The sequence below is a fragment of the Marmota flaviventris genome, chromosome 18 (assembly GCF_047511675.1).
Source record: "Marmota flaviventris isolate mMarFla1 chromosome 18, mMarFla1.hap1, whole genome shotgun sequence".
Taxonomy (NCBI): domain Eukaryota; kingdom Metazoa; phylum Chordata; class Mammalia; order Rodentia; family Sciuridae; genus Marmota; species Marmota flaviventris.
In genome coordinates this window covers 7,567,664-7,851,058 of record NC_092515.1, presented here as the reverse complement: position 1 = coordinate 7,851,058, position 283,395 = coordinate 7,567,664, and the positions used below count along the sequence as shown (strand labels likewise).

Genomic DNA, 283,395 nt, shown 5'->3' with positions numbered 1-283,395 from the left:
TCTGTAGACCTTTATTGGATTCTAATTGTAACGGGGTTCTCAGGAGCTTTTTGAGGAGTCGGCGGTGATCTAATTCATGCTCTTTAAACGCGGCCTGGCTGTTGGGGAGGTAGGACTGGGATGGGGTGGGGTGGACCCTGGGAGCCCAGAGGTGGACGCAGGGAGGGGTCCAGGGGAGTTGTAGATCTCGGTCCTGAACATCTGCTGGAGTGGCCAGCTCCTTCACGAACAGGGGAGTCTAGGGAAGGAAGGGGAAATCTGCGACCCGAGATGGTCCAGCGGGTGGCGCCAGGACGCCGCGTCCCCTAGAAGAACGCCACCTGTCTTCAAGGGCTGTCTTCCCCGGGTGTGCCTCTGTGGCCTCTGCGTTCTGTTCTTGTAAGGACACTGGTCACTGGGTTGGGGACAACCCTTATCCATCGTGACTCCGTTCTAACTAACAACATCTGCAAAGACCCTGATTCTAAACATGGTCACATTCGCAGGTTTGGACAGAGGTGACTTTGGGTGGTGGGGGACACCACTCCATCCTGGGCCTCCTGGAGGTGAGGATTCGGGTCACAGGTACAATGGGGTGCCTAGTACTGCCGCAGTGGGGCTCTGGAGTGTCCCACAGAGGCCCCTGTATTAAAAGCTTGGTCCCCAGCTTGCTGCCATTGGGAGGCCCAGTAAGAGATCATGGGCATGTGTCCTCCCAGGGGACAGTGGGACTCCAGCCCCTGCCTTTTTCTCTTTCTCACTTTCTGGCCACCAGGCGACTGGCTGAGTTCCACCCTTGGTTCTCATCCCGCTGCCTCGCCGCAGGCCCAAAGGAAGGGGCCACGGCACAGAGACCCAAGCCTCCCTGTGAGCCCCAAGGAACCTTTTCTCTTTATAAGCAGATTTCCTCAGGTATTTGCTATCTTAATGGAAAGCTGACCGACACAATCCGCTGCTCCCAAGAGACCCGCACCACCCATCCCCAGGCCCATCACAACAACCAGCCCAAATAATGTGTTCCTGTTTATAGAAGCTCCCTTCAGCCAACTTCAAGCACAAGCTGTAGAAATTGCAGATGACCTTATCTCACACCCCAGGACAAGAGTTTTCAAGAGTTCATTCTCAAGCTGAGGTTCAAAAGTGGGAGGCAACCAGAAATACTCCACCCAACTTTCCAAAGTCACCTGGGTCAGGACTGGTGACTGCTTAAGGCAAGGGTGGATTCCCGAGGAAGGTAAATAGCACAAGGACTTTTATAAAAACACAAACGTTTTAATTTTTTTTTAAAGGAAAACAACAAAGACATGGACCTAATCATAATAGCCAAGTGTCCCCATGCCCTCACCTGCCCTCACGGCGTGGTAATGTAAACGATGCAGCCATGTTGAAAAATAGTTTGGAGGCTCCTCAAAAATTAAAACTAGGCCATTGGATGGTGCAGAAATCCCACACTGGAAATATATCCCAAGGAATAGAAGGTAGAACCTTGACATGGTATCTGCACTCCCATGTGGTGGTACTCACAATAGTCTAGATATTGAATAAACCTGGGTTTCATCAGTGGATGAAAGATTTTTTTCAAATGTGGAATATGTGTAAAAGGGGATTTTAGAATAGGAATAGGAAGTCCTGCCATTTAGCTGTCAAATTCAGGAGGACATTACGCCAAGTGAAAGAGGCCAGCCACAGAAGGCAAGTACTGCATGATGTCCTGTATATAAGAAATCTAAAGTAGACAGACTCACTCTGTGAAGATTAACCACAGGTTGAGCATGCCTAGTCTGAAAATCCAAGATCTGAAATAATCCAAAATTCAAAACTTTCGAATATCTACATGATGCTGCAAATGGAAAATCCCACACCATTCAACTTTTTTGTGTGTGTGTGTGTGTGAAAAATCATTAAAAATGTGGAGGAAAATAACCTTTAGGCTATTGGGCAAAGTGTATATGAATATGAAACATAACTGAAATTCATGTTTGCACTTGGTTCCCACCCCAAAAATATCTCATTATGCATATGCAAATATTCCAAAATATGAAAAGTGAAACATCCCACACCCCAAGCATTCTGGGTAAGGGATTTCAACCTATACTAAATCTCAATACATATCCCACCTTTTAAATAGTAATAGTAGCTGTCACACAGTAATAGCGATAGTAGCAACACATTAGTGGCAGAAACTAATTTCCCAGTAGCTCTGGAAGGCAGCAAGAGCCATTGTCCTCCTACATCAGAAGTGAGAGATAAGAGCCCTCTGAGGCTCAAGACCTTGCCTGAAGTCACATGAGAAGCTCAGTTGGAACCAGGAGAGGCCAGAGGGGAAGCAGCCTCCTAAGAGCTGGTCTGGAGCCTAGCAGGGTGGAATCCAGGTAAGAGAAGCCCTCAGCTCTGGGCAGATGGGGACACAGGACAGCTCTGAGCTATCATCCATCTTCATCTCCATAAAATAATACAGGTTCTTGTAATGTAAGGCTCACTTTTTAGCACAAACCTTTGCTGAAATTAAATGATTGGCGGGCGAGTGGTCCTACCACACAGGAGCCTGAAATGATGACAATCCCAGAATTTGGGGTGCATAGAGCAGGTCCGGGTCTGCCCAGTGGGTCCCTTGCAGAGACCCCACTCTTGTAGTCCCTCAGACAACCTAACACCTTGGAACAGTCGAGAAATTACATTTTAAACACATCAGATTTTCATCTCTGGAACAAGATCACTCAACCGAGCCCTCTGTGAGACCTTGCCAGTTCAATCACTTCTCTTCTCTGGGCCAGGAATGTAGATGATTTTGCCCCTAGCCTACAGGGACTCTTTCCTCTGTCTTCCTGCTAGCCGCGGCAATGGAGTGAAAATATTATGACTTTTAATCTCTTGTGCACCTAGCAGATCCCAAACCTACCAAGTTATTGCTGCTAAGGGGCTAAAATACAATGCTTCTCATGGTCTGTAGTCTCCAAAATCAGAATGCCCCTTACTCCAGGTAGCATCTACTTATCTTAGGAGGGTTGCTGTGGGGACATGGTCATTATGTCCTGCACTGACTACAACCAGCAACAAAACTTGCAGTGTGCACTTCAGTGGCTCAAAAGACAACATGCCTAAGCCAGGCATGGTGGAGCACTTGAAACCCCAGCGGCTCGGGAGGCTGAGGGCAGGAGGATTGCAAGTTCAAAGCCAGCCTCAGCAACTTAGTGAGACCCTACGCAACTTAGCAAGACCCCTACTCAAAATATAAAATGAAAAGGACTGAGGATGTAATTCAGTGGAAAAGTGCCCCTGGCTTCAATACCCTGTGCAAGAAAAAAAAAAAAAAAAAAGCAACAAGGCTCTAGTAACATGAGGAAGCAGATGGCCATGAGAGACCAGAGGAAGGCTCTGGACAAGCAGCAGTCCTGCAGGTCAAAAGCAGACGGGCTCTGCCATCATCTAGAATACAGGCCAAGGCGCCCAAGACCAACGGGCTTTTATTCTCTTACACATTGTTTTGAGAAATGCTTTACCACTAGGGGTCTGGAAGAGCACCGAGATGAGATTTTGGGGAAAAATAAGACATCCACAATTCAGGAGGACAGACAGTGGAAGTGGAGAAGTTTTAGGAACCCCTGAACCAGCTTTTATCACTTACACATTCTCTTTCTTACACAGGTCTGAAAGGGATTTCTGACTTTAAAAAGATGAAACCTGTGGCCAAGTCAAAAAGTGTTAATTTTCAATTGGTGTAAAGTAGAAACTCCAGCTGCCGGGCGTGCAATAACCACGTGAGGTTGAGAGCATCTTTTCAATCTCTCTCTCCCTTTTTCCCTCCCTCCCTTCCTATTTTCCTTCCTTTTTCTTATTTTGTTTTTTAAAACATTTATGAGCACTGTTTCACTTACTTTTAAATGCAAAGATGTCCTAAAGAGTAGATAAAAAATACGTATAATATTCTTCATTTGGCCATTCCATAAAAAAAAAAAAAGGTTTCACAAATAAGCATCATCCTAATCAAATGGTAAGAGGCAAACCCCAAGTTAATTCCCTTGTCCCATTATCCCCTTAGATTTAGGAAAAGCAACATGACTTTGATAAAGCAATAAAAAAGACTTCACAAAAATTGGTTTCCTTTCACCTTCACATGAGGCCTTTGGAATCTACCAGGGTGAAGGGGGGACACGATTTATCAAGTTACTCAACTGCTGCCAACAGATGTTTCCCTTGGCATTTCCATTTTTTATCTGTTGAACATTCCTATTTTAGAGTCTACTGGTGGATCATGTTTCCTAGGTACAAATGCCTGAAAGACAGACAAAGCTCCTTTTCTTTCTCGGGGTGCGTGAAGTCGGGGTGACTCGCACTCTCCTGGCATCTCCCATTTGGTCGCCTGGCGCAGCACGTGTGCAAGACTCGAGTTTGGGAAGGTCCCACCCAGCGCTGTCGTGGCTTCTCACCTTCATAGGGAACACCGTCCAGGGGGTGAGGCGGGCAGACACACAGCAGCACCAGCAGGAGCCCCAGGCGCTGGGCCATGTTCCTCCTCTAAGGAATGATGGGCACCAGCTCACCGCCCGGTTTTATAGCCCTGAGAACCAGCACAACCACTGTCTGCACTTTGTCCCCTCCTCTCTCTTCCCAGTCTCCTCCTTGTCCCCGCCCACGTCTACTTCCAACGCCCCCCCATTCCTCAAGCCCCTCCTCCCTCCCCTTGGGCTCCCTCCTCCATTTCTTCCTCCTCCTCCTTCCCTCATCCGTCTTATCACTTACCTCTGACTCCATCTCCCTCTTCTCCACCGTCTCTGCCTCTTCCTACTTCTCCCCCCTCCACTGTCTTCCCTCCTCCTCTTCCACCTCTCCTCCTCCTCCCTTCTCTTTTTCTTCCTCTTTCCTCTTTTTCTGCCCTGAAACTTAACCATCAGCCAGAAAAGTAAGAAATACATAAAAAGAAATACTCGACTGGCGTTCAATAGAGACAAGCCAGAGCCACGGTCATGAGACTCAAGTGGTTCCCCCGCAGCTAGTCATCAGGGATCAGCGAGCACTCACGCAGCTAGTCATCAGGGATCAGCGAGCACTCACGATGTATCTCTCTGGGACCTTGGTAAGGTCCCAAGGGTCCTATTGGGGATCCAGGGTAATGTGGCAAATCCTGAAAGAAACCAAGAAGGGGGCCTATGGAATTCTCTTAAAAATTCTCAGATAGTAGAATATTATTTTAAAATTAGGACTAATTGGATAATATAGTTCAGAGACCTAGTTTCAGGTCTCTCAGGTTTGCCTTCTCAATAGAAAATTCTAGGACTTTTAGTCTTTCATTAATCAGCTGAAACTTCTCCAGTCCTCGCCTCTGTTCATTAATATATACATGACTGAATTTTATGTCCTCACGGACATGCACAAGTTCATCTCGGGGCATTGTTAATTAACCTCAGGGTGATCTCATCCAAACTGCCTTCTGGTAATAGCCACTTGGAGAGCACCCTCCTCAGGAAGCCACTGTCTTGTCCTACAGTCAGGCTGGGGCCAAAGCCATTTGACCAATCCCCACATACTCTGGAGATCTTGGAGCAGAACCTTAAAGAGGATTTGTGAAGAGAGAGTGAGAGATTGATCTAGGGCCAAGAAGGACTCTCTTGAAGGTACAGAAACACGGGAGGGTGTGAAAAGTGGGCTCTGAGGGTCTCCACAATGGGGAAGGAAGTCTACTAAAATGAAACTTGAGCCACGTATATGATTTTAAGTTTTAGAGTAGTCATATCTTTAAAAAGCAAGGAGGAACAAGTGCTATTTATTTTAATATATTTTGTGGAATCCATGATATCTTAACTATTACCATCTTAGCACATAGGAAAAAAAATACTGAGATAATTTACATTCTTTCTACTTCACCTTCACCTTCAGAATCCACTTACAACGCAGGACAATTTGGAGCCCGTATTTCAAGAGCTCAAGAGCCACATGTATTTAGTGGCCGCCATATTGGATCTGGGAGAGAAAACCTAGAGAAAGTGGGAAAGGGGGCCTTAGGGAAGATTCCTTTTTTAGTTAAGAAACTTGAGGAGTGAGTTAGGGTAGATTATATGAATTATGTAAGGCCAATGGAACCTTCCTGTGTCCTGAATTTCGGCAAAGAGAAGAAAGGGGAACTGGAGTGGATGAACTGCCTATTGAGTTCTCCACCCTTTATCAGCCTCAGATGAGCAGGAAGTTCATCTTCCCGGTTAACTGGGAGTATCACATACCAGGTGCACAACCAGTGTTTATCTAAGGAGTCGATAAGTATTTCCATGGTTCCAAAATAGACACAGATATTTATACATACAAACAGTGTCATGATATACTCTCTTTTTTGTATCTCTCATTTAATATTCTCTTTATTTCATACAGAACACACAGGGTGAACTCATTTTATTTGAAGGCATCATGCTGTTGGTCAACCTAGGTGAAAGAAAAACTTATCTGACCAATTTTCCAATGGTTACCATTGTGTTTATCTCTGGTTATTCCTATTGTAAGTAACCTCGTTCAGCTACATTTGAATCTCAGGGTCTCCTGCAATTGGCATGTCTTTAGAGTTCCCGAGAATTAAATAATAATTAAACAAACTCAAATTATTAAGGAAACACAATCAACTCACACAGCCATGCTCAATGAACATGAGCTACTGTTATGTATTGAACACACTCCCCACCCCACATACCGAGAGCTCTGTCTATACAGGATCATCTAGCTCCTGGAGCGATCCTATGGGATGGATTTCAGTAGTCTGATATATAGAAAAATAAATTGATAACAGAACATTTTCTGCTTCATGCTCAAGGTCACGTGTATGGGCTGGAGATCATATCTAGGCAACTCTCAGCCAAGGTGTACCAGTCAGAGAAATGGAGACTCTGAGCCATGAACCCTGTTGCTCAGAGCCACACGACCTGCCTAGGACCTGGGGTCTGTGTTTCTGGACACCTTCAGGATGACTGACTCAAACAGGAGCAGTGACGGTGAAAACAGTAATGACTGGTGTCTACTAAGCACATTCCAGGTGCCAGGCAGTGTTCGGAGACCCTTCTGTGTGCATCTGTGTCCTGCACCCGCCAAAGCACACGGAGACACACTTACCTGACATAACTCGCCCTTCTCCTGCAGTTCTCTAGGTCAACAGTCTCCCTGGCTAAGATCAAGGTACCCGCAGGACTGCGTTGCTTCTGCAGACCCTGGGGGATCACTCCCCATCTCCAGGTCCTGAGTCTCTTCCTGCAAAGTCCTTTCTACCTGGGAACCAGGCACGAGCACAGGTCCCAGGGATTAGGGTGGATGTCCAGGGTGGGAGCTGGGCTCCACTCTACCTCCTGAAACACCTTTGGCTCCCTCCTGTTAACATCCTCAGGCACCAGCCCTGGTCACCATCATTAGCTCCTTTCTACAGATGAGGGACTGAGACCTGGAACATGGAGTAACTTAGTTCAGGTTAAAAGGGAGTGACAGGCAAAGCCTTAAAACCGAGTTGTCCCGCTCCGGGGCCGGCGGTTCTGAAGAGTACAGTGTTCTGCCTGCCTGGATCTCAGGACCTAAGCAGAAAGTTGTTCGTTGAATTTGAATCTTGAGAGGAAAGGCAGAAACAGCGTTTGAGGTTAGTGAATGAACTAAGGTGAGGGTATGAGGGCTTGGGACGAGGCAGGAACATAAACATGAAGCTGTAGGTGGTAAAGGGTCTAAAGGAGGGGTGACATTTGTCTCTCTGCCACCTCCATAGGTGGTAGTCAACCCCAGGTCTGCAGGCTCCCCTTTGCCACTGACAAAGTGCTGACCAGGACCTGCTGCCTGTATCATATGATCTTGACGAGGAGTTTACTCTGTGTCACTTGGTAACTGGGAAAGCTGCACCCGTGTCTGAGTGGTTTTCTCCAAACCCATCAGGACACCTGCGATGGCGGTGGCAGGGTGCCAGTACTACGTACCCATGGCTTGGGACGAAGAGTCCTCCAGGTGTTTGAATGTGTCAGTGCTCAAAGAACAACTTGGTCCTCACCTGAATGTCCCAGACACGGTGTATGGCTCCCTGAGTGGCCTTCCAGCTTAATGATCACCTTGAACCACTCCAAGACATTTTCTGTTGCTGTCCCTGACTTGGTCCAGGTCGTCTCCTGAACACTCCGGCCTGTCCGTCAGTATCAATTCCTGGACTCTCACAAAATCCTTTGTGGCATGAAGCTTCAAGCCTTGCACATGTGTAGGGAGAAAGCGTCCAGGTGGAGAGGACAGCAAGAGCAAGAGTCCCGTGGGGTAGGCGAGCTGGACTCACACAGTGGGCAGTAAAGGGCCAGTGAGTGGGGGCTGATCAAGGAGGGCAGCGGACAAACGTGGAGCCTCCAGGCGAAGGCCACGGGTGGATCGTCCAACGGTGCATGGATTGTGCTCTAAAGGCGGAGGAGTTGAAATTAATACGCGCCATCTCTCCCCGGGGACTCCCTCCAGTAGCTTCCCCTTGCATTTAGAGTGCGGGAAGCTCGGCAGCCCCAGCCCCGCCCTGCCCAGCTCCCCTCGGGCTCCTCAGGCCACTGCTCCCACTTCCCCCATCCACCTCAGGCCCTTTGCACATGGGTTTCTTCTGCCTGCAGAGCCCCCAACCCCCATTTCCCTCATGCCCACTTCCTCTTCCTCCTCTTCCTCCTGCTTGGTTGGTATGTGGGTTCTAATAGGAGCCCCCCCTGACCCCACCAGCAGTCAGCCTGCCCTAGTTCCTCCCTGTCTCAGCCTCTGCTCTCCCTTTGGTGGCCAGGATCACAGCAGAGTTAAGGCTTGTTCCTGGGCACTCACCTCCTGTCTGTCTCCTGGTGGACTCAGCCCAGGAACAGGGGCCACAATCCCACACACTGCTGTGCCTTCCTCACCCCGAGCCCCTTCCTTCTGAAGGAATCCACAGGAGCCTGAGTCAGGAGGGACCCACTGCAGGTGGAACTGGAGGACGTCCTGCGAGGCGAAGTAGGCAGACTCCGAAAATCACGGGTTGAATGTGTTCTGTCCTCTGCAGAAGATAACAAGAAACATAAAAAGAACCCAAAAGGAGGATTTCACAAAATGGAAGGGAGGTCAGTTGAGTAGAAGGAGGGGGAAGGCGGGAGGAAGGAAGGGAAGGAACTGGGATGAACTGACCAAGTTACACCAGGTGTGATCATAAGCCACCCAAATCAATTCCAATGTTACATGTGACTCTCCTGTGTCAACTAAGATAGATTGATAAACAGAAGGAATCCAACAGAGCAGAAGAATGGGATCCAGCAGAGGGAGGGGGAAAGAAAGGAGTAGTAGAGGGGATTGAAACGGAGAACTCTGTTGTGCGCATTTATCGATATGTCAGGATGAACCTCGCCATTACTTATAATTATGATGCACTAAAAATACATTTGTGAAACCCTGATTGTGTTATTTGGTTTTTTGATGTTAAGTTTTTTGAGTTCTTTATATATCCGCATAAATGGGCCAAGGAGCTGAACAGACACTTCTCAGAAAAGGATCAACAAATATGTGAAACGTGTAGTTGACACCAGTACTCTGACTCCAGAACCCGTAAGTCGCTTTCATAAAAGCAGCTTAACGATTTACAATTGAAAACCATTTTCATATCAGGGTCTAGCTGGACCCTCCTGGCCACCCTGAGAGGCAGGACTGGTCCCCCCACTCTCCGTGGATGAGGGAATAAAGGCCCATCCCGAGGAAGACTCTGGCACTGTTACGGACAGGCGGGCACGAGCTCAGAGTGTCACTTACCGCGTGTGGTCTCTGGGTAAGTTACTGAACCTCCCCAGCCTCAGTTTTCCTCTGAGGTCAAGTGGAGATGGCCACGGCTGCTCCTTGGGTTGTCAGGAGTTAAACATGTGGTGTGCAGTGGGCACTCAACAGCGGGGATCCAGGATTGGAAGCAGTAGCTCAGCCCCAAGGTAACTCCAGACCACCATTCCAAACTCTGGTTCTTGTTGCTGCAGAGAATGGCATGCTCCTGGGTCATTGGGGGGAAATGTCAGGAAGGAAAATAGAGCTGGTGGCAATTATAGTTGATGGGGATCGAAAATGCTATTATCAAGGGACTTCGCTATCCAGAGGTGTTGATCCAGTTGGAGAATGGAAGGCTTTTGAGATTCCAGTGATGGATATGGTCTTGGAGCCATCTATGGGGGTTTAGAATCCAGGCCATCCCTCATGGGGTAACCAATCCACTTCTCTCTGACCATTGATTTTCTCTTCTGCAAAATGGATATTTGAAATAAATTCTATCTCTGGATTTATGAGAACCAAGTGGCCTAAAGTATCTTGAACATCTACCCTGGAATCTCACAACTGTTCAACAGATGGTAATTTCTTCTTTCTATCACATACTCCTCTCATAATGACAGTATTCTTTTTTCCTCCAAAAATAAATTATATGTTAGTTACTATTTGGGGATGGAAAGAAAAATGGCGTACATGACATCAAAACTCAAAGTCAGTTGTAAGAGAATGGAGACCTGTGGGAGCAAATATTTTCTGTCTTCCTTCAAGAGGTCAGCCATGATGAATTAATGGCCAGTTACCTGTTTGGATGCTTAACCTTCCTCCTCTATTCCTATGAGACAAGTGGACGTGAAATCACTGGGGAATGGTGGAGAGGATTTAGAACTGGGAAATATTGGATGGGCCAAAGTCGGGATTCCTGGGACTACATAGGGAGGGAATGGCTTAATGGAAATCTCAGACGGACCCTGGGTTGAGACCCAAGATCTTCTACTTTTCCTCTGTGACCTTGGCCAAGCAGTGCCACCTTTTTGAAGTCAATTTTCACCCTGTGAAGTATAAATAACAGCATTTATCTCTCGGAGTTGTATTGAAGACTAAATAAAATTACGGACACAAGAGTCTCTCACAATGCTCAGCATATGGCACGGACATCGTGAATATGTTGATTTAAAAAAGAGGTTGTGCTATCGCAATGAACTCAGCCCTCAGACCCCAACCTGGACACCCTAATTATACTCAGTGCATCTTTAGGGCTCTAAATTAGTCACCAAAATATTATAGAGTAGGCATGGAAACGGAGCAAAGAGAGACCTGGTTCTGACTGTCCACTCAGTTGAAGGTTCTCCACGGTGAGACCTTCCTCTGCCTGCACGTCCTTCTCCCCTGGACAAGGCTCAGGAAGCACTGCCTGTTCATGCTCTTTGATTATTTAAGGGTCACATTTTTATTCCAGAGATGCCTAACCTAGGGGTCTCTGGATGAGTGTTTTTGAATGTGTGTATTTATCAGGATAGTGAGGATAGTTATTGTAACACAAAAATTCAAAATTATCACCTTGACACCAAGCATTTTTTTCTGGCTCCCTGTTATAGTTTGGACCTTAGGTTCCATTTCTCAAAGGCTTGGACTCCAGCCTGGGGTGCTACTGGGAGGCAGTGGAGCCTCTGAGAGGTGGAGCCCAGTGGGCGGTCCTCAGGTCAGGGCTGGGGCATGGTGGGTGTGCCCATAAGGGTTATTCCAGGACCTCAGCCCTTCCCTGTCTCTTGCTTCCTGGCCTAAGGTAAGTGGCTCTGCTCTGCCTTGTGCTCCTGCCAGGATGGGCTGCCTCACAACAGGCCCAATGGTAGTGGAACCTCTGAAACTGGGAGCCAAACTTTTTCTCTTAGTAAGCTGATTATCTCAGCTATTTGTTATAGCAACGAAAAACCTACTAAGATTCTTGTGAAGTCCAACAAGGGTGCCCCTGGTCAGCAGGCAATGTTCCACACGGTTACTCAGGGGTCCAAGTTCCTCCCAATGGGGGGCTTTTGGGTTCTCTGAGGCTTCTTTGCTTTTAACTAGGCAGTAAAGTTCAAGGGAGTCAAGGTTCTTGGAGGAGATGTATTTTTGTTGTTGTCTTTGTTTTCTGGCCAGGCTAGGGAGTGATGTCCATTATTTCCTCTCACTTCTGCTGGCCAGAACCATGTGTTGTTCAGGTCCAAGCAACTCTGGGAAATACATTCTAGTAGGGCATTTGACAAGAAAATGAAATTTATTTTGGTGAACTCAGAGCCTTCCCAAGCATAAGAGCATGTGAGTATTTTCTCTGTTCTCAAAAGAATAAAATCCCCAAGAGGTTAAGAACCCACGTTCCTGGGGGGAAGTTCTGCATCCCCAAGTTGCTTCTGCACATATTGACAGACAAGTTTATTCAGTCCACATTTATTAAGTGACCCCTAAGTCCCAGGCACCCTGTCAGAGACCAGGACTCCAACTACAAATCACACGTGGCATCTGCTCAGAGAGCTCCAGGGAGTGGGAAGGCAGGACACAGAGAGCTGCTTGGAGAGTGAGTGCAAGGACTGAGCTTGGCTCTGAGGGCTGCAGCCTGTGGAGGAGTCTTGGCTCAGAGGGCACCAGGTCCTCAGGGCTGGGGACAGGGAGTGAGGCCAGCAGGAGAGGAAGGGCCTGGGGTGGGGGAGGGCCCTCAGGGTGGGGGAGGGCCCTCAGGGGTGGGGAGGGAACAGTGTGTGGGGTGAGGACTCAGAGATGTTAATCAGGGAGTGAGAACAGGCTGGTCCAGAGGCTGGATTATGGAGGACTGAAACCCAGCTAAGAAGGCCAGGCCATCTGCGGGGTTTCTCTGCAGAGGGCTAATAGTATTCATTATGGTGAGTCTTACTCACAGCTCCCAGGGATGACCTTAATTCCCCACCCAGGGGCCTCTGCCCTGCCCCTCACCACAGTGTCCATGTACCCAGGGGAGCACAGGATTGTGGAAAAGCCCCGGTGATGACAAGGATGATCCTGACCATGACGATGACAGGGTCGTCGGGGGTGACAGCTACCACTTATTAATCGACAGGCACGCACCAGGTACTCTCTAAGCACTGTCCAGATTTGCACTGGCTCACGCTTCACTAAGATGAGACCCACGTGTTTGGAGGCAGGAAACGCAGTGTTGCTGAGGACCTGAAGTCACCCGCCCATCCCCCATCCACCTGGAGGGGCTGCAGGGTGGAAGTCCACCCCCTGACCCTCTGCCAGCCCCAGGCTCATCCCCAGCATGGCCAGCATCAGCTTCTGCAGGGGAAGAATCTGACCAGAACAGGGGATGGGCCCTGGATTGGGGGCCTGGAGGCAGAGACTGTCCTGTCCCTCTGTGTGGCAGAGGCTAACGGCCTAACAACCACGCACCACGTTGGTGGCTTAACAGACAGAGGTTTGTGTCAGCCCTTCTAACCCTCCACGTGAACCATCAGCGGGAAACCTCATTTTGCTGGGAGCAGAGAGCAGGCCCTTCTGCTCTGTGTGTCCCCACGCATCCCCCAGGACCTCAGAGCTCCCTGTCACCTTGAGCAACACCTCTGTCCTCTACCTGGTAGACTCCAGAGATGGGGCCACCAGCCTTGTCCACAGAAGTGCCACCAAAGGCATCTTCAGGCATTTCTGACACCCCCAGGGGGTCGTGATGCCTCATTCTCTCCTGAGAACCAGGCTTCATATTCAAGGGCAGAAGAAGGAAAAATCGCACAGAGGAGGCCTGGGCTGTAGCTCAGTGGGTAGGGTGCTAGCCTGGCACACACAAGGCCCTGGGTTCAGTCCCAGCACCACACACACACACACACATAGACACACATACATATACACACAGGTACACACGCATAGAAACACACACAGATACACACACATAGACACATACATAGAAACACACACAGACACACACACACACAGGGTTGTGTTGCTTGGGACTTGTTTTGAGCCAAGAGTGGCCAACACCATTTCCACAGGCACAAATCTCTTATTGGGGATCCTACTCATGAAGAGCCCTGGGTGTCTTTGAGGGAGAGAGAAAGGGGGAGAATAAAGGGGATGAGGGGAGAAGGAAGCTGAGGTCCTGGGCGGGCGGAACAGAAGCTGGGACCTTGCTCCTCTCCAGGAAAGGTCTCCCTTCATCTTATGGGGGTGGGTCTCCTTGGAATGAGGACTTGGGCCAGAAGAGCATTTCTTTTTTCTTTTTTTTTTTTTTTTTTTGGTTCCAGGGTTTGAACCCAGGCGCTTTACCACTGAGCCACATCCCCAGCCCTTTTTATTTTTTATTTTGACACAGAGTCTCACTCATTTGCTTAGGGACTCACTAAGTTACTGAGGTTGGCCTCAAACTTGCCATCCTCCTGCCTCAGTCTCCCAAGCCTCTGGGAGGTAGGGCTGAGCTCCCAGCTGTGGAACAGCGTTTCTTAACACGTGTTTCTGGATCACTGATCTCAGGTGTGACTGAGTGGTGGGAAAATAGGAGAACTTTATTCCTCATGTCCTTCATTGCTCATTCGGATAGTAGCAGATCCCTGAGTCTGTCATTAAAGAAACCTGTTTATCTTCACTTCAGGGGTCATTTATCAACTTTTTTTTTTATTCCTGTCAGGTTTTTCTTGAGCTTCTACTATGAGCAGGTCCCCATTCTAGAATCCACCAATGAAAAGACAGAGCTCTTGCTTCCACACAGAAGGATGAGGAGCTCAAAGGTGATGTCCCAAGCTTTATTCACCCGAGTGTACCATGTCACCAATGCTATTTCTCAACATTTTTCTTTAAATTCACCCCCTTTTTTCATGTTAGTAAATTCACTTTAAAAGAATAGTTAACATCAGTTTTGCAATATAAAAAAGCAGTACTATCTGCCTTACATAGGAAATACCCATAAAAGTAAATACTGTAGAAAAAATCCATTATTAAATTCCACTAGATACTACTATCCTAGGGGTTTGAGGCTGAGTCCTGCCCTCTTGTTTGACTAAAAAGGGAAATTATTAATATTAGAGATGTGGTAGAGAAATACCAGCATTAAATTGAAGCCTTCTCTTTTGTGAAATCAGAAAGATTGTAAAAACCATTGGAAAAGGATTTTTTTCTCTCTGTTTCAAAATTCCCTAATGTGTGTTCCTGTGTGACCTAAGTAGACCTTGTGACCCGGGGAGACACAGCCTGTAGAACATTGGTGGCGCCCATTCCACGGTCAGGGAGGCAGTGGCCTGAAGGAATGACACCTCCGGGTCCCCTCCTTGTGTGTGAAAGCCTCCCCTGTCTCCATCCAAATGGAAACAGGTGTGGCCTTTAGCCCTCCAGGCCAAGGCTCAGTCTGCGTGGGCAGCTATAACACAACGCCACAGGCCGGGTGGCTTATGAAGAATAGAAATGTCTTTCTCAAAGTTCAGGAGTCTGAGATGTCCAAGGCCACGTCTCTGGCAGGTTCAGTGTGTGAGGAGGACCCTCCTTCCTGTTTCTTAGGGGGCACCTCCTCCCTGTGGTCTGTCATGGTGGAAGGGGTGAGCTAGCCAGCCCTCTGGGGTTCTCTTTTGTAAGGGCTGTAGTCCCTGTCCCCTCACCATCTGGTCACCTCCCAAAGCAGCCACCCCCTGCTGCCATCCCCAAGGGGGTCACAGTGTCAGCCTCTGAATCTGGGAGTCAGAATCCTTCAGATCAAAGCGAGAACCAAACCAAGATGCATCCCGCCTCCTGCATTGTGATCAGGAGCGGATTTTGAGGCAGATGGAAGTACTGCAGCCCGGAAGGTGAGAGGTGGGATTCGACAGCCTGGGGAGGCTGGGACGTAGATTTCTCAGAGTTATGTCCCTCTGTGACTGGCTTCAGAACAGGGTGGGCGACAGAAATTCGTGCATGGGTATGACCTGACTTGTGTTTTTGCAGACAAATGATAATATGATCTGTGCATGGAAAATGCCCCCGGGAGGCCAGACATGAGGTGCTAATACCAGGTGAGTGTCCTTCATCCAAAATGCTTGGGATCAGTACTTTGGGTTTGGTGTGTTTTGCTTTAAGATTTATTTGCATATACATAATGAGGTATCTTGGGGAGGGGACCCAAGTCCAAGCATGAAACTCATTTGTGTTTTCTATACACCTTATTTGCATGTGTTAAAGGTAATTTTGTACAATGTTTTTGGAGTGCCCATGTTTTGCCTGTGACCCCGGACATGAGGTCGGGGTGGACTTCCTACTGGTGGTGCTTTGTTGGATCTAGAAACATTTTGTGGACCTCAGAACATTTCAGATTTTCAAATTTTGGATTTTGGATGAGGGATGCTCATGCTGAAGTAAGTTATGACATTAATATTGATAGTGTCAGAACTGGTCGTCCTTGGCCTCCTGTTCAGTGAAAGAAGCCAGACTCAGAAAAACCAGGGGCCTGTGTTTTCTCTCACATGTGGAAGTTAGAGGGGGAAAGGGATGTCAGGAAGGTACAAGTGCGACCTGGGGGAGGAGCCTTGGCGGAGGGGGAGGAGCCAAGGGAGGAGGAGGCGGGGTGTGAACGGGTCACGTGTCTTACGTGTAATTGACGCCCCCCGGAACAGGCAGGCTCCCCTCTGTGTGGTCAGTGTGCACCTGTGAGCATCAGGTCTGAGCCCCAGGCTCTCTAGGTGAGAGTGCAAGATGGTTAAGGCCAGAGGACCAAAGGCTCCGTGTTCTCTGCCTCTTTCTCAGTCATGTAAGTTAATAGGGTCAAACAAAACCGAGTGTAAAGGGAAAAGAGGGTAGAGATGTCCTACTGACTTTTCTTCAAAGCCCCAAGGCAAGTTCGACAATTACATGATTTTTGATCTTTTTTTTTTTTTTTTTTTTTTTTTTTTGGTACACAGAGACAAAGACATTTAGTTAACTAATAGCCTAGAGTTGGACACTGAAACAGTTCCTGTTAAATTCCAGCTTTTGAATATTTAGGGTTTACCTTTCTCAGTTTTTCACCATTCTTGGGTCTTTTAGATCAAATGGCCCCTTTTATAATGGATATATTATTGCATTGCTTTCATTATCCTGAAATGAAAATTACAAATCACCTCGCTAAGCTATACCCATAGTTTCAAAATAAGTCAACCTGATTCCTTACCTATAAGACACAAATAAAAGGAAAGTAATTCATAATAAGGTAACAAACACGTGTTGTCACATGTTTAAAGGCCACATCTCTTTAATCACAAGAGCTAAACACCATCACAGGAAGTGCCCCACACGCTGGGAACGCGCCCACTGGCCTTGGAGCATGGATCTGCAGGCAAGATCCACCTCTCTGGCTAAAACAAGGCAAGTCAGGATCCATAGTTCAAAAATGAATTGGAAATACAAGTTTTCTCTTTTCCAATTCTGTGGAAGAGGTGCCAAAAAGGAGTTTTTACAAAGGGCAATAAAACTTTCAACCACATGTACACCAGCACAATCATGCCTAGAGGTACTCACCTCCATCCCACCATGGATTGGAGCAAATTACGGAACTAAGTGACCAGTGTTTGAGTATCTTTCAATCACGTGTCCCAGGGCTCCTGTTCAGACACAGGCTGCCTCCTGAATCTCTTCCCTGTGACTCTGGTCTCTGAACCAAGTACTGGATGCCTGAACACACACTGGGCTTTCTAACCCGCCACCCCACCCTCGCTCATTTGTTTTTTAATTAACATGCTCTTTCTCATTCTGAAATACTTCCTAGTACAAAACAGATTTTTAAAAATCTTTTAAAAAAAATAAATGTAGATGGACAGCATGCCTTTATTTGTTTAGTTTTTTATGCAGTGCTAAGGACAGAGCCCAGTGCCTCACACATGCTAGGCAAGCGCTCTGCCAGCCCCAGAGCCACAAAACAGATTTTGAAGAGCCCCTTTTAAATATAAAAATATTCATTTAAATAGTTGAAACAGAATAGTGCTTTCAAAATGCCCTGGTAACATGAAGAAGGAAGGAAGGGAGGGAGGAAGGGATGGACTGACTGAGGGACATACATAGGGAGGGAGGCAGGGAGGGAGGGACAGAAGGAGAGAGGAAGGAAGGGAGGGAGGAAATGCAAACTCGGGGTCTGTCACCTCCCAGCAGAAGTGGGATGACATTTCCTTTGAACAGCTTTAACATCTTGGCCTTGCAAAGGCAACAGGAGGTCCTAACTCAGCCCTGCTTGCTTCTCAGACTTACTTCATGCTGTCATGAGGAGATCAGAAACAGGTCTCTAGGACAATCTCCAGGAAGGTTAATTCAGGACATTTGCATAACTAGAAATACAGTGGTGTGCACAGGAGATTTCTTTGCTAATTCGTAAGCTTCCTCAGTAAAGATGAAACCTTTGCACAAACCAGAAAAAAGAAGTCCTTCCTGATTCTTGTTTCCCTCTCATCTATGCCATAACCTATTAGCTCTGCCTTCAAAAGAGCCAAACTCTGGCCTCTTCCCGCCCTCAGCTCTTTGCCATAGGATTTGCTCACTGGTCTCCCCCTGTCCCTTCTCCACCCCTTCAGTCCATCCTCCACAGTCACCCAGAGCCCCTTCTAGAACACGAAGGCAGGTGACCACACAGCTCAGGCCCCTCCGTGGGTCGCCACCCTCCCCCGGGTCTGCAGAGCCCTCCCTGCGCATGCGCCTGGCTGTCCTCCCTGTGGGTGGACAGCTCCTGTCTTCACCTGCTGAGTTCCAGCTCTGGGAGCCACCCTCCTGTCCCCTGAGGATCCCACACCCCTTCCTGCCTCTGACTCCTTGCACTCTTATTCCCTCTCCAGGGCTGGCTTCGCCCAGCTGTTTGCCCAGCTGGCTTCTCCATGTTCCCTGTTCTCAGAAACCGCTTCACCGGGGGCAGCCCTCCACTGCCCCCAAACCATGGCCCTCACTGACACACAGCACCCGGGACTGTGCACATCTGTGTGGGAATTCGGATTGTTCATGCAAACGGCAAGAAGGCCCCAGCCTTCAGAGGAGAATTGTATTTTACTTCCCTGACGTTTTATTTTTAATAACCTCAACAGTTTGGGGTAGATCAGGATCTTGACTTCATCTGTTGGTCACAAACAATCAGGATTCTTGGTCTTATGCTGTCCCGTGGGTCTGGGTGGGCTCCTCTCTGTGCAGACTACCTGTCTTCCCCTCGTCTCTCACGGAGTCCCTGCGGTAGCTGCCGCACAGATGGAAGCTTTGGAGGCGGGATGTGGGGCTCCGTCACCTCCAACTTTGATGGGATGCAGCAGTGGAAATACTGCAGATGAATGGCGAGCCCTGGGAACCGGTCAGGCTGGGCCATGCAGGGGTGGGGGATAGCCGCGGTCCTCGAGGGGGGATGCTGGCAACCAAGAGAAGTGCTTCTAGGAATCCAGGGTCCTTCAATGGAGGACATTCTGACAACACCAGAGACTGGGATGTGCCAGGGCCAAGTTCCCCAAGCCCCAGTGCCAGCCCAAAGGTATCCCGACTGAAACGATGGCCCTGATGTGGGTTTTCGAGTTCTTCTGTTTCTAGCATTGGCAATAACCTGATTCACCTGCTGATGGATCCTGCCTGTATTTCAGTGCAGCTCAGCACTGAGTCTTGGTTTCACACCTGAGGCTCACGGGCAAGGTTTCTTTGGTGCCGTCTGTACCAGTCTCTGGTCTGGGCTTTGTGTACAACATTTACTGAATCTTTCATGGCAGCTCTAGAAGACGCTATCTCCCACCCCAGTGGCTGAATCAGTGGTCCACATAAAATTAAGATCTCCCCAGGGTCCTACTCACAGGCCATGCTGCAGTTAGAACTAGAATCAAGTCCAAATGGTTCCAAAGTCCATGCTTTGTCATTAAGTGTATGCGAGGCACCTGAGGCACCTGCCCATGGGCACACTCATTTTTGCATAAAAATCTTAACCAGGTTCTTCCCTCAGGGCTCGTGCTAATCCCATATGAAACCTTCCTTTTCCCCGGACCTGGCTACGCATCACTGTGTCCAGGACTCTCCTCCAGCCTTATCCTTAAATCCCACCATAACTCTTCCTAAAGCTGAATCTGACTCCTCGCCCACGCTCAATCCTGTTGTTGTGACCACGTGGGTGCACCCAGAGGACAGTAGGCTAAGCTAGGTGAAATAAGCCACGTCCAATGTTTCGTAGTTTTTCAGGACGTTCTGGAATGAACAATCAAGCTATTTACATCTTTTAGTTTCCCAGCAAGAATTTCCTAGGTTAATAGCATCATGTGGCTGCAGACCAGGGGGAGCAGTAAAGTCCTGTGACCGCGGACAGTGGGTTTGCAGGTGTGGATGGCTGTAGCCCTTGCTTACCCACAGGCTGGTAATGACATCCCAAGAAGGTCCTTGTCCCTGGGGCGCCATATTACTTTCCATGAGATGAACAGCTATGATCACCAGAAGCCCGTTCACCCCCTCTTCTTGACCAGTCGCCTTTCTGTGACGGTTTTCAGGGTATGGGGGCAGTTCCTTCAGCAAGCCCTGCCCCTTCCCTCCGTCTGCAGAAATAACGTGGTCTCGATGCCTGGAGGATGAGAACAGGCGCTCTGGTGCCCGACCACGGGGGACCTGGACAAGGACGGGAAGTGGGGCCTCTGTGTGGACAGCGGTCACCTGGGGAAGGGCCAGGGTGGCCGGGGTGGGTCCTGCATTCACCACCTCAGCAGACCCCTGGGAAAGCCCGGTGCACACCAGGCTCTGAGCTGGGCCTGGGGAAAGGAGATTGGTGAGTGAGAAGGATGGAGTCCTGCCCTCCTGGTGGTGAACACATGGCCCAGCAGTGCGACTGCAGCAGGCTCTGAGATCTGGGAGTGTTAAAGGCCTCTCTCCCATCAAACATGGGGGGGTGGGGGGGGGAGAGGGCTGGCTGCGCAGCTGCTCAGTTAGACACAAACCCATGAACATCTAAAGGGCAGTCAAGCTCTCGAGAGCACCTCACAAACCAAGTGGAAATTATTCACATCTATCGCATAGAAGTCATTCACGACCTGGGAATCTTCTACCAGTCACACCCAGTTGTCGCTGGGCCTGAGTTTCCAATCAGTAGCACAGAGTCACTTACAGTTGTATTCCCAGGGCAGCGTCCACTACCCCCATCCTGTCTGTGAGCAAGCTGGACTAAGGCCTATTTGTGCAGCCCCCAGGCGGAGAGAAATTTTTAACATTTTTGTAAGGTTGGGAAGAAAAATCAAAAGCCAAATATTTGTAACAGGTGGGATGATCTGGAATTCCATTTCCAGGGTCCATGTGCAAAGTTTTCCTGGAACACAGCCCACCCACTCTCTGATGGACTGAGGCTGCTTTCCAGTTGCAACAGTTAAGTATTTGAGACAGAGATGGCATGCTGCAGGAATCCCAGAACTTCTAGAAAAAGCTTGCCCACTATGAGCAAGAATCTCAGATGACCCCCAGGGGCTTGTTGGACAATGTCCCAGGCTGCCATTCAAAGGTCATGTGGCAATATTTTGTCCTTATTTCAAGTTTTGAATTACTTTTTTAAAAAATTTTTTTTAATAATGAAAGAGCCAACCTGAACTTGATGAGGTGATCAGGAAAAAAACCAAGAATAAGAAACCTGATGACGCGTCTACACCACTCTGTTTTGGTCATGGTCCTCCGGTTCCTCTGGGGTAGCAGGTTGTTTATCAACAAGGCTCTCTCCCTTTATACCTCCATGTCTTGATAAGTTATCCAAGTCTCCTAGCCCTGTCCAGGGCCTTGCATGGTGAGTGGACGGTGGCCCTCTGGTGGTGAGTCACCTAGAAGTGAGAGTGGTTCGCAGGGCTGAGTCTCCTTATTCACTGTGGTCATGTTGTATAGTCACCACGAACACTGAATTAGCAAATACCGAATCACAGCTCCCAGTGGACACCAGAGGGTCAGATTCCTGAAGGCCTCTGGTTACAACACTTTTTAAACCAATTAGTGCATCACCTTGGTTTCTGTGTATGTCTGGTGGAATATACCTTATTTAGTATATGTATCGTTCACATTGAAGTCACAACAAACAGCACTGTAATTCATGCTTGAAAGATGCTTATTTCTTCCTAAGTTTTAAAATCAATGCAGTCCCAGCAGCTCAGGAGGCTGTGGCAGGAGGATCTTGAGTTCAAAGCCAGCCTCAGCCACTCAGCAGGGCCCTAAACAATTCAGTGAGACCCTGTCTCAAAATATAAAAAAGTGTTGGGGATATGGCTCAGTGGTTAACCACCCTGGATTCCATCCCTGGTAACCCCACCCCTTAAAAACATCAGTGCAAAGTCATTTTTTATTCATGACCTACTTCTGAAATGCATACTTATCCCTTGAACTTGGTCCTTTGATTCCATTTTTTGGAAATATTTATGTTTAGTTTTAGTGGACACAGTATCTTTATTTTTATGTAGTGCTGAGAGTCAAACCCAGTGCCTTGGGCATGCCAGGGGAGTACTCTACCACTGAGCCACAACTCCATATAGCTCAGTTGGTAGAGTGCTTGTCTTGCATGCACAAGACCCTGGGTTAAATCCCCAGCATCACCACAAAAATAAATAAATTAATTAATAAATTAATTAATTAATTAAAAAGGAAAGCTTTGATTTCATTTTTAAGCAGACGAAAAGCATCTTCAGAAGCAGACTCCACACTGAGCTGGAACCTGCTTCATTCTTTCCCCACTGCATGTTTCAAACCTAGATAATCACCCTTAGCAACAGCCGATTCATTATCCTGCTAAATCACATGCTCTTCATGAAGAACAGAGGAAAAATGTGGCCTAGCCCACCCACGAGGGGGCCTGAATCTCCCTGGGGACTCCCTTTCCTGATTTCTCAAGGAGAGAATTTGATGGAAGGAAAAGTTGATGGCGAGGTTGGTGGGGGAATCAGATCCTCTGTCCAGGGACCCTTAAAAGTACCCGTGGCCTTCTCCCCCTTTCTGAGAAATCACAGATTTAGGCAGAGCATCTGTAGGTACTTATTAAATAATTAATAAATAAGTTAGTAAACAAAGGGAAGGAATTTTTTTCTTATTGATTTATATATATATATATGAATGACAGCGGAATGCATTACAATTCATATCACACATATAGAGCACATTTTTTCATATCTCTGCTTGTATTAAAGTATATTCACACCAATTTGTGTCTTCATACATGTGCTTTGGATAATGATGTTCACCACATTCCACCATCATTTCTAACCCCTACCCCCTCGTTTCCCCTCCCACCCCTCTGCCCTGTTCCTCTATTCCTCCCGTGCTCCCCCTCCCTACCCGACTATGACTCAGTCTCATAGGGAAGGAATTTCATTGCAGATGCCTCTAATATTCCTTCCCCATGCCCATGGCAGATATCAATAATTGATTGCAGGGCTGGGGCTGTGGATCAGCGGTAGAGCGCTGAAAGGGTAAAGTTTCTAAGCTGCAAAGCCTGAGTTAAAATGTAAAGGGCCAGGCATTGTAAACCTGCTTCAAACTGCAAAGCATGGGTTAAATTCCCGAGGCAGTTAAGACAATGCCCTACTGGCCATTTAGTTGATTTATGGCCTAAGATCCTGTGCAGTCCAACACGTACACACCTCAGGGCCTAAACCAATCAGTTTAAACGTAACCCCCACCTTAAGAATGACCTATCACTCCAGCCAGCCCTGTTCCCGCCAATGTATGTACTAATCAAGTCTAAGAATTGTTGTTTAACTTTCCCGCGGTGTATGGTGATTTGTTAAAGGAGACTGTGATGTATGTAAAGTCCCTGCCCTCCCCCAAAAAAGTGTACTTAAGCATTGTTCAACCCCGGCTCTGGGCTCTGGGCTGTTTTCCCTTCCTGAGTGAGCCTAGAGCCTCAGCGCGCTGAATTGGATCCTCAATAAAAATCCCTGTCTGCTTATTGCATGAAGCCAGTCTCTTGTGGTCTCTTCCTCCGACGCTTCGCCGGTCCCTTAGAGTGCTTGCCTAGCATGTGTGAGGCCCTGGGTTGGCTCCTTAGCACCACATATAAATAAATAAAATGAACGTATTATGTCCAACTACAACTAAAAAATAAATTTAAAAAAAGATAGATTGCAGAATCCGGATGAATCCCTCTAGGCCCAGAAGCAAATGGATATTTTTGTTCTTCTCTTTCTCCTTCCTCTCCTTCTTTCTTCCCGGCCTTCTAAACAGAGTACCCTGAGCAACTGCTGCCACTACCCCCCACTGTACCTGGGCATCAGGGATAGATTTTTGCTGTTCAGTCCCTTTTCTATGGATTTGATTTCAGATAACAGTGGTTTTGCATGGACACACAAGAAGCCTGCAGATTGAAGGGTAGATCTGTTTCTCTTTAGCTCAAGAGCAAGCAGAGGGCAAGTCTTCACCAACCACACAAGGAATACCTTAGTAAGCGCTCTTCTCCTGTTCCTGGTTCCACATGGCCCTCCCTTAAGTCCTTCCCTCCCTCCTTCCTGCCTCTGTTCCTGGACACACCAAACTCACCCGGCCTCTGGACCTTTGCATGTGCTGGACTGCTCTGCCCTGGCTTTCTGCAGCCCCCGCCCTGCTGCCTCCGGTCCTGGTTTCAACTTCTCTGTGATGGGGAAGGAGGTGGGTGGGCCATGTCCCTCTTAAGAGAGGACCTCTGCCCAGCCCAGGGAGTGCAGTCTTGATGTCAGTTCAAATCAGGTGTCCTCAGCTTCTAAGTGACCCCCCGCATCCAGGGACATGCCGTTCCCTGGGCAGTCCATAGCCTGGCTGAGGCCAGGGGTGAAGACGTGGCAGAGCTGTGTCCAGAGCTCCCGTGGCTCCCCCGAGCTGAGGACCTGCAGGAAGCTCAGCTGTCCACCCCGAGCACCTCCCCTTCCCTTCCCAGTACTGATCCCCAGGAGACCCCTAAGGGAGCTTCAGCTGACCCACCCTCAGTCAGAGAGAGAGAGCCCCGGAAACCATCTAGAAACACCTCGTCTCCAAGACGTGACCTTCTGGCCATGCTGAGCCACTCTTTCCCTTCCCCAAACTCTCCTTATATCTGATCCCCCCATCTTCCTGGAAGGGTTCATCCGGGCACGAGCTTCTCTTAAGTGATTTAATTTTTTCTTTTCCTCACAAACTGGAATGTCACTCCCCAAGAAAGCAAAGCTCTTGTCCTCGGGTCTTTCCAGGACCTAAGAATAATGCAGGCTAACTGCGTGAATCTGAGCTGTCCAGTGACTAGCCACTAGCCACGGGGGCTACTTAGATTAAAATTAATAAGGTCAATTATTTATTAATGAAATTGCATTTACTTAATAAAATAAATCTGAAATGAAACTCAGTTCTTCAGCCTCATGCCCCACACTTAATCCTCAGTGTCCACACATGGCTAGTGGCCACCATGACGGACGGGGCAGTTCTGGAGCATGGCCATCATGGCAGAAGCCCCTGCTGCACTGCACACCTCTAGGGTATAAGCCCCTGGGGTCAAAGCCCTGTCATTGTTCCTATCCTATCACCAGGGACAATGTGGCCACAGAGGGACTCAGCAAACCTTTCTAGAACAGGCGAGAGGTGAGTGGATGTATCAATGGAAGTCGGAGGAGCTGAGGAAGGAGGTGAGCAGGGTCCTGTCACTCCAGATCCTTACAGCGGTCTCCAGGGCCACCCTTGCATGACTTAACCCTGACACTCCGACCCCTTCCTGCCCACCCCTGCGGTCACCCTCGTCTCCCTGCTGTTCCTCGACACTCCAGTGTGTTCCCACCTCGGGCCTTTGCCTGTGCCACACGCTGTGTCTTCAACACTCTTCCCTCAGACATGTCCCTTATGCTCAGCGAATGCTCCAAGGTCCCCAAGAAAATGGTGTCCCCCCACACACAGCTCCTCTGCGTGGCCATTTCCTCCCATCATGAGGCGAGCTCCGGGGGGTGGCAATGTGTCTGGTTTATCCACGGCTCTAGCCACCAGCCTGGACGGGCAGCCTGCACACAGCAAGCACTGACGACACTGCTGTCCACGTGAAGGACAGGGGGAAGGAAAGGAGGAGGGTGGGCAGGGGAAGGACGGTGAGAGGTGAAGGCTTCACAGTCGCGTGGCCCAGGAGGGTGAGCAGGGCCCAGGTAAGGGGCAGGGAGCAGCACCCGGCTCTGCTTTCTCCTTAATGGGGCCAGTGGAGGCCTGTGAACAGCCCATTCTATGCATCTGCTCAACAGACCACAAAGAGAGAAAATCCTGGAGGTGACATTTTATTTTGAGGACCTCTGTGCTGCTGAGGCGTGCTGTCCCCGGGGGAGGTGAAGGAACCACATTCTCAGTGTCACAGACAGATGGATGTTGGGTTTGCAGGACGGAGCACAACTCCCACCCACCAGGGAGATTCTCCGGAAGCAACCTGGGCCAAACGGCGTGGAGGCAGGGGGCTTCCAGGGATGGCTTTGCAGTCACCTGCTGAGCTGGGGATTTCGGGGATCCTCTCTCTCTCTCTCTCGATATTTGGTGGGGGATTAATTCCCCAGGGATCATCTTGCCTAAACCCGATAATCCCGATTTGTGATTTAATTCAGTTCCCCTGAGTATCTTACACCAGGAGAGGGACGTGGGTGATCAGAGGGGAAAACACAGGCTGGGCTTCCAGGAAATCAGGAATTCACCCCCAATGGCTCCTCACGGGTGGCGCCCACGCCCAGCCTCATCTAGGAGCAGTTTCTAGCCCCGTGATGGGGTTGGCGCGTCTCCCTCTCACAGAACCAGGGTGTCTGGGATTGAAATCGGAAGGGTGGGAGGGAGGGGAGGGGAGGGTGGACGGGGTGGGACTTTGTGACAATCTATCAGGAGAGAAGACTATTAGCTGGGGAAGAGATTTTGGCAGGTCGCAGGGGTTTAGGACTATGTGTAAGAAAAAGATGTCATTAACCTCTGGAATTTCTGGAATGGCAACTGGATCTTAGTCCCACTCCCATTTCCACACCTCCTGAATCTCATTCCTTAGGCACCCCACTCCATCCCCATCTGGCAAAGCTGCTGCTTTCAGTCTAACCTCAATCCATGCAGCTGCAAAGCCATTGACTACCCTCCTTCCCCCCACTCCATCCTTCAAGGGATCATGGGGATTGGGTCCTCAGCAAGCAAGGGATCCATGTTGACCAAGTGGGGAGCATCTGGGTCCTCAGGACATCCTCAGCGAGACATCATCTTCACAAACTCTGCAAAAAAAAGCCCCAGTGAGGTGCCTCATTATAAAAACCACGGTAGTTTTTTGAGTACTTCCTATGCTGACCTTGGAGAAATTACCTAACCCTCTACGCTCCGTGTTTTCATTTGTAAGACGGGAGTCATAGGCTCACTCTTTCCCCTGTGTTTTTAAGATGGTTAAATGACACAAGGCTTGTGTTCCATGAATGGCCATTGTTAGGGTCTGATGTCACCCTCTCCACCGTCTCAGGGGGATTCCTCTTCACAGGTCAGGAGGCTCGGCCATGAAGGTAGCCCCTGAGCCTGAGTCAGCTGGACAGTGACTGGTGAACCCTGGACAGGACACCCTTTGTACCCGACCTTGCTATGACTCTACACCAGAACTTGCCAGCCCCGCCCTGCTTTGAGGTCCCCCGTCCTCTGGCCTGGGGTTGGCCTGCAGATCTGCTTCCCACCCTTGCCCTCCACCTGTCCAGGAAGGCCACACGGGGAGCGGGAAATGGATCCCTGCCGAGCCCACCCCTGTACGTCACCTTCAAAGTCAACGGTGCCATCTCCATTGACATCGGCCTCGTGGACAACCTCGGAGATCTCCCGGGGGGTGAGCCTCTCTCCCAGAAGCCTCTGCATGGCCTGCTGCAGCTCCGCCAGTGTGATCTCCCCGTCTCCATTGGTGTCGAACTGATGAACAGAAGCAGAGGGGGCTGGCTGAGCAGCACCGACCTTGAGAGCAACGGTGACAGGGTGACAGTGTCCATGGTTCACTAGAGCCAGGCCAAGGGCTTCAGGCACATCTTACTGGAGAATATCAGCACCTCGAGGTCAAGGGTTCCTCCCAGGTTTGCACACATCTCTCCCTCTGTGTAGACAGCATTATTGGGATATAATTGATGTGCAGATAGCTAAGCAGGCTTAACCCGTGCCCTCTGATGAGTTGGACAGAGGCATGCCCTCATGAAACCACATCAATCAGCACAGTATGTGTCACCTTGCCTCCAAGACATTCCCTGTCCCCTTAGGTTTCTGTTTGTTGGATGCGGAACATGAGATCTGCTCTTTTAAGTTTTTGATGCCCAATACAGACCGTTAGTCTGTAGGTGAGTGGAACTCAGTCATCTCCATAACTGAAACTTTGAGACCCATGAAAGGACAGCCCACCTGCCCCTGGGCCCAGGTCCTGGCAGCCAGCTTGCTTCAGTCTGTGCCTATGAGTTTTTTTGGAGGCCTTCTGTACATGGACTCCTGTGCACCTCTCCTGTGTGCTGCAGACCTACGGTGGAATGTGGTTCTGCCTTAAGAAGGAAATCCTGAAATGCAGTATCGTGGATGAACCCAGAGGACGTCATGCTGGTGAAAGAGTCCAGGCACACAAGGACAAGCATTTTCACAGGCCAGGCCCTTGATACATGTTTCCCAATTAATCAGAGACCTCCAGAACTTCTCCCTGCTCCTTAACCACCTCCCAGAAAGCCTGCTATGCCCTCTCCTCAGCGCACACAGAGGGGCCAGGGATGGTCCTCAGCTCCGCTGACCTGGCTCCAACCACGGCCCCTCTGGCCTGCACTCCCCAGGCAGCCTGCAGGGGTCCCTGGCTGCCGTCTTGCTCCTGCCAGGGTCTCCCCTCTGCATGTCAGGCTCCGTGTTCACAGTCACATAGGGGACAAGTCAGATCCTGTCACTCCCCCTGGTGGCTTCCTGTCCAGTCCATGACAGGTGGATGGGCCCTGCCCTCCACAACTCTGAGGTCTCCACCACATCTGTCCCCTGCTATGTTCTTTCCAGCTCCCTGTCACCCTTTGTCACCCTTCCTCAGACACAGCGTCCTGCCTCCTGGTGTGTGCAGTGTCCTCTCCTGGGATGGGACTTTCCTGGAGCAGTTCTGTCCAGGGGGAAATGCATCGGGAGCCTCTCAGGGGATTCTAAGTTTCCTAGTAGCTACATTAAAGAAAAAGTGAGGGGCTGGGGGGCAGCTCATGGTGGAGGCCTAGCAAGCGGGAGGCCCTGGCCCATGTCAAGTGTCATCCCCTTCCCTATCCATCCCACTAGGGCTGGGCCAAAACAAGGAGGGCAGGGGGTGGCCCTCTGGTAGGCTCTGTCCATGGTGCTGACGTGACCACCCCCAGCACCATGGACCCCTTCACTGACCTCCTTGAAGGCGTCTCGCATCTCCTGGACACCAATCATCCCAGCCGTTTCTGCAAGCAACTTGGGGGTCATCAGCTCCACAAAGTCGTCAAAGTCCACACGGCCCCCCACTGAGGCAGAAAGGGAGAGGTTAGTGGGACTCCACACCCTGACCTTCCAATCCCTCGCTTCTCTCTTCCAGTCAGTTCCAGAAAGAGAGCGGCTCCCAGGTCCCCGCCATGCACGGGTTTCCTGTTCTGCACTTTTATTAGTGCATGGCAGCCTCACACACTAGCGGGTTAGTTTCGACATGCTCATGCCTGGACTGTAGTTTGCTCCTTTTCGGTCCCCAGTGCTTCCTCTCTACCTCCCCTCCTCCCTCCTCCGGGTCCCTTCCTCTCCTGGATCCTTCTGCTTATTGACTTTTAGGTGGGTGCTCTATGGGTGCACATAAAGGTGGAGCTCAGAGTGGGATGTGCACATACGCATCATCTGGTCATTTCATTCCTCGGTTCTTCCCTGTTCCTGTCCCTCTTCCCTCCCTCAACCCCTACCCCACTGATGTCCCCTCTGTTTCATGGGATCCCCTCCCCACACATTCCCCTGTGAGAGAACACGTTCTCCCCTGGCCTTCCGAGTCTGGCTTATGTCACTGAGCGCGGTGTTCCCCAGTTCATCCATTTACCAGCAGATGCTTGAGTCTCATTCTTCTTTGTGGCTGGGTGAACCCCCCTTATCTTTCACTCACTCAGCTCAAGCCCTGTGTCCCTCTAACCTGAACCTGGTGGACAAGGCACGTATGGGTACGTGACTGACTGACTGCACAACCTTGAGCATGGTCAGGACCCCTGTTCCTCGTCTGTGGATCTGTAAAGAGGGAGTGTGAGTTACATTTGCACCTGAGGCTTTTCCAGATACGAATACAATCATGCCTTGGCATCCACTGGGGGAGTGGTTCCAGGAACCCCCATGGATACCAAAATCTGCAGACGGTCAAGTCCCATCTCCAAAACGTCAAGGTATTTGCATGTAACCTACGCAAACCTCTCATATGCTGTACCTCATCTCTAAGCTCCGAGCTGTTCACTGAGAGCCCCCGATCCTCAGGGTTGGTGGAGAGTCCTCAGAACCCCAGGAGAAGGACCAACAGCTTTGGCTCCTGTCTCACTCCCAGGTTTCTGAGACATGGGCGGGGCATGTCTCAGAGGCCCCGACACAGTGGAAATGCTCTCTGAGTTTATACTGTGTTGTTCAGGGCACAATGACAAGGAAAAAAAATAGCCTGAACATGTTTAGTACATACACAATTATTTCCCAAATGTTTTCCATCTGCACTTGCTTGAATCTGCAGATACACAGAGGGCTGAGCACACCATTATCACCTTGAATTCCACCTTAACTCAGTTACATGCCCAGAAGCAAACCAGTAACAATTTTACTTCAGTTTCAGTCTCAAAGTCACCTCTGGTCTCCATTTAAAAATCGATCCTTTTCAACTCAGGAAGCTGAGACAGGAGGATGGTGAGCTCAAAGCCAGCCTCAAAGCGAGGCACTAAGTAGCTCAGTGAGACCCTGTCTCTCAATAAAATACAAAATAGGGCTGGGGATGTGCTCAGTGGTCGAGGATCCCCGAGATCAATCCCCGGGAGCACCCCCCAAAATCATTCTTTTTCCAACTTTGTTCACCACCATTAGGTGCAAGTGCAAGCTCATTGCTGACATCCAGCATGGCTCCAACCTCACACTCCTCAAATAGACCTTTAGTGGTGACAGTGATAAACCACACTTAATCAGAATTTGTGGGGACTACAACTTGGCCTGCCTGTCCCTTCACCCTCCTTCCCATGGCACCATGAGGTAAGGAGTGTCCTGCCTTCACTCAGAGACCAGGGACCTGAGACCCAAGATAACTTCACTTTTCAGAGTGACTTTCATTGACAAATAAGAGAACTGGGACTTGCACCCAGACCTGTCTCCCCAAGGCCCCTCCAACTACTTCAAAAGCCGCCTCCCTGGGGCAGTCTGCTCTTTTCTACACCCCAATCCTCGTAGCCCCCTGTATCCCCACAGACTCCCCCTCCCCCTGCTCCCCAGTCTCTCCCTGAGCACGGCCCAGCCCAGCCCTGCCTTCCTCCCCCGGGTCTCACAGTTCATGCGGACTTGCTGGCCCAGTTCGGTCAATTCCATCTCCGTGGGCATGTAACCCATTGTCCTCATGAGATTCCCCAAATCCTTATGGGAGATAAACCCATCTCGGTCCTTGTCAAACTCAAGGAATGCTTCCCGGAGCTCTGAAAGTCAAGAGAGAAGAACTTTGGAGGAACTTGAAACAGCCGGGGGGAAGAGTGGCATTCCTTGAAACTGTTGCTGAGGCAGTGACAGAGACTCGAAGGGGAATACACCATAAAACCCAGCACTGCAGAACAGCAGTGAGTGGGAAAGGCGCCCGCAGGGGGAACGGCTCCGAGCTGCTCACTGAGCCCCCAATCCTCAGGGTCGGTGGAGAGCCCTCAGAACCCCAGGAGAAGGACCCACAGCTTTGGCCTCATTTTAAGGCTCCCGTCTCCTCTCATCCCGGGTTTCTGAGACATGGGCCGGGCATGTCGCTAAGGACTCCCACGCACTTAGCTGCCCTGAGGAGGTCTCAGTGTGCAGTGGAGGGGACAGGAAGGGGTGTGAGGTGTGCATGGGAGGAGGTGACACAGACACAGCTGAGAGCAGGTCCCTGGGGGCGTGGAGGGCATTTGGGGGGCAGATGTTACCTTCGATCTCATCCTGCCCCAGGGGTCTCTCCTGGAGGGAATGCAGGGAGGGAAGGTGGAGAGACAGTCAGGGTCCCGCGCTCCTCAAGCAGGCCCGTCCTCCACACCCCTGTTCCCTTCACCTCTCCTCCTCCCTCCCCAACTCCCATTCCTCAGCTTCTGCTCTACTTCCTCCCCATCCCCTCTCACTCCTCTTTCCTGTACTTGAACCTGGATCTGCTCTTTCCCAGACACACATTCCATTGTACGTGGAGTCCGAGCCTCCCCAGATGGACAGGGTGGGATTTGCTGTCCCAGCCCAGGTGTCAGAGGCTGGCTCTGCTGGGGCTCCTGGCATTTGAACCTCAGAACGACTCTGGGAGGGAGACCAGGTATCATTCCCATCTTACCCATGAAGACGCTCAAGAACAGGGAGGTCAAGGAAGCTGCTGAAGGTCACACAGCTCTGAAACAGCAGGTCCCCGACCAGGGGAGGGGAAGTTACCCTTTAGGTCCTGTGGCAACTAGAGTCCAGGGCTCCCGACTCCAGGTCAGAAGTCTTCCCAGGGCACCCCACTGCTGTCCCCACCTGCCTCCGCTTCCTCCCAAGAGGGAGAGTCCCTTGGTGTGGGACCAGAGCTCAGTGGCGTTCAGGAGGGCCACTGAGTGCCAGCAGGACCGGTGCCTGCACCTCTGCGAGCGTCTGCCCTTCACTGCCCGACCCGCTGCTGGACGTGGCCTGGACACCTGCAGAGAGCCTAGAGGCTCCACCAGCCTGGCCTCCACCCTCCAGCTCCCTGGCCGTCCCCCAGTGTCTCTCTTGCTGTCCTCTGTGCAGTCTCATCTCTGTCCGCCCTGTCCTTCCTTCCCTTCCTGACAGTCGCAAGCACAGGAATGGACCCGCCTGCCCTGCCACTTCCTCCCTGGGAGCTTATGGCGAAGGACTCGTGTCTCAGCACCTCGGTTTCTTCACCTGTAACACGGGAGTGAGTCTCGGGGACCTCGGAGTTGTTCTGGGAGTTAAATGACATCAGGAATGTGCAGACCTTTGCACAGAGCTGGCCACACAGCAGGGACTTGGTAAGTGTCCAAAATTGCCATTGTCACCATCACTGGCCTCTTGTGTCCAGAGCAGAGAAAGGGACACCATCCCAGCCCCCGTTTATTCTCCTCACAAAGCCCCCTCCTGAGTTTACTGTCCCCCTTCATCCTGTGGCCCCTGGGAACCCAGAGCCCCCTCCTGTGTTCTGAGCTTCCTGGTTCCTGCCGCTCACCTGCCCCTTCTCCCCCTGCCCCACCCCCTCCCTGCCTGCCCCCAGTCGCCCTGCCTCACCCGCTGCTTCTCAGCGATGCCCTTCCTCAGGAAGATGCAGGCGGGGCCCGCGGGGAACTGCATGGGGCAGGCGTGCTCTCAGGTTTGTCCCTCTGGGTGGCCCTGTGCCTGTCCCTGGCAGCCCAGCCTCCTGCTCAGTCCTGTGCCAGCTCTGCTGCCTCTCTGGGCCTCTCCTGCGAGCCTGAGTCTCAGAGCTGTGAAGGCTGGGGGACCTCGCCCAGGCTGGGAGGGATCAGGGCTGCGCCTGCCTCCCCATCTGGCTGCAGGGAGTCAGGGGCAGGGCCACCTCAGGCTGTGACACAGCCCAGGATGGCACTGGAGAGCATTTGAAAGTAGGGATTAGGGCAGGCGCCTGTCCATTCACTGTATCCACCTGCATCGCCTATGCCCACTCTCTATGCCTGTCCTTTGGGCCGTGGCACATGCAGAGGACAGGGTCTGGCCCCAGAGCTCTCCTGACCAAGTCAGGCCCCTGTGCAGGGACGGCCTGGTGACAGGGGGAACAGTGGTGGAGAGGGCAGTCTGGGCTCTCCCCTGTTCCTCTGGTCCCCCCTGCTCTTCCTGAGTAATTCAGTGGCAGCAGGGAGGGGGCCAGGGCGTGAGAAGTCATGGTGGGCTCAGGGCCAGGGGTGGTGAGGGGTCCACACAGGGAGGGTAGGGGACATCTGCTGTGGGGGCAGAGTCCCCTGGGGAGTGGAATGAGGGGCGAGTGCCCATAGAAGGTGGGCATGGCCAGAGGCTGCGAGGGTTCAGATGTGACCTGAGTGTTTCTCCAAAAACTCAAGTGTTGGGAGCTCAGACCTCAGTGTGGCAGTGTTAGAAGGTGTTGTGGGGGGAGACTTTAGGAGGAGGGGCCTAGTATTGAACTTGGAGGCTTGGCCAGTACTCATAGGCGCACGCGCGCACGCACACACACACACACACACACACAAAGAGGCTGTGTCCATTGGTAAATTTTCTACTTAGATGTGAGGTCTATTTTATATTATAACTATTTAAGTAGATAATGAGAGTGAATGAGTTGGAGGCTGGGTCCCCAAGGCAGCAAGGTTGAGATGAGGGATGAGGGAAGGGATGGGATCCTAAGGGCTTTAACCACATCAGTGAATTAATCCTCAGATGGAGTAATAAGCTGATGGCATTATGGGAAGTGGGGGGAATTTTAGAAGATGGGGCCTGGTCAGACGAAGGAACTCAGTAGGGATGTGCCCAGCAGGACTGGTCTTGTCCCCAGCCCTTCCGCCATCATGGGCTGCCTCACCTCAGGCCCAAAGCAGTGCCGTCTGCAACCGTGGACTGAGAGCTCCGAAACCAAAAGACAAAATGAACCTGTCCTCCTTTAGGTCGTCACCCTCAGGTATCCGGGTCAGTGGAGGAAAGCCAAGACAGTAGTGACCTGTAGGCAGTTCTCCAGCGCTCCCCAATCAGAGGACATGGGAGCTGGGACACCAACTTTCATGAGGGCCTCAGACCTTGACTTCTCAGTACTGTTCCCCATAAGAGGGACCACGTCTCCCAGGAGACGGGCTGATGCCCTGTCTGGGGCAGGACATGAACAAGGGGAGCTGAGACCCTTGCAGCATAAAGCGGGGATTGTTCAGGAATCACGGGGACACGCTAAAAGAACACCGAGGACGGCTGGAGGAAGCTCCTTGGCCACACTGGGCAACTGCAGAATCAAAATCAATGAGGATGGCAGCAAATGATGCAGGAAAACCCAGGAAAGCAGAGTCCACAGGAGGTCAGGGAAGGGTGAAGTGGACGGCCTGATTGCCCAGCTCAACGCGCCCACACACTGATCTCAACTCATTCCAAAGGGAGAGTCCCTTTTCTGGAAGAGTGGAAAAATCTGGCAGATGCCATCTTAATCAAATAACCCAAGAAATGTCATCAATAATGTGACAAAATCATGCCCATCTTGAGGACACAGCCTCACTTTCATGATCTTCCTGAATCTCCTCATGGGAAGGCGTCAGGCAAGCCAAGATGGAGGGGTGACTGACAAAATAACTGCCTGTGACCTTCAGAGAGGTCAAGGTCAGGAGAGTCAAGGGAAGACTGAGGAACCCCCAGCGGGGAACAGACTGAGGAGACATGAGCAAACCCAGCACAGACGCCTCCGCTGGATCCTTTGCTACAGGGATCTCCATGGGGACAGCAGGTGGCTTCCTGTCCAACCCTGCTGTTCTGTGGCACATAGGACTGTCACCCTGCTCCCTGCCTTCATGGGCACCTGGTCTCCTACCCGTGTGCAGGTCTCCCTTGTGTCCAGATCTCCCTTTTATACAGACACCAATCCTGGAGGACGTGGGTCCCCTATGACCTCACCTCCATTTGCTCACATCTGTAAAGACCCAATTTCCACAAAAGGTCACAGTCCAAGTACTGGAGGTTGAGACATCAGGACCTTCTGGCAGGACGCAGTTCAGCACCTGAGCCCTTCTTTAGGAAAGGCAGGGTGTGACAAACAATGGTAATGTCCCTCAACATTGGGTCCACGCCAGATGCTGCCTGGGGTCTTGAGACTCCTGTCACCCTCTCCAGGATTCAGGTGCCAGGTGTGATAAGGGGCACAGGCATGAAGGGCCCACCTGGGTCCTGGGCTTCATCACTGAGGGAGAGATGAGTAGGGGCAGAGGACAGGAGGGGAGGGAGGAGGGAGGAGGCCAGAGGAGCAGAGGGGACAGCTGGGGACAGAGTCCACCTGAAGAAGAGTGGGGGAAGGAATTGCTGGTGGGTAAGTGGGACAGGGCCCAGGGCGGGGATGAAGGGAGCCCAGGTGGACAGGGAGGCTGTGCTGTGACAGCAGACCAGGAGCCACATGGTCACACAGCGTCACTCAGCAAGCTTTATTAGGCACCTGTGTCCTCATAGCTGACTTGGCCCCAAGGATCTAGCCCATGAGAGGGGCCCATTCCTCCTTCCCTGGGGTCACCCGCCCATGGGGGCTGCAGCAGCGAGGTGAAATGACAAGGGAGAGTTAGGTGGCTTTGGTCTCCATCACCACATCCATTTTGGCCACATGAACATTGGACACGGTGGCTCTGATGCTCAGGGAGCCATGCTTCAGCTCCAGGGCCCCCTGAGGGGTCTGCAGGATGCACTTCACCACCTTGGGATCCGGGGCCTCCTTCTCCATGATGCCATCAAAGACCTGCTCCAGGCCGTCCTGGGCCAGCGGCCCCCTGAGCACGGCCAGGGCAAACTGGATGCGATGGAGGGTGTAGCTGAAGGGGACGGAGAACAGCAGGGCCAGGTGCTCGTCTGGGCCCTGGTAGGCCAGCAGGCCCGCCGTGCCCTGGAAGCTGGAGCTCGTCTTTGTGAAGGAACAGTGGATGGTGGACTTCGGGGGAAGCACAGGTGGTGGTCTCACGTGGGCCTGGCCACTCCGACAGCAGAGCCTGGGAGAGGAGTTGGGGCCCCATGTGTCTGCAGGCAGTGTTGTGCACTGCACGAGAGGGACTCATGACTTGGGAGAGACGCTCGTCCACTAGGTACCTGATTGCCCCAGCCCCACCACCTACCGTGGAGCTCCTGTCGGCTACATTGATTTGTCCAACATGGTGAACGCTAAGCACACGAGTGCAGAACTCGGCCTACAGCTAACTCTTCCCCTGCGTCAAACACCATGGCACCCGCCAGAGGGCACAGGATGGAGCTCTGTCCATGTCTCCAATCCCATGTCACTCAGGGCTTCTCCCACACCCTCCCTGACCCAGCCTTCATCCTGTTCCTTAAACAGACTTAAGTCACTCCTGCCAGGACCATGGCTACCTGCTCAGCATCCAGGCCCAGGCCACAGGCTCTCCCTCTGGGGCCTTCCCAGAGCACCACCCCCTTTCCTAGGACCCTCGTGTCACTCCCAGCACACACTGAGCCCTGTGTCTTCACAGCTTGGACCTCTCTCCACACCCACCCTGCAGATCCTTGGCTCCCATGTGTGGGTCAAGTGTCCACCCCTGAAATGCTTGCTGCCGTACAGGTATGCAGTAGGCACCCAATAAATGTTTATGGAATGAGTGAATGGACACCGTGATGAGCAGGGCTGTGGGGCCTGACCCCCAGGGCTATAGGCCCAGTTACAAGGACAGAGGATCCACAAGCAAGAACAAGCCCTGAACAGGACATGAGAGAACTCTGGGGTGGTGGGAAGGCCGGGAACAGCAGAGCGGGTGACAGGGAGACCTCTCAGGTTGGGGTGAGACCAGCTCCTGGCAGGACAGAGACTCGACCTGAAAGATGGACAGCCAGGAGCGACGGGAGCTGTGGCCTGTAAACAACCTGCCCGAAAGAGGGGAGGGCCACTGGGCGGCTGAGTCCAGCCACTGTCCTATGCTCTTCGTGAAGTCTGTGATTGATTGGTTTGTACCCACACACTAGAGCCATTGGGTGGGTCCTGTCGTGAACTGAATTGTGACCACCCCCCGGCAGCCCCCAGATTCGCATGCTGAAGTCCAACCCCGGTGCCTCTGAACGGGACCTTATCTGTACAGAAGCTTTAAGACGTGACTCATCTAAAGTGAGGTCTGTAGGGTGGGGGTGCCCTGTGTCCTCAGAGGAAGACATCAGCATGCACACAGAGGGGGACCACCCTGTGAGGACACAGAAGACGGCCACCTGCAAGCCAGCAGAGTCTTCAGGGGACACCAGCCCTGCAGACACCTGAATGACCTTCAGAGAGGAGACAGGAAGGGACTTACATGGGATCCTTGAACGTCACACCTGTCCTGTTGGTGATCTTGATGCCCACAGTACGGGAGCCTCGGACGTCTACCACTGTGTCCTCCAGAGAACACTCCTCTTCATCCCCAGCTGGGAGCTTTGGGTCCTCACTGAGATCCAAGCAAGAAGCTGTGACTTTCCCCCACAGGGACCTCTGAAGCCTGGGCAGCTACTAGTGAGACACTGCAGGAAGGACCCCGATGCCCCCTGAGGTTCCCACCCAGAGCCGCTGCCTTCAAACACATTTCCCCCAGTGACAGATTCAGGAGCTGCTGAGTCTCCCAAGCTCTGCTGCAACCCCACCTCCAGCCCACACAACGTACCTGAACTTGAACTTGACTTCTTGGTAGAGCCCTCCTGGGCTGGAGACGGTGAGCTCCTCCACCTCTCCTGAGCAGAGCTCCTCAGGGTCCCTGGGGCTTGAGCAGGTCTCTGTGCCAAGGGCTGACCCAGGTGCCAAGGGCAGAGAACTGACAAGACAGGGCACAGTCCTGCACCGTGGCAGCTCTGGCCCTGCACCTGCACAGCCTGTCTTGTCCTGTGCGCCCACTGTACCCCTAGGGTCCAGGGAGCAGTGCAGGGCCCTGTCCCGTGTGCTGCCTCCCGAGTGCTGCAGCTTGAGTCCCAGAGAGGCTTCACCCAAATGGTGTCACCTGCCTCCATTTCTATCCCCAACTGAGCAAAGGAACCCAGAGGTGGTAACACTCAGTGCTGGCAGAGGGGACCCAAGGGACTCAAGGCATTCATCAGGGGCCACATCAGGGTTGTCCCATGTCTGGCTGAACTGTCAGACCATCAGGGACATCTCAGGGAACTGGCTGCCCTCAGGTCCTCTAGCCACACACAGCCTCCTCAGTCCAGGGCTCTGACTCAGTTTCCCCAGACTCCTCCTTCCAGGAGGCCCCGTGACCACAGAGCCAGCACAGAATCCACCAGCAGGACATGGACACCTCACCAGCTCCCATCACGGGGGCTCATCTGCCTCCACCCCACACTCACAGCCACCAGGGCACACGCAGTAGCACTGCCACGTCTTAAGGACCAGAAAGTGGGTTCCTAAGCTCTGCAAGGACCAGAGTCATCAGCAATGCAGCTGAAGTCATTCCATCCAGGAAAAGAGTCCCCACTAACCCCCTGAGGGCATCCACTTGCTTACTTATGCCCAATTCTCCTGGAGTTTTCTGCATGTCCCTGTCCAGTGTCTAAGCCTCTGATCAGGCAGAGCCAGGCTCTCATGGAGTCAGCACCCACAGCTGTAGGGACACTGTCCTGAAGGAACCTTCTGCACAGCACAACTCCGGAAATAGCTGTGATTTGACATGTCCTAAATGCCATCCAAAGAGCATACCAGGCCCTCCTTAGAGCTGCAGAAAGCACATTAGGTCACTCAAGCCCCTGATAAGTCCTACAACAAAGAGCACTGTTTAAATGTCATCTGGACAGGGGTGACTTTTGCTCTGTGGCGACATGGGAAGTTCTAGAGACAGTTTGATTGTCATGTCTGGGAGGTGCTCCTGACTTCTGAAGGGCAGAGGCCAGGGACTGAAAATCATCTTCCAGTGCCCTGCGGCCCCACAGTAGGGCATCATCCAGCCCACACGCCAGCTGTGCTGACGGGGAGGGGGTGGGGGGTCCTGGGCCACCTGAGAACCAATGTGTGGGGAGCCCTGCACCTTGTGGATGGGGCTGGGTGTCTGGTGATCCCCAGTGGGTCAACCAGAGCCTTTCCAGCCAGCTGGAGTAGGGACTCCGTCTTGCAGGAGAGATGGAGAGGTGGAGGCCTGGGAGTGCTGGGCCACTACCTTCCAGTAGGTGCCTGCTGAGTGCCATTGCTAAGTAAGAATGACACATGGCAATTTATTTGTCAGCCTACCCAATGTTGCTTAGAGGAACGACTCTCCATATTGACCCAGGTCATTTGCAGTGTCATTGCATGTAAGGTGACCTTGCTCAAGGATCAGGGCAGATGGGGGTTTAGGGCGTTCCCAGTTTAGGACAATCCGGGTTTAGGGCGGTTCCAGGTTTAAGGTGTACCCTGCTGGGAATAGGGCGTATCCTGATGCCTCAGGCACGCCTGCTCGTTGAGTTCCCATTGAGTTCTTGTGGGATTCAGAGAGTATTTTGGGATTTTGCCCAGAACATGATTGGGGCCCAGAACGTGAATTCCCCCAGAACGTGTATTCCCCCAGAACTTGTTTGTAGAGTGCCAGTGTGAGTTGGGGAATAAAGAATTGCTGTTTGAATCTACAAGGCTGTGAGTGGCTCATGATTGTGTGCCCAGCCAGACTGCGGCATTTTACAACTTTTTACTTTACCACACAGAGATTATCTCATCTAGAAACATTTCTTTCTTTTTTTTAACCTTTATATTAAAATATATTTTCACATCTTGAATCTTTTTCTATCTCTTTTTTAACCGTTAACCCTTTTTATAAATTCACATTTTGAAACAACTCTTATAAAATTTCTGATTTAGACAAATTACTCCACTTTAATAAGATGAAAGACTTTCATGTTTTTTATGATACTATAATACTATAATTGAAACCCAACTGAAACTTCTTATACTCTTTGTATATAAATTACACATGATAGAATCTTAACACTTAGTAACCTTGTTTCAGCAAAGACACAGACCAAAGCAATATTAAACCTTTTATCCATTCACCAATTTATGAAAACACACATAATGTTAAGTAAAGAGTACTTGATTTTATATTTAGTGGTTGATATTTTAAAACTTTAGCTTTGTAAATTAATCAGATGTCTGTAAAAACCAAGATCTTAGACAAATGTAGTAAACAGAACTAGCCATCGCTTTCTTGTTGAAGAAAAATCCTTCTACAGGATACCATGATGGTCCCATTGATATACTTAATAACTCGTCTTTAAAAAGCCATGGGCTACATTTTTTTATTGTATCAACATATGTCCTAACTGTTCTTGGTCTTTCTGGGGTGCCTCCTTCCTCTAATAATTTCTCTTCCTCGGGGGCAAACAACTTCAGTCCTTGAGTCAACCATTTTCCCCAGTTTGCCTGAGAAAGTTCTAGGAACAGGCAGCTTGGAATAAAAACAAAATAAGTCAAAACAAGAACACATTGTTTTTTGAATTGGTCACCCATTCTTTCGCTCTTCCTCAGGGGCGAGCAATTTCACTTACCTCCAAGCTTTAGACGTTCCCCGCATGGACCACCAAAATGCCGCAGTCTGGCTGGGCACACAATCATGAGCCACTCACAGCCTTGTAGATTCAAACAGCAATTCTTTATTCCCCAACTCACACCAGCACTCTACACACGTTCTGGGGGAATTCACATTCTGGGCCCCAAACATGTTCTGGGCAAAATCCCAAAATACTCTCTGAATCCCGCAAGAACTCAATGGGAACTCAACGAGCAGGCGTGCCTGAGGCAGCAGGATACGCTCGATTCCCAGCAGGGTACACCTTAAACCTGGAACCGCCCTAAACCCGGATTGTCCTAAACCGGGAACGCCCTAAACCCCCATCTGCCCTGATCCTTGAGCAAGGTCACCTTACATGCAATGACACTGCAAATGACCTGGGTCAATATGGAGAGTCGTTCCTCTAAGCAACATTGGGTAGGCTGACAAATAAATTGCCATGTGTCATTCTTACTTAGCAATGGCCCTCAGCAGGCGCCCACCAGAGAGGCCACAGCTGCAGAAGACAGGAGGTGCCAGTGAGGGGCAGGGACACTGCTGGATATGCTGTGCCATCTGCATTCCCAGATCCCCAGAGCAGGCTTGCATTGCCCTGGGGCCTGGGGCTCCTGATTCTGTGAGATGCACCCACACTTTCCAATCAGCTCCCTTGTCTCTTCAATTGTCTGAGATCAGCTTTTTTGAACCAGGTAAAGATCTCAGCCTTTCTAATGCTCTGAACGTCTCTGAATGACTCAAAGGAGTCACCATCATGGAATTTTGAGGAAAATGCTTGAGAATTAACTGAGAATGATTAAGGACGCCGGCCGTTAACTGATACTTCTGTGTGTCCCTCAGGCTTTACCTACTGACCCTGGAGAGGGGCAGAGCCACTTCCCTACCTTCTCCAGACGGGAGAACTGAGGCCAGAGAGGAACCTGAGGACCTGGAGCTTCCCACCTTGCCTCCCTACGGAGGGACGGAAAGACAGTCTCCTGGGCTCTGTGTGTCCTCTGCTCATCCAGCCTCAGGCCACACAGGAGCCAGGGTGGTCCTCTGAAGACTCCTTGCTCACAACTGGGGCTTCCTGGTACCTTGAGAAGAAAATTCCAACTCCTCCCTGGGTTTCCTCCTCTGGGCCCTGCCTACTTCTCTGTGGCTGCATAGAGACTCCCACAGATGTCCACGTCTGAATCTCTGGAGTGTGAGTATGTCACCTTCATGGCAAAGGACCTTTTCAGGTATGGTCAAGTTAAGACTCCTCAGGTGGGGAGATGGCCCTGGTCCTGGATTATCAGGGTGGGCCTAATGCCACCACACAGGTCCTTCTTAAAAGGGACAAGAGGAGAAGCTGGAAGCAAGAGGTCAAGGCAGAGGCCACAAGCCAAGGAATGCAGACACTGAATGTCCCAGAAACTGAAAAGGCAATGAGGGAACCTCTCCCAGACCCCTCAGAAGGAATCAGCCTGGCCAACACTTTGGATTTAGCCCCCAAGACTCACTTCAGATTTCTGACTTCCAGAACTGTGAGATGACAAAGCTGAGGTTTAAAGTTACTAAGCTGGTGGTCACTTGTTACAGCAGCAAGAGGACACTGATACTGATGCCTCATCTCCTCCACCTCTCTCTCTGTCAGACTCTTCTCCCGCCTCCCTCCACCTCAACTCTACATATGCAGCACCCTTGCTCCAGGGATCTCCACCTCCCCCTCCCCAAGGAGAAAGTGTGGAAGTTGATCCTTCACTTCATTCAGAAACCTTCTCTGATATGACCCTTCAAGTAGCTCGACCTGGTTCTCTCAGTGAACCCCGAGTTGTCTGTCAAATTGTGTCCCCCCAAGTTCCTGTGCTGAGGTCCGACCCCAGCACATCACACTGTGCCCTTCTTTGAGATTCATGTTTAGAGCGGCAGAGTGGAGTGACCTTGCGAGTGAGCTCTAACCCACACAACTAGTTTCCTTACGAAAAGGGGAAATTGTCCCAGAAGACCCAGAGAAGGAAGAGCATGTCAAAGGACACAGGGGGAAGACAGCCATCCCTTCCCAGCCCAGGAGGGAGACCTGGACAACCTCCCCACGCCCCCAGGAGGAGCCAGCCCAGCCCACCGCTGGGCTTGGATTTCTGGCCTCTGGACAGACAGATAGTAAATTCCTGTGTTTAAGCTCCCCAGGAAGCCAGCCACTCTTCATCCCTCCCCCTAGCCCATTCTCTCCCTGAAGGTGCTCATGGTCTCTCTCCATCACAGAGGCAAGTCCCGAGGGACACGGGCCTCTCTTAACCTCTGCAGTCCTCACGCCAGACACAGAGAAAGTCTCCAGCACGTGTTCACCGAGCAAAAGCCAAGGGGAGGGCAGGGTGGCCTGACCCCTACCTGGCCACGTTCTTCACCTCGCTGAGGATCTTCGTCTTGTTCATGCCAACGTTCTTCTTGGACACCTCCAGGAGCTGCGTCACCATGTCCCTGCTGTAGCTGTCGGCCCCCTGGAATGTGCCGTACCTGTCTCTCCATGACGGGATGTCATCTGAAGGAAATCACCCAGGTAGGAACAATGAACTCTGGAATTGTGTCCCCTGACTCCAGGTTTGGCTAATGTCCATGGTGGCCAAATCCAGCCGGCTCCCTACTTGACTTTACAAACAAAGATGGGTTGGCACTTGATGTTATGAAACTTCTCTATATTTTAGTATCTGGGTCCCCTGCCTGCAGAAGCTCCACATGAGGACAGATTTGTGTTCTTTTCTGTTCATCCACATCACCTGGAAGAGCAGCTGACACCGCCTGGGTGACGAGCCAATATTTGCTAAGTGAAGAAGGCAGGATGCCCCTTACCTGCGAGTGAGCCTCTCACTGGAGGGCAGAGTGGAGAGGCCCAGAGGCCACTAGAGCCCGGCATGGGAAGTGGCACCCCGGCCCTGCAGGACTCCCACCCTGCATGCCCCCCTGCTCACCTGAGCCTGGATGATGTGTAGGGTGCCCAGGAGGCAGAGGGTGCACAGGAAGCAGGTCAGAAATGCCCCCAAGAGAGGAGGCGGCATGCAAACCACCCAAGGCTGAGACAGAGAGTAGGGCGCCCTCCAGAAGCCCTGGGGGTGGGCAAGATGCAGGAATGACCAACAGTCAGCGCATGGGTATTTGTCTGGCTGAAGGCAGAGAGGAATTGAATCAGGCATTTTTGCTGGGGCACATGTGCTCTGGACAGACAGAACACTGGGCCCATCAAGATCAAAGAGCTACCTTTTATAAAAGGGGAAACTGTTTTCTGAGTTTTGTTTCATTACTAGTATTGCCAAGAAATTCTAGAGAGTTTTGGCAATCACGTGACCCTGTGAGTGCTCAGTAGTTATGGAGTGGTGACATGTGTCTAAAGCACTGTGAACACTTATTATGTGTCGCAAGTTACATCATCCACCAGTCCCATGAGTTGAATGAGGGAGTGTGGACACCACCCAGGTGACAGAGTAAAATGGTGAGCTTTCTGATGGTTTAGTTGTGCACTGTGGTGACACGTAATAGTTGGCTTCATTTTGACACAGTCATACCCGCATGGGATGACATTTGCTCCACTTCCGTCCCCAGTGGCTGTGATGTTCCTCCCCCACTTTTCCCTCCTCTATCCACTAGTATTTATGTACTTACGCTTTATAGGGATGCATTAAGGTGGAGCCCACTGTGCTGTATTTATAATGCACACTGCATGATTTTGTCCACTCCACTCTCCATTTTCTCACCTCCTTATTCTACATTCATCTTCCCTCTCTCTAACTTTATGATATCAGAGCCCCCCCCCCAGTTTTCCCTCTTACATTGCTCCAGCTTCCACATATGAATGAAAATATTTAATCCTTCATTTTCTGAGCTGTCTTAGTTCACTCAGCATGATGTTCTCCAGTTCCATCCATTTATCAAAGAATACTATAAGTACATTCTTCATTATGACTTAGTAATATTCCACTGTGCATATATATACACCACATTTTCTTAATCCACTCATCTGGGTTATTTCCCCAAACTTGGTTCATGTGAGTTATGCTGTTATATACACTGATGTAGCTGTGACACTACAGTATTCTGACTTGGCATAAATGCAAAGGAGTGGGACTGCTGGGTCATATGGGATTCCATTTCTAGTCTTTGGGGTAATCTCCATAGTCCTTTCCTGAGTGATTGTACTAATTTGCAGTTCTACCCACCATGTGTGAGTGTGCCTTTTCCCCTACAACCTCCCAAGCATTTATTCTTTGTGTTCTTGATGGTTGACATTCTGAGTGGAGTGAGATGACATTTCAATGTAGTTTTGATTTCCATTTCTGTGATTGCTAGGGACGTTGAATATATATATATATATATATATATATATATATATATATATATATATATATATATATTACATATATCTATCTGTTGTCCACTTATATTTGCTACTCTCAGAAGTGTCTGTTCATGTCTTTTGGTAAAATGGTTACTTTTTGGGAGTGGGCCCAGGTGTCAGGAATGGTGACATTTACACATTGTACCTCTGAAGCAGTGGGCCAAAGACCTAGAGTAAGACCAGAAACTTTATAACTGCTACAAAAATAAGAGTGTTAAGTCTCCAACATAGAGTCACAGGCTTCCTCCTAAGACTCCTAAAATGTATGAAATAAAACAAATAAATAGCAAATGGAAAGACATCAAATTGAAAGAGTTCTGCACAGCCAAAGAAGCAAGTATGTGAAGAAAGATGCTAAAGAATGGGAGAGAATCTTCGCCAGCTACCCTTCTGACAGAATATAGAAAGAACTCAAGGAAACTAATCTCCAAAAACCCAAATACATCAGGCAATAAGTGGGCAAATGAACTAAACAGACATCTTCCAAAAGAAGAAATGCAGATGGTCAACAAATGTATCAAACCATGTTCAATCCTAGGAAATCAGGGAAATGTAAATCAAAACTGCAAATAGATTTCATCTAACTCTAATTAGAATGTCAAGAATGAAGACTGATAATAAATTCGATGAGGGTCCGGGAGAAAGGAGCACCTTTGCACTGTTGATGGAATTATAAATCAGCACAACCACTATGGAGCTAGGAATGGAGATTCTTCAATGTTAGGAATGGAGCCACCACGTGCCCCAGCTCTGTCACAGCTTGATATTTACTCAAAAGAATTCCAGTCAGCATAGTAAACAGCAGTACATGCACCCCCTGGTTATGCCAGTGACACAATAACCAAGTTAAGGGAAACAACGTGTCAAATGATGAGAGGATACAAAATGTTGTATATATACACCAGGAAGCTTTATTCAGCAATAAAGAATTACAAAATTATGTCATTTGCAGGAAAATGAATTCAAATGGAGAACAGCTTGTTATGTGAGATAAGTAAGACTCAGAAGGTAAATGGTTATACATTTTATCTCATATGCAGAAGCTGGAAAGGAAAAAGGAAATAGATGAGACAGTGGAGTCTTAAAAATGAACCAGGGGAGGGATGAAGGAGGGAAGGGGAAGGGGGAGGGGGTGTCCAGCAGTGAAACAGACCTGATTATGCTGTGTGCATGGTGTGTGCCACCTAGAACCCATCTCTTCCTGTGATCATCATGCACCAATAACATATTAATGTAAAAAGGAAACGGAATCTTACTGAAGGTCATCACCCCACCAAGTGGCAGAGCTGCACTTGGTTCCCGTCTTCCATAGGAAACAACGAATCACAGCTCAGTGAAAATTGCCAGTGATTCTCCCAGAGATGGAGGGAGCAGTGGGTCAGTTTTTATCTATTACAGAAGTGAAGATGTTGTTCCCAGTTTGCATTGAGAACATGGTGCAGTGAATCTGTCAATCCAGTGGAGGCATGTGAGTGTCGTCCTCAGGTAGCAGGGTGGTTTGTCAATGTTAACCACAAGTGCTGAGCATGTGGTTTCATTGATGTCTTGCTAGAGCGGAGCACCCCATCCTTATGGGTATTCCTGTCAGGCCTGAAAGAATGTGGATCCCTCAAGCACTCAACCTGCTCAGAGCTGCTAGTTACAACTGAAGGCAATTCCAACATTTCCTTGACTTTTATTAACTTTGTTGCCAAAGGAGAACCCTGACGAGAGAACAAAGGAAAAGGAAAAGCTTAGGAAAAAAAATACGAAGGACCAAGAAGGAGAAAGGCATCCAGACATGGCCCATTCCAAGGTGCCAATCTTGGAGATCCTTCTGTGCTAGCGGGCACCTTAGTTAAATGTCCCCTTTTTATCTGTGACAGGGGTTGTTTGATACCTGTGTTTCATAGATGCACAGCACAGAAGCTTCTTTCAAGCAATTTTGCTCATCATTTGGCATTACTCATATAACAGGTATCCTGTATAATCCACAGGGACAAGGCATAGTTGAAAGAGCTCATCAAACTATTAAAATGTACTTACTAAAACAAAAAGAAGGAATTGGGAAGGGATATAAATCCCCGAACGATAAGCTTAACATAACCCTTTTTACTCTAAACTTTTTAAATTTGGATTCATCAAGGCTTAGTGCTGCGGAAAGGCACATGCGTCTAAAAAATGTACATAAGCCCAAGGTACTTTGGAAGGATATTCTAACTGGACAATGGAAAGGTCCTGACTCAGTGATTGTCTGGAGTCGGGAGTCTGTTTGTATGTTTCCACAGGGAAAACAGCAGCTGATTTGGATTTCAGAGAGACTAACTAAAGCGATTTCTACAGACCAAAAAGAAGACGATTTGGCTCAAATCCATAACAGCTGATATTCAGAACTCCAGTTTAGCTATCCTTACATCTGCGACTATGGTTCTCCCACACCTGGAGGCCATGAATAATGAGCACCATTAAGGCCTATTTCAAATGTAAAAAACCTTGAGGCTTACTTGTGGGAATACCTTCAAACTCATATGCAAGTTACAGGAAGAAGGATGAGATATCAAAAGAAGAGTCAAACCCAGGTGGTAGAAAGGATGCTTTTTTCAATTTTATTTTTTGAGCTCATACAGACCTAGGTTAATGCTTTTCTGATCAGTTTTATTTTTTGATCAGCTGTGGAGTTTTTAAACATTACAATGGAGATTTCACCTGTGAAAAGCTACAAAGCCTCTACTATTGTGATATGTGTGCACATTTGTGTTATGTGTTGTTTGTTATGTGTGCACACTTGTGTTATGTATTGTATGTCTGTATGTGCATATGTCCATATATCATTTATGAGAAGCGCTCATGAAAATTTAAGCAATGGATCCAAATATCTTTTATTCACGTGATTTAAACAGTTTAATTTAAATTGGGTAAACAGTTGAAAGTAAAGATATCTTTAAAATTAAGCTTACAAGTTTTTCTAGGTGTTCAAAATGTTAATGTCTATGAAATAGTCTACCTAAATTCAGAAATTTACAAGGATTGTTTTAAAATATGAAGATTAACAGATCTGTTTGTTTACTTTCACCTTTCCTTTTCATTATATCTAGTAATTCTGTTCAGGATAATGTACTAGATTGTTCAGAGGATTGTTTTCTTAGTACCTGCTGGAATGCTACACGGTTCTTTAGCCATCATTGCCAGAATTCCTGCCTTCATCCCAGTTCCAGTGAAGACAAAAATAGAAGAATTTCTAGTACTTCAGAATTACAGCTACCATCATCACAGCTGTTGCTGTTTCTGCTGCTGCTACTACAGCTTCTGCGATAGCTATCACAACAAACTGTACAAACTGCTGCATCAATAAGTACTCAACAAGTAGCACAAGAAGCTGCTTACAGAACGTACCTGGACTGTGTATCACTTATATGCATTATGAGCTAATCTATAGATAATTGTAATAGTACCAGGGTATCTTTGCTGACAGTGTCATCGGTGGTAAAATTTTTCCAAAGGAGCCGTCTATGGCTTGGTATCATGGCATTTTGTATCCTCCTCCTTCTGCTTGTAGCAAGTTATTTATGGTGCTTGTGTAAAAACCACTATGGTCGTTATCCACAAGTATGGCTATATATGTTGGGTTGGTAGTCAAAGACGGGTAAGATCCAATTACAATGGTACCAACCTAAGCCAGGAAGCTGATGATTTGAGGTCAGACAATCCAATGACGGGTAAGGAACATATGTAGTATTGGACAACCTAAAACAGGCACGGTCCCTAAACCACATACTTGTTGTTTAATTAAACAAAAGGGGGGAGATGTTGAGAGCCACAACCAAGTGAAGATGGCGCCTGGCAGTTTGCCAGGAGGACTGCTTGTGAGGCAACGCCACCGAGCCATTAAGATGGTGGAGATTCCTTATTGGCTGATTGCTGTATCTGGATAATACTAATTGAATCAAGCTGTGTGTAATCAGTTAGGTATATATACCTCTGCTGTCTCGCAATAAAGCGGTTCTGGCTACCGTGAGTGCCCGCTCAGTTCCCACTGAGTTTCCCTGCAATAAAGCAGTTCCTGCTTCAACCTTCAAGTTGCTTGTCACCTCCCGGTTATTTGGACCAGCTGGACTGCAGCACCACCCTCTGGCTAACTACTTATTGACTTTGAGGGTTGAACATCTGAACATATAACACACAGGAATTCCTGAAACTCCATGTATTTGAATTTTTGAGTGGGCCTCCCTCTCAAACTACCTCCAGAGCTGAGGAGAAGCCACCCTAATACAACCCAGGTGGCCTTCCTGCCATTCCACAAACATCCCAAATGTGTCTCCATTTCAGGTCACTTACATTTGGGTTCTGTCTGCCACAACTGTTCCTGAAAGATGGCAGATCCTTCTCTCTCCCTCTGTCCATTTCTCCTGTCTAAGGAAAGCCCTGTCACCGGCTCAGAGGGCCCCTCTTATCACTATCTAAAATGGGGACTCTGACGACTCTGTCTCTCCCCTCACCGTGACGTGATACTCCACAGTGGGTGTCTCTGCCTGACTCCACACTCTACATTTGATCCTGATCTACGTTGATATTCATTTCTGTGAATGTGGGGTTATTATCTTTCTCCTCATCTGCACTGCATACTCTAGGACGGGGGAACTTGGCTTTAACCATCTACCTCCAGTCAAACAAGACACTCCCTGAAAATGGGCACATCACCAACCGCAATTGGCTGAATTCACAGGCCAGGCCTTCCTCAGAGATTTGGTGTGAGGAATTTGGGAATCTATGTGGAGAGAGCATTCAGGCCCAAACAGGGCAGCTGAGGAGCTGTGAAGAAGAATGACTGTTGCTGCCCCTGAGCCTAGTGCCCATGACCTGCTCTGGGATCCTAATAAGTAATGTCTGATGTTCACGCCTGCCAGAGAGTAGGCGAGAATGATTTCCAACGTCTTTTCTGTGGGTAACCTTCATGACTGTGTGTTTTCACCAGTTAGTTCTTCCCATTAGAACTTCTGGATCTGAAGACTTGAGAGCCAAGTTTAGGCCTTGCTGGAAATGATGCCTGAGATGTCCAGTTGCCCAGCTCTGCCGCACTGATAACAATGTGAAAAGCCTTGTTGGTGGGCGGTGGGATAACCCTTACCAATGCCTTTGTGTTCACAGGTGGGGGGTGGGATTTACAAATTGCTCTGAAAAAAACATAATAAAATACAATTATTGTGCTTAGATTACGTTTGGTTTGATAGAAAATTCAGGGACTCTGTCATGGTGACCTTGAACATTGATGTGGTTTGTCACTATCTTATGTAGATTTCAAGACCTTTGAGTATAGACTGAGGAGTAAGGTGCAGGAGACTAATACTACATAGCTCTGCTGCATGACCTCCAAATTTAGTGAATTGTACATTGAACTAAAAGCAGTCCAGAGGTAGAGTTTATTTGGACTTTACCTTCATTACAAGATTATGGAGAAAAATTTCCTAACACCTACCAGGGGCCAATGAGTGAACAGTCCAGTTCAGTTCTAAATGTATCCTAGAAAACTCGTACCTTTGGTTGTGTCATGCTTGCCAAATAGTGCTTTAAATATGGGGAAATTGGTGAGGGGAAAACCCAGGGTCACTTATAGGAGAACAGGAAACTGTGTCCCAAGTCTCAGTCAATTCCTAACCACTCATTACACCTCAGCTCAGATAAAACCATGTGGTAAATGCTGAGTAGAAATGAGAACTCAGACTATATCATTTCTCTCACCATTGATGTATGTTTGAAAAGTCCCAAACAGAGAAATTGTTACTTATGATGTAAACACCACCAGGAAGGAGAATAAACTAGTCTGAAAATCAAACTCCTCCAGATCCTCATCACAACACAATCTGGAGATGCACGTAAAGAAAAGGAACCCTAGGTGCTGCTACATTGTATTTCTTGTTTTAAGAATGAGAGACAATTGTGGGTGATATTCATCTTACATTGGTAGGCTTCTGTTTAAAATTATACATGATTTTTTTAAATGCCAGGATGTGACAAAGTGAATAGGGAAATTCCAGTCATTTTTACAAGCAAGTGATGAGAGAAGCCAAATACAGGCTCAGAATGAAGAAACAGGTTTTAAATTCTGCCAGAGCTTTGTAGGTTCACATAGGAGATGGGCTCATGCAGAGAAACCCACCCATGTGTGGAAGTCTATTTCCCTTCCTGATCCCCCTTCCCCACATGCCCCTCCCCCTCCATTCTCCTACTCTAACCAACTAGAATTCCTTTTGCTTCTCAATTATCTTATATTTCATTGGTTCTTTATGTTATCCTATCCTCCCACCCCCTTTTCCCGAAAAGTGGTTTTTACGTGAAGAACCCCTCAGTCCTGAGCATGTCCCAGGACAGGAAAACCACACAGTGTCCATGGAAGATCATGGACCTGTTAGAGGTTACTCCCATGGGAACAGCTCTTTGGGGAAACCCGCCATCTTCTCCTGGTAAACTTTATCAAAGGCTTCAGCTTGGGCCACTGTGAGGTGATTCTTCCAGTCCCCAGAGATGCCTGGAAAAGATGAAGTAGACACAGATCAGATCTAGGGAGAGGTCTTAAGATGGAGACCTCCTCCCTGCTCTGTCAAGACAGCAGAGTGACCCCTGGGTCATTGGTGAGGCCTTCTCCTGCCTGCACACCATGTGCATTTCCCCTTCTACCTGTCTGGAAAGTGTGTCCTGACTGCCCTTCTCTCCCAAACCATCCTGCACAGAATCCACAAGCAGCGATCCTGGCTATAAATCAGAACATCTGGACTGGAACTAAGTCTGACCACTTGTTTTTTGAGCACTTTGGCCCAAGCTGACAAAATTTCAGACCTGGGTGATGAGAGCAGGTCACACCTAGTCTCTCTGCTTTGGCCAATCCCTGTGATCATACCTTCTGCACATGGAACCCATGTTGACCCCTTGCCAGATCCAGTGGCTCCAGTTCCTGGGGGCTCAGAGTCTCCCAGGACGTCCACTCTCCTTCAGCCAAGTTCCCTGGTGCTTTGAGGCTCCAGGTGTAGGGTCCTTGTTGGTTGGGACTCCATCCCTGGGACTGCCCATTTGCTCTCTCGGCTCCATGACACAGTCTTCTGTTTCAGCTTCAGACTTGCCAGGCTGCCCCCTCCTCAGGGTGTTTACATTTCCTGCTCCTGACCCCAGAGTGCTGTCCTAGCAGACACCTTCACCTCTGTCCACTGGCCTCACTCAAATGTTTACTCCAATGCAGTGACTCAGTGGGCTCTCAGCTCAGAACCCTACATCTCCATCCTCGTTCATAGCAATGATCAAACCTGATACATTCTGTGTACTTAGTTTTTGAATGTGCATAAGGTATGCACTTCTAACATATTAGGGTATGAAATAATTTTCACAAATTGCCTAAGAATTACTGCTTAAAGGAATTATACCGTATATGCTCAATAAATATTTTTGGATAGGATTGATAAAAAAATGAGGAATAGACTAGCTTTACAGACAAGGGTTTTAAAAACTCCCTGGAGGGGATACCCAGTGACAGTGGTGGTGGTGACATGGGTGCTAAATATATGGACATGATTCTTATCCTTTACTTATGTGATTACAGCATTATGCATCATATACATTAATTTTCACATAGCAGACTGATCTAATAAATTAATAAAAGAATAACAATAGCTAAACCAATGTAAGATGTGCATGTAAACAATACACTCAGATGAATATAAAGTAGCAGCCTATGTCATATGTCATGGCTGTCCTAATACCACACACGACTCCCATTTTCATAGTTATCTTCATTAGTAGAACAATCTTTACTGATTTCTTCTGCTGGGCCTGGGCTCCTTCCCAAGTCCCATCCCCATCTCTGTTTTATGGCTCTGGGTTCCAGGCTCACTGGGTGACAGGAATCCTGACCTCCTGAATATCCCTTGAAGTACTTAGTATATTGATTCCATGGGTCACCCTTTCAGATCCATGTGAACTGGAGGAATATGGCAAAACAGGTCCTGCCACTACTTGGAGTAGACATTTTCAATAGGCCTGAACCCAAGGGTGGGGACATGATTCGTCTTTCCTCACAGGAAGGAGGCCTTACAATGTCTCATAGCAAATGCCCTCCTCTCCACTCTCTCCAGTCGTGTCTTTCTTTGTGTATCTCTCTCTTTAGGGCAGTGCTCTGTGGTAAGTCACCAGTGGAGTGGCCCAGACACCACCATCTCCAGACCCACCTCCTCCCCAAGAAGGGGTCAACCTTCTCCAGGTACCTGCAGCCCATCCCAGTCCCATGAACACAGTTTTCCTGAAGGGCACGAGAGGCTTTCTGGGCCATGAAGGATTCAAGTTGAAATGTCCCAACACCTGCATTCTCAGTGCCGGGGGTAAACACAGGAATGCCCACGTAGTCTAACCCATTCTGAAACCAGGGCATTTACCTTTTCTTGTAATTAAGAAAGGCTTAGTAAATAAAGCTTCAGGCAATGTTTCAAAGTTGGACATCTTGTTTTGTTTCATGACTTGGAAGGAGCTGTTCTTGAGGACGGAGTCCAGTTCTTCTGGACTCAACTTCTTTCCCAGGAACTGACAGATCCTCTCTATGGCGCTTCTTGGGTCCTACGTGTGAACATGAAGAGGGAAGCTGTGAACGGCAGGACAGCAGGACTCGGAGGATGGGAAGGGGTGTTAGGAGGACTGTGGGAGGAAGAGGAGGGGAATGACATCAGATGGGGGAAGCCAGCTGGGGACGCCAGGGGAGGGAGGCAGAGACAGGGCCAGCAGAGGGCGTGAGGTGTGTGGTGATGTGGAGATCACAGGGGCTTCCCAGGAGGCTGAGTCAGGACACCCCAAAGGCAGGGGCTGGGGTTTCTAAGGAGACGCCTGAGATTTCAAGATAAGGCAGCGAGACAAAGTCCCCAAAGGCTAATCCTCACACCAAGTGATCCTGCGTCCCTTGACTGACACTTAATAACACACAGGGATTTACAATGTCTCCTTAACTTGACCCCGTGATTATGGATGGGTTTTCCTGGGAGATCACAGCAAGGGAACAGGTCATTATGAGAAGAAGGTATTTCCTTGGAGACCTAGAGCTCCTGTCAGCACCATAGTCCTTTATTATAGTCATGTTTTCAGGAGCCCCAGTCACTGAGTGACAAGAAGACCCAACTGTGCCAATAATGGAAGAACATGCTGTTGGTTGGAGAGGAGAATCCCAGGCAGTGTGCAGCTTGCTGCTGAGGTGGCTGACATGGCACCAAGGCTCCTCCCTGAGGACCGGCCTCATGCTGAGGACACAGCAGAACAGGAAGCAGCTGCAGGAAGGTGACCAGGGTCCCTTCTCCAGGGGAAACAGATGCCTGAGCCTGTGGCACCTTCTCTGTCCCCAAGACACACCCACAGGACAAGGGTTTTCTAAGGTCTGCTCACTCCTTTACTTTTTGTTCATTTTTGACCACTTCTGAAAAAGCTTCTAAATATTTTAAAGCTTCCCATTCTGTGTGGACCTGTGAGCCTCCCACAGAGCCCCGTGCATCTCTGTGCCGTTCATGGGCAGTTTTTTCTGCACCGGCAGAAAAATAACGTTAGGCTAAGTACCTCCTCAAAGTGTGACGATCCAGTCAGTGTAAGTGGACATCTGCAAACTCAGATGAGAGTATTTATTTAGTTGGGAACATTCAACATCCTCTCCATTTGCTATTTTGAAATACATACTTAGTTACTCTTCTCTACGGTTGCCACCCTGTGCCTCAGGTCACTGGAAGTCATTGCTGTTCCCAGCTGTACCCTGCACCCACCCACCAGGGCTGAGCTCATCCACAGGCCCTGCCTGTTACTCCAGCCCCTGACCCCTCACAATAGTCACCCAAAGTGGCACCTCACATTCATGTCACTTTGTCAGTCAAGGGGGAATCCAGAAAGGTGGACCTAACTCTGGGATTAGTGCTTTCTGCCCCACCCCTTCGGATGGCTAGGTTTCTGGGAACAGACAAGGTCCTGCAGGCAGAGAACTGAGCAGGCCCAGGGGGTGGCATAAGCCGTGGCACTCTTCTGGGTTTGTGAGAAGGCCCTTTAGATGATGCCAGACTCAATAGTTTGGAAGATATGAAGAAAGATCTTGGAACTTAGGGAGGGTCTCACAGAAGCTGGAAAATGGAGGCCAAAGTTCATCTCCTCTCAGTGACCTTCACAGCCTATGCTTTGACAGGAAACATGAAGGGGACACCCTGAAGACCAGGGACATCGGGGAGAGAGAGGATGTTGGGATGCTATAGGTGCCGACTATGAGAGGGCGCTCACCTTCTGCAGCTCTTCATAACTCAGCAGCAGGACGTTCTCCCTGTCTCTCATGGACATCCAGCCCCGAATGTGCTCGAACCATGATCCATAGGGCACTGTGGGGCAGGCACAGGGGTGCAGGTTACACACTGTCAAAACAGGTCTGAGCCATCTGTGTCACACTACACATATTGACAGCTTGATTCACGTATAATTGATAAATGCTGCTGAAAATAAGTAATGCAATAGAGAAGGGGACCTTTTCTGAATTCATTCTATGGAACTAGTAGCATACTGATACCCAACTGGGAAACACAGATTAAGTAAGTAAACAACAGACCAATATTCCTGCTGAACATAGATACAGAACAGCTTATTAAAATTTCAGCAAATCCTATTCAGCATTAAGATTATACTCAGGACATGTTGTGTTCACACTTTAGGATTGTACATCAAGAGATGTTGATTTCCATCCAGGGATGTAAGGTTGGGTCAACACAGGGAAATCCATAAATGTATTTCACCACATCAATAGAATTGGCCTTGACAGAGGAACTTGGCTGAGCATCATGAGGGCTGTGTGTGACAAACCCCAAGCCAACATCATGCTAAATGGGGAAAATCTGGAAGCATCTCTCCTAATATCAGGAACAAGACAAGGATGTCCACTTTCACCACTGCCATTCAACAGAGCTCTAGAGACTCGAGCCAGAGGTGTTGGCAGAGAAGGGAATCAAAACCTCACCAGTGGGAAAGAAAGAAGCCGCGTTATCACTGTTCGCAGGTGATAGGAGGCTCTGCTGTGAACACCCAAGAACCTTTCCCAAAAAACTCCTAGAACTGATCAATCGAGGAAAATAGCAAGACAAAAAAATCAACATTAATAAACAAGCACTTTTCTTCATCACGAGAATGAATCTGCTGAGGAAGAATTCAAGAATGCAATTCCATTCACAAAGGTTTCAACAAATACCCAGGAAGTGGAATGTGATGGTGCATGCCTATATCCCAGATACTCAGGAGGCTGAGGCAGGAGGATCGAGAGTTCAAAGCCAGCCTCAGCAACTTAGGGAAGCCCTCTCTCTAGATAAAGTATGAAAAGGGGCTGGGGATGTGGCTCAGTCATAGAGCACTTGACTAGCACCTGCAGAGCCCTGGGTCTAATCCCCAGTGCCATAGAATAATAATAATAATAATGCTGAAGTTATCATGTTTTAAAGTCTAACCAGTCTCAAGTCATACTGAAGAGGTATAGTAACAAAAAAGTTTGCTAATATCAAAACATTCACTGAGATCAGTAGATTAGAATAGAAGACTCAGAGACAGACCCACACAGATGGAGTCAAATGATCCTCAAGAAAGACACGAAAAGCAAATTTTGGAGAAAACAAACCCTATTTAATAAATGGTGCTTGGAAAACTGAACATCTACAGGTAGAAGAATGAAGCTAAATCCTGCAGAAAAATCAACTCCAAGTGGATCAAAAAACAGGAATTAGACCATAAACACCGAAACTACTAGTGGAAATCATAGTGCCTATCCTCCGACCTGTAGGTGCAAGCGTTACTTCTGTAAGACTCCTAGTGTTCAGGAAAGGCCAGGAGTTGATAAATGGAGACGCTCAAGTTGAAAAGCTTGTGCACATTGAGGAGATGAGACAGAGAGATAGGGCTCACAGAAGGGAGCAAAACCTTTTCCAGCCAATTTTTCTTACAGAAGATTAACATGCAGAACATAAAAAGAACTCAAAAATAAGTTTGTTATTATTATTTCTTTCTTCTAATTAGTTATACATACAGTAGAATGCATTTTGATTCATTGTACACAAACGGAACACAACTTTTCATTTCTCTGGTTGTGCAGGAAGTAGAGTCCCACCACGTCTGCACTCACACATGGACTTAGGGTAATGATGTCCATCTCATTCCACTGTCTTTCCTGCCCTCATGTCTCCTCCCCTGCTTTTCCCAATCAAAGTTCCTCTATTCTTTCGTTGACCACCGCCCTTGTCCCTTTTGGTTCAGGATCCACTTATCACAGAGAACATTTGGCCTTTGTTTTTTTAGGATTGGCTTACTTTACATACCATGATATTCTAAACCTCCATCCATTTACCTGCAGATGCTATGATTTTATTCTCTATTAATGCGGAGTAATAGTCCATTGTGTATAAGTGCCACAGCTTCTTTATCCATTCATTTGTTGAAGGGCATCTATGTTGCTTCCAAGTTTATCTATTGTGAATTGAGCTGGTATAAATACTGATGTGGCTGTGTCACTATAGTCTGATGATTTTAAGTCCTCTGGGTAAAAACCAAGGAATGGAATAAATGGGTCAAATATGGTTCCATTCCAAGTTTTCTAAGGAATCTCTATACTGCTTTCCAGAGTAGTTGCACCAATTTGCAGTGCCACCAGCAATGTATGAGTTTGCCTTTTCCCCTTACCACCTCCTACCACACTTCTTCTTGCTTGTATTTTTGAAAATTGACATTATGACTGGAGTGAGATGAAATCTTAGAGTAGTTTTGATTTGCATTTCTCAACTTGCTGAACATTTTTTTCATGTATTTGTTGATTGATTGTATATCTTATGAGAAGTGCCTGTTTGGTTCCTTAGCCCATTTATTGATTGGGATAAGACCAAAAAACTTAACACCAAAAACCAAATAACCAAATCAACAGATGGGAAATCACAATCATTTCTCAAAAGAAGAAATACAATGGCCTACAATTGTATGAAGAAAATTTCAACTTCTTTAACAACAAGAGAAAAGTAAATAGAACCTACATGGAGATCGTGTCTCTCTCCAGTTACAATGGCAATCATAAAGAACACAAATAGGAATAAACACTAGGAGGGACTGAGTGAAAAGGAGCACATACACACTATCGGGATTGGAGATTAGTACAACACCATGGATATCAGTCTGAAGTTTCCTCAAAAGACTAGGAATGGAGCCAGCATGTGCCCTAATCATAGAACTCCTTGGGATCCATCAAAACAAAGATAGCACACTATAGCAACAGATGCCCCCCAGGTGGATAGCAGTTCAACTCCCAGCAGCTGAGCTATGGGACCAGCCTTGGTGTCCACTGATGAATGGATACAGAGAATGTGGTTCATACACAATGGATTTTACTCATCATAAAGAAGGACTAAATTATGTCACTTTGAGGAAAATGGATGGAACTGGAGACCAGCATGCTGACTGAAACAAGCCAGACTCACAGAGTCAAGGGTTGTCTGCTTTCTCTCATATGTGGAAAATACGCAGAAGAAGAATAAAATAGATATACCAAAAAACAAGAGAAAGACCAGCAGAATAGAGGACACAGACCTGTATGTGAAGAACACTCACCGTTTCCTTGGATGAACCATTGAAAATACTGTTCCAGTGACTCTGGTTGCTTACATAGTTTCATCATAGACAGATGATAATAACCTGACACAAGAACATCTTTGGGATTTCTCGTGATATATATCACCTTAAATTAGAGAAAATGCGAAAATGAAAAATCAGTCTCAGTCAGTCATTTCCCCACCTTGATCTTGATCTTTCCCTGGGCAGTTCTTCCTTAATCTTTATTAAACAAGATGGATTCCTTTAATAAAATATTATAGCGTTCATTCACCAAATACACATCTTAACGTTCCTATTACATGGTCATGTGCCAGGAGTAGAGGGGGAAGACCTTGTCTCTTCTTTCTGGGATGCTTGTCTACTCTTCCTGGGAAGCTGCTGGTAAGTGGTGAGGGGTGTGTGTGCTTTCCCACAATGACCACTAACAGCACACTGGATTAATAAATTATGGAATATTCAGATTCATAGCACATACAGCATTCTCACACTCAAGACCATTGATGAGTCTCACATGTATGACATTCAGACAGTATGCAAGCATTTATAGAAAATTCAGGAATAAGCAAAAGTAATCTGTGGCTGAAAGTCTAGGGAGTTTGCCCTCAGGTGGTGGGCACTCATGGTAGACGGAGACTTTCTGGATTATAGAAATGTTGTACATCTGGTCTGCATGATAGTTGACCTACTGTGGGCATTTGTTCATATGAAGAGGCTCTTGTTTACGATTAGCAAACACACACACACACACACACACACACACACACACACACATACACCACGTGGTACTTAATCATTAGAAACTAACTTTGTATTTGCGCCAACTTTCTTGGAGTTGTTATTGGAGGACTTATGTCGCTACAGGCCTCAGTTTCCTCAGGCAGAGGCTAAAGGAATCCAACAGGAGACATGCAAATGGGTCTATTGGAGCAGCCTCACTGTTAGGCACTTTGTGACATTTCCAAGACACTTGGTTATCATTCTATGATCTTGGCATCATTTAAACTTAAAACATGAAAAAAATCAGAAGTCAACCTTAAGAAAGGATCTTCCTAAATATAGTCTTTGGCATGTAAGATCTTGGATAACCACTGTCTGTGCTGATCATCCATCAGCCATGGGGAGGCTGGAGAGGCTGCTGATCTCAGAGCACAGTGACGTGGTAATGACGCAAGCCCTGACTCCTAGCAGTCCCCTGGATGTGAGCATTCATCAGTGTATGCAGGCTCTGCTCCCCACATATGGGCAACACTGACTTGGGTGCCTCCTCGAACCTGGCAGGAGGCTGTTATTGAGTGAGATTGGCGGACATGTGTAAGAGCTGTATGCAGGAACACTCTAGTGTAGATGCAGTTATAATTCTGGTTACACATGGAATGTGGTTTTCTAAGATTCTGACTTGAGCCAGTCGTATTACCCCTGAATTCACGTGAGGCTAATCTGCAGAATGGTCCAACATCCTTGCACTCAAGAGTGGTCTGGCACATTATAATGAAGATGCCCAACATACAGAATAAGGAGAGAATTTTAAAAGCTACAAGAGAAAGGAAGCAAATCACATTTAGGGGTAAGCCAATCAGGATAACAGCTGATCTTTCAACACAGACTCTGAAAGCTAGAAGATCCTGGAATAACATATTTCAAACACTGAAAGAAAATGGATTCCAACCAAGAATTGTGTTTCCAGCGAAATTAAGCTTCAGGATGGAAGATGAAATTAAAACCTTCCACGATAAACAAAAGTTAAAAGAATTTGCAGCTAGAAAACCATCTCTTCAAAACATCCTTGGCAAAACATTACAGGAAGAGGAAATGGAAAATAACAATGAAAACCAACAGTGGGAGGTAGGACACTAAGGGGGGAAAATAATCAAAGTGGAAAACAAACCATGTTTAGTAACATAAATAAACAAATATGGCTGGAAGAACAACCCATATCTCAATAATAACCCTAAATGTTAATGGCTTAAACTCACCAATCAAGAGACACAGGCTAGTAGAATGGATCACAAAACAAGACCCAACAATATGCTGCCTACAGGAGACGCATTTGATAGGAAAAGACATACATAGGCTGAAGGTGAAAGGTTGGGAAAATCATATCACTCATATGGACTTCGGAAACAAGCAGGAGTATCCATACTCATATCAAATAAAATAGATTTCAAGCCAAAGTTAATCAAAAGGGATAAAGAGGGACACTACATACTGCTCAAGGGAACCATACACCAACAAGACATAACAATCATAAATATATATGCCCCAAACAATGGTGCAGCTATGTTCATCAAACAAACTCTTCTCAAGTTCAAGAGTCTAATAGACCACCATACAATAATCATGGGAGACTTCAACACACCTCTATCACCACTGGACAGATCTTCCAAACAAAAGTTGAATAAGGAAACTATAGAACTCAATAACACAATTAATAACCTAGACTTAATTGACATATATAGAATATACCACCCAACATCAAGCAGTTACACTTTTTTCTCAGCAGCACATGGATCCTTCTCAAAAATAGATCATATATTATGTCACAGGGAAACTCTTAGACAATATAAAGGAGTAGAGATAATACCATGCATCCTATCTGATCATAATGGAATGGAACTGAAAATCAACGATAAAAGAAGGAAGGAAAAAGAATACATCACTTGGAGAATGAACAATAGGTTACTGAATGATCAATGGGTCATAGAAGACATCAAGGAGGAAATTAAAAATTTCTTAGAGATTAATGAAAACACAGACACAACATATCGGAATCTATGGGACACATTGAAAGCAGTTCTAAGAGGAAAATTCATTGCTTGGAGTTCATTCCTTAAAAAAAAGAAAAAACCAACAAATAAATGATCTCATACTTCATCTCAAAATCCTAGAAAAAGAAGAGCAAAACAACAGCAAAAGAAGTAGAAGGCAAGAAATAATTAAAATCAGAGCTGAAATTAATGAAATCGAAACAAAAGAAACAATTGAAAAAATTGACAAAACTAAAAGTTGGTTCTTTGAAAAAATAAACAAAATCGACAGACCCTTAGCCATGCAAGCGAAGAGAAGAAGAGAGAGAACTCAAATCACTAACATACGGGATGAAAGAGGCAATATCACAACAGACACTTCAGAAATACAGAAGATAATCAAAAATTATTTTGAATCCTTATACTCCAATAAATTAGAAGATAGTGAAGGCATAGATAAATTTCTTAAGTCATATGATCTGCCCAGATTAAGTCAGGAGGATATAGACAACCTAAACAGACCAATATCAATTGAGGAAATAGAAGAAACCATCAAAAGACTACCAACTAAGAAAAGCCCAGGACCGGATGGGTATACAGCAGAGTTTTACAAAACCTTTAAAGAGGAACTAATACCAATACTTTTCAAGCTACTTCGGGAAATAGAAAAAGAGGGAGAACTTCCAAATTCATTCTACGAGGCCAACATCACCCTGATACCTAAACCAGACAAAGACACTTCAAAGAAAGAAAACTACAGACCAATAACTCTAATGAACCTAGATGCAAAAATCCTCAATAAAATTCTGGCCACTCGGATACAAAAACATATCAAAAAAATTGTGCACCATGATCAAGTAGGATTCATCCCTGGGATGCAAGGCTGGTTCAATATACGGAAATCAATAAATGTTATTCACCACATCAATAGACTTAAAAATAAGAACCATATGATCATCTCGATAGATGCGGAAAAAGCATTCGACAAAGTACAGCAACCCTTTATGTTCAAAACTCTAGAAAAACTAGGGATAACAGGAACATACCTCAATATTGTAAAAGCAATCTATGCTAAGCCTCAGGCTAGCATCATTCTGAATGGAGAAAAATCGAAGGCATTCCCTCTAAAATCTGGAACAAGACAGGGATGCCCTCTCTCACCACTTCTGTTCAACATAGTTCTCGAAACACTGGCCAGAGCAATTAGACAGACGAAAGAAATTAAAGGCATCAAAATAGGAAAAGAAGAACTTAAATTATCACTATTTGCAGATGACATGATTCTATACCTAGCAGACCCAAAAGGGTCTACAAAGAAACTATTAGAGCTAATAAATGAATTCAGCAAAGTGGCAGGATATAAAATCAACACGCATAAATCAAAGGCATTCCTGTATATCAGCGACAAATCCTCTGAAATGGAAATGAGGACAACCACTCCATTCACAATATCTTCAAAAAAAATAAAATACTTGGGAATCAACCTAACAAAAGAGGTGAAAGACTTATACAATGAAAACTACAGAACCCTAAAGAGAGAAATAGAAGAAGATCTTAGAAGATGGAAAAATATACCCTGTTCATGGATAGGCAGAACTAACATCATCAAAATGGCGATATTACCAAAACTTCTCTATAGGTTTAATGCAATGCCAATCAAAATCCCAACGGCATTTCTTGTAGAAATAGAGAAAGCAATCATGAAATTCATATGGAAAAATAAAAGACCCAGAATAGCAAAAACAATGCTAAGCAGGAAGTGTGAATCAGGCGGTATAGCGATACCAGACTTCAAACTATACTACAGAGCAATAGTAACAAAAACAGCATGGTACTGGTACCAAAACAGGCGGGTGGACCAATGGTACAGAATAGAGGACACAGAAACCAATCCACAAAACTACAACTACCTTATATTTGATAAAGGGGCTAAAAGCATGCAATGGAGGAAGGATAGCATCTTCAACAAATGGTGCTGGGAAAACTGGAAATCCATATGCAACAAAATGAAACTGAATCCCTTTCTCTCGCCATGCACAAAAGTGAATTCAAGATGGATCAAGGAGCTTGATATCAAATCAGAGACACGCTGTCTGATAGAAGAAAAAGTTGGCTATGATCTACAGTCGGTGGGGTCGGGCTCCAAATTCCTCAATAGGACACCCATAGCACAAAAGTTAATAACTAGAATCAACAAATGGGACTTACTCAAACTAAAAAGTTTTTTCTCAGCAAAAGAAACAATAAGAGAGGTAAATAGGGAGCCTACATCCTGGGAACAAATCTTTACTCCTCACACTTCAGATAGAGCCCTGATATCCAGAGTATACAAAGAACTCAAAAAATTAGACAATAAGAGAACAAACAACCCAATCAACAAATGGGCCAAGGACCTGAACAGACACTTCTCAGAGGAGGACATACAATCAATCAACAAGTACATGAAAAAATGCTCACCATCTCTAGCTGTCAGAGAAATGCAAATCAAAACCACCCTAAGATACCATCTCACTCCAGTTAGATTGGCAGCCATTATGAAGTCAAACAACAACAAGTGCTGGTGAGGATGTGGGGAAAAGGGTACACTTGTACATTGCTGGTGGGACTGCAAATTGGTGCAGCCAATTTGGAAAGCAGTATGGAGATTTCTTGGAAAGCTGGGAATGGAGCCACCATTTGACCCAGCTATTCCCCTTCTCGGTCTATTCCCTAAAGACCTAAAAAGAGCATGCTACAGGGACACTGCTACATCGATGTTCATAGCAGCACAATTCACAATAGCTAGACTGTGGAACCAACCTAGATGCCCTTCAATGGATGAATGGATAAAAAAAATGTGGCATTTATACACAATGGAGTATTACTCTGCATTAAAAAATGACAAAATCATAGAATTTACAGGGAAATGGATGGCATTAGAGCAGATTATGCTAAGTGAAGCTAGCCAATCCCTAAAAAACAAATGCCAAATGTCTTCTTTGATATAAGGAGAGTAACTAAGAACAGAGTAGGGTCGAAGAGCATGAGAAGAAGATTAACATTAAACAGGGATGAGAGGTGGGAGGGAAAGGGAGAGAGAAGGGAAAATGCATGGAAATGGAAGGAGACCCTCAGAGTTATACAAAAGTACATACAAGAGGAAGTGAGGGGAAGGGGAAAAATAATACAAGGGGGACAAACGAATGTCAGTAGAGGGGGCAGAGAGAGAAGAGGGGAGGGGAGGGGGGATAGTAGAGGATAGGAAAGGCAGCAGAATACAACAGACACTAGTATGGCAATATGTAAATCAATGGATGTGTAACTGATGTGATTCTGCAATCTGTATATGGGGTAAAAATGGGAGCTCATAACCCACTTGAATCAAATTGTGAAATATGATATATCAAGAACTATGTAATGTTTTGAACAGCCAACAATAAAAAATTAAAAAAAAAAACAAACAACAAAAAAAAAAGAAACATAAAAAAAAAAGAGTGGTCTGGTTGTGGCCACATGAACCTAAATAATATCTGGGAATGGCTGTCTCACCCAATCCACCCAGTGAGCACACACCCCAGCAAGATCTGCAGGGTGACCTAGGCACATGGAAGGGGAAAGCATGGGCTGAACATTAGGCACTGACCTTGGCCTTGGAAGTGAATAGAGACTTAGGGAAGAGATGGAAGGGGAGGTGAGAGGACATGAGCCGTGGACCTTCTCTCTCATTTAACAGTTTGTAACCCACATCTGTCTCTATCCAGGGTGAGCGTTCCCAGGTGGGCACAGATCGAATCCACTTGGTATCACCATGGGAGTGAATCAGGCAGAGAATTTCAACCAACCAGTTAGTTCCTAGATAAAAAAGGAAAAGTGATGGTCACTCACTTCAACCTGGCTTGTGAACAAAACTTATGATAAAATACATGACATGCACTTTACCATCTGCCCATTTTAAGCATGCCATGGGGTGGTGCTGAGCAGTGTTCAGCATGTTCCTGCTGTTGCTCAGCAGATGTCCAGAAGCTTTTTGTCTGAAAAACTGAAACTCTCTGCTCCTTAACAACATTTCCCTACTAATTCCATCTTTCAGGCCCTGGAACCCACCATGGGGCTCTCTGTTTCTGTGAACTTGACTACACTTTGCCCCAGGGATTCCTATACTATTTGTCCTTTTGTGCCCATCAGACTGCACTTAGCATGAGTCCCAGTATTGACCTATATTGTAGAAGGAGTCAGCCTGTGTCCTGGTTAAGGCTGAATCTTACTCCATTGTATCAACTCGCCACATTTTGTTTACCCTTTAAATTACCAGTGGATATTTGGATGCTTGCAACCCTTGGCTCTTGGCTGAGATCCTTCTAATATGTCCCAACTTCCCTTGACTTTCCAACCTCGTGTCCCTTCAAAGGTCATTGGCCCCAATCCTCGCCCAGTTTGCTGTGATCCTGCTCCATGCCCTTCTCCTGTAGGTGCATGACACATGTCCTTTCAGTCCCTTGAATTTTCCAGGCTCTTTCTGATTTCAAGTCCACGCTGACCCTCCTGCTCTACAGTACCCCTCCACCACATGACCTCCATTCCAACTTTTCCTTCCTGTTGAGCTGGTATTTCACCAGTAGGTCTTCACAGGTCACCCTATTCCACACCCTTCTCCGTGCCACCACACAAATGCCCAAATCTGCTTAGGATTCACTCCTATATCTCACTCTAATACCTCAGACGACCCCTGCTGAGCACTTATGTCACTCTGTCCTAGTCTGGATGCAAGTGGCCTGGGGCACTGCCTCTTCTTCCCTAAAGCAGGGCTCACTGGCATGGAGAGGTCAGGCCATCCATCTGCTGTGTAAGCGAGAAACGCAGCCATCGCCTTTCCCATTGATGGTCCCTGTCCTGTTTCCTTACCTGATTTGGGGTAGGTCACCAACACTGTGTCTTCATCCTTTATCACAAACTGAGCACATGCTTCTTTCAAAACTTCATAGCTAAAACCAACCACAGCGAAAGGTAACCCTTCAAACCACAAGTAGCCATCTGTCATGGTGATGAGCTCTCTGTGCGAGGTGCAGGGGTTCAAGCTGTATCCACCATTGGATGTTGGGGGAGGTACTGGGAGGCTGGACTTTGAAGTAAAGTCAAAAGAATCATTAACTTTTCTTGTTGTCAAATTAACTGGGTGATTAAACAAAATTGTGACTGGTGATCAAAGTTTCTTTTTATTGAGCAATTTAGGAATCATTCAGGGAATGACAGGATCAGGATGTGAGCATGAGTTCATAGACAGGACCCCATGGCAAGTGCTGCAAAATAACCCCACTGAGCAATGTGTGGGGCCTGAAGAAAGCCATTTTTTTGTTTATATGTGTTTTGAAGAGTTTTCATAATAGAAATTTTACATGAAATCAATAGATACAGTGTAAGAATAATAGCCTGGAAGGACTTTGTGGAACTGTGGATGGAAGACTCTTGACTCTAAAGGACAAGAACCTGCTTCAGAGTCAGCAGACAGAGGGCTGGACTATCACTGGACTCCAGGGTCCAGTCCTCCCTTTCCTCTGATTCACATGTGGGAGTGGGTTGCATGCTGTCAGGATTTAGGGACTGAGATGAGGGAATCTTCATATCTATCACATCAAAGATCCATCGACGCTCTGTTTCTTCTTTGGTTGAGAACTCTCAGTGCCCAGGGGACTCAGGGACCAACAGCTCCACATGTTCAAGCAACACGCCCATCCAGGGGGCCCATAATAGTGACCTACTGATTCCAGGAATGCTGAAAGATGCACCTACATTTTTGTCGGTTCCCATGGGCTTCTGTCAGCTACAGGGAAAACCAGCTGATCAATGACGTAAACCCCACATTGAAGGCAACGGGGTTTCCTGTAGATGTTGATGATCAGGAACAAGAACACTTTCCACTCTTCCTGCTGATTCCTGGGAGAATCAATAGACTGAGCACTTGTGTGTTGAACTAGGAGCTGTGGACACTGAATCCAGATCTATGTGCCCACAGACTGCTGTGTGCATCCTGGGGAGAATGACCAACAGTCGGGGCACGGGTATTCGTCTGGCTGAAGGCAGAGAGGAACTGAGTCAGTCAAAGTTGCAGGGGCACATGTGCTCTGGACAGACAGAACACTGGGCCCATCAGGAGCAAAGAGCTACCTTTTATAAAAGGGGAAGCTGGTTCATGAGTTTTGTTTCTTTACTAGTATTGCCAAGTAATTCTAGAGAGTTATGGCAATCACGTGACCCTGTGCGTGCTCAGTAGTTATGGAGTGGTGACATGTGTCTAAAGCACTGAGCACACTTAATATGTGTCACCAGTTACACCGTCCACCAATCCCATGGGTTGAATGAGGGAGTGTGGACACCACCAGGCGACAGAGTAAAATGGTGAGCTTTCTGGTGGTTTAGTGGTGCACTGTGGTGACACGTAATAGTTGGCTTCATTTTGACACAATCATACATGCATGGGATGTCATTTTCTCCACTTCTGTCCCCAGTGGGCTGTGATGTTCCTCCCCCACTTTTCCCTCCTCTATCCACTAGTATTTATGTACTTACGCTTTATAGAGATGCATTAAGGTGGAGCCCACTGTGCTGTATTTATAATGCACACTGCATGGTTTTGTCCACTCCACTCTCCATTTTCTCACCTCCGGTCCCTCCTACCCCCTCAGTCTTTTTCTTCTTCTCCACTGATATTCCCTCTATCTTTATGATACCAAAGCACCTGCCACACACACACACACACACACCCCTCACCTTTATTTTGACCTTCGTTCCTCATATGAGCCAAGTCATCTCACCCTTCCCTTTCTGAGTTGGCTTATTTCACTCAGCATGACGTCCTCCAGTTCCATCTATTTATTGGAAATGCCATGATTTCATCTTTTGTTATGACTTAGTAATACTCCTCTGTGTGTATACACCACATTTCCTTAATCCATTCTCCTGTTGATGGGTACCTGGGCTAGTTCCAAAACTGGGTTCTTGTGAGTTCTACTGGTGTATACGTTGACGTGGCTGCATCACTACAGTGTTCTAACTTTAGAGATGGATAAATGCCAAGAAGTGGGATTGCTGGGTCCCATGGGGTTCCATTCCTGGTCTTTGGGGGAATCTCCATAGTTCTTTCCTGAGAGGTTGTACTAAGTTGCAGTTCCATCCACAATGTGTGAGAGTGCCCTTTCCCCACGTCCTCCTCAGCATTTATTATTTGTGTTCATGAAGATTGTCTTTCTGAGCAGAGTGAGATGAAATCTCAATGTCGTTTTGATTGCATTTCTGTGATTGCTAGGAATGTTGAACATTTTTTTTAAAGAGAGAGAGAGATAGAATTTCTTTAATATTTATTTTTTAGTTTTTGGCGGACACAACATCTTTGTTTGTATGTGGTGCTGAGGATCGAACCCGGGCTGCACACATGCCAGGCGAGCGCGCTACTGCTTGAGCCACATCCCCAGCCCAAACATTTTTTCATGTATTTGTTGGTCATTTGTATTTCTTCTTCTGAGAAGTGTCTATTGAGTTCTTTTAATAAAATGGTTACTTTATTGGAATGAGTCCCGGTGTCAGGAGTGTGGTGACACTTACATTTAGTTCCTCTGAAGCACCCTCTGCCTATAGTTGTCACCAGGTGTGACCCAGTCATGCTCTCTGCTGGATCCCACAGGCCCATGCTCAGTTCTGAACTTCAGTCCATGCCCTGTCCTGGACCAGTGCTATGACTGAGGGACAGCAGAGTCCAGCACCCACTGGCCTACTGTGATCTCTGTGCTGCAGCACCCTTGTTCCTGGTGATAAGCAAGTTCATGTTCTATAAATGGAGAACACTGGGTGACCCCTGAGTCAGTGCTGTGCTGGCCACAGTTATCCTAGTGCCCTGGATTGCCCGCTGTGTATGGTCTGCAGTTATCCCTGGTGGCACCGGAGGCTCTGACTATACGGTTACAATCTGTCCTTCCTGTCTAGTCCCTCTGCTGGGACTCTCCAAACTTGTCACCCAGGAGTTTCCACAATATAGTGCTAGAAACCACCATGAAATGACTGTTAGGATTCCAAAGAGGAATCCCTCAGCACCAGCTTGATCAATAGCAGCATTTATTTGGGAACTCAAGTGTGGGCTGAAGGGTCTCTTGAGTGACAGATAGAGAAGAATATTCCATCCAGGCAGGTGAGGGGTGGTGCCCCTCCTCTGGGAACACACTTGGGGCAGCAGACCATGGTGGTGAGCCTGCCGACTCCCCAGGGTTTGTTCTGCTCTCCATCTCCTAGTTTCTCCAGCATTTTTAAGCTGTATTTTATCAAAGGCTTTTTCTGCTTGTGGGGTGATGGTGTAATTCTTGTCCTTAATTCTGCTCTGTGAGGAATTACACTTACTGATTTATGTATGTTGAAGCGACTGTGCATCCCTGGGGGAATCCCACTTGACCATGGTGCCCCACCTTCTTGATCTGTTTTGAAAGCACTTTGTTAACAGTTCATTAGTTATTTTTGGTGTCTTTGTTTAGAGAGAAATGGGTCTGTGGTTTTCTTTCCTTTTTCTATGTCTGGTTTGTATATAAGAAGGATATCAGCTTCCCAGAACAAATTTGGGTGGGTTTCCCCCCTTTCTATTCCATGGAATGATTTGAGGAAGAAGAATATAAGATTTTATTTCAGCGATCGGTAGAATTTGGCTGAGAACACGGCTGGTTTGGGGTTTCCCTTTTTAGAAAGCTTTTAATTTCTGCTTCAATCCCATAGTTTGATATTGGCTGTTTAGGTTTTCGATATCCCCATGTCTCGATTTGGGCAGGTCATATTGTCTAGAAATGTGTCAGTATCTTCTGGATTTTCCAGTTTGTTGGAGCATAACTTTTCCAGATAGTTTCTACTGATCCTCTCAATTTCAGATGTGTCTGTGCTGGTATCTTCTTCTTAGTCCGTAAATTAGTGGATTGGGTTCTTCTCTCTCTTTCTCTTGCTTGGTTTGGGTAGGGTTTATCAATCTTCTTGATCCTTTCACACAACCAACTCTGTTGTATTGGTTCTTTGAATGTTGTTTATTCTTAATTTCATTAATTTTGACTCTGATTTTCATTATTTTCCATTTCTAATTATTTTGAAATTATTTTTTTCTTCCTTTTCTAGTATCTTGAGGTCTAGTGTCTTGATCCCTAACATTAGAATATTAGGGATCTTTCTATTTTTTTTTTAGATGGAGGCCCTTATTGCTATAAACTTTCCTCTTAGAACTGCTTTCATAACATCCCAGAGATTTTATGTTGTTATGTCTTTTTCTCATAGGTTTCTAAGGTCTTTTTTTATTACATTTCTCCTTTGACCCATTTCTCATTCAGAAGCATAATATGTAATCTCTAGATGTTAAAATGACTTGTTTAATCTTATTGATTTCTGTTTTTTCCATTAAATATGATATAAGGGATGATTGCTATTTTTTAATATTTGCTAAGACTTGCTTTGTGTTTTAAAATATGGTCTATTTTGAAAAGTCTCTATGTACAGCTGAGAAAAATGTGAATTCTATTTTTGATGGATGAAATATTCTAGAGATGTCTGTTAGGTACACTTGAATATATATATATATATATCTCAGGAGTCTTTCCTTAGTTTATGATGTCTGGATGACCTCTCTATTGGTGAGAGAGGTATGTTGAAATCACACAGTGTTATTGTATCAGGGTTCATATGATTCTTTATGTGAGTCAGGAATATTTTATGTATGTAGGTGCACAGATGTTTGGGACATAAATATTTACAATCTTTATATCTTGCCATTGGATAATTCCCTTATCCAGTATGAAGGGACCCTTGTCTCTTCTGACTGAGTTTGTCTTGAAATCTATTTTGCCAGATGAGATAGCGATTGCTGCTTGTTTTCGGTTTCCAATTGCATGGTAAATCTCTTTCCATCCTTTCACCTGCAGCCTGTGGGTGTCTTTGCCTGTAAAGTGGGTCTTACATGGTGGGGTCCTATTTTTGAATTCATTCTGCCAATGTCTGTGCTTTGATTGGAAAGTTAACATTCAGTGTTATTATGGAGATGATTTTTATTTCCTGATGTTTTAATTGGTTTCTAATTCTTAATTCAGACTTGCTTCTTCTGTAGTTGACAACTCATCCAGTGAAATTCATCCTGCACTGGCTCTGATGTTTATTTTCACTTCTTCTGCATGAACTATTTCATTGAGTGTGCACTGTAGTGCTGGTTTAGTGGTCATGTCTTTGTTGTTTTTTTGTTGTTTTTAGTCTCTGCTTACCATGAGAAGTTTTTATTTCATCTTAAATTCTGAAGGCTTGCTTTGCTGCATACAGAAATCTTGGTTGGCCTCTGTTATCATTTAGGATTTGTGTATATTATTACAGGTCTCCTAACTTACAGTATCTGGACTAAAAAATCAGTAGAACTCTATTGGCTTACTTCTAAATGTAACCAGCTTTTTCTCTCACAGCTATCATTCCATCCTTGCTCTGTGTGTCAGGCGTTTTCATCATAGTGTGTGTTGCAGAGGAACGTTTGCATCTTGTTTATTTAGATGTGCCTTTTGTGTTTGAGTTTCCATGTTGTTCTCAAGGTTTAGAATTTTTCTGTTATTATTTCATTAAAAACATTGTGCATTCCTTTAGTTTGTAATTCAATGCCTTTTTCTATGCCAATGATTCTTAGACTTGGTATCTTAATTTTGTCCCATATTTCTTGAATATTCTGGTCATGACCTCTTAACACCTTTTATTTATCCTCAGCTTTGTTTTTGAGATTGTAGAATTTCTCTTGAAGGCCTGAGTACCCATCTGCAAAGTAGTTTCATCTATGGGTGATGCTTTCAACTTAATTTTCAATTTAATTTATTGAGACTTTCATTTCCAGGATTCCTGTTTGCTTCTTTTCCAGAACCTCTATTTCTTTATCTGAGTGTTCTTTGATTTCCTGGATATTCTTTCTGAGTCAGTTCCTTAGATCTTCTTGTAGTTCATGGAAAATTTTAATTATCAACTTTTTGAATCCCTTGGCATTCCCTTCCCTGTTGTGGTAAAGGGGTCGGTTCTGTTGTGAGCTATCTGGGGTGGCTTTTCCCCTTGGTTCTTTTCATACTGTAACTATTCTACTCATCTTCTGGGATGATCACCTCATCTAATATTACATAAGGGACTTTTTAGTGAGCTCCTTTCTCTTTACCGTGTGTCTCGGGTTGGGCAATGTCCTGGTGTCAATATTTCACGTGATCTGAACTCATTGCTGTGCACAGTTCTAACACCACATTAATGGGAGCCACTAGTCCTCATTTTTTGTAGTCACTTCAGAACAACACTTTATGCCAATTGCTTCTTAAAAGAAAAGAAAGCTTATCAACAATGGTCTCCAGCAATCCACCAATCTGGGTGTAAATGGAAGATATTTTCTTGAACATGTGGAGAAATTACTTAAGAAGAAATGTCAAATTGTTTTTATTAGAGCATTCTATTTTCCATAGTGTTCGAGTCCCTTTGGATATGATTATCCACATAAGGAGCTGGACTTCACCTCTGTCTCCCCCCTTTCCTCTCTTCCTTCTGCCCCTCTTCTCTCTCACCTGTTCTACCATATCTGGGCTCTGGCCAGCTGTTGTCCCACGGATATGACTCTGGCCTGTGGAGAGGAGGAGGCGTATTCTTTCCCTTCCACCATGTTCTGGGAGCCAGTTTATTCATTTTTCTTGCTGAGTTTTTTCTCACTTTTTATGGGGGCCTCACAGTACATATGGAGGGATGGGCTGGGACCTATTTGGACGTGCACACTGCACAACAATATGATTTCCCAATATCCCTCCCCATCTTGCTGAGGCTTTTTAAATAGAGTGATTTCTGGGGGTTTCAGTTACTGTTTATTCTCGGCCCTGACCCCAAATGCTTAGACTCCTAGGGAAGTCTGGATGCGGAGTTCCACTGCAGGTCTCACTGACTCTCTGACTGGCAGCTCTGACTCACCGACAGATCCTGTGCCCTGGGGGAGAGTGGAAAGCGCCAGTTTCTTCTCCTGCCCTGACTAGGCGTGGAAGAGATGACTCGGGGATCACCAGATTTTGTCACGATTTAATTGGTCTCAGTTCTCTGTCCCTCCCCTGGTGTCATCTCGGCTCCTTTTCCTGTGGCTCAAACAACCTGTTTCAGGCAAAGCATCCTCAGTCTTCTCAGCTTTGCGGAATCTCTTGCAGGTGCTCAATTGCTCTTCAGAGTGACCCTTGGGGAGTTGCCATGAGGGTGTGGTTTTCCCTGAACCACCTCATTCCATCCACCAAAGGGGCGATCCGCATGGATGGAAAGGATGTTTAAAACTGTAGTTCATTAAGAGTAAAGAAGTTGGGGTGTGAGGTGGGAATATTCAAGAGGTGAGAGGAGAGAAAATGGAAGCAAGGTAGCTCATGAAGGGGCTAAGAGGGAGGAGGTGAGGGAGTGTCAGCAAGAGAACAAGCTGTTTTGTACTAGAGGGCGAGAGGAGACCCAGCAGAGAAAACAGCACCAGGAACCACCCCCAACATGAAACAGAAAGAGACCCTTAAAAAACACTCAGGAAACCAACCACTACCTCTTAAAAAGAATGCAATGAAATGTATAAGGAAAATCAATGATGAAAGGAAAAACCCCAGAAAGGTGTGGATGTGTACCCTGAGTCACTCAGCACCTGTAGCCAGAGCAACGTCCAAAAATATTAATCATAAAAAAGAAAGAGAAAGAGAAATGAAAATTCTTAAATTAAAAGGCTTGAATTTTTGCACAGAGGGAGCTAAATTGAGTATTTGTACCCTTCCAGGTCATGTTCTGTCCCTTGCTTCTTGGGTTATGTGCCTCTGAGGTCCAGCTAGGGCTGGGGGATATTGAACCCAACTCCTTTTGTAATTTGCACCTCTCTGTGAGCTGGAGCTGACGGGAATGTCGCTGGTTGAAATGGCTCTCCACTTTCCTGCTCACCAGGTCAGGGCGATGGAACTGGAAGAACCTTCTATTGGGTTTGGTCCCGGTGTCTTAGATTGCTGGCTTTTCCTGGCTGGTGGTGGTGCATAGATCTGTTTGAGAAGTTGTACCTGCTGGAGACAAGCAAAAACAGAACTTTGGACCTGTGTTTTGTGTATCTATTCCAGAGTGATCCAATCCTGCAGACCAGGCTGAGGAGGTGCCAATCTCAGCTAGGCATTTGGGGTTCTAGCTTCTCTTTGGGGCTCTCTGGTCAGGGCATGGTGACAGACCTCTCTGGGTGCATGCTGCATGGCAGGTTCCCCGACCCCTGCTCCCCTACCAAATATGAATTTCCCAGTCTCCGTTCCTGAATGTAATCACTCCATGGGATCAACTTCCCTGAGGACAATATGATTTCAGCTGGTTGTTTGTTAGAGTCTGTAAACAAGTCTGGATGGTGCCTGGCAAAATGCCAGAGGGAGTGTTTTGTGAAGTAACACCAGCAAGCCATTAAGTGTGGAGATTCCTTATTGGTTGACTGATGTATCTAGTTTATGCTAATTAGATAAGCTGTGTGGAATGTATAAATACTGCTCCTGTCCTGCAATAAACGGCTCCCATTCCTGCTGTATCAATCTACACAAGTTGTTCGTCACTCCCCGGTTATTTTGCTGCAGCCGGACTGCGGCAGTTGTTCCCTCCAGAGATCTCAAAATAACATGGGGTGCCCTCTCCTGTCATCCAGGCCACCACACCACCTGATCTGTTTCCCTGACCCTTCTTCCCTGGTGGCTTGCACCAGGGGGCTCCAAGGGACAGCAGGTAGCATTCTCCTCTTGGCGCTGTCATGAACCTCCTGGGTCCTCTGTTCCCTGTGTCTTGTGGGGCTGGGATGTGACTGGGGCCCTTTAGACCACGCAGTTAGCACTCCCTAAGGCCAGAGCAGTACTTGCTGGGCCTCTCGGGTTCCCACGGGGTCTCCTGCTCAGTTCCTCCCCTGGGGCACACGTGGATCCCCAGCTCACTGAGCGTCTGCACATCAGCTGGGCGCAGACCTTCCCCCGCAGGAGCTATAGTCCCAACATGTCCAGTGTTTCCATTGCCCTCTGTGTTGTCCCTTCCCTCCGTGGTGACAGGACACCTCTGCCACTGCCGGCCTCAGGGGCATTTCTTTATATCCTCCCTTCACGTTGCCGCAATCTCTTGGCGTCTCTGAATCTCTGACAGTTATTGACTTTCGATTTTTCTCCAGACGCTTCCTTATGAAGCCATAATCCTGTTGTTCTAATTCCAAACAGCGGAGCAAGGGCACGGGCCTCCTCTCCCACTCCGCCCTCTTGCTGTCCTGGCACAAAGGCTTTGAAGGGTCCCCACAGGAAGTGCTGGGCCTTGTAGAAATGCAGGTGTTCAGAGTGGACCCTTGATGGGAGGTAGGTCCCACCACCTGATAATGGTTCTCCCTGTGGGGAGTTTTCCAGGTGGGGTCCAGGGAACGTGGAGGGATGTTTTTCCCTGAGGACCATTAGGTCTACACAGTTGTCACAGTCCCACGAGGGCTTGTTTGTCCTTCTCACTTTTGTTCTTTCCTGGGCCTGCAGGGAGTGTCCCTGGTGCTATTTGACATGTGATGATATCGTTCTTGGGGGCTGATAAGATGTGTTCTTGTGGCAATCCTGGCTTTAATTGGTTCTGAGTTTTAACTTGAAATACAGTGAATATTGACAGATGCAGCCACATCAGCAAGATGCCCTTGGTAACAAGTTAGTCAAGGTTCTCCGGAAGGACAGAAACAATGGGACAGACACACGCAGTGATGGTTTGGATGTGAGGTGTCCCCCAAAGCCTCATGTGCAAGAAGGTCCAGAGAAGAAATGATTGGGCTACAAGAGCCTTAGCCCAATCTGTGAAGTCACCCCTGATAGGGATCAACTGAGAGGTAACTGAAGCCGTCGGGTGCGGCTGGAGGAGGAGGGAATTGGGGCTTGGCTTTGGGTATATCTGTATCTGGCAAGTGGAGTCTCTCTCTGCTTCCTGATCTGCACGTGCGCTGGTTCCTCTGCCCCTGCTCTGCCATGATGTTCTGCCTCAGCTTGAGCCCTGGAGAGGGAGCCGGCCTTCTGTGGACTAAGACCTCGGAAAACCTGAGCCTTCAAATAAACTTTTCCTCCCTGACAATTGTTCTAGTCAGATCCTTTAGTCCCAGTAGTGAAAAGTCTCACACACACACACACACACACACATATAGATATATGAGAGAGGGGTCCCTAGAGGAATTGGTTCACCTAACTATGGAGAATTCTCACAACAGGCCTTCTGCAAGCTGCCAGCCGGGCTCAGTCCTAATCCAAAGGACTCAGATCCACTGAATCTCACAGCGCAACCCTCAGTCCAAGGCCAGCGTCCTGAGACCTGGGAGGAGATGGGTAAAAGTTCTTGAGTCCAAAGACGGAGAGCATGAAGTTCTGACGCCCCAGGGCAGTTCAAGGAGGGTGACCAGCTCCACGAGATGGAGAAAGCAAGGGGTTATCTTCCTCTGTGGGTTGTTCTCTGTGGCCTCAGCTGACCGGCTGGTCCCCATCCACATCAAGGACAGGTCTTCTCCACTCAGCCAACTGCTCAAATGCCAAGGTTTCCAGAAACACCTCACAGATATTCCCAGAAATATGCTTGCAGATTAGCATGCCCTGTATTTGAGAATGAGAGAGGGCAGCGATACCACCAGGTTTTGGATTTCAAAACTGTAAAAGAGTTGAAAGAAGCTGTAGCAGCCTATGGTCCTCAAGCCCCTTTTACTGTAAGCATGGTGGAATCCATTTCAAATTTAAACTGAGCACCAATAGATTAGGCTAGCATGTGAAAAGCTGTGCTAAGTGGAGGACAATATCTGTTGTGGAAGGTTGCTAATCAGGAGATCTGTGTGGAGACTGCCAGGCGAAATGCAGCAGCCAGTTATCCTCAGAAAAATCTAGAAATGTTGCTAGGAGAGGGACCTTATGAGGGTCAGCAGCAACAAGCAGGATATGATCCTGCCATATACTTACAAATCGCTTCAGCTGCGGTTAAGGCATGGAAGACTTTACAAGGACAGGGAGATTTGCAAGGTCAATTTTCTAAGGTTATACAAGGAGCTAATGAACCTTACACTGAGTTTGTGGATAGGCTTATATAAACAGCAAGCAGAGTCTTTGGGGATGTAGAACAAGCAATGCCATTAATAAAACAATTAGCCTACGAACTAGCCAATAGATGGTGTAGGGAGGCTATTAGACCTTGGAAATATAAAAACTTAAACGCATATATTAAGTTAAGCAGAGATATTTATGAACCAGTGATGCAGGGGCAAGTCTTGGCAGCTGCAGTACAACAGGCTTTAGGTGCCAGGAAAAAAACATGTTATAATTGTGGTCAAGCAGGACATTTTAGAAGGAATTGCCCCATAGGAGGAGGGTTTAAAACAAGTAACAGAACTGGGTATGATCAAAAAAGAAGAATACCAGGTGTTTGCCCACGATGTTGTAGAGGAAAACATTGGGCTAATGAATGCCGTTCTCGGGCTACTGCAGAGGGTACTCCATTGCCAAAAAATGGACAAGGGGGCCCAATGCCCTGGGGCCCACAACCACAAATATACGGGGCATTGAAGGAACCCAGCAACACCATCAGGGTAGTGCCCAGGACACATTATCCGTTAACTCCATTATCAGACAAACCAGAGGGAGCACAGGATTGGACATCTGCGCCTCTGCCAGAGCAGTACTAACTCCAGAGATGGGAGTTCAAGTGATTCCCACAGGGGTAAAAGGACCTCTTCCCAAAGGAACAGTGGGTTTATTATTAGGACACAGTTCTTCTACTCTAAAAGGACTTATGATAAGTCCTGGGGTAATTGATCCTGATTATGAAGGAGAGATAAAAATTATAGCTAGTTCTCCAAGGGGTATCTCAGTAATTTCACCAGGATATAGGATTGCACAGTTATAAATACTACCCAGTTTACATGACAAATTTTCTAGTCATTCTGTAGAAAGAGGTTCCAAAGGATGTGGCTCCACAGGTATAGATTGGGCTATGCTTTCTTTAAATTTAGATTCTCGCCCCATGCTAAAATTAACTACTCAAGGCAAGGATTTCAATGGAATACTGGACACAGGTGCAGATCTTAGTATCATTTCTTGTCAAGAATGGCCAGAGCATTGGCCTTTACAACAAGCCACTCAAACACTTCGAGGCCTAGGAGTGGCGACTAATCCCCATAGAAGTGTGATGGTATTAGATTGGAAGGATCCTGAAGGATGTGAAGGAACTATACAGCCATATGTTTTGGATCATCTTCCCGTAAATTTATGGAGAAGAGATGTCCTAGATCAATTAGGTTTGACATTAACAAATAACATCAACCAAAATGCACCCACTATTATGACTAGACAAGGTTTTAGGAAAGGAAAAAGATTAGAAAAACAAGAACAAGGTATAGCAGCACCAATACAAATAGATCAAGGAATGGACAGACATGGGTTGGATTTTAAGAAAGGGCCACTGAGACAATCAAAATTACTTGGAAATCAGAAAGACCAGTATGGGTTCCTCAGTGGCCCCTGACTAAAGAAAAGATACAAGCAGCCCATGACCTGGTCAAACAACAATTAGTGGAGGGACATATACAACCTTCTGTATATCCCCATAATACTCCCATTTTTATTATTAAAAGGAAATCTGGCAAATGGAGATTATTGCAAGATTTAAGAGCTATTAATAACGAGATGGTTATTATGGGACCTGCTCAATCGGGGATTCCTCAACTGTCTGCTTTGCCAAAAACCTGGTATGTTTTAGATACAGATATTAAAGATTGCTTTTTTTTTCAATTCCAATTCATCCTGAGGATAGTCCACATTTTGCATTTACTATCCCTGCACTGAATCATGAAGGTCCTGATCAGAGATATGAACGGAAAGTACTCCCTCGAGGGATGGCTAACAGCCCTACTATGTGTCAAATTTATGTTAACAAAGCAATCCAGCCACTTAGAAATCAAAATCCTGAACCACAAGTATTTCATTATATGGACGATGTATTATTAGCACACAAAGATAAAAATACATTGTTAGAATGTTATGCCACACTTACAAACTTATTAAAAAATTATAACCTAGAGAGAAATAGATAAAGTGCAGTTAAATTTTCCAATTAATTATTTAGGAATTCTATTATCCTCGACCATGATCTGCCCACCAAAAATTCAAATACGAGTAGATCAACTTAGAACACTTAACGACTTTCAAAAATTGTTAGGAGACATAAATTGGATAAGGCCTTATCTAGGCATACCAACAGGAGAGTTGGGACCTTTATTTGATATCCTAAAAGGTCCATCAGATCCAAATTCACCCCGCATGTTAATGCCTGAAGCAAGAGAGACATTAAAACTCATTGAAACATATATGGAAAATATGCATCTGGACAGAATTGATATAAGTTTGCCTCTGCTATTTATTGTATTACCAACTAAAAATATTCCTATGGGAGTATTTTGGCAAGAAGTTCCATTATTATGGATACATTTATCTTATTCTCCTAACACTATTCTTACTAGGTATCCTGAGGCTGTAGGACAATTAATACTCAAAGGAATAAAAGCAGCAAAGAGAGTTTTTGGAATTTCTCCTAATAAAATTATTACTCCATATACTATCGATCAGATTAATGAGTTAGCTAATGAGTTAAATACTTGGGCAATAATCATGTGCAAATCTACTTGTTCATTTGATAATCACCTACCATCCAATCCTTTGTTGTCTTTTTGGTCCTCACATCCTGTAGTTTTTCCAAAAATGACAAGAAAAACACCTATCATGAATGCTCCAATAATATTTATAGATGGGTCAAATAATGGTACAGCAGCAGTAGTTACCCCTGATCAAGCTTTTACATTTTTAGTACCCAAACAATCATCTCAAAAAGTAGAGCTTAATGCAATATTACAAGCTTTTGTGATGTTTAAAGATTCTGTATTTAATTTATTTTCTGACAGTCAATATATAGTTAATGCTATAATATCCCTTGAAGATGCTGGTAGAATTTCCCCTTCCTCTACTGTTTTCTCTTTGTTTTCCACTATACAAAGTCTAATCTGGAACAGAAAAGATCCATTCTTCATAGGACATATCAGGGCACATACAGGATTGCCTGGGGCCCTTAGTTTGGGCAATGATTTATCAGATAAAACTACACATGACATACACGTTTTTTCAATACTAGAAGAAGCTACAAATTTTCACAAATCCTACCATGTTCATGCTAATACATTACAAAAGCGTTTTAAAATAACTAAGGAACAAGCTAGACATATAATAAAGCAATGTCAAAATTGTGTGACCTTTTTACCACAAGTTAATCTTGGAATCAATCCTAGAGGACTGATACCTAATCATATATGGCAAATGGATGTCACGCACTTGCCAGAATTTGAAAAATAAAAATATTTGCATGTTACAGTTGACACTTCTTCTGGATACTCGATGGGCTCCCTTCATACCGGAGAAAAAAACTAAAGATATTATATCTCATTGCTTACAAAATTTTGCCACTGTGGGCATTCCAAAACAGTTAAAAACAGATAATGGCCCTGGCTATACTTCTACTTCTTTCAAGCAATTTTGCTCATCATTTGGCATTACTCATATAACAGGTATCCTGTATAATCCACAGGGACAAGGCATAGTTGAAAGAGCTCATCAAACTATTAAAATGTACTTACTAAAACAAAAAGAAGGAATTGGGAAGGGATATAAATCCCCGAAAGATAAACTTAACATAACCCTTTTTACTCTAAACTTTTTAAATTTGGATTCATCAAGGCTTAGTGCTGCGGAAAGGCACATGTGTCCAAAAAATGTACATAAGCCCAAGGTACTTTGGAAGGATATTCTAACTGGACAATGGAAAGGTCCTGACTCAGTGATTGTCTGGAGTCGGGGGTCTGTTTGTATGTTTCCACAGGGAAAACAGCAGCTGATTTGGATTTCAGAGAGACTAACTAAAGCGATTTCTACAGACCAAAAAGAAGACGATTTGGCTCAAATCCATAACAGCTGATATTCAGAACTCCAGTTTAGCTATCCTTACATCTGCGACTATGGTTCTCCCACACCTGGAGGCCATGAATAATGAGCACCATTAAGGCCTATTTCAAATGTAAAAAACCTTGAGGCTTACTTGTGGGAATACCTTCAAACTCATATGCAAGTTACAGGAAGAAGGATGAGATATCAAAAGAAGAGTCAAACCCAGGTGGTAGAAAGGATGCTTTTTTCAATTTTATTTTTTGAGCTCATACAGACCTAGGTTAATGCTTTTCTGATCAGTTTTATTTTTTGATCAGCTGTGGAGTTTTTAAACATTACAATGGAGATTTCACCTGTGAAAAGCTACAAAGCCTCTACTATTGTGATATGTGTGCACATTTGTGTTATGTGTTGTTTGTTATGTGTGCACACTTGTGTTATGTATTGTATGTCTGTATGTGCATATGTCCATATATCATTTATGAGAAGCGCTCATGAAAATTTAAGCAATGGATCCAAATATCTTTTATTCACGTGATTTAAACAGTTTAATTTAAATTGGGTAAACAGTTGAAAGTAAAGATATCTTTAAAATTAAGCTTACAAGTTTTTCTAGGTGTTCAAAATGTTAATGTCTATGAAATAGTCTACCTAAATTCAGAAATTTACAAGGATTGTTTTAAAATATGAAGATTAACAGATCTGTTTGTTTACTTTCACCTTTCCTTTTCATTATATCTAGTAATTCTGTTCAGGATAATGTACTAGATTGTTCAGAGGATTGTTTTCTTAGTACCTGCTGGAATGCTACACGGTTCTTTAGCCATCATTGCCAGAATTCCTGCCTTCATCCCAGTTCCAGTGAAGACAAAAATAGAAGAATTTCTAGTACTTCAGAATTACAGCTACCATCATCACAGCTGTTGCTGTTTCTGCTGCTGCTACTACAGCTTCTGCGATAGCTATCACAACAAACTGTACAAACTGCTGCATCAATAAGTACTCAACAAGTAGCACAAGAAGCTGCTTACAGAACGTACCTGGACTGTGTATCACTTATATGCATTATGAGCTAATCTATAGATAATTGTAATAGTACCAGGGTATCTTTGCTGACAGTGTCATCGGTGGTAAAATTTTTCCAAAGGAGCCGTCTATGGCTTGGTATCATGGCATTTTGTATCCTCCTCCTTCTGCTTGTAGCAAGTTATTTATGGTGCTTGTGTAAAAACCACTATGGTCGTTATCCACAAGTATGGCTATATATGTTGGGCTGGTAGTCAAAGACGGGTAAGATCCAATTACAATGGTACCAACCTAAGCCAGGAAGCTGATGATTTGAGGTCAGACAATCCAATGACGGGTAAGGAACATATGTAGTATTGGACAACCTAAAACAGGCACGGTCCCTAAACCACATACTTGTTGTTTAATTAAACAAAAGGGGGGAGATGTTGAGAGCCACAACCAAGTGAAGATGGCGCCTGGCAGTTTGCCAGGAGGACTGCTTGTGAGGCAACGCCACCGAGCCATTAAGATGGTGGAGATTCCTTATTGGCTGATTGCTGTATCTGGATAATACTAATTGAATCAAGCTGTGTGTAATCAGTTAGGTATATATACCTCTGCTGTCTCGCAATAAAGCGGTTCTGGCTACCGTGAGTGCCCGCTCAGTTCCCACTGAGTTTCCCTGCAATAAAGCAGTTCCTGCTTCAACCTTCAAGTTGCTTGTCACCTCCCGGTTATTTGGCCCAGCCGGACTGCAGCACCACCCTCTGGCTAAGTACTTATTGACTTTGAGGGTTGAACATCTGAACATATAACACACAGGAATTCCTGAAACTCCATGTATTTGAATTTTTGAGTGGGCCTCCCTCTCAAATTACCTCCAGAGCTGAGGAGAAGCCACCCTCATACAACCCAGGTGGCCTTCCTGCCATTCCACAAACATCCCAAATGTGTCTCCATTTCAGGTCACTTACATTTGGGCTCTGTCTGCCACAACTGTTCCTGAAAGATGGCAGATCCTTCTCTCTCCCTCTGTCCATTCTTCATGTCTAAGGAAAGCCCTGTCACTGGTTCAGAGGGCCCTTCTTATCACTATCTAAAATGGGGACTCTGACGACTCTGTCTCTCCCCTCACCGTGACGTGATACTCCACAGTGGGTGTCTCTGCCTGACTCCACACTCTACATTTGATCCTGATGTACATTGACATTCATTTCTGTGAATGTGGGGTTATTATCTTTCTCCTCATCTGCACTGCATACTCTAGGATGGTGGGACTTGGCTTTAACCATCTACCTCCAGTCAAACAAGACACTCCCTGAAAATGGGCACATCACCAACCGCCATTGGATGAATTCACAGGCCAGGCCTTCCTCAGAGATTTGGTGTGAGGAATTTGGGAATCTATGTGGAGAGAGCATTCAGGCCCAAACAGGGCAGCTGTGGAGCTGTGAAGAAGAATGACTGTTGTTGCCCCTGAGCCTAGTGCCCGTGACCTGCTCTGTGATCCTAATAAGTAATGTCTGATGTTCACGCCTGCCAGAGAGTAGGCGAGAATGATTTCCAACGTCTTTTCTGTGGTAACCTTCATGACTGTGTGTTTTCACCAGTTAGTTCTTCCCATTAGAACTTCTGGATCTGAAGACTTGAGAGCCAAGTTTAGGCCTTGCTGGAAATGATGCCCGAGATGTCCAGTTGCCCAGCTCTGCTGCACTGATAACAGTGTGAAAAGCCTTGTTGGTGGGCGGTGGGATAACCCTTACCACTGCTTTGTGTTCACAGGGGGAGGGTGGGATTTACAAATTGCTCATGGAAAAACATAAATAAAATACACTTATTGTGTTTACATTAAGTTGGTTTGATAGAAAATCCTGGGTCTCTGTCATGGTGACCTTGAACATTGATGTGGTTTGTCATTATCTTATGTAGATTTCAAGACCTTTGAGTATAGACTGAGGAGTAAGGTGCAGGAGACTAATACTACATAGCTCTGCTGCATGACCTCCAAATTTAGTGAATTGTACAGTGAACTAAAAGCAGTCCAGAGATAGAGTTTATTTGGACTTTACCTTCATTACAAGATTATGGAGAAAAATTTCCTAACACCTACCAGGGGCCAATGAGTGAACAGTCCAGTTCAGTTCTAAATGTATCTTAGAAAACTCGTACCTTTGGTTGTGTCATGCTTGCCAAATAGTGCTTTAAATATGGGGAAATTGGTGAGGGGAAAACCCAGGGTCACTTATAGGAGAACAGGAAACTGTGTCCCAAGTCTCAGTCAATTCCTAACCACTCATTACACCTCAGCTCAGATAAAACCATGTGGTAAATGCTGAGTAGAAATGAGAACTCAGAATATATCATTCCTTTCACCATTGATGTATGTTTGAAAAGTCCCAAACAGAGAAATTGTTATTTATGATGTAAACACCACCAGGAAGGAGAATAAACTAGTCTGAAAATCACACTCCTCCAGATCCTCATCACAACACAATCTGAAGATGCACGTAAAGAAAAGGAACCTTAGGTGCTGCTACATTGTATTTCTTGTTTTAAGAATGAGAGACAATTGTGGGTGATATTCATCTTACATTGGTAGGCTTCTGTTTAAAATTATACATGATTTTTTTAAATGCCAGGATGTGACAAAGTGAATAGGGAAATTCCAGTCATTTTTACAAGCAAGTGATGAGAGAAGCCAAATACAGGCTCAGAATGAAGAAACAGGTTTTAAATTCTGTCAGAGCTTTGTGGGTTCACATAGGAGTTGGGCTCATGCAGAGAAACCCACCCATGTGTGGAAGTCTATTTCCCTTCCTGATCCCCCTTCCCCACATGCCCCTCCCCCTCCATTCTCCTACTCTAACAAACTAGAATTCCTTTTGCTTCTCAATTATCTTATATTTCATTGGTTCTTTATGTTATCCTATCCTCCCACCACCTTTTCCTGAAAAGTGGTTTTTACGTGAAGAACCCCTCAGTCCTGAGCATGTCCCAGGACAGGAAAACCACACAGTGTCCATGAAAGATCCTGGACCTGTTAGAGGTTACTCCCATGGGAACAGCTCTTTGGGGAAACCCACCATCTTCTCCTGGTAAACTTTATCAAAGGCTTCAGCTTGGGCCACTGTGAGGTGATTCTTCCAGTCCCCAGAGATGCCTGGAAAAGATGAAGTAGACGCAGACCAGATCTAGGGAGAGGTCTTAAGATGGAGACCTCCTCCCTGCTCTGTCAAGACAGCAGAGTGACCCCTGGGTCATTGGTGAGGCCTTCTCCTCCCTGGACACCATGTGCATTTCCCCTTCTACCTGTCTGGAAAGTGTGTCCTGACTGCCCTTCTCTCCCAAACCATCCTGCACAGAATCCACAAGCAGCGATCCTGGCTATAAATCAGAACATCTGGACTGGAACTAAGTCTGACCACTTGTTTTTTGAGCACTTTGGCCCAAGCTGACAAAATTTCAGACCTGGGTGATGAGAGCAGGTCACACCTAGTGTCTCTGCTTTGGCCAATCCCTGTGATCATACCTTCTGCACAAGGAACCCATGTTGACCCCTTGCCAGATCCAGTGGCTCCAGTCCCCGGGGGCTCAGAGTCTCCCAGGACGTCCACTCTCCTTCAGCCAAGTTCCTTGGTGCTTTGAGGCTCTAGGTGAAGGGTCCTTGTTGGTTGGGACTCCATCCCTGGGACTGCCCATTTGCTCTCTCGGCTCCATGACACAGTCTTCTGATTCAGTTTCAGACTTGCCAGGCTGCCCCCTCCTCAGGGTGTTTACCTTTCCTGCTCCTGACCCCAGAGTGCTGTCCTCGCAGACACCTTCACCTCTGTCCACTGGCCTCACTCAAATGTTTACTCCAATGCAGTGACTCAGTGGGCTCTCAGCTCAGAACCCTACATCTCCATCCTCGTTCATAGCAATGATCAAACCTGATACATTCTGTGTACTTAGTTTTTGAATGTGCATAAGGTATGCACTTCTAACATATTAGGGTATGAAATAATTTTCACAAAATGCCTAAGAATTACTGCTTAAAGGAATTATACCGTATATGCTCAATAAATATTTTTGGATAGGATTGATAAAAAAATGAGGAATAGACTAGCTTTACAGACAAGGGTTTTAAAAACTCCCTGGAGGGGATACCCAGTGACAGTGGTGGTGGTGACATGGGTGCTAAATATATGGACATGATTCTTATCCTTTACTTATGTGATTACAGCATTATGCATCATATACATTAATTTTCACATAGCAGACTGATCTAATAAATTAATAAAAGAATAACAATAGCTAAACCAATGTAAGATGTGCATGTAAACAATACACTCAGATGAATATAAAGTAGCAGCCTATGTCATATGTCGTGACTGTCCTAATACCACACACGACTCCCATTTTCATAGTTATCTTCATTAGTAGAACAATCTTTACTGATTTCTTCTGCTGGGCCTGGGCTCCTCCCCAAGTCCCATCCCCATCTCTGTTTTATGGCTCTGGGTTCCAGGCTCACTGGGTGGCAGAAATCCTGACCTCCTGAATATCCCTTGAAGTACTTAGTATATTGATTCCATGGGTCACCCTTTCAGATCCATGTGAACTGGAGGAATATGGCAAAACAGGTCCTGCCACTACTTGGAGTAGACATTTTCAATAGGCCTGAACCCAAGGGTGGGGACATGATTCGTCTTTCCTCACAGGAAGGAGGCCTTACAATGTCTCATAGCAAATGCCCTCCTCTCCACTCTCTCCAGTCGTGTCTTTCTTTGTGTATCTCTCTCTTTAGGGCAGTGCTCTGTGGTAAGTCACCAGTGGAGTGGCCCAGACTCCACCATCTCCAGAACCCCCCTCGTCCCCAAGAAGGGGTCAACCTTCTCCAGGTACCTGCAGCCCATCCCAGTCCCATAAACACAGTTTTCCTGAAGGGCACGAGAGGCTTTCTGGGCCATGAAGGATTCAAGTTGAAATGTCCCAACACCTGCATTCTCAGTGCCGGGGGCAAACACAGGAATGCCCACGTAGTCTACCCATTCTGAAACCAGGGCATTTACCTTTTCTTGTAATTAAGAAAGGCTTAGTAAATAAAGCTTCAGGCAATATTTCAAAGTTGGACATCTTGTTTTGTTTCATGACTTGGAAGGAGCTGTTCTTGAGGACGGAGTCCAGTTCTTCTGGATTCAACTTCTTTCCCAGGAACTGACAGATCCTCTCTATGGTGCTTCTTGGGTCCTACGTGTGAACATGAAGAGGGAAGCTGTGAAAGGCAGGACAGCAGGACTTGGAGGATGGGAAGGGGTGTTAGGAGGGCTGTGGGAGGAAGAGGAGGGGAATGACATCAGATGGGAGAAGCCAGCTGGGGATGCCAGAGGAGGGAGGCAGAGACAGGGCCAGCAGAGGGCGTGAGGTGTGTGGTGATGTGGAGATCACAGGGGCTTCCCAGGAGGCTGAGTCAGGACACCCCAAAGGCAGAGGCTGGGGTTTCTAAGGAGACGCCTGAGATTTCAAGATAAGGCAGCGAGACAAAGTCCCCAAAGGCTAATCCTCACACCAAGTGATCCTGCATCCCTTGACTGACACTTTATAACACACTGGGCTTTACAATGTCTCCTTAACTTGACCCCGTGATTATGGATGGGTTTTCCTGTGAGATCACAGCAAGGAAACAGGTCATTATGAGAAGAAGGGATTTCCTTGTAGACCTAGAGCTCCTGTCAGCACCATAGTCCTTTATTATAGTCATGTTTTCAGGAGCCCCAGTCACTGAGTGACAAGAAGACCCAACTGTGGCAATAATGGAAGAACATGCTGTTGGTTGGAGAGGAGAATCCCAGGCAGTGTGCAGCTTGCTGCTGAGGTGGCTGACATGGCACCAAGGCTCCTCCCTGAGGACCGGCCTCATGCTGAGGACACAGCAGAACAGGAAGCAGCTGCAGGAAGGTGACCAGGGTCCCTTCTCCAGGGGAAACAGATGCCTGAGCCTGTGGCACATTCTCTGTCCCCAAGACACACCCACAGGACAGGGGTTTTCTAAGGTCTGCTCACTCCTTTACTTTTTGTTCATTTTTGACCACTTCTGAAAATGCTTCTAAATATTTTAAAGCTTCCCATTCTGTGTGGACCTGTGAGCCTCCCACAGAGCCCCGTGCATCTCTGTGCCATTCATGGGCAGTTTTTTCTGCACCAGCAGAAAATTAACGTTAGGCTAAGTACCTCCTCAAAGTGTGACGATCCAGTCAGTGTAAGTGGCACATCTGCAAACTCAGATGAGAGTATTTATTTAGTTGGGAACATTCAACATCCTCTCCATTTGCTATTTTGAAATATATACTTAGTTACTCTTCTCCACAGTCCCACCCTGTGCCTCAGGTCACTGGAAGTCATTGCTGTTCCCAGCTGTACCCTGCACCCACCCACCAGGGCTGAGCTCATCCACAGGCCCTGCCTGTTACTCCAGCCCCTGACCCCTCACAATAGTCACCCAAAGTGGCACCTCACATTCATGTCACTTTGTCAGTCAAGGGGGAATCCAGAAAGGTGGACCTAACTCTGGGATTAGTGCTTTCTGCCCCACCCCTTCTGATGGCTAGGTTTCTGGGAACAGATAAGGTCCTGCAGGCAGAGAACTCAGCAGGCCCAGGGGGTGGCATAAGCCGTGGCACTCTTCTGGGTTTGTGAGAAGGCCCTTTAGATGATGCCAGACTCAATAGTTTGGAAGATATGAAGAAAGATCTTGGAACTTAGGGAGGGTCTCACAGAAGCTGGAAAATGGAGGCCAAAGTTCATCTCCTCTCAGTGACCTTCACAGCCTATGCTTTGACAGGAAACATGAAGGGGACACCCTGAAGACCAGGGACATCGGGGAGAGAGAGGATGTTGGGATGCTATAGGTGCCGACTATGAGAGGGCGCTCACCTTCTGCAGCTCTTCATAACTCAGCAGCAGGACGTTCTCCCTGTCTCTCATGGACATCCAGCCCCGAATGTGCTCGAACCATGATCCATAGGGCACTGTGGGGCAGGCACAGGGGTGCAGGTTACACACTGTCAAAACAGGTCTGAGCCATCTGTGTCACGCTACACATATTGACAGCTTGATTCACTTATAATTGATAAATGCTGCTGAAAATAAGTAATGCAATAGAGAAGGGGACCTTTTCTGAATTCATTCTATGGAACTAGTAGCATACTGATACCCAACTGGGAAACACAGATTAAGTAAGAAAACAACAGACCAATATTTCTGCTGAACATAGATACAGAACAGCTTATTAAAATTTCAGCAAATCCTATTCAGCATTAAGATTATACTCAGGACATGTTGTGTTCACACTTTAGGATTGTACATCAAGAGATGTTGATTTCCATCCAGGGATGTAAGGTTGGGTCAACACAGGGAAATCCATAAATGTATTTCACCACATCAATAGAATTTGCCTTGACAGAGGAACTTGGCTGAGCATCATGAGGGCTGTGTGTGACAAACCCCAAGCCAACATCATGCTAAATGGGGAAAATCTGGAAGCATCTCTCCTAATATCAGGAACAAGACAAGGATGTCCACTTTCACCACTGCCATTCAACAGAGCTCTAGAGACTCGAGCCAGAGGTGTTGGCAGAGAAGGGAATCAAAACCTCACCAGTGGGAAAGAAAGAAGCCGCGTTATCACTGTTCGCAGGTGATAGGAGGCTCTGCTGTGAACACCCAAGAACCTTTCCCAAAAAACTCCTAGAACTGATCAATCGAGGAAAATAGCAAGACAAAAAAATCAACATTAATAAACAAGCACTTTTCTTCATCACGAGAATAAATCTGCTGAGGAAGAATTCAAGAATGCAATTCCTTTCACAAAGGTTTCAACAAATACCCAGGTAGTGGAATGTGATGGTGCATGCCTATATCCCAGATACTCAGGAGGCTGAGGCAGGAGGATCGAGAGTTCAAAGCCAGCCTCAGCAACTTAGGGAAGCCCTCTCTCTAGATAAAGTATGAAAAGGGGCTGGGGATGTGGCTCAGTCATAGAGCACTTGACTAGCACCTGCAGAGCCCTGGGTCTAATCCCCAGTGCCATAGAATAATAATAATAATAATGCTGAAGTTATCATGTTTTAAAGTCTAACCAGTCTCAAGTCATACTGAAGAGGTATAGTAACAAAAAAGTTTGCTAATATCAAAACATTCACTGAGATCAGTAGATTAGAATAGAAGACTCAGAGACAGACCCACACAGATGGAGTCAAATGATCCTCAAGAAAGACACGAAAAGCAAATTTTGGAGAAAACAAACCCTATTTAATAAATGGTGCTTGGAAAACTGAACATCTACAGGTAGAAGAATGAAGCTAAATCCTGCAGAAAAATCAACTCCAAGTGGATCAAAAAACAGGAATTAGACCATAAACACCGAAACTACTAGTGGAAATCATAGTGCCTATCCTCCGACCTGTAGGTGCAAGCGTTACTTCTGTAAGACTCCTAGTGTTCAGGAAAGGCCAGGAGTTGATAAATGGAGAGGCTCAAGTTGAAAAGCTTGTGCACATTGAGGAGATGAGACAGAGAGAGAGGGCTCACAGAAGGGAGCAAAACCTTTTCCAGCCAATTTTTCTTACAGAAGATTAACATGCAGAACATAAAAAGAACTCAAAAATAAGTTTGTTATTATTATTTCTTTCTTCTAATTAGTTATAAATACAGTAGAATGCATTTTGATTCATTGTACACAAACGGAACACAATTTTTCATTTCTCTGGTTGTGCAGGAAGTAGAGTCCCACCACGTCTGCACTCACACATGGACTTAGGGTAATGATGTCCATCTCATTCCACTGTCTTTCCTGCCCTCATGTCTCCTCCCCTGCTTTTCCCAATCAAAGTTCCTCTATTCTTTCGTTGACCACCGCCCTTGTCCCTTTTGGTTCAGGATCCACTTATCACAGAGAACATTTGGCCTTTGTTTTTTTAGGATTGGCTTACTTTACATACCATGATATTCTAAACCTCCATCCATTTACCTGCAGATGCTATGATTTTATTCTCTATTAATGCGGAGTAATAGTCCATTGTGTATAAGTGCCACAGCTTCTTTATCCGTTCATCTGTTGAAGGGCATCTATGTTGCTTACAAGTTTATCTATCGTGAATTGAGCTGGTATAAATACTGATGTGGCTGTGTCACTATAGTCTGCTGATTTTAAGTCCTCTGGGTAAAAACCAAGGAGTGGAATAAATGGGTCAAATATGGTTCCATTCCAAGTTTTCTAAGGAATCTCTATACTGCTTTCCAGAGTAGTTGCACCAATTTGCAGTGCCACCAGCAATGTATGAGTGTGCCTTTTCCCCTTACCACCTCCTACCACACTTCTTCTTGCTTGTATTTTTGAAAATTGACGTTATGACTGGAGTGAGATGAAATCTTAGAGTAGTTTTGATTTGCATTTCTCAACTTGCTGAACATTTTTTCATGTATTTGTTGATTGATTGTATATCTTCTGAGAAGTGCCTGTTTGGTTCCTTAGCCCATTTATTGATTGGGATAAGACCAAAAAACTTAACACCAAAAACCAAATAACCAAATCAACAGATGGGAAATCACAATCATTTCTCAAAAGAAGAAATACAATGGCCTACAATTGTATGAAGAAAATTTCAACTTCTTTAACAACAAGAGAAAAGCAAATAGAAACTACATGGAGATCGTGTCTCTCTCCAGTTACAATGGCAATCATAAAGAACACAAATAGGAATAAACACTGGGAGGGACTGAGTGAAAAGGAGCACATACACACTATCGGGATTGGAGATTAGTACAACACCATGGATATCAGTCTGAAGTTTCCTCAAAAGACTAGGAATGGAGCCAGCATGTGCCCTAATCATAGAACTCCTGGGGATCCATCAAAACAAAGATAGCACACTATAGCAACACATGCCCCCCAGGTGGATAGCAGTTCAACTCCCAGCAGCTGAGCTATGGGACCAGCCTTGGTGTCCACTGATGAATGGATACAGAGAATGTGGTTCATACACAATGGATTTTACTCATCATAAAGAAGGACTAAATTATGTCACTTTGAGGAAAATGGATGGAACTGGAGACCAGCATGCTGACTGAAACAAGCCAGACTCACAGAGTCAAGGGTTGTCTGCTTTCTCTCATATGTGGAAAATACGCAGAAGAAGAATAAAATAGATATACCAAAAAACAAGAGAAAGACCAGCAGAATAGAGGACACAGACCTGTATGTGAAGAACACTCACCGTTTCCTTGGATGAACCATTGAAAATACTGTTCCAGTGACTCTGGTTGCTTACATAGTTTCATCATAGACCGATGATAATAACCTGACACAAGAACATCTTTGGGATTTCTCATGATATATATCACCTTAAATTAGAGAAAATGAAAAATCAGTCTCAGTCAGTCATTTCCCCACCTTGATCTTGATCTTTCCCTGGGCAGTTCTTCCTTAATCTTTATTAAACATGATGGATTCCTTTAATAAAATATTATAGCGTTCATTCACCAAATACACATCTTAACGTTCCTATTACATGGTCATGTGCCAGGAGTAGAGGGGGAAGACTTTGTCTCTTCTTTCTGGGATGCTTGTCTACTCTTCCTGGGAACCTGCTGGAAAGTTTTAAATGGTAAGTGGTGAGGGGTGTGTGTGCTTTCCCACAATGATCACTAACAGCACACTGGATTAATAAATTATGGAATATTCAGATTCATAGCACATACAGCATTCTCACACTCAAGACCATTGATGAGTCTCACATGTATGACATCCAGACAGTATGCAAGCATTTATAGAAAATTCAGGAATAAGCAAAAGTAATCTGTGGCTGTAAGTCTAGGGAGTTTGCCCTCAGGTGGTGGGCACTGATGGTAGACGGAGACTTTCTGGATTATAGAAATGTTGTACATCTGGTCTGCATGATAGTTGACCTACTGTGGGCATTTGTTCATATGAAGAGGCTCTTGTATACGATTAGTGAACACACACACACACACACACACACACACACACCACCTGGTACTTAATCATTAGAAACTAACTTTGTATTTGCGCCAACTTTCTTGGAGTTGTTATTGGAGGACTTATGTCGCTACAGGCCTCAGTTTTCTCAGGCAGAGGCTAAAGGAATCCAACAGGAGACATGCAAATGGGTCTATTGGAGCAGACTCACTGTTAGGCACTTTGTGACATTTCCAAGACACTTGGTTATCATTCTATGATCTTGGCATCATTTAAACTTAAAACATGAAAAAAATCAGAAGTCAACCTTAAGAAAGGATCTTCCTAAATATAGTCTTTGGCATGTAAAATCTTGGATAACCACTGTCTGTGCTGATCATCCATCAGCCATGGGGAGGCTGGAGAGGCTGCTGATCTAGAGCACAGTGACGTGGTAATGACGCAAGCCCTGACTCCTAGCAGTCCCCTGGATGTGAGCATTCATCAGTGTATGCAGGCTCTGCTCCCCATATATGGGCAACACTGACTTGGGTGCTTCCTCGAACCTGGCAGGAGGCTGTTATTGAGTGAGATTGGCGGACATGTGTAAGAGCTGTATGCAGGAACACTCTAGTGTAGATGCGGTTATAATTCTGGTTACACATGGAATGTGGTTTTCTAAGATTCTGACTTGAGCCAGTCGTATTACCCCTGAATTCAGGTGAGGCTAATCTGCAGAATGGTCCAACATCCTTGCACTCAAGAGTGGTCTGGTTGTGGCCACATGAACCTAAATAATATCTGGGAATGGCTGTCTCACCCAATCCACCCAGTGAGCACACACCCCAGCAAGATCTGCAGGGTGACCTAGGCACATGGAAGGGGAACGCATGGGCTGAACATTAGGCACTGACCTTGGCCTTGGAAGTGAATAGAGACTTGGGGAAGAGATGGAAGGGGAGGTGAGAGGACATGAGCCGTGGACCTTCTCTCTCATTTAATGGTTTGTAACCCACATCTGTCTCTATCCAGGGTGAGCGTTCCCAGGGGGGCACAGATCGAATCCACTTGGTATCACCATGGGAGTGAATCAGGCAGAGAATTTCAATCATCCAGTGGGTTCCTAGAGAAGGAAGGAAAATTGATGGTCGCTCACTTCAACCTGGCTTGTGAACAAAACTTATGATAAAATACATGACATGCACTTTACCATCTGCCCATTTTAAGCATGCCATGGGGTGGTGCTGAGCAGTGTTCAGCATGTTCCTGCTGTTGCTCAGCAGATGTCCAGAAGCTTTTTGTCTGAAAAACTGAAACTCTCTGCTCCTTAACAACATTTCCCTACTAATTCCATCTTTCAGGCCCTGGAACCCACCATGGGGCTCTCTGTTTCTGTGAACTTGACTACACTTTGCCCCAGGGATTCCTATACTATTTGTCCTTTTGTGCCCATCAGACTGCACTTAGCATGAGTCCCAGTATTGACCTATATTGTAGAAGGAGTCAGCCTGTGTCCTGGTTAAGGCTGAATCTTACTCCATTGTATCAACTCGCCACATTTTGTTTACCCGTTAAACTACCAGTGGATATTTGGATGCTTGCAACCCTTGGCTCTTGGCTGAGATCCTTCTAATATGTCCCAACTTCCCTTGACTTTCCAACCTCGTGTCCCTTCAAAGGTCATTGGCCCCAATCCTCGCCCAGTTTGCTGTGATCCTGCTCCATGCCCTTCTCCTGTAGGTGCATGACACATGTCCTTTCAGTCCCTTGAATTTTCCAGGCTCTTTCTGATTTCAAGTCCACGCTGACCCTCCTGCTCTACAGTACCCCTCCACCACATGACCTCCATTCCAACTTTTCCTTCCTGTTGAGCTGGTATTTCACCAGTAGGTCTTCACAGGTCACCCTATTCCACACCCTTCTCCGTGCCACCACACAAATGCCCAAATCTGCTTAGGATTCACTCCTATATCTCACTCTAATACCTCAGACGACCCCTGCTGAGCACTTATGTCACTCTGTCCTAGTCTGGATGCAATTGGCCTGGGGCACTGCCTCTTCTTCCCCAAAGCAGGGCTCACTGGCATGGAGAGGTCAGGCCATCCATCTGCTGTGTAAGCGAGAAACGCAGCCATCGCCTTTCCCATTGATGGTCCCTGTCCTGTTTCCTTACCTGATTTGGGGTAGGTCACCAATACTGTGTCTTCATCCTTTATCACAAACTGAGCACATGCTTCTTTCAAAACTTCATAGCTATAACCAAGCACAGGGAAACGTAACCCTTCAAACCACAAGTAGCCATCTGTCATGGTGATGAGCTCTCTGTGCGAGGTGCAGGGGTTCAAGCTGTATCCACCATTGGATGTTGGGGGAGGTACTGGGAGAATGGACTTTGAAGTAAAGTCAAAAGAATCATTAACTTTTCTTGTTGTCAAATTAACTGGGTGATTAAACAAAATTGTGACTGGTGATCAAAGTTTCTTTTTATTGAGCAATTTAGGAATCATTCAGGGAATGACAGGATCAGGATGTGAGCATGAGTTCATAGACAGGACCCCATGGCAAGTGCTGCAAAATAACCCCACTGAGCAATGTGTGGGGCCTGAAGAAAGCCATTTTTTTGTTTATATGTGTTTTGAAGAGTTTTCATAATAGAAATTTTACATGAAATCAATAGATACAGTGTAAGAATAATAGCCTGGAAGGACTTTGTGGAACTGTGGATGGAAGACTCTTGACTCTAAAGGACAAGAACCTGCTTCAGAGTCAGCAGACAGAGGGCTGGACTATCACTGGACTCCAGGGTCCAGTCCTCCCTTTCCTCTGATTCACATGTGGGAGTGGGTTGCATGCTGTCAGGATTTAGGGACTGAGATGAGGGAATCTTCATATCTATCACATCAAAGATCCATCGACGCTCTGTTTCTTCCTTGGTTGAGCACTCTCAGTGCCCAGGGGACTCAGGGACCAACAGCTCCACATGTTCAAGCAACACGCCCATCCAGGGGGCCCATAATAGTGACCTACTAATTCCAGGAATGCTGAAAGATGCACCTACATTTTTGTCGGTTCCCATGGGCTTCTGTCAGCTACAAGGAAAAACAGCTGATCAATGACGTAAACCCCACATTGAAGGCAACAGGGTTTCCTGTAGATGTTGATGATCAGGAACAAGAACACTTTCCACTCTTCCTGCTGATTCCTGGGAGAATCAATAGACTGAGCACTTGTGTGTTGAACTAGGAGCTGTGGACACTGAATCTAGATCTATGTGGCCACAGACTGCTGTGTGCATCCTGGGGAGAATGACCAACAGTCGGGGCACGGGTATTCGTCTGGCTGAAGGCAGAGAGGAACTGAGTCAGTCAAAGTTGCAGGGGCACATGTGCTCTGGACAGACAGAACACTGGGCCCATCAAGACCAAAGAGCTACCTTTTATAAAAGGGGAAGCTGGTTCATGAGTTTTGTTTCTTTACTAGTATTGTCAAGTAATTCTAGAGAGTTATGGCAATCACGTGACCCTGTGAGTGCTCAGTAGTTATGGAGTGGTGACATGTGTCTAAAGCACTGAGCACACTTAATATGTGTCACCAGTTACACCGTCCACCAATCCCATGGGTTGAATGAGGGAGTGTGGACACCACCAGGCGACAGAGTAAAATGGTGAGCTTTCTGGTGGTTTAGTGGTGCACTGTGGTGACACGTAATAGTTGGCTTCATTTTGACACAATCATACATGCATGGGATGACATTTTCTCCACTTCTGTCCCCAGTGGCTGTGATGTTCCTCCCCCACTTTTCCCTCCTCTATCCACTAGTATTTATGTACTTACGCTTTATAGCGATGCATTAAGGTGGAGCCCACTGTGCTGTATTTATACTGCACACTGCATGGTTTTGTCCACTCCACTCTCCATTTTCTCACCTCCGGTCCCTCCTACCCCCTCAGTGTTTTTCTTCTTCTCCACTGATATTCCCTCTATCTTTATGATACCAGAGCACCTGCCCCCCCCCCCCACACACACACACACACACACACACTCCTCACCTTTATTTTGACCTTCGTTCCTCATATGAGCCAAGTCATCTCACCCTTCCCTTTCTGAGTTGGCTTATTTCACTCAGCATGACGTCCTCCAGTTCCATCTATTTATTGGAAATGCCATGATTTCATCTTTTGTTATGACTTAGTAATACTCCTCTGTGTGTATACACCACATTTCCTTAATCCGTTCTCCTGTTGATGGGTACCTGGGCTAGTTCCAAAACTGGGTTCTTGTGAGTTCTACTGGTGTATACGTTGACGTGGCTGCATCACTACAGTGTTCTAACTTTAGAGATGGATAAATGCCAAGAAGTGGGATTGCTGGGTCCCATGGGGTTCCATTCCTGGTCTTTGGGGGAATCTCCATAGTTCTTTCCTGAGAGGTTGTACTAAGTTGCAGTTCCATCCACAATGTGTGAGAGTGCCCTTTCCCCACGTCCTCCTCAGCATTTATTATTTGTGTTCATGAAGATTGTCTTTCTGAGCAGAGTGAGATGAAATCTCAATGTCGTTTTGATTGCATTTCTGTGATTGCTAGGAATGTTGAACATTTTTTTTAAAGAGAGAGAGAGAGAATTTCTTTAATATTTATTTTTTAGTTTTTGGTGGACACAGCATCTTTTTTTGTACGTGGTGCTGAGGATTGAACCCGGGCTGCACCATGCCAGGCGAGCGCGCTACTGCTTGAGCCACATCCCCAGCCCAAACATTTTTTCATGTATTTGTTGGTCATTTGTATTTCTTCTTCTGAGAAGTGTCTATTGAGTTCTTTTAATAAAATGGTTACTTTATTGGAATGAGTCCCGGTGTCAGGAGTGTGGTGACACTTACATTTAGTTCCTCTGAAGCACCCTCTGCCTATAGTTGTCACCAGGTGTGACCCAGTCATGCTCTCTGCTGGATCCCACAGGCCCATGCTCAGTTCTGAACTTCAGTCCATGCCCTGTCCTGGACAAGTGCTATGACTGAGGGACAGCAGAGTCCAGCACCCACTGGCCTACTGTGTTCTCTGTGCTGCAGCATCCTTGTTCCTGGTGATAAGCAAGTTCATGTTCTATAAATGGAGAACACTCGGTGACCCCTGAGTCAGTGCTGTGCTGGCCACAGTTATCCTAGTGCCCTGGATTGCCCGCTGTGTATGGTCTGCAGTTATCCCTGGTGGCACCGGAGGCTCTGACTATACGGTTACAATCTGTCCTTCCTGTCTAGTCCCTCTGCTGGGACTCTCCAAACTTGTCACCCAGGAGTTTCCACAATATAGTGCTAGAAACCACCATGAAATGACTGTTAGGATTCCAAAGAGGAATCCCTCAGCACCAGCTTGATCAATAGCAGCATTTATTTGGGAACTCAAGTGTGGGCTGAAGGGTCTCTTGAGTGACAGATAGAGAAAAATATTCCATCCAGGTAGGTGAGGGGTGGTGCCCCTCCTCTGGGAACACACTTGGGGCAGCAGACCTCGGTGGTGAGCCTGCCGACTCCCCAGGGTTTGTTCTGCTCTCCGTCTTCTAGTTTCTCCAGCATTTTTAAAGCTGGATTATATCAAAGGCTTTTTCTGCTTGTGGGTGATGTGTAATTCTTGTCCTTAATTCTGCTCTGTGAGGAATTACACTTACTGATTTATGTATGTTGAAGCGACTGTGCATCCCTGGGGGAATCCCACTTGACCATGGTGCCCCACCTTCTTGATCTGTTTTGAAAGCACTTTGTTAACAGTTCATTAGTTATTTTTGGTGTCTTTGTTTAGAGAGAAATGGGTCTGTGGTTTTCTTTCCTTTTTCTATGTCTGGTTTGTATATAAGAAGGATATCAGCTTCCCAGAACAAATTTGGGTGGGTTCCCCCCCTTTCTATTCCATGGAATGATTTGAGGAAGAAGAATATAAGATTTTATTTCAGCGATCGGTAGAATTTGGCTGAGAACACGGCTGGTTTGGGGTTTCCCTTTTTAGAAAGCTTTTAATTTCTGCTTCAATCCCATAGTTTGATATTGGCTGTTTAGGTTTTCGATATCCCCATGTCTCGATTTGGGCAGGTCATATTGTCTAGAAATGTGTCAGTATCTTCTGGATTTTCCAGTTTGTTGGAGCATAACTTTTCCAGATAGTTTCTACTGATCCTCTCAATTTCAGATGTGTCTGTGCTGGTATCTTCTTCTTAGTCCGTAAATTAGTGGATTGGGTTCTTCTCTCTCTTTCTCTTGCTTGGTTTGGGTAGGGTTTATCAATCTTCTTGATCCTTTCACACAACCAACTCTGTTGTATTGGTTCTTTGAATGTTGTTTATTCTTAATTTCATTAATTTTGACTCTGATTTTCATTATTTTCCATTTCTAATTATTTTGAAATTATTTTTTTCTTCCTTTTCTAGTATCTTGAGGTCTAGTGTCTTGATCCCTAACATTAGAATATTAGGGATCTTTCTATTTTTTTTTTAGATGGAGGCCCTTAATGCTATAAACTTTCCTCTTAGAACTCTTTTATAACATCCCAGAGATTTTATGTTGGTCTCAGTTCTCTGTCCCTCCCCTGGTGTCATCTCGGCTCCTTTTCCTGTGGCTCAAACAACCTGTTTCAGGCAAAGCATCCTCAGTCTTCTCAGCTTTGAGGAATCTCTTGCAGGTGCTCAATTGCTCTTCAGAGTGACCCTTGGGGAGTTGCCATGAGGGTGTGGTTTTCCCTGAACCACCTCATTCCATCCACCAAAGGGGCGATCTGCATGGATGGAAAGGATGTTTAAAACTGTAGTTCATTAAGAGTAAAGAAGTTGGGGTGTGAGGTGGGACTATTCAAGAGGTGAGAGGAGAGAAAATGGAAGCAAGGTAGCTCATGAAGGGGCTAAGAGGGAGGAGGTGAGGGAGTGTCAGCAGGAGAATAAGCTGTTTTGTACTAGAGGGCGAGAGGAGACCCAGCAGAGAAAACAGCACCAGGAACCACCCCAACATGAAACAGATAGAGACCCTTAAAAACACTCAGGAAACCAACCACTACCTCTTAAAAAGAATGCAATGAAATGTATAAGGAAAATCAATGATGAAAGGAAAAACCCCAGAAAGGTGTGGATGTGTACCCTGAGTCACTCAGCACCTGTAGCCAGAGCTGAACCTGCATCACCGACCGGTATTAATCATCAAAAAGAAAGAGAAGGAGAAATGAAAATTCTTAAATTAAAAGGCTTGAATTTTTCCACAGAGGGAGCTAAATTGAGTATTTGTACCCTTTCAGGTCGTGCTCTGTCCCTTGCTTCTTGGGTTATGTGCCTCTGAGGTCCAGCTAGGGCTGGGGGATATTGAACCCAACTCCTTTTGTAATTTGCACCTCTCTGTGAGCTGGAGCTGACGGGAATGTCGCTGGTTGAAATGGCTCTCCACTTTCCTGCTCACCAGCTCAGGGCAATGGAACTGGAAGAACCTTCTATTGGGTTTGGTCCCGGTGTCTTAGATTGGTGGCTTTTCCTGGCTGGTTGTGGTGCATAGATCTGTTTGGGAATTCTACCTGCTGGAGACAAGCAAAAACAGAACTTTGGACCTGTGTTTTGTGTATCTATTCCAGAGTGATCCAATCCTGCAGACCAGGCTGAGGAGGTGCCAATCTCAGCAAGGCATTTGGCGTTCTAGCTTCTTTGGGGGCTCTCTGGTCAGGGCATGGTGACAGACCTCTCTGGGTGCATGCTGCATGGCAGGTTCCCCGACCCTTGCTCCCCTACCAAATATGAATTTCCCAGTCTCCGTTCCTGAATGTAATCACTCCATGGGATCAACTTCCCTGAGGACAATATGGTTTTCAGCTGGTTGTTCCCTCCAGAGATCTCAAAAGAACATGGGGTGCCCTCTCCTGTCATCCAGGCCACCACACCACCTGATCTGTTTCCCTGACCCTTCTTCCCTGGTGGCTTGCACCAGGGGACTCCAAGGGACAGCAGGTAGCATTCTCCTCTTGGCGCTGTCATGAACCTCCCGGGTCCTCTGTTCCCTGTGTCTTGTGGGACTGGGATCTGACTGGGGCCCTTTAGGCCATGCAGTTAGCACTCCCTGAGGCCAGAGCAGTACTTGCTGGGCCTCTCGGGTTCCCACGGGGTCTCCTGCTCAGTTCCTCCCCTGGGGCACACGTGGATCCCCAGCTCACTGAGCGTCTGCACATCAGCTGGGCGCAGACCTCCCCCCCGCAGGAGCTATAGACCCAACATGTCCAGTGTTTCCATTGCCCTCTGTGTTGTCCCTTCCCTCCGTGGTGACAGGACACCTCTGCCACTGCCGGCCTCAGGGGCATTACTTTATATCCTCCCTTCACGTTGCCGCAATCTCTCGGCGTCTCTGAATCTCTGACAGTTATTGACTTTCGATTTTTCTCCAGACGCTTCCTTATGAAGCCATAATCCTGTTGTTCTAATTCCAAACAGCGGAGCAAGGGCACGGGCCTCCTCTCCCACTCCGCCCTCTTGCTGTCCTGGCACAAAGGCTTTGAAGGGTCCCCACAGGAAGTGCTGGGCCTTGTAGAAATGCAGGTGTTCAGAGTGGACCCTTGATGGGAGGTAGGTCCCACCACCTGATAATGGTTCTCCCTGTCGGGAGTTTTCCAGGTGGGGTCCAGGGTCCGTGGAGGGATGTTTTCCCTGAGGACCATTAGGTCTACATGGTTGTCACAGTCCCATGAGGGCTTGTTTGTCCTTCTCACTTTTGCTCTTTCCTGGGCCTGCAGGGAGTGTCCCTGGTGCTACTTGACATGTGATGATATCATCCTTGGGGGCTGATAAGATGTGTTCTTGTGGCAATCCTGCCTTTAATTGGTTCTGAGTTTTAACTTGAAATACAGTGAATATTGACAGATGCAGCCACATCAGCAAGATGCCCTTGGTAACTCAGTCAAGGTTCTCCGGAAGGACAGAAACAATGGGACACACACATGCACTGATGGTTTGGATGTGAGGGGTCCCCCAAAAGCTCATGTGCAAGAAGGTCCAGAGATGAAATGATTGGGCTACAAGAGCCTTAGCCCAATCTGTGACCTAACCCCTGATAGGGATCAACTGAGAGGTAACTGAAGTCGTCAGGTGCGGCTGGAGGAGGTGGGAATTGGGGCTTGGCTCTGGGTACATCTGTATCTGGCAAGTGGAGTCTCTCTCTGCTTCCTGATCTGCACGTGAGCTGGTTCCTCTGCCCCTGCTCTGCCATGATGTTCTGCCTCAGCTCGAGCCCTGGGGAGGGAGCCAGCCTTCTGTGGACTAAGACCTCGGAAAACGTGAGCCCTCAAATAAACTTTTCCTCCCTGACAATTGTTCTAGTCAGAGCAGTGAAAAATCTGATACACACACACAGAGAGATATAGATATATGAGAGAGGGGTCCCTATAGGACTTGGTTCACCTAACTATGGAGAATTCCCACAACAGGCCTTCTGCAAGCTGCCAGCCGGGCTCAGTCCTAATCCAAAGGACTCAGATCCACTGAATCTCACAGCGCAACCCTCAGTCCAAGGCCAGCATCCTGAGACCTGGGAGGAGATGGTGCAAGTTCTTGAGTCCAAAGACTGAGAGCATGAAGTTCTGACGTCCCAGGGCAGTTCAAGGAGGGTGCCCAGCTCCATGAGTTGGGTTATCTTCCTCTGTGGGTTGTTCTCTGTGGCCTCAGCTGACCGGCTGGTCCCCATCCACATCAAGGACAGGTCTTCTCCACTCAGCCAACTGCTCAAATGCCAAGGTTTCCAGAAACACCTCACAGATATTCCCAGAAATATACTTGCAGCTACCTGTGTCCCTTAGCCGAGTCAAGTTGACACCTAACATCAGCCACCACAGCCTCGCTAAGTTGCTGAGGCTGGCTTCAAACCTGTGATCCTCTTGTCTCAGCCTCCTGAGCTGCTGGGCTTACAGGCAAGTGCCACCAGCCATAGCTATACACTTGTTTTTGATATAGTTTTGATGATGTTCATAGCAATAAATCATCAGGATCAGAAGTTAATGTGAAGGAAGTGCCTTACCAGACTGCTAGGTGATGTTTCAGTAAAAATTGGTCACATTGCTTGAAGACCTCCAAAAACATACTAGGTTTTATAGAAGAGAAGAATACCACTATAATTAATTTTAATCAGAGAAAGCAAAATATACAAAACAAGTTTGCGTAACTTTATTGATGAAAACGGCCAATGAGTGGCCAGAATTTCAAAATACAGTTCCTTAGAAATCCATGTCATTCCCAGTATGTCACCATTGCCAAAGGTTACCAAGTTGTTGGGACCAAGAAAGTAGATAGAATAAAATCAAATTTCATATCCATTACTTCTGCCTCAGGTTTTTAATGGGTTTTTAGTTTGTAGGTTAAAGAATTCACAAGCCCCTCCCTCCAGTCTTAGGAGAAGCCTGTGGAATGAAAAAGGAAATAAAACCACTAACTTAGGTTAAGAATTCCTTGCTTTTCCATTTGATCTGCTGAACTTGAAATAGCTTCATCTGGAAAGATTCTAACACATAGAAAATATATTGAATCCTGGTATTTTTAAGCAGCATATTTCTGAAGCATGCTATTTGGGATTGATTTCCACATTTCTCCCCAGCATAAACTTTAAATTTGCTGCCATGATATAATCTAATTTTGCCAGTGAAAATATTTCTAATGTTATTGACCTACATGAAATTTAGCAGGTTTTTTTCCCTTGAAAAGAGAAAGGAAAACAAAGGCAACTGAGATAAGAAGAGAGAAAAAAAATCTTGAATAAAACCAAGGGTCTTCCTACTAAGTGCATCAGAGTTCCTGCATAGTTTATGATTAGTAGAGAAGTTTACACGACCTGGCATGGATTTGAGCATCTCTCTCCACTATCACAACAGGAAATAGTAGGAGAACTGGATTTGGTGTGTCCATCTGCACACAGTGGAGTGCTGCTGTTGTGGTTTGGATGTGAAGTGTCCTCTGAAAGCTCCTGTGTTCATGCAGGAATGTTCCCAGGTGGGATGCCTGGATTATGACACTGTGACCCAATCCGTCCATCCTGGTTGAAGGGACTGACTGGGGGCCACTGTAGACAGGTGGGGCCCGGATGGAGGAGGAGGGTCCCTGGGGCCACGCCCTGGAAGGGTTCATCGTCCCTACAGCTGGACACGATTTTTCTCTCTGCTTCCTGGATGCAATGAGCAGAACCGGGTTCTCCCACCCTCCTCCCCTTGGGCCCAGAGCAATGGAGTCAGCACCAGCCGTAGATGGAGCCTCTGAAATCATGAGGCCAAATGGAACTTCCTCCTTTAAGTTGTTCTTGACAGTATTTTGGTCACCGCAAGGAACACAGTCGTGAAAAACTGCAAGATACTCACACTCACTGCCACGTGGGCAAATCCCAAAACCATTAGAGGGAGAGAAAAATCCAGGCACAAAAGCCGCACATTGTAAGATTCCTTTCAGAGGAAACATCCCAAGTCTGCAAAGCCGGTCTGTGGTCACCGGTCTGTGGTCACCGAGGACTGGAGGGAGGGGAGGTGGGGAGAGACAGCCGAAGGGGTGCAGGGTCTCCCTGGGTGGTGAAAAGGTCCTGGTGGGAGTCGGAGGTGATGGAGGACAACATCATGATTATATGACATGGCACTGAAGTTCTCACTTCAAAATGGTCCCATGCCAAGTAAAGTCCACCAGCGGTTTGGAAATGTCTATTCTATTTCAACTGGAAAAGCTTTTTTTAATTCTGAGAGGGGAGCGTGGAGCTCTGAGGGAATCTAGTTAACTGGACAAGACTGCACTTTAGCAGCTCTTCAGCATCTTCATTTGAATGCAAGCTGCTCCCCACAGGCAGCCGGGCTGGGTCCCCACCCACAGCAGCATGTTTGTCACCACTGACCTTTGGCTGGACTTCCCCTCCCAAAGACAACAAGTCATCTACATGGAAAAGCAATCGATCTTTATTAATCAGAAATGGTCAGGACTGGAAAGGAAGCAGCTGATGAATATGTAACTTCTGTCTCTGTGAAAACACCAAGAATTATCTAGAAGCTGTGCAGAAACAAAGAAGCGAGTCAGAACACAGCCCAACTCACCCTGCACAGACCCAAAACCCATCAGTTCCCCTCCATGGTGAGTCCTCCCTTTGCCTCCCTAATGGGAGGTCTGCTCTACCCCAAGAGTTAACTCATGAGTTACCAGAGCAGGAGAACAACAGGCGCCTCGGAGCTGGGCAGCATAAGAAGGTGTGTTTTCTTCTCATGGTCATTGAATCCATCATTGTGGATTACGTTAATGACCACATAAGTTCTGCATTCCATTATTTAAGCACAACATGTCACATTGATCATTTTCAGGGTTTTTTTTTTTTTTTTTTGGTTTTGGTTTTGGGGATTGAACTCAGGGGCACTCAACCACTGAGCCACATCCCAGCCCCATTTTGTATTTTTATTTAGAGACAGGGTCTCACTGCATTGTTAGTGCCTTGCTAAATTGCTGAAGCTGACTTTGAACTCGTGATCCTCCTGTCTCTGCCTTCCCAGTCGCTGGGATCACAGGCGTGTGCCAACACACCAGGTTCCTAACACTGATAGAGGATAATTTGCAATAATTGAAAACTTCACACACATACCCAGCATATACCATGTGTCCTAGAGATGGTACTCAGCTATTCCAGTGAGAACCACACAACTCACACCCTCCCTCAAAGATCAGCATAGGGTGGCATGCACTTGTTCACAGCAAAACATTTAGTACTATTGTGATACTTTGAGGGGGAATGCCTTCTCTAAATTATGACATTTGGTGGAAGCAGGGTGAGAGGTGAGGTGGACTTATGCATTTACAAAGAAAATCCCCATAATATCTATCTAAATGAAGATCAGGTCACAGGACAAGGGATCAGGTCATGTTTAAAAAGACCTTCAAAACGCTGGCGTCTGGGTCAAGGCGTGGACCAGCCCTGCAAGCACACACCCTGAAGTGTGGGCTGCGTGTCCCTCTGTGGGGACAGTAGGAAGGAAGAGGAGCAGGAGAAGGAAGACCCCCCTCACTCCCTCTGGTCCCTGTGGCTCAGGTCTAAAGAGCACCTGGGCTCACTGTGCAGATCGGAACAGATACTAAAAATAAAGACCAGGCTACTCGCGGTCCCCCATTCTAGTGCACTAAGGTCTCTACGAATGAGAAACTTGGCAATGAATCAGCGCATGCGCGGCCGTGATGGACAGCCCCTGACCTACATCTGCTCACAGCTTTCCCCAGACCCGGGGTGCGTTGGTGCTCCGAGGTTCTGGTGTTCTCGAAGTCGTCTGTCTTACATAACATGTGACATGGACACTTCTCATGTCACTGAGCAGGCCCTGGGCCCCTTTCTAGGACTCCTTTCATTTTACCTTGCACCCAACGCGACCTCCTCACGCACCTTTTGTGCGGATGACCGACCTTCTCCCTCTGCAGAGTGGAAACGACGAGTGGAAGCCTCTGAGTGGGGCCACCACAGTTTCCTGATGAGAGTCAGGTCTGGATGTTAAATGTCCCCCAGGGGCTCACTCAGGCCGGGTTCTGCAGCCTGGGCGGGTGCTGTGGGAGCTGGTGGGACCTTAGGGGAGGGTCTGGTGGAGGGTCAGCTGGGCACATGCCCTTGGCAGGGTGGTTTAGGGCCTGGCCTGGCGTCACTCTACTTACGGGCTGCCTGAGGTGCCAGCTTTGCCCCACCCGGGCTCCCTGCCGTGGAGTTCTCCCTGTCACAGGCCCTTAAGCAAGGGACCCCATGGACCGTGGACCAAGCCAGGGGGCCATAATAAAGTTTTCCTCCTTCGAGGTGACTTCCCTCAGGTATTTTGTCATAGCAACAGAAACCTGAGCGCCCAGGCCCTGTGGGTGACTGTCCACCTGCAGCAGGATGAGCCACGGCTCTGCTTTCTCCTTGACTTTCCTTTTAGGAGCTGAACGGGAGTCTCTGCCTGCTGGGGAGAACAGCCAACTGGCTTGTCTGGCTGGACATGAAGATTGCCATTTGGCTTCCAAAGGAGGGGCCTGGAATCTGGGGCTTGCCGCCTGTCAACCCTCCAGCCGGGCCTGTCTCCTTGCTGGCACTCCCGGCGGGGCTCCTGCAGCTCCCCTGTTACCCTGGGGACCCGGCCCATGGAGGTCCAGGTTCACCCTGGGCTCTGAGTGAAGCAGGAGACAGGTAGAGTGCCGCCACCCACAGGCCTCCAAGAACAGCTTCCCTGTCCAGGGGCCTCTTCACCCGAGATCCACTGCTGACTCCCCTGAGCTGTTTCTCATTTTCAACGTGGAGTGACATCTGCTCTCATGGCTGTCCAGGGAGGCTCTCGTGGTCCCAGCCCCACCTCTCCCTCTGTGGCTTGGAGGGGCGGGGGGGGGGGGTCTGCTGATACTCCCTCAGGTGGACGGCTGTGTCCACAGGCCCTGGTTTCCTCCTCAGGCACAAATGGCGCTGGGAGGGGAAGGGCCAGAGAGGTGCTGACTTGGGCTGAATGTAAGGTAAAGCGGACCAGGAGCAGCCGCAGGGGCCAGGGGGGTTCCTAGAACTTGACCTCACTTTGTGTTTTTAATAGACCCCATTTTTAAGAGCTGTTTTAAGTCCCCAGAAAAACAGAGTGCAAGTTACAGAGGTTCCCTCTGTCCCCCTGTCCCCCGCACAGCATTATCTCCCATGATCATCGGCCCCCGGAGGGGCCCGTAGGGCAACGGGGGAACCCACAGGACCCATCACCACCACCCGGAATCCAGGCACTTATTATTTTTTTTAAGGGCCTAATTTTACTCAGCAAGCCAAAGTGCTGAAGATAGAACACAGATCTCCCTATGAAAACCCCATAATTCATAATTAAAACACCGAGTAATTCATAATCAGATCACCTACAATTCACATCCCAGGGAAAAAAGAATCTTTTAAAGAGGATCCCACGTCCCCCTCTCCCAGTCAACCTGTAAGTTATTTCCAATGAGAAAGATTGAGCTCCAGCCTCCTCTTCCGGTGAATCTCACCAGGGTCAGCAGTATTTCCAGGCCTGGTCCTTGTTGTAATTCTTGGTCAGCGAACACCATTTTCTCCCAAAGTCATCGCCATCATCGGTGCACTCCCAGTAGATCAAACGCTCGTACCAGAAGGGAAACACGCAGGGCGCGAAGTCTGCGGAGAGAGAGGTGTCCGAGGAGGAAACACACGCGCACACACTCTCAGACTCTGACACACTCACACACGTACACACCATCATACACTCACACACACACACTCACTTCCACTCTGCCCCACTGCACCAACTGCATAGGAGGAAAGACCTGGGGGGTTGCACCCCACAGTTTTGAGGTTCCAGCTTCTTTCCACGAGCGTATGGTTGGGAGGGCTCCTGACACGTCTCTAGTGCCAGGAGATTTTCACACTGTCAGGAACTGCGCTCCCTTTATTTTCACAGCTGAATAGGGTCTGGGCTCTGTTCCAGAACATTCCTGGGCCCTCCCTGAAGCCCTGACACAGGTGGAGGCGCCCGCTCACCTGTCTCGGAGCAGTACTTCCAGTGGCCCTCGAAGGTCTTGTTCAGGGAGCACCACTTGTGCCTCATACCGTACTTGATGCAGTCGTAGAATAGTTTATTTTTATACCAAAATGGAAAGACACATTCGCCATCTAGAGAAAACAAAGTGCCTCATCTCTCTGGGAGCGTTAATGGGGGTTAGGAAGTGAAGTGACATCCTCCTGGGGTCAGGGCCACGGCCACAGCTCTGCGGAAGGTGATTGGGCCATGCAATGGTGAGACTCATAGAATAACTTAATTATTCCCCAGAGGATGTCTGTAAACACAGTCTTTTTTTTTTTTTTTTTGGTACCAGGGATTGAACCCAGGGGCATTTAACCACTAAGTCATATCCCCAACTCTTTTTATATTTTTAATTTAAAGACAGGGTCTCACTGAGTTGCTTACAGCCTCGATAAATTGCTGAGGCTACATTTGAACTTGCACCTCTTGCCTCAGCCTCCTGCCTCAGCCTCCTGGGTCACTGGGATTACACGCTTGCCCAGGGCACCTGGCTGTAAATTCAGTCTTGCTTAGCATTGGCTCTAGACCCCGAAGCCTGCCCTAAGGTAGAAACATAAATGCAGGCATTTACCTACCAAGCAGGTCTCCACACACTGGGTATCTTTTTTCTTCAGCTTCTTCTGTTCCTTCCCTGCCACATCCCTGGGATCCACACATGTGGATAAACCAGGCCCAGGTCCAAAATTTTCAGGAAAACAAAAATTGTGTCTGTACTGCACATGCACAGACTTTCCTTGTCATTATTCCTTAAAAACACAGTGTAACAACGATATAACATGGCATTTGGTATTTTAAATATTCTGGAGATGATTTAACTCATATGGGAAGATTGCAAAAGCTTTATGGTTATATGTAAATACAGAACCATTTTATGTAAGGGCTTTGACATTTTCAGATTCTGGCATCTGTGGGAATGCTGAAACAACCCCCCCACACACACACACTGAAGGAGGTAAATAATTGATGGGGAGGGGAGGAGGGAAGAGGAGATATTTGGAAATGAAATTGACCAAACTACGCTATGTGCATGTATGAATATATCACGAATCCCACTTTTTCATATAATTATAATGCACTAATAAAAACTGCATTACCTATAAACCCACACAGCACGTGTGTGTGTGTGTGTGTGTGTGTAAAACCATATAACATATATATACAATGCAATACACAGAGATGGATTTTTACTATCCTTACACCCATAACTTAAGTTTCCAACAACACATTGTAGGAATCTGTTTTTCTCTGCACCCTTCGGTAGCATGATTAACAACTTCTTTTATTGGTGCACTACAGTCATACATAATATCGGGGTTCATTTTGCCATAGTCATACAAGCATGGAGAGTCATTTGCTCCATTTTGGTCCCCAGTACTTCCCCCTCCCTCCCTCCCCTCAGCCCTCCCCTCTACTTGACTGGTCTCCTTCTACTTATTTATAGTTCTTTAAAATTCATCTTGAATGGATGTGCAAAGGTGGACTTCACTGTGGTCTCTTCATGCCTGGACACAGGGCAGTTTGGTCAGATTCATGTGTATAGCTCTAACTCATCCTCTCTGCTGCTGCTTCCTGCTCTGCGATGAGGAGGTTTTCACCACAGTGCACTCAGTATTCCCCAGGAGCAGACTCTCTCTCCACCGTAAATACTGCAGGAAACATTCTACATACCTAAATCCCTAGGCACTGAAGCCCTTCCCCCTGTATAATAAAAGTCCACACAGCAAGGCCATTAGAAGAGCATCTCTGAAGTCCAACAGCGATGGGTATGGTTTCCTCCAGGGACAATAGCCTCTCCTCTTTCCCACCCACGTGCCCTTTCTCTGGCCTTTCAACAGCGTGCAGAGTGAAGGCACCTCAGCAATGTCTGTCTGTGCGACACATGAGCTGTCTCTCCTTAAAAGCCATCCCAGTCCTTGGGTCATACCTATGTTTTCCTACATTTTCTTCTGAAAAAAAAAAAAAAGATTTTGTTTCTTTTACATTTGAAGTTTGATTAATGAAGAATTTAGTTTTGTATAGGATTCAAAAGGTGAATGCAACCTTCTTTTTTTTTCTCCAAGCAGATATTTAATCACGACAGATGGAGGATGAAATAAACCTTCTGTATGTTTAAACATGTACGTTTAAATCCTAACATATCCTGGGATGCAGGCTACAGGTTATGGGAGGCGAGTAGAACAGCGTGGTGGGGAAATAGGTGCTTTCTGGAGCTGGCAAGCATCATAGAACACCACTGCCCACGACTGATACCATTATTTGACTCCTTGCAGGCGGGAGCTATGCTTTTTATAATGCAGTATTTACATTATGCTCAATACCTAGTGGGACAAAATGTTTCTCTACGCCAGTGTTATTTCTGCTCATAGTATTCTCATTATTGGATTTCTTTCTATATAAATTTTAAAATCTGATATTCTCTATCAGGCAGAAATGAAAGAGAATAAACATTTAGTGCTGGCCCAAGTTCAGGGTGACATGTATTTATAAAAGGAGAGGAACGGACTTTTTCCCCAGAAGAACATCATGGATTCCCCCAATTTTTGAAAAATGAAAAGAAAAAATTCTGATAATGAAAGGTTTTTTTTATTGACTTACCCTCTACTTCTGGAAATTGAATTGTAGCATCTGAGAAATAAAATTTAAAGTGAAATTTATTTTACTTTTTATAGACTTTAAAGAGGCTGTCATATAAAATGGAATCAAATAAAAATGCTCATTTGAGGTGATGTTATTACTGGATTATGTCTTCCGTACAAGAATATGACATAATTTTCTATTTCTTAGAACTAGTTTTATGTGTTTTGATGACTTTATCATTTGCTATATATGAATCCTAACCCTTTCCTGACTTAATTCTACAATATTTTCATTATTAATATAAAATAGATTTTCTACTTTTTTCATTAATATTTGGTTCTTATCAGTATAGAGAAAAACTATTGATTGTTGCATGTTTATTTATAACCAGTCATAGAGCCAGAATCTCTTAATAAAACTAATAAATTCTCTTAATAATTCTCCTAATAATTTTCTTAATAAAACTAGTGTTTCTAGGGTTATTATAAAATAACTTTGCCTATTTTTTTATGCAGGCTTATAGATCATTTCTTTCTTAACTATCACATATATTATAGCCCCACCCCAATAATGCTAATGAGAATTGACAATAGATAGCCCTGTGCTTTCCTGGTTCAGAACGCTTATTTACATGGCTAATGTTAGCTCAAAAATAGGGATCAACTTAAAAAATCTATCACTTAGATAATTTTAAGTAAATGAGCTTTATGATGTTCTGGCCTCAACAAAGATGAACACATAAGCAGTAGACATGGAAATATTTGTACCTTATTTTTCAGTGAGAAAGGGCTGTCTCTATTTCATGATGTCCCATAAAACCCAATTTTTACAAAAAAGAAAATCACATTTTGAAGTTGTATGTAATGAACTATTTACTCACTCAAAAGTATTGGTAATAAAATTATGGTTTCCTCTCTTCTTTTTCCTCAAATATTTTTAAAATGAAACATACTTTAACTTATGTATAAGGAAATGAAAATTAGTTTTCTTGAAAAATATGATTTCTTTCCAGGAAAATAAATATTCCATGACTTCACATTTTATTGCAAAATTTAAAAAGAAACATTAAAACTATGATCAACTTACCTTCAGGTGGTGGAGAGTCATCTGAAAGACACAATTTTGGAAAAAAAAATAGCTATTTTACTAAAGCTATCATTTAAAATGAAAGAAACAGAAATTTTTCACCAATATTCAGTCCAGAAAAAAAAAAGATAATACTTTTGAAGGTGTTAACCAAAATTCAACAGTGCTTATTTTTAGTGGTATGGTTGTAAGGGTTTCTAATTTCCTTTTCCTAGAATTATATTTTACAAAAATATGAATGAATTGGCTCAGATTCAGTAGTAAGTCTCTTAAAAATTCAGATTCAATAGATGTGGAACAGAGCCTAATTTACATCCCACCCATCCGAGGCAGGTGGACGCAGAGATCCGTCGGATGAAGCACCGAGATCTGTAGACCTTTATTGGATTCTAATTGTAACGGGGTTCTCAGGAGCTTTTTGAGGAGTCGGCGGTGATCTAATTCATGCTCTTTAAACGCGGCCTGGCTGTTGGGGAGGTAGGACTGGGATGGGGTGGGGTGGACCCTGGGAGCCCAGAGGTGGACGCAGGGAGGGGTCCAGGGGAGTTGTAGATCTCGGTCCTGAACATCTGCTGGAGTGGCCAGCTCCTTCACGAACAGGGGAGTCTAGGGAAGGAAGGGGAAATCTGCGACCCGAGATGGTCCAGCGGGTGGCGCCAGGACGCCGCGTCCCCTAGAAGAACGCCACCTGTCTTCAAGGGCTGTCTTCCCCGGGTGTGCCTCTGTGGCCTCTGCGTTCTGTTCTTGTAAGGACACTGGTCACTGGGTTGGGGACAACCCTTATCCATCGTGACTCCGTTCTAACTAACAACATCTGCAAAGACCCTGATTCTAAACATGGTCACATTCGCAGGTTTGGACAGAGGTGACTTTGGGTGGTGGGGGACACCACTCCATCCTGGGCCTCCTGGAGGTGAGGATTCGGGTCACAGGTACAATGGGGTGCCTAGTACTGCCGCAGTGGGGCTCTGGAGTGTCCCACAGAGGCCCCTGTATTAAAAGCTTGGTCCCCAGCTTGCTGCCATTGGGAGGCCCAGTAAGAGATCATGGGCATGTGTCCTCCCAGGGGACAGTGGGACTCCAGCCCCTGCCTTTTTCTCTTTCTCACTTTCTGGCCACCAGGCGACTGGCTGAGTTCCACCCTTGGTTCTCATCCCGCTGCCTCGCCGCAGGCCCAAAGGAAGGGGCCACGGCACAGAGACCCAAGCCTCCCTGTGAGCCCCAAGGAACCTTTTCTCTTTATAAGCAGATTTCCTCAGGTATTTGCTATCTTAATGGAAAGCTGACCGACACAATCCGCTGCTCCCAAGAGACCCGCACCACCCATCCCCAGGCCCATCACAACAACCAGCCCAAATAATGTGTTCCTGTTTATAGAAGCTCCCTTCAGCCAACTTCAAGCACAAGCTGTAGAAATTGCAGATGACCTTATCTCACACCCCAGGACAAGAGTTTTCAAGAGTTCATTCTCAAGCTGAGGTTCAAAAGTGGGAGGCAACCAGAAATACTCCACCCAACTTTCCAAAGTCACCTGGGTCAGGACTGGTGACTGCTTAAGGCAAGGGTGGATTCCCGAGGAAGGTAAATAGCACAAGGACTTTTATAAAAACACAAACGTTTTAATTTTTTTTTAAAGGAAAACAACAAAGACATGGACCTAATCATAATAGCCAAGTGTCCCCATGCCCTCACCTGCCCTCACGGCGTGGTAATGTAAACGATGCAGCCATGTTGAAAAATAGTTTGGAGGCTCCTCAAAAATTAAAACTAGGCCATTGGATGGTGCAGAAATCCCACACTGGAAATATATCCCAAGGAATAGAAGGTAGAACCTTGACATGGTATCTGCACTCCCATGTGGTGGTACTCACAATAGTCTAGATATTGAATAAACCTGGGTTTCATCAGTGGATGAAAGATTTTTTTCAAATGTGGAATATGTGTAAAAGGGGATTTTAGAATAGGAATAGGAAGTCCTGCCATTTAGCTGTCAAATTCAGGAGGACATTACGCCAAGTGAAAGAGGCCAGCCACAGAAGGCAAGTACTGCATGATGTCCTGTATATAAGAAATCTAAAGTAGACAGACTCACTCTGTGAAGATTAACCACAGGTTGAGCATGCCTAGTCTGAAAATCCAAGATCTGAAATAATCCAAAATTCAAAACTTTCGAATATCTACATGATGCTGCAAATGGAAAATCCCACACCATTCAACTTTTTTTTGTGTGTGTGTGTGTGAAAAATCATTAAAAATGTGGAGGAAAATAACCTTTAGGCTATTGGGTAAAGTGTATATGAATATGAAACATAACTGAAATTCATGTTTGCACTTGGTTCCCACCCCAAAAATATCTCATTATGCATATGCAAATATTCCAAAATATGAAAAGTGAAACATCCCACACCCCAAGCATTCTGGGTAAGGGATTTCAACCTATACTAAATCTCAATACATATCCCACCTTTTAAATAGTAATAGTAGCTGTCACACAGTAATAGCGATAGTAGCAACACATTAGTGGCAGAAACTAATTTCCCAGTAGCTCTGGAAGGCAGCAAGAGCCATTGTCCTCCTACATCAGAAGTGAGAGATAAGAGCCCTCTGAGGCTCAAGACCTTGCCTGAAGTCACATGAGAAGCTCAGTTGGAACCAGGAGAGGCCAGAGGGGAAGCAGCCTCCTAAGAGCTGGTCTGGAGCCTAGCAGGGTGGAATCCAGGTAAGAGAAGCCCTCAGCTCTGGGCAGATGGGGACACAGGACAGCTCTGAGCTATCATCCATCTTCATCTCCATAAAATAATACAGGTTCTTGTAATGTAAGGCTCACTTTTTAGCACAAACCTTTGCTGAAATTAAATGATTGGCGGGCGAGTGGTCCTACCACACAGGAGCCTGAAATGATGACAATCCCAGAATTTGGGGTGCATAGAGCAGGTCCGGGTCTGCCCAGTGGGTCCCTTGCAGAGACCCCACTCTTGTAGTCCCTCAGACAACCTAACACCTTGGAACAGTCGAGAAATTACATTTTAAACACATCAGATTTTCATCTCTGGAACAAGATCACTCAACCGAGCCCTCTGTGAGACCTTGCCAGTTCAATCACTTCTCTTCTCTGGGCCAGGAATGTAGATGATTTTGCCCCTAGCCTACAGGGACTCTTTCCTCTGTCTTCCTGCTAGCCGCGGCAATGGAGTGAAAATATTATGACTTTTAATCTCTTGTGCACCTAGCAGATCCCAAACCTACCAAGTTATTGCTGCTAAGGGGCTAAAATACAATGCTTCTCATGGTCTGTAGTCTCCAAAATCAGAATGCCCCTTACTCCAGGTAGCATCTACTTATCTTAGGAGGGTTGCTGTGGGGACATGGTCATTATGTCCTGCACTGACTACAACCAGCAACAAAACTTGCAGTGTGCACTTCAGTGGCTCAAAAGACAACATGCCTAAGCCAGGCATGGTGGAGCACTTGAAACCCCAGCGGCTCGGGAGGCTGAGGGCAGGAGGATTGCAAGTTCAAAGCCAGCCTCAGCAACTTAGTGAGACCCTACGCAACTTAGCAAGACCCCTACTCAAAATATAAAATGAAAAGGACTGAGGATGTAATTCAGTGGAAAAGTGCCCCTGGCTTCAATACCCTGTGCAAGAAAAAAAAAAAAAAAAAGCAACAAGGCTCTAGTAACATGAGGAAGCAGATGGCCATGAGAGACCAGAGGAAGGCTCTGGACAAGCAGCAGTCCTGCAGGTCAAAAGCAGACGGGCTCTGCCATCATCTAGAATACAGGCCAAGGCGCCCAAGACCAACGGGCTTTTATTCTCTTACACATTGTTTTGAGAAATGCTTTACCACTAGGGGTCTGGAAGAGCACCGAGATGAGATTTTGGGGAAAAATAAGACATCCACAATTCAGGAGGACAGACACTGGAAGTGGAGAAGTTTTAGGAACCCCTGAACCAGCTTTTATCACTTACACATTCTCTTTCTTACACAGGTCTGAAAGGGATTTCTGACTTTAAAAAGATGAAACCTGTGGCCAAGTCAAAAAGTGTTAATTTTCAATTGGTGTAAAGTAGAAACTCCAGCTGCCGGGCGTGCAATAACCACGTGAGGTTGAGAGCATCTTTTCAATCTCTCTCTCCCTTTTTCCCTCCCTCCCTTCCTATTTTCCTTCCTTTTTCTTATTTTGTTTTTTAAAACATTTATGAGCACTGTTTCACTTACTTTTAAATGCAAAGATGTCCTAAAGAGTAGATAAAAAATACGTATAATATTCTTCATTTGGCCATTCCATAAAAAAAAAAAAAGGTTTCACAAATAAGCATCATCCTAATCAAATGGTAAGAGGCAAACCCCAAGTTAATTCCCTTGTCCCATTATCCCCTTAGATTTAGGAAAAGCAACATGACTTTGATAAAGCAATAAAAAAGACTTCACAAAAATTGGTTTCCTTTCACCTTCACATGAGGCCTTTGGAATCTACCAGGGTGAAGGGGGGACACGATTTATCAAGTTACTCAACTGCTGCCAACAGATGTTTCCCTTGGCATTTCCATTTTTTATCTGTTGAACATTCCTATTTTAGAGTCTACTGGTGGATCATGTTTCCTAGGTACAAATGCCTGAAAGACAGACAAAGCTCCTTTTCTTTCTCGGGGTGCGTGAAGTCGGGGTGACTCGCACTCTCCTGGCATCTCCCATTTGGTCGCCTGGCGCAGCACGTGTGCAAGACTCGAGTTTGGGAAGGTCCCACCCAGCGCTGTCGTGGCTTCTCACCTTCATAGGGAACACCGTCCAGGGGGTGAGGCGGGCAGACACACAGCAGCACCAGCAGGAGCCCCAGGCGCTGGGCCATGTTCCTCCTCTAAGGAATGATGGGCACCAGCTCACCGCCCGGTTTTATAGCCCTGAGAACCAGCACAACCACTGTCTGCACTTTGTCCCCTCCTCTCTCTTCCCAGTCTCCTCCTTGTCCCCGCCCACGTCTACTTCCAACGCCCCCCCATTCCTCAAGCCCCTCCTCCCTCCCCTTGGGCTCCCTCCTCCATTTCTTCCTCCTCCTCCTTCCCTCATCCGTCTTATCACTTACCTCTGACTCCATCTCCCTCTTCTCCACCGTCTCTGCCTCTTCCTACTTCTCCCCCCTCCACTGTCTTCCCTCCTCCTCTTCCACCTCTCCTCCTCCTCCCTTCTCTTTTTCTTCCTCTTTCCTCTTTTTCTGCCCTGAAACTTAACCATCAGCCAGAAAAGTAAGAAATACATAAAAAGAAATACTCGACTGGCGTTCAATAGAGACAAGCCAGAGCCACGGTCATGAGACTCAAGTGGTTCCCCCGCAGCTAGTCATCAGGGATCAGCGAGCACTCACGCAGCTAGTCATCAGGGATCAGCGAGCACTCACGATGTATCTCTCTGGGACCTTGGTAAGGTCCCAAGGGTCCTATTGGGGATCCAGGGTAATGTGGCAAATCCTGAAAGAAACCAAGAAGGGGGCCTATGGAATTCTCTTAAAAATTCTCAGATAGTAGAATATTATTTTAAAATTAGGACTAATTGGATAATATAGTTCAGAGACCTAGTTTCAGGTCTCTCAGGTTTGCCTTCTCAATAGAAAATTCTAGGACTTTTAGTCTTTCATTAATCAGCTGAAACTTCTCCAGTCCTCGCCTCTGTTCATTAATATATACATGACTGAATTTTATGTCCTCACGGACATGCACAAGTTCATCTCGGGGCATTGTTAATTAACCTCAGGGTGATCTCATCCAAACTGCCTTCTGGTAATAGCCACTTGGAGAGCACCCTCCTCAGGAAGCCACTGTCTTGTCCTACAGTCAGGCTGGGGCCAAAGCCATTTGACCAATCCCCACATACTCTGGAGATCTTGGAGCAGAACCTTAAAGAGGATTTGTGAAGAGAGAGTGAGAGATTGATCTAGGGCCAAGAAGGACTCTCTTGAAGGTACAGAAACACGGGAGGGTGTGAAAAGTGGGCTCTGAGGGTCTCCACAATGGGGAAGGAAGTCTACTAAAATGAAACTTGAGCCACGTATATGATTTTAAGTTTTAGAGTAGTCATATCTTTAAAAAGCAAGGAGGAACAAGTGCTATTTATTTTAATATATTTTGTGGAATCCATGATATCTTAACTATTACCATCTTAGCACATAGGAAAAAAAATACTGAGATAATTTACATTCTTTCTACTTCACCTTCACCTTCAGAATCCACTTACAACGCAGGACAATTTGGAGCCCGTATTTCAAGAGCTCAAGAGCCACATGTATTTAGTGGCCGCCATATTGGATCTGGGAGAGAAAACCTAGAGAAAGTGGGAAAGGGGGCCTTAGGGAAGATTCCTTTTTTAGTTAAGAAACTTGAGGAGTGAGTTAGGGTAGATTATATGAATTATGTAAGGCCAATGGAACCTTCCTGTGTCCTGAATTTCGGCAAAGAGAAGAAAGGGGAACTGGAGTGGATGAACTGCCTATTGAGTTCTCCACCCTTTATCAGCCTCAGATGAGCAGGAAGTTCATCTTCCCGGTTAACTGGGAGTATCACATACCAGGTGCACAACCAGTGTTTATCTAAGGAGTCGATAAGTATTTCCATGGTTCCAAAATAGACACAGATATTTATACATACAAACAGTGTCATGATATACTCTCTTTTTTGTATCTCTCATTTAATATTCTCTTTATTTCATACAGAACACACAGGGTGAACTCATTTTATTTGAAGGCATCATGCTGTTGGTCAACCTAGGTGAAAGAAAAACTTATCTGACCAATTTTCCAATGGTTACCATTGTGTTTATCTCTGGTTATTCCTATTGTAAGTAACCTCGTTCAGCTACATTTGAATCTCAGGGTCTCCTGCAATTGGCATGTCTTTAGAGTTCCCGAGAATTAAATAATAATTAAACAAACTCAAATTATTAAGGAAACACAATCAACTCACACAGCCATGCTCAATGAACATGAGCTACTGTTATGTATTGAACACACTCCCCACCCCACATACCGAGAGCTCTGTCTATACAGGATCATCTAGCTCCTGGAGCGATCCTATGGGATGGATTTCAGTAGTCTGATATATAGAAAAATAAATTGATAACAGAACATTTTCTGCTTCATGCTCAAGGTCACGTGTATGGGCTGGAGATCATATCTAGGCAACTCTCAGCCAAGGTGTACCAGTCAGAGAAATGGAGACTCTGAGCCATGAACCCTGTTGCTCAGAGCCACACGACCTGCCTAGGACCTGGGGTCTGTGTTTCTGGACACCTTCAGGATGACTGACTCAAACAGGAGCAGTGACGGTGAAAACAGTAATGACTGGTGTCTACTAAGCACATTCCAGGTGCCAGGCAGTGTTCGGAGACCCTTCTGTGTGCATCTGTGTCCTGCACCCGCCAAAGCACACGGAGACACACTTACCTGACATAACTCGCCCTTCTCCTGCAGTTCTCTAGGTCAACAGTCTCCCTGGCTAAGATCAAGGTACCCGCAGGACTGCGTTGCTTCTGCAGACCCTGGGGGATCACTCCCCATCTCCAGGTCCTGAGTCTCTTCCTGCAAAGTCCTTTCTACCTGGGAACCAGGCACGAGCACAGGTCCCAGGGATTAGGGTGGATGTCCAGGGTGGGAGCTGGGCTCCACTCTACCTCCTGAAACACCTTTGGCTCCCTCCTGTTAACATCCTCAGGCACCAGCCCTGGTCACCATCATTAGCTCCTTTCTACAGATGAGGGACTGAGACCTGGAACATGGAGTAACTTAGTTCAGGTTAAAAGGGAGTGACAGGCAAAGCCTTAAAACCGAGTTGTCCCGCTCCGGGGCCGGCGGTTCTGAAGAGTACAGTGTTCTGCCTGCCTGGATCTCAGGACCTAAGCAGAAAGTTGTTCGTTGAATTTGAATCTTGAGAGGAAAGGCAGAAACAGCGTTTGAGGTTAGTGAATGAACTAAGGTGAGGGTATGAGGGCTTGGGACGAGGCAGGAACATAAACATGAAGCTGTAGGTGGTAAAGGGTCTAAAGGAGGGGTGACATTTGTCTCTCTGCCACCTCCATAGGTGGTAGTCAACCCCAGGTCTGCAGGCTCCCCTTTGCCACTGACAAAGTGCTGACCAGGACCTGCTGCCTGTATCATATGATCTTGACGAGGAGTTTACTCTGTGTCACTTGGTAACTGGGAAAGCTGCACCCGTGTCTGAGTGGTTTTCTCCAAACCCATCAGGACACCTGCGATGGCGGTGGCAGGGTGCCAGTACTACGTACCCATGGCTTGGGACGAAGAGTCCTCCAGGTGTTTGAATGTGTCAGTGCTCAAAGAACAACTTGGTCCTCACCTGAATGTCCCAGACACGGTGTATGGCTCCCTGAGTGGCCTTCCAGCTTAATGATCACCTTGAACCACTCCAAGACATTTTCTGTTGCTGTCCCTGACTTGGTCCAGGTCGTCTCCTGAACACTCCGGCCTGTCCGTCAGTATCAATTCCTGGACTCTCACAAAATCCTTTGTGGCATGAAGCTTCAAGCCTTGCACATGTGTAGGGAGAAAGCGTCCAGGTGGAGAGGACAGCAAGAGCAAGAGTCCCGTGGGGTAGGCGAGCTGGACTCACACAGTGGGCAGTAAAGGGCCAGTGAGTGGGGGCTGATCAAGGAGGGCAGCGGACAAACGTGGAGCCTCCAGGCGAAGGCCACGGGTGGATCGTCCAACGGTGCATGGATTGTGCTCTAAAGGCGGAGGAGTTGAAATTAATACGCGCCATCTCTCCCCGGGGACTCCCTCCAGTAGCTTCCCCTTGCATTTAGAGTGCGGGAAGCTCGGCAGCCCCAGCCCCGCCCTGCCCAGCTCCCCTCGGGCTCCTCAGGCCACTGCTCCCACTTCCCCCATCCACCTCAGGCCCTTTGCACATGGGTTTCTTCTGCCTGCAGAGCCCCCAACCCCCATTTCCCTCATGCCCACTTCCTCTTCCTCCTCTTCCTCCTGCTTGGTTGGTATGTGGGTTCTAATAGGAGCCCCCCCTGACCCCACCAGCAGTCAGCCTGCCCTAGTTCCTCCCTGTCTCAGCCTCTGCTCTCCCTTTGGTGGCCAGGATCACAGCAGAGTTAAGGCTTGTTCCTGGGCACTCACCTCCTGTCTGTCTCCTGGTGGACTCAGCCCAGGAACAGGGGCCACAATCCCACACACTGCTGTGCCTTCCTCACCCCGAGCCCCTTCCTTCTGAAGGAATCCACAGGAGCCTGAGTCAGGAGGGACCCACTGCAGGTGGAACTGGAGGACGTCCTGCGAGGCGAAGTAGGCAGACTCCGAAAATCACGGGTTGAATGTGTTCTGTCCTCTGCAGAAGATAACAAGAAACATAAAAAGAACCCAAAAGGAGGATTTCACAAAATGGAAGGGAGGTCAGTTGAGTAGAAGGAGGGGGAAGGCGGGAGGAAGGAAGGGAAGGAACTGGGATGAACTGACCAAGTTACACCAGGTGTGATCATAAGCCACCCAAATCAATTCCAATGTTACATGTGACTCTCCTGTGTCAACTAAGATAGATTGATAAACAGAAGGAATCCAACAGAGCAGAAGAATGGGATCCAGCAGAGGGAGGGGGAAAGAAAGGAGTAGTAGAGGGGATTGAAACGGAGAACTCTGTTGTGCGCATTTATCGATATGTCAGGATGAACCTCGCCATTACTTATAATTATGATGCACTAAAAATACATTTGTGAAACCCTGATTGTGTTATTTGGTTTTTTGATGTTAAGTTTTTTGAGTTCTTTATATATCCGCATAAATGGGCCAAGGAGCTGAACAGACACTTCTCAGAAAAGGATCAACAAATATGTGAAACGTGTAGTTGACACCAGTACTCTGACTCCAGAACCCGTAAGTCGCTTTCATAAAAGCAGCTTAACGATTTACAATTGAAAACCATTTTCATATCAGGGTCTAGCTGGACCCTCCTGGCCACCCTGAGAGGCAGGACTGGTCCCCCCACTCTCCGTGGATGAGGGAATAAAGGCCCATCCCGAGGAAGACTCTGGCACTGTTACGGACAGGCGGGCACGAGCTCAGAGTGTCACTTACCGCGTGTGGTCTCTGGGTAAGTTACTGAACCTCCCCAGCCTCAGTTTTCCTCTGAGGTCAAGTGGAGATGGCCACGGCTGCTCCTTGGGTTGTCAGGAGTTAAACATGTGGTGTGCAGTGGGCACTCAACAGCGGGGATCCAGGATTGGAAGCAGTAGCTCAGCCCCAAGGTAACTCCAGACCACCATTCCAAACTCTGGTTCTTGTTGCTGCAGAGAATGGCATGCTCCTGGGTCATTGGGGGGAAATGTCAGGAAGGAAAATAGAGCTGGTGGCAATTATAGTTGATGGGGATCGAAAATGCTATTATCAAGGGACTTCGCTATCCAGAGGTGTTGATCCAGTTGGAGAATGGAAGGCTTTTGAGATTCCAGTGATGGATATGGTCTTGGAGCCATCTATGGGGGTTTAGAATCCAGGCCATCCCTCATGGGGTAACCAATCCACTTCTCTCTGACCATTGATTTTCTCTTCTGCAAAATGGATATTTGAAATAAATTCTATCTCTGGATTTATGAGAACCAAGTGGCCTAAAGTATCTTGAACATCTACCCTGGAATCTCACAACTGTTCAACAGATGGTAATTTCTTCTTTCTATCACATACTCCTCTCATAATGACAGTATTCTTTTTTCCTCCAAAAATAAATTATATGTTAGTTACTATTTGGGGATGGAAAGAAAAATGGCGTACATGACATCAAAACTCAAAGTCAGTTGTAAGAGAATGGAGACCTGTGGGAGCAAATATTTTCTGTCTTCCTTCAAGAGGTCAGCCATGATGAATTAATGGCCAGTTACCTGTTTGGATGCTTAACCTTCCTCCTCTATTCCTATGAGACAAGTGGACGTGAAATCACTGGGGAATGGTGGAGAGGATTTAGAACTGGGAAATATTGGATGGGCCAAAGTCGGGATTCCTGGGACTACATAGGGAGGGAATGGCTTAATGGAAATCTCAGACGGACCCTGGGTTGAGACCCAAGATCTTCTACTTTTCCTCTGTGACCTTGGCCAAGCAGTGCCACCTTTTTGAAGTCAATTTTCACCCTGTGAAGTATAAATAACAGCATTTATCTCTCGGAGTTGTATTGAAGACTAAATAAAATTACGGACACAAGAGTCTCTCACAATGCTCAGCATATGGCACGGACATCGTGAATATGTTGATTTAAAAAAGAGGTTGTGCTATCGCAATGAACTCAGCCCTCAGACCCCAACCTGGACACCCTAATTATACTCAGTGCATCTTTAGGGCTCTAAATTAGTCACCAAAATATTATAGAGTAGGCATGGAAACGGAGCAAAGAGAGACCTGGTTCTGACTGTCCACTCAGTTGAAGGTTCTCCACGGTGAGACCTTCCTCTGCCTGCACGTCCTTCTCCCCTGGACAAGGCTCAGGAAGCACTGCCTGTTCATGCTCTTTGATTATTTAAGGGTCACATTTTTATTCCAGAGATGCCTAACCTAGGGGTCTCTGGATGAGTGTTTTTGAATGTGTGTATTTATCAGGATAGTGAGGATAGTTATTGTAACACAAAAATTCAAAATTATCACCTTGACACCAAGCATTTTTTTCTGGCTCCCTGTTATAGTTTGGACCTTAGGTTCCATTTCTCAAAGGCTTGGACTCCAGCCTGGGGTGCTACTGGGAGGCAGTGGAGCCTCTGAGAGGTGGAGCCCAGTGGGCGGTCCTCAGGTCAGGGCTGGGGCATGGTGGGTGTGCCCATAAGGGTTATTCCAGGACCTCAGCCCTTCCCTGTCTCTTGCTTCCTGGCCTAAGGTAAGTGGCTCTGCTCTGCCTTGTGCTCCTGCCAGGATGGGCTGCCTCACAACAGGCCCAATGGTAGTGGAACCTCTGAAACTGGGAGCCAAACTTTTTCTCTTAGTAAGCTGATTATCTCAGCTATTTGTTATAGCAACGAAAAACCTACTAAGATTCTTGTGAAGTCCAACAAGGGTGCCCCTGGTCAGCAGGCAATGTTCCACACGGTTACTCAGGGGTCCAAGTTCCTCCCAATGGGGGGCTTTTGGGTTCTCTGAGGCTTCTTTGCTTTTAACTAGGCAGTAAAGTTCAAGGGAGTCAAGGTTCTTGGAGGAGATGTATTTTTGTTGTTGTCTTTGTTTTCTGGCCAGGCTAGGGAGTGATGTCCATTATTTCCTCTCACTTCTGCTGGCCAGAACCATGTGTTGTTCAGGTCCAAGCAACTCTGGGAAATACATTCTAGTAGGGCATTTGACAAGAAAATGAAATTTATTTTGGTGAACTCAGAGCCTTCCCAAGCATAAGAGCATGTGAGTATTTTCTCTGTTCTCAAAAGAATAAAATCCCCAAGAGGTTAAGAACCCACGTTCCTGGGGGGAAGTTCTGCATCCCCAAGTTGCTTCTGCACATATTGACAGACAAGTTTATTCAGTCCACATTTATTAAGTGACCCCTAAGTCCCAGGCACCCTGTCAGAGACCAGGACTCCAACTACAAATCACACGTGGCATCTGCTCAGAGAGCTCCAGGGAGTGGGAAGGCAGGACACAGAGAGCTGCTTGGAGAGTGAGTGCAAGGACTGAGCTTGGCTCTGAGGGCTGCAGCCTGTGGAGGAGTCTTGGCTCAGAGGGCACCAGGTCCTCAGGGCTGGGGACAGGGAGTGAGGCCAGCAGGAGAGGAAGGGCCTGGGGTGGGGGAGGGCCCTCAGGGTGGGGGAGGGCCCTCAGGGGTGGGGAGGGAACAGTGTGTGGGGTGAGGACTCAGAGATGTTAATCAGGGAGTGAGAACAGGCTGGTCCAGAGGCTGGATTATGGAGGACTGAAACCCAGCTAAGAAGGCCAGGCCATCTGCGGGGTTTCTCTGCAGAGGGCTAATAGTATTCATTATGGTGAGTCTTACTCACAGCTCCCAGGGATGACCTTAATTCCCCACCCAGGGGCCTCTGCCCTGCCCCTCACCACAGTGTCCATGTACCCAGGGGAGCACAGGATTGTGGAAAAGCCCCGGTGATGACAAGGATGATCCTGACCATGACGATGACAGGGTCGTCGGGGGTGACAGCTACCACTTATTAATCGACAGGCACGCACCAGGTACTCTCTAAGCACTGTCCAGATTTGCACTGGCTCACGCTTCACTAAGATGAGACCCACGTGTTTGGAGGCAGGAAACGCAGTGTTGCTGAGGACCTGAAGTCACCCGCCCATCCCCCATCCACCTGGAGGGGCTGCAGGGTGGAAGTCCACCCCCTGACCCTCTGCCAGCCCCAGGCTCATCCCCAGCATGGCCAGCATCAGCTTCTGCAGGGGAAGAATCTGACCAGAACAGGGGATGGGCCCTGGATTGGGGGCCTGGAGGCAGAGACTGTCCTGTCCCTCTGTGTGGCAGAGGCTAACGGCCTAACAACCACGCACCACGTTGGTGGCTTAACAGACAGAGGTTTGTGTCAGCCCTTCTAACCCTCCACGTGAACCATCAGCGGGAAACCTCATTTTGCTGGGAGCAGAGAGCAGGCCCTTCTGCTCTGTGTGTCCCCACGCATCCCCCAGGACCTCAGAGCTCCCTGTCACCTTGAGCAACACCTCTGTCCTCTACCTGGTAGACTCCAGAGATGGGGCCACCAGCCTTGTCCACAGAAGTGCCACCAAAGGCATCTTCAGGCATTTCTGACACCCCCAGGGGGTCGTGATGCCTCATTCTCTCCTGAGAACCAGGCTTCATATTCAAGGGCAGAAGAAGGAAAAATCGCACAGAGGAGGCCTGGGCTGTAGCTCAGTGGGTAGGGTGCTAGCCTGGCACACACAAGGCCCTGGGTTCAGTCCCAGCACCACACATACACACACACACACATAGACACACATACATATACACACAGGTACACACGCATAGAAACACACACAGATACACACACATAGACACATACATAGAAACACACACACACACAGGGTTGTGTTGCTTGGGACTTGTTTTGAGCCAAGAGTGGCCAACACCATTTCCACAGGCACAAATCTCTTATTGGGGATCCTACTCATGAAGAGCCCTGGGTGTCTTTGAGGGAGAGAGAAAGGGGGAGAATAAAGGGGATGAGGGGAGAAGGAAGCTGAGGTCCTGGGCGGGCGGAACAGAAGCTGGGACCTTGCTCCTCTCCAGGAAAGGTCTCCCTTCATCTTATGGGGGTGGGTCTCCTTGGAATGAGGACTTGGGCCAGAAGAGCATTTCTTTTTTCTTTTTTTTTTTTTTTTTTTGGTTCCAGGGTTTGAACCCAGGCGCTTTACCACTGAGCCACATCCCCAGCCCTTTTTATTTTTTATTTTGACACAGAGTCTCACTCATTTGCTTAGGGACTCACTAAGTTACTGAGGTTGGCCTCAAACTTGCCATCCTCCTGCCTCAGTCTCCCAAGCCTCTGGGAGGTAGGGCTGAGCTCCCAGCTGTGGAACAGCGTTTCTTAACACGTGTTTCTGGATCACTGATCTCAGGTGTGACTGAGTGGTGGGAAAATAGGAGAACTTTATTCCTCATGTCCTTCATTGCTCATTCGGATAGTAGCAGATCCCTGAGTCTGTCATTAAAGAAACCTGTTTATCTTCACTTCAGGGGTCATTTATCAACTTTTTTTTTTATTCCTGTCAGGTTTTTCTTGAGCTTCTACTATGAGCAGGTCCCCATTCTAGAATCCACCAATGAAAAGACAGAGCTCTTGCTTCCACACAGAAGGATGAGGAGCTCAAAGGTGATGTCCCAAGCTTTATTCACCCGAGTGTACCATGTCACCAATGCTATTTCTCAACATTTTTCTTTAAATTCACCCCCTTTTTTCATGTTAGTAAATTCACTTTAAAAGAATAGTTAACATCAGTTTTGCAATATAAAAAAGCAGTACTATCTGCCTTACATAGGAAATACCCATAAAAGTAAATACTGTAGAAAAAATCCATTATTAAATTCCACTAGATACTACTATCCTAGGGGTTTGAGGCTGAGTCCTGCCCTCTTGTTTGACTAAAAAGGGAAATTATTAATATTAGAGATGTGGTAGAGAAATACCAGCATTAAATTGAAGCCTTCTCTTTTGTGAAATCAGAAAGATTGTAAAAACCATTGGAAAAGGATTTTTTTCTCTCTGTTTCAAAATTCCCTAATGTGTGTTCCTGTGTGACCTAAGTAGACCTTGTGACCCGGGGAGACACAGCCTGTAGAACATTGGTGGCGCCCATTCCACGGTCAGGGAGGCAGTGGCCTGAAGGAATGACACCTCCGGGTCCCCTCCTTGTGTGTGAAAGCCTCCCCTGTCTCCATCCAAATGGAAACAGGTGTGGCCTTTAGCCCTCCAGGCCAAGGCTCAGTCTGCGTGGGCAGCTATAACACAACGCCACAGGCCGGGTGGCTTATGAAGAATAGAAATGTCTTTCTCAAAGTTCAGGAGTCTGAGATGTCCAAGGCCACGTCTCTGGCAGGTTCAGTGTCTGAGGAGGACCCTCCTTCCTGTTTCTTAGGGGGCACCTCCTCCCTGTGGTCTGTCATGGTGGAAGGGGTGAGCTAGCCAGCCCTCTGGGGTTCTCTTTTGTAAGGGCTGTAGTCCCTGTCCCCTCACCATCTGGTCACCTCCCAAAGCAGCCACCCCCTGCTGCCATCCCCAAGGGGGTCACAGTGTCAGCCTCTGAATCTGGGAGTCAGAATCCTTCAGATCAAAGCGAGAACCAAACCAAGATGCATCCCGCCTCCTGCATTGTGATCAGGAGCGGATTTTGAGGCAGATGGAAGTACTGCAGCCCGGAAGGTGAGAGGTGGGATTCGACAGCCTGGGGAGGCTGGGACGTAGATTTCTCAGAGTTATGTCCCTCTGTGACTGGCTTCAGAACAGGGTGGGCGACAGAAATTCGTGCATGGGTATGACCTGACTTGTGTTTTTGCAGACAAATGATAATATGATCTGTGCATGGAAAATGCCCCCGGGAGGCCAGACATGAGGTGCTAATACCAGGTGAGTGTCCTTCATCCAAAATGCTTGGGATCAGTACTTTGGGTTTGGTGTGTTTTGCTTTAAGATTTATTTGCATATACATAATGAGGTATCTTGGGGAGGGGACCCAAGTCCAAGCATGAAACTCATTTGTGTTTTCTATACACCTTATTTGCATGTGTTAAAGGTAATTTTGTACAATGTTTTTGGAGTGCCCATGTTTTGCCTGTGACCCCGGACATGAGGTCGGGGTGGACTTCCTACTGGTGGTGCTTTGTTGGATCTAGAAACATTTTGTGGACCTCAGAACATTTCAGATTTTCAAATTTTGGATTTTGGATGAGGGATGCTCATGCTGAAGTAAGTTATGACATTAATATTGATAGTGTCAGAACTGGTCGTCCTTGGCCTCCTGTTCAGTGAAAGAAGCCAGACTCAGAAAAACCAGGGGCCTGTGTTTTCTCTCACATGTGGAAGTTAGAGGGGGAAAGGGATGTCAGGAAGGTACAAGTGCGACCTGGGGGAGGAGCCTTGGCGGAGGGGGAGGAGCCAAGGGAGGAGGAGGCGGGGTGTGAACGGGTCACGTGTCTTACGTGTAATTGACGCCCCCCGGAACAGGCAGGCTCCCCTCTGTGTGGTCAGTGTGCACCTGTGAGCATCAGGTCTGAGCCCCAGGCTCTCTAGGTGAGAGTGCAAGATGGTTAAGGCCAGAGGACCAAAGGCTCCGTGTTCTCTGCCTCTTTCTCAGTCATGTAAGTTAATAGGGTCAAACAAAACCGAGTGTAAAGGGAAAAGAGGGTAGAGATGTCCTACTGACTTTTCTTCAAAGCCCCAAGGCAAGTTCGACAATTACATGATTTTTGATCTTTTTTTTTTTTTTTTTTTTTTTTTTTTGGTACACAGAGACAAAGACATTTAGTTAACTAATAGCCTAGAGTTGGACACTGAAACAGTTCCTGTTAAATTCCAGCTTTTGAATATTTAGGGTTTACCTTTCTCAGTTTTTCACCATTCTTGGGTCTTTTAGATCAAATGGCCCCTTTTATAATGGATATATTATTGCATTGCTTTCATTATCCTGAAATGAAAATTACAAATCACCTCGCTAAGCTATACCCATAGTTTCAAAATAAGTCAACCTGATTCCTTACCTATAAGACACAAATAAAAGGAAAGTAATTCATAATAAGGTAACAAACACGTGTTGTCACATGTTTAAAGGCCACATCTCTTTAATCACAAGAGCTAAACACCATCACAGGAAGTGCCCCACACGCTGGGAACGCGCCCACTGGCCTTGGAGCATGGATCTGCAGGCAAGATCCACCTCTCTGGCTAAAACAAGGCAAGTCAGGATCCATAGTTCAAAAATGAATTGGAAATACAAGTTTTCTCTTTTCCAATTCTGTGGAAGAGGTGCCAAAAAGGAGTTTTTACAAAGGGCAATAAAACTTTCAACCACATGTACACCAGCACAATCATGCCTAGAGGTACTCACCTCCATCCCACCATGGATTGGAGCAAATTACGGAACTAAGTGACCAGTGTTTGAGTATCTTTCAATCACGTGTCCCAGGGCTCCTGTTCAGACACAGGCTGCCTCCTGAATCTCTTCCCTGTGACTCTGGTCTCTGAACCAAGTACTGGATGCCTGAACACACACTGGGCTTTCTAACCCGCCACCCCACCCTCGCTCATTTGTTTTTTAATTAACATGCTCTTTCTCATTCTGAAATACTTCCTAGTACAAAACAGATTTTTAAAAATCTTTTAAAAAAAATAAATGTAGATGGACAGCATGCCTTTATTTGTTTAGTTTTTTATGCAGTGCTAAGGACAGAGCCCAGTGCCTCACACATGCTAGGCAAGCGCTCTGCCAGCCCCAGAGCCACAAAACAGATTTTGAAGAGCCCCTTTTAAATATAAAAATATTCATTTAAATAGTTGAAACAGAATAGTGCTTTCAAAATGCCCTGGTAACATGAAGAAGGAAGGAAGGGAGGGAGGAAGGGATGGACTGACTGAGGGACATACATAGGGAGGGAGGCAGGGAGGGAGGGACAGAAGGAGAGAGGAAGGAAGGGAGGGAGGAAATGCAAACTCGGGGTCTGTCACCTCCCAGCAGAAGTGGGATGACATTTCCTTTGAACAGCTTTAACATCTTGGCCTTGCAAAGGCAACAGGAGGTCCTAACTCAGCCCTGCTTGCTTCTCAGACTTACTTCATGCTGTCATGAGGAGATCAGAAACAGGTCTCTAGGACAATCTCCAGGAAGGTTAATTCAGGACATTTGCATAACTAGAAATACAGTGGTGTGCACAGGAGATTTCTTTGCTAATTCGTAAGCTTCCTCAGTAAAGATGAAACCTTTGCACAAACCAGAAAAAAGAAGTCCTTCCTGATTCTTGTTTCCCTCTCATCTATGCCATAACCTATTAGCTCTGCCTTCAAAAGAGCCAAACTCTGGCCTCTTCCCGCCCTCAGCTCTTTGCCATAGGATTTGCTCACTGGTCTCCCCCTGTCCCTTCTCCACCCCTTCAGTCCATCCTCCACAGTCACCCAGAGCCCCTTCTAGAACACGAAGGCAGGTGACCACACAGCTCAGGCCCCTCCGTGGGTCGCCACCCTCCCCCGGGTCTGCAGAGCCCTCCCTGCGCATGCGCCTGGCTGTCCTCCCTGTGGGTGGACAGCTCCTGTCTTCACCTGCTGAGTTCCAGCTCTGGGAGCCACCCTCCTGTCCCCTGAGGATCCCACACCCCTTCCTGCCTCTGACTCCTTGCACTCTTATTCCCTCTCCAGGGCTGGCTTCGCCCAGCTGTTTGCCCAGCTGGCTTCTCCATGTTCCCTGTTCTCAGAAACCGCTTCACCGGGGGCAGCCCTCCACTGCCCCCAAACCATGGCCCTCACTGACACACAGCACCCGGGACTGTGCACATCTGTGTGGGAATTCGGATTGTTCATGCAAACGGCAAGAAGGCCCCAGCCTTCAGAGGAGAATTGTATTTTACTTCCCTGACGTTTTATTTTTAATAACCTCAACAGTTTGGGGTAGATCAGGATCTTGACTTCATCTGTTGGTCACAAACAATCAGGATTCTTGGTCTTATGCTGTCCCGTGGGTCTGGGTGGGCTCCTCTCTGTGCAGACTACCTGTCTTCCCCTCGTCTCTCACGGAGTCCCTGCGGTAGCTGCCGCACAGATGGAAGCTTTGGAGGCGGGATGTGGGGCTCTGTCACCTCCAACTTTGATGGGATGCAGCAGTGGAAATACTGCAGATGAATGGCGAGCCCTGGGAACCGGTCAGGCTGGGCCATGCAGGGGTGGGGGATAGCCGCGGTCCTCGAGGGGGGATGCTGGCAACCAAGAGAAGTGCTTCTAGGAATCCAGGGTCCTTCAATGGAGGACATTCTGACAACACCAGAGACTGGGATGTGCCAGGGCCAAGTTCCCCAAGCCCCAGTGCCAGCCCAAAGGTATCCCGACTGAAACGATGGCCCTGATGTGGGTTTTCGAGTTCTTCTGTTTCTAGCATTGGCAATAACCTGATTCACCTGCTGATGGATCCTGCCTGTATTTCAGTGCAGCTCAGCACTGAGTCTTGGTTTCACACCTGAGGCTCACGGGCAAGGTTTCTTTGGTGCCGTCTGTACCAGTCTCTGGTCTGGGCTTTGTGTACAACATTTACTGAATCTTTCATGGCAGCTCTAGAAGACGCTATCTCCCACCCCAGTGGCTGAATCAGTGGTCCACATAAAATTAAGATCTCCCCAGGGTCCTACTCACAGGCCATGCTGCAGTTAGAACTAGAATCAAGTCCAAATGGTTCCAAAGTCCATGCTTTGTCATTAAGTGTATGCGAGGCACCTGAGGCACCTGCCCATGGGCACACTCATTTTTGCATAAAAATCTTAACCAGGTTCTTCCCTCAGGGCTCGTGCTAATCCCATATGAAACCTTCCTTTTCCCCGGACCTGGCTACGCATCACTGTGTCCAGGACTCTCCTCCAGCCTTATCCTTAAATCCCACCATAACTCTTCCTAAAGCTGAATCTGACTCCTCGCCCACGCTCAATCCTGTTGTTGTGACCACGTGGGTGCACCCAGAGGACAGTAGGCTAAGCTAGGTGAAATAAGCCACGTCCAATGTTTCGTAGTTTTTCAGGACTTCTGGAATGAACAATCAAGCTATTTACATCTTTTAGTTTCCCAGCAAGAATTTCCTAGGTTAATAGCATCATGTGGCTGCAGACCAGGGGGAGCAGTAAAGTCCTGTGACCGCGGACAGTGGGTTTGCAGGTGTGGATGGCTGTAGCCCTTGCTTACCCACAGGCTGGTAATGACATCCCAAGAAGGTCCTTGTCCCTGGGGCGCCATATTACTTTCCATGAGATGAACAGCTATGATCACCAGAAGCCCGTTCACCCCCTCTTCTTGACCAGTCGCCTTTCTGTGACGGTTTTCAGGGTATGGGGGCAGTTCCTTCAGCAAGCCCTGCCCCTTCCCTCCGTCTGCAGAAATAACGTGGTCTCGATGCCTGGAGGATGAGAACAGGCGCTCTGGTGCCCGACCACGGGGGACCTGGACAAGGACGGGAAGTGGGGCCTCTGTGTGGACAGCGGTCACCTGGGGAAGGGCCAGGGTGGCCGGGGTGGGTCCTGCATTCACCACCTCAGCAGACCCCTGGGAAAGCCCGGTGCACACCAGGCTCTGAGCTGGGCCTGGGGAAAGGAGATTGGTGAGTGAGAAGGATGGAGTCCTGCCCTCCTGGTGGTGAACACATGGCCCAGCAGTGCGACTGCAGCAGGCTCTGAGATCTGGGAGTGTTAAAGGCCTCTCTCCCATCAAACATGGGGGGGTGGGGGGAGAAGAGGGCTGGCTGCGCAGCTGCTCAGTTAGACACAAACCCATGAACATCTAAAGGGCAGCGAAACTCTCGAGAGCACCTCACACACCAAGTGGAAATTATTCACATCTATCGCATAGAAGTCATTCACGACCTGAGAATCTTCTACCAGTCACACCCAGTTGTCACTGGGCCTGAGCTTCCAATCAGTAGCACAGAGTCACTTACAGTTGTATTCCCAGGGCAGCGTCCACTACCCCCATCCTGTCTGTGAGCAAGCTGGACTAAGGCCTATTTGTGCAGCCCCCAGGCGGAGAGAAATTTTTAACATTTTTGTAAGGTTGGGAAGAAAAATCAAAAGCCAAATATTTGTAACAGGTGGGATGATCTGGAATTCCATTTCCAGGGTCCATGTGCAAAGTTTTCCTGGAACACAGCCCACCCACTCTCTGATGGACTGAGGCTGCTTTCCAGTTGCAACAGTTAAGTATTTGAGACAGAGATGGCATGCTGCAGGAATCCCAGAACTTCTAGAAAAAGCTTGCCCACTATGAGCAAGAATCTCAGATGACCCCCAGGGGCTTGTTGGACAATGTCCCAGGCTGCCATTCAAAGGTCATGTGGCAATATTTTGTCCTTATTTCAAGTTTTGAATTACTTTTTTAAAAAATTTTTTTTAATAATGAAAGAGCCAACCTGAACTTGATGAGGTGATCAGGAAAAAAACCAAGAATAAGAAACCTGATGACGCGTCTACACCACTCTGTTTTGGTCATGGTCCTCCGGTTCCTCTGGGGTAGCAGGTTGTTTATCAACAAGGCTCTCTCCCTTTATACCTCCATGTCTTGATAAGTTATCCAAGTCTCCTAGCCCTGTCCAGGGCCTTGCATGGTGAGTGGACGGTGGCCCTCTGGTGGTGAGTCACCTAGAAGTGAGAGTGGTTCGCAGGGCTGAGTCTCCTTATTCACTGTGGTCATGTTGTATAGTCACCACGAACACTGAATTAGCAAATACCGAATCACAGCTCCCAGTGGACACCAGAGGGTCAGATTCCTGAAGGCCTCTGGTTACAACACTTTTTAAACCAATTAGTGCATCACCTTGGTTTCTGTGTATGTCTGGTGGAATATACCTTATTTAGTATATGTATCGTTCACATTGAAGTCACAACAAACAGCACTGTAATTCATGCTTGAAAGATGCTTATTTCTTCCTAAGTTTTAAAATCAATGCAGTCCCAGCAGCTCAGGAGGCTGTGGCAGGAGGATCTTGAGTTCAAAGCCAGCCTCAGCCACTCAGCAGGGCCCTAAACAATTCAGTGAGACACTGTCTCAAAATATAAAAAAGTGTTGGGGATATGGCTCAGTGGTTAACCACCCTGGATTCCATCCCTGGTAACCCCACCCCTTAAAAACATCAGTGCAAAGTCATTTTTTATTCATGACCTACTTCTGAAATGCATACTTATCCCTTGAACTTGGTCCTTTGATTCCATTTTTTGGAAATATTTATGTTTAGTTTTAGTGGACACAGTATCTTTATTTTTATGTAGTGCTGAGAGTCAAACCCAGTGCCTTGGGCATGCCAGGGGAGTACTCTACCACTGAGCCACAACTCCATATAGCTCAGTTGGTAGAGTGCTTGTCTTGCATGCACAAGACCCTGGGTTAAATCCCCAGCATCACCACAAAAATAAATAAATTAATTAATAAATTAATTAATTAATTAAAAAGGAAAGCTTTGATTTCATTTTTAAGCAGACGAAAAGCATCTTCAGAAGCAGACTCCACACTGAGCTGGAACCTGCTTCATTCTTTCCCCACTGCATGTTTCAAACCTAGATAATCACCCTTAGCAACAGCCGATTCATTATCCTGCTAAATCACATGCTCTTCATGAAGAACAGAGGAAAAATGTGGCCTAGCCCACCCACGAGGGGGCCTGAATCTCCCTGGGGACTCCCTTTCCTGATTTCTCAAGGAGAGAATTTGATGGAAGGAAAAGTTGATGGCGAGGTTGGTGGGGGAATCAGATCCTCTGTCCAGGGACCCTTAAAAGTACCCGTGGCCTTCTCCCCCTTTCTGAGAAATCACAGATTTAGGCAGAGCATCTGTAGGTACTTATTAAATAATTAATAAATAAGTTAGTAAACAAAGGGAAGGAATTTTTTTCTTATTGATTTATATATATATATATGAATGACAGCGGAATGCATTACAATTCATATCACACATATAGAGCACATTTTTTCATATCTCTGCTTGTATTAAAGTATATTCACACCAATTTGTGTCTTCATACATGTGCTTTGGATAATGATGTTCACCACATTCCACCATCATTTCTAACCCCTACCCCCTCGTTTCCCCTCCCACCCCTCTGCCCTGTTCCTCTATTCCTCCCGTGCTCCCCCTCCCTACCCGACTATGACTCAGTCTCATAGGGAAGGAATTTCATTGCAGATGCCTCTAATATTCCTTCCCCATGCCCATGGCAGATATCAATAATTGATTGCAGGGCTGGGGCTGTGGATCAGCGGTAGAGCGCTGAAAGGGTAAAGTTTCTAAGCTGCAAAGCCTGAGTTAAAATGTAAAGGGCCAGGCATTGTAAACCTGCTTCAAACTGCAAAGCATGGGTTAAATTCCCGAGGCAGTTAAGACAATGCCCTACTGGCCATTTAGTTGATTTATGGCCTAAGATCCTGTGCAGTCCAACACGTACACACCTCAGGGCCTAAACCAATCAGTTTAAACGTAACCCCCACCTTAAGAATGACCTATCACTCCAGCCAGCCCTGTTCCCGCCAATGTATGTACTAATCAAGTCTAAGAATTGTTGTTTAACTTTCCCGCGGTGTATGGTGATTTGTTAAAGGAGACTGTGATGTATGTAAAGTCCCTGCCCTCCCCCAAAAAAGTGTACTTAAGCATTGTTCAACCCCGGCTCTGGGCTCTGGGCTGTTTTCCCTTCCTGAGTGAGCCTAGAGCCTCAGCGCGCTGAATTGGATCCTCAATAAAAATCCCTGTCTGCTTATTGCATGAAGCCAGTCTCTTGTGGTCTCTTCCTCCGACGCTTCGCCGGTCCCTTAGAGTGCTTGCCTAGCATGTGTGAGGCCCTGGGTTGGCTCCTTAGCACCACATATAAATAAATAAAATGAACGTATTATGTCCAACTACAACTAAAAAATAAATTTAAAAAAAGATAGATTGCAGAATCCGGATGAATCCCTCTAGGCCCAGAAGCAAATGGATATTTTTGTTCTTCTCTTTCTCCTTCCTCTCCTTCTTTCTTCCCGGCCTTCTAAACAGAGTACCCTGAGCAACTGCTGCCACTACCCCCCACTGTACCTGGGCATCAGGGATAGATTTTTGCTGTTCAGTCCCTTTTCTATGGATTTGATTTCAGATAACAGTGGTTTTGCATGGACACACAAGAAGCCTGCAGATTGAAGGGTAGATCTGTTTCTCTTTAGCTCAAGAGCAAGCAGAGGGCAAGTCTTCACCAACCACACAAGGAATACCTTAGTAAGCGCTCTTCTCCTGTTCCTGGTTCCACATGGCCCTCCCTTAAGTCCTTCCCTCCCTCCTTCCTGCCTCTGTTCCTGGACACACCAAACTCACCCGGCCTCTGGACCTTTGCATGTGCTGGACTGCTCTGCCCTGGCTTTCTGCAGCCCCCGCCCTGCTGCCTCCGGTCCTGGTTTCAACTTCTCTGTGATGGGGAAGGAGGTGGGTGGGCCATGTCCCTCTTAAGAGAGGACCTCTGCCCAGCCCAGGGAGTGCAGTCTTGATGTCAGTTCAAATCAGGTGTCCTCAGCTTCTAAGTGACCCCCCGCATCCAGGGACATGCCGTTCCCTGGGCAGTCCATAGCCTGGCTGAGGCCAGGGGTGAAGACGTGGCAGAGCTGTGTCCAGAGCTCCCGTGGCTCCCCCGAGCTGAGGACCTGCAGGAAGCTCAGCTGTCCACCCCGAGCACCTCCCCTTCCCTTCCCAGTACTGATCCCCAGGAGACCCCTAAGGGAGCTTCAGCTGACCCACCCTCAGTCAGAGAGAGAGAGCCCCGGAAACCATCTAGAAACACCTCGTCTCCAAGACGTGACCTTCTGGCCATGCTGAGCCACTCTTTCCCTTCCCCAAACTCTCCTTATATCTGATCCCCCCATCTTCCTGGAAGGGTTCATCCGGGCACGAGCTTCTCTTAAGTGATTTAATTTTTTCTTTTCCTCACAAACTGGAATGTCACTCCCCAAGAAAGCAAAGCTCTTGTCCTCGGGTCTTTCCAGGACCTAAGAATAATGCAGGCTAACTGCGTGAATCTGAGCTGTCCAGTGACTAGCCACTAGCCACGGGGGCTACTTAGATTAAAATTAATAAGGTCAATTATTTATTAATGAAATTGCATTTACTTAATAAAATAAATCTGAAATGAAACTCAGTTCTTCAGCCTCATGCCCCACACTTAATCCTCAGTGTCCACACATGGCTAGTGGCCACCATGACGGACGGGGCAGTTCTGGAGCATGGCCATCATGGCAGAAGCCCCTGCTGCACTGCACACCTCTAGGGTATAAGCCCCTGGGGTCAAAGCCCTGTCATTGTTCCGATCCTATCACCAGGGACAATGTGGCCACAGAGGGACTCAGCAAACCTTTCTAGAACAGGCGAGAGGTGAGTGGATGTATCAATGGAAGTCGGAGGAGCTGAGGAAGGAGGTGAGCAGGGTCCTGTCACTCCAGATCCTTACAGCGGTCTCCAGGGCCACCCTTGCATGACTTAACCCTGACACTCCGACCCCTTCCTGCCCACCCCTGCGGTCACCCTCGTCTCCCTGCTGTTCCTCGACACTCCAGTGTGTTCCCACCTCGGGCCTTTGCCTGTGCCACACGCTGTGTCTTCAACACTCTTCCCTCAGACATGTCCCTTATGCTCAGCGAATGCCCCAAGGTCCCCAAGAAAATGGTGTCCCCCCACACACAGCTCCTCTGCGTGGCCATTTCCTCCCATCATGAGGCGAGCTCCGGGGGGTGGCAATGTGTCTGGTTTATCCACGGCTCTAGCCACCAGCCTGGACGGGCAGCCTGCACACAGCAAGCACTGACGACACTGCTGTCCACGTGAAGGACAGGGGGAAGGAAAGGAGGAGGGTGGGCAGGGGAAGGACGGTGAGAGGTGAAGGCTTCACAGTCGCGTGGCCCAGGAGGGTGAGCAGGGCCCAGGTAAGGGGCAGGGAGCAGCACCCGGCTCTGCTTTCTCCTTAATGGGGCCAGTGGAGGCCTGTGAACAGCCCATTCTATGCATCTGCTCAACAGACCACAAAGAGAGAAAATCCTGGAGGTGACATTTTATTTTGAGGACCTCTGTGCTGCTGAGGCGTGCTGTCCCCGGGGGAGGTGAAGGAACCACATTCTCAGTGTCACAGACAGATGGATGTTGGGTTTGCAGGACGGAGCACAACTCCCACCCACCAGGGAGATTCTCCGGAAGCAACCTGGGCCAAACGGCGTGGAGGCAGGGGGCTTCCAGGGATGGCTTTGCAGTCACCTGCTGAGCTGGGGATTTCGGGGATCCTCTCTCTCTCTCTCTCGATATTTGGTGGGGGATTAATTCCCCAGGGATCATCTTGCCTAAACCCGATAATCCCGATTTGTGATTTAATTCAGTTCCCCTGAGTATCTTACACCAGGAGAGGGACGTGGGTGATCAGAGGGGAAAACACAGGCTGGGCTTCCAGGAAATCAGGAATTCACCCCCAATGGCTCCTCACGGGTGGCGCCCACGCCCAGCCTCATCTAGGAGCAGTTTCTAGCCCCGTGATGGGGTTGGCGCGTCTCCCTCTCACAGAACCAGGGTGTCTGGGATTGAAATCGGAAGGGTGGGAGGGAGGGGAGGGGAGGGTGGACGGGGTGGGACTTTGTGACAATCTATCAGGAGAGAAGACTATTAGCTGGGGAAGAGATTTTGGCAGGTCGCAGGGGTTTAGGACTATGTGTAAGAAAAAGATGTCATTAACCTCTGGAATTTCTGGAATGGCAACTGGATCTTAGTCCCACTCCCATTTCCACACCTCCTGAATCTCATTCCTTAGGCACCCCACTCCATCCCCATCTGGCAAAGCTGCTGCTTTCAGTCTAACCTCAATCCATGCAGCTGCAAAGCCATTGACTACCCTCCTTCCCCCCACTCCATCCTTCAAGGGATCATGGGGATTGGGTCCTCAGCAAGCAAGGGATCCATGTTGACCAAGTGGGGAGCATCTGGGTCCTCAGGACATCCTCAGCGAGACATCATCTTCACAAACTCTGCAAAAAAAAGCCCCGGTGAGGTGCCTCATTATAAAAACCACGGTAGTTTTTTGAGTACTTCCTATGCTGACCTTGGAGAAATTACCTAACCCTCTACGCTCCGTGTTTTCATTTGTAAGACGGGAGTCATAGGCTCACTCTTTCCCCTGTGTTTTTAAGATGGTTAAATGACACAAGGCTTGTGTTCCATGAATGGCCATTGTTAGGGTCTGATGTCACCCTCTCCACCGTCTCAGGGGGATTCCTCTTTACAGGTCAGGAGGCTGGGCCATGAAGGTAGCCCCTGAGCCTGAGTCAGCTGGACAGTGACTGGTGAACCCTGGACAGGACACCCTTTGTACCCGACCTTGCTATGACTCTACACCAGAACTTGCCAGCCCTGCCCTGCTTTGAGGTCCCCCGTCCTCTGGCCTGCGGTTGGCCTGCAGATCTGCTTCCCACCCTCGCCCTCCACCTGTCCAGGAAGGCCACACGGGGAGCGGGAAATGGATCCCTGCCGAGCCCACCCCTGTACGTCACCTTCAAAGTCAACGGTGCCATCTCCATTGACATCGGCCTCGTGGACAACCTCGGAGATCTCCCGGGGGGTGAGCCTCTCTCCCAGAAGCCTCTGCATGGCCTGCTGCAGCTCCGCCAGTGTGATCTCCCCGTCTCCATTGGTGTCGAACTGATGAACAGAAGCAGAGGGGGCTGGCTGAGCAGCACCGACCTTGAGAGCAACGGTGACAGGGTGACAGTGTCCATGGTTCACTAGAGCCAGGCCAAGGGCTTCAGGCACATCTTACTGGAGAATATCAGCACCTCGAGGTCAAGGGTTCCTCCCAGGTTTGCACACATCTCTCCCTCTGTGTAGACAGCATTATTGGGATATAATTGATGTGCAGATAGCTAAGCAGGCTTAACCCGTGCCCTCTGATGAGTTGGACAGAGGCATGCCCTCATGAAACCACATCAATCAGCACAGTATGTGTCACCTTGCCTCCAAGACATTCCCTGTCCCCTTAGGTTTCTGTTTGTTGGATGCGGAACATGAGATCTGCTCTTTTAAGTTTTTGATGCCCAATACAGACCGTTAGTCTGTAGGTGAGTGGAACTCAGTCCTCTCCATAACTGAAACTTTGAGACCCATGAAAGGACAGCCCACCTGCCCCTGGGCCCAGGTCCTGGCAGCCAGCTTGCTTCAGTCTGTGCCTATGAGTTTTTTTGGAGGCCTTCTGTGCATGGACTCCTGTGCACCTCTCCTGTGTGCTGCAGACCTACGGTGGAATGTGGTTCTGCCTTAAGAAGGAAATCCTGAAATGCAGTATCGTGGATGAACCCAGAGGACGTCATGCTGGTGAAAGAGTCCAGGCACACAAGGACAAGCATTTTCACAGGCCAGGCCCTTGGTACATGTTTCCCAATTAATCAGAGACCTCCAGAACTTCTCCCTGCTCCTTAACCACCTCCCAGAAAGCCTGCTATGCCCTCTCCTCAGCGCACACAGAGGGGCCAGGGATGGTCCTCAGCTCCGCTGACCTGGCTCCAACCACGGCCCCTCTGGCCTGCACTCCCCAGGCAGCCTGCAGGGGTCCCTGGCTGCCGTCTTGCTCCTGCCAGGGTCTCCCCTCTGCATGTCAGGCTCCGTGTTCACAGCCACATAGGGGACAAGTCAGATCCTGTCACTCCCCCTGGTGGCTTCCTGTCCAGTCCATGACAGGTGGATGGGCCCTGCCCTCCACAACTCTGAGGTCTCCACCACATCTGTCCCCTGCTATGTTCTTTCCAGCTCCCTGTCACCCTTTGTCACCCTTCCTCAGACACAGCGTCCTGCCTCCTGGTGTGTGCAGTGTCCTCTCCTGGGATGGGACTTTCCTGGAGCAGTTCTGTCCAGGGGGAAATGCATCGGGAGCCTCTCAGGGGATTCTAAGTTTCCTAGTAGCTACATTAAAGAAAAAGTGAGGGGCTGGGGGGCAGCTCATGGTGGAGGCCTAGCAAGCGGGAGGCCCTGGCCCATGTCAAGTGTCATCCCCTTCCCTATCCATCCCACTAGGGCTGGGCCAAAACAAGGAGGGCAGGGGGTGGCCCTCTGGTAGGCTCTGTCCATGGTGCTGACGTGACCACCCCCAGCACCATGGACCCCTTCACTGACCTCCTTGAAGGCGTCTCGCATCTCCTGGACACCAATCATCCCAGCCGTTTCTGCAAGCAACTTGGGGGTCATCAGCTCCACGAAGTCATCAAAGTCCACACGGCCCCCCACTGAGGCAGAAAGGGAGAGGTTAGTGGGACTCCACACCCTGACCTTCCAATCCCTCGCTTCTCCCTTCCAGTCAGTTCCAGAAAGAGAGCGGCTCCCAGGTCCCCGCCATGCATGGGTTTCCTGTTCTGCACTTTTATTAGTGCATGGCAGCCTCACACACTAGCGGGTTAGTTTCGACATGCTCATGCCTGGACTGTAGTTTGCTCCTTTTCGGTCCCCAGTGCTTCCTCTCTACCTCCCCTCCTCCCTCCTCCGGGTCCCTTCCTCTCCTGGATCCTTCTGCTTATTGACTTTTAGGTGGGTGCTCTATGGGTGCACATAAAGGTGGAGCTCAGAGTGGGATGTGCACATACGCATCATCTGGTCATTTCATTCCTCGGTTCTTCCCTGTTCCTGTCCCTCTTCCCTCCCTCAACCCCTACCCCACTGATGTCCCCTCTGTTTCATGGGATCCCCTCCCCACACATTCCCCTGTGAGAGAACACGTTCTCCCCTGGCCTTCCGAGTCTGGCTTATGTCACTGAGCACGGTGTTCCCCAGTTCATCCATTTACCGGCAGATGCTTGAGTCTCATTCTTCTTTGTGGCTGGGTGAACCCCCCTTATCTTTCACTCACTCAGCTCAAGCCCTGTGTCCCTCTAACCTGAACCTGGTGGACAAGGCACGTATGGGGACGTGACTGACCGACTGCACAACCTTGAGCATGGTCAGGACCCCTGTTCCTCGTCTGTGGATCTGTAAAGAGGGAGTGTGAGTTACATTTGCACCTGAGGCTTTTCCAGATACGAATACAGTCATGCCTTGGCATCCACTGGGGGAGTGGTTCCAGGAACCCCCATGGATACCAAAATCTGCAAACGGTCAAGTCCCATCTCCAAAACGTCAAGGTATTTGCATGTAACCTACGCAAACCTCTCATATGCTGTACCTCATCTCTAAGCTCCGAGCTGTTCACTGAGAGCCCCCGATCCTCAGGGTTGGTGGAGAGTCCTCAGAACCCCAGGAGAAGGACCAACAGCTTTGGCTCCTGTCTCACTCCCAGGTTTCTGAGACGTGGGCGGGGCATGTCTCAGAGGCCCCGACACAGTGGAAATGCTCTCTGAGTTTATACTGTGTTGTTCAGGGCACAATGACAAGAAAAAAAAAATAGCCTGAACATGTTTAGTACATACACAATTATTTCCCAAATGTTTTCCATCTGCACTTGCTTGAATCTGCAGATACACAGAGGGCTGAGCACACCATTATCACCTTGAATTCCACCTTAACTCAGTTACATGCCCAGAAGCAAACCAGTAACAATTTTACTTCAGTTTCAGTCTCAAAGTCACCTCTGGTCTCCATTTAAAAATCGATCCTTTTCAACTCGGGAAGCTGAGGCAGGAGGATGGGTGAGCTCAAAGCCAGCCTCAAAGCGAGGCACTAAGTAGCTCAGTGAGACCCTGTCTCTCAATAAAATACAAAATAGGGCTGGGATGTGCTCAGTGGTCGAGGATCCCCGAGATCAATCCCCGGGAGCACCCCCCAAAATCATTCTTTTTCCAACTTTGTTCACCACCATTAGGTGCAAGTGCAAGCTCATTGCTGACATCCAGCATGGCTCCAACCTCACACTCCTCAAATAGACCTTTAGTGGTGACAGTGATAAACCACACTTAATCAGAATTTGTGGGGACTACAACTTGGCCTGCCTGTCCCTCCACCCTCCTTCCCATGGCACCATGAGGTAAGGAGTGTCCTGCCTTCACTCAGAGACCAGGGACCTGAGACCCAAGATAACTTCACTTTTCAGAGTGACTTTCATTGACAAATAAGAGAACTGGGACTTGCACCCAGACCTGTCTCCCCAAGGCCCCTCCAACTACTTCAAAAGCCGCCTCCCTGGGGCAGTCTGCTCTTTTCTACACCCCAATCCTCGTAGCCCCCTGTATCCCCACAGACTCCCCCTCCCCCTGCTCCCCAGTCTCTCCCTGAGCACGGCCCAGCCCAGCCCTGCCTTCCTCCCCCGGGTCTCACAGTTCATGCGGACTTGCTGGCCCAGTTCGGTCAATTCCATCTCCGTGGGCATGTAACCCATTGTCCTCATGAGATTCCCCAAATCCTTATGGGAGATAAACCCATCTCGGTCCTTGTCAAACTCAAGGAATGCTTCCCGGAGCTCTGAAAGTCAAGAGAGAAGAACTTTGGAGGAACTTGAAACAGCCGGGGGGAAGAGTGGCATTCCTTGAAACTCTTGCTGAGGCAGTGACAGAGACTCGAAGGGGAATACACCATAAAACCCAGCACTGCAGAACAGCAGTGAGTGGGAAAGGCGCCCGCAGGGGGAACGGCTCCGAGCTGCTCACTGAGCCCCCAATCCTCAGGGTCGGTGGAGAGCCCTCAGAACCCCAGGAGAAGGACCCACAGCTTTGGCCTCATTTTAAGGCTCCCGTCTCCTCTCATCCCGGGTTTCTGAGACATGGGCCGGGCATGTCGCTAAGGACTCCCACGCACTTAGCTGCCCTGAGGAGGTCTCAGTGTGCAGTGGAGGGGACAGGAAGGGGTGTGAGGTGTGCATGGGAGGAGGTGACACAGACACAGCTGAGAGCAGGTCCCTGGGGGCGTGGAGGGCATTTGGGGGGCAGATGTTACCTTCGATCTCGTCCTGCCCCAGGGGTCTCTCCTGGAGGGAATGCAGGGAGGGAAGGTGGAGAGACAGTCAGGGTCCTGCGCTCCTCAAGCAGGCCCGTCCTCCACGCGCCTGTTCCCTTCACCTCTCCTCCTCCCTCCCCAACTCCCATTCCTCAGCTTCTGCTCTACTTCCTCCCCATCCCCTCTCACTCCTCTTTCCTGTACTTGAACCTGGATCTGCTCTTTCCCAGACACACATTCCATTGTACGTGGAGTCCGAGCCTCCCCAGATGGACAGGGTGGGATTTGCTGTCCCAGCCCAGGTGTCAGAGGCTGGCTCTGCTGGGGCTCCTGGCATTTGAACCTCAGGACGACTCTGGGAGGGAGACCCGGTATCATTCCCATCTTACCCATGAAGACGCTCAAGAACAGGGAGGTCAAGGAAGCTGCTGAAGGTCACACAGCTCTGAAACAGCAGGTCCCCGACCAGGGGAGGGGAAGTTACCCTTGAGGTCGTGTGGCAACTAGAGTCCAGGGCTCCCGACTCCAGGTCAGAAGTCTTCCCAGGGCACCCCACTGCTGTCCCCACCTGGCTCCCCTTCCTCCCAAGAGGGAGAGTCCCTTGGTGTGGGACCAGAGCTCAGTGGCGTTCAGGAGGGCCACTGAGTGCCAGCAGGACCGGTGCCTGCACCTCTGCGAGCGTCTGCCCTTCACTGCCCTACCCGCTGCTGGACATGGCCTGGACACCTGCAGAGAGCCTAGAGGCTCCACCAGCCTGGCCTCCACCCTCCGGCTCCCTGGCCGTCCCCCACTGTCTCTCTTGCTGTCCTCTGTGCAGTCTCATCTCTGTCCGCCCTGTCCTTCCTTCCCTTCCTGACAGTCGCAAGCACAGGAATGGACCCGCCTGCCCTGCCACTTCCTCCCTGGGAGCTTATGGCGAAGGACTCGTGTCTCAGCACCTCGGTTTCTTCACCTGTAACACGGGAGTGAGTCTCGGGGACCTCGGAGTTGTTCTGGGAGTTAAATGACATCAGGAATGTGCAGACCTTTGCACAGAGCTGGCCACACAGCAGGGACTTGGTAAGTGTCCAAAATTGCCATTGTCACCATCACTGGCCTCTTGTGTCCAGAGCAGAGAAAGGGACACCATCCCAGCCCCCGTTTATTCTCCTCACAAAGCCCCCTCCTGAGTTTACTGTCCCCCTTCATCCCGTGGCCCCTGGGAACCCAGAGCCCCCTCCTGTGTTCTGAGCTTCCTGGTTCCTGCCGCTCACCTGCCCCTTCTCCCCCTGCCCCACCCCCTCCCTGCCCGCCCTGCCAGTTGCCCTGCCTCACCCGCTGCTTCTCAGCGATGCCCTTCCTCAGGAAGATGCAGGCGGGGCCCGCGGGGAACTGCATGGGGCAGGCGTGCTCTCAGGTTTGTCCCTCTGGGTGGCCCTGTGCCTGTCCCTGGCAGCCCAGCCTCCTGCTCAGTCCTGTGCCAGCTCTGCTGCCTCTCTGGGCCTCTCCTGCGAGCCTGAGTCTCAGAGCTGTGAAGGCTGGGGGACCTCGCCCAGGCTGGGAGGGATCAGGGCTGTGCCTGCCTCCCCATCTGGCTGCAGGGAGTCAGGGGCAGGGCCACCTCAGGCTGTGACACAGCCCAGGATGGCACTGGAGAGCATTTGAAAGTAGGGATTAGGGCAGGCGCCTGTCCATTCACTGTATCCACCTGCATCGCCTGTGCCCACTCTAAGCCTGGCCTTTGGGCCGTGTCACATGCAGAGGACAGGGTCTGGCCCCAGAGCTCTCCTGACCAAGTCAGGCCCGTGTGCAGGGATGGCCTGGTGACAGGGGGAACAGTGGTGGAGAGGGCAGTCTGGGCTCTCCCCTGTGCCTCTGGTCCCCCCTGCTCTTCCTGAGTAATTCAGTGGCAGCAGGGAGGGGGCCAGGGCGTGAGAAGTCATGGTGGGCTCAGGGCCAGGGGTGGTGAGGGGTCCACACAGGGAGGGTAGGGGACATCTGCTGTGGGGGTAGAGTCCCCTGGGGAGTGGAATGAGGGGCGAGTGCCCATAGAAGGTGGGCATGGCCAGAGGCTGCGAGGGTTCAGATGTGACCTGAGTGTTTCTCCAAAAACTCAAGTGTTGGGAGCTCAGACCTCAGTGTGGCAGTGTTAGAAGGTGTTGTGGGGGGAGACTTTAGGAGGAGGGGCCTAGTATTGAACTTGGAGGCTTGGCCAGTACTCATAGGCGCACGCGCGCACGCACACACACACACACACACACACACAAAGAGGCTGTGTCCATTGGTAAATTTTCTACTTAGATGTGAGGTCTATTTTATATTATAACTATTTAAGTAGATAATGAGAGTGAATGAGTTGGAGGCTGGGTCCCCAAGGCAGCAAGGTTGAGATGAGGGATGAGGGAAGGGATGGGATCCTAAGGGCTTTAACCACATCAGTGAATTAATCCTCAGATGGAGTAATAAGCTGATGGCATTATGGGAAGTGGGGGGAATTTTAGAAGATGGGGCCTGGTCAGACGAAGGAACTCAGTAGGGATGTGCCCAGCAGGACTGGTCTTGTCCCCAGCCCTTCCGCCATCATGGGCTGCCTCACCTCAGGCCCAAAGCAGTGCCGTCTGCAACCGTGGACTGAGAGCTCCGAAACCAAAAGACAAAATGAACCTGTCCTCCTTTAGGTCGTCACCCTCAGGTATCCGGGTCAGTGGAGGAAAGCCAAGACAGTAGTGACCTGTAGGCAGTTCTCCAGCGCTCCCCAATCAGAGGACATGGGAGCTGGGACACCAACTTTCATGAGGGCCTCAGACCTTGACTTCTCAGTACTGTTCCCCATAAGAGGGACCACGTCTCCCAGGAGACGGGCTGATGCCGTGTCTGGGGCAGGACATGAACAAGGGGAGCTGAGACCCTTGCAGCATAAAGCGGGGATTGTTCAGGAATCACGGGGACACGCTAAAAGAACACCGAGGACGGCTGGAGGAAGCTCCTTGGCCACACCGGGCAACTGCAGAATCAAAATCAATGAGGATGGCAGCAAATGATGCAGGAAAACCCAGGAAAGCAGAGTCCACAGGAGGTCAGGGAAGGGTGAAGTGGACGGCCTGATTGCCCAGCTCAACGCGCCCACACACTGATCTCAACTCATTCCAAAGGGAGAGTCCCTTTTCTGGAAGAGTGGAAAAATCTGGCAGATGCCATCTTAATCAAATAACCCAAGAAATGTCATCAATAATGTGACAAAATCATGCCCATCTTGAGGACACAGCCTCACTTTCATGATCTTCCTGAATCTCCTCATGGGAAGGCGTCAGGCAAGCCAAGATGGAGGGGTGACTGACAAAATAACTGCCTGTGACCTTCAGAGAGGTCAAGGTCAGGAGAGTCAAGGGAAGACTGAGGAACCCCCAGCGGGGAACAGACTGAGGAGACATGAGCAAATCCAGCACAGACGTCTCCCCTGGATCCTTTGCTACAGGGATCTCCATGGGGACAGCAGGTGGCTTCCTGTCCAACCCTGCTGTTCTGTGGCACATAGGACTGTCACCCTGCTCCCTGCCTTCATGGGCACCTGGTCTCCTACCCGTGTGCAGGTCTCCCTTGTGTCCAGATCTCCCTTTTATACAGACACCAATCCTGGAGGACGTGGGTCCCCTATGACCTCACCTCCATTTGCTCACATCTGTAAAGACCCAATTTCCACAAAAGGTCACAGTCCAAGTACTGGAGGTTGAGACATCAGGACCTTCTGGCAGGACGCAGTTCATCACCTGAGCCCTTCTTTAGGAAAGGCAGGGTGTGACAAACAATGGTAATGTCCCTCAACATTGGGTCCACGCCAGATGCTGCCTGGGGTCTTGAGACTCCTGTCACCCTCTCCAGGATTCAGGTGCCAAGTGTGATAAGGGGCACAGGCATGAAGAGCCCACCAGGGTCCTGGGCTTCATCACTGAGGGAGAGATGAGTAGGGGCAGAGGACAGGAGGGGAGGGAGGAGGGAGGAGGCCAGAGGAGCAGAGGGGACAGCTGGGGACAGAGTCCACCTGAAGAAGAGTGGGGGAAGGAATTGCTGGTGGGTAAGTGGGACAGGGCCCAGGGCGGGGATGAAGGGAGCCCAGGTGGACAGGGAGGCTGTGCTGTGACAGCAGACCAGGAGCCACATGGTCACACAGCGTCACTCAGCAAGCTTTATTAGGCACCTGTGTCCTCATAGCTGACTTGGCCCCAAGGATCTAGCCCATGAGAGGGGCCCATTCCTCCTTCCCTGGGGTCACCCGCCCATGGGGGCTGCAGCAGCGAGGTGAAATGACAAGGGAGAGTTAGGTGGCTTTGGTCTCCATCACCACATCCATTTTGGCCACATGAACATTGGACACGGTGGCTCTGATGCTCAGGGAGCCATGCTTCAGCTCCAGGGCCCCCTGAGGGGTCTGCAGGATGCACTTCACCACCTTGGGATCCGGGGCCTCCTTCTCCATGATGCCATCAAAGACCTGCTCCAGGCCGTCCTGGGCCAGCGGCCCCCTGAGCACGGCCAGGGCAAACTGGATGCGATGGAGGGTGTAGCTGAAGGGGACGGAGAACAGCAGGGCCAGGTGCTCGTCTGGGCCCTGGTAGGCCAGCAGGCCCGCCGTGCCCTGGAAGCTGGAGCTCGTCTTTGTGAAGGAACAGTGGATGGTGGACTTCGGGGGAAGCACAGGTGGTGGTCTCACGTGGGCCTGGCCACTCCGACAGCAGAGCCTGGGAGAGGAGTTGGGGCCCCATGTGTCTGCAGGCAGTGTTGTGCACTGCACGAGAGGGACTCATGACTTGGGAGAGACGCTCGTCCACTAGGTACCTGATTGCCCCAGCCCCACCACCTACCGTGGAGCTCCTGTCGGCTACATTGATTTGTCCAACATGGTGAACGCTAAGCACACGAGTGCAGAACTCGGCCTACAGCTAACTCTTCCCCTGCGTCAAACACCATGGCACCCGCCAGAGGGCACAGGATGGAGCTCTGTCCATGTCTCCAATCCCATGTCACTCAGGGCTTCTCCCACACCCTCCCTGACCCAGCCTTCATCCTGTTCCTTAAACAGACCTAAGTCACTCCTGCCAGGACCATGGCTACCTGCTCAGCATCCAGGCCCAGGCCACAGGCTCTCCCTCTGGGGCCTTCCCAGAGCACCACCCCCTTTCCTAGGACCCTCGTGTCACTCCCAGCACACACTGAGCCCTGTGTCTTCACAGCTTGGACCTCTCTCCACACCCACCCTGCAGATCCTTGGCTCCCATGTGTGGGTCAAGTGTCCACCCCTGAAATGCTTGCTGCCGTACAGGTATGCAGTAGGCACCCAATAAATGTTTATGGAATGAGTGAATGGACACCGTGATGAGCAGGGCTGTGGGGCCTGACCCCCAGGGCTATAGGCCCAGTTACAAGGACAGAGGATCCACAAGCAAGAACAAGCCCTGAACAGGACATGAGAGAACTCTGGGGTGGTGGGAAGGCCGGGGACAGCAGAGCGGGTGACAGGGAGACCTCTCAGGTTGGGGTGAGACCAGCTCCTGGCAGGACAGAGACTCGACCTGAAAGATGGACAGCCAGGAGCGACGGGAGCTGTGGCCTGTAAACAACCTGCCCGAAAGAGGGGAGGGCCACTGGGCGGCTGAGTCCAGCCACTGTCCTATGCTCTTCGTGAAGTCTGTGATTGATTGGTTTGTACCCACACACTAGAGCCATTGGGTGGGTCCTGTCGTGAACTGAATTGTGACCACCCCCCGGCAGCCCCCAGATTCGCATGCTGAAGTCCAACCCCGGTGCCTCTGAACGGGACCTTATCTGTACAGAAGCTTTAAGACGTGACTCATCTAAAGTGAGGTCTGTAGGGTGGGGGTGCCCTGTGTCCTCAGAGGAAGACATCAGCATGCACACAGAGGGGGACCACCCTGTGAGGACACAGAAGACGGCCACCTGCAAGCCAGCAGAGTCTTCAGGGGACACCAGCCCTGCAGACACCTGAATGACCTTCAGGGAGGAGACAGGAAGGGACTTACATGGGATCCTTGAACGTCACACCTGTCCTGTTGGTGATCTTGATGCCCACAGTACGGGAGCCTCGGACGTCTACCACTGTGTCCTCCAGAGAACACTCCTCTTCATCCCCAGCTGGGAGCTTTGGGTCCTCGCTGAGATCCAAGCAAGAAGCTGTGACTTTCCCCCACAGGGACCTCTGAAGCCTGGGCAGCTACTAGTGAGACACAGCAGGGAGGACCCCGATGCCCCCTGAGGTTCCCACCCAGAGCCGCTGCCTTCAAACACATTTCCCCCAATGACAGATTCAGGAGCTGCTGAGTCTCCCAAGCTCTGCTGCAACCCCACCTCCAGCCCACACAACGTACCTGAACTTGAACTTGACTTCTTGGTAGAGCCCTCCTGGGCTGGAGACGGTGAGCTCCTCCACCTCTCCTGAGCAGAGCTCCTCAGGGACCCTGGGGCTTGAGCAGGTCTCTGTGCCAAGGGCCGACCCAGGTGCCAAGGGCAGAGAACTGACAAGACAGGGCACAGTCCTGCACCGTGGCAGCTCTGGCCCTGCACCTGCACAGCCTGTCTTGTCCTGTGCGCCCACTGTACCCCTAGGGTCCAGGGAGCAGTGCAGGGCCCTGTCCCGTGTGCTGCCTCCCGAGTGCTGCAGCTTGAGTCCCAGAGAGGCTTCACCCAAATGGTGTCACCTGCCTCCATTTCTATCCCCAACTGAGCAAAGGAACCAGAGGTGGTAACACTCAGTGCTGGCAGAGGGGACCCAAGGGACTCAAGGCATTCATCAGGGGCCACATCAGGGTTGTCCCATGTCTGGCTGAACTGTCAGACCATCAGGGAGATCTCAGGGAACTGGCTGCCCTCAGGTCCTCTAGCCACACACAGCCTCCTCAGTCCAGGGCTCTGACTCAGTTTCCCCAGACTCCTCCTTCCAGGAGGCCCCGTGACCACAGAGCCAGCACAGAATCCACCAGCAGGACATGGACACCTCACCAGCTCCCATCACGGGGGCTCATCTGCCTCCACCCCACACTCACAGCCACCAGGGCACACGCAGTAGCACTGCCACGTCTTAAGGACCAGAAAGTGGGTTCCTAAGCTCTGCAAGGACCAGAGTCATCAGCAAAGCAGCTGAAGTCATTCCATCCAGGAAAAGAGTCCCCACTAACCCCCTGAGGGCATCCACTTGCTTACTTATGCCCAATTCTCCTGGAGTTTTCTGCATGTCCCTGTCCAGTGTCTAAGCCTCTGATCAGGCAGAGCCACGCTCTCATGGAGTCAGCGCCCACAGCTGTAGGGACACTGTCCTGAAGGAACCTTCTGCACAGCACAACTCTTGAAGTAGCTGTGATTTGACATGTCCTAAATGCCATCCAAAGAGCATACCAGGCCCTCCTTAGAGCTGCAGAAAGCACATTAGGTCACTCAAGCCCCTGATAAGTCCTATAACAAAGAGCACTGTTTAAATGTCATCTGGACAGGGGTGACTTTTGCTCTGTGGCGACATGGGAAGTTCTAGAGACAGTTTGATTGTCATGTCTGGGAGGTGCTCCTGACTTCTGAAGGGCAGAGGCCAGGGACTGAAAATCATCTTCCAGTGCCCTGCGGCCCCACAGTAGGGCATCATCCAGCCCACACGTCAGCTGTGCTGACAGGGTGGGGGTGGGGGGGCCTGGGCCACCTGAGAACCAGTGTGTGGGGAGCCCTGCACCTTGTGGATGGGGCTGGGTGTCTGGTGATCCCCAGTGGGACAACCAGAGCCTTTCCAGCCAGCTGGAGTAGGGACTCCGTCTTGCAGGAGAGATGGAGAGGTGGAGGCCTGGGAGTGCTGGGCCACTACCTTCCAGTAGGCGCCCACCAGAGAGGCCACAGCTGCAGAAGACAGGAGGTGCCAGTGAGGGGCAGGGACACTGCTGGATATGCTGTGCCATCTGCATTCCCAGATCCCCAGAGCAGGCTTGCATTGCCCTGGGGCCTGGGGCTCCTGATTCTGTGAGATGCACCCACACTTTCCAATCAGCTCCCTTGTCTCTTCAATTGTCTGAGATCAGCTTTTTTAAACCAGGTAAAGATCTCAGCCTTTCTAATGCTCTGAACGTCTCTGAATGACTCAAAGGAGTCACCATCATGGAATTTTGAGGAAAATGCTTGAGAATTAACTGAGAATGATTAAGGACGCCGGCCATTAACTGATACTTCTGTGTGTCCCTCAGGCTTTACCTACTGACCCTGGAGAGGGGCAGAGCCACTTCCCTACCTTCTCCAGACGGGAGAACTGAGGCCAGAGAGGAACCTGAGGACCTGGAGCTTCCCACCTTGCCTCCCTACGGAGGGACGGAAAGACAGTCTCCTGGGCTCTGTGTGTCCTCTGCTCATCCAGCCTCAGGCCACACAGGAGCCAGGGTGGTCCTCTGAAGACTCCTTGCTCACAACTGGGGCTTCCTGGTACCTTGAGAAGAAAATTCCAACTCCTCCCTGGGTTTCCTCCTCTGGGCCCTGCCTACTTCTCTGTGGCTGCATAGAGACTCCCACAGATGTCCACGTCTGAATCTCTGAAGTGTGAGTATGTCACCTTCATGGCAAAGGACCTTTTCAGGTATGGTCAAGTTAAGACTCCTCAGGTGAGGAGATTGCCCTGGTCCTGGATTATCAGGGTGGGCCTAATGCCACCACACAGGTCCTTCTTAAAAGGGACAAGAGGAGAAGCTGGAAGCAAGAGGTCAAGGCAGAGGCCACAAGCCAAGGAATGCAGACACTGAATGTCCCAGAAACTGAAAAGGCAATGAGGGAACCTCTCCCAGACCCCTCAGAAGGAATCAGCCTGGCCAACACTTTGGATTTAGCCCCCAAGACTCACTTCAGATTTCTGACTTCCAGAACTGTGAGATGACAAAGCTGAGGTTTAAAGTTACTAAGCTGGTGGTCACTTGTTACAGCAGCAAGAGGACACTGATACTGATGCCTCATCTCCTCCACCTCTCTCTCTGTCAGACTCTTCTCCTGCCTCCCTCCACCTCAACTCTACATATGCAGCACCCTTGCTCCAGGAATCTCCACCTCCCCCTCCCCAAGGAGAAAGTGTGGAAGTTGATCCTTCACTTCATTCAGAAACCTTCTCTGATATGACCCTTCAAGTAGCTCGACCTGGTTCTCTCAGTGAACCCCGAGTTGTCTGTCAAATTGTGTCCCCCCAAGTTCCTGTGCTGAGGTCCGACCCCAGCACATCACACTGTGCCCTTCTTTGAGATTCATGTTTAGAGCGGCAGAGTGGAGTGACCTTGCGAGTGAGCTCTAACCCACACAACTAGTTTCCTTACGAAAAGGGGAAATTGTCCCAGAAGACCCAGAGAAGGAAGAGCATGTCAAAGGACACAGGGGGAAGACAGCCATCCCTTCCCAGCCCAGGAGGGAGACCTGGACAACCTCCCCACGCCCCCAGGAGGAGCCAGCCCCACCCACCGCTGGGCTTGGATTTCTGGCCTCTGGACAGACAGACAGTAAATTCCTGTGTTTAAGCTCCCCAGGAAGCCAGCCACTCTTCATCCCTCCCCCTAGCCCATTCTCTCCCTGAAGGTGCTCACGGTCTCTCTCCATCACAGAGGCAAGTCCCAAGGGACACGGGCCTCTCTTAACCTCTGCAGTCCTCACGCCAGACACAGAGAAAGTCTCCAGCACGTGTTCACCGAGCAAAAGCCAAGGGGAGGGCAGGGTGGCCTGACCCCTACCTGGCCACGTTCTTCACCTCGCTGAGGATCTTCGTCTTGTTCATGCCAACGTTCTTCTTGGACACCTCCAGGAGCTGCGTCACCATGTCCCTGCTGTAGCTGTCGGCCCCCTGGAACGTGCCGTACCTGTCTCTCCATGACGGGATGTCATCTGAAGGAAATCACCCAGGTAGGAACAATGAACTCTGGAATTGTGTCCCCTGACTCCAGGTTTGGCTAATGTCCATGGTGGCCAAATCCAGCCGGCTCCCTACTTGACTTTACAAACAAAGATGGGTTGGCACTTGATGTTATGAAACTTCTCTATATTTTAGTATCTGGGTCCCCTGCCTGCAGAAGCTCCACATGAGGACAGATTTGTATTCTTTTCTGTTCATCCACGTCACCTGGAAGAGCAGCTGACACCGCCTGGGTGACGAGCCAATATTTGCTAAGTGAAGAAGGCAGGATGCCCCTTACCTGCGAGTGAGCCTCTCACTGGAGGGCAGAGTGGAGAGGCCCAGAGGCCACTAGAGCCCGGCGTGGGAAGTGGCACCCCGGCCCTGCAGGACTCCCACCCTGCATGCCCCCCTGCTCACCTGAGCCTGGATGATGTGTAGGGTGCCCAGGAGGCAGAGGGTGCACAGGCAGCAGGTCAGAAATGCCCCCAAGAGAAGAGGCGGCATGCAAACCACCCAAGGCTGAGACAGTGAGGGCAGTGCCCTCCAGGAGGCCCGGGGGTGGACAGGGCACAGTCCTCCTGCTCACACTCATTGTCCCTCAGTCATTGAAGGGCAAGCCTGGTGCTCTTTGATGGACCCGGCCCTGCCCAGCGCTGCCAGCCTCGTGCCTCCCTACCCCGCCCACCAGTGCTCACCTCCGCAGTTGTCGGTGTTGAACAGGGGGAAGTGCATCACCACGGGCCCAGCCGCCCCTCTCAGGATGTGGCAGCTCCTGGGTGCTCTAGACCACTCCTGGAGCGCAGCCTCCTCCACTGGGGGGAAGGGGATGCCGTGGTGCTGGCAGTACTTGGCAGTGGCCCTGATGGTCTGACAAAGGGCAATAGGCTCCTGTCTCAGAATGCTCAGAAACCCCCTGGGACCCAGAGACCCAACAGAACCTCAGCCAGGAGCGCAGACTCACGGCCAAGCAGGCGCTGGCTTGGAGGGGGCAATGCCTTCTAACAAGGAGAAAGCGCCCCCTCTTGGCTGCCCACCCGGGGATGGTGTTCCTGCTGTTCACAAGCTTGGGAGTGACCCTAAGGGCTGGTCACACTGACTCAGGGGGTGAGAAAAAGAGAGACCAAATGACGGTTTGGACCTCAGCTCTGCCACAAATGACATGGTCCACACCCATCTCATCAACACCACAAGAGACACCATGCTATCACCTCATAGTGGGCATGGACAGTGACTTAGACACCCTAGGCCAGTGCTGCTGCTAGTGATGGCAGGTCAGCTACAGGGTGCTTTGACACTGTCTAGTTGCTGCATTGGAAGTAAGTGTGGTGGTCGGCTTTCTGTTACTATCACCAAATACACAAAATAACCATTTTATGAAGGCAAAAGTTTTACTCTGCACCATGGATTTAGAGGTTCCAGCCCCTGATCCACTGGCCTGTGGCTCTGAGCCTGTGGCAAGGCAGTGCTTCATGGTAGGAAGCAGGAGGGAGCAGAACCACTTGCATCTTGAGCCACAGAGCAACAAGAGAGAGGGGAAGGGCCAGCACCCCACATCCCCTGTGAGGACACACTACCAGTGACCACTGAGCCACCACCTAAGGGTTCTACCACCTCCAGTGTGCCACTCTGGAGATGAGCTTCACAGGGCTCTTGGGGACAGTCAAGGTCCAAACTGTAACAGTAAGGAAAAAGAAGCAAGCCAATCTATCTTTAATATAAATTTTAGTAGATCCAATATGCCAAAAGCATGGATAATCAATATAAAATGGTGGACAAGGTCTTTTATATTTGTTGTCTTCATCCCCTCAATAAAATCCGGGGGGAGCCTCACACGCAGCACGTCTCTCTTCAGAGGGCGCACATCTGAAGTGCTCATTGTCACAGGCTGCTGGTGGCACCAAGGTGACAAGCAGCTTTGTGCCATGTTCTCTGAAGTTCCACCTTAACAGGCTGCTGTTTTGGTATCAGCACTCCTGCTCCTTTCCGCACCCCCTGGGAGCAGCAACCTTTCTACTGAAGATCAGCTAAGCACCCGGCACTGTGAGGAGCCTTTGCAGACTTCACTAAAATGGGTCATGCCATCCCCATTTTGCAGATGAGAAAGCCAAGGCCTGGAGGGTGAGCCCACTGCTCAGGGTTACACAATGAAGATTTGAGAGACTGACTCCCAGGACCCTGGTCTTTCCACCTTTGCCACAATGTCTGGAGATCTTTATTTCAGAAGAAATCCTGGAACCTGGAAGCCTGACTAGCCCAGGTGCAAAGGCAGAAGACAGGGGTAGAGTGGCTGGCCCTGGCAACCGTGAGGGCAGGGGTATCTGTCCACACTGTAGAGATGCCCACTGGTGTCTTTATGGGTGTGCACCGTCATATCATACCACACTGAGTGGCCACCATCGCGTGCAGCATGCTATACTGGAGTGTACTACAGCAGAGGTATGACTGCATATTACAGAAGTGTATACATTTGGTGGGGTACTGGGGATTGAAGTCGAGGACACTCAACCACTGAGCCACATCCCCAGCCCTATTTTGTATTTTATTTAGAGACAGGGTCTCACTGAGTTGCTTAGCACCTCAATTTTGCTGAGGCTGGTTTTGAATTCAAGATCCCCCTGCCTCAGCTTCCCAAGCCTCTGGGATTACAGGTGTGCACTGCTGTGTGCAGCTTGTGTTTGTATTTTTAAAGAAAACATTTGCAAGCCCCATATTAAGTGGCAGGTACCACAATAAGAACCTCACCAGTACCAACAGGTGTTGACAGGTGCAGTTCCTCACCATATAGTGACACTTGGTTGACAACAGATCACACATCTGATAGTGGCCTCCTGAGAAGATAATGGAGCTGGAAAGTCCCCATCACCTCTGCTGTCACAGCTGCCATGATGCTGTAGCACAAGGCAGCACTCGAGTTGGTGGTGATGCTGGGGTAAACAGACCTACTGTGTTTTCGATTGTATCAAGAACAGCACAACTAGGCATGGTGGCGCATGCCTGTAACCCCAGCTACACAGAAGGCCGAGGCAGGAGGATTGCAAATTTGAAGGCAGCCTCAGCAGTTTAGTAAGGCCCTGAGCAACTTAGTGAGACCCTGTCTCCAAATAAAAAGGGCTGGGGATGTGACTCAGTGATAAAGTGCCCCTGGGTTAAGTTCTCAATTCCCCAAAAATAAAAAGGCACATACTATGAAGGTGAATGACTCCCTGCTGGTTTCTGTACTTACTCTGCCTTGTACCATTATTTGGGACCTATAAAAAGGTTACTTCAGGTGTCCACCCCTGTGTGCAGCAGCAGACTCCAAAATCTCATGTACCTGCATCTCTTGCTCACCTGGAGAAGCTACATGGTGGGTCTGAACAAGACTACCCGTCTCAACTGCTGCAAGGACCCTCTGAGACATCGGCAGGAAGCTGAAACTGTCCCACTGCATTTCCCAAAACATGCCCCCTGGGAAGCTGAGGGTTCTCTCGGTGTGTAATTTTAAAGACAGTGTTTCGAAACCCCCCGCTGTGTGCCAGGCACTGTGCTGAACGCTCCAGGTATTAATTTAATCTGTGTAACAGCCCTGAGAGGAGGAATCCATTTTGCGCTTGAGGGAACTGAGGCACACGGAGGTGCAACAGCCGCTGCAGGCGGCCGAGCCGGGCAGGCAGCCGGGACAACCGAGCAGCGCACCAGAGAAAGGAGAAAGGAGAAAGGAGCTGGTTGCCGAGGCCAGTCCGTGAAAACCACGCTTGGGTTTTCTCCCACTCAGCAAGGGCTGCTGAGAGCCAGACCCCGGGAAGCCAAGATGAACGGGAAGAAATGGCCTCGGGTTGAGATGTGCGCACGGGGGAAGCAGGCCCCAGTCAAACTAGCACAGGTCCGGCGGGACCCGGAAGGTGCTAGAACCGCCTGCCCAAAGAGGGGTCCAGCAAGGTCTGGGCTGGATCTAGAAGCTCAGAGGCCGGCTGGGGGTCGCCAGACCCTGAATGCATCAGGACCCAAGGGCCAGTGGATTTGCCTGCAGCACCCCACTTCGCCCACTTCCCAGCTGCATCCGGGTTCCTAGCTGCGGAGCTCAGAGCTTGGCCTCCAACCAGGACCACCCAGGGCTCCTCCCTTACCTGGAAAGGATCCCCCGCGCTGAAGTCGAAAGAGAGGATGAGATCAACTTGCCGAATTGGGGGCAGAACGAGCGGGTAGGGGGTGTTGATGGCGAATCCTGCATCGACCAGGTGCAAGAGCTCCCGAGTGTGCATCGCCCGGTCTCTGACGCCACCTGCGGTGCCCAGGAGGAGAACAGTGAGTCCTCACCTGCCAGCCTCTCTCCTAATGTGGCCTTCCTATGGAGATTGTGCAGCTTGGTGCACCCATGCAGCTGCAGCCCTGTCCTCACGAGCACCTGGAGAGGGGGCCAATGCCCAGCCAAGGTTCACCACTGCCAAGGTTTCAGGGTCCCCAAAGGCTCCTGTGCTAGAAGCCTAGTCCCCAGTGTGACTGTGCTAGGGTGGAGGGACTGATAAGAGGTCCGGCCTTGTGGGAGGTTATTAGGACCTGGAGGCACCATCCTCTTGGGGATTCATGTTGCTCTCACAGAGTGAATTATTAGTCCCAGAGAGAGCAAGTTGCAATAAATTGAAGCCACTTCACATACTTGACCTCTCCTGCACATAGCCATTTCCCTTTTTTATTCTATGGCATGTTATGGTACAGCCAAGCAGGCTGTCAACAGAGGCTGAACAGATGGGGTCACCTGAACTTGGGCTTTCCACCTCTCAAACTTTGAGTTGTTAAAATCTCTTTTCCTTCTAAAGTACCCAGCCTCAGGTATTTTGTTAAAGCACCAAAAAAAAAAAAAAAATGAATCAAGACAACTTCGAAGCTACACACAGCAATGACCAAGGAGGACACAATTTGGACCTTCCTTTCCTGAAGAAGGCACCTTCTTGATTTGTACAAAGGCAACAGTGTCCAGAACACAAAGATTCCCACTGTTGTCTTATCACAAGAGTTGGGACCTTTCCCAGGAGCAGGGGCAGCAATGCCCTGGGAAAGGATGTTCCTCAGTTATAAGAGCAGAAGCTTCTGAAGTCTTACAGAGCCATCTCTGGGCTAGAGTTCTTTCTACCCACATGGTGGGGCTCAGCCTGGGAAAGCACAGTCCATGCCAGCCAGATCCTATGCCTGACCAACAAAGAATAGAGATGTTGCTGTTTGTGTCTTTTCAGAGCCAGAGAAAACCATCAGCTCTCAGGGACGAGGACTTCACAATGTCTCCATGCAGCCACCAGGCCACAGGTCCCTCACCATGGACCACCACCCTGGGGAGGTTCCTCGCTTCAGACCAGCCAGCCCTGCCAGCCTCTCCCCGGCCCCCGGGGAAGGATGAGTTGAGATTTCCTGGTCCCTGTCCCTCCCCATCCCATCCCCATAGGCATCAAGGAGACAGAACAGGGGCTTTCTCACCGTGTTCATGCAGGAAGTTGTAGGTGGTCCCCCATTCCCACTTGGAGCAGCATATAGCAGTTTTAAGCAGAAAAACAAAATAGTCCCAACATGCAACTAGAGGGAGGAACGGAGAGAGCCAGGGTGAGGGCTATGAGATGGATTTTGTCCCCACTGCCCAAAGTCTACACTGAAGCCCTGTATGTGGAGATGGGGCCTTAAGGAGGAAGATTGGGCCAAATGAGGTGGTAAGGGGATCGCTCATCCAGGAGGACATGTGTCCTCATTGACGGGAAGGGACACCAGGGACATGTGAAAAGCAGGGCCACACGGCACAGTGAGCAGGCCTAGGAGAGGGACCTGGGAGAAGCCACCCTGCTGGCGTCTTGATCTAGGACTGACTCCAGCCTCCAGGACTGTAAGAAAATGGGTGTCTGCTGCTGGAGCCACCCAGACCGTGGGCTTTTGCAAAGGCCACCGGAGCTGACTTGTATCCAGAGACCAGTGGTCCTGGGTGTCCCTCAGGCCTCTGTGGCTGGGCTGCAGATGGTGCTACTGGGCAGCTGCGGTGAGGAAGCGGGAGAGAGGGAGACATCTGGCGACCCTGCAGCTGCCCCTGCAGAGGGTGGGTGACAGAGCAGGGAGCATTGGCGGCCTGGCACTCACCCGTCACTGATGTTTGCACTGTCCGTATGGGGTCCTGCTCTTGCCTCTGGAAGCAATAGGCCAGGTATTCCAGGAACTGCTCCTGCTCTTCCAGGGAGATCTCGGTCCACCTCTGGATTATCTCAGTCATCCAGCTGTGGTGGCACTCATCTGCCCCAGGAGACCCAGGAGGTGTCACACAGGAGAGCCATAGTGCTGTCCACTCAGCCCTTTGAGGACGCCTGACAGCGCCTGCAGTTCTTGGTGGCCTCACCCTAGGCGGCCCCCTGCCCCACACCCCCTTCTGGCCCAGCGCCCCTCACCACTCCCCCTGCCCCCCAAAGGGCTCCTTCTTCCCATCTCCTTCCCTGTCCCCCTCCTCTGTTCCTCTTTGCAAGCTGGTATCTCTAGTATTGAGGTTTGGTCCCAAGCCTTCACCTCTTCCATCCTCCCCCCACCCACAAGGTAGGTGGAGCCCCCCCTTCAGATGGGAGTGCTGCACACACCGGCCGAGCACCCCAGGAACCAGGCCGCCTCAGCAGGGCATATGCGTCCCCTCCCCAACCTTCATCACACTCTGTGAGGGGGACCTAGCGCCATCCCTGCTACAGAGGAGGCACTTCTGTCATGCGCTTCCCCATCTATGGATTCCCTACTCCATGGATCTCTTGTGGCAACCGTCAATCCGCGGGCCCAGCCCCATCCCCAACATGATCAACTCGTGCCATGTCCTAAAACAAAGGCTAATTAGTTATCAGCACTTAAAAATGGGAAGATTTCCTACAAAGCCCAGTTTTTCTGGCTCTTAACCTTCAGGATGGCTGTTATGTGCATTGGGGTCCGGGTGCTTGGGTCCCAACACCAGCACAAACTGTGTGACCCTGGACATGTCACTCAACCTCTCTGTGCCATTGTTTTCTCATCTGGGAGGTGGGGCTAGCCTGAGCACCCATTTCACAGCCTGGTGTGAAGACCAAACGCAGCGACCTGACAGACATGCAGAATCCAGCCTGGCACAGTGACAGGGAGCATTCCCACTGTCGAGGGTGCCTCTTCTACAAGGGCCACTGGCAGGGGCAGAGCACCCCATTAGGTCCCTCCTCCCCTGCGGCTCCCCATCGCCTCAGCCCCCTGCCGACCCCCCCCACCCTGTGAGAGGAGACTGTGAGGGTGAAGGAGGAGAGAGACCCAGCCCTCCCGCATCCCTGTGCACAGACCCTTCCTCTGCGCCTCCAGTTCCTGCTGCAGCCCCCGGAGTTTCTCCTGGATGTTGGGGGATTTAGGATCTTCGACGTAAGCCATCACCAAATCCAGGAGCGCCACTTCCACGCCTGCCCCAGCGATTGCCCTCCCTGTTTAGAGCAAAAAAATACCCTCAGAAGCACATTGACGCCCGGGGGGGGGGGGGGGGGGGGGCTCAGTCCCGCCTCCTCCCACGTATTTGCTTGAAGTCACACCTGCAGTCAGTCCACCCACTGGTTCTCCCAGGTGCCCAGAGCCCTGGCCCACACACCCCTCCTGGGCCCACCCTATGGTGCGAGTGTGTGGGAGAATGAAGCCCAGTCCCTTGCTCCAGGGGGGATAGAGCCTGAGGGTCAGGCTGGGCTCCAGAGCCCCTCAGGACCAGGTGGGACCTCACCCCTGCCCCACCCCACCCTCCTGCTTCCAGAGGCAAGAGCAGGACCCCATACGGACAGTGCAAACATCAGGTGAGGTCTGAGTGGCTTTGTTGAGGTGGTTTCTGCATCTGGCCAGGAGCAGCCAGAGAGGGCCCAGGAGGGACACCCAGGAGGGACACCCAGGAGGGACACCCAGGAGGGACACCCAGCCATACTGCTTTTCTGTATGAACAAAATAGAAGCTCTTGGCACCTTAGCCCAGAGTGGTGGGGGCTTCTGCTTTGGTGCAGCATGGCTCCCCTGCCCTGCCCACAGTGCGGCCTCTCCCCCCACGGGCCACGTCCTTGTGCTCCTTTGCGCTCTCCCTGGGAGTCAAGCCTCTCTCTTTTGTGACTCTTAGCACATAGGACATATTTTCCCTCTCAGTTTGCCGATCACCTCGGACTGATCCCACTTGCTGCCTTCGACACACCCAGAGCCCACTGGACAGTGCCCATGGTGCTGGCGCTCCAGGGTGTTGGCCTGGACTCTGATTCTGCCCCTCCTGGCTTGTGGCCTTAGCACATCACTTAGACCACATGCCTCTTGATTTTGGTGGTCACCCGTCTTGTGCGGCTCTCACAGAATGCCACAGGCTGGGTCATCTACAAAGAGCAGGAACTCATCTCCCGCGTTCTGGAGGCCCAGAAGCCGGCACCCCGTGAGCTGCTCCATCCCATGGTGGGAGGCAGACAGCAGGAGGGAGAGGGGAAGAGCAGGCCCACTGGCGAGGCCACTCCTGGGAGAGTGACATTAAGCAGCCTGTGAAGGCACAGTCCTCGTGACCTAAGGACTTCTTAGGGCCCCACCTCCCAACACCATTGCACTGAGGATCCCGTTCCTGGCCCATGAACTCTAGAGACAGACACACAGCCATCCCCAACTGCACAGCTGGCGGGGAGCTGGTTCCTGGGGGACAGCGAGCACTGAAGGATCAGCACTGGTCAAGCCTGAGGTCAGCGGCTGGGTCCCATGCCCAGCGTCCCCAGGGACTCACAACAAGGGGGGTACTTACCTTCCATGGGATGGTACATCAGTGAGAACTTTTCTCTCAGGCTGGACAGCTGGTCTGCGAGAGAGCAGAGGCAGGAGAGGGTCACCAGCTGCGCTGCGCAGTGCTCCCAAGACGCATGTAGATGGCCTCCCGGGAAGGCCTTCCTGCCAGCGCCTGCCACCAGCGAGGCCCTGCTGCGGCTCTTCAGAGCTGCCTTCCACTCCGCCCTCAGTGAGCTCAGACGCTGCCTTGACATCCCCAATTTACACCACGGAAATTGGCAAACACCAAACCGGAGGACTCTCCTGTTTCCAGGGAGCAAGCCTAGCACTCCCTCCAGATGCACGGAACTCAGAGCCATCCCCCAGCCATGGCCAATGCTGGGCCGTTGGAGGGGACAGCAGCTCCATTCAACTTTAACTAACATGTGGTGAACACAGACATCAAGGAACATCCAAGCAGGACACCTAGAACAGTGCTTGGCACACAGGAGACACCAAAAGTAGGTGTTTGGGGAAGGGCCAGTGGCTCAGATGTGAGTTCTTAACAACAGGAATGATACTTCCATAGACAACCAACGGGACCACCATGTCCAGCTACGTGTCCGGCTCTGGTCTGGGCATCTTAGACACATCAGGCATTTAAACCTCACACCTTCTGTAGGAGACTGGGAATTGCTGTGGTCTCCACTTCAAGGAGGGAGACGTTGGGTCACAGCTTAAGCAGCTTTCCTGGGTCACCAGAGTACACGAGACATAGCAAGGACGTGGATCCAGGCACAGACCTGGATCTGAACCACCATGGACCCTGCATCCATGCTCACTGGCCAATGACTCAAGGAAAGTCACTGGCCTGTGACTCCATGGATATCAGCAAAATGCAGTGACTATAGCATCCACTTCTCAGGAACATCATAAGGACTGTGTGACAGAGCAGGTGTTCCCAGTGCTTTTATCCACCTGGCCCTGTCCCCACTGCTTGAGCAGGGTAAACTCACTGAATCCTCATGACTGCTCCTATTACCACCCCATGTTATGGATGCAGAAACTGAGGCACAGAGAGATTGAGTAACTTTCTAGAGGTCACACAGCACGTGTAAACTGGGAAAACAATTCTTCCAAGGCAGCCTGCACTCTCATCACCCTGGCTGCCCCTGATAAAGGCTGAGGAGATGGCAATAATTTCAAGAAAGACAGTTTTGAGGACAATGACACACAGGTCTTTCATCTTCCATGTGTAGGAAAAGTATGGTGAAAATCCTTGTATAAAATACCTTGAAGCTTTGACCCTTCTGTTCTCCAAATACTCACCCCAAATAAATTTCCTGATTTCTTCAAGGCTGGCTAGAGCACTTCCCCATAAACCTACAGAGACGACAGAAGTCAAGTCACAGTTGCTCAGAGACCCGGGAACAGAGCACAAACCTTGCATCTGCTAGAAGGAAGCACAGGATCAGCACCCGACCCACCAGTGCAGACACCAACCTCCTCAACCGGACACCTAACGCTCAAGACCTACAACCGAGAATCAAATACCAGGACAGCATCAAATTAAAAATTTGCTGCAAAGCAAAGGAAATGATTGAGAGTGCGAATAGAGCTCACAGAATGGGAGAGATCTTTGCCACCTGCATCAGATAGAGCAGAGACAGCATTAATCTCCAGGAAAAATAAAGAACTCAAAAAAATGGGCTGTGGCTGTTGCTCAGTGGTAGAGCGCTCATCTAACACGTGCAAGGCCCTGGGTTCGATTCTCAGCACCACATAAAAGTAAAATAAAGGTATTGTGTCCAACTACAACTAAAAAATAAAATATTTTTTAAAAACAAGAACTCAAAAAACTCTACACAAAAAGAAAAACCCAAATAACTCAATCCACAGATGGATAAAAGAATTAAACAGACTTTTCTCAAAAGAAGAAATACAAATGATCAACAAATATATGGTTCAACGTCCCTGGCAATCAGGAAATGCAAACAAAACTACATTGAGATTTTTAACTTGCTCTAGTAGGAGTGGCACTCATCGAGAAGACAGGTAATAAATTGGATATGGTGGTGCACACCTGTAATCCCTGTGGCTCCGGACGCTGAGGCAGGAAGATCGCAAGTTCAAAGCCAGCCTCAGTAACTTGGAGAAACCTCTCAAATAAAAAAATAAAAAGGGCTGGGATGTGGCTCAGTGGTAAAGTACCTGGGTTTAATCCCCAGGACCAACCAATAAAATACAAATAAGAATAGATGCTGTCAGGATGTGGGGGAAACGGTCCACACATTAATTACTAGTGAGACTGCAAATTAGTACAACTGCACTGGAAGGAGTGTACAGATTCCTCAAAAGACTAGGAATGAAACCACCCCATGATCAGCCCTCCCACTCCTCAGTATCCATCCAAAAGGGCTAAAACCAGAGTACTCTAGTGATATCGGCGCATCAAGTTCATAACAGCATAATCCACAATAATCAAGTCATGGAACCAACCCAGCCATCCACTCACAGACAAGTGGATAAAGAAAATGTGACACACACACACACACACACACACACACACACGAGAGTTTTACTCAGCCATAGAGAAGAATAGTAGCATTTGCTGGTGAATAAATGCAAGTGGAGAAGATCGTGCTAAATGAAATAAGCCAGTCTCAGAACGTCAAGGGCCAGGGGTTTCTTGCACACACAGCAGGCTGCTTATGTGAGCCCTGCCATGAAACCACCTCTCCTGGGTCATCTGCTGTCTCATCAAGGAGGCCTCAGAGAGGCACAGATGACCCAGAAGTAAGAATGCACATTCCTGAAGCCCCCAAGTCCTTTCTTTTCCTTCCAGGAACACAGGCGCTGGGCAGAGCTCAACCCTCAGGAGGGACACTCCCATCTCCCCTCCACTTTATAATCTGCTCATCCCCGTCGGACCCTGGTACTGACCTCTCAGGAAGGTCAGGTCTCGCTCGGGCTCTTGTCTGACCATTCTGCCCCCCTTGAATTGGCTTCCAAAGTGGGTGGCGGCCACATAGGCCCTGAGCGCAGGGTAGCCAGCGTGGTGAGGGGTGAACTCAAACCAGGTCTCTGGGGAGGAAGCACAGGGTGAGCGGTCAGCACAGAGCCAAACACAGTAGGTGCTCAGGGGAAAAAAATCTCTGAAACACAGACTGTCAACCAGGACACAGTCTCCAGACTGCGTGGCCTCAGCGACTCGGTGGGGATCCCGCCCCCAGAGCTTTGAGTCCTTATTCTGCTGGAGGCAGCTTCCTATGCCCATGACATCCTGCTGCCAGTCCTTCCCAAGCCCCCACTCCCATCATCCAGCTGCAAGTCCCAGCTGTCAGAGCTGGAGCGCAGGGACGTCTAGACGCTGGGACACAGAGGGCTCTCTGCGCATGCCAGGGAGTCACTGGGATACTCCATGGAGGGAAACCACACCATCAGATTTTTGTTCTGGAAACTTCCACTAGGCAGCCAGGGAAGGAGGTGATGTGAGACCCTGTCCAGGATGTGGTGAGGAGGGCCGTGGACTCTGGGGAGGAGAGGCAGTTTTGATGTCTTGGGAAGGACTGGGCTGGAGGGCCTTCTGGAAGGACGGGCTCCACCCCTCGGTGGGGAAACAACACAGGCTCCACATTGGGAGGAGAGAGACCGAGCAGCGGCCCTGGGGACCACTGAGCCTGGAGAGGCCAGGAGATGTCCCGCACAGGAACTCCGCCCGGGTGGGAGAAATCAGGCGTGTTTGCTGCGTGGACAGAGGCGTGTTCTGCTCAGGGAGCTGGGTCAGGAGGTCTCCATCTCAGGGTCTAAATTGGAACTTCTGGAAAGCCATAGCACCTGGTCCCAGGAGGAAGACGCGGTGTGAAAGGGAAGAGCCACCCCCTGCTCGGGCCCTCCAGTGCCCCTGTTAGGACTGTCTGACCCACAGCCAGCCAGCGTGTGCCCTCAAGTGGCTTCTAGGACCCCCCTCTCCCTGAGTGCCCGGTCCTGGCTGCCCTCCGAGGAGCCCTTGCTCCCCCGGGGCTCCCCAGAGGGAAGGTCCGAGGCGCTTCCTGGCATTTCACCCTGTGCCTTCGGACCCCCAACCTCCCCCTCCCTCCGATGTTTGGCTTACTCTGGTTTTTTTCCTTCTGCCAGGCAGAGTGGAGGTCATTGTCAATGGCTGCAAATATCGGGTATGGCATCGTCCCCTCGTCCACAAGCGTCTTCATGCTGGACAAATGAGAGCCCTGCAGCTTGGAGGAAAAGTACCGAGGTTGACTGGAGGGCAGAGGGTGCCTGGCTGGCCTCACGGCTCCTCCCATTATGGGGACCTCCCTGCACAGTCACTCTGGGCTGGAATGTCCGTTCTCCCCTTTCATCTTTGGAAACCCATTTCAACAAACGACTCTCAGTGTACAACAGGTGTTCGTTCGGTGGATGACTCTAAACACAAGCGTCATCTTTTCTGCACCTCTTTCCTGGGTGCCCCCGGGAGGATCAACTGCAGCCTGACCTGTGTGCCTTGGCCCTGCCCCTGAACCTTGTGCAGGTGGCTTGGTGTGGTCACGAGGTCCAATGCTGGGGGTGGACTGCCCTGCTTGGTCTCCACACCCACCGTCTGACCACAAAGCCTGGGTGTTTAACCATCTTACAAGATGAAGATCAGCGGGGCAAACGCAAGGCTTCCTGTGTCTGTCCTTGTGGGGTTCCAGCAACACGCGTGGCCAGGAATTGAAAGCACACATTTAGTTGGGAAATCCCTTGGGAACAGCAGGAGTGCAACCAGGTGGGAGCAAGGATTTGCCCCATGTGGGATCCCTGAAGGGGCCTCCACACAGTTCCCACATTGCATACACCTGCGAGGGCAACAGCCATGGACAGGGGTGACAGGGCCTGTGTCCACAACTTCTCAAACGCTCACACTGGGGGAGGAACAGTCTGCCTCATAACATATTATTTTGGAGGGGAGTATCTGGGAATTGAACCCAGGGCTGCTTCACCACCGAGCACATCTGCAATCCTTTTTATATTGTTATTTTGAGATACGGTTGTTGAGTTGCTGAGGCTGGCCTTGAACTTGCCATCCTTCTGAAGGCCTCAGCCTCCACAATCACTGTGATTACAGGCTTCTGCCACCACACCAGGCTTGTAACAGAGTTCAGAGGGTACAGTGCCGTTCTGTTAATGGCAGATCCTACGCTGTACAGTGGATCTCCAGGGCTGACTCGCCTCACATAACTGAAACTTTATATCCTTTGAGCAACAGGCTCCCATTTCTGCCTCCCCTCTGCCCCAGGTCCTGCAGCCACTGTTCCAGCCTTGGTTTATGAGAAATAGAAAATCTCCATGGTCCACTTTCAAAATACAGTATTTAACTTTAAATGTAAAATGACTTTGGATGTAGGAGAGGCAGCTGGAGGGGAGAGCAGAGTGGAAAGTTACAAGAAGGTAACAACAGAAGGTCAAAATGCACAGCATCTTGACAGACAGGTGGTGAGAAGGAAGGGGCCACCTGGCCCTCAGAGCTAAAGGTATATGTGCCAAAAGGCGCTCCACCCAGGGGGACTTTCCTACCACAAGGGACAAAAGGAGGTGGGGACAACTAAAGATATATTTGTTTAAATAACCCAATGGTCATTTCAACGGATGCTAATGCCTAGTGGTCAAGTGCCCTCTCTCCTAATAGCTGTTGGAGCCAAAGTTTGCTGTCAGCCCCACCCTAGGGGCAACAAGCCGGTGCCCTTGCCTCAGGGACAAAGCCCAGCAGACAGCCTGCTCTGTGCGCCTGCTTTGGTCTTAATCGCTGTGCGTCCTTCTGCACATGGAAAAAAAATCTTGCCCTGCTGACAGAGCTGATGAGCCCCCGAATGTTCCTTATTGACTTCCGGGGTTGCAGGACCCCTGATATTTCCAACATGCCGATGACAGTTTGACTGTCCCCGAGGCCTCCCGGAAGTGGAGCCATGCGGCCTGGATCCTCCTGTACCTGGCTCAGTTCAGCAGGTGCAATCCCAGGGACCGGCCCATGACGAGCCCTGACCTGCACCTCTGACACCAGCACCTCGGAGCACAGAGGTCTTAGGAGGAGACGGATACGTTTGTACCTTGAATTGTGACAATGGCGTCACAGTACATACAATTGTCCAAACTCATCTAGATGTACACGTTAAACACGCATGCAGGTCCAATATTGTGTATATCAATTACATCTCAGTGAAGCTTAAAAGCAGCAGATTAAACTATGAGAGAGAGAGACAGAGAGAGAGAGAGATCCCGACTCCATTCTCACTCTATTACAGGTCCCCTCTGTCATTGCTCAGGCACACCTGTCCCCCAGGTGACACTCTGGCAAGAATCCTATTCCCACAAGTCTTTTCAGCCACCATCCCATAGTGCAGGCTTTCTCTATCCCTTGCTCCAATGTCTAAGAAGGGGACAGTGTTAGCCCAACCCAGCAGGTAAAAACAGGAGTCCATTGGAGGACCACCTCATTTGGGGCTCCCACCCCATGGTCACCCTAACACTCCTGCTCTGAGAACTGCACCCCACATGGAGGTCGCCGTGGCACCATGGACATTTGGACCCTAGGTAGCATCTGCCCTGACTCCAGATGACCGGGTGGTGTCTTCAGGCAACAAGGGGCTCAGTCCCGGGGTTGGAGGCTCTGGAGGTGAACACCCGGCTGCTGTGGGGCTGGGAAAACATGTTCTACTAAGTTCATGGAGAAGCTGAAAAATCAATCTGCCCGCACTCAGCCAGGGACAGAGGAGAGAAAGTCAACTTGGGTCCCTGCTGCCCTCAGACACCCTGGGATCTTTCCTAGAGAGCAGGTTACTTTATTCTTGGCATAAATGAATCAGAGTCTGATTCTTCTACCTGCAACCAGAGCAATATCTTTCAGCCTTGAGGCAAGAGCTAGGCACCCAGATCTGGAGGCTGAAAGCCTTAAAAGGTGTAAAGGGACATGTTGGCCAAGATCTTCCCTAGTCCTACCCCTGAAGCCCCAGGTCCTCCTCTGGGGGTGACTTACTTCTCGGGTTTGTTTGGAGACGACCAAGTAGGCCCAAAAGTCAGTCAGAGAGTAATTCTTCAACGTCTTCGCTGACCAGACGGCTTCCTGCAGGCTACTGTGCCTGTCCCACTCCCTCTGGTCAAATCGACGTTTCAGTTCGGCCTCGATGTCTTCCAAGTTCCCGTCCTTGGCATAAAATGAAGACATTGCCCTGGGGATAGAGGAAGCAGGCTAGGCTGTGTGGAGGGCCTGACTGTGGACCAAGAGGGCTGGGAGGGCCTTCGTCAGCCCCGCAGGCCTCCTTTCCTGGGAGACATAAGTAAGACTGCAGAACATAAAGCTCAAGGGAGGCTTCAAACAGCCTCTGGGGTGATAGTTCCATTTTATAGACAGGAAAATGAGAGCAAGACAGAAGCGATTGATGAGAGCCAAATAGCGTTTTTCAGACTAACATTTATCAAGAGTTGATAGGCGACTGTCACAGGTGTTATCTGTAGATATTTATAACAAACCAACAAAAAGTAATATGATTATCTTCAATTCACAGAGGAAGACACGGAGGCACAGAGAGATTAAGCAACTTCTGCAAGATCACACAGGTAATGTGAAGTAGAACTGGATTGTTTCCATATAGTCGACCACCTTCCCATTATCTTCTGTAGCGTGCCTGAGAGCATCACGCTGAGAACCAGCCCAGATAGGTAGACTTTTCCAAGGAGGAACACCTGACCATTCCTAGTAAGGAGACTTGACATCCATTTGTTCAGTCAATAAATAGTTTTGCTGTTCGTATTCTACTTCCTGAGTGCTGCCCAACCTGGCCCTGTCCAACTGCTCAGCACAGCCACACGCAGCTCTTGAGCCCTTGAAACATGACAACTGTGACTTAAGAATTGGATTCTCAATTGTACTTAATTTTAATTAGCTTTTTAAAAAATTTTTAATATACATATTAGTTATAGATGGACATGATGCCTTTTTTAAATCTATTTTTATGTGATGCTGAGGATTGAGCCCAGTATATCACATGTGCCAGGCAAGCGCTCTGTCACTGAGCCACAACCCCAGCCCCAAGTTGAATTAATTTTTCCAATTTAAATTCCCCTTGGTTCCTGGGAAGCGGAAGCACCTTTGGAAAGAGGTGGGTCTGGAACACTGCTTCTCAGCTGCACATTCACGGTCACTTCCAACAGGGCTCGAGTTTCCGCACTGGAAAGTGCTGAGTGTGAACTGTGCACAACTCTCAAAGAGAGTCTGAGAGAGGAAAGAAAAATCTGCTTACTAGTATTTGTACTGACCTCCTGCCAGACCACTAAGGTCTCAGAAGTGTTGGGTTAAAAAGAAGACACACTGTTACAGTTTGTTACAGCTCTTTCAAACAACGCTACTAGAAAATTTTATTGTTATTAATTAATTTATTGTCCTGGGAATTGAATCCAGGAACCCTTTACCACTGAGCCACATCCCAAGTCCTTTTCATCTTTATTTTGAGAGAGGGCCTCATGAAGTTGCTGAGGCTGGCCTCGAACTTGCAAACCTCTTGCCTCAGCCTCCAGAGTCGCTGTGTCACAGATGTGTGCTACCATGCCCAGCTTAATACTATTTTTTCAAACAGGGTCTCCCTGGGTTGCCCAATCTGGTCTCCAACTCCTGGACTCTAAGTGATCCTCCTACTTCAGCCTCACTAGTACTGGGACTATAGGCTTGGCACCACTGCACCCGGCTTGAAAATTTAAATAAAAGGTGCAGCTTAGGCTGTGTTTCTATGGGATGCATTGCTTACCATTGTCACCTTGTTTACCACAGCCCTCAAGCCTGTTAACCTCTCTGACATTTGTGGAAACCAAGGCCCAAGGAGGTGACATGGGGCGCATAACAGCTCACAAAGGACAGCTCCAGGAATTTAAGGCTTCCTCCCACCCACAGGCTGCAGCACCTGCACCCTGAAGGAGATGTTGCCTCTCCTGGGGCAGCAGCGCTACCTGGGGGTAGCCACAGGGCAGTTCGGCTAAGCCCTGTGCCCTGTGGCTGGGAACCTGGGGCTCTTAGGTGTGAGAGGCAGGACCAGCCTCGCCCCTGAGCTCTGTGTCCCTGTTCTTCACCCTGGTTCTTGCCATCCGTCATTAACCTCCTCTCTCACTCAGCCCCCAGCCAGTCCAGCTTCACCTCCCGCACGGAAAACGTGCCCACGTGGACGAAGGTCTGCCCTGGGCATAGGAGCATGCTCTGAGTCCCCTTCATCCCTGCCATCTGGGGCCTCCAGAGTGAGCAAGTCCCCCAGACCTAATGCAGTGCTCTGTCATAAAGGCAGGGGAGTCTCGAGCAACTGTATTCGTCTCATCCACCTGAAGCGTAAAACCACTCATGGACGTGAAGGTTCATCACAGGCACTTACCACACTGCTTGTCCCAGGCCTTCTGTGGTCCAGGGAAGCAGTTCAGTGTTTGTGGCCTATTGCTGGCACAGAGCCCCTAATGCCCTTGGGAGTTCCTGATGACAAGAACAAAGTTGTCCCTTCTGTTCTAATGAAATGACTCTTGGCCCAGGGCTTCTAACAGCTTCAGGATGGGACTGGTCACCAGGAAGACCAAAGCTTGGAACTTTCAGCCCAGATCCACACCTCCAGGGCTGGGGACAAGAGGGGCTGGATATTGGGTTCAATCCCCAATGGGCAATAATTTCATCAATCATGTCTCTGTGATGAAACCTCCATAAACCCTAAACCACAGGGTTCAGAGACCTCCTGGGCTGGGGAACTCATGGAGATGCAGGGAGAGAGTGTGCTCGGAGGGCATGGTGCTCCCCGGCCCCCAGCCCCTGCCCTGTGCACCTCTTCCTCTGGCTGTTCCTAAGTTCTCTGCTTCACAATAACTTGTAAATGGAAGCAAAGTTGTTCCTGAGCTCTGGGAGCTGTCCTAGGAAATTGTGGAACCCAAGGAGGAGGTCATGGGAATTTATAGCCAGTCCCTCAGAAGTCCTGGTGGCGCAGAACTTGGTGTGTGACATGGAGCCAGTCCTGTGGGGCTCAGCCCCTTTTGCTGATGGGATCCCACGCCACTCTGGGTAGACAATGTCAGAATGCACGCAATTCGTGGGACACCCAGTGGTGATGGAGGCTTGGGGAAGAGCGCAGGAAACATCAGGACAGTGGTCACCAGAGAGTGGGAGGGTGGGGAGGCAGGGACTGGGCAGAGGCTGGTAACAGGAAAGAGTTACTGCCAGAGAGGAGTGAGTCCTGGTGTTCCATCACACAGGGGGGTCCAGGCAGCGAGACTGTATTGTGTCATTCAAAATAGCCAGGAGAGAGGACTGGAAATGTTCTCAACCAGCAGAATTGATGCATATTGGAGACGGGTGGATGATCTAAGCATCCTGAGGGATAATCACACAATGCACCCAAGTACCAAAGCGTCACACTGCACCGCATGCAGACATATCATTATTATCTGACACTTAACCCAGTGAGTCCCAGCTTCCCAGATGTCAAACACGCATAAAAACTTAAAGAGAGCTGAGTGCCATGGCACACATCTGTAATCCCAGCCACTCAGGAGGCTGAGGTGAGAGGATCTCAAGTTCAAAGCCAGCCTCAGCAACTTAGTGAGGCCCTAAGCAACTCAGTGAGATCTTGTCTTTAAATAATAAAAAGGGCTGGGGATATGGCTCAGTATTTGAGCTCCCCTGGGTTAGATTCGTGGCATTTAAAAAAAAAAAAACCTTAGTATAGCATATAATACACAACATATCTACTAATTATATAATAAAAATGATTGTGTATAATTATAATAATAATACATACAATCTAAATTTTATTTCCAACCTATTTTAATACACCAGGGCAAAATATATCGAATTTTTACAAAACTGAAAACTTGTGACTTAATGGGTTAAAAAAAAAAAACAGAAAAAGAAAAGACAGCACACATTTAGTTATCAGAAGGGAAAACCTTCTTCACCCTCCTGACCAATCGGAAGTGCAGCCAACTCACCAAGTGGACCCTGAGACACCCGCGAGGTAAGTGACGACATCCAGCATCCCGTGTCGCCTCAGCTCGCTCAGGACCCCGAGGCAGGCGATGTGGGCGCGCAGCCCTCCGCCAGAGCACAACACAGCGATGACTGGAGCCTGGGCATCAGGAAAGGCCAGTTAGAGGGTCTGCGCCTGGGGACGAGGCTGTCCCTTGGGCAGGGGTAACCTGTGTCTGTTGCCACCACTGTGGAGGTGCAGGTGGGTGTCCTCCTATTTCCGCCCCTGCCCCGCGGGGCTGAGAGGCACCCCAGAACCCTGCACAGGGGCATCGTGGGCCCGGGAGCCTCCCTGTCCTCACCTGCTCTGCCTGGATGCACAGTCCATGTAGAGCCCTCAGCACCTGGTGGCTGCGTTTCTGCACCGCCACCCTCTCTTCTTCCTGGAGCCCGGGGATGATGAAAACCCCAGAGCTGACAGGGAGGAAAAGGAACAAAACACTTGAGAAGCTTCGCCCTGAGAGAAAATGAATAAAACTATCCAGTTTATCCAGCATGACGCCGGCCGCAGGTAGCCACCAGCCACCAGCCACCAGCCGGGAGGTGATGGAGCAAAGGTGCAGAGAGCACATGGAACAGGCAGAACAAAGAACCGCAGCTCTCTCAGGGATGACTCGCTACAATTACAATATTTTTGATCAAATGAGTATAAATTCAATTAGCCCTCAGCATCGGCAGGCTCCACGTCTGCAAATTCCACCAACCTCAGGTCAGACACAGGGGAAACTGAGGATGTATATACGTTTTTCTTGCCATTATTCCCTGAAGATACAAGGTGACAGCATTTACATTGTATCAGGCTTTGGAGTCATTGGGGATGATTTACTGTCCACGCGAAGGTGTGCTCAGGTTATGTACCAACACTACACCGTTTTGTATTATGATTACATTATATTATTATTAATTATATTATATTTCATAAACTATATTGGAACATCCAGGGATTTTGGGGGGTTGATGGTGGTCCTGGAACCAGTCCCTTGTGGATACCAAGGGAATTCTTCAGTAGATTATTAAGATTAATAGCATGGCTAGGCATGGTGATGCACCCCTGAAATCCCAGGGGCTCTGGAGGCTGAGGCAGGCAGATTGCAAGTTCAAAGCCAGTCAGCAAAAGCAAGGCGCTAAGCAACTCAGTGAGACCCTGTCTCTAAAGAAAATACAAAATAGGACTGGGATGTGGGTCGAGTGCCCCAGAGTTCAATTCCTGGTACCAAAGAAAGAAAGAAAGGGCAAGGTGCAGCCACAGTGGAAACAGCTTAGCAGCCCCCAGTGTCGAACAGAATTGCCACATGGTCCAGCAGCTTCATTCCCAGGTGCACAGTGAAAAGACCTGGAAACAGGCGTTCCTGAAAAAAGTGTGTACCCGCGTTCACAGCAGCACTTCTTGTAACAACTGACAGAGGAACACAACCCAAAAGTCTACCAAGTGACAACAACTGAGCATAGTGAGTTCCAGCCACACGTGGAGACATGGCTCAGCCCTGAAGAACCTGTGGCCCAGGTTGGAAACACCACCGCAGGCAAGGGCCAGATCCTGCTTGATCCACCTGTACAGGCAGATCCAGAGACAGGAAGCCGCCCATAGGTGCCAGGGTTGGGATGGAGAGCAATGAGTGACACTCCATGGTACAGACTCAGCTTCAAAAATGGCCAGAGTGAGGTGGAGGCGGTGGTTGGACCACATTGGTATGTTCTCAGTGTCACCAGATGATTCACTTTAAAATGGCTTCAAGGGGCAATTTTATGGCGCCTGTATTTTTGTGCAATAAAAAACTAAGTAGACAAAACAATTAACACCCGCCACCTATTTCCATCTACTTTTTACAGTACAGTTACAAAGCATTAAATTGCATGTGACTCACCTGTTTTCATTGTGTGAGGATGATGTGCAGGGCTGCCCGCAGCTCATCTTGTGTAATGGCCTCTATCTATTTTATTTGAAATGTTTTCCTTGATCGCCGCACGCCCACTTCCCGTTTGGCAACAGGTTGAAGAAGACGGTTTGGGTTCTGGAGGGACCTCTAGCTGGGGGGGACGATTCCAGATGAGGGTTCCCTAGAACAGATCAGATCCTGGAGCTATCCTCCCTGCGTGCTTCGTTGCCTAACCAACATCCCAGTACCCAGCAAAGACCTGGGGTGGGTGGCGGGAGGGAGAGAGGGTAACTCAGTCCTCTGGCAAATTTGCTGAAAGCTCTTTGGAGGAACTGTCATCGGGCTCCCTGGCTTTGGGCCGAGTGTGTTCTTGTCAGTTAATGGCCTGTTCCTCAACCCACAGGACAGAGGTCCCCTCAAACCATCTACAGTAACATGGACATTCCCAGGATGAAGCTAAGCCTGGGGCCAAGGTGTGTCTTGAGCACACCTGTCATTTCTGTAGCCATTGCCCACCTGGAGCGCGGCCCACACACATCCCGGGTCTACTGTCATTGTGCTCCCACATCTGTCCACCATCTACCTGGAGGTACAGGAGACTGTCACTCCCTGGTGAGCAGGGTGGGCGACTTGGTGAGACCACACACCCCAGCGTTGCAAAATCAGCTGGCTGACCCCCCCATCAGTCCTGGCCTTGTCCTAATCCTGAAGTCCCTTTTGTGTGAAAGGCCCCTGTGAAGACATCTCATGTCCCTGCATGTCCTGCTAAGATACCAGCTGTGAGAGACCTTGGCAGTGGGTCACCATATGGGTCACTGCCAGCCTCCCTGTGTCCTTTTATCCACTGAACACCCTCCTCCTCCATGGCAGGAACTGGATGAAAAAAAGACAAAATTCTGTGGGTAAAATCAACTGTGTGGAAGGAATTACCAGGGGAGTTGGGGACTAACGGTTGGGGACTAGCAGGGTGACAGGGCTCCCATACGCCATGTAGAATGTTTAAAACTTGGCTTAATATTTTGAAATTCTGTTTAACAGTTGATCTGTTCCTGTGCTAGTGCCTTTTAAGAATGAAATTCTTCCGAGTTTTCCATCACTTATCTGTAAGCTCGTCCCAGGGGGACCCACCCTTCAGGGTGGGTTTGCTGGCTGGCTTCCATGACATAATCACAAGGGGAAAGTTTAAGTTTTGGCTACTTACAGATTGTAGGGTGCCCAGCAGATCCTGAGCTCAGTAGAGTGGAGAGAACAGCAACCAGCAGTGCTAAGCAAGGACAAGGGAAATGCCTGAACCCCACATTTAAAGGAGCCAAGAGGAAGCCAGAGCCCAGCCAATCAGGCAGGAGAAAGGCCTTTATCTTTGGCCACCTGCCTGGGTCACTTGGGTGTGGTGTACCCTTGGAAACTGCCTCCAGGCTGACTTGAAAAAGCCCAACCTACAATTAAAATAGATTCTGAAACCACTTGGAACTCTAAGCACTCAGGACAGTGTCGTACTGTAAAATAATTGCTATGTATTTTAACTCTCTTACAGGGCAAACTCCATGTCCCCATCCACACCCCCAATTCCTCTTGTTTTTCAGAATTCTCTCAGATATTTGCTCATGTTTTGCTGCCAGTAATCTTTTCTTCTCGCAGATTTACTGAGTATCACTGAAAAATAGATATTATTATTTTTTTGTTTCACTGTCCTAGAGATTAAACTCATGGGCCTCCCCAGCACTTTGATTTATTTATTTGTTTAAGACAGGGTTACTCTGAGTTGCTCAGACTGGCCTGTAATCACAGTGGCTTGGGAGGCTGAGGCAGGAGGATCACGAGTTCAAAGCCAGCCTCAGGAAAAGTGAGGCACTAGCCACTCAGTGAGACTCTGTCTCTAAATAAAATACAAAATAGAGCTGCGGATGTGACTCAGTGGTCTAGTGCCCGAGTTCAATCCCTGGTAACAAAAAAAAAAAAAATCCACAACCTATAAAAGCACTTCTTTTTTGAGGGCAGGGGGTACTGGAGATTGAACTCAGGGTACTCAACCACTGAGCCACTTCCCCAGCCCTATTTTGTATTTTATTTAGAGACAGGGTCTCACTGAGTTGCTTAGTGCCTCAATTTTGCTGAGGCTGACTTTGAACTCGCAATCCTCTTGTCTCAGCCTCCAGAGACGCTAAGATTACAGGTGTGCACCACTGAATACAGCCAAAAAGTACTTCTTCATAATACATTTTATAAGAACAACAAAGCCTGGTGCGGTGGTGCATGCTGGTTATCCCAGAGGCTCAGGAGGCTGAGGCAGGAGAATCTCGAGGTCAAAGCCAGGTTCAGCAACAGCAAGGCACTAAGCAGCTCAGTGAGACCCTGTCCCTAAATAAAATACAAAATAGGGCTTGGGGTTGTGGCTCAGTGGTCAAAAACATTTTTATCCATTAGGTCGAAAACATTTTTAGCCATTATGTGTTGCCAAACAGGGTGTCTTTAGCAAGAACTGGGTCACATAGGCTGGGTTTTCTCATGCGAGAAGCATTTCTTATATGAAATGCAGTCTCACGGTAAGATGGATTTGTCTGGCCAAGGCACATATAGTTTGGCCCATAACAAATGGAACTCCCCTAAAGTAGTAGGTAGACATTCACCCCACAAGATGGCAACATCAGGAATGGGAGCTGTGGACACTGGGTACAGGGTGGGTAGCAGGTGCCCCAGCTGTAGAGTCCAATGACATGGCTCAGACCCCTGAACCTTGACCTTTTCCCTAGTTGTCCCACAATAAAGGGAATTGAAGATCCCTCTGGGGAGCATCTTGGAAAACGATCTAACTCAGCACAGGCCTTGAGATCCTTTTATCTGTAGGAGAAATGAAGAGGGTTTACATCAGGAAATGATTGAGACTGTGCTTCTAGGCCCCTCTCTGGTGATCTAGAAGGGGGTCTCACCAAACCTGCTGACTGGTCATCTGTGGATCTGGAAAACAGCTGATTATTATCTTGAATCATCAGTCTTAAAGGGTGGGAGGGAGATTAGGGGAGTTTGGGGTAAATCAATGTTGTGCTGCTAGTTTTGGAGAAACATTCCTGAAATGATCAATGAGAAAGGCCTGGGGAGGGCTGGGGGGCTGTGTGCTTGGGGAGGCACAGGGACTTTCTATGAGGAAAGATGTTGTCCACACAGAGCTCAATGACACTGGGAGACCTATGACACTGCTCAGTCGTGTGACTTCCAAAACTGTCGATTTTCAAAGTCAAATAAAAGCAAGCAAAACCAGAGGGTTTACTTCGACTTCTTCCTGCTTCATTAGGACAGACACTCTGTTTTCTCAAAGACAATACTGCCACCTCCTCAATGTTCCACCATTGAGTGGGACTCACAGTTCACTCAGCAACATGGATGGCCTAGGGCTAACAATTTCCTAATGGCCAATCTGGGAGAGCACCATTCTAGGTGCCTTTTATGTGTGACTCATTGAATTCTCAAATGGTTTTTAAAAAACTACTTTTGTTTGTATTTTGTAGAGAAGAAAATAAAAAGCAGAAATTGAATGACCTCTGAGGGCCACAGGCCATGAACAATGTACCAGCCCCACCCTCTAAGTGCTGGACATGGATATGGGCACCAACCCTCTGGGCCCTTTGGCGAGGGCTTACCTGTCTTAGGAGAGTCAGCCAGGGAAGCAGCACCAGCCCCCTCACTTGCCCCACACTGAGCACCACTGTAGTGACCCGAGCTGTTGCCTTTTCTGTTGCTAAAGAGCAGGGAACTTTCACACTGAAGCAGACTGGCACTGTGCCCAGGAAAGCTCTGCCACCCCCAGGCAAGTCATGATAAGGGCCTTGGTGAGGCCACGCTCCAGATAAGAAGATGGCATTGCAAAGTGGGCACTTCCCTGAATGAGCAGCCTCGTCACCCCTTAGCTGTTGAGGGGGCAGAGGGCTCACTGATCTCTACCCAGAGTGAGCTGGGAGGAGGTTGGAGAAAATATGTTGTGCGAAGCAGGGACTGGCTTGTTGATGGCACAGGTAAAGGCAGAGTCTAGGAGGCTGAGAGTCCTGGCCAAATCTCAGTCTACCTCCTACTAGCTGAGCTTTGTAGCTGGCAACCAAATCCTGATAGCGACAAGTGTTTTCTTATCTGAAAAATAAGAGATCATAACTGTACTAACATGACAGATTTCTGGGGTGAGTTAAGGGAGGTAATGCGCCAGATGCTGAGGGCCACCTCTGCCTCATTTTATTCCCTTTGAGGGACCCCTTTAATAAAAAATAAGCAAATAAACTAAAAAAACAGCAATCTCCATTCATTGATTCATTGTGAATTTGTTGCTGGGAAATGGCCCCCAGCCCACTTTGTTATATGAAGCAAGAATTACTCATAGAATCAGAAAAAAACAACTAGGAAAACAATGGAGGTGAGACAAGCCCAGGCTGAAACCCTACACCAGAGTTTGCTTTGTTTCTGGCCACCTGACTGGAAGGCCCCACTGTCCCTGATGCCACACAGTAGGCTGGTGCCCCAGGCTTTGGGATGACCCTAGCATTGGTCAACCCCAGAGAGCTGTGCTGAACCCAAGGAATTCTTTTGTGATAAGGAACACGTACAGGAAAAGCTCAGGAAAGCAAACACATTGCACATCCATTATGGGAATAAGGGCTTAAAGTTGGATGTTTTCAACTGAGTCAGAGAAAGAGAACAATCAAGGGGACCCTCCAATGAAAGGACACTCCTCATCAAAACAATAGAAAACCCTACACAGAGCCACCAAGAGCACCCTTTGAGGGACCCCTTTAATAAAACTGCCACCATCTAAATCTGGGTCCTGCATTCTTCGGGTGTGTGAAACGCAAATCCCTTGGTGCTCCCACGACCCTGTGTCGCATCCCCTCGTGGAGGAGGTGAGAGCCTCTTGGTCCAGGTCCCCCCAGAGTCTCCTCTATGGCTCCCCTGCTTCAGTGGTGGGCACCCTCCCCAGGACCTTGCAAATGGCTTCCGGCTCCTCACTGTCCTCGTCATAGGCAGCCAGCAGGAAGCCCCCGTACCGGCCAGCCCGCTTCCCCCGGCCCAGGTAGGCGCCGATCACCACAAGGTCCAGGGTGTCACCCACGCCATCCAGATAGTCCTTCTTCAGCTGCGGAAGGGAGCCAGAGGTGAAGGGGACCCAGGCACCTCAAGGCTAGAGGCTCATCAGTGGGGCTGAGGAGGGCCTGGGGTATCTGGGAACTTCTGGAAAGAACTCCAGGAGTGGCCACCCAAGGAGACATGGGAAGAGCCTCCAGGCTTGAAGCAGATGTGTTGAGGAGGGGCAAGGGGCACCGAGGCCACCTGATGCCCTCTACCCCCAGTCCTCTCCCCAGGCGCCTGGGACCATGGGTAGCAGAGTGCAGACCTCCCAAGACAGGAAAGGTCTGTGTGCTCACAGCTGCTTCTAGTCCAGGAGGTACACAGACCAGGGACACACAGAAACACACAGCGGCCTGGCCAGTTCCGCTCCCGCCCTGCTGCTTGGCCCCCTCCCATCCAGCCCACCTGCTCCCCTCCAGCCCCCACCGCCCACTCCACTGCTGCTCAGCCCCCAGCACGCCTGGCCACAGCCACAGAGCAGCCAGAGGACCCATAAAACGGTCATCAGACATGTGACTTCCTGTATGAAATCTCTGCTGGCTTCCCAAAACCTTCAGAGGAAAAGACAGTTTTGTCTTATGGTGGCCTGAGTGTATGTGTGATCTGGGGTCACTCTGCACTCCACCCCACCTTGCCCACACTGCTCCTTGCACTCACCAAGATGCCTCCTGTGTGGCCTGAGGCTGGATGAGCAGAGGACACACAGAGCCCAGGAGACTGTCTTTCCGTCCCTCCGTAGGGAGGCAAGGTGGGAAGCTCCAGGTCCTCAGGTTCCTCTCTGGCCTCAGTTCTCCCATCTGGAGAAGGTAGGGAAGTGGCTCTGCCCCTCTCCAGGGTCAGTAGGTAAAGCCTGAGGGACACACAGAAGTATCAGTTAACGGCCGGCGTCCTTAATCATTCTCAGTTAATTCTCAAGCATTTTCCTCAAAATTCCATGATGGTGACTCCTTTGAGTCATTCAGAGACGTTCAGAGCATTAGAAAGGCTGAGATCTTTACCTGGTTCAAAAAAGCTGATCTCAGACAATTGAAGAGACAAGGGAGCTGATTGGAAAGGGTGGGTGCATCTCACAGAATCAGGAGCCCCAGGCCCCAGGGCAATGCAAGCCTGCTCTGGGGATCTGGGAATGCAGATGGCACAGCATATCCAGCAGTGTCCCTGCCCCTCACTGGCACCTCCTGTCTTCTGCAGCTGTGGCCTCTCTGGTGGGCGCCTACTGGAAGGTAGTGGCCCAGCACTCCCAGGCCTCCACCTCTCCATCTCTCCTGCAAGACGGAGTCCCTACTCCAGCTGGCTGGAAAGGCTCTGGTTGTCCCACTGGGGATCACCAGACACCCAGCCCCATCCACAAGGTGCAGGGCTCCCCACACACTGGTTCTCAGGTGGCCCAGGCCCCCCCACCCCCACCCTGTCAGCACAGCTGACGTGTGGGCTGGATGATGCCCTACTGTGGGGCCGCAGGGCACTGGAAGATGATTTTCAGTCCCTGGCCTCTGCCCTTCAGAAGTCAGGAGCACCTCCCAGACATGACAATCAAACTGTCTCTAGAACTTCCCATGTCGCCACAGAGCAAAAGTCACCCCTGTCCAGATGACATTTAAACAGTGCTCTTTGTTATAGGACTTATCAGGGGCTTGAGTGACCTAATGTGCTTTCTGCAGCTCTAAGGAGGGCCTGGTATGCTCTTTGGATGGCATTTAGGACATGTCAAATCACAGCTACTTCAAGAGTTGTGCTGTGCAGAAGGTTCCTTCAGGACAGTGTCCCTACAGCTGTGGGCGCTGACTCCATGAGAGCGTGGCTCTGCCTGATCAGAGGCTTAGACACTGGACAGGGACATGCAGAAAACTCCAGGAGAATTGGGCATAAGTAAGCAAGTGGATGCCCTCAGGGGGTTAGTGGGGACTCTTTTCCTGGATGGAATGACTTCAGCTGCTTTGCTGATGACTCTGGTCCTTGCAGAGCTTGGGAACCCACTTTCTGGTCCTTAAGACGTGGCAGTGCTACTGCGTGTGCCCTGGTGGCTGTGAGTGTGGGGTGGAGGCAGATGAGCCCCCGTGATGGGAGCTGGTGAGGTGTCCATGTCCTGCTGGTGGATTCTGTGCTGGCTCTGTGGTCACGGGGCCTCCTGGAAGGAGGAGTCTGGGGAAACTGAGTCAGAGCCCTGGACTGAGGAGGCTGTGTGTGGCTAGAGGACCTGAGGGCAGCCAGTTCCCTGAGATCTCCCTGATGGTCTGACAGTTCAGCCAGACATGGGACAACCCTGATGTGGCCCCTGATGAATGCCTTGAGTCCCTTGGGTCCCCTCTGCCAGCACTGAGTGTTACCACCTCTGGTTCCTTTGCTCAGTTGGGGATAGAAATGGAGGCAGGTGACACCATTTGGGTGAAGCCTCTCTGGGGCTCAAGCTGCAGCACTCGGGAGGCAGCACACGGGACAGGGCCCTGCACTGCTCCCTGGACCCTAGGGGTACAGTGGGCGCACAGGACAAGACAGGCTGTGCAGGTGCAGGGCCAGAGCTGCCACGGTGCAGGACTGTGCCCTGTCTTGTCAGTTCTCTGCCCTTGGCACCTGGGTCGGCCCTTGGCACAGAGACCTGCTCAAGCCCCAGGGACCCTGAGGAGCTCTGCTCAGGAGAGGTGGAGGAGCTCACCATCTCCAGCCCAGGAGGGCTCTACCAAGAAGTCAAGTTCAAGTTCAGGTACGTTGTGTGGGCTGGAGGTGGGGTTGCAGCAGAGCTTGGGAGACTCAGCAGCTCCTGAATCTGTCACTGGGGGAAATGTGTTTGAAGGCAGCGGCTCTGGGTGGGAACCTCAGGGGGCATCGGGGTCCTCCCTGCTGTGTCTCACTAGTAGCTGCCCAGACTCTAGAGGTCCCTGTGGGGGAAAGTCACAGCTTCTTGCTTGGATCTCAGCGAGGACCCAAAGCTCCCAGCTGGGGATGAAGAGGAGTGTTCTCTGGAGGACACAGTGGTAGACGTCCGAGGCTCCCGTACTGTGGGCATCAAGATCACCAACAGGACAGGTGTGACGTTCAAGGATCCCATGTAAGTCCCTTCCTGTCTGCTCCCTCTCTGGCCCTGAGGGCTCCTCACAGCCCACCCTCTGATTAGTTGACACCCTAGGGCACACACTTCAAGTCCGAGGCCAGGCCTAAGGCTCAGGCTGATACTAGCTCTGAGGCCACCTCTGGAAGCTGGTTCCCTCCTCCATGAAGACTTCACAGGCAGAGTCATGAAGATCAACCCAAAGTCAGTTCATGGTGACCTTAGATTCCGAGGACCTGCCTGTCCTCTCAGACTTCCCCCCTGGAGGAAGCTGCCCCGTGTGCCAGTGAGAGCCCAGAGCGGCAGCTGGCCACGTGGTCAGGGAGTGAAGACTGCGGCCAGCACAGTGTGCACGCCGTCCTGCTCCAGCCCTGAGCAGCAGTTGGCAGAAACTGGGAGCATCAGGGCACAACGTCCAGGGAGAGCAAGCCCTCTGGGCCTGGCCAGCAAGCCCTCCCCTGGGGGATCTGATGGTCGCCTGTGCTCTAAGGGACCCGTGCTGGCCTGCTGGGGACCACAGACCAGGTGGCTCTCACCGGCACTGCCTGGCTGAAGGACATCCAGGCGTGTGCAGGGCTGGTGTCCCCTGAGGACTCTGCTGGCTTGCACGTGGCCGTCTTCTGTGTCCTCACAGGGTGGTCCCCCTCTGTGTGCATGCTGATCTCTTCCTCTGAGGACACAGGGCACCTAGGATTGGGTCCCAAGTGAGTGACCTCTTAAACCTTCTGTACAGATAAGGTCCCATTCAGAGGCACCAGGGCTGGACTTCAGCATGCGAGTCTGGGGGCTGCCGGGGAGACACAATTCAGTTCACAACAGGAGCCACCCTATGGCTCTAGAGTGTAGGTACAACCCCTCAATCACAGACTCCATGAAGAGCAGAGACGGTGGCGGGACTCAGCCCCCACGTGGTGTCCCCACCACCATCTCAAGCTGCATTTGAGCCCCGTGGCCCTCCCCTACTTCAGGCAGGTTGTTTGCTGGTGTAGGGACACCCCCTTGGCTCCCATCCGTCGTCGGCTGTCACCCTTCACCTCAGGTCAAGTCTCTGTCCTGCCAGGAGCCAATCTCCATCCCCAACCTGAGAGGTCTCCCTGTCACCCACTCTGCTGTCCCCAGCCTTCCCACCACCCCAGAGTTCTCTCGTGTCCTGCCCAGGGCTTGTTCTTGCTTGTGGATCCTCTGTCCTTGTCACTGGGCTTACAGCCCTGGGGGTCAGGCCCCACGACCCTGCTCATCACAAAGTCCATTCACTCATTCCATAAACATTTATTGGGTGCCTACTGAATACCTGTATGGCAGCAAGCATTTCAGAGGAGGTGCTTGCTCCCCAGGGATTTCTGTCCTGCTGGGTGGACACTTGACCCACACATGGGAGCCAAGGATCTGCAGGGTGGGTGTGGAGAGAGGTCCAAGCTGTGAAGACATAGGGCTCAGTGTGTGCTGGGAGTGACGCGAGGGTCCTAGGAAAGGGGGTGGTGCTCTGGGAAGGCCCCAGAGGGAGAGCCTGTGGCCTGGGCCTGGATGCTGAGCAGGTAGCCATGGTCCTGGCAGGAGTGACTTAGGTCTGTTTAAGGAACAGGATGAAGGCTGGGTCAGGGAGGGTGTGGGAGAAGCCCTGAGTGACATGGGATTGGAGACATGGACAGAGCTCCATCCTGTGCCCTCTGGCGGGTGCCATGGCGTGTGACGCAGGGGAAGAGTTAGCTGTAGGCCGAGTTCTGCACTCGTGTGCTTAGCGTTCACCATGTTGGACAAATCAATGTAGCTGACAGGAGCTCCACGGTAGGTGGTGGGGCTGGGGCAATCAGGTACCTAGTGGACGAGCGTCTCTCCCAAGTCATGAGTCCCTCTTGTGCAGTGCACAACACTGCCTGCAGACACACGGGGCCCCAACTCCTCTCCCAGGCTCTGCTGTCGGAGTGGCCAGGCCCAGGTGAGACCACCACCTGTGCTTCCCCTGAAGTCCACTGTCCACTGCTCCTTCACAAAGACGAGCTCCAGCTTCCAGGGCACGGCGGGCCTGCTGGCCTACCAGGGCCCAGACGAGCACCTGGCCCTGCTGTTCTCCGTCCCCTTCAGCTACACCCTCCATCGCATCCAGTTTGCCCTGGCCTTGCTCAGGGGGCCGCTGGCCCGGGACGGCCTGGAGCAGGTCTTTGATGGCATCATGGAGAAGGAGGCCCCGGATCCCAAGGTGGTGAAGTGCATCCTGCAGACCCCTCAGGGGGCCCTGGAGCTGAAGGATGGCTCCCTGAGCATCAGAGCCACCGTGTCCAATGTTCATGTGGCCAAAATGGATGTGGTGATGGAGACCAAAGCCACCTAACTCTCCCTTGTCATTTCACCTGGCTGCTACAGCCCCCGTGGGCGGGTGACCCCAGGGAAGGAGGAATGGGCCCCTGTCATGGGCTAGATCCTCGGGGCCAATTCAGCTATGAGGACACAGGTGCCTAATAAAGCTTGCTGAGTGACGCTGTGTGACCATGTGGCTCCTGGTCTGCTGTCACAGCACAGCCTCCCTGTCCACCTGGGCTCCCTTCATCCCCGCCCTGGGCCCTGTCCCACTTACCCACCAGCGATTCCTTCCCCCACTCTTCTTCAGGTGGACTGTGTCCCCAGCTGTCCCCTCTGCTCCTCTGGCCTCCTCCCTCCTCCCTCCCCTCCTGTCCTCTGCCCCTACTCATCTCTCCCTCAGTGATTAAGCCCAGGACCCAGGTGGGCCCTTCATGTCTGTGCCCCTTATCACACTTGGCACCTGAATCCTGGAGAGGGTGACAAGAGTCTCAAGACCCCAGGCAGCATCTGGCGTGGACCCAATGTTGAGGGACATTACCATTGTTTGTCACACCCTGCCTTTCCTAAAGGGCTCAGGAGTTGAACTGTGTCCTGCCAGAAGGTCCTGATGTCACAACCTCCAGTACTTGGACTGTGACCTTTTGTGGAAATTGGGTCTTTACAGATGTGAGCAAATGGAGGTGAGGTTACAGAGGACCCACGTCCTCCAGGATTGGTGTCTGTATAAAAGGGAGATCTGGACACAAGGGAGACCTGCACACGGGTAGGAGACCAGGTGCCCATGAAGGCAGGGAGCAGGGTGACAGTCCTATGTGCCACAGAACAGCAGTGTTGGACAGGAAGCCACCTACTGTCCCCATGGAGATCCCTGTAGCAAAGGATCCAGCGGAGACGTCTGTGCTGGATTTGCTCATGTCTCCTCAGTCTGTTCCCCGCTGGGGGTTCCTCAGTCTTCCCTTGACTCTCCTGACCTTGACCTCTCTGAAGGCCACAGGCAGTTATTTTGTCAGTCACCCCTCCATCTTGGCTTGCCTGACGCCTTCCCATGAGGAGATTCAGGAAGATCATGAAAGTGAGGCTGTGTCCTCAAGATGGGCATGATTTTGTCACATTATTGATGACATTCTTTGGGTCATTTGATTAAGATGGCATCTGCCTGATTTTTCCACTCTTCCAGAAAAGGGACTCTCCCTTTGGAATGAGTTGAGATCAGTGTGTGGGCGCGTTGAGCTGGGCAATCAGGCCGTCCACTTCACCCTTCCCTGACCTCCTGTGGACTCTGCTTTCCTGGGTTTTCCTGCATCATTTGCTGCCATCCTCACTGATTTTGATTCTGCAGTTGCCTGGTGTGGCCAAGGAGCTTCCACCCCTGGCCCTGAGCCCACCATGACTTCTCACGCCCTGGCCCCCTCCCTGCTGCCACTGAATTACTCAGGAAGAGCAGGGGGGACCAGAGGAACAGGGGAGAGCCCAGACTGCCCTCTCCACCACTGTTCCCCCTGTCACCAGGCCGTCCCTGCACACGGGCCTGACTTGGTCAGGAGAGCTCTGGGGCCAGACCCTGTCCTCTGCATGTGACACGGCCCAAAGGACAGGCATAGAGAGTGGGCACAGGTGATGCAGGTGGATACAGTGAATGGACAGGCGCCTGCCCTAATCCCTACTTTCAAATGCTCTCCAGTGCCATCCTGGGCTGAGTCACAGCCTGAGGTGGCCCTGCCCCTGACTCCCTGCAGCCAGATGGGGAGGCAGGTGCAGCCCTGATCCCTCCCAGCCTGGGCGAGGTCCCCCAGCCTTCACAGCTCTGAGACTCAGGCTCGCAGGAGAGGCCCAGAGAGGCAGCAGAGCTGGCACAGGACTGAGCAGGAGGCTGGGCTGCCAGGGACAGGCACAGGCCACCCAGAGGGACAAACCTGAGAGCATGCCTGCCCCATGCAGTTCCCCCGCGGGCCCCGCCTGCATCTTCCTGAGGAAGGGCATCGCTGAGAAGCAGCGGGTGAGGCAGGGCGACTGGCAGGGCGGGCAGGGAGGGGGTGGGGCAGGGGGAGAAGGGGCAGGTGAGCGGCAGGAACCAGGAAGCTCAGAACACAGGAGGGGGCTCTGGGTTCCCAGGGGCCACGGGATGAAGGGGGACAGTAAACTCAGGAGGGGGCTTTGTGAGGAGAATAAACGGGGGCTGGGATGGTGTCCCTTTCTCTGCTCTGGACACAAGAGGCCAGTGATGGTGACAATGGCAATTTTGGACACTTACCAAGTCCCTGCTGTGTGGCCAGCTCTGTGCAAAGGTCTGCACATTCCTGATGTCATTTAACTCCCAGAACAACTCCGAGGTCCCCGAGACTCACTCCCGTGTTACAGGTGAAGAAACCGAGGTGCTGAGACACGAGTCCTTCGCCATAAGCTCCCAGGGAGGAAGTGGCAGGGCAGGCGGGTCCATTCCTGTGCTTGTGACTGTCAGGAAGGGAAGGAAGGACAGGGCGGACAGAGATGAGACTGCACAGAGGACAGCAAGAGAGACACTGGGGGACGGCCAGGGAGCTAGAGGGTGGAGGCCAGGTTGGTGGAGCCTCTAGGCTCTCTGCAGGTGTCCAGGCCATGTCCAGCAGCGGGTCGGGCAGTGAAGGGCAGACGCTCGGAGTCGGGAGCCCTGGACTCAGAGCCCTGGTGCTCGACTCTAGTTGCCACAGGACCTAAAGGGTAACTTCCCCTCCCCTGGTCGGGGACCTGCTGTTTCAGAGCTGTGTGACCTTCAGCAGATTCCTTGACCTCCCTGTTCTTGAGCGTCTTCATGGGTAAGATGGGAATGATACCTGGTCTCCCTCCCAGAGTCGTCCTGAGGTTCAAATGCAAGGAGCCCCAGCAGAGCCAGCCTCTGACACCTGGGCTGGGACAGCAAATCCCACCCTGTCCATCTGGGGAGGCTCGGACTCCAAGTACAATGGAATGTGTGTCTGGGAAAGAGCAGATCCAGGTTCAAGTACAGGAAAGAGGAGTGAGAGGGGATGGGGAGGAAGTAGAGCAGAAGCTGAGGAATGGGAGTTGGGGAGGGAGGAGGAGAGGTGAAGGGAACAGGGGTGTGGAGGACGGGCCTGCTTGAGGAGCGTGGGACCCTGACTGTCTCTCCACCTTCCCTCCCTGCATTCCCTCCAGGAGAGACCCCTGGGGCAGGACGAGATCGAAGGTAACATCTGCCCCCCAAATGCCCTCCACGCCCCCCAGGGACCTGCTCTCAGCTGTGTCTGTGTCACCTCCTCCCATGCAAACCTCACACCCCTTCCTGTCCCCTCCACTGCACACTGAGATCTCCTCAGGGCAGCTAAGTGCCTGGGAGTCCTTAGCGACATGCCCGGCCCATGTCTCAGAAACCCGGGATGAGAGGAGACGGGAGCCTTAAAATGAGGCCAAAGCTGTGGGTCCTTCTCCTGGGGTTCTGAGGGCTCTCCACCGACCCTGAGGATTGGGGGCTCAGTGAGCAGCTCGGAGCCGTTCCCTCTGCAGGCGCCTTTCACACTCACTGCTTTTTGTGCCTGGCTTTCCATGGAGTACCCCCTTTGTCTGTCACTGCCTCACTGAGAGCTTCAAGAGGGCCTTTGAGAGACAGCACTGCATATTAGGTCCATGTGACTTGCTCACTCGAGAGGCCCCAGATGGCAAGGATGAAGGGGACTCAGCGCCTGCTCCTATGCCAAGGGCAGACCTGACTTCGTCCACCTGGGCATATTTTCCGTGCAGGAGGTGAGGCAGGACTGGCCAGGAGCTCAGTGTAAGAGGTTAATGACAAATGGCAAGAACCAGGGTGAAGAGCACAGCTGGGGGCTGAGGCCAATCCTACCCACTGACACCTAAGATTCTGCGAGAAATAGTAAGTCCCGTGGTCCACTTCAACATGCAGCAGTGACCTGTAATCGCAAAGTGATTTGGGATGTGAGGAAGGCAGCTGGAGGGGAGGCGGAGTGGAAAGACACACATAGCAAGACACAGGGGAGAAGGAAGGGGCCTGAGATCAGCTCTAGGCTCTGTGGTCTCCTGAGCAGTCTCCTTAATAAGCAACCCGTGTGGCTCATCTCAGAAGACGGTGTCCTCTTCCTTCAACACACTTGGTCTCCAAGACCAAAAGAGAAATTTCCCTCTGCCTTCAAATGGTCCCCACTCTGGAGAAAGGCCTTTTGCCCCATAAAACCTTTGCTGTCCCAACCCTCTGGACCCTTTGGCGAGGGCTTAACTGACTTGGGAGTGTCAGCTAGGGAAGCAGCACTGAGATGGGACAGAGTGGGGAGGACAGGAAGTCAGTTTAGATAGTAAACGATGAGGAAAGAATCAGGGCTGGTTATCAAAGAAAAGGCAATGTGTTGCCAACACCTCCAACCGCACCCCACCCCTCAAGTACCACCTCAGGAGACTATCCCCCTGGGCTGCCCCTTCCTACCCGTAGGCACTTACACAGGGAAGAAAAAGAAGATGGGGAGGGAGAGAATCTGGGATCTATAAAAAAGCAAGACACACCATCTCTGACCAGAGCACCCAGCTCTGGGCCTGACTTCTCTCCTGATAAGTCAGTCGATACCTATTTTTTCTTAAATAAAACTTGCTTTCTTTGTTTCAGCATTCCTTGGGTATTTCATCTAACAATGGGAGAATAGACTGCTATCAGCAGTGGCCCCTTTACTTGAAGGCTACTGGCTGCAACCCGAGCTGTTGCCTTTTCTGTTGCTAAAGAGCAGAGAACTTTCACACTGAAGCAGACTGGCACTGTGCCCAGGACAGCTCTGCCACCCCCAGGCAAGTCATGATAAGGGCCTTGGTGAGGCCACGCTCCAGATAAGAAGATGGCATTGCAAAGTGGGCACTTCCCTGAATGAGCAGCCTCGTCACCCCTTAGCTGTTGAGGGGGCAGAGGGCTCACTGATCTCTACCCAGAGTGAGCTGGGAGGAGGTTGGAGAAAATATGTTGTGCGAAGCAGGGACTGGCTTGTTGATGGCACAGGTAAAGGCAGAGTCTAGGAGGCTGAGAGTCCTGGCCAAATCTCAGTCTACCTCCTACTAGCTGAGCTTTGTAGCTGGCAACCAAATCCTGATAGCGACAAGTGTTTTCTTATCTGAAAAATAAAAGATCATAACTGTACTAACACGACAGATTTCTGGGGTGAGTTAAGGGAGGTAATGCGCCAGACGCTGAGGGCCACCTCTGCCTCATTTTATTTCCATTTAGGAAGAAAACCAACCGCCACTCCGACATCGAAAACTCTAGGGAACTCCATTCAGTATGAACTACTTTTTGCTGGGAGCTCCCAGCAACCTTTCCGACACCTGTGGTCATGTGATGGGACCGTGTGTTCTTGTCAAGGCAGGTCCTGAGCAGGGAGTGCTGCTTCCTGGTGTGCCGCCTCCAAACCTGCCATGTGCATGACCCAGAGTCCAGCTCATCGGCACCCTACCCTGGTGAGTGGTGACAATCCTTAAGGGTCAAAGAGGATCCCACTCTGGAGGGAGATGGTCTCCACTGCTCCCCCACCTCTAGGCTCCTGCCTTTAGTGAGCACATGAGCAAGATCTCTCCCCTCCAGACCTGACCACTTCACATCATGCCATGGCAGAAGGTCCCACATCCTCACAGGTGCACTCTGCCCATGGCAGAGACCATGGGCCTGGAGCAAACAGCCCAGGCAAATCCTGGCTGTTTCCCAGATAGTGAGACAGGGAAAGCAACTCCCCGCAAGCCTCAGTGTCCCGACCTATTAAATGGAGATATGGATGTACCCACCTCGCAGGGCTGTCGTTAGTGAGAAGAGTGCAGGAGCTGAGAGGCCAGGCAGAAGGCCCTGGCTCAGGCCTTCACCACAGGCTCTCTAGAGAATCCAGGCCAAGGACCCTGCTGAGCTCCTCGGCCCCAAGCCCTCCTCTCCCTGCCTCACTAACCATCACAGCAGCCCTGAGAGTGCCTCCAACTGCAGCAAGCAGGACCCACCGGAGAACTGCCTAACAATGGGGAATTTCACTGTCCCTCAGCTTGGTGGCCACAGAGAGGCCCCAGGTGTGCAGATCTGGGCCCTGCTCCACCCTCTTCCAGTTGGTGACCACAAGACAGCTGCAAGTCCCCCAGAAGGTGCCAGGCTGCAGTTCTCAGAAAACAAGCTTTTGCAAAAGATTCCTCCCCCTAGACCCAAGATATTCCCACTGCACTGTCCAAAGTCCCACTGCTGGCCTGTGTCACCGAAGCCTTGTGGAACTGCACAGGGCCACCATGACCAGCTCCAAGTGTCTATACACAGGCCAGGGGCCCCTACGCTTGAAGCACACAGCAGTGGTGGGAGGATGGGGAAACTGGGGTGACCAGCAGCCTAGCAACAATGCCCGGCTCTCACTCACTCAGCCATGATCTCCTGAGCAGCTAGGATATGCCAGGCTCCAAGCCTGGGTCCAGGGCATAACAGCCAGAACAGGAGTGGTCACTGCTTGCTCTGGTGGGGCGCCTGGAACACTGTGTAGTGCATCTGAAATGATACTTAGTCCCCAGATGGGGGTGCAGAACTGGAAGCCACACACTGACCACTGAACTTATTGTCTCCCAGGAGGATGGGACCTCATTAGAAAGGGCCCTGGATAAATCACTGATGTCTGCACACAGGGCTTAGGACAGGGAACACCAGCTGGATTGCTTGGAGATCCAACAAGCTAACATAAACTGTCATAGTCAAAATGAAATATTTGAGTCCTTGATTTTACTGTCCCCATGTGGAGAACTCAATGGCCACAGGTGACTGTCAGCTGTCACCATATGACATGGAGCACAAAAACTCCACTAGCTCTGTGGAGGGTCCTGTGGGACAGCATGGGCTCCCAGTCCCCATAGTATTCTTCAATGCCTAGTGTGAGAGCCCAGAGCCCAGCATGGCCCTTGTCACACACCAAGAGTTTGGTAATTATTTATTGAAAGAAATAACAGAATGAATCCCAGACCCAGTGTAACACCCCCTCACCCCCCCACCAGAGTGCGAAAGCAGACCTGCTCCACCCTGGGCTCCTCACCAGCCCCGGGGAGGCCAGGCCTTAGTAGAAATCTTCAGGGTTGGAGTCTGAGTCTGTGTCATGTTGATTCTGAATCTGACTTTGCTTCCGGTACAGAGAGGCCACCTGAGGAGGGGGCAGGGGTGGGTCAGCAACTCCCTGCTGCTCCACCTGTGCAGGACTCCAAGCCAGTCACCTCCCTAAGAGGCTGGTCTGGCCACACAAGCCCACCCTAGGCAAACCCCATCTTCCAAGGGTCTCACCTGGGCACTGGTGGTGGCTTCCTCTGGCTGCTTGTCTTCACGGACACGAATAAACCGAGGGAAGCGAAGGGAGATGCCCTTCTCGCTGTCCACCTGGGGAGGAGGCAAGGCTCAGGTACTCTAGCCAGGGTCCTCCTCCTGCCCCGTCCTGCTGCTTCCTGATCCACACAGTGGGGCTCAGCAATGGGGGGAGGGGGGCACAGAGCAGCTGAGGAAGAGTCTGGATCCTGCCTGGTGCTTCAGAGGCACCAGCTGCCAGGCCCATGTGAGGCTCCCACCTAGCTGCTGCCCTCAGAGCCAGGTGGCCTTGGCCAGTCACCTCAGCTCTCGGAGGCACCATCTCCTGGTGTGTAAAACGGAGATATTCCTGTGGACGTTTCTGTAAGGACTACATGAGGGACATGCTGGTCACTAGCACAGTGCTGGCTGCACAGTGAGCACAGGACAGATGAAAGCTCCTTGCGCGTGTGACCAGGACACCCTGACTCAATGAGCAGCATGAGGGAGAAACTTTAAGTTTCTAACAGCAACATGCCGCTAGGTTCTGAGGATGGGACGAAACTCGCAGCACGACACTAAAGGTGAGCTTCCCTGCACTAAGGATAAGGGACGTGGTCACACTGCAACCACCGCTGGTTCTGAGGGCAGAACCCAGGGAGCAACAGCGCCCCTGGGATCTACACTCAGCACTGTGAGAACCTGGGCGAGGAAGCAACTGTGGGCCTGAAAGGAGACGCCTGGGGCTGGACCGAGTGTCCACGCAGAAGACCCAAGTTGCCAAAAGGACCACGACCCTAACAGAGCAAGGTCACTTCTCTTTCTACCACCTGAGAATCTTTTTTTACAGAAATGATTTCCAACCTCATTACTGGACACCCCAATACTCTAAAGCTTTCTTAACCATCACGTGGGAGAGCAGATGTGGCCAGGCCCACTCTCGCCCAGGCCCCTGTACTCACCAGGCCCCGGGCAGCGGGGTAGATGGGGGAGAGGGAGAGGTCCGCACACTTCACTTCCCACACAGCGCTGGGATCGAGCCAGTGGTCGGGGGCCACAGCACCATCAGCCCTCACGTAGGGACGTGGGGTGGGCAGCACCAGGGCCTATGGCAAGCAGCAGGGAAGAGGGAGGGTCTCAGAGCTCAGAGTCAGGGCCAACAGGTAGGGAGGTTAGAAAGTAGGGCAAGAGGGAAGAACAATGAAGGAGAAATGGGGAATGGAAGACAGGGAGAAACAAGACAGGACAGTAAAGAAAAAAACAGAGGCAGACACCCAGAGGGAGGGACAGACACCAGGGGGTTGGTGGGCAGGGGCCCCAAGAATGGAAGACTCGGCAGAGGACAGTGAGAAAGATCCAAAGAATGGGACAGAGATGGAACCAGGATCCAGAGACACCAATACACATCATAGAGACCCCAATTACCTGCAGCCACAGCACTCCCTCCCCTAGGGGCCCACCAAGCACCTCACAGAGGCCTCCCTACAGGAACCCCTGCCCTGGTTCCATACTGCCATGAGAAAGCCATGTGTCATGCTCAGGGAGAGACCTCTTGGCCAGTGTTACCAGCTGGTAACTGGCAGAGCCGCACCTCGAACTTGGATATGTGGAGCTTTAAAGCCAGTCTTCCTACTGCTGCCCTCCTTCCCAATCCCTGACCCCAAGATGCAGGAGACCGGTCACTGCACATAGCAAGGGCTGGGAGGGCAAGGCCTGCAGTAGCGGGGCTCACCTGCAGGCTCTGATGCTGCTCTTCCAGCTCCTCATCGCTGAAGCCGGTTCCAAGCTGCAGGGAGCACGTGGCAGGTCAGAAGCTGGGCTGGCCAGCTGGCCCAGCACCTCCTCCCTGTTCTGCCAGCTAAGGACTACACCTTTGCACACTGACAGCCCCCAACCTACTCTGGTTCAACCAGTCTATAGAATCAGGACAAAGAGGTGGATCACCACGAGGTCCAGGGTGTCGCCCACGCCATCCAGATAGTCCTTCTTCAGCTGCGGCCAGCACTGGCCAGCACCTGGATGGTCGGCCAGGACCCTCAAGCGGGTGCCACCTCTCATCCAGCAGGCAGCCCCTCAACCACTCACTGCCCTGTGTTTGGAGGAAACGCCCTCCTCTCCTCCTCTTGGTGCTCCACCAGGTCAGGAAGTCGCTCCCCTGGGCTCACACACATCCCACCCGCCTGCAAACCAGCTGAAATCTTCCATCTTAATACTGCCCACAATTTCAACTACCAAAACAGTCACAGCCAGCAGACAAGACAGGCACCTTTAAGCCACTGACAGAAAGTCTCGACTGGAGACTCCTGCTCCTATACTTCCCCTCTTGTCCTAATAGCAGCTACTTAAAGTATCTCTGCTACAGGAATAATGTAAAATGGTGACAGACTGGTGCCCCAAAATGTGGTGAATCATAAGATCATTCTGTTCACTGCTGTGGGCTCATGAAGTCCTAGGTGAGGCTGGCAAGAGTCTGATCATCAAACATAGGGCATGGGCTCAGGAAATGGGGCCTGGACCCTGAAGACTCTTATGCAAGTATCAAGTCTGGTCACCATGCTACTTAAACTCATGACAGCATTTGAAATAAAGTTAATTATTTATGGGGTATTGGGGATTGAACTCAGGGGCACTCGACCACTTAGCCACATCCCCAACCTATTTTGCATTTTATTTAGAGACAGGGTCTCACTGAGTTGATTAGTGCCTCGCTATTGCTGAGGCTGGCTTTGAACTCATGATCCTCCTGCCTCAGCCTCCCGTATTCTTAAGACAAAAAGAAAAAGAAAAATTACTTAGAAGAATCGCAACATCATAGAACATAAATGAAACACGCCCTGCCCTGCCCTGCTTCTGGTGCTCAGCAGTGGGAGTCTTCCTAGGTGATATTCTGTTCTGTCTCTGTGACTAAAGACCCAAAGTCGCTGGATACACGAAAACAGGAAATGCACAGGAAAGACCAGTCACAATGCACACAGCTCTAAAACACTTTCTAAACTTAAAAAAAAAAAAAAAAAAGCCCACATTTCCTAAGGACAGGAGTGAGCCATGGAGTAAGACTCTGACAAGAAACTTGGGCAGACAAGTTTCTGACAGTCCTGGCTGGGACTGAGAAGACGGCCGCCCCTCCTTGACCCCAGCCTTCCTCTTGCGGCTTAGGACACGAATCCCATGATGGAACACCTGCAGCCACACTGTGACAAGGAAGCCAGAGCATATGACAAGAAGGACCATGGAGAGACAGGAGGACCCCAGGTCCCTAAGCAGGCTGCAGAGGTGCCTGCTCCAGAGACTGCTCATCCTGTAGCGATCTCCCCCTCCTGTGCAGGATGACCTCCATTCCTTACACTCCCTCTGCATGCCTTCTAGATGAGTCTATTTTTCTATATGAAGCAAGAGTTACTCAGAGAATTAGAAAAACACAGAATGAGGAAAACAATCATCCCTCATATGCAAGAGGTGAGAGCCTCTTGGTCCAGGTCCCCCCAGAGTCTCATCTATTGGTCTCCTGCTTCAGTGGTGGGCACCCCTCCCCAGGACCTTGCATATGGCTTGCAGCTCCTCACTGTCCTCATCATAGGCGGCCAGCAGGAAGCCCCCGTACCGGCCAGCACGCTTCCCCCGGCCCAGGTAGGCGCCAATCACCACGAGGTCCAGGGTGTCGCCCACGCCATCCAGATAGTCCTTCTTCAGCTGCGGAAGGGAGCCAGAGGTGAGGGGGACCCAGGCACCTCAAGGCTGGAGGTTCATCAGTGGGCTGAGGAGGGCCTGGGTATCTGGGAACTTCTGGAAAGAACACCAGGAGTGGCCACCCCAAGGAGACATGGGAAGAGCCTCCAGGCTTGAAGCCGATGTGTGGAGGAGGGATGGGGGGGCACGGGGGGCACGGAGGCCACTTGACGCCCTCTCCCCCAAGTCCTCTCCCCAGGCGCCTGGGACTGTGGGTAGCAGAGTGCAGACCTCCCAAGACAGGAAAGGTCTGTGTGCTCACAGCTGCTCCTAGTCCAGGAGGTACACAGACCAGGGACACACAGAAACACACAGCGGCCCGGCCAGTTCAGCTCCCGCCCTGCTGCTTGGCCCCCTCCCATCCAGCCCACCTGCTCCCCTCCAGCCCCCACCGCCCACTCCCACTGCTGCTCAACCCCCAGCACGCCTGGCTACAGCCACAGAGCAGCCAGAGGACCCACAAAAAGGTCATCAGACATGTGACTTCCTGTATGAAACCTCTGCTGGCTTCCCAAAACCTTCAAAGGAAAATCCAATTTTTATCTTATGATGGCCTGAGTGGCTGTGTGACCTGGGGCCACTCTCCACTCCACCCTGCTCCCGGCATATACCTCCCACCTCAGGGCCTTTGCACCTGTGGGTCTCCTGCCCAAACATCCATGTGGCCAACCCCTTCCTGCCACCCAGGTCCCCACCCAACGCTGCTTCCAGAAGGGCTTTTCTGGATGACCCAGAGGAGGCCCGTCCTCACTAGCCCTGAGGTCACTTCATTCCCTCCATAACTGGCTGACTCCCTTCCCAGGCTCCTGGCCCAATAGGGAAGCCTTCAAGGAAAGGTGGAGCCTCTTCTGGCCTCCTCCTCCTCACAGCTCTGGGGGCTTAGGCCAGAGGATCACAGCCAACTCCTGGTGGGCTGGTCAGCCAGGAGATCTAGGGGACGTCTGACAGGGGGATGGACAGGAGGGGACCTGGGAGCACGCATGCAGCTACAGAAACATCACTGAGTGAAACAGGGACCAGCTTCAGGCCCCGGTAGGACAGACTTGGGCAGTAATCACCTTGAGCCAGTTGTGTGACCTTTTGGCGATCTCGTAGGTGGCATCGACATCCAGGGTCTTCACCATCAACCCCTCACAGGAGTCTGAGGGAGACATGGAAGCATGGCTGGTGGGACTCCCCAACTCACCAAGGCTGGCGCAGGCTGGGGACCATGCAGGAGGGAAGAGTGGCTTCCTCACCTTTCACCGACTGCTCTAAGAACTCAGCAATCTGCTCAACGTCCTTGGTGTCCAGGGAGGTGGCAAAAACAAACTCGCCCTCTGTCTCTACAAAGTGCTCACGGAGCAGCTGCCGGCGTCGTGACAAGGGTTCACGGACCAGGGACTAAAGAGGGGAGGGACACCATAAGCCCTGACCTTGAGGCCAAAGGGAACCACATGCACAGGTCATCAGCAGGACTCAGAATGTAAAGCGTAAGCTGAGGCATCAGCAAGAGGGTGGACCCAGCTTAGAGTTGTTGGTGACCTTGGGAGCACCTGGCTAGAAGCATGGCCTGGCTAGAGCTAGAATGGACTTCATGTACCTCTTGTTAACGCCAGCCCAGTAGAGCAAAGAAGAAACCAACGGCCATAAGGTTAGTAACATTGTTCCCAAGAACATGTTTTCTACATCAACACAGGATCTGGCAACTTCTTTCCAGTAAGAACCAGAGTAAATACAGTTGTCCCCTGGTATCCTTGGGGACTGGTTCTAGGACCCCTTGTAATGCAGGGAGTAGCACGAGTACACACACCTTAAATCGTCTCTCCATTAGCTACAATACCTAGTGCAGTGTAAATGTAAGTGCGAGCCACACTGTGGGGACTAGGGAATCATTACAAGAAAAGCTCTGCACACTTTGATTCAGATGCAGTTCTTTTGGATATTTTCAATCCCAGATTGCTGGAACCCACAGTCGTGGAGCCTGAAAATGCAAAGGCAACTGTGTTCCTGGCTGTGTCTGCCACAGCCACCCAGCCCTGCTGCTGTGGGGCAAAGGCAGCCACAGACTGAAGTGAGTGAAAGGGTGAGGCTGCGTTCCAGCAGAGCCTCAGTTACAAACACAGGTGGTGAATGGGACAGACGTGGCTGCGAGCCTCCGGGCTTGGATGAGACCACGTCTAGTGGTGGATGCTGCTCACTTCTGCCCTGAAATGAACTCAGGTGACTTGCTCTCTGGGTATTAGCAGCCTGTCCTCCCCAGGCTCTAAATTCTCCCAGGACTGGGGTCAGCCTTTTCCTTGCCCAGCATCATGTGGGTGGGAGTATCTCAGGAGAGGCAGAGGGAGAAGGCAAGAGAAAGAAGAGCGCTTTCTCCTCACTCCCACCAGAGGATGACTCTCCCCTCCCAGATCAGGGCGAGAATGCTTCCTGCCTCAGCCCCTAGAGGCTTAATGGACACCTAAAGCAATCGTCTTCAGACTTCTCAGTCTCGGGACCCCTTACACCTTTAAAAAAGTATTGAGAACTCACTCCAAAGAGTTTTTTTTTTCCTTTTTAATGTGGGTTATATATCTTGATATCGACCATTTTAGAAATTAAAAATGGGAAATTAAAATAATAGTAATCCATTTAAAGAATAAATCCAATATGCTCATCAGAATAGCACTTTTTTCTTGTTGCTGCAGTGCTGGGGACTGAGTCTAGGGCCTCGCATGTGTCAGGCAAGTGCTGTACCACTGACCCACCTCCCTGATCTCAAATAGTACATTGTGTAAAACACACCTCTGTTTAAAAACAGAAACAAAAAACAAAGAAACAAAGAAAAAAATAAAGTGAGAAGAGGGGTGTTGCCTGACATTTTTCCGCTTCTTTACTGTCTGGCTTTTCATATCTGCCTATGGCACTCTGATGGCTTCAATGTTGGTCTGGGTGACAAACATGGAGAAATCTGCTCCCCACAAATGGGGAGCCATAGGACCTCACAGACCCCCCTCAAAGGGGCTGGGGACCCCAGGGGTCCTGGAATCACATATTCAAAGCACTGCCTGAGCATGGTCTCCCAGCTAAGTGAGTGCAGAATAAGCAATAGAAGCCACCCTGCCAGCCCCGAGCCTACCCCAACCCCAGCCCTTGGCTGCTCCAGCCACAGGTGGAACTCACCTCTCCGTTGAGGTAGATGAGGTCAAAGGCGTACAGACACACCTGCACCTGGATCTCCGAGGGGTCTACCTCCTGGTTAGGGCAGAACAGAGACGATGAGTGGGCGAGGTGAGACAGGCAGGCCGCGTCCCTTCCCACTGGCCAGGACACACCAGTCACCTACACTCTCCCCTTCCCCCTGCTGCAGCTACACCTGAGAAGGCAGGTCCTGAGTCAAGATGGCTCTTAGCAAACCCCAGCAGCCTCATTTCCCTTCATGTTTGCTCTCCCAGTCTCCTCTGCAGCTAATGGTGGTGACATCAGACAATTCTGACCATTCTGTGGTAAAGGGAAAGCCTGGGGGACTTCCAGGACAGATCTACTTTCATTCTAAAACAAGTAAGATACAGAAAAAGGGTCTTTCCCCTCTTCCTAACTGGGATGCTGGGGTAGAACATGATGGCTGGAACTACAGCAGTCACTTTACCAAAGGCTAACAGGACTGCATTCAGCCCCGGCAGGTGGCGGGGGCAGGCTGATGCTACCTTGCGTTTTCGAGTGGTGAGCACTTGGAATGGCTGAATTTGCTTCTTTTCTCGGTCCCAAGCCACAGCTTCTGTGTCCAGGATGAAGGACGTGACTGATGGGAGTTTAATCTGAGGAGTGAAGGAAGATTCAGAACTTGTGAGACACAGGAGATGAGTTCAAGTAACAGACACAGGGAAACAAATGGCCTTTCCTTCCACAGCACTCCATCGACTGCTGCCAACCCGAGACGTGAACACTGGCCCCTTCTGACTTCCCACTGAGCAGAACTAACTTCTCTAAGACTATGGAGTCCCACAATTGGATGCCCAGGAGCCTGTCATCTCCCATTTCCTCTCTATCACTCAATCCCTAGGAATCTGTGACTTCCCCTGAAATCTAAGCCACCTCTTCCTACTTCTCTGCCCTGTCCTGGGGGTCCCCTCGTGCACCCCATCAATCTACTCTCCTTGCAGCAGGCAAGGGATTGTGGCAAACCCTGAATCGGATCATCATTCAAACCTGCTGTGGGGACTCTCCTCCGTAATCCCTGGTTCTCCCCAGCACACCTGGCCCATGGGCCAGAACATCAGCCTCTCCAGTTCTCAAATGGGCTGTGCCTGTCCCACCATGCTCTCTGCACAGGCTGGTCCTTCTGGGATGCCTGCTCCCACCCTTCTCCTGTCCTGCCCGTGGCATTCCTGGGAAGCCTTCTTCTCCCTTGGTAACAACTCCAGGGGGTGCCTTTCACCTGCACACTGGGACTGTGTGACCAGTCTGTTTCTTACACCAGCTAACAGCATGCTGGATCTTTTCTTCAGAGCTTTGATCTCCCTATGGAATCACAGAGCCAGAGCATAGACCCTGACAAAGGTCTGCCCGCCTGCCTGTGAGGACAGAAGTTTGGGCCAGGGCCATCCATGCTACACCTGGGCTCAGCAAAGGCCTGGTGCAGAGCAGGCCCCCAGTAACACCTGCTCAGTGAGCAAGAGGCCATGGACTGCACAATGCCATTGTTGGGAAGCTCCAGAGACAAAGCCAGCCTGGGAGACAGAAGCACCACGGGGGCTGCCTCTGGCAGAGGGGCAGGCCCAGACACCAAGCCTCGAGGAAACTCTTTGGCTGATGAGATGCGGCCATGTTTTCTACACTGACTGCGATGCTGGTCACATGGGTGTGTGCGTGTTGACATGCGCCAGGAAACATCGCCCGGTGCTCAGCACTGAGACTCCACTGGGTACGTGGAGGTGCCACTGCCTTCACTGCCTGTAACAGGGAGCATCCCCAACTGTGCTTTCTGCTCACTGAAGAAACAACTTCCTCTCTGATCAGGGGCAGGCGAGGGGAGGTGCTCCTCAATGGGGGGGCTGCCGAGACAGGCTTCAGACGTCCTCTGGGTACAGAGGACCCCCTGCTTCCAGGCCCAGCACTGCCACATCTCTGGGCTCACAATCTGAGACTCCAGGCTGAGCTCCAGGCTGGCTCGCTGCCCACTCCTCCCAAGCCTCCCCACCTTCCTGCTGGAGAGACAGGCTGTAGAGCTCCTATTCCCAGACCTCTGCTGCATTAGGGTAGCCATGGCACCCAGCGCTGGCCAGTGGTGGGGGAAGAGTCCCATGAAGTGACAACCTTCTCAGGGGAGCAGCAGAGGCTGAACCCCTTCTGTCTGTCTGGAAGTGTAACAGTTATTGGGGAGAGACCCCCCCAGGTCCTGCTGGCCTGCATGGGCCCAGGGCTCTGCATCACCCCTGCAGCCCTGCAGAGCACAGGTGGGTGCCCACCTTGGGGATGCGGCTGATGATGTCGGGGTACTTTCCCGTATTATCTTCTTGATTCCTGCTGAAAATCTTCACCTCCCCGCCTTCCAGAAGGTGAATCTGCCATCAAGGGGTGAGAAGAGAAACCTCAGCCCAGCCTAGCCCAGCCCACGCAGCCCCTCTCTTCTCCTCACACCCCATGTCCCTGGCAGAGGTTCAGCAGCTCTGAGGAACCAAGATGGAGACCTGAGCGAATCGTCTCCTTGGCACCTCCTGCCCATGTCACCACCCCCAGTCCTTCTCTGCGCTGCAGGCACGCCTCCCTGGCTGCGAGTGCACACACTGGTCTGAAGATCATTATGCCCGCCCCCTGGTTTCTGTTCTGTTTTTTAATTTGGTACTAGGGATTGAATCCAGGGTGCTTAACTACTGAGCCACATCCCAGCCCTTATTATATTCTATTTTGGGACTACAGCCTTGCTAAATTGCTGAGCCTGGCTTTGAACTTGTGATCCTCCTGCGCCACTGGGATTACAGGCATGTGCCACAGCGCCTGGCCCCTGGTTTCTACTGTTGGTTATTTATTTTAAGTCACCACCCCATGCAGGGCTACACACAAGCCATCTCACAAGTGTTGGCTCAGGTAGTAGTTATGTATTTAAAATCACGACCCCTCTGTAAGTTATTCTTGTTTTCTCAATGTTACTTGTAAGATCTACCTGTCACACTGTGTCTATGGAATCTCCTGCTCATAACAGCCTCAGAGTTCCATAGACATCACCTGCCTCGCATGCCCCACATCCTTATGTGGTGAACACAGAAATGGACCCAGACCCCACCAGGACAAGAGAGCCATGACACACCCACACTGAAAGCCAAGACCAATGGCATCTGTGGGTCACAGGACACGCACATATCAGAGCACTAAGGGTCACATAGGAACCTCCAGAATGGCCTCATACATAGCATCCCCAAGCGGAGCAGGTATCATGGACCTCCCCCTATCGCAGGTCAGGACTTGTATGGACTACCCTCCGACAAGCTAGTGTGTGCTGGGGGTTACCACACCCACTGCGGAGAGGAAACCAGAGCCCAAAGGCAAGCAAGGCACAGGCAGCTCACGAGAGGCTGGCTCTGTGCTCAGGCCAGGTGCTTCCTTTCAGAGCCAGGGCTGTGCCCACCCCTACCTGTGCCCTCTGCCCGTCATACTTGTACTCGCAGGTGAAGGCTGCCTCCTCAAAGCGTTTCAGGACCTCGCTGACGCCCCGAGTGGGATGCGCCAACATCGGTTTCAGGGGAACCCCTGGGAGGTGGGGAGAGCATGTTAGGGAAGTCTGGGGCAGAGGAAGGGTGGGGAGTTCCTGAATCAGAGTTGGGGGGGGGGGGTGGCCAAATGCCCAGGATTGTTTTCCCCTGAGTGCTGCAGAAGAAACAAAGCCTCCACATTTCTGAAGGGCCCCCACTTGAGATGGTACCTGTCAGTCTCCCTGGCAATTGGGAAAGGTGACTAGAAAGCAAACAGAGCACGTGCCCAATGTCTGGCCACAGCCTTAAAAGCAACATAGCTGCCTCCCCTCCATCTGGCACGAAGACGTGATAACTCACACCTGTCAGAGCACCAATCTCAGGATGGCAGAGGGACAAAATAGAAGGATCATGGGGCTCTGGATGACCCCAGGAGCACAGCCAGGAACCCTCCCTGGCCACCTGCCTTGTTCTAGACACTCATGTGTGGGACAGATTCTATCTGGACAACCCACTGACTTCTGGGCTACCTTAGTAGCTTTACCACACACTGGCTATCCAGAAGGAGAGGCAAGAAGGGGGTCTCAGGACCAGGGAGCAAGCCTGAGTCCTGGTGGGGACAAAGGGGACTCTAGGTCTTCAGTAGGCACCTGGCAGGGCCCCTTGCACTTGCCCTGCAAAGGGTGGGCTGCACCCAGCCTCCAGGGCCCATGGGTGGTACCTGGGCTCAGCCTGCAGTGCTCCGGGAGATGCTCCAGGCCATGTTCCAGCAGCACAGGGACAATTCGGTCCAGGTCAGGCACCTCACTGGGGTAGGGTGAGAACAGTATGGAGAAGTCTTTCTAGAACCTGCACAACTTGAAAACTGCTGTGTGGCTGCACATGCTGCAGGCAGCGCCTCAGCCCTGCTCAGACCTGAGATCAAGAACACTTCTGCCCATCTCTATGACCATGTCCCGGCTTCCCTGCCACCCTGTGTCCTCCCTCAGTCACTAAAGTCACCATCTCCCTTTGTCACCCCCCACCCCCTCCGTGAAGCTGGCAATTCTCTACACAGCTGCACAGGGGGACCAATCAAGTTAAACCCAGCTTCTCAGGACCAGGCGCCACCTGCAAAGACCCTGACTTCAATGGTCAGGGCCTGAGCTCACAAGTTGGTGGAGCCGGTGCCTGACCAGGAGAGATCAGGGGTTTGGTCACAGCCGTACACCCAGCCCCAGGGCCATGGCCAAGAGTGAGTGTCCTGGGAGCGTGTGTAGAACTGTTTACAGCCTTCCTGCCTGACACAATCACTGTTTTGCTGTCACTAGCCCTAGGCCAGCTGCTGGCTGAGGCCCCTCCACATGGTTTGCTCTGGGGCCTCACCACCATGTTCTGTGACAATCACAACCTCTCAATACAGGTCAGTCTCCAGCCTCTCCCAGGTCTTTCAGGACCTTTTCTGAAGTGTGGCCAGAACTCAGGCCTCCTGACACCTGCTGTCCTCACTCCAGGTCAGCATCTCAGTCTCCCTGGTCACCACCCTTCACATTTGCCACCTTCCTGATCTTCATCACCACTTTATCCCCATCACCACTTCTTGCTCTCTGGGACTCCTGCTGCACCCAAGGCCCCTGGATCTCACCAGAACGTCTGCTTCAGAATCAGGCATTGCTCCTCCAGCCACGTCTTCCTGGCCTCTGCTGTCCTGCCCTTCCCAGCATCCACCACAGCAGGGGGATATTCTAGGAAAAGAGCCAGCAGGAAAACAGACAGTGGTTTACTGCTAGGTGAGGAATGCAGGTGCAGGCGCCTGGGCACTCTTCTAAGGCGAGAAGGGGCTGGAGCTGTGGGGGCTGTGAGGGTCGGGTGGGGCACGGGCTTCTGAGGAGAAGGAAGACCACTAATACCAGCAATGGGCAGGAAGAGGAGCCAATGGAGCTCACCTTGGCCTGGGGGTGTGAGGCTCACAGCCTGGGCAAGGGCGGCCAGCACTGACTGCTCTGCGAGTCCAAGGCGCAACCGTCCACTCAGGGACCTGGAAAGAGGCCAGCAGGGTGTGCAATGGCTGGTTCCCTCCCAATCTAGTGTGCCTATTTCTGCCTCCTTGGCTGGAAGCTGGTTTAACCCCCATACCTACATCCCCTGTCCACGGGAGCAAGGAAACCAGGGTTGCCCTGGGAGAACACTTGGCACGATTTTGCTCCTCACAGCAAACTCATGGCTCTGTGCTCACGGCCCCATCAGGCCAGGGTAGATGTCACTGATAAACCAGGGCAGGCCTGGCCAAGAACCCAAGGTCCTTTTCCAGCAGTACCACGGAGGAAGGGGGCAGTCTGTGAGAGGAAACCTGGGCTGCTCTCCTATGCCCTCAGGGTCTGGCTCTTGTTCCAGCTTTTCCCACCTAAAGAAGGCCACAAGCCGCCAGGCCTCCCACCTTCACCTGCCAGGTGCACGCCCCCTCGGCCCTACCCGCTCACCTGGCGATGAACCGGGCTTCCGAGTGGCGGCAGGCCACAAAGAGGCCTTTGATGATGTCCATCTTCTTGGCCATGGACTGGAGCAGGTGGGGAAAGATGAGAGTGCCTGGTGGTCATGGGGGAATCCCTGTCCTCCCCATTCCACAGCCTCTGGCTGTCCTCCCTCTCCGCCCAGCAGTGTGTCCTCAGCCCTAGACTCCAGCAGCAGGAGCCTTCCAGCCACCCACTTGGCCTGAGGTGCCCGGATGTCCTGCCCAGGGTGAGCCGCCTGCCCCACTCACAGCACTGCCGGCCAGCCGGGCGATGTCGCGGAACTTGGCGAAGACCCCGGAGGTGGTAAGGGGTGGTGGCGGCAGCATGAGCCTCTGGGTGCTGCGGCTGCTCTCAGCCACAAGCCCCACATCGCCCTTCTCGGCCACCTCGGCCCGTACAGTCTCCAGCTGCCGACCTTGGAGGGGAGAAGACAGGCAGTGCTGAGGGGACACATGTCCACACAGCTGCCACTGCTGGTGGCAGGATGTGTCCTCTGGCTCCACATGCTGGGCACGTTCCTGGACACCCCCATGGCAATGTCCCGCCCACTGGTGGGGAAAGCTCTTGAAACTTGTCTCCATCATGTCAGGGTAAGAAGCCCGAGATCTGCTCACAGCAAAGGCCAGCAGCTGGGTGCACCAGGCCTAGTCAGGGACGGCTGAGTGGGCACCCTTGTGCAGATGGCGGGAGGAGACCCCAGGGCAGAGGCCAAGGGACCCCATTTCTAGTTGGCACTATGTCTCATGGCAGCAAACATGAGCCTTTTGCTTTTTGTGTCTTTTGATGTTACCAATTTGTATGTGGGACATCCCTTAGTCTTATTGTCCAGAGTTGGGCCCCAAGGACACCCCTAGAGGTAAGAGGAGGCTAGGAGGATGGAGACGCCAACCATCATGACAGATGACCAACAACCCGGTCCCAGAGACCCTGTGGCACAGCCTTCCTAGTCTGCACTGAATGCAGAGATGAGGCCACCTACAACCCCACCCTTCAAAGGTGATATGAGGACCGGGCCCCTCTCAAGGTCCTCCCTTCCCGGCTTCACCTTCAACTCCTATCAGCCCTCATGTCCTTCTGCCCTTCCCACGTCTCCCTCTGAGCTCCTCTCCTGTTGGTCCCTCCACAACCCCCTCACCTGTGGCCTGGGCCACTGCTTTAAGGAGGACGCTGTCACCAATGCCAAGCTCCAGGCCCTGCTGGGGTGGCCCAAGGCGGTTGAGACTGAGATAGAGGACAGGTAGGAGGTCTGGAGGTGACAGGGCCACTACGGAGCGTAGCAAGTTGCTCAGCGTCTCCACCATCCGGAGCCTGGAGGAAGGGACAGGGTCACACTTGCCTCTTCAAGGTCAAGGAAAGCGTGGGAGGGTTCGGGGATGTATCAGAAAGAACAGGAAAAGCTGAGAGAAGCCGTTGTGTGAGCTGGAGCCACCAGCACCACCCCAAGTAGCTGCTGGAGGAGCAATCTGGCTGACGGTGACAGTGATGATGAGGGTGGCAAGCACACCCAGAGTAAAAGCCTCCCTTGCACAGAGGGCACTAGGGCTGGCACTAGGGTGTCCCCAGGCCTGGGGGCTCTGTGAGAGAAATGCCCTCACAATATAACCGAGACCCAACTTCCTTCTACTAACCATGAGGCATGGAAGCAAGAACGAAGTCACTTTTGGTGACTTAAGTCCACTGAAAATGGCCAGTTTCAGCCGTTTCTGTCCCAAGGTGAAGCATGTTTCCCAACCTCACAACTCTGAGCTGGTCCTATATCTTGCTCTGACAACAGAATGAGGCAGAAATGCTACCATGTGTCTCCAGAGGCTGGGCCTCAAGAGGACCTGGAGGCGCCCTGTGACAGGCCTGTGCACCCATGTCACACATGTGAGGGAGAGAAGAGAGGGCAGAGAAGTGGGCAGCAGGAGGCAGTGTCCACTGTCATACAGGGGACAGCAGATGAGCTGTCCATTGGCCACTGCCCCACTCAGGCCTGATAATTACCGAGCAGAAACCTCCTCAATCTTCTCGAATGTGCGGGCCACAGCCAGATAAGGGACCCTGGAAGGAAGAGAGGTGAGAGCCGCTGGGATGGCCCCAGGTGCTTCAGCACCGCCCCCTCACTCGCCAACACAGGGGCATGAAGCTGTTCTGCTCACTGCCCACTGTCCCTTCCACACTGCCGACTGTGCCCCAGGACAGGAGGGAGAATGGTCAGTCCTCCACGAGGCCCTGGTTGGAGACCCCACGGTCTAGGAAGGCGAAGCCTCACTTCTGGCCTGGTTTCCAGCAGGCGTCCTCAATGGGGTGGTAGTTGTTCTTGGCAGGATTGTAGCTAGTCGGATCCAGAGGTCTGTGGGGGCAAAAAGGAGACTGAACTGGATGGACCTCTGAGCCAGAGACGCCAATCCTCCAACGAGTGTTTCCTAAGAGCCAACTAGGTGCCCGGCAGGCTGGGCCCAAGGGCAGTAACCCTGCACCCTTTTGCCTCCTAATTCCGTCTCCTGCTACTGCCCCTTCTGCCTACTCTCCTCCAGGCACAGGGCTCCTCACTGCCCATAGATATCCACAGCTGTCACCTCAGGACCTCTGCACCTGCTTTCGCTCTGCCTGGAACCTTCTTCCCCTTGGCTCACTCCCTCATCTCCTTCAGGTCTTTTACACAAATTTCACATTCCCCAGCAGGACCCTTTGGACCTCTCCACTGACCCTTGTGGCCACTCCTCCCAGCTGCTTCCCCTGGTCCTTCCCTACCCTTCTTCACAGACTTATTGCCACGGGACACACTTTGCTCACTTGCTATTTATACCCTGCTATTATCTGGGTCTCGAACGTCCCCCAAAGGCTTGCTGGAAGCTTGATGCCCAGTATTCAATGTGCTGAGATGCACTCCTGGAAGTGACTGGACCTCAAGGGCAGAGCAGCACTAGCCCCAAGGGAAAGAGCACATATCCTTAGTGCTGGGGACACACACTGGCACTGGCTCTGACAGTGGGAGGAGGGAAGAGCAAGCATCTGGCTTCCCTGAGCAGGTGAGAGAGGAGGAGCCCAAGGGCACCCTGCTGGGCAGAGTGGGCTGGGGCAGTGCTCTAGGCAGGGGCCTGCACGTTCAGAAGCAGGGAGAGTTGGCTGGAATGCGGTGCTGGGGGAGCAAGGAGAAGCCTGGCCCTGTCTGGAGCCGGGAATGTGGCCCAGGCAATCTTCAAGGGCCGGAAGGAACCCAGTGCTTATGCTGGGTGCTGGGGAACCACAGAGGGGTTCTGAGCAGGCAAGGATGGGGTCTGATCTTGGTACTTGATAGGGTATTTATCTGTCCACCCTCCAACTGATCATTCAACAAATCTTCCATGAAGCCTCCTATCTATGAGGTATCACAGATGGGCCTAGGTATCTACTTTTCCAAGAATTAACAATTACAATGACGTGATTGCTTAACCCTTCATTGTCCTAATGAAGGCATTAAGGGGTCCAGGACAGGGAGGGATGGTTCTCTATGGTCTAACTCCATTCACAGGCCACCAAGATTGCAGAGGAAACCTGCCTGCTGCTACAAAGGCACCCTCCAAATACACCGAGTCTAGTGCAACTGGAACAGAGGGGAAAGCAGGAGACAGAGGTGGGGGTCGTGGCCAAGGGATTAGATCTTTTTTTCCTGGGGACACAGGAAGCCATGTGAGGCAGGGTCAATTACAGGTATCACAAAGATGCTCCCAGGCCCTGTGGGGGTCAAACTGAGGACGGCAAACTGGAGGCTGGAGGTCAGAGAAGAGGCTGGGCAGGGTGGGCCCACTCCACCCTCAACTCTTTTTTGAGCCTGTGAGCTAAGAATGGCTTTGCAAAGGGGGCCACATGTGGCCAGCAAAGCCCAAGACATCTATTACCTAAGGATCTCCAGAGAAGAAAAACAACTGCCAAGCCCTGCAAGAGGAGAAAGCGGAGCCAAGCATGGGCCATGGAATGGAGAAGAGGGAACGTGCCCAGGAGAGGTTGGTGAGACCGAACGCCGACTCACCCCTTGGCCTCGTCCTTTCCCAGAGCACTCGACTCCTCTTCTTTCACTTCTATCTTGACCGCCGGCTTCCGGGGGGCTAGGAATGAAGGCAGGAACAATAGGTCTTTTCTCCTGATGGCCCCCACCTCCCATCTTTCTGCACCCAGCATCACTCTGACATTTGGGGTAGTTACTCAGGGTAGCAATCACTCAGAGCAATGGGTGATAAGCCAAGAGACGAGTCAGACTTTCTAAACAGATAAGGACTCTCAGAGGGACAGACAGACACACCCACCTCCTGCCTGCACAGTCCAGGGACAAGAGGGGAAGAGACACTCACTGAAGAAACTGCTGAGCGTCCTGGGGGCTCTGGGAGGAGGCTTGCTCTGGTCCTCTTCCTGTGGCTCCTGTCGGCTGACTGCCTTGGGTGCCTCAGGTGCCGCAGTGCCTTTTGTCTTTGCTGGAGTCTCCACTTCTAAGAAAAAGAGGGCAGAAGACGATACCCACTGTATCCACCTGTTTCCACTTCCGTTGCCCTCTGACCCCCAGGTCATTCTGCCTGGTGGAGAAATGTATCGAATTCTTCCACTTTCCCTTCCACAGCCCAGGCTCTGAGCCTCTGGGGCCTGGTGTTACTCCTCAGTGCTGACCACTACAATCAAAGCAGTTAGCCTGAAATCAGAGGCCCAGGATGGCAGCAAAAAGAAATCACAATAGTATTGGAAGAAAAGATTCTCCCTTCTCCTGCAGTTGCAGGAAATCCTATGTGGTGTGGCATCTCTAAAACTGTCCCTACAGTGCTGTCTCTAATGCGGGGCTCAGGGACACTGGCTGCAAGAGCTATCCCATAGCCTGTGGAGTGAGCCCAACTTCTGGACCCAGCTTATATGGCCCACTGAATAAATCATTGCTCAATGAATCCATTTAATTGGCACCTATGACCCCTAAAAGCTGTAAATACTGGTGATTGGTTCTTTCCTCTTTTCTCACAGGTCTGGGGAAAACTGAAAAAAAAAAACAAAAAAAAAAAACACCCAATGATCATAATAATGCATCTGATTCTCCCAGATCTTACATATACACAACAAACTGAAGAATCCACACCTTGAGTAAATTAACCAACCCTCAGACTCCATCCCCAAAATCAGAGCGATGGGCCTCGGGGAAGAGGATGAAGCACTCACTAGGGGGCTTTGGAGGGTCAGGGGGTGTGCTGGGGTGCTCGCCTTCAGCTTCTTCCTTTGTCTTTACCACTTCAGCCTCTGTGGGACTTTCTCTTGGGGTGTCTGCTTCTGATGGATGACACATAGAAAAGTCAGAGAGCAAAACTCGACTCTGATGCCCCAGGTGCTCCACTCAAGACACTCTGTTCCACTGTTCGTTCTTGTACCAATCAAGTGCAGCCGCCCTCCACACCTGTGGGTTCTACATCTGTGAATTCAACTAATAAAAATATTTTCAAAAAGTGCATCTATATTGGGGCCTGGGGTTGTAGCTCAGTGATACAGCGCTTGCCTAGAACACGTAAGACGTTCTATCCTCGGCACCTCATAAAAATATAAATAAATAAAATGAAGTTGTAAAAAAAATTTTTAAAAAGTGCATCTATACTGAACATGTACTAACTTATTTTTCTTGTCACTGTTGCCTGAGAATCCAGTGTCAAGTGTTTCCATGGTGTTTACGTTATGTTAGGCATATGAACAATCTTGAGATGATTTACACTGTATGATAAGAAGGGTGCAGGTCAGGTGTAATACTGTGCCATTTTACATAAGGGACTTGAGCACCCTGGATTTTGGTGTCTGCGGGTTTCCTGTAACCAGTACCCAAGACACCAAGAGAAGACTGGGTCTGCAAAGTGTGGGAAGTTGTCAGGGTCTGCTCCTGGTCAACCATGATCTGCAGGGACTTCTGAGGAAATCCAATCTCAATGTTCACCTTTGCAGTTGAAAAACAAATGCAAATATTTTCTCATAAACTATTCCTTGAGTATTACCTCAAAACAGAAATTTAAAAGGGTTCAAAATGCATATGATAACTTGTGATACACAAAAAATAAAATTTTTGAAAACTGACAAAAAAGGCATACCTCTAAGATAACATAAAAACTGCAAACTGGGAAAAATATGCCTTAACAGAAAGGTTACTGACCTCCCATCCCTGGACACCCACAATAGCCAAAACTGCCTAATTTACAATAAAATTTATTACTGACTAGAAAATACCGATAGAAAATCCAATTTCCACCAAATTCGGATCTCCAAATTATTGGAGAATCTGAGCACAATAAAGAAATGAAACCCTGGCTGTGGCAAAGGCTGCAACTGGTGGAGCCTACTCCAGGTCCCCAGTGGTCAACAGGCAGGTCTTCACTGCTGCTTCTATGTGGAGGGAACTCCCTGAGGAGCAGCAGGCAGTTCCCATTCCCAGAGGAAACCCAGCGACACCTGCTGGATGCTCTAGGAACTACTAGCTTGGCCTCTTTCAGTTTTCAGTATCATTAGTTGGTCCAATGTATCAGGGGTTCTGCATCCTGGATTTAATGAACCAGAGATCAAAAATACTTGAGAAAAATTTTATGTGCTTCATAGAAGGAATATATTCAATCAACAAAATATATTAAAAAATATTCAAAGATAGCTATGGTGGCACACACTGGTAATTCCAGCAGCTCTGGAGGCTGAAGTAGGAGAACCATGAGTTCAAAGCTAGCCTCAGCAAAAAGCCAGGCGCTGAGTGAGACCCTGTCTCTAAATAAAATACAAAATAGGGCTGGGATATGGCTAAGTGGTCAAGCGCCTGTGAGTTCAATTTCGTACAAAAAAAAAAAAAACCCACAACATCTCTAGCAATTAGAGAAATGCAAATAAAAACTATATTAAGATTTCATCTCACTCCAGAATGGCAATCATCAAGAATACAGGCAACAATAAAAGTTGGTGAGGATGTGAGGAAAAAGGTACACTCATACATTGCTGGTGGGACTGCAAATTGGTACAACCACTATGGAAAGCAGTATGGAGATTCCTCAGAAAACTCAAAATGGAACTACCATTTGACCCAGCTATCCCATTCCTCGGTTTGTACCCAAAGGACTTAAAATCAGCACACTATAGTGATGCAGCCATGTCAATGTTTACAGCAGCTCAATTCACAATAGCTAAACTATGGAACTAAACTAGGTATCCTGCAATAGATGAACGGATAAAGAAAATGTGATTTTATATATATATATATATATATACACACACACACACACACACACACACAGTGAAATATTACTCAGCCTTAAAGAAGAATGAAATTATGGCATTTGCTGGTAAATGGATGGAGTTGAAGAATATCATGCTAAGAGAAATAAGCCAATCCCAAAAAACCAAAGGCTGATTGTTTTCTCTAATATGTGGATGCTAATTCACAACAAGGGGGTCACTATAGAAGAATAGTGTTATCTTAGATTAGGTAAAGGGGAGCGAAGTGAAAGGAGGGGAGGGGACCTGGGGATAGGAAGGATAGTAGAACGAAACAGATAGTATTACTTTATATACATACATACATATACATACACACTTGTATGTTCAACAACAAAATATATATGAACATAAATTCATTTATATATATATATATATATATACACACACACCCATAAATACACTCTACTGTCATGTATAACTACTAAAAACAATTAAAAAAATTAAAAAGTACTGTGTCTGTGCTCAACATGTACAGACATTTTTCTTATTGTCATTTCCTAAAAAGCAGTGTAACAACTATTTATACAGCATTTACACTGTATCTGGTATGTAGGTCCTATGCAAAGGCCACACCATTTTATGTAAGAGGCTTGTACATTTGCAGATTTTGGTACCCAAGGGAGGTCCAGGAACCAACCTTCTCAGATATGAAGGGTCAACTGTGTGAGATCATATTCCTCTCAATGAAAATGCATCTCTGCACATTTGGGTCTTTGCTGGTTGCTATTATAAAAATCAAACTAGCCAGGTGTGGTGATGCACACTTACAATCCAAGGAACTCAGGAGTCTTAGGCAAGAGGAACACAAATTCAAGGTCAGCCTCTACAACTTAGTGAGACCTTACCTCAAAATAAAAAGGCTGGGGATGTGGCTCGAGTCTTGAGTTCAATTCCCAGTCACAACAACAACAACAAAAAAATCAAGTACTGTGCAGAGACCAATGTGGGATAGGAAATGAGGACAGTTTTATACTATACTCCAGTCTGAGATGCTGTATAGTAGCCAGGGTACCTCTTATTAGTAATGACTGCAGTTAAAAAGAAAACACAGTGTTTTCTTTCAACGTGTTTATCTTAGTAGTTGTTCAGACAACCACTGAATAATGGAACTCCTAAGGGACTGCCAGAGGGGCAATATCTTAAAATTACTGAGAAACTAAGTGCACTGTGAACCAAGCAAGTTTGGGAACCTCTACTTTATGGTAAAATGTTCAAGGAAAAAGAAATATTTTCCATAAAATTAATATTAGAACACTAGACAACAATGGAAACTATGAATGAATTAGTACTGAGTTAACAGGACCAAAGAGTATTCCAAATGATTCTTAGAGCAAAGTTCTTGTGCTGTGTGAAATTCCGACTGACATGCTTGGATTCCTGGATACAGGCACCAAATCAGTGACTTCCTGCAGTCCTCCCTGCCCTCCAGACCCCACCATGCGTGTGAGTAGACACACCCACACAGTGCTCTCACCTCCTGGGACCTCACCTTCATCTGCCTTCCTCTTCTTGGCTTCTCTTTCCATGTCTTCACTCTGCTCTTCCAGGACATCTTGCATTGACCGTTTCGGGAGCTGCTTCCGAGCTGGGAAGGCAGAGGGCTCAGTGTGGCTGAACTTGCTGGCCTGTCTCTACCTTTGAGGGATCACATCCCACTGACAGGACCCTGGGAAGGTCTGGACCCCTTCCCTTCTGCACTTGCCCACAGCCACTGCCCTAGTGCAGGCCTCACCCTTCCAGTCCTTGAACAGATCCCTTGGACTCTCTGTGCTTCCCTCTCCAGCACTTGGAAATGATCCCAACAAGTAAACAGACTCAGATGACATGCTTGGCTTGGGTACCTGACTCCAACAGGTGCTCTCAGCACCCTACCCGCCATCCCTGTGGTTTTACTATCTCCATATGTTCCAAATGGCTTTTGGGAACCTCAGAAGTCCAGAAGTGGCAGGGAATCCACAGGCCATGGGTGTGGCCTTGCCCCAGTGACTGATGGGAACTGGTACATGACCACCCAGCTCCCTTGAACCTGGGGGTGACTCTGAAGCCCACATATATGCTATTCCCAGGTGTCACACAGAATTAAGCTCCAGTTGTCTACCGCAGTAACTGACCTAGTAACACAGGTCCAGTGGCTGCTGACCTTCCCAGTCATCCCTGTGGATGGCCCCTCCCCAAGAAACACCTTGCACTTGAACATCGCCCCAGCGCTACAGAGGCTGCTTCTTTGGGACCCCAAACACATACAACTCGCGGTGAAGCACTCACTCAAAGGCCGCCACAGGTGTCTTCAAGTTCAGGGCCCATCTAGACCACTGCATCAGCTCCTCCCTGGTCTCCCGGCCCCCAGGGTCTCCTTCATACAGAAGGACCTTCATCAGCCATGCCAGTGCTGCTCCTCCCTGCTCAGGACCCTGCCAGACCCCACTCTCCATTTTCCCAGGATAGGGTCTCCTGATGTCCACTCACCCTCCTGAGTCTTTCTCCTCCTGACCTCATTCCTCCACACCACACACTCTGCTTTCTCTTACAGATAAACCTGTGGTGCTCCAAACCCACCAGGCCTTCCCACGTGCAGATTCCTGTCTGTAACATTCTCCACCTGCCTTTTCTCAGCACGGCCAGCCCTATCCCATCTGCTAAGACTCAGCTCAGCTGTCGCCTCCTCTGGGCCGGCTGAATTCTGAGCTCCCAGCATGCCCTTTGGTACAGCACTATCCAGGGAGATGGTCAAAGAACAGATACGTGACCTTAAACTTCAGAGCAGCCATTTGGAAAAAAAAAAAAAAACAGGTAAACTTAGTTTCACCACTTATTTTACTAAACTCAATACATCCAAAATGCAATCCCAACATGTGCAATAATAGACTATCAACATTCTTTTTTTAAGCTAAGTTTTCAAAACTGGATGCCTTGATTGCACATCACAACTTGGACACAAAACTTAGCAGAAATATTTATGTGATTTTAGGTTTCATAAAATTTATAGTGGCAACAGTAGATCCACACATCCAAGTTGTTGCTAAAACACTGCAAAGTCTTCACTAACTGATCCTAGAATGGCTAATCATCCCTTATCCAAAATGCTTGGGACCAGAGGCGCCTCAGATTTGAGTTTTCATCTTTTACTATTTGCATAAACTTTACCAGTTGAACTGATTTGATGCTCAAATGTTTCTGATTTCACAGAATTTGAATTTTGGATTAGGGATACTTGACTCATACTGGCTTCCAAACGTTAATCTAATCAAAATGGCTCAACATTACACTTCAGCCCTTTGGTCACCCTGCCCTCACTCCAGTGCACAGCAGGCCACAGGCAGAGCAGGCTCAAGTTTCCTGCGTCAGGTGTGCATCTCCCCTTTCCTTCCCCTCCCCTCAGGACAAAGGCACCCTTCCTCAGGCTGGCTGTGCAGACCTCCTCCACCTTCCACGCCAAGCCCTCAATCCTGCGCTCCCCAGACCCCAGTAACCCCAAGGACCTGCCAATGCATGCTCTTCCCTCCTCCTTTCCCAGCTGACTCCTCTTTGCCCTTCTGGGCACAGCATGGTCAACCCGTCTTCTAGAAGTCTCCCTGAGCTCTGCAGCTTTCATCACTGCACGACCAACGTCCACTGAGGGCTCCTGTGGGCAGGGCCAGGTCCCAGCACTTTATACTAATAACCTCTAACCCCTGGACTCTTGTGCCATCACCTTTAGATCAAGTGACTAAGGCTCTGTGAAGGTAAGTCACTGCTCAAGGTCACGCAGCCAGTGAACGATGAGGCCGTGCTTTTACCACAGTGCTGAGATCAGGGCATGCTAAAAGAACGATGGCTGCCTGGCACAGAAACCCCAGCAGGGAGATAGCAGCTGAAAGGGCAGGGGCCCAGATGTCCTTACCTGTGAGACGCTTTGGGATCCCCGATGGGGAGGTGTCTGCAAGGGAGGTGTTGGAGATGGAGGGGCTATTCCCAGAAGACAGGGCAGGACTGGGAGGAGAGCCTTGGGGGGAGTCTTGCACAGGCTTCTGGGAAGGAAAAGAAAAAGTTCTAGATGAGGGGAGGCAGGAGGAACCACCTGGTGATCTCAGCTCCCAACATCTGAGAGCAGCTGGGGCTGTGCCTACCCTCCTTCCTGGCCCACAGTCCTGGCCGCAGTCCAGGCACCTGTCCCACCTGGGCCACCTCTCCATTTGCTCGCATAGCTTTTTGGTGCCAGATTCTCCCCACCAAAAACCCATTAACAATGCTATTTAAGCAGTAGAATTTGCCGTTCAGCTTTGCACAGATGAATCCACATCTCCAGCCTCCTTCCCGCTGGCTGGTCAGGAGCCAAAGGACTGCATTTGGTGGCCTGCCGTGCTGACGCCCACAGCTCTGTGTTCCAGGGCATAACCAGAGCACCTGCCCTGCTCTAAGGGAATGTCCCAGGTCCACAAGCAAATGGGAATTAGGGTTCTGGTGCAAACGGACAGGCTGATGGGGACCTACCTGGCCACTGGGTGGGGTGAGGGCTTCATCCTCCTCTTCTCCCTCACTGCTCAGGACCCGGGCCACCTTCCTCCCTGGCCTCTTCACTGGTGAGTCACTCTCGGGCAGCACTCCATTCCGCTCCTTCAGTGCCACTCTGGAAAACAGGGCCATGTGGGCCTTAGACAGTGTGGCAGCACTACCCCCAAAGCTCTAGCTGTCTCACTGTACTTCTCCTTTCTGCCTTCCAAGCTCTCAGGGGACACTTTCTAGGTGCCTCCTTGGCACTCACTCCCTATCATCCACTCACCCCTCTGTCCCAGGACTCCAGAGGCCCCTTAGTGCCCGCCTATGATGAGCCAGCCACAAGCTGTGTGTGAGCTGTGAGCATTTTGAGCGCACAAAGCAGACAGGACTGATGATGCTGCTCTGCCTGGGCTGTGCACGTAGGTGTTGCTCACTCTGCCTTTGATCATCACACAGCATGAGAGATGGGTGTGGCCTTCCAAGATGCCAGTCAACCTGCTGACAGCAAGACCTCACAAAGCTAGACTCAACCCCCTGAAACCTGACCCTTTGCCTCATTTGAATGGCTTCTCCCCAATAAAACCTGGGTTTGAGGCATGCTCTTTCTTTCTTGCTTGCCTCCCCCTGTGGGAGCTGCGGCTGAGGAGTGGTCAATGAACCCAAAGAAAAGGTACTTTCTGTGTCTGTGTCCCCAAATTCACTTGGAGTGACCCTGACCAGTTTAGTCATATGTCATGACACCTGCCCTGTGACGGGCCATACTGAGAGGCAAGGGCAGGGCTGGCTTTCAACATCCCCTGGAAGATAGTCTCTCTTATTCAACACAAGCCCCTGAGTTTCTGTAAGGCTCATGGCCACCCAACCAAGGACTCTCCCTAGCTACCCCTGCAGCTAGGTATGGGAAAGTGACAAGTTCTAACCAACAGGATACAGGTGGCACAGAGGAGGCAAACAACTTGCTCCTTACTGCCAGCCCCCTACTCTGCTACACCCCGGAACTGACCTGCCCACTCACTGACAATGCAGATGAGGGTATCAGCCTGAGCCCTCAGGACAGCCTGGGGTACTGGGCCACCCACCTGCTCTACACTGACCACAGCTCAGTGTCTCCTACAAGAGAAGGGTAACATGTACTTTAAGTAACTCATAGTGACTCTGGTTAGTGTTAAAGCAGCCCAACCTCCCTGACATGATCCAGATCTGTGAAGGTGACAGACACGGTCCACCACAATGCAGGGGCCATGCATGCTGATGGAGGTCATGCAGGCACTAAGAACATGGCCTTTGCCTCCAAGCTTCTGCACACAGAGCTCACAGACTGAACAGAGAACCCAGCATTTATACCGCCAAGTCCCTGCTTACCATTGTGGACACTCACTTTATAGAACACCGTGTCAAAGAATGCTGTAGATTCATATGCAATGCCAAGAGACCTCTCTATGGCTTTTTTAATGAGGAAAAAAATAAAATCAGCTGTGAGCCCATGAGAGGGATGGTCATCCATCTTGTTCACCACTGAACTCACAGGGTCTAGAACACACTAGATACTCAATAGCTATTTTCTGAACGGTGAATGTGGAAATGTAAAGAAAAATTAGTGTTTGCCAATAATATGCAAGCAGTATGCATATACAATAGCCCTACTTTGATATTTTAAAACATACTAAAGGCATTTGTATGTCGCCAATCTATTACAACAGGCATCATGCCAGCTATTCAAGTGAGCAGACAGTTCCTGTTACTACGGGGGATGCTTATTCACCCAAGGAGTATTTACTGAGTGCCTACTACATGCCAATAACTGTGTCAGATGTATTACCTCAAACTGGGAAGTGAACACTGGAAGAAGTTTAAATTTTTGCTTTGTCTACTTCTCTGAGTTGATGTTTTTATAATTGCCATGTGTAACTCCACATGTGGCTATCTCCTCCCTGTACCACAGACTTGTTACAACCAATTGGAAACAACCAAAACACCCAGCAGTAGGGGCATGCTTAACAATTTCTATAGACCATCAATAAAATGGAGCACAAGTAGAGGGTGAAAGGATTAAGGTGCACCTATGCTCCCGAGCAGAAAAAACCTCTGTCACGATGCTAACTAAAGGCGCAAGTTAATGAAGTGTACATAGATGCACACAGTATAATTTGGTTTTTCAAATTAAATAAACCAAGTGTGAATATAACTACAGCAATGTGTACATTGAAGGGCCAGATCTGAAAATCCAAGATGTTGGAAAAAATTCATTATTTGATACTGGCCACTTATTGAGTACCTTTTATGAATGAAGCATCATTCTACAAAATGCACATCTGTTCACTCATGGAATCCAACAGCCTGGTGTAGATTAGATATTCTTTCACAGTGAAGAAATTGGGGCACAGGAAGTAAACCTACCCAGGGTCCCAAATGAGGGACAGGAACTAAATGTGGCTCAAGTACATGCTCTAGCAAGCTGACTGGCCCAAGGGTGGTCATGTGACCCAGGCAAGGACTTCCCTAAGACCATGACCTTGTAGGAAAAGCCTAGTCTAGAATGAAGCCGAGACATGTAGAAACAGAGCCCTGAAGACAAATCTGAGGGCCTGGATCCAGCTGTGCCTGAAATTGGACCTGCCTTATGACTTCCAGCTTCATGAGTAAAAAATTTTCCTTTTGGAGTCGTAGATATTTTGAATGAGATTTATAACACTTACAACCCAGAGAACCACGACCACTGAGGGAAGAGCCCACATCCTGGTCCCTATACATACTTTGGAGGGGGCTCCGTCTCTCTGCTGCTGTTGGTTGTCTCTTTCTCAGGTTTCTTTGCTTTACCCTCTTTTGTGGGGTAGAAAAATGACCTAGAAGAACACAAGGGGGGAAAATGGGAAATGATAACAGCACCAATACCCCTCCTATCTGTGCTGCGCCCTACAACTTCTGATACCCTTTCCAACCCAGCACAGATTTTTTTTTTTTTAACCTAAAAAGGAAAGGGAGAAAAAGAAAAGAAAGGAAGGAAGAAAGAAAAGGAAGCAAAGCAAGAGAACATAAAGCAATTGAAGGTGTTGTCAACCCAGGACCGACTATCCCCAAATTCCTCATCACATGGAAAAAATGCAACCTGGAATCCATGTGAGCCACTGACTCCCAGATTCTCCAGCAGCTGTCCAGGTCTGGGTCTGTCTAGCATCCATTTCCTGCTTCTGGTAACAGCCCCTCCATTTTCCTCTTGGGATGTCTTCCCCCAGAATTCTCTCAGCTCACATGATAAAAGTAGGGCTGACCTTTCACCTACAGCCGCACACTGACACATACCCCAGGCTTGGCCAATCATGCATCGCATGCCTGTGGCCACAGTGGCTGCTCAGGATGTAGCCCCTGAAACTTGACTATATATTGTTGGAACAGCTGGGAGAGAGAAATTCTCTTTCCTCTGGGATTGTTAATACAGGACAAGCCTGCCTGAGTAACAATATCATCAAAGATTGCAGAGCTGAACAAGAGACAGGGTCCAAGTGACAAAGCTTTGGCAAATGGATCCCATTAAGCCTAAGACCATTTACTCAAGGTTTCACTTAGTTAAGTCATAAAGTCCCCTTTCTTTCCCAAAACCCACCTGCATTAATTACTATAGGGTTTCTCAGCCTAGCACTACTGCCATTTGAGGCCAGGCCATGTTTCACCACGGGGTTCTCCTATGGGGCTCTCTCCTGTGCAGCACAGGATGCTTGGTGCATACTGACTCCAGCCCATGAGGTGCCCGTGCAGACCGCCCACCCCAAGCTGTGATAACCAGACGTTCCCTGGGGGCAACAGCACTGCTGCCTGAGGACCCTTGGGTTAGGGATTCTGCCCTGCAATCAAAAGGAGTTTTGGTTAATACACTCCTATCTCTAATACTCCCTTCCCCATTCTCCCTCCTAGCCAACTCTTGGGAATTATGACATGAAATCTACTTTTGGAGTTTTTCTAAGAAAAGGCCACATCTGGAACAAAAAGCTAGGGGTTTGGGGAACATAAGGGGGATGGCAGGGTCCTTACCTGATACTTCGCTGCATGATGGGTCTTTAAATCTCACTTCCTCTTTTTTCTCAGCTGTTTCTGAAACAGAAATCCGAAGACTTATTGAAGATACTGGTTGTGCAGAAGCCAAAACACAAAAAACCCTTCCTCAGGGGACAAAAAAAAAAAAACAAAAGAACAAAACCACTTTCAGAAACAGGAGTCTCCTATTCAAGAAGAAACTCCCATTTTTTTTGAACCAAAACGGATTTGCTAATAAGATTTATTGGTGAAGAATAAATGTACATCAGAGAAAAAGGGAAGATGCCTCCTTTATCAAATGGAGCCTGTTTCTCAACTAATTCACTGAAGACCTGAGGAGTTTTTTTCCTTTCTTTGAAAGTTTTAAGGTTAGAGAAAAATTGGTTTTAGGTGTTATATAAAGCCCTAAATTGACTGTGAAATATAATTTATAAAATTGTACCTACTGGTCTAGAAAACCCAGCTGTTGAGCAATTTTTAAGACATGTTAATAGAAATGAAGGGCAGGACACCACAGACAGTAAGAAAAGTAGAATGTATAATATGAATTGTAATGCATTCTGCTGACGTATATAATAAATTAGAATTAAAAAATAATAAAAAAAGGAAGAATATTTAACATGATATAAACAAAGGAAGAGTGTGTCTTTGATTCTACATGTACAGAACGTGTCTGCTGGGAGAAAGCAATGAGCAATGCTGAGCTCTTGGGGGCCAATCTTGGGGGAAGTCACTGAGGGAGACTGTTTACTGTGTACCCTTTTGTGTGCAAGACCACCCGAATACATTACAAAATGTCATTTTAAAACTTAAGTATTTCTAAATATAAATCTATTGCTTAATGAAATCGTAAGTCATTAGGGTTTCTATAGAGCAACCCTAAAGAAAGGTTCTTAATCTGGTGTCCACAGAATATCCTATTACACAGGAGTCCAAGAATACAATTCAAGAGGTCTATGAAATTTGATGAAAAATAAATCATAACTTAATTTTTACCAACTTGCAAGTGGAACTGAGCCTTATCAATACTGGCAATAAAGCAAGAAGTAGCAGCAGGATCTCTGAGTGGACAGCTGGAATTACTCTAGCACCCTGGATAACGCTCTGTCGGCACAGTGACACTTGCCTCATGTCTGCCCGTTTCCCACAGCCTCACCCAGTACAGTCCTGGCTCCAGGAACTCAGACTCAAATTTTGGAATCAGAAAACGTATTAATTTCTAAACAGGGCTCCTTAAGGTGATTTGGGAAGCAAGAAGTGAGCCAAACTCCCTCTAGAACTGTTCACAAAGAAAGGAGATTAGGAATCAGCCACCAAAACCCTGAGGAAAGAGAAAGGCACACTGATGACTCTGATCCCTGCTGAGTGCCTCCCTGCAGGAACTTTGCATTATCTTATTCAATCTCCACAACAACCCTAATATCAATGAGGAAACTGAGGTACAGAGAGGTACACGGACTCAATCTAGACCAAGTACTTTCCACCCAGACCTGCCTTCTCCACAGCTCACCTCTCAACCACAGGCTGAGGTGCAAGGGAGGAAGGAAGAGCTGGCCACTGACCTGGAGGCTAACTCAACATCTGACAAATTGGTTACATTCCCAACCAATACTCAAGTCAGCTCTTAAAGAGGTATGATCAGCCCCACTTTCCACATGAAGGTACTGAGGACAGAGGGACATAACTGGTGCTTTAGCAGGGCCTGGAACCCAGGTGTGGCTGGCTAAGAGCCCAAGATCCTTCTTCTTTACCCTGGGGATTTTAAAAGTTGGCCTCATATTGCTGGGCTGGTGGGTGACAAGCTGGCCAACTTCACTAGAGGGTTTCCTGTCCTCGCCATCAGAATGGCAACGCCAAGAGAGACATGCATGCATGGGCCAAGTCTTGTGAGCAGAGTTCCTCTCTTCAGCACTACCTGTAATGAGAAAAGACTGGAAACTGGTGGGATATTTCATAATAAATGGGGTCCCCACCAAGGGGTGGAAGGTAGGGAGGGAGGGTGAAATGCTAGGAAGCAATACTGACCAAATTATATTGTTATATTGGGTGCATATAAAAACATGCAATAACAAATCCCATCAATTTGTACACCTATTTGAACACAATAAAAAATGTAGAAAAAGAAAAAGAAACAGGGGTCCCTGAACACTGATCTAAAAACTGATGAATCCCAGACCCGAATAACTTTTCTACTTTTGGTCTCCCTCACTTCATCCAGGCTCTTCCCTCTGCAAAAAATAGGGAAGAAAAAGAATTCACTGTCCAAGAAAGGACAGACACATGCAGGGGGAGAAATGAAGAAATGAACAAATAAGCCAATCAATGAACTCAACCAAAACCTCTCAATTCTCAGCTAAGGACTCAGTGCCTGGCATTAAACACCACTTATTCACTGATGTTGACCTTGTCTGTCTCAATTCCTGCTAACCAATGCTTTCTGTCACACCCCATTCTCCAGCGCCACATCTTCCAGCCAAATTCCTATAGAACTCAGCTCCTGCCTGCACACCTGGTAGATATACTCCCTCTTCACAGGGGCCCTGCCCCATCCTGGTGCTCCTGCCGCGCCCCCCCCCCCTCACTTTGTCACCTAGCTGGCAACAAACACCACAAAGCAGATTCAACCCACTGTCCACATGCTCTGTTCCTGCACCTACAGGATCCCACAGCATCCCTTGGAACTTCCGGACATTTCTCTAGCCCATCAACTCTCCTGCTCACCCACACACCTGCTTTCCCAGTCAGCAACTCCCCCTCTACCCTCATTCAGCTGAGAAAATGGAAGCAGCCAGGAGAAAGGCAAGCTTCCACACCACAAGCCACCGACACAACTATAACCGAGTTGGCTCTGGCTGCCTGCCACCAGCAGTTATTGGGGGAAAGTTTATAGCAGTTCTGTCCAAGATCAATCATCAAATTCTGGCAACAACTTGAGTGTCCTTTGGGTAAAAGATGACTGGTATATATGTTAGAAAAGGCTCTTTCCTGCCTGCAGAGCAGTATTCCACTGTCGGTGTACTGAAGTTCCTTTATAGCACTGAGCCATAAAAAGCAACGAACTCTGGTTACACCTCAGGGATAAGACAAAGCAGTGGTTGCTGGGGGAAGGATGCACTGCAAAGGGGGTGCAAGGCAAATTTTAGGGGTAAAAGAACTGAAAGTTGATCATGGTAGTTACATGACTCCACTCCTACTTCAAAAATCACAGCAAAATATTCACACCAGTGAGTACACTTTACTGTATGTAATACTTTTAAAGACATTTTTTAAAACCCTGGAGTTCCTGCTAACTAATGCTTTCTATCACACCCCAAATTCGTGTACTAATGAGTCTCATTGGCTGTACCTCCAAAGGACAAACCCAATCAACCATGGCTGGCCACTCCACTAAGACCCAGGTTAGGCCAGCAGGGTCCCCTCCCCTCCCATCTCGCTTAGCATAAGCTCCCAAGTTCATTCAGCCAGTCAGCGGGTAACCAGATCCCCTCCCTACCTCCGGCTTGGGGGCTCCCAAGCCTCAGCTCCTTGGGTCCTTTGCTGCAACCAAGCTGGCTGCCCACAGCTCCTACCCCCAAGACTAGGCTGTCTGCAGAATCACGTCCTAGCTTCAGGAAGCTCTGTCCTTATAAGCCACCTCCTCCCGGTGGCCTTCAGTGACTGCCCGGCCAAGGAATAGCCACCCGCCCCCCCACAGTGACATTCCCGCACTTTAATCACAGTGGGAAGCCGCAGCCCCAGGGCTCATGGGGAATAAGACAAGGAAATCAAGGAGCCCTTTCTTACATTTGACCTTCCCAACCTTCCCTCAAGCCCTCCTGCTTCTCAGGTAGGCAGAAATTGGGGTGGAAGGCAAGAAGTGGTCCTAATCCCATTTTCCAGTTCCCGCTTCGCTAACCGCCGCCCTCTCGCCCCGGTGCTTTGCTTTTTCAGATGCCAGGCCCGCTCTCCAAATGTCCCTCTTCCTTTGCCAGCTCCTTGCCCTCGCCCCTCCGCGCGTGCCGGTTCCCTCCCCCAGGCTCTCCGCCAGGGCAACGGCGAGCCCCGACTCCCTGCGCTCCGGGGCCCCGCCTCTGCGGCCCACCTGTTCCGGGCCCGCTTCCTACTCCGCCCGGGCCCAGGTACACACAGGCCAGCCCTCGAACCCATTCGGCGGGCCCGAGGCCTCCACCCGGACCTCACCCTTATCCTCCCTCCTCCGCACCCCCGCCACGCGCGTCCCGCGCCGAGCCAGCCGCCGGGCCTATCCCCGACCCGCAGCCCAGGGCCTCCAGGCGGCCCCGCCTCCCCGGCTCTTCCCACTGACCACGCCTGTGCGAGCCCTTCCCCGTCCCCGCCCCTAGGCAGACCCAGGGGCGCCCAGACGGCCGGGTCCTCATCCTCCGTCCCCGCCACCTGCCCTTCTCCTGCCGGCGGCCGGTAGCCTGCTGCCCGCGCGCTCCCTTCTCCACTGCGCTCTCGGCCGCCTCAGCGTCCCCGCACCCGCTCCTTGGCCTGCCACCCCAACCCGGCGAAGCCATGGGTCCGGAGCGTGCGGCACGCTCGTCGCCCCAGCCCCAGCCCCAGCCCCAGGCCAGTGGCCCCACTTGCCTCGCGCCGCTCCTCGCGCCGCTCCCCCGGACGCCACGCTCAGCTCGGCGCCGCGTACCCTACAGTCCCAAGTTCGCGCCACGGAATTCGCGCGCAGAACTCGGCGGGCGGGGCGGGGCGGGGCCGTGAGGGCGGGGCCTGGGTGCCGCCGGCGCCGCCGGCGCCGCACGGAGGACGCCGGGAGTCGTAGTCTCCTCAACGTGAGGCAGCCTGGAAAGGAGGGTGAAGCCGGGCAAGCCCTCGCGCACAGCATGCTGGGAAGCGGCCCGAGCCGGCCCGAGCCTGCCCTCTCCTGAATGAGCGGGTGTGGCTGCAGGCCCCCTGGGTGACTGGCGGGAAAAGGGGATTTTCCTTTCGGAGGAAGCCGCCGCGCCGGGTACGGCGGGAAGACAGGCGAGAGGCCGCGCGGGGCATCCCGGGAACGAGGGCCGGGCTGGGCTTCGGCGCGGGGCATTGTGGGAGGTGGACGCCGCTCGGGGTTGGGTAGGTGAGTTGGGGGGGCGGGAAGGGTGCACATCTGGGGGAGCCGAGAAGCGCCGCTGGGAGGGACGGCGGAGCGGGAGGGGCCGCGGCGAGCGGGACTAAGAGCGCTTGGGGAGGCGGGAGAAGGCTGGAGGGAGGTGTAGGAGGGAGGGGAAGACGCCGGGCATGGGGGGAGCATCTGGGGTGAAGAGCCGGTCCGAGGACCAGGGGCCCTGTCTTGAAACCAGAAGCACATTGGAAAGGACAGTGGCTCTAGCTGGGAGGAGGGGGCCGCAACTTGACCTGCGGGGCATGCATCTTAGGAGGAGGTGCACCACAGATGAATATTGGTGATACCTCAGAGTTGGACTGTCCACAAGTGGGCCACACACCTGTAGGCAGAGGGTCCGAGACTGAACGTGGGGAGCACGTCTGGACATGAGAGCATCTCTGGGAAGCAGCAGCCACAGCTGAATGTGATGATTCATAGGGTCACATCTGGGGGAAAGGCAACTGCTGCATATGGGAGATCTATCTGGGGAGGAGGGAGCCACAGGTGCATGAAGAATATGCCTGAGGATGAGAGGGCCTGGCTTGGATATGGGAAGCACATCTGGAGATGGAGCATCTGCAGAAAGGGGCATGGATAGCCAAGTGTAGGCACCTGAAAAGGGGAGTTGCCGATGAATGGGACACTCAGATTATTGCCGAGGGTGGGAGACATATGCCAAGGGAAAGAAACCTTGTCTGAAGTTCAGAAAATAAGGAGTCATCTGCGGTTGAGCTTCAGGGTCATATTGGGAGAAGTAGCCCAGCTGGACCTTACCTCAGTTAGAATAAGTTGCAGTGAGCCAGGGGGAAATGGGTCAAGGAGAGAAGAAAGATGGGGTGGAGACTCCTATCTAGAGAAAAAAATCTTGGATCCAGCTGGGGTCCCTACAGGTAGAGGTACCACCACAGACGGGGTAGACTAAGGATATGAGATACCCTGGGTGGGGATGGTTCTGAGGTATAGCACTACTCCCCCTTTCCACTCAGGGCCCCAGGATGGAACTGCCGGAGCCCCAACCCAGCCCAGCGGCCGGGAAGGAAGAGCAGGAGCTGCTGGAGCGAGCCTTCTTCTCCTGGGCTGAGTTCAGCCGCTTCTTCGACAAATGGTGCCAGCAGCGGCTGGTGGTCTTTTCAGTCAAGAGCTCCACTCATGTGGCTCGCAGCCCTTGGGCCAGCGCGCCCCCGCTGTACAGGCTCATCCACGTGCTCAAGTACAGCTACGTGCTACTGGTGTGCAAGGACATGCGCGCGGCCAACCAGCCCGCAGCGTGGTGCGTGAGCTCGGCAGGGGGAGGGACACAAGGGGGGGGGGAGGAAGGGCAGGGAGCCCCGCACCCAGACATGTGAGCGAGAGAGCCAGACTGAGGCTGCTAAATATCCAGAGACTGCGAGTCAAGGAAGGACGCTTACCTAAGATGGAGGTGGAGCCCAATTTGTAGACTTTCACAGAGGGAGATACAACCAAAAGACAGGAAAAGAAAATTACAGAGACTTCAGAGCAAGCCAGAGAAAGAGAGCCATGTTTAGCACACAGAGAGAAAAAGTAAGAGACCAAATTGTAGGGAAAGCCGCAAGACCTAAAGATTCCTCTGTCAAGAGAACACAATAGTGAAGTCGGGTGGGGCTGGGGGCATTAAGCAAAATCCCTGTCCTTCTAGAACTTTCAGACTGGACAGGTAGATGTACATCCAGCTCACAGGTAGCTCCCTACAGCTGTGAAATATGACAAGGAGGGGCAGGAGAACAATCCTGGGAAGCCAGTTCTCACCAGGGCCAGGGGTGTTCTCATTGATCCACATTTAAATAGCTCATTTAAGTCAAGCTGAGTTTCTAGATTCCCTTGGACAGGAAAGGGAGCTAACGGCCATCTCTTCTTTAGAGCTTTGGTGCTCAGGTTTGTGCCAGACCCTGTGGCTCTGCTGCTTCATGTTCAGTGCTCTCACTTTCCTTATCCTACCTGCTTGGCCTCTGCAGGTAGGTGTGTGAGTTTGAGATCCTGGGTTGTGGAGCCATAGATAAGAGTGGTGTGTTTTAAGAACACAGGCTATGCCTCCGGCTGCCTGAGGCCAGCTCTGCTGCCTACTAGACAGGTCTTTGGGCAATGGACTTCACATCTCCAAGCCTCACTTTTCTCAGCCCTCAAATGGGGTTGTCATAGTATCTGCCTCTGAGGACTGTTGTAAGGATGCTGTGAGATTGTGCAGGAGAAGGGCACTGCCCCAGGACCCAGGGCAGCTGGTTAAATGATGGGCGTAACAAGAGTCAAAAGTGCAGAATGAACTTCCTCTGTGGAGGATGAGTCAGTGCTGTTGAGCATGTGACTTCACCTTTCTGGCTCAGTTACCTCACTTGGAAGATGGAGGAGTCTGTCTGATAGGTTTGGTGAGGATTGAGTGAGCTGATAGATGTTAATTGTTCAGAAGCTCATCCAATACAAAAGGAGCATTCCACAGCTCTCCTCGCCCACAGTTATTTAAACATTTGTTGTTTAACATTTACTGTTCTCTAGTTGCCTCTTTATTCTAGAAGGAGAGACTCAAGGCCAAAAGCAGAACAGTGTCCATCCTGCTTAGTCCTCCCTACAGCTTGTGCCTAGAACCGAGAGATCTTTAGGGTGCTGGTACGTTCAACACATCACACGGCAGTCTAGAACATGGGCTTGCAAGAAGCTCAGGCCTAATCAGGAATCACTAACAGGGTCCAATTCAATGTAATATATTTATTGAGCACTTACTGTGTGCACACCTTTTGCTGGACATTTGGAACCCAGAGCTAGCTAGGCCCCTGAACTGCTCAGAATCTGATGGAGAAGACTAAATAAGTAAATGGAAGTAGTGGCCCATAGTTCCGAGAGTAAGATTGAATAGGACAAAAAGAATGTGGTCAGCTGTACCTGAAAGCTTACAGGATGGTTTGTAGAAGGCTTTCTATAAGAGGTGACTAGTAATTGGAACCTTGAAGGACTTTGTTTCTATCTTTATGTATGCACAGTGTTTGACTTAATAAGTACACGGTGCTTAGTATGTACAAGTAATGTCCCAATGATTATCAGAGCCCTGGGCAGGACAGACAGGGCTATAGAGTAGGTGAGGACAGTGCCTTGGGTATGGGCCTGGTGACCAGTTGGACCATGGGGTGGGAAGCTCAAGAGGGGTCAGTGACTTGGACCTATCAATCATTTCTGAGCTCTTACACCTACCCCCAGCTGCTTGAAGCCGGGTCTCTTCTGTGTCACGGTCCCTGAGCCAAGGTCTGAGACTCAAAAGTTAGTGTAAGAAGAGGCAGAAGTGAGGAATGTCTTCAAGGCCTGAACATTGCAGGGCTGAGTCCAGTGGCTGAGATTTTATCCTGGGGGTGCCAGGGAGCCCCAGAAAGCTGTGAGCAAGATCAGCTCTGGGTGTAGCAAAATCCCTCTGAGCCATGTGGTAGACAGTATGGAGGAGAGTTGGGAGGCTAGAAAGGAGCCTGCAGCCTGGGGTCCAGGAAACAGGGGGTTTCTTCCTGACCATTCCTCCCCTCTTTCCAAAAGTTGCACAGTGACCCCCTCCAAGTCTCCCTGCTGCTCCAGCTGTCCAACTGCCTGTCCCTCTCCCTCACCTCTGAGCACTTCCCTCTCTAGGTCAGGATTGCTCAACCTTTCCCAACACCCTCCAGCCTTTGAAAACATAAAGATATTTAAAACCTGCAAGATCAAGAGTAAAAGGGGCAAGGAGAACACAAATAAATCAAAAGTACTTTTAGAAGAAGAAAAAAAAATGTATTAAAAATAGTGGCTACTGCTTTTCAAGTGTTGGTTAGGTACTCACCCCTTTTCTACATTATTTAACTCTGTCTGTGAGGCTGATATTATTTCAGCCACAATTTCCAGATGAGGAAACTCAGGCACAGACTTTCCCAAGATAGCACAGCTGCTAAGAGGGAGACCAGAATTGGGACTCCACTGTCTGACTGCAAAGTCATGCTTCTTATAGCCATGGTCTTCCCTTCCCTCTGTTTTTACTTCAGTCAGTATGTGAATTGAACATACCAGCACCCTAAAGATCTCCTGGTTCTAGGCACAAGCCTCCTTGTCCAAGAGAATTGTTTTGAGTACTTGCTAAGTGCAGGGTATATACCTTCGATGCTGGGGTTTTCTGAGGAGTGTACAGAACAGACAGCATCAATCAAACCATCACCTTGGTGTGTGATGGAATTTGTCCTAGACCAAAGATGGTCAGGGAAGGCTTCCTGGAGGAGGTGGTGCTGGTTCTGCAGTTGAAGGATGAGTAAGAGTGGACTAGGTTGAAGGAAGGGAGAAGGGTGTTTCATGAAGGAGGAAGCACTGATGGCTGTGGAGAAATCTGGATGGTCAAGAGAGGTTTCCGAGGAGTGATGGGCAGGTGGTGGTGATGGATGGTTTTGATGGGATGGGGGTGCATATCTCAGGGAAGGTGTGACAAGTGTCTAGGTCACCAAGTGGATTCAGGCGTTCACTTATCATACCGTTGTCCCTGGGGATTGGTTCCAGATACCAAAATCCTCAGCTGCTGAGTCCCTTATATTCAATTGCTTAGCATTTGCACATAACCTCTACATCTTCCCATCTACTTTAAATTGTAGGTGACACACCTAATATGTGTAAATGCTATGTAAATTGTTCTGTGTTGTTTAGGAATTGACAAAAAAAAAAAAAAAAGGTCTATATGTTCAGTACACAAGTTATTTTCAAATATTTTGATTCATGGTTGGGTGAATCTGAGGATGTGGAACCTGTGGATATGGAGGGCCAACTGTATACTTCCTGAACACCTGCAGAGGCAAGGTACTGGTCTAGGTGCTGGGGACACAAAGATGGGTAAAACAGACAAAAGTCCCTGTCCATGTGGAGTTTGCATTTAGAGTGGGGGATGGGTAGCATTACCACCCCCACCCACAGGTGGAAGGAAATCACAACAATGGTGTGTTGGGGCACTTGTAGGTGGTTATGTGAGACTTCATGAAGAGGTGGCCTCCCCTGAGGGAGGGCCTGTCCTAGGGGCTGAAACTCCTAGGCTGAGAGAGGCCAGAGCAGTTTCACAAAAGTGCATGAACTATTCCAGGAAAATGGCCTGGATAGAATCCTGTGAACTTGCCATTTGGTACATCAGAAACAGCTGCATGTGGGACATGGTGGCGCTGTAATCCCAGTGACTCAGGAGGCTGAGGCAGAAGGATCAAGTTGGAGGCCAGTCTGGGCAAAGTAAAGGCTGGGAGATGTAGCTCAGTGGCAGAGTGTCCCTGGGTTTATTCCCCAGCACTGCAAAAACAAACCAACACAAAACTGCTGTTGGCAGTTTCTTTTGCTTTCACCTGAAGCCGCGTGGTGAGTGGACATTTGTTTTATTTATAATGATTTACATGCTTAAAATTTTTCTCAATTTGCATTATTTTGTTGCTTTAAATTAGGCAAAAAGTTTCTAACTCTAGCCAGGTGTGGTAGCACACACCTGTAATCCCAGAGACTATGGAGGCTGACGCTGGAGGATCTGAGTTCAAAGCCAACTTCAGAAACTTAGCAAGACCCTGTCTCTAAATAAAATATTTAAAAGGACTGGGGCTGTGGCTCAATGGATGAGGGCCCCTTGGTTCCATCCTCAGTACCAAAAAAAAAAGTTTCTAATTCCAGATTTTCTTAAACTGTCATGTAAGAGGAAAGGGGGGGTGTCAAAGATCCCCTTTTGGTTTAACAAGAAAATTCTTGAGTATTTATCCTGGTGGTCCTGAGGGGGGGTCCCTTTCTCAGGAGCACATGGAGAAAATGTGTGATCATTCTCTAGGGGGCACTACTGCCTCACCAGGAGCCAGGGCTTCTTCACTACTGGCTGGGCCCTGGAATGTTACCAAGCTCAACCAAGTAGGAGGCCTTGGGGCCAAGCCCAGCCTGTGACCCATTGTTATAATTAAAGCTTTATTGGGACACAGCCACATCCATTCATTTGCACATTGTCTATGGCATGTGTGTAGAAGGGCTCCAGGATATGTTTATTATCTGGCCCTTTGTGGAAAAAGTTTCCTTCACAAACCTGAAACCTCCTACCAATGATGCTGATGTCACACCCTCATGGAGAAGCACTGGCCCTTCCCCGACCTTTAAGGAAGCAGATGCCAACATGAACATTACCAGGGAGATGCGGGTTGAGACTTTTTGTTTCTTTTTTTATTGGTTTGGTTACAGTGCTGGGAATCAAACCCAAACACAATTTCTTTTTCCCGTTCTATTTCATTCTTCATCCTGGGGTTCTAACTGCCTGTGCCATGGGCTACACCCTGCAGCTTGAGGACCACCCTCCAGACAAGCTTGCTTACACTCAGAGGTGGCCTGGAGAGGGCCCAGTGGGATGCTGTTTGTGAGGAGGAAGACCTGCGAACCCTCCCCAGCCGGAGAGTCTGCAGTGAGCGTGAGGCAGGGGTGAAGGAACGAGGCTAAAAAGGGAACCTCTGAGCAGTAGCTGGCAGGCTGCCAAGGGACATGGTGACGCCGTCTCTCTCTCCATAGCTGTTGTAATGAGCCACGACCACCACACTGCCTGAGATGATAATTATTATTTTAGAGTTCTGGAGGTCAGAAGGTCTCACTCCAGCCTGCGGTCCTCCCAGGGGCTCTGGAAGAACCTGCTTCCAGCTTCTGGAGCCACCAAAGTTCTTTGGCTCGGCTCCTACCTCCATTGTCAAAGCCAACAGAGCAGCATCTTCGTCTGTCTCTGTTTCTTGAAGGAGATGACATTGGGTTCGACCAATAATCCAGAATCCCCCCATTTTAGGACCCTTAATTTTTTAATTTTTTTTTTTTTTTTTTGGTACCAAGGATTGAACTCAGGGGTACTTGACCAATGAGCCACAGCCCTATTTTGTACCCTATACAAAATACATTATTCTGTATTTTATTTAGAAACAGGACCTCACTGAGTTGCTTAGCGCCTCGCTTTTGCTGAGACTGGCTTTGAACTCACGATTCTCCTGTCTAAGCCTCCCAGAGCCACTGGGATCAAACTTTCAAAAAGTTTAATATAACATCATACATGGGCAACATGGTGATTTTTTCCCCAAAATCAAACATGTAACTAGCACCCTGAACAGAAGCCAGAACATGTCTAACTCCCCCCACACACTGCCTCCCTCCCCTGAGGGTTAAGCCCAGGGAAATCGCTGTCTAGCCTCCTCCAACAGCCACTTGCTGCTGCCTGCTGTTGAAGTCTATCTGGCTTCTGACACCTGGTGTGTGGAGGGCGTCCATGTTGGAGATCATAAAGGTTGTGCCTTCTCAGTGTTGATGAGCATTTTACTCTTGGGATCTGCCACAACTTGCTTTCTCACTCTTGTATGTTGGGTTTCGTGTATTTGGCTGGTAGGTGGCACTGCGGTGAACAAGCCAGCTCACAGCACCTGCACGTCTCCTTTGGTGCCCATGTGCAGGCATTTATCTGGAGTAGGATAGCAAGGGCACAGGGAGGCGGGGCCCTGCCAGTGGGTCTGCCGCACGGTTTTCCATTGATGCTCGTGTTGGTGGCATGACAGTTCTGGTTGCTCTGTGTCCTTGTCAAGGCTGCATGTTATCAGTCTCTCTCTCTCTCTCTCTCTCTCTCTCTCTCTCTCTCTCTCTCTCTCTCTCTCGTGTTTTTTTGTTTTGCTTGAGACAGGGATCTGGCTGGGCTGCCCAGACTGGCCTTGAACTCCTGGACTCAAGCAATCCTGCCTCAGTCTGGCAGGCAGCTGGGACTACAGGCTCCTGCCACCATGTCCCTCACTGATCTCTTAGGGCCATCCTGCTGGTGTGTAGTGGTATTTCTTTGGGTTTTTCACTGGTCATCTCCTTGGTCATTGCCCCTGGGGTATATGAAGTTGGAAAGCAGAGAAACACACCTTCCCTTGCTTAGGGGCACGTAAAACCATGTGGGAAGGTGAAGTCCATGATTTTGGTAGTGGCTGCCTCTGGGGGCAGAATGAAGAGGGGTTTGTTAGGGCAGAATTCACCCAGGGCTTCAACTTGTGATGCTGTTATTGCTAAACCAGAAGCAGATACAAGACTAAGATGTTTTATTGCTGAAGTCTTTGGAAATATAATATAATAAAGTAATATAATAAAGCATTGGTTCACTTTTGACAGCTGGTGGTGGGTACAGAATTTTCACAAACATGTAGTGCTTACTGTGTGCTCTACACGTATCAGCCCTTTCCATCCTCAACCCTATGAAGAAGGTCTGATGATTGTTAACCCACCTTTGAATGTATGTGGAAACTGAGGCACAGAGACCTGAAGTGACTTGCCCAAGATCACACAGCCGGCATATTCTTAAAAGGCCCTCTACTCTTCTCTATGATTAAAACTTAATTATTTAAAAACAAGAAAGAAAAAAACAGAGAGGAAGGAGAGAGCGGCAGAGGGATGTGACCTGCTGTGGTGGTTCCTCCCACAGGCCCCCCCAGCCCAGCTGCCCGGCCTTCATCACCGTCAAGCTGAGCCCCCTGCGGGACCGACTAGTGGTGTCTGAGTGCCAGCTGACCCACTCGCACCCGGCCTGCCCGCGGGAGTTCGCCTACCACTTCCGCCCTGGGCACCTGCTGGCCAACGCCTGCCTGCCGGTGCGCATCACCAACCAGATCTCCAAGCAGTTCGTGGCCCCCGCCGACGTGCGCCGCCTGCTGTCCCACTGCAAGGGCCCCGACCACGGTGTGCTGGACGCCCTGCACGTGCTGGAGGGGCTCTTCCGCACCGACCCCGAGGCCAAGGTAGGATCTCAGGAGACAGCCAGTCGCTTGTCCCTTCCCTACCCACTCTGCCCTGCACCCCTTCCCTGCACCCACACATTCCTTAGCTCTGTGGGCAGCCGGCATGGGGCAGAGAGAGACTCGTCCCTGTCCCCTGTGGGATGTGCACCTGTCCCCTGCAGAAATGTGCACCTGTCCCCAGTGGGAATGTTCTGATCCTGTGCCTGTGAGTGCTTGAATCGCAGCCAGTGTGAGGGGAACTGGATGCGTTTAATATTAATCCATTGAAATTCACATAGCCATTTATGACCGTCGGCTACTTGCAGTTCCAGTAGGAGAAAGCAGCAGTGGACAAACACGTCCAGGTGTCAGTACTGCGGGGGAATAGGGGGAGGACGCCAAAGCTGGCAGAAGATGCTAATTGTTTTTAAATTAAACTACAGATAGAAAATGCACAGTACAAAACAATCAGTATATAGTTTGAAGAGTGTTCACAGGGTTCCACGCCCAGATCAAGAATGAGAAGGGGGTGCTGTGCCCTAGAAGGTGACCGAGTGGAGACCTGTAATGCAGAGCAAGGCCGGGGCTTTCAGAGGACGCGCTGCAAGGGTGCTGTTTGATCTGAGTGGTCAGGCAAGGCCTTTTTAAAGAGAAGGTGAATCAGGGAAGGGACGGGACGTCCATGTCGTCAGAGGGAAGAGCTCCAGGAGAGGGGGCAGCCAGTGCCAAGGCCTAGAGGCTGGAGCAAGCTTGGCGAGTCGAGGGTGCTGCCCCTCCATCTCTGCAGCCCAGGGAGGGGGGAAACTGGTATCTCCACATGGCTGTGTCTTTGTCTTTCAAGCTTAGAAATGAACTCAGCTCAGGGTAGAGCTGAGCTGTGCACCCATCCCCCTTGCACAGGCCCAGAGTACTCACCCATCACCTGGCCAGTAACCGGCCTGTATCCTCAGGTAATGCTGATAACTTAGCTAAAGTCTTCAGTGTATCAGGCACTACCCTAAGTGCTTTCCATATCCTCCTTCCTTATTCTGTTCTTTGTCCTTTGTTTGTTTGTTTGTTTTTTGATCTGGGGATCAAACCCAGGGCTTTAAGTGCTTACCAGAGCTCCATGCCAGCCCTTGTTGTCATTGTTGAAATCTCACCTCAGATGAATGAGGAAGGCCTTCACTATTCTCATTCCCCATTTTACAAACAAACAAAACCCCTGAGGTATCGAGAAGTCAAGTAACTGGCCCAGAGTCCTGAGCTGTTTAATGGCAAAGCGGGGTTGGGGCCCACAGTCTGGATCCAGGCTGTAGTCTTCACTGCTGTGCCCTTGCCCAGTTGGAAGCATGGCCCAGCCCCACTCCAACAATCCCATCCTCCAGAAGGTAACAGCCCTACCCAAGTCAGTTTGCTGCCCTGAGAAAAATGGGGGTATGCACACACAAACTCCCTACTCCACTGGTCTTCACAGAGCTAATAACTGTCGCCCACTGTCCCCACTGAATGAATAAACCTCAGGTGGTCTCCCCAGAAGCACCCCGCAGGTCTTCCATGAATTAAAGCCATTTGTGGAATGGGATTGGCTTTAAAACTTCCATCTTGGATGCTGCCAACCCAAACTGGGTTTAATGAAAAGCCCCTTTGTCACCTCCTGGCCCCAGGTCCCCTCCTCACAGGTCAGCAGAGTCACCAGTTGCTCATAGATTTAATATCTTCTTATTCTATGGCCCAGCATTGACTAGTGGATCTTTCTACAATGATAGAAACATCTGTGCTGTCCAGTGTAGTAGCCACTGGCTCCTGGGACTACTGACCACTTTGTTAGTATGAATGAGGAACTGGAGTTTTAAAACTTAAAGTAATGGAAATTTCAACAGCCCCATGTGGCTGGCGGCTTCTGCGTTGGACAGCACAGTGCTATAAATGTGCAGGTAAGTTTGCATTTCTGTATTTTTAACCTCATTTACTCCTCCGCCCCTGCCACTCAGCAGGGCTGCGTGTTCTGCACACGACTTTGCTCTGGCTTTCTGTGTTGGGGAGGGCCAGGGGTCAGTGTCTTTCATTCTTCCTCTGGGGCTGGTCAGATCCCCCTGAGAAAGCTCCATCCTCCTGGCTGGAGGAGAAGGCCAGGCTGCCCACTTCTGGAACCTCACGGGGAAGAGGCAGGGGAGCTGGCTCTTGGTCAGCAAAATGCACCCAGTCCCATATGGGATTCCCCCTCCCTCATCCTCAGATGGGCCTGATTCCCCAAGGCCAGTGCCCCTTTCTGCTTTACTGTCTACAGTAATGGGGACCAGCAGACAGGGTAGGAGGAGGGAAAGGTGGGATTTGGGGGTCAAGTTGCTTCTTTACTGCACCTGTATTGTAACTTCTCACTGCGGATTTGCCAGGTCCGTAGGAGGACTGTGCGGTTGGTACTCAGTACTCCCTAGCTCTGGCTTAAGGTTTATGGGGTTTTTTTTGGTAGGAGAGGAGTCAGCTTGTTCTTCTGTTTTCCAAATTCCAAAGCTTGGTACCTACCATCTTTCCTATTGCCCCTGTTCTTTCAGGTTGTAAAAAGTCATTCCTATAGATGGGTTTGAGGTTCAAGAGAAAGTGAGATGTGTCCAGGCCATCAGTCACATACTTTCACCAGCTTGCTTTCACTTAAAGGGTCTATTTAAAGAGTTCTGCATTATTAATATGTCAATAATTATAAAAAAGAATGCTTTATTGTCATTCCAAGACTAGCTAAGCAAGTGTCATACATTATTCTTTTCGCTTTGCAGCAGTCTTCCAAAGGAGAATGTATCTCTTTGGGTCACTGTAACAAAATGCCCAAGGCAATCAATTTATAAAGGGGAAAGTTATTTATCTCACAGTTCTGGAGGTTCCAGTCCAAGACTGGGCAGCACAGCTGTGGGGTGACTTGGGTACAAAGTTGATAACTGTAATTGGTGAAAGCAAAAGATTGGAAACAACCAGATGTCACCAGTGGGTGATGGTTGGTTATTTAATCTATGGCACATTCATCATGGAACACTATGAAGTTCTAAAAAGGAATGAGAAAACTCTAGGCCCTGATCTGGAAAGATCTCTCAAATGAATTTTTTAATATATATATATTTTTAGTTGTAGATGAACATAATACCTTTATTTATGTATGTATCTATTTATTTATTTTGTAGTGCTGAGGATTGAACCCAGAGCCTCACACATGCGAGGCAAGTTCTTTACCACTGAGCCATAACCCAAGCCCCTCTCAGATGCATTTTTGTGTTTAAAAAAAAAAAAGCAAGTTGCAAAACTGCACACAATGCACCATGTTATGTATAAATTAGAGAAAATAAGACATACAGGTATGCTTGCTTATATTCACAGAAAGAAACTTCAGAAGCATGCCAAGAGAAGTGGATGGGGTGGAATAGAGAGCAGAAACGGGATGATTAGAATGGAGAGCTGGGAGTGTGACATTTAATTGCTTAATTACATGAATTCCATCGTTTCACTTTTGGGCCATGTGAAATTTGCACATTCAAACCATTAATTTTTTTTCTGGCACTGGGGATTGAACCCAGGGCACTTTACCACTGAGCCGCATCCCCAGCGCTTTTTATTTTTTATTTTGAGACATGGCCTCCCTAAGTTGCTGAGGCTGGCCTCAAACTTACAGTCCTCTCAAGTTTCTTGGATTATAGGCATGCGCCACCATACCCAGCTCCAATAATTAATTTTTAAAAAGAAAATGAAAAGTGTGAAATAGTCCCAATGTACTATACCCATTTGTTTCTCTTTTAAGAGGAAAAATTAGGGGGCAAATGACGGGGCCGTGTCAGGCCTGGGGTTTGCTCTAGTAACAACCAGCCCTGGCATCTCAGTGGCTGAGCTCAGTGGGCTTTACTCACTGCTCACCCACAAGGAGAGGAAGCAGGAAATACTGCCAGTCTTTCATTTGGGCACCCAGAAGGACAGGCTGTACTCAATCTGTCTGGGATGGCAGTTAGGGCTCTGTCCAGAAGTGATGTCTGAGGTCATTTCTGCTCACAGTTCATTGGCCAAAGCAAGTCACATGACCCTGCCTACCTGCAAGTAGTAAGGAGAGGTGCATAATTACCTAGTGTCCCGGATGGAGAGAACTGCAATTACTTGGAAAAGGATAAAGGACATTCTGGGGAGCCACTTCACCAAGACCCTCCCAAAACCCTGCCTGAATCTGGGGCTCAGGGTCCCCCTGCTCTGTAGACTCTGGGCCTCCTGCAGCTCACTCCCAGCAGGAGTGTTCTCTATGAGAGCCTATTTTTGCATTAGATCAGCCAACTTTGGAAGGACAAAATAACAGCTGCCAACTTCTATGTTGATATGTGCTAGACAGCTTTTTACACATTCTCACTGTGCTATGTGTGGCTTTGGGACATTGAACAAGTTTTGAACAGGCTACCTAATTTAGGCTACCTAGGAAGCCCTCTAGGTGTTAGCTCTCCAGCTACTATTTTTATTCCCTCAATCCCCCCCCCCCCACCGTCCCCCCGCACATCAGAGTGGAAAATAGTACTATTCTGATCTTGTGATAAAGGAAATGTGGACTCAGATGTAGGAAGAGGCATAGGTAGAACATAGTGCTGTGATTTCTGGTGTTAGCACATGTAGAATCTTCTAAGGTAGATGCTTTTTCTGTTACCAATTTGTGTGTCTGGAAGTGACACCTACACTCACTTGGGTCCTCAAAGTCTGTTCCTCCCTGGGCTCCTGTGTCCCCCCAAATGAACCACCATGCACTATGTACCTCCAGCCAGAAAACTCTGGGTCAGACCTGTTTGGTCACTTTCACAAAGTCATGAGTATACTGTGATAACAAACAGATCAAATCCTTGCTCTACCTGGCAGGTACTATCTGGGTGACTTGAGGCAAGCAGCCGGACCTCAGTGCCTCAGTTTCCCCTTCCAGAACAGGAAGATGACCCAGGCGTGATAGTGTGTGCATATAATCCCTGCAGCTTGGGAGGCCTAGGCAGGAGGATCACAAGTTCAAGGCCAGTCTCGGCACCTAATGAGACCCTGTCTCAGAAAGGGCTGGGGTTTGGCTTTTTGATAAAGCACCCCTGGGTTCAATCCCCAGTACTGGGGAAGGGAGTACAGAGGGATGGAAAGATGATAATTCTGTTTTATAGGGTGGTTATAAGGTTTAAAAGAGTCAGTGCACAGGACTGTACCTGGCACAGGGAACCCACTTCATGTGCGTTGTTACCTTCCCAAGGGCTTTACTCACAGAAATCATCTTCTTTATATTTATTCATTTCGGTTTGTTGGCTGTCTCCTCCCACTCTGGGATGTCTTATTGTTCTCCTCAGTGTCCAGACCAGTACCCAGCACATCGCACTTGCCCAGTAAGCCTTTGGTAGAACAAGGCATTCATTACATAATCCCACCTTGGTCATGTCACCACACCCCTGAAGTACCACCCACACATCTCCTCCCACCCCTACCTTTGATCCCCAACCATTCCTAAAGGCCTGAACCTGGCTCCCAGCCCCTCCACTTGCTAATTCCATGGACTTGGCAGGTCACTCCCCTGGGGTAGTTGGGGGTCCCTAAGATCATCCCTAGGTTCAGTGATTCACTAGAAGGACTCATAGAACTCAAAGAAATCATTATACTCATAGTTAGCATTTATTACAGCAGAAAATACAGATTTAAGTCAGCAAAGGCAAGAGGCACACCAGATGGAATCCAAGTGACCAGGTATGAGATTTCAGGTGTCCCCGCCTGGAGGAGAGGATGTAAACAATGTTTAGTTCTCCCAGCAGTGACAGGTGACAACATTGCATGAAGCATTACCACCTAGGGACTCTAACCCGAGCCTTGGTGTCCAGGGTTCTTGGTGGCGGTCTGTCACATAGACATGTCTGACCTTAGTCTCCAGCCTCTCCAGAGGTCCAGCATATACAGCATGGCCCAAGGCCCCCACCATGAGTCACACAGTGTTAGCATAGACTGCTTGATGTGACCTGTGTCTGCGGAACAGAGACTCTGTTATCAGGCAGAATGGCCAAGGGCCTAGAAGGGCCCTCCCAGAAGCTGATCAAGGACCAGACTTTTCTTTGAAGTGTGCAGGGTTTGGACAGCCCAGGTCTGCTGAGTTCATCCTTTACTGCACATTCGGGGCCTTCAGCCTCAGTGTGCATATCTGCAGTCTTGGGAAATAATGATTCCTTCTCAGCGATGACCCTTACTCCATCAGAGGGAGACACAGCAACCCGGTCCCATTAGCCTTTCTGTTCAGCATGCATTCCACACTCAGGTAACCACTAACACCCAGCGAACACTCACGCCAGCACTGCCTGCTTGCTTCACATAGATTAACCCTTTCAGTCCTCATATTATCTTTATAAAGTAGATGCAGTTATGCTCCCTGTCTTTGCAGACAGGAAAGAGTGAAGCACAGAGAAATACAGACACTTTCCCTAAGTCACACAGCTGGTGTGTAAACGTACGCAGCTGGTAGGTAGACAAACCTGGATTTGGATTTCTGTGACAGTCTGGCTCTTGGCTCTAGGAACTCTTAATTTTCTGATCCTTGTGCCTCTCAGCTGAAAGCAGCACCAACTGTCCTATTGCTCATTGACTCTTGACCAGTCCAACAGGGCAGGACTTGGGGCCTGCCTTGGTCTTTTTGTCTCCTTTTGGCCTAGCATAGGGTTTAAAGAAAAAGTGGGTATACAAGAAAAAGCTTATAGACCCCACTTTGAAGAAAACCCAAGATCAGGAATCAGAGTAGTTCATGGAAGAGCAGAAATTAGCTTCTGGTTAGTCAAGTGCTTGCTTTTGGACAAGTCTCAAGGCAAATGTTTTACTGTCTATCTCTATTCCTGACTCCCAGGGAGAAGAAGATGTGAACTTCCCTAATTCTGTAGAAATGTGCACTTTATAAAAACCCATTATGGCTTTTATATTTAAGTCAGTTTCTAGACCATTGCTGTCCATTTCTGTGATCATGGACATGTTATATATCTCTGCTGCCTGGTAGACACTAGCCTCATGTAGTTGTTGAACACATGAAATATGGCTAATGCAGCTGAGGAAATGAATTTTTATATATTTAAATTTTTTTCTTGCAGTGCTGGAGATGCATTCAATCTAGACAAGGGCTCTACCCCTGGAGCTACATCCCTAGTCTTAAATTTTTAAATTTAAACATGGGATTCATGGCTAGCAGGACAGAGCAGGTCTAGATTGAACATCTACTAAGAAGATTAAATCATAGAGTAATAATGTACAGATTAATGATGGTCAAAAAATTGTTAGCAGTTATGTAACTCACACAATTGTAAGCATACTGGTTTTTTAAGAAATATCTTGAATTTCAATGCTGAATATATTATTTCAGGGTTAGGAAAGCATTTCATTCTTCTTTTTGAACCGAACAGTAGGTTTGTTTTTGTTTTTTTAAACAGAGCACAGCGCAACACTTTTGAAACGTGAAACGGTCCTGTAGGATGGGCTTGGGTGGTGCAGATGTTTATGGAGAGACATGTGGACAACTGGATTCAATCCTGCCTCATTCTGCAGCTGTGCATCAGCTCTCTTAGGGACTGGCTGAGGGACCCCAGCCACTGGCACAGTATGGGGGACCCTGGCTCATAGCTACCAATCTCTCCTCCCCATCAGGTGACTTTTTGGCAATAATGAGGCCAGAGTGGCTGAGACCAAAGTGGGAGAGAGACAGAAGATGAGATCAAAAGGGCTAATTTCCCCTATTAGTCAGCTTTGTATCACTGTAGCCAACACCAGGCATGGGCTACTTGGGAAATAAGAAGAGGTATGTTTTGGCTCATGGTTCTACGAGGTCCAAGTCCAAGATGGAGCTGCCCCACTGGTTTGGGGCTCTGGTGAGGATGGCACCTCGCGGTGCCTATACAGGCCAAAGCAAGTACCCAGATGTCCATCCAGGAAGAAGAGAGAGAGAGAAAGGGACAGTGAGAGTCCAATGGGTCCCTCAGTTCCCTTGAGGGACACATCTCCAATGACCTCAGGACCTCCCAACAAGCCCCAGCACTTCAAGGCCAATGGCACCTCCCAATACTGCTGCCCTGATGGACAAGGTTTAAGCATATGGACACTGCCCATATTCAAGCCACAGCATCTCCCAAGGCCCATAATTGTGATGTGGATTCTTGATCTTAATTGGAGTGGGAGGAGAAGGCCTGGGAAGCTCTTTCAAGCAGGGGAGGGAGCAATCTAATGGGAGTTTTGAAAATGCTTCTTGTTGCCACTGTGGGGAACAGACAGGGTGAAAGTGGACACCTGAAGCCCAGGTGGGAGAATGTGGTGGCCCCAGCCAGGATGGTAGCCGTGGGGTTAGGGAGAAGTGGCTAGGATCTGGACTCATTCTGAGGAACAGTTCTGGGATTTAGGCATGGATTGCATGTGGAGGATGGAGAAGGAGAGAAAAGAAGCATCGCCCCGAGTGTTGGGCCTGAGCAACAGGTGGATGGTCTATAGCTGGGATCTGTACATGCCAGGCATTGCTGCAAACCTTGGACAGGACTGACCTCATTTTAGCCTCACCAGGACATCCCATTTTAAATAGACATTCTCATTTTGCCGGACAAGGAAATTGAGGCTCATTGAGGGGGATGTCACTGCCCGGGGTCCCATAACTAATGAGGCAAACCTGAGATTCAAATGCAGTCTGTTATCTGAAACTCCACTCCTGAGAAGTGGCCATTGGATTTCCCTCCCTCCAGATGTTTCAAACTGTTTTCCTGGGACAGGTGCCTTAAAAAGCATCAGAGATGCAAAAGGGAACAACATTCTGGCCCTGTGGGGCTTACATCTTAGGGAGGGCCAACAGGTAGTGGGTGAATTGACAAAAAAGATACCAAGTCCTGGAGGGTGGCAAGTGCCATGTCCCACAGGAGCTGGAGAGAGATGGGGCCTTGGCTTAATTGGGATGGTGGTGTTGGGGCAGAGCTCATTATTCTAATATTGAACTCTTAGAGAGCACTTACAACTTGTCAAATGAATAACAGTAGTGATGCTATTTGTGCCAGGAAAAGTTCTAGATGCATTTCATCCTAACAATCAGAGGGTTTTTTTTTGTTTTGTTTTGTTTGGTGGTACTGAGGATCGGACCCAGGGTTGTTTTACTACCCAGCTACATACTCAGCCCTAGTATTATTACTACTATAATTATTATTAGGGTCTTGCTAAGTTGTCCAGGCTGGCCTCAAACTTTGTGATCCTGCTGCCTCAGCCTTCCAGGGTGCAGGGATTACAGGCGTGCCACTGCCCACTGAGGACTGTTCACAGAGGAACTCTATTATCACTTTACAGATGAGAGGGAGGTTAGGGAAATTTCAAGAGCCAGCGAGCCAGGAAGGGTCAGGACTGAGATCCCAGGACGTCTGGCCAGTCAGTCAGTCTGTCCTCAGGGGCTTTGCTTTCAACTGCTGCTCTCTTCTGCTGGAAGAAATGAGTATTCAATTCCTAGGGCGAGAAGTCTCAGAACCCAGAGGGTTTAAGGAGGAACTGAACTAAGATACTGAGAGGGAAAGTCAAGCAGTTAGGCTATGGTAGGGGTAGGACTCAATCTGGACGTTCTACCTCTTTGGTCCGCCCTTTACCACTAGACTGCCTCCTAATCCAGCCCTAGGAAGCCCCAGCATGGAGGAGTAAAAAAATATTTCTGGGCCCCACCCAGAGTTTCAGCCTTAGTAGGTCTTGGATGAACCCCACAAGGTGCATGTCTATCCGTCAGCTGCTGCTCCTGGTCCAGGGCCTATACTTTGAGAATCACTGCCCCTAGGCCGCCTGACGACTCATGAAGCAATGAACACTCCGTTCCCAGCAGGAAAAAATGAAGCTAGGCAAAAAGTGTGTGTGCAGATATCATATTGCTAACAGGTTGTGGTGCCTGGATCTCAAACCCAGACAATCGGGCTCAGTCTGCTTTTTTTTTTCCCCTTTGGCCTCTGTCTGGGGAGCTGGGCGGGGTGGCCCCTTTGTTCCCTGACTTCTTTCCTGCCTTCTTGCCCTCGCCCGCAGGTGAAGCTGGTGTTCGTAGAGGATCAAGCTATGGTAGAGACTGTGTTCTTCCTGACATCGCGCACCAGGGCGCTGTTGCGGCGTTTCCCGCGCATACTCCTGGTGGACCGACTGCCCGGCCTGCAGGGCGCACTGGACCTGCTGGCAGTGCTGTGCGTGGACAGCGCAGGACGCGCACGTCAGGCTGCCTGCTGTGTGGCGCGCCCTGGCACGCCAAGCCTACTACGTTTTGTGCTGGTCTCATTGCTTCAAAGCGCACCCGACGTCAAGGGCCGAGTGCGCTGCCTCACTGCGGGGCCAGAAGTGGCAGCACAGCTGCGGGCCGTGCGCCAGCTGCTGCCATGCGCACGAGTGCAGATCTGCCGCGCGCAAGGCCTCGAGACTCTCTTCAGCAAGGCTCAGGAGCTGGGCGGTGCCAGCCAAGAAGACCCAGGTCTGTGGCCCTTGCTGTGCCGCCTGGCCGGCGCGTCATCCTATGCAGCCTACTCCGAGGCACTAGCCGAGCTGCGTGCCCAGGGCCCGGCCGCCTTTGTTAAATACTTCGAGCACAACTGGGCACCCCGCCATGACATGTGGGTGCGTTTCCGTGCCTATGAAGCATCCCGTAATCTGGATGCGTGCGCCCTGGTGCGTGGCCACCGCAAGAGACTTCTGCGCCGCCTGAGCCCCTCACACAGTGTGGCACAGTGCCTTCGCGACCTGGTGGCCATGCAGTGGGCGGACGCAGTGGGGGAGGCAGCCTCCGAGGGCGCTGATGGTGATGGAGCATGGCTGGACAGCCAGCCCGGGAGGGGGGGAACCCAGGTGGAGAATGAGAGGGTGAGGGGTCTGGAAACCAGTGACTGGGGAGGCGCTCAGCCAGAAAGTGAGAAGGGGAGGGGATTGCAGGCCAGAGAACAGAGAGGAGTCCAGTTGGAGAACCCGAAAGTGAGGGGGCTGGATGGGATTATCTGGAGAGGGACCCAGTTGGAGAAAGATCACTTGAGAGGGCCAGAGATCAGAGACTGGAGGGGAGGCCAGTTGGAGGATCAAAGGATTAGGGTGTTAGAGATCATAGAAAAGAGGGGAACCCAGTTTGAGTCTGAAAAGGCAGGAGGTCTTGAAGGGAGCCCCTGGAGGGGAGTCCCGTTGCAGGAAGAAAGGGCAAGTGGTCTGAAACTCGGAGACTGGAAGGGGCCTCAGGCGGAAGTGGACAAGGACAAGAGACTGGGTCTCAGAAACTGGAGGGGGATCCATTTGGAGAAGCCCCTGGATTTAGTCCCTGAGAACAGAGATCGGAGGGGGTCCCTGGGGGCAGAAGAGGGGAGGAGGGGGCCAGAGCTAGCAGAAGAGAGGGGAGGGAGGTCGGGGGCCAAAAGAAGACGAGGCCTGGAAGACATAGTTGTGATCCAGCTTGGGGACACCAGGGTCACAGGTGTGGCAAATGGAGACAGAGAGGGAGCCCCGTCCATGGGCCCCACAAACAGAGCAAGACAAGGGCTGGACACAGGAGGGAGGGGTCCAGGGCTGGGGAATGGGGTCCTGTGCACCACCCCCATGGGAACTGTGTTGGAAGGCAATCCAGAACGGGCAGTGATGAGGAGTGAGTCCCCAGCTGCAAGGGAGACCCTGCAGGAAGGAAGTGAAGAAGGCCCAAGGGAACCAAAGAGGCTTTGCTGCCCCTCAGGAGAGGAGGAGGTAGACTGGGAGCCACTGGCCAAATTCCGAGCAGCCTGTGGGCCAGAGCTGGCAGACCTGGTGGCTGAGGAGCTGGCCTTCGCCAGGCAGCACGGGACCCGGGGTTTCCACTGGACCGGAGCTGGGTTTGCTCTTAAGGATGGCACCTCAGACTTCTTCCTGGACGGAGCGCTGACCCACTGCAGCTGCTCCATCCATGCGGCTCGACACCTACCCTGCCGGCACCTCTTTGCAGCCCGCCTCCTCACCGGGGCAGCCTTATTCCACATGGACCTGCTCAGGGATTGCTGGGGGAGCACCCAGGAGCCCTGACCCTTCTGCCCTCTACCTGCCACCCTCCATTTGGAGGGCATTCTTCAATCCCAAAGATAACAGTGCTGAGGCCAAGGAGGGCACCCCAGTCCCTCTGGTCACCTCCTGGGTCATCCAGGGACTTCATCTTGGCAGTTTGCCTCTCTGGGTCCAAGGGGAAGCTAGCAATGGTCTCTGAGGTCCTAGAGCCACAGCTGTGGAAACTGCTGGTGGCCAGGGTGGATTCAGAGGGCTTCTCTCGGAAGAGGAAACGTGTGATGAGAGGTATAAACAGGGTCAGGCCAAGGTGGAAAGCAGGAGAGGGGCTGAGCTGGGGGGAGGGAACAATAGTGGAGGGAAGGGATGACACCAGGATGTGGGGAGGGTCTGGTCCGAATTGAACTCGTCCAGCCAGGGAGTGCACAGGGGGTGGGGGAGCAGAGGAGGACAAGAAGACATGGAGAGGGAAGGGCAGAGAAGATAAAAGGGGAGACCCATGGAGGAGAGGACACAGGAAGATGCAGAAATGGAAAAGAAGTAAGGAAATGCAGGGGAGGCAAGAGAGGGTGAGGATGGGAACCAGGAAGAGGAGGAGGAGGAGACAGGGAAGAGGGAATTTTAAAAGGAGATGAGACAAAAGAGAGGTGGAGAGAGAACTGAGGAGAATGGTCTGGGTGTTTCTCCACTTGGCTTTTCTTCACTTTCTGGTTGGCCATTCCTGGAAAAAGGGGGAAAGGGCAACAGGGGTCTGGAGGGATGGGCTGGAGACTCTCCTCAGGAAGGAGAACTGTGTGGACTACTGTGCTTAAAGACCGGAATAAAACAGTATTATTTTGGTTTCCATGCTGAGTTCATGGCTTCAGGGGGAAAGTGGGAGGTCCAGAAGCAGAAGAAAATTGAGCTGGCTAGTGTCCCTCTATTTTCTATCAACAAAGCCTCCTGGGGCCAGATGGATGGAGGAGCCACAGTGAATCAAGCCATGGCAGCTCAGGCCTCGTCTATCTCCTCTGGACCCTCAAATGACTGGCCCCTGCTGATCATCTTTGCCAGTGATTGGTTTGAGAATGGACCTGTGACCAGTCCTAGCCAATGAGTCTGCTCAGGTTGGGGTGGAACTTCTAAGAAAGATTCCCTCATTCCTAAGAAGTTTCAGAATGAGATGGTCTGGTCTAGACCTGCTTTGCAGTCACCCTGAGATGGTGTGACTAGGAACCCACACTGTGGAGGACTGAGCTGAAACATGAAGACAGTCTGATCTTTGCTTGGCTGATGGGAGTTCCTGGAGTCTGCTCTACCACAGGACTTCTTAAATAAAAGATACCTTAGTGATTTAGGGAAGTTCAGTTGGGGTTTCTGTTGTCACAACTGATGTAGGCTAGAAAGTCCTGGTTGAGGTGACTGAGCACTTCTCAAAATTGTGTTGAGATGCAGTTGGATTCAGTAGGTCTGGAGTGGGGCCTGCAATTCAAGCAAACTCTGATAATGCAGTTGCTGATGAACAGCAACAAAGGAGATTTGAGGTAAAAGACAATTCAGAGGTTCAAGTTGTGAGAAGTCAAGGGCTTCAACTGCTGCTTAATGCTGTAACAATGTCAGGTTTCGCCTCTCATTTCTCCTGTTCTTTGTGGATTCCTTCCAAAGAAGGCCCTCTCTTGGCTGAGAAATATAGCTACTTGAAGTTCTGGTAACTTCATGGCTCCATGGCAAAAAGACTTTTCTACCAGCACCCATATAGTAAATCTCAAGGAAGAAACTGGACTTAATAAAGTTATCTGATATCTCTGGGTATATTAATGCTGTGTAAACAACAACAGCACCTCAAAGATATATAACAATGAGCCCTTATGGCTTATGTGTCTTGGGTCATCGAGGGGGTTGGCTAGACTTTTGCTTTTCAAAGTATGGTCCACAGAGCAGCATCATTGAGGTTTCCTGGGAGCCCCATTAGAAATACAGAGCAGGAAGAGATGTATGGTCAGCAGAACAGGCCAGGGTAGATGATTCTTCTAGAACTGAAACTTGAAAGACATGTTGGCTAAGAAAAGAGGATGAAGAAGTACATTCTTGGCAGAGGTAGCAGCATGTACAGTGGTATTTTGCCCTTGGGAAATGCAAGAAGAAGGGAAAAAAGAAAAAACAAGGCTAGTGGCCTTTACTCCTCTCTATATAGTCCACCTTAATATCCCACATGCTCATCCCACAAGTGAAATCAGTCCCTTCAGGTCTCTGCTGAAGTATCGTATCTTCCTGAAAGCCATCCCTGAGCATTTTTTCTAAAGTCACTTTACCCTCTTTCTACTTTATTCTTAGCACTACTTCCTGGAATCATACCATAGGGCTATTTACCAGTTTAGCATTGTGGTTAAGTTTATCAAGTATGAAATCCCAGCTCCAACCTTGTGGCCTTCAGTTGCCTGACCTCTCTGTATTAAGGTTTGGGAATAATAATAGAACCTACCTCGGGGCTTGGGGATAAATGGATTAGTATATGTACCAATGTTTTAATGTTGCCTGCATTTCCGCAACCCCCAAACCACCCCAATTACCTGTTAACACATATTGTGTTTTCCATTGACCTGTGTTTGCAATTATTAACAATCGTCCCACACACCAAAGTGAGAGATCGATTTTATGCTCCACTGTACCCCAGTGCCTGTGCAAAGTAAACTCTGGTTTAGAAAGATCATAGAATAAAATGGCAGACTGGCTAGGAGGGCTGGCGCGTCATTATTTCTTCGTTGCTACGGTGGGGATTACGCCGGCTCTGAGATGCCTGGCTTCAGTAACCTTGTTCCTGCCCCCTTCCGGCTCACCATTGGCCGGCCACTGGTCCCTGCTGCGGCGGCAAACACGAAACTACAACTCCCAGGAGGCGGAGCGCCGCCCCATCTCCGCGCCCACGGCGGTCGCACGGAGAGTGCGCGCGCGGTAGGAGCCGCTGTCGGCGCTCCGTCTGAGCTGTGCGGGCTGCTTGGGGCTTAATCGGGTGCCTGCGGAGGAGTGCCGAGCACCCCTCCCATTTTGGGTCCCCTATACATCTCAGGGTCCGAGAGGTTTGGGCCCAGGGTGCCGGGTCTATGGATGAGGGCCATTGGGAGGGGGAGGGGCATTTTCTGGTCTCCATGGTAACGGGCGGTCTTGGCTGGCGCAGAAGGGGGTGGAGCCACAGATTGGCGTTGCCGTAGTAACCCTGGGGCGGGTTAGTTGTGGGGGGCGAGGAGCTGGGGATAAGGACATTTTGCCAGGAATGAGAGTACCAGCCCGGGAACCGGGGTGTTCTCGAGGAATGGAGAGCGTGATGGAGGAATCGGTTTGAAATAAGAGAGCTGAGCTGATATTAGGGGGGTTCGGGTATTTTGAAGAAGTGGGAATGTTTTGATAAATTCGTATATAATGAGGGGATTTAGGGAGATCGCCGAGAAATCGGTACCTGAGTAGGTAACTGGGATGTTTTGGGGGTGGGTGGAAATGCAGGAAGGAAAGTTGGGGCGCTAAACTCATCATCTCACAGCAATCTGTAGCGCTCCTAGGAAGTGCAGGCACTGCCAGATGTCAGAATCCCGTGGTGACTTTAGAGGGACTTGGGTTTTGTGGAGAAGTTAGAGCGGTTTAGGAATGGTGGCTCCTGTGCGCTGCGGGAGCGACTGGGGCCAGCCTGCCTGAACTTGAGTGAGAGGGTGAGAACTGAACGAGATGGATTGTGCAGGACCCTGCATGTCAAGGTTAGAAGTTTGACCTTTATTCCGAATGTTTTGTGAAACTATTGGATGCCTTCCTGAAAGAGTAACATGTTTTTTAAAACGTTCTTCTGGCTGCTCTGAGAATAGCCTAGGAGGCAAGGATGGAAGCAGACCAGTCAGGAGGCTTTTGCAGGCATCCCTAGGAGAGGTGTCAGGATGAAGATGCCCTGAAGTGGGCAGGGAGCACTGATAGACAGAGAGCCACCTGGATTCAAGAGAGTCTCGGAAATAGAATGAACAAGGGCACTTTGAGAAACAGGAACCTGATGGGGAAAGATAAGCTTTAACTAAATGGGTTAAGGAAGTAAGTAGGGAGCCACTTAGCAAGGTATTAACTGCAGACAATCTGGATTCTGATTCCAGTTTGATTATTAATTGCTCTGTGACCTTGGGCAGGTGATTAACTCTGTGCCTCAGTCTCCTTATCTGTGGAATGGGAATAATAATAGTAGCCATCTCATCACTTCCTTTTGAGGAAGAACTGCAATCACAGTTGGAATGCAAAACACTGATGTTAAAGCTGGGAGGGACCCAAAGTCCTGCCTTCCATGTCTCATCCTGTTCCTAAATTCTGCCTCATTACACCTGGGAAGAACCCTGAGTTTCCACAAAATGGTTTGAAATCCACCCCTTTGAAGCAGATCATCTCAGACTGTCTGGCAACACTGGGCTGGTGTGCTTTGTGACAGTGGTTTGCAGATATGTAGCAGCAGCTCTGTCCCCACTGTCCCCTCCTGTCCTCTTTCACTCATCCATGTTGTCTGCTTGCCCCATGATGACATGTGATTTGCTCTGAGCCACATTTATGTACATGCTCACCCAGACTGCCAGGAGGTGGCGTGCTGCCTCTTTTCCAGCTGGGGTGACTAAATAAGATAGGCTCTGTGACTTGCTTAAGGATATACAGCAGAAAGGAAAGTCATCCCTGTGCCCCCAACTTTCACCTATGTTGTCACTCACTCTCATTTAGCAGAAAGAGTGCCTGATGGAGTCACAGTTTCTGTCACCCAAGTGCTAAGGTTCTTTTGCTCTGAACATGAATTCATCCTGTGGAAATGGTAATGATAACCCTCCAAGATTGCTTTGAAAATTGAAAATAATATCTTTAAACCATCTAGTAAACAGGCTGATACATCAGTGATTGGTTGTTATTCTAGATTAGCCCACCTCCCTGCCTTTCTTTTTTTTCTTTTTTTTTTTAAAAAAAAACAAAGGATGGAACCCAGGGGTGTTTTACCGCTGAGCTACATCCTCAGCCCTTTTTTATCTTTATTTTGAGATAGGGTCTTGCCAGGTTGCTTAGAGCCTTGCTAAATTGCTGAGGATGACCACAAACTTGTGTTGGGTGCTCGAATTCGGGACCCCCAAAAGACCACCAGAGACCAAGATCGATGTAAGCAGCAAAGAGGTGTTTATTGCGAGCTAGCTCGGTCCTCCACGTGCACACACAGCAACTGGTGACACTGAGAGGCCCCGAGCCCAGGGTTTGCAGCAGTTTTATACACTCTTTGGGGAAGGCAGGGATCTCCACATACATCATAGCATCTCTTAGCAAATCATCACACACCGCGGGAAAATCAAATAACAACTCTAAAACATGATTAGCACATTCACTGGCGGGAACAAGTCGGGTAAGGGTGATTGGTTACTACGAGAGGGGGATTCATTTGAACTGATTGATTTAAGCCAAGAGGGGTGTTCATGCTGAACTACATGGTTTCCCAACACCATAAACTACTGGGAGGGTCATCTGGCATCCCAAGTATTTCCCTGTCTCATGCTGATTGGTGGCTGCTAGGGGGATTACTCTGGGTCCCCACCTAGCCTGACTGAGTCAGGGACACCTATTATTTGTAGATAAACAACTCAGCAGGGTGGGAATGTGCCTAGGAGTGCTCTGTGGGTCTTTCCAAGAACAAAGGTCATGTCCCTTCCTTGGACAGGCTTTGCTCTGAAGTAGAGGCTGGTTTTTCACTTGCAATTCTCCCGCCTCAGCCTCCCAGGTGGCTGAGATTACAGGAATGCACCAACATGCCCAGCTCTCGTTTTTTTTTGAAAGACTGAAGCTTTGGGCTGATATTTGAGTGGAGTTCGGTGATGCAGCATGGAGAGGGGCTTCTGCTATTTGTCAGACCAAGTCAATCTCTTAAACACCAGCCCTACACCAGAAATACACCGTGTGGTGCACTGGGGCAGCCTGAAGTTCTGCTGCGAGTGCTCCAGTGGGGGGGAGGGGGTCCTGTGAACCGAACGTTCTCCTGGACATACGGGGCAGAGCATGGCACCGAGGCGCATGGGAAGCAAGAGGGAGGCAGCAAAGTGTGAGGAGACCCTGGCCGAACCTGAAGAGCTCTGGGAGCCGTGGTCGGGTGGCCCCTCTACCCCTCACACACCTGAGTCCCAGCCTCACCTGCTGCCTGTTTTCTTGTGCCACTCCAGGAAAGGGAGGAAGGGAGTGGGTGTGAAGGGGCCATCTGGGTGGCAGAATACTTGTCATGGAGGCCGGAGGGAGCACTGAGGGAAAGGGGACCAAACTGCTGCAAGAGGAGCAGCGGGAGCTCCTGAGGACTCTGGCTTGAAGGGTGGAGTGGGGAAAAGAGGTGGCAGGCAGAAGACCACTAGGTGGAGTCAGAGATGGAGTGGGCGAGTTCATGACGGTGTAGCGAGGGGGGTGTCACTGGTTGGAAGAGAAGCTGACAGGAGACTTCTCAGCAAAAAGAAGAACAGAGGGGCTGGGGACAAGAAAAGCCTTCCAGGGCACACCTCCGTTGGCCTGTGGGCTCCAGCTAGGTCCCACCTCCCAGTAGTCCCCTCAGCCATCCCTGGATTAATCCAGCAGTGAAGCCAGAGCCCTCGGGATGCAGTCACTTCCCCAAAGCCCCACCTCTGAACAGGAGAGACCTTGGGGACATTCTAGGTCCAAACCAGACAATCACAAAGGGGTCAGTTCAGCAAGAGAGAAAAGCAATTCTAAACAAGTATATATCTCTCCAATATTAGAGCACCCAAATATAAAAAGCAAATATTAATAGACCTTAGTGGAGACATAGACTCCAACACAATAACGGGACTTCAACACTGCACTTTCAGCAAGGGGCTGATCATCCAGACATAAAATCAACAAACAGCCAGCAGAATTAAGCAGCACCCTAGACCAAATGGATCTAACACACAGCTACAGAATGTTTCATCCGACAGCTACAGAAAGCATTCTTCTCCCCAGTGCATGGAACATTATCTAGGATAGATCACAATGTAGGCCACAAAACAAGTCTCAACAAAATTTAAAAATTGTAATCATAGTGCTACTGACCTCATGGGCTCTTATGCTATCAGAAGAATAAAAGCACAACTGGAATCTCAGCACTACAATCAATCAATTAATAAAGCACAATTGAGGAATGAGACTGACTCTTTATTTTTATGCTTGTGCCAAAAGAGGCAGCACACAGTGGACAGAAATCTTGGGCTGAATTGAAGGACAAAGGAATACAGCTTTTTTGGCATCCAGGGTTGGCAGGGACCCCATCTCTTGATGTCACATGGAGTGTTAGTTACACCCAGGTGCTACATCATGTGTCTTTGCAGGACACACATCTCGTCATCATCTTAAGACCCCACTCAAGAGTGTGACTTTTATTTTGGTAATAGAGGTAATCACGTGTTATAGTTAAAGCTTCGTCCCAGGGTTTCATAACCTGACTTCCAGACCACTCACGTATAATCGAATCAAGCCTTTATTGAAGCACACCGATGGCGGCTGATCAGAACATAAAGCTGTTTTCCTGATCAGCCCCGAACAATTGCCAGGGCACTCCTTATAAGCCTGAAAACCGCAAAAGGGATGTTGGGGGGGGGTCTAGCCAATGCAAGCAAGCCAGGTTACAGAAGCGGGAGAGTGCAGTCAAGCCGAGGGAAGCCTAACCAATCCCAGTTAGCCCAGTCACCCCAGTTACAGAAACAGAGCCTCGTTACCCTAGTTACAGAAACAATACCCCATTAGGTAGTTTTATGTTCTTAAAGGTTTCTATAGCAAAAGGAAAAGAATATCTTGCTCCAGTCATGACTCTTCTACTTCGCATGGTTGTTTTTCAGGATGAAGTCATAAAACAAAATGGAGTCACATTTGCTCCTACTACCACAATGTGAGTGACTATTCTATGCATCATTTGTCTCTTACCAACAGAAATTTGCCTCTTATCATCTGGGAGAGTCCCTGATATTATTTTCAGAACAGGGAAGACACTGTCCTGTCTCAGTGGATTTCTTAATGACCTTGTTTTTCTTGGCCCTGGCTTCTCAGTGTCCCCATTGACCAGAGGCTTTGAAGGCTGTGCTGACTTCCCAACCTCTCATTTCCAGATGTTATCTTAGCTCTATGGCCATGAACACTTGTCTACTTTTGAACTCCAAGTTTTTGGGTATCTTAGATATATTGATGTTGAGGGTCTTTTCTGATCAAAATACAATAAAGTAAGAAATCAGTGACAAGAACAGTTTTGGATTTTTTACAGATATATGGAAATTAAACATGCCCAATGGCAGGAAACCTGCTTATTCCATCTCCATGTTTCTGGTTCCGTTGATAATCCCAAAAGATATAAACATATCACTGCAGTTAGTATTTCTATGCACTCAACTTTATAACTGTCATCTGAATTACCATGATGGAAACCTAAGCCTTTTGATGAGATTGGTCAAGAACCACGAGGAGTCACCACACAACACGCAGTCACCCAAAGAGCCATGATCTTGAGAAATGTCATCTTTCACACATGGAAGCAAACAAAAAAGACTTCTCTCCATTTTCTGAGCAAGTATCAGTGGTTTAATGTACGTGCATAATGATTATCCGCAGTCAGTGTTGTGAGAATGTGCTTCTAGAGAGTCAAATTTGGAATAAAATCTGTAAAACAAATTAGAACCCTCTAAGAGATTCTACACAATTTATACCTCTGAGAAATTATATGAAAGTGAAATAAATAAACTGTAAAAAGTTAATGTTGATAATTTTACATAGTCCGGGGGGACTAAACACCAAAGTAAAACAAAACAAAAATGAAAATCTGACATGATAAAGTGTATTACAGGGATAGATTATGGGCAGTTGCGTGGAGGTGGTCCATAGAGCCGGCCAACATTCACAACCCTTAATCAGATTTTGAAGTATTGCATTATGATGAATATCTGCTTTTTTCATTTGAAGTATAACTTTTCTTGAAGGATATGTTCACCTTCATTTTCTATGTGGCACTGCTCTCCTTGGAATTCTATGCTTCAATACACACCAACATAAGTGCTGCCTATTCAGCATTCCCATCTTCTGTGCCAGGCTCCATGCTGTCTTGGGCACATGGAAACCCGTTGCCCACGCACTCATCTACACACCACTACAATGGCAGAAATAATACTGTGGTCAAGCAGCAACACCATTTTGTGTCTTCTTATCCTTTTGTGCTTGTGATTCTTTTCCAACCTGTCTGTAACTTTGCTGGCTTATTCAGACACATAAAGCTGCAACTCATTAAAATTTCCTGGAATTTAATCAGCTGGAAGGAACGTCACTGCAGACAAGTCAATTGTAGACTAAAGATTTTGCAGCTGCTGTATCACATGGTTAATGAATCCATCTGAATTTTCTTTCAAATTCATTTGGACAGATGGAAAAAAACAAACTTAGTAGGTAACACTTTGAAATTCATCTTCAGAAGCCGGTTTGCACCTCATTCCAAATCTGTCATTACCGTTCAGGAATTCAAATGAGATCCTTTTTCTTCTTCAGTGTCCACCAAGTCTTAAAATAAGTGTTCATAAAGTGTTTTACTTTTTCCAGTTATTTGTACATAAATGAGCAAGAAGTTCTAGAATTTTTGATCAACCAGAGGAATTTATTGTATATATTTGATTTTTCAAAAATAGGATAGTTTTGAAGGTTCCATGTGTGTAACTAGATTTTATTTCTATTTCTTGGCTTACATTATGTTTTCATATATATGAAATAGTGTCAATGATTGTTTAAGTATTTGTATACTATTGTTACCAGTTGGCTGAGGGTTCTTTTGCTCAATTTGGATAGAAATTGTAGAAAAGCAAAATGCAGCTCCCTCAGTGCTGCTAACAGCTCTGAACTCCGAGAGCCGGTAGCTCTTAGTTCTTATTGTTAGCAGCTCTCCACAGCCAGAGCTAATGGCTCTTGGTCATTCTGGAATTCTTCAACAGCTCTCTGCTGCTGCATGTTCTCAGTAGCTTTTAGTGTTACCAGCTTTTGGTGCTACCAAACCTGTCTGCTGTAATTGGGATAGAATTCACAAATAGGCAAGCTAAAACCATCTGAAAGAGGCTTCTTTGGGGCTGTGCTGTAGCCCAAGGGCAAGCAGTGCACAGCATGTAGATCCAGCTCCGTTTGGTCCTCCAGCAGCATCTTTCTTACACCCATCTTGGTGGCCCTGAACACCTACTTAATTAACATCCTGTCTCTAGGACCTCTGAGTAAAATGAACGTTGTTCTCCTGAGCCCCTTCTCTCTCTTCCTGTAGCCATCCCTGACTGATCATTATGCAACAGAGTGCAAAAAAAAATTTGCAGTATGATGCCATCAATAAAAAGTGAAAGTCTAGGGTTGGGGTAGACCACCTGCCTACCATGCGTGAGGCACTGGGTTCCACCCTTGGCACCACATAAAATAAAGATATTGTGTCCACCTATAACTAAAAATTAAATAATTTTTTTAAAGTGAAAGTCCATAAACCCTCCAAACATACATACTTTCGAAATCAAACTTATACCAACATTAAATTTAAAAAATAAAGGATAATATATAAAACATTTAGAAATGTTAACCCCTAGAGGAAATAAGGAATATATTATACACATTTTAGGTGTTCATAGTAATGGCTATTGTATTAATTAAGCTGTTTTGAATATGTATATGGGTTCTTTTCATTTACATTGCATCATATATTGTGTAGGAAATATTTAACAGTGGAATTTGGAGGGAAATTTCAATTTTATATTATGGCAAACAATTTTAAAACAGCAAACAGATTCCATAACAAACCAAGTGTGTAACAATCCTCAGTGATGTCAGGGCTACAGTATACCCTGCTGCCCTGTCAGGCCTGTGCTGCACGGAGGGTGGAGGAGCAGGGGGCACAGTGGCCTCCCCTGAGGCAGCCAGCGTGTCCTCTGGGGTCCTGCTCAGGGTCAGCTTGGATCGAGGGCTGTGCTCATTTCCATCAGCTGCTTGGAAACTTTTGGTGGCTTTCTAGGTTCTCAAGTTTACTTTCTGAGGCAGTCCAACGAGGGAAAACACAGCCTCAGGGATGACGCAGCACTCCTAATTAATAAACCTAACAGTTACACCCAGAGACTCACTGTGCCTCTGGGAGAGGATCTGTTGCTCCTCTGGGTGCATCAAAATGATTCCTGGTAAACAAGGTCATTGAGGCAACAGGTGACAAGGTGATCAACGACCCCTGGGAGTAGAGTTCCTATCATTCTGTCTCTGAAATACAGTCTCTACTGGCCACATGCAGCCTTTCCAAGATGGCTCATTGTGTTGGGGAGGCTGACTGCCTGGAGCAGGGACCCTGCAGCCCTCGGCCTCAAGAGAGAGTAAGGTAGGAAGTCCTTGTCTGTATTCCCATTACCACGTCTAACTTCTGCACAGAGATTTCAGTTATTTTTAGATTTTTATTTTTAATACTTCCGTTATAATGTACATGCATGATCCTTTCTCTTAGTTTCTAACTCTTTTTTGCAGGAGGATACGGGAGATTGAACTCAGGGGCACTCGACCACTGAGTTCACATCCCCAGCCCTATTTTCAATTTTATTTAGAGACAGGGTCTCACTGAGTTGCTTAGTGCCTCGCTTTTTGTGGAGGCTGCCTTTAAACTCACGATCCTCCTGCCTCAGCCTCCCTAGCTGCTGGGATTACAGTGTGCACCACCACACCTGGCTAGTTTCTCTCTCTTTTTTTAAATATTTATTTTGGACTTAGTTTGTGGCTCAGGTTTGTGTCTCAGCACCACATAAAAATAAATGAATAACATGATGGTATTGTGTCCAACTACAACTGAAAACTAAACATTTTTTAAAACAATATTTTTAAAATATTTATTTTTCAGTTGTAGTTGGACACAATACCTTCATTTCACTTATTTATTTTTTTATGTGGTGCTGAGGATCAAACCCAGGGTCTCACATGTGCGAGGTGAGCCCTATACTGCTGAGCCACAAACCCAGCCCACTTTCTAACTCTTAATTCTCTTTTAATATATGCCTGTGCTATCTCCATTCTTTCATTCCTGTGTGTGTTAGTATCTGTTATAACTCTGCATATCTGTCATTGTTTAAATCAATTGAGTTTTGTTGAAAGTATCTGACACACATTCTTGATGTGCAGATCTTGAATTTTCTTTTAACATATATGTGAAATTTCCATGCAGTTCCATGACAATCTTAGGTCTCCTGTATTGTGTGATCTTTCTCACACTCTCATCTTCATATTCAATGGCTCAATTGACATTTGCTTATATTTCAAATGATTTACATCCAACTTCATTTACTCCTCCTTTTTCTACTCTACGATTAAGTTTTAGTTTTCAGAGCATATACATGTATATATGAAATATGTAATATAATAAACATAATACATATATTACCTTTTAAAAATTAAAGGACATTCATTTCATTAAATGCTATAGTCACTTAGATTAATTTATCATATCATTTCCAATTGGGTGCATAACAACTTTTTATCATATATTAATTCTGAGGTTTGTCTTATTCTATGCTATCTAAATGGTATCCTTCTGAAATGGTGTTCTGATAATACTTTTGTGACATAATACAGCAATCAAAATGATTTTTATACTGACTTTCTTCCCCATAACCTTGAAAAATCCCTCTAATAATTCAAATAGTTTAGTCATTGATCCTGCAGTTATTCTCCATAAGATTTAATATATATGAAGAAAGATAATATTACTTTATTTTCAGTTGTTATAAACTGTACCTTCTCTGTTGACAATAATGGCCCTCTGCAGTCGTGAGGAGCAAAAGTAATGAGAACAGATCTTCACTCATATGTGATCTGGAAGGCAAAGCTTTCCATGTTAAACCACACGTATGATATCATGGACTTGGTTCATATTTTTACCATAGTAAATAATTTTTTCTATACCTATAGCATAAAAATTTTAATTTTTATATATGTTGCATTTTATCACTGGTTTTATATATCTATTGAGGTTGATGATGGATTTATGTCTTTGAATCTACTATTATGGGTGATCACAGTAGTCAAGTTTGAACCTGAAACCATTATCACATATTAAAGACAAGGTGCATTTTCAAAAACAACAATATGGTCACCATAGTCAATCATGGCAAGTATCACAATTTCTTTTTTTTTTTAAATATTTTTTAAATTGTAGGTGGACACAATATCTTTATTTTATTTAAGTGGTGCTGAGGATTGATCCCAGGGCCTCACACATGCGAGACCAATGCTCTACCGCTGAGCTCCAGCCCCAGCCCAAGTATCACAATTTCAACTAAGTCAAACTCATAAAACATAAACTGCATAGTTGGTGGAAGGCACTAAATAGCCTGTGGAGGAACAGGACTCCAACACTGTGGGGGCTCAGTAAATAATTTGAGTGCTGCTCCCTTAACAGGATAATGAGTGTGGGATCATTGCAGTACAGATCATGCCCAAGCAGGAATGGTGGTGGAAGCGCAGCCTGAGATGATCTGAGAATGTTCTCATGGACTTGCTCAGTGTGGAGACACATGGGGAACTGAACACAGGTCCAGGAAGAAATGAAAGACAGTGGTTCAGGTGAAGGAACAACTGGGTCAGTGGGAGAAAGTATCCGTAAGCAAATGAAATAGTGAAATAAACTCCAAATTCCAAGAAGTGTGGTTGAGATATTGACCTCTTCAATTGCATATTAACCTGAAAAAATGTCCAGTCATTTCTGCTGCAATAACATTGTTGAATCTACTCATTCTGTTTCCATAAGCACTCAGAAACAATCAGACCAAAGGGTAGATGTTACAAATATCATAGTCCTCAGGACACAGGGACCTTGTTTGGATTATCAACCATGGTATGAGTGCTGGTTGTGCGGGACATTCCATGTTCTGGGGTTTGTCCAGAGCCCTGTGGGATATTGAGCAGCAGTCTTGGCCTCAATTTTCTGCATGTCAGTAGCTCTGCACAAGTTGTGCACAAGTTGTGGTCAGGTGTCTCAGATCACTGCTGTTTGACCCATGTGTTGGGAGGGAGGTGAAAAGTTTCCACATGGAACACGCTGTATTGCACGATTGTTTAGCAGCCACTGACTTGGAGGAAGGGTGTGTGCCATGAAAACTCCAAGGCAGAAGTTCAAGTACACAGTGTAGTCTGTCTGTTAGAAGGATCATATTCTTCAGAGAGGCGAGACTACGGAAACACAGGCTGAGGATGAAACACAGTCTGAGGCTCATGCCAGATAACCTGTACACATGCCGTTCACACAGGCTGCATAGCCCCTGCTCACTATCCAGGAATGCAGTGATGTGGCTTGAGTTCCTCTTCTCTCTCTGCCTACTTCTGTGATCTGTTGCTCCCAGGAATCCCTGGAATCCAGGCTCTGGAACTGTCTAACTACACCCTCACATGCAAGAAAACTGTACATTTCACCACCTTTTTTCCTCCTGCAATGTTGGTGTTCTTGCAGAAGTTATGTCTTAAAAACAATTGTAAGTAATTTTTTTTTCATTGTAGGCCTAGTTTACCTCATTACAACTTTTAAGCCATCATTAAGGTAATATTTCTGTGCTGGGGGCGGGGTAGCTCAATGGTACTGCGCCTGCCCAGCATGCTTGAAGACCTGGATTCCATCACCAGCAAAATAATCATAAAATAATGTTTCCAAGGAACACAGTCTTTGGGGTTTTCCTCATCTTTCAGCTGTGCATTGGAGTCCCTGGTAACTCATTCCTCTTCCTGCTGTATATGCACACCTTCTTATTTCAGCATCATGTGAAGAAGATTATGGAACCCATTTTCTCTCTTCTCATGTTGGCCAACACTTTGATAATCACATTCACATTGATACCACATATCATGTCATCCTTTGGAGTAAGATGGTTTGGGGATAGTGTTGGTTGCAAAGTAGTCTTGTATACATACAGAGTGACGCGGGGTGTTTCCCTGTGCACCACCTCTCTCCTGAGTGCCTTTCAAGCCATCACTGTCAGTCCCAGTAACTCAAAGTGGGCGTGGCTTAAATGTAAGCTCTCTACATGGACTTGTCCCTCATTCCTTTTCTTCTGGATCTTCAACATGCTCATCTACTTACGCATCATTGAAACTGTCACAGCCAGGAGCAATTTCACTCTGGTTGGTCATGGCTATGTTGATGCCTACTGTCAAACCAGGCAGTTTGGGAATCAGAACTCAGGGACATATATTATGAGTCTTTTGATGATTCGAGATCTGGTGTCGGTGCTCCTCATGATCGGCACCAGCCTGTACATGGTGAATCTCCTCTACAGACACCGCAGGAGAGCCCTGCACCTCCACAGCCCCCACGTCTCCTCCCAGACATCTCCTGAACACAAAGCCACCCGCACCATCCTCCTGCTTGTAGGTTGGTTTGTGTTCTTTTATTTCTCAAACAACTGTCTGACTCTTTATTTATTTTATGCACATGAGAAAATTCCAAGCCTGGAGGGGATTAGCGCAGTTTTACCCAACCATCTGCCCGTTTTTGCTGATGAAAAATAATAAAATTGTTTCTCAACTTATTTCATCCTTTTCCTTGATAAGAATAACAGGTTCCCATGGAATATTTAATGGCTGAACTGACTTCCCAAGCTTTAACAGAAGAGAGTCCTTAATGATGTGTATGGGAAAAGCAGATCCATGTAGTACTTGAGCACTTAAGATGCCACTAGTTTGAGTTCATTTATTCTATAAATCTAAAATGCACTCAAAATAGAAGGCTTAGTTTGAATAAATATATATATGTATCACTGGAATAGCTTTCACATTGATTACATGTCTGAATTAAGACATTTTGAGTAAAATGAGTATATTTTCTATATGCTATTAAAACTCTTCTGTTTGCTTTTCCTCTCTTGAAATGCAGCAACAAGAAAATGTAAAATTGACTTGGAGTTTGCATCATGCTTCTACTACAGTGTGCTGGCCTAAGAAACTGCCTGTGTATCCCACCAATGCCCATTGCCCTCCTTACATCTTCCAGGCAAGATATTAGGGCTTGGGTGTACTCCAGTGTCCTGAGAGCATAAGACATGATAACCAAGGGACTTAATAGATTCTTCATGGTGCAGGGATCATATCTGTGATATGAGGAGAGCTCTACAAATAGAGCTGGGGAGGAGAACTGGGAGGCCTAGAGATTCACTCTGAGCCTGCAGTGAGCTGCCCTGGGGCATCTCTGACATCTGCAGAAACCTCTCCACAGTGACACCCACTCACATTGGGATGGAGGGCTTCCTATCTGGATGCAGTCTCTCATGTCTAAGCTGACGTGTGTCTTCTCTCAGTCATTCTCCATGAGAGGCAGAGAGCCCCTTTCCATTGCTGTCATCACGGACTTTGCGGAATCTTTGCCCCACACCCCCTTTCTTTACTCCCACCTCCCTGACTTGAAGTCCTTGTTCTGTAGAAAGCAGTGCTTCACTCAGATCCTCAGAATGTCACACAGGGATTTGTAGATTGAATCCTTTCCTGCTTTGTCCACCACCATGGCTCATATTTCCTTTCCTGCGTGGGGAGGCCCTCAGCCTCACCATTTCTACTGATCAAGGTGAGAAAGTGACATGGATCCCTGCTGCCAACCGCACAGCCTGCCTACTGGTGCTGGCTGGGAGGCTACAGTGGAGCTGTGGAGCCACAGAGTGGCAGCCCTGGTGGGTTGGAGCGTTGGTCGCTTGTGGCAGTGTGGAACTTGCCATGCCGGTGTGGTGGGCCAGCACCGAGTCAGGGCAAACTGACCCATCATCCCCGGGAAGGTGGCCTGCACACAGTGGGCATGCCCACTGCAGAAGCTCCTGCCTGAAGCCATTTGTGAAATGCGTGGGGACCTTTTTCAGCATCACAGCCAGTGAAGGGGTAGATCTGGTACAGGGAACCTCCCATGCCAGTCCCACCGGGATAGAGGGCCCAAACACAAGTGAACTCCCCCTCAGCTCTGCAGAGGTCTCCTGCAGCACCGGAAATGGGAGTGACCCCCTAGAAACCGAGCAGCCTACCTGCCCTGACCTTTATCCTGTTTTGGTGAAGAACTTTCTACAGGAAGCCTTTGATGTATTCCAATATAAATAAAGCAAGCGCGGGCCCTTTTCTCTGTTAGAAGCCGGACCCCTCTGGTCAGCTTTGCCCATTGCTGCCCTCACTTTGACACTACTTTCTGTGTTCTGTGGTTATTTCATGGTATTGCTTTTCTTAGCTTTTATTTCTCAGCCAGCCCATCCCACTGAAGGGTAACCTGTGCCCTCGCATGCAGATGTGGGCGGTAAGTGCCCTTCAGATAGCACAGCAGCGCCATCTGATGACATCAACCTCCTGCTTCCTTACCTGCCAAGAGAAAATGTAAGTGGGGCAGACCTAACAAAAGATGGGACTCCAGAACTGATCAAGAGCAAGAGCGTCAGTACATTTCCAAGCCCTCATTATCATAAATTTGGACCAAGTGCTATTTAAACCCCTAGATCAGCACACTGGGCCCGTAAACCTGCTGTTGGTTTCCCTCTTGTGCTATAAGAGTTCTGTTCTTCAATAAACTCTACACTCACTCATCCTGGTCTGTGGGTTTCATTCTCTGATTAATGAGTCAAGAACCCAGAAAGAAGAAGAAATTGAAGATGAGCTGCTGGGTCTGCTGCCACACTTCCTGGCTAATAGGCCTGCCGCTTGCGCAGACCCACCTGTCAGCACAAGCAGTGGATTGAGTTTCATCTTAAAACTCTAGTTCAATAGGGCCTCAGAAGAGGGTCCCTAATCTACCCAGCCTCGTATTTTACATATAAACACGTGTATGTGAAGGTCCCTGTGTGTGTGTGCATACCTTACCTCTGTGGAGAACTTATCTGACTTAAGTGATATGTTACAAAGCTGTGGATAACTCCTTTCACCACGATTTTTTGTGAGGGTTCCTGGGTTGCTTTTTCTTTCCCTGCCATTCTATCTTATGTCTGCAGTAGGTGGCCAGGAAGCTGATTTCCATTGAGTGCCTCTTCCCCTCTTCCATGAACCCCTGGAAACTCGGTTCCTGTTTTATTATATCTGATTTTGTTCATCTTGATAATATTCAAGGGTGACAGAATCCAAACTTAGAGGCAGATTTCACAACATGGTGTGCTTTCAAAACAAATGGAAGACACTGCAAAATGCAGTATTTTCTTTATTAATGGAAGCCCATCTTAATAACTGACAGTGAAGACAAAAGGGCTAAGGACGCTCCACGTATTTCCAAGGCAGTACACAGGCAGAGTTGTAACTCAGGAAGTTGGTTCAGCTTTTGTTGTTGTTGTAAAATGTGTTTCTTGGACCACTTTTAGGTTCAGGCCCTCCCTTTTACCCTGTTCATAAGGGTTTGCAGCCTCCCCTCTCTCAATCTACCGACCAGAATTCAACACTTCTTAAAATGACGGAACCTATGTTAACACATTATTATCCAAAACCATAGTTCCCTCTTGGTTTTGTTCATTCTATGACTGTGTGCGTGCGTGTGTGTGTGTGTGTGTGTGTGTGAGAGAGAGAGAGAGAGAGAGAGAGAGAGAAACTGGGGACTGAACCCAGGACCATTCCTTCTCTAAGCTATACCAGCGACCATTTTACAAAATTTTATTTTTTAATTAATTAATTTATTTATTTCAAGATACTTTATTTACCCTTTTTTAGAGAGAGAGAGAATTTTAATTTTTTTTTTTTTTTTTTTAGTTTTTGGCAGACACAACATCTTTGTTTTTATGTGGTGCTGAGGATCGAACCCGGGCCGCACACATACCAGGCGAGCGTGCTACCGCTTGAGCCACATCCCCAGCCCTCAAGATACTTCATTTTCAAAACAGGTCACAACATTAACCTTTTGACCTATCCTGACATTGTACAAGCTACCAATGCCAGCTGGGCAGCTGAGGGGACATTCTCTAGTAGCTTGTTTGAAAAGTGAATAAAAATCCATACCAAACAAATATTCAATAGTTTCCGTAGGAAGATGGGTAAGTGTGACCCCACCTTCTAATCTTACACACTACTGCATCTGGGCCAACCTACTCTTATGGAGAACTTTCAAAACTAGCAGTAATTAAGTCCAGTGGTCCCCCAGATCCCTGCAGTGAACAGCTTCAGAGTGACATCTACACTCTGATACTAGTGGAGGTGCTCACAGCCGGGTGACATTTCATGCTGCTTTCCTGAGCACAAGGCACAGGCAGAGTGCCCACGTCCTGCTCTTCCACTTCGGGTGGGAAGCCATGGTTTTGACTTTGCTGCCTGCATTGCCGTGTTGATCATGACATCACATGATAGATGGCCTCTGGAATCCACTGAAAGTAGCAGCAGTGGCAACAGTGTATGTGCCCGTGTTTTCCAAAAGCATCCAATCACCCACATGCATTCTGGGCAGGTCATAGCTCTCGACACTCCAATCAAAGCCACCAGAGGTTGGTCCCCATATGCTGGATGAATAACACTTCTCATCTGGTTGAGGTCTCTTCTGTAACCCCGTCATTCACATGGTAACAAAGGACTGTTCACGTGACTCATCTTCAAGGTCAGAGCCTGTCTGTGCTTTTAATACAATTTTTTTTTTCCTTTTTTTTGTACCAGGGATTGAACCCAGGGGCACTCAACCATGGCCACATCTCCAGCCCTATTTTGTATTTTATTTAGAGACAGGGTCTCAATGCACTTTGCAGTTGCAGAAGCTGGCTTTGAACTTGCGATTCTCTTGTTTTAGCTTCCCGAACCACTGGGATCACAGGTTTGTGCCAGTGTTTAATGCAGTATTTTTGGCAGTGAGATTAACTGCAAGCATGAGAGCCGAAGCAACAGGATATCTGCCTGGCTCAGCTACTATCCTCACCCCAGAGTCTGACCGAAAGTACTTGTCCAGGTGTAGGCATCACCCACTGGGGTTGAGTTATACTCACCTGTTCTTTTGTAATCCTACCCCTTCTGCCTTTTTGGATAGAATGTTCTAAGAAACAGTGACACCCCCCCCAAATAAAAGCCCACTTCCAAAAATAAAAGCCCACTTCCAAACATGCTTGCTCTCTCTCCTCAGCCTCTGGTGACCTTCTCTTGCCCCCTTTGGGGAGCCTGAGGCCAGGAGACAGGAAAGCTGTCCTGAAGCTCATATAAAAGGTATTTTGTGTCCGTGTGGTATTTTGTGTCACCCCAAATTCACACGAGTGACTTTACTTCAGCTGCCTGTGCTGGACGGGGGCGGAATGTTGCCACACAGAAAGATGTGCATCATGAGGAGGAAGGAAAAGAGACAAATGGACAGAGGGGCCATGGCAGGAAAGAACATCGAAACCTCCAAAATATGCTAAGGAAGCAAACATCATGGTTGATAATGACATTGAATCTGGAGAGATCTACAAAAAGACTGTTCAGACTGCATTATTTATAGGCAAAGATGTAGAAAAATATTGAAAGCAAAAAGAGAAAGATAACTCATTATGTATATAAGCGGTCTTTGAAAAGACTGCAGGTCATTCCTCAGCAGAGCCCTAGCTAGGAGGAGAGCAGGGATTGAACGATTAACATGCAGAGTGCATGGTATTGTACCTGGCTCAACAGTCCTTCAAAGTAAAATGTAAGTTCCCATCTTCCAGGTAAAAACAACTGAAGAGATTTGTGATGGTCACAAGAGGTGCTGAAGGAAGGGTTTCAGTGGAAACTAAGAGAAAGTAAACAGTGACAGAAAAATCCGTGAACAACAAAATCTCAGTGCTCAGCGTAGATGCATGTCCGCTGACGGCAGGTGTCCTCTGCAGTGGTCCTTCACAAGCCAACGCCAACGCCATTATACAGCTCTCACTTGTTCTGTGAGTAGTTCTGCTCTGTGTCCTGCACATTCGAATGTCATTCTGTGAGCTTTCTTCTTCGTACCCAGTCGAGCATGTGCATTTTTTCTCCTTCCGATCAGGTCTTCTCTCAACTCAGTGTCAATTCAGAATCCAGAACATTCGTGTGTGATTCAGACCACTGTATGTGCCTCTGTGTTTCATTAGCTCCTAAGTCCTCAGTGTGCTGATGAGCACTGGCACCTGCATGTGCAGGTGGCTTGACCAGAGGATGTCATCAAGACTTCATGAGTCATTGTCCGGGCTCCTGTGCAGGTCCAGTTTTGTTCTAAGAGGGCAATGGCATTTCCTACCCTAAATGGAAACAGACCAAACTTTTCCATGATGATAAAATGATACAGTTTACTGAATTGGGAACACATCCTGATGAAGCTTTTGAAAAAGACACAAACAAAATTCAAAGTCAGATAGATACATTGCTGATATTAAGATTCAAAAGTGAAGTGTGATTTTCAAATATGATATTAGCTATGTAAACTGCAGGTGATAATGGAACAGAACACAAATGATGAACAGAAAAGTAAACTGTGTGGACAGAACGGGTCGAAATTAAGATTATTACTTCACAAAATGTGAATCACATGAACTACGAGCCAACTAAGATTTTTGAAAGTCTAGTAATCAGGACCATTAGTAATCAGGACCACAGTATACTCATCAAATTGCCAAATCCCACAGCCTCCTGAACCTCATATGATTGGTAGAGCCAAGCCATTTAAATACTGTCAGCGTCTATAAAGATGTTGTTGGAATGGATGGGAAATCACAATTAATGACACACATACCTAGTGTCATTAACTCCTCTCTTTTATATGTTCCCCAAAGAAATGCAAGAAACTCTCCAATAATCACAGAGAGCCTTTCATGCAGGGGTGCAGGCCAAGGAAAGTTCATAGAGATAACATCTATCAATTCAGGGAGGAAGGATTTAGGGCATATTCACAGAAGGAATGCAGGGCAGCAGGAAAACGAGTAACCAGCAACTTCAAGTTTAAGCTCCAGAAAATAGAAAATCCCTCTAGAAGATAAAAATGTCAACTTGAGAAGAATTCATGCAGCATAAGCCTTCTGCAAAAGCATAAGCCCATAACAACCCAAAGATTGTACTGGTAAATTTAAATCTGCACAGGTTTTAGAAGGTGAAGGATATATGGGCAATGCGGGGATTTGGGGCCTTAGGAGAACTGACATTTCATTAGTCTTGGGAGCATGTATTTTAGGTGTTGAGAGTCACGGACTTCATTTCACAATTCATCGCGTTAGGAATGTGCTTTAACTACATTTATTGAGCTTCTATCACAGGTTGCATGGGAAACATTTCAGAGCTCAGTTCTGGAGCACTTCCCACGTCTCCACAATTCTGAAAGGAGAGACAGGTCCACACAGGCCACGCGTGCTCCACACAATGGCGACTCCCTGTGCTGCGGGTGGCAGTTCACCCTGTGCCCTGCACCAGCCTGTGCTGCATGGAGCCTGGAGGAAGGTAAAACCCACTGTAGGCAGAGGAGACACAGTGGCCTCCTGAGTCCTCAGGGTCCTGCTCAGGGTCAGCTTGGATCCAGGCTTGTGGTCATTTCCACCAGCTGTGTGGAAACTAGTCTTTAATGACTTCCTGGATGCTGAAGTTCACTTTCTGGATTCGTCTTGGGAAAACCACATTCTCAGGCAGTGACTGCACTCACTCCACCTGGAAGTCCACCAGGAGATTCCCGGTGCCCCTGGGAGAGGACCCGTTGCTCCTCCTGGGCTTCAAAATGAGGCACAGTAAACAAGGTCCTTGGGGCAACAGGGGACAGGTGAGTGATGTGCCCTGGGAGGAGAGGTCCTGTCATTCTGCCCCTGAAATACAGGGCCAGGCGCAGCCTTTCCAAGACTCCTCACCGTGTCAGGGAGGCCGACTGCCTGGAGCAGGGCCCTGCAGCCCTGGGCCTGGAGAGAGAGGAGGGGAGCCCGGGGCTCTATTCCCCCTGCCCAGTCCACACCCGGTAAGGACTGCATTTGATGTCTGGTTTCCTCCTGAATGTTCTTCCTCTCATGATATGCCCATATCTTCTTCTCTCTTAGTTCCTTCAACTCTTCTGTTCTTTTCTGCAGACACGGTTTCCCTTTCTGATCTGGCCTGTGTTTAAGTCGTTTGTACTTCTTAGCTCTACAAATCCATCCTGTCTTCAACTGACTTTTCCTTTAACACTGAGAGCACTTGGTTTCCTCTGTTCTGGGTCCTCTCCTTCCTGATTAGAGCACAGGTGAGAGTTCCCTCCAGTCCCGCCCTTGACCTCAGGGTCTCCTGTGCCCTGGTCTCTGTGAGGCTCTGTCTCCATCTCAGTGCCTCCATTGATGCAGGATTATTCTGGAGCAGTTTAGCTCCAGGGTCACTTCATTATTCCTTTTTCTGCTCTGTAGCTAGTTTTAGTTTCTCTTCCCAGATTCCTTTTACTTTTCATACATGTCCAGTTGGAGGCGTAGCCTAATTTTATCATGTAACAATTGGTAGGTTCATTTTATTGCATGCGGCTTAACTGTGTCATACTTCAATGGTGTTTGAATAATAGTTTTATGGTGGAATACAGACCTCAAGTGATTTTTATGCTGATTTTCTCCCAGTAGCCTTAATAATCTCTCAAATGATTCATATGATTTAGCCAATATTATTGTCTACAATTTAATCTGTGTAGGTAAAAAAAATAATGTTGCCTTCTTCCCAGTGATTATAAATTATTCCTTCTGTATTGACAATAAAGCCCTCTACTGTCATAAGGGGCAAAAGCAGAGAGAGAAGTTATCTGCACTGGTATCTGATATGAGAGGGAAGCTTTCCACATTTAACCCCAAACAGGGTATTGTTGACATTATTGATATTTTTTCACAGAAACAAATCCTTTTTATTTTTATCTCTAAAACTTTTAACTTTATATATGTGGCATTTAATCCCATGATTTTCTGTGTCTATTGAGGTTGATGAGGAGATTTCTCCTTGAGTCTACTCCTGGGGGTGGTCACACAGCTGACCTTTCTAATGCTGAGCCTCCTTGCACTTATGACAACTCACTGGCTCAGTTGCTGGAATCCTTTTGCGCGGTGTGGGATTCCTGTCAGCCATGATTTTGTTCAGATTGCTTTTCATCTGGAAGTGGAAGGACACACTCTTGTCATCAATGTTTCAACTACATTTCCTTCTGTTGTGAAGGCTATGCGGCCCTCACCTTGTGATTAAGAGAATCCACTTCCTGCCCTTAGGAAGTGTTTGCAGATGTTTCTGCATCTGGTGGTTGGCATCCTTCGCTGTTGAAGCATTCCTTGGGAATCCTTAGGAAGCCCTTTTTCCCCAGTATTCCATGTCATGCTGGGGAGCACTGCACTGTGCTGCCTGCGGGTCTGAAATCTATGGTAAGTCGAGTCTCCTAGGGTTTTCTCAAGTCTCATACCTCTGAATTCACTGACATAGTCCATCCCAACATCACCTTTTCACACACGTCTGCGGTTTCTCAGTGTCTCTTTCTCACACTGTACACCTGACACTGGGGAGCCTTCACATGGGGCAGTGGGACAGTCTCACAGGAGGGGATAAATGCAGCAGTCTGTCCAAGGAACTGTGTTTGCCTTTGCTTTTCCTTTCTATTGAGGTTGTTTGATATTTTTCTGCTGCCTTCACAGAAATTCTCTCTCCCTCCTTTTCTAGGGCTCCTTCTGCTCTTCCTGTTCTAATGCCATCATTCTTCCAGGGCTCTCATCCAGTCTTCACGTTTACTTCTGGAAGGCACATCCACAGTGCTTTGCATAATAGAGTTTGAGTCACCAGGTGGTAAGTAAAAGGTGCTTTGTGTTTTGAACATACTGAAGATCAGGGTTTTCCTGATTCTCTTTTGTGACTCCAGATGAATTGCCATGTCACATGAGCCCTTGCACTTGTGGCCCTCACTTCAGGGCTGGCTGCTGGGTGCATTTCCCCCCTGCTTCTCAAGTGCCTGGGGAGAAAGCTGGGATCTCACAGTGACTGTGGGGGTGGTGCTTTTATAGCAGTTAGGTGGAATGTGAATTGACCTGTGGGTCTGTTGTGTCCTGACCTGGTGTGTTCCGCCCACTGTGGTCCACTAAGGATGTGTGTGTTTACACCATAAATATTGACGCCATGTGTATTTGAGGACAGCCATTTAAGGGGAGCATTTCAATGCAGTGGGATTTTTATACCCAGGGGTTCTGTCCCCTAAAGCACATTTCCCAACATATGGAGGGCGACACCTATAGGTAAGTCCGAGTGCAGTTTGTGATCATCATTGTTCCCTGGAAGTCCCCATATCTCCTTCACTGGGTGGGTGTCACTCAGCTCGTGTGCTGGTGCTGCAGGCCAGTTCATCTGCTCTGACTGGGACCCTCCAGGATCTGCTGAGGAGCTCGTGCCCAAGACTTGTATGTGCTGTTGCTTTTGACCGGTGTTCTTTTGTATGAACAGTGTGACTGTATTAGACAGCACACACAGATGCCCACCACTATTCGAGTCATACTAGAGTCCTTAGTGTGGATCTGCTGTACAAAATTACAGCAGACCCACAACAAGACACATGAGATGTGGTATTTTTCAGTCTTGCAATCTCTGCCTTCAGCTTAGTCTGTTTAATTCAGTTACTTTTTACAGATTTATTCCAACTTTATTGAGGTCTAATTAACAAATATTACCAATAGTCTTTTAGGTGAAGAATGTGTTGACCTGGTGTACTCTGTAAAATGACTACAAAAAATCAAGTTGGTTGACAAATCACAGTGTGTGTTTATGTGTTGAGAGTATTCAAGATCACTTTTCAACAAACTTGAATACACCACACCTTAATACCATCTTCTTGTTGTATGTTACCTTGAACTTACTTCTCAAGTACATGAAAGTTTGTACCCTTTGATACCTTGTCTCAGTTCCCAGCTCCCAACTGCTGGCACCCACCTCTCTCCCTCCCTGTTGCTCTAAGTTCAACATTTTTAGGGTTCACATATAAGGGAGATCATACAATATTTCCCTTTCTATCTGGTTTCTTTGACAAATATAATGTCTTCTAAATTGATTCAAGTTGACACAATTGAGAGGATTGCTTCCTGCATGTGAAGGAATATTATTTCATTGTATCTGTGTGTGTGTGTGTGTGTGTGTGTGTGTGTGTGTGTGTATCATGTATCCATCCATACATCACAATCATTTAATCCTCATGTTCATTGGTGGACACGCAGGTTGTATCTATATCTTGGTTTTATAAACATGCTGCAGTGAACGCAGGAGGCAGACACCTTTGAGAGATTGATGTCAATCCCTCTGCGTGTGTTGAGGCAGGATTGCCAGGGCACACGGTTGTTGCAGTTGCAAAGTTTTGAGCCAACTCCACCCAATTTCCATCAAGGTTGTTCCATTGAACTCCTACCAGCAGTGCCCATGAGTCTGCTTTGATTCCCATCTCAACCGCTGCTTGTTCCTCCTGCTTTATCATAATGGCCATTTGATGAAGTTACATCTCATTCTGATTTTGATTTTCGTTTCTCTCATGGTCTGTGAGGTAGAGCACCACTTCATTTGCCTTTGTCCATTTAAAGAACTCTAGAATAACTGTCTATTCATGACACCTGTCTATTGAAATAATAGTCTTTTGCTCTTGAGTTGTATCATGTCCCTTTATATATTGTGGAATTAGCCTCCTGTCTGATATAATATTTGTGAACACCTTCTCTGATTCAAATTGCCTTTTCTACTTATTCCTTTTTGTCACGCAGTAACTTTTTATTTTGAATTGCTCCTTCTTGTTTCTTTTTCTGTCACGTGTAGTTTTGTTGTCATATCCAAAAATGTATGTCAAGGAGGTTTTTTCTTATGATTTTGTCCAAGAAATCATATGGAGACAGATCTTACATTACATCATTAATCCCATCTGAATAGATGTTTTTGTGTGATAGTAGGAAAGGGTCCGCCATCATTCTTTGCATGTGGAAATCCAGATATTCCTTATCCTGCAATTACAGGGATTTTCTTTCTCCATTGTGAGTTTTTGATGCCCAAAGGTTAGGTGACTGTATATATTTGGGTTTACTTCAGGAATCCTCATTCTCTTCAGTGGTTAACATTACTTTTATGCTACTAATGTACTTATTAGATTACTATAGTTTTTTGATAATGTTTAAAATCACCAAGTGTAATGACCCCAAAGTTTATTACATCTCAGCAGAGTTTTGGCTATCAGGTATGTTTTTGGAGAGCCTCATGACTTTCAGGATTGGTTTTTCCAATTCTCTGAAAACTGGTATTAGAATTTTCATTGAAATTCCATTGAATCCACAATCCAATTCAGTAGCCTGGGCATTGTCCCCACATTAATCATTTGTTTTTCCTTCCTAATTGCTGTGGCTAGGACTTCAAGTATCATGCTGAGAAAAGAGGCAAGAGTGTGCTTATTAGAGGAAAAGCCTTTGGCTTGTCGGTATTGAGTATGATGTTTGGTTGAGCTTCTCACTCGTGGTCTTCACTATGTCAAGGTACATTCTTTCCATGCCTAATTGCTTGAGAGTTTTTATCATGAAAGAATGTTGATGGTATTTTCACATCAATTGAGGATGCTGTGTCTGCATCTCTTGGGAGGATCAATGGACTTCACATTTCCTTCTGCTAATATGAGCATCCATTTATTCAGTTGTGTGTTGATCCATACTTCACCCCCAGTGTAAATCCCAGCCCTTCAGGTTGAATGTTCCTTTTAATGTGCTGTTGGATTCTGCTTGTTATGATTTTTTTTAAGTGCATGCAAGGATGTTCTTCAAAGACACTGAACAGTAGCATTTTTACCACATAGTGTCCTTGTCAAGCCTTTGATTTGGGATCATACCATTTCTGAAAAATGAGTTTGGTACTCATTTTTGTGCTTATATATATTTTTTGATGTATGAGAGAATTAGTATTATTTTTCAAATGTTTGTTAAAACTCAGCAGTGAAGAACTCCTGTCCCAGACCTCCCATCAATCTACAATTTAAAAATTCAGATTCCATCTTTCTCATTTGAGTTAACCCAGATTACCTATTTCTTTATGATTCATTCTTGGTAGTTGGCATGTTTCTAAAAGTTTATTCATTTTTTGTAATTCATTTAATTGCTTAGAATACAACTGTTCATAAGAATCTCTGATCCTTTTTGGTTGTACATTTTCCCTCTGCTCATCTAAGTGGGGCTGATCCCATTCATCCACAAAGACTATGCAGCTTGTGTATGAGATGTCCAGATGAGAGACTGATGTCATGCCTGGCCTCCTGCCCCTGGCCAGAGGGAGTGTGGACTACATCAATATAGAAGGGAATATTGTGAATAGATCTGGATGATAAAATGAGGAAATGGCAAATGTCCCAAGCAAGGAGAGAAGATGTCGAAGGAAGACCTCTGGCTAGGGTGAGGAGGGAGAGAGGCCATGCCTTAGTGAAACTAGGGAAAATAAAATGATCAAAACATTTGAGGTTGAGACTGAAATCATCATATCATGATTAAAGACAAGATGCATTTTAAATAATGAGAGTGTGGTCGCCATGGTAATCTGTGACTAGTTCACAAATTCAAACCATTCAAACTCACAAAATTTAAACTGCATAGTTGGTGGAAGGCACAAAAGAACCTGTAGAGGAACAGGACTCCAACACTGTGCGAGTTCAAAGAATAATTTGAATACTGATCCCTTAACAGGAAAGTGACAGTAGGATCCCTGCAGTACAGATCATGCCCAAGCAGGGATTGTGGTGAAAGTGTAGCCTGAGGTGACCTGACAATGTTCTCATGGACTTGCTCAGTGTGGAGACACATGTGGAATTGACCAGAGGTCCAGGAAGGACTATGGTTCAGGTGAAGGAAGAACTGGGTCACGGAGAAAGTATCCCCAAGCAAAAGAAATACTGAAATAAACTCCAAAATCCAAGAAGTATGGTTGAGATATTGACCTCATCCATTTCATTGTTAACCTAAATGAAAATCTTATCATTTCCTCTGCAATTACATTTCTGAAACTAATTCTGTTCCTATAAGAATCAAGACAAAAATGCCAGACCAAAAAGTAGCTTTTATTCATGCTGCAGTCCTCAGAATACAGGGTCCTTTGTTATCCTGGGTTATCAACCATGATGTGAGTGCTGGTTCTGCTGGACATTCCATGTTATGGGATTTGTGTGGAGCACTGGGGAATATTGAGTAGCAATCTTGGCCTCAGCCTTCTGCATTACAGTAGCCCGGCCCAAGATGTGAGCACCACAAATGACTCACATCATTCTAGTTTGACCCATGGGTACAAAGTGAGGTTGAAAACACTGTGTCGGATGAGTTTTTAACAATTATCGACTTGGCAGAAGAGTGGGTGTCATGAAAATCCAAGACAGAAGTGCACAGTGTAGTCTGCCTGTTATAAGGATCATGCGCTTTAGAGAGTTGAGAGTACTGAAATGTAGGTTGAAGATAAAACATAGCCTGGGGCTCAGAGGAAAATATGCCTTATAACCTGCACATTTGTCTTTCACACAGGCCACCTGTCCCCTGCTCAGTGTCCTAAATGCTTGATGTGCCTTGATTTCCACCTTCTTTGTCCACCTCCTGGTGTGAATCCCAGGAATCCCTGGAATCCAGGCTCTGGAAGTGTCTCACCAGGCCCTGAAACACAGAACTGCACATTCCATCATATTCTTCTCCTCCGGAACCCTAATACTATTGCAAATCTATGTCTTAAAAATAATCCTAATTAATTATTTTCCATTTGGGGCCTTATTTCCCTCAATAAAATCTTCTAAGCCATCATTAAGATAGTGTTCCTGGGCTGGTGTAACTCAATTCTCTGCACCTTCCCAGCATTCATGAAGACCTGGATTCTGTCCTAGGCACAGCAAGGTCATAATAAGGAGAAAATGTTCCCAAGTGACACAATGTTTGGTGTTTTTCTAGTCTCACAGCTGTGCGTGGGAGTCGCGGGGAACTTGTTCCTCTTCCTGTTGTACATGCACACCTTCTCAGTCCAGCGTCACATGAAGCTTATGGATCCTGTTTTTTCCCACCTCACCTTGGCCAATACTTTGACAATCACCTTCACACTGACACCACATGTAGCGTCATCCTTCGGAGTAAGACAATTTCTGGACGATGTTGGTTGCAAAGCAGTCCTGTATATGTACAGAGTGACGCGGGGTGTTTCCATCTGCACCACCTCTCTTCTGAGCGCCTTTCAAGCCATCACTGTCAGTCCCAGGAACTCTAAGTGGGCGTGGCTTAAATTTAAGCTCCCTACATGGACTTGTCCATTCTTTCTTTTCTTCTGGGTCATCAACATGCTCATCTACAGCCACACCATAGAAACCATAACAGCCACTAGAAATTTGACTCTGGTTGGTCGTGGCTATGTTCATCCATACTGCCAAACCAGGCAGTTTGGAAACCAAAACGCAGGGAGATTTCTAAGTGTCATCTTGATTCATGACCTGGTGTTTGTGTCCCTCATGATTGGCACCAGCCTGTACATGGTGAATCTCCTCTACAGACACCACAGGAGAGCCCAGCACCTCCACAGCTCCTGCGTCTCCTCCCACACATCTCCTGAACACAAAGCCACCCGCACCATCCTCCTGCTTGTAAGTTGCTTCGTGGCCTTTTACTTCTCAAACAACTATTTGACTCTTTATTCCTTTTATGCACACAAGAAAATCCCAAGGCTGGCAGGGCTGAGTGGAGCTTTATCTTCATGCTACCCAACCATCTGCCCATTTTTGCTGATGAAAAATAATAAAATTGTTTCCCAATTTACTTCATCCTTTTCACAATAAGAATTACAGGTTTCCAAAGAGCATTTGATGGCTGAAATGACCCACCATGCTTATAAAGGAGAGAGTCCCTCGTGATTCATCTGGGAAAAGGTTTTGTAAGGGTCCGGCGAAGCGTCGGAGAAAGAGACCACCAAGTGACCACTCATGCAATTGGCAGAAGGGGATTTATTGATCTAGCATGCTAGGGCTCCGTGCCCACTCAAGAAGGGAGAACAGCCCAGAGCCCCGAGCAGGGGCTGAGCACTGCTTAAGTACACTTTTTTGGGGAGGGCGGGGATTTTACATACATCACAGTCTCCTTTAACAAATCACCATACACCGCGGGAAAGTCAAACAACAATTCCTAAACATGATTAGTTCATTCATTGGCGGGAACAGGTCAGGCTGGAGTGATAGGTCATTCCTAAGGAGGGGGTTACATTCAAACTGATTGGTTTGGGTCTTGAATGCCTACCTGACAAGACCACACAGAGCCCTTAAGTTATTAAACAACCAGGCGATCAGGGGGAATATCTACTGGGCAGTTTGAGTATTGTCTTAACAGCTACAGGAATTTCAGGTTTTGCATGTAGCATAGGAACTTAACAATACCTAGTCCTTTACATTTTAACTCAGGCCTTGCAGCTTAGAAACTTTACAATGCCCTGTCTTTTACCCTTTAACTTTTACACTTTAAGTTCAATTTCTTTTACCCTTACAGTTTTTTCTTGTTAACTTGACCACTTCAAATGGCACTAGTCTGAATTCATATACTATACAAATCTATTGTGCTCTCACAATTAGGAGACTTAGTTTGAGTAAGTGTATGTGTGTATCACTGCAACAATTTTCATATTGATTGCATCCTTAAATTACTATTCTTTATAAAGTGAGTGCATTTTCTATATGACATTAAAATGATTTATCTGCTTGCTTTGGCTTTTTTAAATACAGCTACAGAAAATATAAAATGTGCTGGCCTAAGAAACTGCTTCTATGTATCTGTGTTAGGGAGCTATTTTGCTACTTTGACTAAAGGACTGGACCAGAACCACTTTCAAGGAGGACAGGATTATCTGAGGGCTCATTGTTTCAGAGGTCTTAGTCTATAGGCTGGCTCCAATCCTCAGGCACAACGTTAGAGAGAACATCATGGTGGGAGACTGTGGCAGAGGGAAGCAGCTTCCATCCTGGTGATCAGGAAGCAGAGAGAGCGCTTTCCACTTGCCAGATACAAATATATATACCCCAACACTGTGCCCCTAATTCTCACCTCCTGCAGGCACACCCCACCACGTCACTTAATTCACTGATTGGGTTAAACTCTTATAACCTAGTCATTTTGAAGCCAGATTTAAAGATGGGTAGTTAGTGTAGTTAGGTAAATCGGGTCTAATATCGAGTAGGATAAAGAAAATGGAGTAGGATAAAGAAAATGGAGACCATTATCGAGAATGGAGTCCAGGAAACCAGAACAGCATCTGGGGAAATTGAAATGTGAATGTCCTCAAGGCCTGGAACCCATCCTAAGGAACTAATGAAACAGCTCCCAGCAAACAGGGAGGTGCTAATCAGACCACCCCAGGCCCTTCCTGCCCAGATTACCCCCTCCAGCCCCATCAGTCCCCCTGTCTCCCACTTTTTGGCCTTCCCACCTGCTTTCTATCACTGCAGGATAGAAGGAAACAAAGGACAGGAACGTGGGAGACTAAAAGAAGACCTTAGTCATAAAAAAGGGACGACCTCCCCTTTCCACCTTTCAGGCCCCCTTCTTCCTCTGGGAGGAAGTCTTTTCTGCTGTCCTTAATAAAGCCTCCACTTTCCACTCTACTTGCCTCAACCTGCTTCTCTGGTGTTATGCTTCAGCATTTGGGGAAGAAAGGACTCGTCATCGGTAAACAGCAGTAACAATTTCTCCTCTGAACCTTCTTGCATTGTCTCACACATGAGCTTTTGGGGGACACCACACATCCAAACCATAAGATTCTGTGCCTGGCCCCCAAAAGCTCATACTCATCTGACCATGCAAAATACATATAGTCCTTTCCCAAGAGTCCCCATAGTCTCAACAGTTCCAAGATTGCTCACAGTTCAAGTGCAAAGTCTTCTCTGAGGCTCAAAGTAATGTCACATTGTGAGCGCCTGTAAAAATAAAAGCAAAAGCAATTTACAGGTATCCAATATATAAAGGTATAGAGTGAACATTTCTATTTACAAAACTAGGGGCATAGAGAAGGGATGGTACCAGAGCTAGATCGAATTCCAGTTGGGCAAACAAGTCCTGTTCTCCTGTCCAGCCCTTGGGGCACAGGGCATCATGTTGTTCTCTCCAGGCCTTTCTGTGGGCTCTTCTCTGCTTGATTCCTGCAGCTTTCCTAAGATGATGTCTCACATTACTGGCATTTCTTAATTTCAGGTGTCCACTGCAGCTTTGGCTTCCTCCTCATATCTCCACACTTGACTTCTGGGGGCCCTGCAGGGACTCAGGCCCTGCTATGCTTTTCCTGGCCTCCAAGGCCTTCCTTAGAAATCTTAGTGGAAGCCTCCATGATGCCCTAACTCCAGCATCCTGCATTCCTGAAGAACTAGCACCATGTGCTTGATGCCAAGGTCTACTGCCATCTCTCCATTTGGAGCAGCAGCCAAGCCTCCAGGGACCCTGGCTGTAGCAGCCTCTGAGTGCATGAGCATGTTGAAAAACTTCCTAGGCCCCCTAATGCAAAAAAGTGTGTCCCAAAGGTCTTTTCTCAAGAGAATTTTTACTTTTATTTTCTTGAGTCTGAGATGGGTGTAGTCCTGCCAATTCCAGAGATGCCTTTAGGCCATCTTTGACATTGTCTCTGGGCAAAGTCTTTAGCATTTCTTTAGTGGCCTTAATGTCTTTAAAAACTGCAATTTCCTTAGCCTCCTTTTATTCTGGCCTTTCAAGTCCAGGTTTTTCAAATCTTTCTGCTCTGTTTTCTGCTCCTGAATATCACAATGAACTTGGCTAAAAGCCACCAGCAATATCCATGCCACCACCTGAATGCTATGCTGCCTAGAAATTACTTCTGCCCGGTTAAGAAATCCATCACTTTTAAAAATCAGCCTCACAGATGGCCTCAGGACATGGACAAAATGCAGACACCTTCTTAGCCAGAAGAGAACCCCAATGGCCTCTAGTCCAATTACCCATAGGTTCCTCCTTTTCCTCTAAACTCTCTTGATCCCTCTCTTCACTGTCCATGAAGCTATTGGCATTCTGGTCTTTTGAACTCCCATCAGAAAGCTGCACTGGTGACAGTCTAAAGCATTTCCAGCTTGCATTGCTAAGCATCTCAAAATTCCTCCCACCAATTCCAAAATGCTCCAAAAATTTATGAACCACATTATCAGGTTAGTCCAGCAACAACGGCACTTCTTGGTACCAACTTCTGTATCAGTCAGGGTTCTCTAGGGGAACAGAATCAACAGGAAGTATAATTACAAAAAGGGGATTTATTAGATTGGCTTACATGACTGTCAGATCGGTGGCGGTGACCTAGGAACAAACCACCAAGCAGGAACAAAACACAAATAGCGCGCATGCGCACAGGAAAGAAACATCAATCAGGAGCCCATGGAAACGCCTGTCAATCAGCAGGACCACCTGGCTAATCCTGGAGTTTCCCAGCTCCCCTGACCAACTCCAGCGGGACAAGGGACCCTAAAAATCCCTCTTCTTGTTCCAATCCCTTCCCTTCCTGCCAGGAGCCCCATAAAATTCCAGTCCTGTCAAGGTCCCACGTGGTTTCTCCTCAGACCTTTCTCCTGTCCACTCCGTGGGTCTGATCCAGTTCCCCCCAGGAGAGAGTCTCAAATAAAGCCTCCTTTGGCGGTCTTTTTAAATCTGCATCCTTTGGGCTGGGGCTGTAGCTCAGTGGTAGAGCACTTGCCTTGCATGTGTGAGGCACTGGGTTCGATCCTTAGCATCACATAAAAATAAATAAAATAAAGGCATTCTATCCATCTACAACTACAAAAAAAATATGGTTTTTTTTCTTTTTTTTTTTTAATCTGCCTCCTTTGGTCGCTACCCGCCTTACCTGATCTCACAATGACCAGAAGCTAAATGGATGTGTAAGGGTAAAAGAAATTGAAGTTAAAGTGTAAAAGACCGGGCATTGTATAAAGTTTCTAGGCTTCAAGGCCTGAGTTAAAATGTAAAGGATTAGGTATTGTTAACCTGAAATTCCTGTAGTTGTTAAGACAATGCTTGGAACCGCCCAGTAAATATTCCCCCTGACTGCTTGGTTGTTTAATAATTCAGGGCTCTGTGCGATCTCGCACGTAGGCATTGCAGGGTCTAGACCAATCAGTTTGAATGTGTACCCCGTTTAGAACTGACCTATC

General features: G+C 48.8%; 11 protein-coding genes and 1 pseudogene across 27 annotated transcripts; 3 read left to right on the top strand and 9 right to left on the bottom strand.

Moving 5' to 3' along the window:
- Nucleotides 1-26,443: 26,443 nt before the first annotated feature.
- Nucleotides 26,444-33,063, bottom strand: LOC139702664 (calcium-binding protein 5). 2 transcript variants are annotated; one of them, XM_071604242.1, is made up of 6 exons: nucleotides 33,001-33,063; nucleotides 31,689-31,719; nucleotides 31,074-31,217; nucleotides 28,948-29,057; nucleotides 27,336-27,483; nucleotides 26,444-26,813 (listed from the first exon to the last, which is right to left on the bottom strand). In XM_071604242.1, the coding sequence occupies exons 1-6, from the start codon at nucleotides 33,061-33,063 to the stop codon at nucleotides 26,788-26,790; spliced, it is 522 nt and encodes a 173-aa protein (XP_071460343.1). In that variant the 3' UTR covers nucleotides 26,444-26,787. The 2 variants fall into 2 exon arrangements, with proteins under 2 accessions (XP_071460343.1, XP_071460344.1); XM_071604243.1 differs by having other exon boundaries at nucleotides 31,689-31,716.
- Nucleotides 33,064-35,835: 2,772 nt separating this feature from the next.
- On the bottom strand, nucleotides 35,836-43,390 carry LOC139702691 (uncharacterized). Its single transcript, XM_071604456.1, has 4 exons — nucleotides 43,257-43,390; nucleotides 38,046-38,192; nucleotides 37,701-37,832; nucleotides 35,836-36,401 (listed from the first exon to the last, which is right to left on the bottom strand). The coding sequence occupies exons 1-4, from the start codon at nucleotides 43,340-43,342 to the stop codon at nucleotides 35,981-35,983; spliced, it is 786 nt and encodes a 261-aa protein (XP_071460557.1). The 5' UTR covers nucleotides 43,343-43,390; the 3' UTR covers nucleotides 35,836-35,980.
- Nucleotides 43,391-51,644: 8,254 nt separating this feature from the next.
- Nucleotides 51,645-66,615, bottom strand: LOC139702667 (sulfotransferase 2A1-like). The gene is made up of 6 exons (XM_071604257.1): nucleotides 66,480-66,615; nucleotides 65,221-65,429; nucleotides 58,852-58,978; nucleotides 55,510-55,604; nucleotides 53,649-53,826; nucleotides 51,645-51,757 (listed from the first exon to the last, which is right to left on the bottom strand). Exons 1-6 carry the CDS (start codon nucleotides 66,613-66,615, stop codon nucleotides 51,645-51,647), a joined length of 858 nt encoding a protein of 285 aa, XP_071460358.1.
- Nucleotides 66,616-85,632: 19,017 nt separating this feature from the next.
- On the bottom strand, nucleotides 85,633-95,848 carry LOC139702669 (sulfotransferase 2A1-like). Its single transcript, XM_071604268.1, has 6 exons — nucleotides 95,713-95,848; nucleotides 94,454-94,662; nucleotides 92,839-92,965; nucleotides 89,498-89,592; nucleotides 87,637-87,814; nucleotides 85,633-85,745 (listed from the first exon to the last, which is right to left on the bottom strand). The coding sequence occupies exons 1-6, from the start codon at nucleotides 95,846-95,848 to the stop codon at nucleotides 85,633-85,635; spliced, it is 858 nt and encodes a 285-aa protein (XP_071460369.1).
- A 12,673-nt stretch (nucleotides 95,849-108,521) lies between these two features.
- On the bottom strand, nucleotides 108,522-117,582 carry LOC114084360 (binder of sperm protein homolog 1-like). The gene is made up of 3 exons (XM_027925466.2): nucleotides 117,504-117,582; nucleotides 109,025-109,156; nucleotides 108,522-108,661 (listed from the first exon to the last, which is right to left on the bottom strand). Exons 1-3 carry the CDS (start codon nucleotides 117,580-117,582, stop codon nucleotides 108,522-108,524), a joined length of 351 nt encoding a protein of 116 aa, XP_027781267.1.
- A 21,951-nt stretch (nucleotides 117,583-139,533) lies between these two features.
- Nucleotides 139,534-146,156, bottom strand: Cabp5 (calcium binding protein 5). 2 transcript variants are annotated; one of them, XM_071604231.1, is made up of 6 exons: nucleotides 146,094-146,156; nucleotides 144,780-144,810; nucleotides 144,165-144,308; nucleotides 142,038-142,147; nucleotides 140,426-140,573; nucleotides 139,534-139,903 (listed from the first exon to the last, which is right to left on the bottom strand). In XM_071604231.1, exons 1-6 carry the CDS (start codon nucleotides 146,154-146,156, stop codon nucleotides 139,878-139,880), a joined length of 522 nt encoding a protein of 173 aa, XP_071460332.1. In that variant the 3' UTR covers nucleotides 139,534-139,877. The 2 variants fall into 2 exon arrangements, with proteins under 2 accessions (XP_071460332.1, XP_071460333.1); XM_071604232.1 differs by having other exon boundaries at nucleotides 144,780-144,807.
- A 2,772-nt stretch (nucleotides 146,157-148,928) lies between these two features.
- On the bottom strand, nucleotides 148,929-179,999 carry Pla2g4c (phospholipase A2 group IVC). 4 transcript variants are annotated; one of them, XM_027920325.2, is made up of 18 exons: nucleotides 179,900-179,999; nucleotides 176,253-176,445; nucleotides 174,690-174,801; nucleotides 174,351-174,487; nucleotides 170,380-170,572; nucleotides 167,482-167,602; nucleotides 166,311-166,451; nucleotides 164,697-164,750; nucleotides 163,408-163,461; nucleotides 161,952-162,086; nucleotides 160,756-160,905; nucleotides 160,111-160,206; nucleotides 158,769-158,923; nucleotides 155,358-155,529; nucleotides 154,502-154,652; nucleotides 151,139-151,285; nucleotides 150,794-150,925; nucleotides 148,929-149,494 (listed from the first exon to the last, which is right to left on the bottom strand). In XM_027920325.2, the coding sequence occupies exons 2-18, from the start codon at nucleotides 176,297-176,299 to the stop codon at nucleotides 149,074-149,076; spliced, it is 2,418 nt and encodes an 805-aa protein (XP_027776126.2). In that variant the 5' UTR covers nucleotides 176,300-176,445; nucleotides 179,900-179,999; the 3' UTR covers nucleotides 148,929-149,073. The 4 variants fall into 4 exon arrangements, 3 of the variants coding, with proteins under 3 accessions (XP_027776126.2, XP_027776125.2, XP_027776128.2); XM_027920324.2 differs by lacking the exon at nucleotides 179,900-179,999 and adding an exon at nucleotides 177,466-177,557; XM_027920327.2 differs by lacking the exon at nucleotides 179,900-179,999 and adding an exon at nucleotides 177,466-177,550 and having other exon boundaries at nucleotides 176,253-176,415.
- A 1,168-nt stretch (nucleotides 180,000-181,167) lies between these two features.
- Lig1 (DNA ligase 1) lies at nucleotides 181,168-227,270 on the bottom strand. Of its 10 annotated transcripts, none has more exons than XM_027920415.2 (28): nucleotides 227,166-227,270; nucleotides 222,576-222,635; nucleotides 221,303-221,392; nucleotides 218,544-218,679; nucleotides 217,954-218,080; nucleotides 215,548-215,658; nucleotides 212,001-212,108; nucleotides 211,157-211,291; nucleotides 210,838-210,913; nucleotides 209,098-209,178; nucleotides 208,830-208,886; nucleotides 207,979-208,151; nucleotides 207,092-207,258; nucleotides 206,811-206,887; nucleotides 206,277-206,368; nucleotides 205,976-206,075; nucleotides 205,073-205,158; nucleotides 204,294-204,409; nucleotides 203,131-203,226; nucleotides 201,370-201,480; nucleotides 200,846-200,917; nucleotides 198,943-199,087; nucleotides 198,763-198,845; nucleotides 197,516-197,668; nucleotides 195,711-195,764; nucleotides 194,941-195,084; nucleotides 193,982-194,074; nucleotides 193,623-193,844 (listed from the first exon to the last, which is right to left on the bottom strand). In XM_027920415.2, exons 2-28 carry the CDS (start codon nucleotides 222,590-222,592, stop codon nucleotides 193,761-193,763), a joined length of 2,784 nt encoding a protein of 927 aa, XP_027776216.2. In that variant the 5' UTR covers nucleotides 222,593-222,635; nucleotides 227,166-227,270; the 3' UTR covers nucleotides 193,623-193,760. The 10 variants fall into 10 exon arrangements, with proteins under 10 accessions (XP_071461190.1, XP_027776216.2, XP_071461185.1 ...); XM_071605084.1 differs by lacking the exon at nucleotides 227,166-227,270 and adding an exon at nucleotides 226,758-226,851; XM_071605085.1 differs by lacking the exon at nucleotides 227,166-227,270 and adding an exon at nucleotides 226,780-226,801.
- A 100-nt stretch (nucleotides 227,271-227,370) lies between these two features.
- Nucleotides 227,371-249,219, top strand: Zswim9 (zinc finger SWIM-type containing 9). 3 transcript variants are annotated; one of them, XM_071604213.1, is made up of 4 exons: nucleotides 227,371-227,541; nucleotides 228,666-228,949; nucleotides 236,111-236,423; nucleotides 246,411-249,219. In XM_071604213.1, the coding sequence occupies exons 2-4, from the start codon at nucleotides 228,675-228,677 to the stop codon at nucleotides 248,397-248,399; spliced, it is 2,577 nt and encodes an 858-aa protein (XP_071460314.1). In that variant the 5' UTR covers nucleotides 227,371-227,541; nucleotides 228,666-228,674; the 3' UTR covers nucleotides 248,400-249,219. The 3 variants fall into 3 exon arrangements, with proteins under 3 accessions (XP_071460314.1, XP_027776286.2, XP_027776285.2); XM_027920485.2 differs by lacking the exon at nucleotides 227,371-227,541 and adding an exon at nucleotides 227,628-227,648; XM_027920484.2 differs by lacking the exon at nucleotides 227,371-227,541 and adding an exon at nucleotides 227,842-228,283.
- A 13,907-nt stretch (nucleotides 249,220-263,126) lies between these two features.
- On the top strand, nucleotides 263,127-263,900 carry LOC139702711 (vomeronasal type-1 receptor 4-like). Its single transcript, XM_071604576.1, has one exon. It carries the CDS (start codon nucleotides 263,127-263,129, stop codon nucleotides 263,898-263,900), a length of 774 nt encoding a protein of 257 aa, XP_071460677.1.
- A 3,602-nt stretch (nucleotides 263,901-267,502) lies between these two features.
- On the bottom strand, nucleotides 267,503-268,266 carry LOC114079209 (ornithine decarboxylase pseudogene; annotated as a pseudogene).
- Nucleotides 268,267-278,136: 9,870 nt separating this feature from the next.
- LOC114082757 (vomeronasal type-1 receptor 4-like) lies at nucleotides 278,137-279,045 on the top strand. The gene has a single exon (XM_071604214.1). The coding sequence runs from the start codon at nucleotides 278,137-278,139 to the stop codon at nucleotides 279,043-279,045; it is 909 nt and encodes a 302-aa protein (XP_071460315.1).
- Nucleotides 279,046-283,395: the final 4,350 nt, after the last annotated feature.

Excerpts from the sequence above, each read along its gene's own strand:
- LOC114082757 (XM_071604214.1), top strand. The coding sequence starts at position 278,137 with ATGTTCCCAAGTGACACAATGTTTGGTGTTTTTCTAGTCTCACAGCTG.
- LOC139702669 (XM_071604268.1), bottom strand. The coding sequence starts at position 95,848 with ATGACAGATGGCTACTTGTGGTTTGAAGGGTTACGTTTCCCTGTGCTT. Across the intron at positions 92,966-94,453 it reads TATTCACTTCCAAGGCCAAG|GTGATATATATCATGAGAAA; the intron begins GTCAGTGCCTAA and ends CTCTAATTTAAG. Across the intron at positions 85,746-87,636 it reads TTTCTTAATTACAAGAAAAG|GCATCTCTGGGGACTGGAAG; the intron begins GTAAATGCCCTG and ends CATCTTTTCCAG.
- Lig1 (XM_027920415.2), bottom strand. Across the intron at positions 218,680-221,302 it reads GAGACGGAGCCCCCTCCAAA|AGTGGCACTGAAGGAGCGGA; the intron begins GTATGTATAGGG and ends CCTGTTTTCCAG. Across the intron at positions 204,410-205,072 it reads GCACTGCAGGCTGAGCCCAG|GGGTTCCCCTGAAACCGATG; the intron begins GTACCACCCATG and ends CCCACCTCCCAG.
- LOC139702664 (XM_071604242.1), bottom strand. The coding sequence starts at position 33,063 with ATGCAGTTCCCCGCGGGCCCCGCCTGCATCTTCCTGAGGAAGGGCATC. Across the intron at positions 31,218-31,688 it reads GGGGCAGGATGAGATCGAAG|AGCTCCGGGAAGCATTCCTT; the intron begins GTAACATCTGCC and ends CTTGACTTTCAG. Across the intron at positions 29,058-31,073 it reads CCAGCAAGTCCGCATGAACT|TGGGGGGCCGTGTGGACTTT; the intron begins GTGAGACCCGGG and ends TTTCTGCCTCAG.
- LOC114084360 (XM_027925466.2), bottom strand. The coding sequence starts at position 117,582 with ATGGCCCAGCGCCTGGGGCTCCTGCTGGTGCTGCTGTGTGTCTGCCCG. Across the intron at positions 109,157-117,503 it reads GGACGGTGTTCCCTATGAAG|ATGGCGAATGTGTCTTTCCA; the intron begins GTGAGAAGCCAC and ends TGTTTTCTCTAG. Across the intron at positions 108,662-109,024 it reads GAAGTACTGCTCCGAGACAG|ACTTCGCGCCCTGCGTGTTT; the intron begins GTGAGCGGGCGC and ends CTCTCTCCGCAG.
- Pla2g4c (XM_027920325.2), bottom strand. The coding sequence starts at position 176,299 with ATGAGCTGCGGGCAGCCCTGCACATCATCCTCACACAATGAAAACAG. Across the intron at positions 170,573-174,350 it reads GGTGTCTCAGGGTCCACTTG|GGCAATGTCTTCATTTTATG; the intron begins GTGAGTTGGCTG and ends CTCTATCCCCAG. Across the intron at positions 150,926-151,138 it reads GAAGTCAAGTTCAAGTTCAG|CGAGGACCCAAAGCTCCCAG; the intron begins GTACGTTGTGTG and ends CTTGGATCTCAG.
- Zswim9 (XM_071604213.1), top strand. The coding sequence starts at position 228,675 with ATGGAACTGCCGGAGCCCCAACCCAGCCCAGCGGCCGGGAAGGAAGAG. Across the intron at positions 228,950-236,110 it reads GCCAACCAGCCCGCAGCGTG|GCCCCCCCAGCCCAGCTGCC; the intron begins GTGCGTGAGCTC and ends TTCCTCCCACAG. Across the intron at positions 236,424-246,410 it reads GCACCGACCCCGAGGCCAAG|GTGAAGCTGGTGTTCGTAGA; the intron begins GTAGGATCTCAG and ends CCTCGCCCGCAG.
- LOC139702711 (XM_071604576.1), top strand. The coding sequence starts at position 263,127 with ATGCACACCTTCTTATTTCAGCATCATGTGAAGAAGATTATGGAACCC.
- Cabp5 (XM_071604231.1), bottom strand. The coding sequence starts at position 146,156 with ATGCAGTTCCCCGCGGGCCCCGCCTGCATCTTCCTGAGGAAGGGCATC. Across the intron at positions 144,309-144,779 it reads GGGGCAGGACGAGATCGAAG|AGCTCCGGGAAGCATTCCTT; the intron begins GTAACATCTGCC and ends CTTGACTTTCAG. Across the intron at positions 139,904-140,425 it reads TGGCACCGTTGACTTTGAAG|AGTTTGTGAAGATGATGTCT; the intron begins GTGACGTACAGG and ends TTTTTTTTGCAG.
- LOC139702667 (XM_071604257.1), bottom strand. The coding sequence starts at position 66,615 with ATGACAGATGGCTACTTGTGGTTTGAAGGGTTACCTTTCGCTGTGGTT. Across the intron at positions 58,979-65,220 it reads TATTCACTTCCAAGGCCAAG|GTGATATATATCACGAGAAA; the intron begins GTCAGTGCCTAA and ends CTCTAATTTAAG. Across the intron at positions 53,827-55,509 it reads GTTATGAAGAGCTGCAGAAG|GACCCAAGAAGCGCCATAGA; the intron begins GTGAGCGCCCTC and ends GTTCACACGTAG.
- LOC139702691 (XM_071604456.1), bottom strand. The coding sequence starts at position 43,342 with ATGGTGACGCAGCTCCTGGAGGTGTCCAAGAAGAACGTTGGCATGAAC. Across the intron at positions 38,193-43,256 it reads GAGGTGAAGAACGTGGCCAG|TTCTCTGCCCTTGGCACCTG; the intron begins GTAGGGGTCAGG and ends CTGTCTTGTCAG. Across the intron at positions 36,402-37,700 it reads GTGACGTTCAAGGATCCCAT|GCTCTGCTGTCGGAGTGGCC; the intron begins GTAAGTCCCTTC and ends CTCCTCTCCCAG.